Source organism: Thalassophryne amazonica, chromosome 12 (genome assembly GCF_902500255.1).
Source record: "Thalassophryne amazonica chromosome 12, fThaAma1.1, whole genome shotgun sequence".
NCBI classification, from domain to species: Eukaryota; Metazoa; Chordata; class Actinopteri; order Batrachoidiformes; family Batrachoididae; genus Thalassophryne; species Thalassophryne amazonica.
In genome coordinates this window covers 62,872,530-63,160,887 of record NC_047114.1, presented here as the reverse complement: position 1 = coordinate 63,160,887, position 288,358 = coordinate 62,872,530, and the positions used below count along the sequence as shown (strand labels likewise).

Below are 288,358 nucleotides of genomic sequence, written 5' to 3'. Positions count from 1 at the left end.
ACGCAGCCCGAAGCATCGCTTCCGACGTAGTGAGCCGCGTTGTTGAGAGGGCCGGACGGAGTCAGGAGCCCGAGCAGCAGCGGGGGTCCGGGATCATGGTGCTCTCAAGAAGGCCCCGGAAACGCCCCCCGGGGGAAACGGGTCAAAACAGTTAAAAAGCGAAAGACCCCCGGAAAAAGCAGAACAGTTCGAAGGAAGCATAAGAAGAGGAGGTTGTCCGGGGATATTTTCTCTTAAACAATGTCTCTTTTGCGAAATAATTCCCCCGAATGCACCATGAGCGAATTGGATTTATTCGCCGTCCCCGGGACCCAGCTGTCCATCGAGCAAAGCCAATACGTTGAAGTCAGCCCGTTATCAGCCCTGACGGACATGGGCCCTATCGAGTTTTTTATCCCCGGAGACGGTGAGAGGTATTTAGACCTCAATAATACGCTGCTTTATCTGCGAATGAAAATTACAAACGCCGACGGGACTGACCTGGCTAATGACGCCCGCGTGGGCGTCATAAATTATCCTCTCAATACGATTTTCTCACAAGTCGACGTGACTCTGGGTGACCGGCTGATTTCCCAGTCCAGCGCGACGCACCCGTACAGGGCAATGATTGAGACGCTGCTGAACTTTTCCCCCGCTTCATTGAAATCGCAGTTCACGGGCGGTTTGTTTTACAAGGACACCCCGGGTCAGCACAATTCGACCGCTGTGGATGACGCGGGCCCGAATAAAGGCCTCGTGAGCAGAGCGCGCTTTAGCGCCGAATCGCGTGAATTTCAAGTTCAGGGTCCGCTGCACGCGGACATATTTTTCTGCGAGAGGCTTCTTCTGAATAACATTGATCTAAGAGTTAAATTAATTCGAGCCAGCGATGCTTTCTGCCTGATGGGGCTGGCGGCCTCCACTTTCAAGCTGAAAATTCTGGGCGCATCCCTATTCGTTAAGAAAGTCACCGTATCCCCTGCAGTGAGATTGGGCCACTCCGCGGCTCTCATGAAAGGGAACGCCGTGTACCCGTTATCACGAATCAACGTTAAGACTTACGTGATCCCCAGCCATTCCAGGATATGCAACCAGGAGAACCTGTTTTTAGGAACCATGCCCAAATATGTGGTTCTGGGTATGGTGAATCACAATGCATTCAGTGGGAGAAGAGATCTGTCCCCGTTTGAATTTGCACACTATGACCTGGAGTACCTCGCACTCAGTCAAAACGGGAGACAGCTGCCGGCTAAAGCTTTCCAGCCTGAATTTAACAACGAACTCTCTGTCAGGGAGTTTTACAATCTCTACACCGCGACCCGGACGACACCTCAAAGACCAGCCTCTCTGTATAGACCGGGAGGATTTTGCGCGCGGCTACGCGCTGTACGTCTTCAATTTAAACCCGGAGGAGGACAGCGGCGCTCTGAGCCCCGTCTCCACAGGCACCCTGCGACTTGAAATGAGATTCAGAGTCGCGACTCCGCATACCACCACGCTGATAGTGTACGCGTGTTATGATTCTCTCCTGGAGATTAATTCCAAGCGACAGGTCCTTGTGGATTTTTACTGATGAACACCCTGGAATTGGACGCAGTTATGAGGGGCTTAATAGGAGACCTGTTTGCCGGTGTTTTTGCGTCTGACGAGTTATTCCGGATCAAGCCGGGCCCTCCCGTATATTTCATTGTAAACACCCACCCTAGACATTTACCGGGAGAACACTGGTTAGCGCTCACCGTTGAAAAAAATGGTCGAGCCACATTTTTTGACTCGTTCGGCCTCAGCCCTGACTTTGATTACTACCCTAAAAGCATCCTGCAATATCTGGAGAATCTCCCAGATGTTAAAAACATTCTGTATCACAACAAGCAGCTTCAGCACGAGTTATCCGACGTATGCGGACAACACTGCGTGTATTATCTGTATAACAGAGCCAGTGGGAAGTCGTACCGGGACGTGGTGTCTTTATACTCCGAAAATACTATCGCGAACGATGATTTGGTTTCTGATTTTGTGAAAAGATATCGTTATTGCCTTAAGAAAAGCTGCAATACCTCCTGTAACCAGCTAGCAGGGCCTCTGCATGAGTTTAAATATTGTCACGGCTTGTGTTAACCGGCGTTCCTATTTTTTTATGTTTTTCCGTGTGAAAATGTAACCCCCGTCTTAGAACGCTCTCCCGATCATACCTTTAAAGTTTTATTGCGTTTGGAAAATTTAAACCCCCGTTTTTTAAATGTAGAAAGAAGCCTTGACCTTTGACCTTTGATTTTTGTATGTGTTTTTTTTCGCCTGAAAACGGGGTGGATGTGTGAGAGCGGCCTTCCGATCATACCTTTAAAGTTTTAACGCGTTTGCATAATGTAAACCCCCGTTTTTAAACGTAGAAAGAAGCTTTGACCTTTGACCTTTGATTTTTTGTATGTGTTTTTTTTCGCCTGAAAACGGGGTGGATGTGTGAGAGCGGCCTTCCGATCATACCTTTAAAGTTTTAACGCGTTTGCATAATGTAAACCTCCGTTTTTAAACGTAGAAAGAAGCTTTGACCTTTGACCTTTGATTTTTTGTATGTGTTTTTTTTTTGCCTGAAAACGGGGTGGATGTGTGAGAGCGGCCTTCCGATCATACCTTTAAAGTTTTAACGCGTTTGCATAATGTAAGCCTCCGTTTTTAAACGTAGAAAGAAGCTTTGACCTTTGACCTTTGATTTTTTGTATGTGTTTTTTTTCGCCTGAAAACGGGGTGGATGTGTGAGAGCGGCCTTCCGAACATACCTTTAAAGTTTTAACGCGTTTGCATAATGTAAACCCCCGTTTTTAAACGTAGAAAGAAGCTTTGACCTTTGACCTTTGATTTTTTTTATGTGTTTTTTTTTCGCCTGAAAACGGGGTGGATGTGTGAGAGCGGCCTTCCGAACATACCTTTAAAGTTTTAACGCGTTTGCATAATGTAAACCCCCGTTTTTAAACGTAGAAAGAAGCTTTGACCTTTGACCTTTGATTTTTTTTATGTGTTTTTTTTCGCCTGAAAACGGGGTGGATGTGTGAGAGCGGCCTTCCGAACATACCTTTAAAGTTTTATCGCGTTTGCACGCTTTAAAACATTGTTATTAAGTACAGAAAGAAGTGTTAATCTTTGATCCTAAATTTTTTTTATGTTTTTTTTCGCCTGAAAACGGGGTGGATGTGTGAGAGCGGCCTTCCGATCATACCTTTAAAGTTTTATCGCGTTTGCATGATGTAAACCCCCGTTTTTAAACGTAGAAAGAAGCTTTGACCTTTGACCTTTGATTTTTTTTTATGTGTTTTTTGTGAAAAATGTTCCGAATGTGTAGAAAATGCACCCCCGATCATACCTTTAATGTTTTTGCATCGTTGTTATTAAGTAGAGAAGTGTTGAAAGTTGTTTTTTAAACCGTATACCGAATAAAAGTGATGAAGGCCGGAGATGAGTTTCAGTCTGTGTTTTATTAGTAACAATATACAAAAACGTGACTGACTGCGATGTATTTTAAAGAATCTTGATCATAATATCCAGTCAGTTTTTAATTCGATACCCTCCTTTTATGGTGAGAAACCTTCCCAGCGTTGGAAGTCTTTTTTTTTCTTAAGTTTCTTCCTGGCCGGCGAATCGGTTAAAAGAAGGGATTCATCCGGCGAGCTGCTCCGGCCTTTTTTAAGCTTCTGAAGCTGCTCGCGGGCTTGCGGGTTTGATACGCACGCCACCGGGATGTTCCGCTCCTGTAAAATATTGAGGAACTTCACCCAGCCTGTAGGAGGGCTCGATTTCTTGAACGAGGATCCGAGATGTTTCATAAGATCTATGGCGTGAGACCCCCTCACGACTTTCCCCTTGTAAATAAATTCCCCCGACGGACTCCAGCGCGTATCACCCTTCGATAATTTCCTCATAATATATTCAGCGTTTCTACGCTCTCTGGAGGGGATATTCTTCAGGACCTCTGTGACAGTCTCATCCTCCTCCTCCTCCTCCTCCACCCCCTCCTCCTCAGGTTGCTTAGCGACGCGAGTCTCTTGCGGGGGTGAAACGCGTGATTCGAGTTCCCCCTGCTTGATCAGGGTTAAATAGCGCTGCAGCAGAGCCTCATACTTTTTAATTTTTTCATAAGGAGAGTGAGTACGTTCTTCCAGTATACCTCGCATTCGCGAGTCTAAATCATTTTCCGCCGTTTGTCTGATGTTATTTCCGCTCGGCGGAACGGAATGACTGAGTTGAAGCATCTGCTGTGGAGTGAGTAAAAACATCTTTTGCGCCGCTTTGAACGCCATTATCCTCTGGGTACTATTAGACTCGTTATAACGGGCAGGGCCGCGGCGAGCAGAGGCAGGAGAAAGCCGCCCGTCTGAATCAGCTCTCCCCGCTTCTTTTTATAACTGGTTTTTCTGTCGGCCAGAAGACGTAAAACTCTTTTTCGTTTTTTCAAGGCCCGGAATTGAGAGTCGCTCAAGGCGATATTCCCCTTTAATATATTCAAAGCGATCTCGGATAAAGTTTTCAGAAGCTCCGCCCTGCAGGTCTTCAGGCTGTGGTGACGCTCCCTCGCCCCGGCTCTGATTAGCGCTTTAAGAGCAGGGGCGTTCCTTTTTAAAAGAGAGCTCATATCCGTTTATCTTTCTGTAAATAAACTGTGGGCCACTCGTGCGGGAGTAATCCCGATCTCAGTCTGAACTGATCTGGACACTCCTGCGTGCAATCCAGTAATAAATACCCGTAAGGTACGCTCGTAGCATCATCAAGTGCCTCCAAAAAAAATTGTTTTCTGCCGGGAAACATTTGCTGAGCCAGAATGTTCATCTGTAACTTGTCTCTGGGATTTTTAAACAGCACCATATAATTACAATTCAAACTGATGGTTCGACTGTATTTCCCTTTATGAAACACGTTCTGTGTGATCATGATGACGCTCATATTCCGGTGATGTCTGTACTGGGTGAAAATTCTTACAACTTCAGGATGATCCGTTGCTTGAAAGATGAGATCGTCCAAAATAACCAGATGGCTCTGACCTTCAGGGAAAAGGCTGTCGTCCAGAAATGAGTCAGGGAGTCCTCTTACAAATTTAATATTTTTATTCTTCAGTTCAGAATACAGAGGTTGTTCAGACGTATACAGCCATACAATGTTGTCAGGCACATGTCTCATAGCGTGGCTACAATTTTCCAGCAATGTTTTCACAAACACAGTCTTTCCCGAACCACTCGGTCCAACGATGAGACAGGAGAATGGGAGCTGAAGTCTGGGGTCAATCTCCACCGTATTTCCAGAGTGAGACATGTTTCAAAATCCGAACGGTTCGGTTTCCCCGTCCTTTAAAAGACGCCGCTTGTCATACACCACCCTGAAGGATTTTTGAAATGACACGTTTGTCAAACTGAAACTGCTTTTATGACGTTTAATTCCCTGCTGCGGCGTTATGATAGATGCAGCGAGGGCGGGATCTTTTATATAACCCTCGACCAGATCTTTGACGCTGTCAAAGTTTATTTTCTGACAGCTTTCGTGGGTTTGAGTGATCCCCTTCACACGCATGACCGTTTTTACCTCGTGCGGTTTATATGTGTAACTTTTAGGTCCCGCCGCTGCAAACTCTGTGATGACGTCGCCGTTCAACTCGTCGGTGAGCTGCCCCAGATAATTACCGGTAGGCAGCGGGGTTTCACCCCGCCTACAAACGTAAATCAGGCTATCGGTATCATAATACAGAATCCTGTCAGGATTTGCCACAGCCTCCATAAAACCGTACAAGGTCAAACGCGCGTACGCCGTTGTAAACGCCGCGATGAAAATATTGACGGTTTTACCCGGTCGGCTGACGTGCCGCGGGCCGTACCTCCATTGAACCATAGCCGCCTGACTGCTGAGGAATGTTAGATATGTGACCTCGTACTCTTCAGAAAACAGATACCTGAACAGATCGTCAGCATTTTTAACGAGCGCGGTCTGCGTCAGATTTGCCCTCTGGGCGAATTTCCCCCAGAAGGAGTTGAGGCAGATCTTAGCCATCTGACGTTTTTGCCGGATTGTGACTGATTTTTTCTGGGTCTAAACGAATCTTCTGATTCAGCCAGTAGTCCGTGATGTATTTTTCTCTGCTCTCGGAGTCTTTATCAAATTCGGGAGGGAAACCAGAGGCTTCCTGCTTGTGTTTTAAGAAGGTGTTTATGTACCCCTCAAAGATTTTATCACTTTTTTCCTCAAAATGCCAGACTTCAAAAATCTTAGCTACAGCATAGCCTGTATCCAGAGCTTTGTGGAATTCCGGGGTCGTCCAAGTCCCAGACAGAGCTCTCTGCTGCTGACTGTGTGTGCACGCTGCAGCTTGATTATTTTCATCAGCGCAGGTGCGACACAGAGTAAACACCAGTTTACCGTGAGGAGTTCTGTGTGGGAGGACGGGGAATTTTAGCCCTGGGGCGGGTACACGATGGCTTTGATGAGCCCGAAATAAGTCCTGGGGTCTCTGAAATTTCTCTCTATAATTTCCGGATGCCCCGTGGGATATGTGAAATTTACGTTAACGTAAGGATACAGCGAGGTCACGTCGACGTAATAGACCGTCTCATCTTGCTCAGCCGTGTACCTCAGACGGGCCGCGCAAGTCCGACCGCCGTATAAAGCGTCGCGAGGTTCGAGGGGCGGCGGTAACCCCCTGCGGGCGAGGAAACACCGAACGCTCTCATCCCTCAGCCTCATTTCAAGCCATTGATGCTCCCAAATTACGTTGAGGGTGACGCCCGGCATAGCCCGCAGAAAGGCTATTTTTTTCTGACACGCTGCGTGGAGCTCTCCAAATGAGGTGTTTGTGAGAGGGTTTATTTCATGCTGTGTAAAACACCTTGCACACCCGTGGTAAAAACATCCGAGAAACTCCCACACTTTTATCCGGCCGTCAATCTGAGCATACCCATCAACATAATAACCTCCTATTTTTTCTCGCCCCTGTTTAGAGCATGATCGATGATAATGTTTTGCGTCTCAGCAACCCATTCTAACCATTGCACGGCCACGTCCGAATATTTTTTATGCCTCGTTCTATAATTGTCGGCGGAGGGGATCGCCAGCGTTTTTGGAGCAAGAAAGTTAGTTTGGAAGACTTTCATACACGCCGAGGCGATTGTAACGCAGGTAAAAGGATCCACGAGTGTTTCAGCGATGAATTCAGACATAAATTTGGAGCAGGCTGCAGCCAAGATTTTTGTGTCGTTATCACAATACATAACGGCCTCGGCTTTAAAATCGAAAATTGCGTTTTTTTTCCGCACGTACCACGCGTTAAATTCCTCTCTTTCTCCCTCTGACATATTTGCGACCCCGTAAGCCGCTGAGTCAGGGTACGGACCGACATAGTTCAGATTTTTTTCTGAACTGAACAGGTGCGGAAAGTAACCTTTGCGGATGATTTCGTCTTTCAGCCGGATCCCCAGGGCTTTAGGCATCTGAGATAAGCGCATTGTAAGGAAAGATAACGAATCTATATATTTCTGTTTAAAGGCGGCGTCTGTCATGAGTAATAGTTTACTCCCGGTCATAATCACAGCGGGGGTTACGCCCTGCTGGACTAAATACTTTAGAAGCAAATAGCCGTCAAAACCTTTTGAGTTGTGAGCGATGAACACGTATTCTTTGAATTTTCTCGTTCTAAAATGTTTAAAGAAGCGGGCTACGCAGTCTGTCCCCCATGCGCTCCAAAAATCACCCGTCTTTGTTACAGCGCTGACGTAAAACGGTACGTGTTCCCCGTTATTATCGACATACGTTTCAAAATCATAAAAAACGTATTTCTCTGAATGCGTCTCTTCAGCTTTGAGCGGGGTCATATAGCAGAGGTGACCCTCGCTCGGCTCCTGGAGAGCCTCGCCGCATATATGACACCTCTTCTGCTTACACACGTGCGGAGCGCTGTTTTTAGAAAACGCTATGTAATACTCACGTTTACATCGAGAGCATTTTTTTCTGTTATCACACACATTAACGAACTTACCGGCGGAAGGACGATACTTCGGCTGTTTATGCAGGCTGTAACAGGTGGGAGAGCGACACTCCTTGTTACATTCGCTGCAGAATACAGGGTTATTTTTCTCATAACACTGCGTGGATTCACAAATTTTACAATATGACGGACAATTATGGGAGGCGTGGTTATTGTACCCCTCAAAGCAAAACTTACATACATATTTCACTCCCAAAAATCTCTTTAAATCGATGATTCCGTAAAAATGATTATTAAACAGAAAAACGAAAAGAGTTTTCTGCTGCGCCGGTATTCCTGTCTGGAATTTTGTCAGCTTTCTCTCCCCTTCGGCTCTGAAAAACACCACAATTTTACAACCCAGAGCGTTTTCAAATTTTCCCACCTGCTCTAAAGATACCGGCGTAGCTTCCGTTAATCCGACGCTATTTTGTAACGCCAGTCCGCGCTGCTCCGCCTCGTGCGTACTCAGATGAGGATTCAATAACTGAACGAGGTTTATCGCGAAACATAAACTGTTGTCAGGATTATACACGATATTAAGGCATTTGGATTTTTTCCTCAGAACCTCGTGATGGAGGAGGTCATCTATTCTGCGCTTCCCCGCGCCGTTCTGGTTGCGGATGACTTGAACCACTAATTCCAGAGACTCGTCGGCTAAAACGTTGGAATTTGATTGTATCAATCGTTCTAACAGATTTTGGAAGCCCGTCACATCGCCAGCGTCGTTATATGAGCTGATCAAAGCGGCCTCGTTGTAGACTGAGTCCCCACGAATCTCCATTTGGATAAAGTCCCCGGCCCTGGCGTGTGTTAAAGCCTTTTCGACCGAGTTATGAAGAGCCCCAACGACGTTACGGTAAATTCCGCGTAGTCGGGAATTTCGTCGGCGCGCTGGAAATTGAGAGGCAGCCTGATTTCGATATTGTTAAAAGCAGGTCTCCTGATGACGTTAGCAGCCCCACCACCCGTCATGGGAGAGTGTCGGCTGGGTCCCGGTCGTGCATCATCTCCGTCTTCCATCAAAACAGAGATCGCCGCGTTTATCGGGGTTAAACGAGCTCTGTTTAAAATCTCTTCTCTGCGCGCATTGCGCGGGGAGGGACTTCTTAAAGGTGAAAAAGCGCGAGCGTCGTTAGGCGTTTGATTTAATTCATCCACCGCGGATTGGACGTGAGGATTAACTTCACACGCGAGGAGGTTTACGGCGTTATTTAACGGAGTCAGACGTACCTGGTTCAACGCCGCGGGACCGGACTCGTCTGGAGGTGAGGTGTGCGGGGGGTCAGAGGGCTCTTCAGTATCAGACTGGACCGTCGAATTTATAGCGTTAATCGCAGAAATGATGTAGGGGTTAATTTCTTCCGATTCTCGTTCAGCCGCTAAATTGTTAAGAGCCTCATTTAACGGTGTTAAACGAACACGGCTTAAAAGTCTCTCTCCGGACTCGATGTTATTTTGAGGCGGCGAATTTAACGCCTCGGGTAATGGACCATCTGCTCCAGGAGCGCTCCCTGCTGAGTCGATTATTAAAGCGTTTAAATCCAATACACGTCCGAAGTTATTTTCCCGATGTGAATTCTCTCCTTCCATCTTTTAAAATCTGTAGCAGGAAGAATCTACCTCAAGAAATTCAGTTAATATACCTCTTCAAAATGAATTCTCCCGTTCCATCGGAATAAGAGAAAAAATAAAAAAATAAAAACAGACTACACATTTTCAAGAAAGTTGCGTGATGAGGTTAATCCCAGCTCAGAATATCTTCGAGCCTTGCGTCTCTGTGGAAAATAGACGGTCTCCCTCCACCGCGTGCTGAAAAAAGAGGAAAATCGTTAGTTATTAAATATTTAAAATAAATAAATACATAAACTCCGACTCCTTACCGTGTACATCCGCGGATCGTTTTACGGGTCTCTCCCACTGACCCGCTTCTCCATGGGCTGTGACAGAAAAAATCGGGTTATTCCAGAGTTTTAATCGTGATTTAATCTCGATCGCTGTACTTACATCTGCGTGGTGAAGTCGGGGCTTCCAGCCTTCGAACTTCTTCAGGGGGCTCTGACTTGATTTCTAGAATTAACATAAATAAATGAATACAAAGCATCACCCTCGCAAGCGGATATTCTGTACTATTTCAAATATATTACCGAGGACGGGTCCGAACGCGCTCTGGACCGTCTGCGTGGTTTTGTCTAAAAAAAAAAAAAAAAAAAACAGTTTCAGACGGCGTGCATCATTTAAAAACACTCATTTCTATCAAAACAGATTACTTAAATCACTTACCCTGAAAGCTGATGCGGTTTTCGCACTCTGCTCGAAGACAAGAAAACTTAATTAAACAACATGGTTTTCCAGGATTTTTTCCGCAAATTTATTCTATTTTATACCCATAGCTGGGGGTCCAGGCATCTTCACTCTTCACCGGTCGTAGTGGAAATGCTCGCTGACTCGTTCCCAGGGACGTAAGTGATAAGGAGCATTGTTTATTGTTCGGGCTCGGGGCAGCATCTCCGCTCAGCGGGTGTCCCGCGCCCCATGATCGATCGGCTAATATCTTAAAAGAAAACATCATCTGGCGTGAGTGATAAGGAGCATTGTTTATTGTTCTTCGGGTTCATCACCTCGGGGCAGCATCTCCGCTCAGCGGGTGTCCCGCCACACACACACACACACACACACACGCACACACACACGCACTCACACAGACACAGCGTCTGCAACAGGTTTTACAGCCGTGGGGTCATGTTTCCGCGAGCGGCTCTATGCGTGGGTATTTGACCGTCTTGCTGCAAAGACTTACAGCCGAGCGAGACGGGTATTTGTTCCCCTTCTTTAATTTACGAATTAAAAAACAGAAAAGGAAACGTAATAATTTAAGAATTAAAGATATTAAAGGGTCATTAAATAATAGACAGTGATTTATGTTTAATTATTTCAGAATTAGTTAATTCTTTAATACATTAAAAAGATCTAGGTATTTTTAATCGTTCTTTAATTCATGAAATAAAATGACATTAAAATATTAGACCCTGGGTGGGAGGGGAGGTATGGCTTGGAGGCGGTGCTTGGCCGGGGTTAGGGGAGGAGCTTGGGGGTGGGGCTAGGGGAGGAGCCAGGGGCGGAACTAGGGGAGGAGCTGGGGGCGGGGCTTAGGGGCGGGGCATACTGACGTCATCGACTCTGATTGGATGTGACGTCATAAGGGGCGGGGGCTCGGAGGCGGGATCAGGGGCGGGGCTTAGGGGCGGGGCATAATGACGTCATCGATTCTGATTGGCTATGACGTCATAGAGGGGGCGGGGCTTAGTGACGTGGCCGATTTTGATTGGCAGCTGTCACTTTTTTGACGAAAGGTGGGTCAGTTTTCTCTCTGTCCTGTCGTGAACATACTGAGATTATCCATAACGCACTGCTGGGCACAGCATGTGCTCACAAAACCTTAAAAATTAGCACATTACTTTAAAACTAAAACATATATCTGATGTTTTCACTTTATAAAACTTCAGGCATGACAGTAATTTTAAATAACTTGTCCAAAATTAGTTTGGTTAAAATTTGAACCATAAGTTAAAAATGTATGCCTCTGGATGACTTGGGTGATATTGCCAGCGTATCAGTATGGTGTTAAAGAAATTATTTTTTCTTTTTTGGTCACCAATTCTCCTTTGTCTGCAGAGGGTAGAGTGGTTTCTCCTGAAACTAGCTTGCATCTGTTTGCAGAGAATAGAACAATACATCTCTTAAGAAACTTTCAACAGGTAGGTCTCAACTGATTTTAAATTTTAAAAGTGCTTGCTGCTGTTCAGCTTCGTTTGCTACGTTATCGGTCTAAAATTTATCGGACGACAATTCATTGGAAGATAATTAGTCCGATAATGGTTTTTAAAGTTTTCTAAAAAGATAATCCAATAATGAAAACATTATCTTCGATAATTATCTGTTATCGGATTATCGGAAGTGTGCCCACCACTGTGTGTATATATATATATATATATATATATATATATATATATATATATATATATATATATATATATATATATATATATATATATATGTGAGTTTTTCCACGCCTGTCGGTGACGTCATTTGCCTGTGAGCACGCCTTGTGGAAGGAGTGGTCCCGCCCCCTCGTCGGATTTTCATTGTCTGGAAATGGCGGAATGAAAAGGACTTTTTTTCCATCAGAATTTTTTCAGAAGCTGTTAGAGACTGGCACCTGGAAACCATTCGAAAAATTTATCTGGCTTTCAGTGAAAATTTTACGGGCTTCACAGAGAATAAGGACTTTAACTACAGCTTTAAGGACCCCTTTAAGGACGGTCGGTGCGCCGCGCTGCGAGCTGTGACGTCGCGGCACAAACCACTGGATCATTTCTAAGCTGATGGCTCTGTGGATACGAGACCGTCGTGTGCTCTTTCTCTGCTTATCACAAGAGCTGGACATCAGCCATTTTCCGGCAGATTTCACTTTTAACAAGAGATTTTGTCATGGAAAGCCGCGCGGAGACTTTGCGCGTCACGACCGATTCGCTGATGAAGCAAGACAAAGGAACACCTCCGTTTCGGAGTGTTAGAGGACAAGTTGGGACATGTCCAGCTCTCCACAAGTTCTTTTATACTCACTCGACTGGTAAGCACTGAAAACCGAGATAGACAGACCTCATTGGACAGACCTCGTGTGTGTATATATATATATATATATATATATATATATATATATATATATATATATATATATATATATATATATATATATATATTTGTACATATGCAACTCAGCCACACAGGTTGTGCAGCCAGTACACTCTGAGTGGCAGTCCCAAGCCCTGATAAATGAGTAGGTTGCATCAGGAAGGGCATCAGGCGTAAATAGTCACAAAAAACATGTAGGCCACAAACTGAAATTCCATACTAAATCATTCGAGGTCTGGGTTAACAACGACAGCCACTGGTGCTGTTGCGCAACAGGGTGCTGGAGGAAATTGGGCTACTGCTGGGCAATGAAGAAGAGTAAGAGAACATGTCCAAAGACAGTGGGAAAGGAGGAAAGTTATACAGTTGTGCTCAAAAGTTTACATACTCTGCTGGAATTTTTGGTGTTTTGGCCATTTTCGAATTTTCGAGAATATGAATGATAACAAAAACTTTTTTTTTCTTTCATGGTTAGTGGTTGGGTGAAGCCATTTATTGTGAAACAACTGTGTTTACTCTTTTTAAATCATAATGACAACAGAAACTACCCAAATGACCCTGATCAAAAGTTTACACACCTCTATTATTAATACTGTGTATTGCCCCCTTCATCATCAATGACAGCTTGGAGTCTTTTGTGGTAGTTGTGGATGAGACTCTCTGATGATGGAGCTGCCACTGAATATGTCTTGGACTTTATTTACATCAATTACGAAGAAATACAAACAGCAACATTCAAAGTCTGGAATCTCACATCCACCCTTCTACATTTTAAAAGGAAAAGTATATTAAGACTGTGCTGGAGGTGAAGTGAGTGTCTGACATGGTGACGAGTGTGTAGCTGGAAATTGAAGGGGCAATGAGAAATATCATCAGTGCATATGCCCCACAGGTGGGTGGTAAGATGAAGAAGAAAGAAGATTCGATGAGGTGGTGGTGTACCCAAAATTGAAAGATCTGTGATTGGAGCGGACTTCAAAGGCATGCTGGTGAAGGGAACAGCGGTGATGAGGAAGAAATGAGTAGATATGGTCCTAAGGAGAGGAATGTGGAAGGGCAGATGGTAGTAGATTTTGCAAAAGGGTGTAAATGAGTGTGGTAAATACTTTAAGAAAAAGGAGGAGCACAGGGTGACAAGTGGAGGAAGGCACACAGGTGGACTGCATTCTTTGTAGGAGATGCAACTTAAAAGACATGAGAGAATATGAGGTGGTGGCTGGGGAGTGTTTAGCTTGAGAACATTGGATGGTGGCTTGTATGATGAGTTTAGAGGTAAAGAAGAGGAAGTGAGTGAAAGCTGAACAAAGTGTTAGATGTTGGAAGCTGAAGGAGGACGCTTGTGTGACGTGCAGAGAGGAGGTAAGACTGGCCCTGAATGAAGTTGAAGCAATTTTGAATGACTGAAAACATACCACACACGTGGCAAGGGAGACACCTAGGGTGATACTGGGTATGATACCTGGACAACAAAAGGAAGACAAGGAGACATGGAGGTGGAATGAAGATGTTCAGGAAAGTATAAGGAGAAAGAGGTTGGCAAAAAAGAATGGGCATAGTCGGGGAGATAAAGCAAATATGCAGGAGTACAAGGAGATAGGGTAAGGTGAAAACAGAAGTGGCTAAGGAAAAGGCATATAGCGAGCTGTATATGAAGGTTAACACTAAGGAAGGAGAGAAGGACTTGTTCCGACTGGCCAGACAAAGGGACCAAGCTGGAAAAGATGAGCTGTACGTTGGGTGATAAAGGATGCAGATGGTAATGTGCTGATACTGTAAGTGAGGAGAGTGTGTTGAGAAGGTGGAGGGGATATTTTGAGGAGTTTAAGAATATGAAGAAAATGTTGTGGATGATGTGGACAGAATAAATCAGGAACTGCAAGGGATTAGTAAGGCCGAAGTGAGGACAGCTATGAAGAGTGGAAAGGCAGCTGGTTCAGATGACATACCAGTGGAGGCAAGGAAATGTTGAGGAGTTTCTCACCAGACTGTTTAATAACATGTTGGAGTGAGAAGATGCCTGATGAGTGATGAAGCATGCTGGTTACAATTTTTAAGAACAAGGGTGATGTGCAGAGCTGGAGTAGCTACAGAGGCATAAAGCTGATCACCCACAGCATGAAGTTATGGGACACAGTAGTAGAAGCTATGCTTAGAAAAGATGTCACTAGCTGCGAGCAGCAATATGGTTTCATGTTGAGAGAGCACAACAATTGCAATGTTTACTATGAGAGTATTGATGAAGTGTAGAGAAGGCCAGAAGGAGTTGCACTCTGTGTTTGTGGATTTAGAGAAAGCTTATGACAGGGTGCCAAGAGAAAAGTTGTTGTACTATATGAGGAAGTCTGGAGTGGCAGAAGTATGTCAGGGTGGTATAGGACATGTATAAGGACAGTGTAACAGTATTGAGATGTGCAGTAGAAATGTCAGACATATTCAAGGTGGAGGTGGAATTACATCAAGGATTGGCTTGGAGTCCTTTCTTGTTCACAATGGAGATGGACAGGTTGATGGACGAGATCAGACAGTCTCCATGGACTATGACATTTGAGGAGAGCAGGTTGAGATGAGCCTGGAGATATGGAGATACATTCTGGAGAGAAGGTGAATGAAAATGAGTAGGAACAAGACTGAGTATATGTGTGTGAATGAGAGGGAGCCTGGTGAAAATTGTGTGATTACAAGAAGTAGAGGTGCTTAAACCTCTGGGGCCGACGCTGTCGTATACGATGGCAGAGACCAAGCTTTACTAAATTATAATAACTTTGTAATTATATGAGAAAGAAACATACTTTTTTTTGCTGAAAAGTTAACTCTGCGGACCTTCGAGCGAGCCAGTGGCCATCTTTGTACAGTAGTGTTCAGAATAATAGTAGTGCTATGTGACTAAAGAGACTAATCCAGGATTTGAGTATATTTCTTATTGTTACATGGGAAACAAGGTACCAGTAGAGGCTATGAAATTTGGCTATTAGTATAAAAAGTAGAAAAGGGGGTGTTCACAATAATAGTAGCATCTGCTGTTGACGTTACAAACTCAAAACTATTATGTTCAAACTGCTTTTTTAGCAATCCTGTGAATCACTAAACTAGTATTTAGTTGTATAACCACAGTTTTTCATGATTTCTTCACATCTGTGAGGCATTAATTTTGTTGGTTTGGAGCCAGGATTTTGCTTGTTTACTAGTGTGCTTGGGGTCATTGTCTTGTTGAAACACCCATTTCAAGGGCATGTCCTCTTCAGCATAAGGCAACATGACCTCTTCAAGTATTCTGACATATCCAAACTGATCCATGATACGTGGTATGCGATATATAGGCACAAAACCATAGTAGGAGAAACATGCCCATATCATGATGCTTGCACCACCATGCTTCACTGTCTTCACTGTGAACTGTGGCTTGAATTCAGAGTTTGGGGGTCATCTCACAAACTGTCTGTGGCTCTTGGACCCAAAAAGAACAATTTTACTCTCATCAATCCACAAAATATTCCTCCATTTCTCTTTAGGCCAGTTGATGTATTCTTTGGCAAATTGTAACCTCTTCTGCACATGTCTTTTATTTAACAGAGGGACTTTGCGGGAGATTCTTGCAAATAAATTAGCTTCACACAGGCATCTTCTAACCGTCACAGCACTTACAGGTAACTCCAGACTGTCTTTGATCATCCTGGAGCTGATCAATGCGTGAGCCTTTGCCATTCTGGTTATTCTTCGATCCATTTTGATGGTTGTTTTTCCGTTTTCTTCCATGCGTCTCTGTTTTTTTTTGTCCATTTTAAAGCATTGGAGATCATTGTAGATGAACAGCCTATAATTTTTTGCACCTGCGTATAGGTTTCCCCCTCTCCAATCAACTTTTTAATCAAACTACACTGTTTTGAACGTCCCATTTTCCTCAGGCTTTCAAAGAGAAAAGCATGTTCAACAGGTGCTGGCTTCATCCTTACATAGGGGACACCTGATTCACACCTGTTTGTTCCACAAAATTGATGAACTCACTGACTGTATGCCACACTACTATTATTGTGAACACCCCCTTTTCTACTTTTTTTTTTTTTTTACTAATAGTCCAATTTCATAGCCTTAAGAGTGTGCATATCATGAATGCTTGTTCTTGTTGGATTTGTGAGAATCTACTGAATCTACTGGTACCTTGTTTCCCATGTAACAATAAGAAATATACTCAAAACCTGGATTAATCTTTTTAGTCACATAGCACTACTATTATTCTGAACACTACTGTACTCCTCATAGAAGCTGTGTGATGACGTGCGCAATGTGAGTGTCCAATCGGAATTGGTTCACCGTCACATGGTTTTCCAAAATCCAGTCGTAGGGCAGATTTACCTCACGTGATAAATCAAAGATCGTTTTTAGCAATGATGTGTTACTAGTTGGCCCATTTGATAGCCATCTGGCTGCTTGCTCCAATGCGCCCTGCGCCATTACGCACAGTAATCAGTGAAAGTGAGCAGATGGAGCAGACGGAGAGCCTCTGATGACAATCTCACATGCTCAAACACGGAGTGTGTGAGTTTTAGAGATGCTCCATTCCTCATTACCTGTGAATGCTACTGAATAAGCCTGTGGCAAGCTCTCTCGCTCTGGCGTAAAGCACTGTTTACCATATCAATAGAGCGAGGGAGGGGCCGCTCCTCACAGTGTAAATGGGCCAAAGTGTCAAAGCCGCTTTCAGAGCAGACAGAACACTCCAAAACACAGTAAAAGTAGGAGTTTGTGATGTGACCTTTGTGTAATAGCAGACAGAAATTGCTCTGAGATGAAGACAAACAAAACGCATAGACCATTTCGTATATATTGTTTGAACCTTTTTGTTGTACAGTATTTCACACAAGAGCCCAAATTACCTTTATAAAGTGTCAAAACAGTTGTTTATTATTGTTTACTGTGTTTTTTGAATAAATGTGTGTGGAAAATTATTTTTCTGCTTTACTTTTTCCTTTCTTATTTCTGATTGTAAACCTTTATTACACTTATAAAACACAACTATATATATATATATATATATATATATATATATATATATATATATATATATATATATATATATATATATATATATATATAGTGAGGAAAATAAGTATTTGAACACCCTGCGATTTTGCAAGTTCTCCCACTTAGAAATCATGGAGGGTCTGAAATTTTCATCTTAGGTGCATGTCCACTGTGAGAGACATAATCTAAAAACAACAACAACAACAACAAAAAACAAAACAAAACAAAAAAACTGGAAATCACAATGTATGATTTTTAAATAATTTTTTTTTGTATGTTACTGCTGCAAATAAGTATTTGAATACCTGTGAAAATCAGTGTTAATATTTGGTACGGTAGCCTTTGTTTGCAATTACAGAGGTCAAATGTTTCCTGTAGTTTTTCAACCAGGTTTGCACACACTGCAGCAAGGATTTTGGTCCACTCCTCCATACAGATCTTCTCCAAATCTTTCAGGTTTGGTGTTTCAGTTCCCTCCAAAGATTTTCTATTGAGTTCAGGTCTGGAGACTGGCCAGGCCACTCCAGGACCTTGAAATGCTTCTTACAGAGGCCCTCCTTAGTTGCCCTGGCTGTGTGTTTGGGGTCATTGTCATGCTGGAAGACCCAGTCATGACCCATCTTCAGTGCTCTTACTGAGGGAAGGAGTTTGTTTGCCAAAATCTTGCAATACATGACCCCATCCATCCTCCCTTCAATACGGTGCAGTTGTCTTGTCCCCTTTGCAGAAGAGCACCCCCAGAGTATGATGTTTCCACCCCCATGCTTCCCGGTTGGGATGGTTTTCTTGGGGTTGTTCTCATCCTCTAAACACGGTAAGTGGAGTTGATTCCAAAAAGCTCTATTCTGGTCTCATCTGACCACATGACCTTCTCCCCTGCATCCTCTGGATCATCCAGATGGTCACTGGTGAACTTCAAATGGGCCTGGACATGTGCTGGCTTGAGCAGGGGGACCTTGCTGCCCTGTAAGATTTTAAATCATGACAGCATTATGTGTTACTAATGTAATCTTTGTGACTATCTAGGTCTATAGTTTTGTCCCTGGTGTCCTTAGACAGCTCTTTGGTCTTGGCTATGGTGGACAGGTTGGAGTGTGATTGATTGAGTGTGTGAACAGGTGTTTTTTATACAGGTAACAGTTCAAACAGGTGCAATTAATACAGATAAAGCGTGCAGAATAAGAGGACTTCTTAAAGAAAAATTAACAGGTCTGTGTGAGCCAGAATTCTTGCTGGGTGGTAGGGAATGAAATACTTATTTGCACCAGTAACATACTCGTACAAATAAATTATTAAAAAATCATACATTGTGATTTCCGGATTTTTTTTTTTTAGATTATGTCCCTCACAGTGGACATGCACCTAAGATGAAAATTTCAGATCCCTCCATGATTTATAAGTGGGAGAATTTTCAAAATCGGCAGGGTGTTCAAATACTTATTTTCCAAACTGTGTGTGTGTGTGTGTGTATATATATATATATATATATATATATACATACGAGGTCTATTAGAAAAGTATCCGACCTTATTATTTTTTTTCAAAAACCATATGGATTTGAATCACGTGTGATTGCGTCAGACAAGCTTGACCCCTCGTGCGCATGCGTGAGTTTTTCCACACCTATCGGTTGCGTCATTCGCCTGTGAGCAGGCTTTGAGTGAGGAGTGGTCCAGCCCCATGGCGCACAGCAACGCCGTGATGAAGCCTCACGGGACATGTTCTGGCATGTCCAGGCACATCCACAATTTCTCGGATAATCACTCGATGGAAAACCACCGACAGCTGTCCTGAATGCCATCTCAAAGCCGTCCTGTGAGACCAAAACAGAGGTGGTTTTGTCTCTCTCCAGTAGCGAATCCATCGTGATGCGCGAAGCCTCCGCTCGGCTTTCCATGACAAAATCTCTTGTTAAAAGTGAAATCTGCTGGAAAATCGTTGATGTCCAGCTCTTGTGATAACCAGAGAAATGGCACACGATGGTCATGGATCCAGACAGCCATCCATTTAGAAATGAAATGGTCGTTCAGCCTGTCGATGGCGGCTTCGGGGTGCGGCACGCCCCACAGCCACTGGGGGCCATCCTTAAAGCGACAGTAACACTCCTTATTCTCTACCAAGCCCATAACATTTTCACCGAAAGCCAGATAAATTTTTCTAATGGTTTCCAGCTGCCAGTCTCTAACAGTTTCTGAAAAAAGTCTGATGGAAAAAAAGCCCAAATCATTCCGTCATTTCCTGGCAATGAAACACGACGAGGGGGCTGGACCACTCCTCACTCAAAGCCTGCTCACAGGCGAATGACGTAACCGACAGGCGTGGAAAAAACTCACGCATGCGCACGAGGGTTCAAGCTTGTCTGATGCAATCACACATGATTCAAATCCATATGGTTTTTGAAAAAAATATGTCGGATACTTTTCTAATAGACCTTGTATATATATATATATTATATATATATAGGACACAGAGAGAGAGAGAGAGAGAGCACGCACTGGTTAACCTGAATGTTTATAATTTTCTCCCAGTTCTCATTGTGTCTCTGGGCCATTTTATTGACGGAGTCATTTGCCTTCAGATTGTACCGCCGTGGTGCTATGTTTATTAATTACCTTCTATTCATCTGAGGCATTTCAGCCTTTCAGCACATTCCAGAGCAGTAGTTCCAGGCCAGCACTTCCCAGCATCTGTCACAGCCCTAATGCTCCTGCAGAAGGGTACATGCCTGTGGAAGAGCAGTAATGCAGAGAAGATGAGCATGAATTATTACCACTGCTCAGTGATGACCACATTGTTGATGTCTAGGTCAATTATAAACGCCACATGATAGCCAGGAATGCCATAAATTTAAGCTTTGCTTACACAATGAGTGGTTTATAAATACTTTTACATAAAGGAGTAACCTCCAATTGATGTTTGTGCTGCATATCCAGGACATGTCTACAATCTTCTAAAAGTCATTGGATGTCATGCAAGGACATTTTTTTTTTTTACATTTTAAAGCTACCTTCATCTACAATAGGATTAATCTTACTCAGAAAGGTAGAGAAGCTAGAATCTTCAACTGGACTGGGTTGCTTGATGCGAGGACATTTTGCTTCTAATCACAGAAGCTTCCTCAGCTAAATTTCTTGCTCTGGTAGTCTGGCTTCTGGCTTGACTCTTGTAGAGAAGAACAAACAGAAGCAGCAAAAGCTGGAGTTAGGTCTTAGAATTAGTAGGCTTCATTTTAAAATATTAGACCTCCAAAATGATTTTGATTGTCTTCACAAAAGGTTAGAAACTTTAGTGTGGGAAGACGCCCATAATAAGATCACCACGTTCATAGTTAAAATTCAAATGTCTGAACATTTAAAAAGTAAGGAGCGGCAAATCAGGAAGTTTCACAACCTTTAAGTGCAGAAAAGGCTTACTTTCACGGGCAGTGGGGATAGTTATATTAGTGAGAACAGAGAAAATTGGGTAAAGAATCTCTCCGACAGGGTTCTTCCAGAGACTGAAAAGGATGTGCTCGCAAAAGGACAAAATTTCTCAGTGACCCCTAAACATATACCAACAGTAGATTACATCACTGCAGTAGAGTCAACCATTAAACATAACGGTCTGTCAGTCAGAAGCTGGGGACCTCCGGCTAAGAGTCACAGCAGTGCTGAACAGTGATAAGCCTCCTCCATCCAACACCACAGGAGAAGAACGGAAAAGCATTGTCAGCAATGCAGAAGGATCAAAGCATCCTTTACCTGCCAGCGTATAAAGGCAGATGCACGGTGGTCCTGAACACATCGGACTACGAGGCCAAGGTCAACAACTTGCTCAGTGACTCCAATACATACAGCATCTGAAGAGAGGACCCCACAATGCGGCTATAAGAAGAATCATTAACTACCTCTATACCGTGAGAAAGAGGGACTCATTGACAGGCAGGGCATCTACAGACTGCACCCTGGGGATACACTCCATGCATCTATGGGCTGCCAAAATCCACCAACAGACATGCCACTCAGGCCTATTGGATGTAGCACAGACTCCATCACTTACAATTTGGCCAAGCAGCTCAGTGGATTTTGGCTCCTCTTGTGGGTAACTCAGACCACCACATGGAGAGCACACAAGATTTCGTGAACAAGATCAAGGACCTTCAGCTGGAGGCAGATAAAACTATGGTGTCAATTCGATGTGACATCTTTGTTCACCTGCATCCCCACTGCTGAGGCCGTCACAGCTGTGAGGCAGAGGCTGCTGGAGGATGCGTCTGTATTTGAAAGGACCAAACTTACACCAGACCACATCTGCCAACTCTGGAGATCTGTCTTAACACCACGTATTTCCAGTTTAGGGGGAATTACTACAGGCAGATCCATGGTTGTGCGATGGGGTCTCTGGTATCCTCCATTGTGTCCAATCGTACATGGAGCTATTGGAGAAGAGAGCCTTGGCGTCGTTCACGGGCATCTCTCCCAGTCACTGGTTCAGATATGTCGATGACACATGGTTAAAATCAAGCAACAGGAATTGGAGGCCTTTACAGAACACATCAACTCGGTGGATTCCAATATCAAGTTCACATGTGAGGATGCCTTGTTTTGCCTTGTTGGACTGTGATGTTACAATTGGAGAGAAACAGGCAGCTCCTGACAGGGGTTTACAGAAAACCCACTCACACTGACCAATATCTGCTCTTTGGCTCAAACCACCCCCTTGAACACAAGCTTGGGTGATCACGGCTCTTCAACACAGAGCCCTACAGGTGCCCACAACTACAGAGGGAAGGGCTAAAGAACAACAACATGTCCAGAAAGCCCTCACAGTATGTGGGTACTCATGATGGTCTTTGGATAAAGTGCAGAAGTCCCAAAGAACAAAGAGATCATACAGACAGGAGATGAAGCCAAGAGAAGAGGAGTGTCTCTCCCTTATTTAGCAGGAGTATGGGAAAACTACAGAGGATCTTGAGACCGCACAAAATCCAGTTTATTTTAAACCTGTTAACACCTTGAGACAGAAATTAGTTCACCCTAAGGACAGATCCCTAGTTACAAACAGAGCAATGTAGTGTATTCTATCAGATGTCAGGAAAACCGTAACAAACACTACATAGGTGAGACGAAGCAGCCGTTGCACAAAGGCTATACCAGCACCGCAGAGAGGGCGCCAGTGGACCTCAGTCTGCAGTTCATCTCCACCTTAAAGACACTAACCACACGTTTGAGGACAAGGAAGTTAAAAACTTAGCCACAGAAAAGAAATGGTTTGGAGAGGGAAGTGAAGGAAGCTTTGTATATGAAACAGTTGAAACCCAAACTGGGGAGGGGGTCTGAGGCATGCCTTTGTCCCCTGTTTACAATGGGGGTGCTCAGGTTAAAGCACTTTCACTCTTTTGTTCATGGTAATGAGTCATTCACTTTGTTAGGAGAGTCGTCAGGTGAGGCATCAGGAGAGGCGTCAGGAGAGGCGACAGTCCCATCGTAAGAAGGGACAGCTGACTTGTCATTAGGAGGGTGCTAACTAGAGTACAATGGGTGCTAATTAGAGCAATTGTTAGTCACTGCCAATAGCAGTCTGCCTCTCAGTAGGAGGGGTCTTGTTAGGTTTAAAACTCCAGCTTTTGCTGGCTTCTGTCTGTTCTTCTCGACAAGAGTCAAGACAGAAGTCAGATTACCAGAGCAAGAAATTTAGCAGAGGAAGGTTCTGCGATTAGAAGCGAAACGTCCTCGTGTCAAGCAACCCAGTCCAGTCGACGATTCATGCTTCTCTACGATTGGAAACCACCTGGACAACTGAGAGCCTTCACAGAAATACTCAAAAATGATTGATCAGAGTTCGCCCCAAAGATGTACAAGGTCTGTCCAAAAAGTATCGGACCTTTTTTATTTTTTGCAAAAACCATATGGATTTGAATCACGTGTGATTGCATCAGCCAAGCTTGAACCTTTGTGCGCATGCGTGAGTTTTTTCACGCCTGTCGGTAGCGTCATTCGCATGTGAGCAGGCTTTGAGTGAGCACTGGTCCACCCCTCTCGTCGGATTTTTATTGTGAATAAATGTCTGAACGATTTGGAGCTTTGCTGCATCAAATTTTTCCAGAGAAGTGTGAGACACCTCCAGGTGGACACCATTCGGAAAATTCAGATGGCTTTCAAGGACCATTTTATGGGTATTACACAGATTAAGGAGTGCTCCAGCCGGTTTAAAGACCGCCCACAGCGTCTGAGAGCGCAGCGCACTCCTACAGGCTGACACCCCGCTGAAACAACCAGATCATTTCCAACGTGAAGGCTTTGTTAATCCGGGACGTCGTCTGACTTCCACAAAAAAAGGCATAAGGCGTGGACATCAGCACTTTTTCGGCACATTCCACTGTTACAGGAGTTTTTTTCATGGAAAAAGAAGCGGACGGATACGCCACCATGCCGGTCATTGTGCGGGACAAAACCACTTCCTGTGTTGGTCTCACAGGACGGCTTTGAGATGGATTTCAGACGGCTGTCGGTGGCTTTTTAGTCGTGTGACTATCCGAGAAATTGTGCATGAGCTGGACATGCCCCAACATGTCCTGTGAGGCTTCATCATGGCATTGCTTTGCGCCATGCGGCTCTGCCGCGACGCGCAGAATTCTTCCGCATGTCTGTCTCAATGTGCCGAAAAAGTGCTGATGTCCACTAGCAATTCCTGTGCTAGTCAGAGGAAGTCCCGGATAAAACACCAGCATCCAGTTAGAAATGAACGGCACATTCAACTGTTACAGGAGTTTTTGTCATGGAAAGAGGAGCGGAGGAATTCCGCGCGTCGCGGCGGAGCCGCATCGCACAAAGCAATGCCGTGATGAAGCCTCACAGGATTTGGGGCATGTCCAGCTCATGCAACAATTTCTTGGATCGGTCACACGACTAAAAAGCCACCGACAGCCATCTGAAATCCATCTCAAAGCTGTCCTGTGAGACCAACACGGAGGTGGTTTTGTCCCGCGCAATGAGCGGCACGGTCGCGCATCCGTCCGCGTCTCTCACAGTTTCTGGAAAAATTTGATGCAGCAAAGCTCCAAATCATTCAGACATTTATTCGCAATAAAAATCCGACGAGAGGGGTGGACCACTGCTCACACAAAGCCTGCTCCCAGGCGAATGACGCAACCGACAGGCGTGAAAAAACTCACGTATGCGCACGGAGGTTCAAGCTTGGCTGATGCAATCACACGTGATTCAAATCCATATGGTTTTTTGCAAAAATAAAAAGGTCCGATACTTTTTGGACAGACCTCGTATAGTCTCTGGTTATGTCACCGGTTACCATCCAGTCTCCAACCATATAGCAAGACAGGAGCACCAGTACCTAAAGACTTGAACTGTCATTCTTATTCTTAGGTATTGACATTGCCAGACACCTTTGCCCAGGGACCTTTTGACTGTGTAAGCTGTTCCTGAGCATCAGTCAACCTCAAAGGTCAAGGAGCCAGTGACACGGTATCACTGAGAGACCTGGTGGTCATTGCAGCAATATGTGATTTCTTGACATGTTTGACATTTCCACTGCACACAGATACACTCCTGATGGTCTCCTGGCCTTGATCCAGGACAATTACTATCCCAGACACTGATTCATGCACTCAACTTCTCAAGTGCTGTAGATCAGGTTATCTATTGATTCCACTTAGATTATAGCATCTCCCACAAAGTCGAGTTCATAAACCTGCTGTTATTTGCAAAGGCACCACTTTTCTCCACAGACCTACCCAACACCCACTCCATGCAAGCACTGAACAGAGTAGGAGCTAAATTGCATCCCAGAGGAACCCCAGAATTCACTTGGAACAAGAGAAAACTGTGCCCCCACATACCTTTATGCAAGTTACCAAAGATGTGGACTTATTACCTCATGATTCTTTGTTCAGTAACTGTCTGAGACAGTGAAGTTGAGCGTCTTGTGTGGCAGCACCCTGACATCTATGTGTGAGTATTAGTTGTCATTGTAAATGACTGAGTGTATCCAACACATAGAAATAGCACTATATAAATGCAAGCAGTAAATGCAGAGCATCTGGGGTAAAATTTGCACCAAATCTCAGTATGGATATATACTGGGTCTGCCATGGCAATTGTGAACAAAAGGGGGCAGCCCTTAAAACTCATGCTCAAAGCTACACTCGACATGATTGTGCCACCTTTATTAACCCCCCCCCCAACACAGTCACCTTGGCTCAATGATTACTTGCGTGACCCCGAGCATCAGGCTGGAGGTCTAGAATGAAAATGGCATAGTTCAAAATTAGAAGTATTCCACCTTGCATGGCGTGATGCTATCTTAGACTATAAGCCTGTAGTACAGGCTACAAAGTGGGCCTATTACTCTGATATGATCAACAAAAACAAGCATAACTCAAAGTTATTCTTCGACACGACGGCAACACTTATTCATGGACAACCACCTGTAAGTCGCTCTCCTTTTTCAGCACAGGATTTCTTGGATTACTTTGAGAAGAAAATAGAAGACATTAGGTTAAACATATCCCAGCATGCCTTAAAGCAGTCACTACACCCTGCTTTGAGGTGGGTGCCATCACTGAGATTTTAACTAGATTTACAGAATTTGACAGTATCTCACTAGGCGTGCTGACAAAACTCATAATGTCTACAAAAAGCACAGCCTGCTTTTTTGATCCCATCCCAACAAAACTGTTTAAGGACCTGTAGCCCAGTCTTGGGCCACTTGTGCTGGAAATGATTAATCTCTCATTAACTTCTGGGCAGCAGCCTCTGCTATGTCGGAGGAGTTCAGAGCAACCATGGAGAAGGACTTCCGGTCTGCACCAAGGTGCTTCTGGCGGACCATGAGGCACCTCAGGAGGGGAAAACGGGGAACCATCCAAGCTGTCTACAGTAAGGATGGGACTCTTTTGAGCTCAACTGAGGATGTAATCCGGTGCTGGAAGGAACACTTTGAGGAACAGAGGGCAGAGTTGGAAGCTTTGAGGGCAGAGCTGGAAGCTAATGGAGGATTTTCATCAATCATTTCCCTGGTGGAAGTCACTGAGGTAATCAAACAACTCCGCAGTGGCAAGGACCCAGGGGTTGATGAGATCTGTCCAGAAATTCTGAAGGCTCTGAGTGTGGAGGGATTGTCTTGGATGAGACGTCTCTTCAACAATGCGTTGAGGTCTGGGACAGTGCCTAAGGAGTGGCAACTGGGGTTGGTGGTCCCCATATTTAAAAAGGGGTACCAGAGAATGTGTGCCAACTATAGGATCATCACACTACTCATCCTTCCTGGTAAAGTGCTGGAAAGGATTGGTCGGCCGATAGTCGAACCTCTAATTGAAGAGGAACAATGCGGGTTCCATCCTGGTATTGGAATAACCAACCAGCTCTTCACTCTCATAAGGATCCTGGTGGGTGCATGGGAGTATGCCCACCCAGTCTACATGTGTTTTGTGGACTTGGAGAAGGCATATGATTGTGTACCCTGGGAGATACTGTGGGAGGTGCTGCGGCAGTATGAGTGAGGAGGTCCCTTCTCAGGGCCATCCAATCTCTGTACTCGCAAAGTGAGAGCTGTGTTCAGGTGCTCGGCAGTAAGTCAGACCTGTTTCTCGTGGAGGTTGGCCTCCGCTGGGGCTGTGCCTTGTCACCAATCCTGTTTGTGGTGTTCATGGACAGGATATCGAGGCGTAGTCGGGGGGGGGGGGGTTTGCCGGTTTGGTGGGCTCAGGGTCTCCTCACTGCTTTTTGCAGATGATGTGGTCTTTGGTTTCGTCACTTACTCATCAATCAATCAATCAATTTTTTTATATAGCGCCAAATCACAACAAACAGTTGCCCCAAGGCGCTTTATATTGTAAGGTAAGGCCATACAATAATTATGTAAAACCCCAACGGTCAAAACGACCCCCTGTGAGCAAGCACTTGGCTACAGTGGGAAGGAAAAACTCCCGTTTAACAGGAAAAACCTCCAGCAGAACCAGGCTCAGGGAGGGGCAGTCTTCTGCTGGGACTGGTTGGGGCTGAGGGAGAGAACCAGGAAAAAGACATGCTGTGGAGGGGAGCAGAGATCATGACCTCATAACACTCACTGGATCAGTTTTCAGCTGAGTGTGAAGTGGCTGGGATGAGGATCAGCACCTCTAATTCTGAGGCCATGGTTCTCAGCAGGAAACCAATGGATTACCTACTACAGCTAGTGAATCGAGATCGGCTGTAGAATCGGAGCAGCAGGGTGGTTTTGCACTCACTCTATCGTACTGTTGTGATGAAAAGGGAGCTGAGCCAAAAGCCAAAGCTCTCTGTCTACTGGTCAGTCTTCATTCCTACTCTCACCTATGGACATAGGGGTTGGGTCATGACTGAAAGAACTAGATTGTGGGTACAAGCAGTCGAAATGGGCTTCCTCAGGAGGGTGGCTGGTGTCTCCCTTAGAGATAGGGTGAGACGTTTGGTCATCCGTGTGGAGCTCGGAGTAGAGTCGCTGCTCCTTCGCATTGAAAGGAGCCAGCTGAGGTGGTTCGGTCATCTGGTAAGGATGCCTCCTGGGCGCCTCTCTAGGGAGGTGTTCCAGGCACGTCCCTGTGAGAGGAACCCCATGGAAGACCCAGGACTAGGTGTTGAGATTATCTCTCCACACTGGCCTGGGAACACCTCGGGATCCACCAGTCAGAGGTGGTCAATGTGGCACAGGAAAGGGATGTCTGGGTCCCCTGCTGGAGCTGTTGGTCCCACGACCCGAACCCGGAAAAGTGACTGAAGAGGAGTGAGTGATGACTGAGTAACTTCTGGAACTGTTCCTAAATGTTTCAAATCTGCAGTGATTAAACCATTACTTAAAACCTAATCTTGACCCTAATGTATTGACAAACTAACGGCCAATATCAAATCTATCATTTTTCTCTAAAATTCTGGAAAAAGTGGTGTCACGGCAGCTCGTAGACTATCTTACTGAGAATAATCTGCAGTCTGCTTTTAGAAAATATCATTCTACAGAGACGGCTCTCACTAAAGTGGTGAATGATCTTCTGCTTACAATGGATTCGGACACCACTATGGTTCTGTTGCTGTTAGATCTCAGTGCTGCATTTGATACAGTGGATCATCATATTCTACTTGATAGGCTGGAAAATCATTTTGGGATTAGTGGGAGTGCCCTTGCATGGCTGACGTCATACTTGACCAGTCGTTCTCACTGTGTTTTGTACAGTAACACTACCTCTAACCTTAGTGACATGAAATTTGGGGTTCCACAGGGGTCTGTCTTAGGCCCCCTGCTTTTCTCCCTTTTATATAGCACCCCTTGGGCACATATTGCAGCGTTTTGGGATTACCTTTCACTGCTATGCAGGTGATACTCAGTTATACATGCCAATAACTGCTGGTAATCTCGTTCCCATAAAATCCTTAGAAGATTGCCTTGCAGCAGTGAAAAGTTGGATGTCTATAAAATTCCTACTTTTAAACTCTGATAAGACTGAAATGATGGTTCTTGGTCCAGTGAGACATTGGCATCAATTTGACCAGTTAACGCTCAGCCTCGGCTCGTGTGTCATACATCACACTGACAAAGTGAGGAACCTTGGGGTAATTTTTGATCCTTCATTGTCCTTTGCCCTCCACATTAGAAATATTACTAGGACTGCTTTCTTCCACCTGCGAAATATAGCAAAGGTTCGTCCCATCCTGTCTATGGCTGATGCTGAGACCCTGATCCATGCATTTATCTCTTCTAGATTGGACTACTGCAATGTTCTATTTTCTGGTTTACCGCAGTTAGGGTCTCCAATTGGTTCAAAATGCTGCAGCCAGACTTTTGACACGAAGCAGAAAGTTCGACCACATTACACCCATTTTGGCATCCCTTCACTGGCTTCCTGTCCCAGTGAGATCAGATTTTAAGGTTCTGCTACTAACCTATAAAATTATTCATGGACTACAACCTCCCTACCTAGCCGACCTAATTAAACCTTACGTACCGGCCCGGGCTTTACGTTCTCAGGGTGCAGGACTACTTTGTGTCCCTAAGGTGAATAAGAAGTCTGCAGGTCACAGAGCTTTCTCTTATCGTGCCCCTGTTCTGTGGAATGATCTCCCTGCGTCAATAAAACAGTCAGATTCTGTGGAGATTTTCAAGTCCAGACTTAAGATGCACTTATTTTCCCTTTCATATGGCTAGCATACTGGTAGAGTTTTGTTTTATGCTTTTTACTCTTTTAATTCATTTATTAGTAATTGGAGCGGGCCGCGGCCTCAACTTTACCTAAATTCTAGGTCTTTTAGTAAAGTTTAGGGCTAGTGGCTGGCGATCACCTTAGTATTTCTCTGTTTTTCTTGTTGTTTAATGCTGGCAAATTATACAGTATTTTTTGTCTTTCTGATGCCTGATTCTGTTTTTTCTCTCTGTTTAAGGTGCAGCTCCATCCAGAGATGGGAGTTGTATTCGTGTTGGTGATCCTCCTGTCCTGTCCGCCAGTAGCATTTCTTGTATATTCATCTGTGAATTGTTCTGTAATTTATGTTTGTAGCATGACCCAAGCAGAGGGTCACCCCTTTGAGTGTGGTCTGCTTGAGGTTTCTTCCTCAGAGGGAGTTTTTCCTTACCACTGTTGCTCTGGGGGTTGGTAAGGTTAGACCTTACCTGTGTGAAGCACTTTGAGGCAACTCTGTTGTGATTTGGCGCTATATAAATGAAAATAAATTGAAATTGAAATTGAAATTGAATTGAATTGAATAAGCTTTAGTCATTGTATAAAAAACACAATGAAATGTCGTTCGGCAACACCCCTGTGCAGCAGCTCCCTCACAGATAAATTACAATATACAATAGACTATCACATATAAAAATATAGTCTGTTAAAAACTCAGTATAAATAAGATAATGAATATTAAATACATATTTTAAAGAGTAAAACAGTGGAGGGAATATCCGGTGAAATAATAAAAACAGTGCAATGTGAACCCCATTGCGATACAAGTAGTCAATATTCTTCTAAAAGTCTTTTCACAGCCATTGGGAAAAAGCTGTCCTTCAGTCTGTTTGTGCGGGCTCGGATAACCCGGAGCCTGCCAGACGGGAGGATGGAGAAGAGGGAGTGTACCGGATGGTAGGGATCATTCGTGATCTTTGTGGCCCGTCCCAGAAGGCGTTTTGAGTAAATCTCAGCCAGGGATGGGAGCGGGCAACCGATGATCCGCTGAGCTGTTTTAATCACTCGCTGAAGATGTTTCTTCTCAGATGCGGTGCAGCTGGGGTACCACACCGTACATCCATATGTGAGTACGCTCTCGATGGTGCAGCTGTAGAAATTCTTCAACAGAGGCAGCTTGTTCTTTTTCAAAGTTCTTAGGAAAAATAGGCGTTGCTGGGCCTTTTTAACCACATGATCGGTATTGGTTGTCCAGCCAACTTCCTCAGAGATGTATAGTCCTAGGAACTTGAATTCTTGGACACATTCCACCCGTTCCCCTTTGATCATCAGAGCATGGTGAGGTGTAGCCCGCGCCTTCCAAAAGTCAATTATTATTTCTTTTGTTTTCTTGGTATTCAGGTCGAGATGGTTTTCACTGCACCATGTCACCAATGAATCCACTTCCTCTCTGTAGGGTGTTTCATTGTTGTCACTAATCAGTCCCACGACTGTCGTGTCATCAGCAAATTTGATGACAGAGTTGGTGGCGCTGTGAATAGCAACGCAGTCATGGGTGTATAGTGTGTACAAGATGGGGCTTAGTACACACCCTTATGGCACGCCAGTATTGATGACAGTGGAAGCAGATGTGGAGTTGGCTATTCTCACATACTGCCGTCTGTTTGTCAGAAAGTCCTTAATCCATAGGCATAGCGGGGTTCCAAGCTTCACTGCCTGCAGTTTGTTGACAAGCCTAGTAGGGCTGATGGAATTTAACGCTGAGCTGAAATCAACAAACAGCATTCGGACATAACTGTTTGGATTTTCCAAGTGGCTGAGAGCAGAATGAAGCGCAATGGAAACTGCGTCATCTGTGCACCTATTGAACTTGTATGCAAAATTGTCAAGTAAGGTATTTCATAAATGTTATATTAACAAAAAAATGATCTAAACTTGGGACACAGTTTGACAACTAATTAAAAACATTTTAATTGACAATCAACAAGCTCTCTGTGAAATGAAGTTGAACAGAGCAATCTAAAAGGTCAACAACCTCTCAAGGTCACCAAATGCCAAGGACATCCTGAAAAGTAGGTTATTAGAATTTGAAATATTCAAATCTAGAAGACTGGACAATTTTCTTAACATCTTGTACATTTTAATGATGTCAGGTTGATAATACATGCTCAAAGTGAGATTTCTGGTCGGGTCAACAGGTACAAATTCAATGACCTCTCAAGGTCATCAGAGGACAGATACAGTTTGGCAAATGGCAGATTTGGAATCAGCACACCAAAATTGACAAAGTAACACTATTTGCCAACTTTTACTTAAAATGCCTGTAATTCTATAAGTAAAACCCTTTCCTCAGACACAAAGAACAAACACCCTGCTCACGTCCACGTCTGTTTCCACCAATAAGACGGTTACTTACACACACACACCACACACAGAACACACACACATAAAGCACAGAAACACACACTCACATAAAGGCCAGCAACCAGTCACAGAAACACACACACTCACATAAAGGCCAGCAACCAGTCACAGAAACACACACACCCACATACACATAAAGCCCAGAGACGAACCACAGAAACACCCATAGTCACATAAAGCACAGAAACACACACACACTCGCATAAAGCCCAGCGACCAATCACAGAAACACCCACACACACATAATGCACAGAGACGAACCACAGAAACACCCACACTCACATAAAACCCAGCAACCAATCACAGAACACCACCCACACACACATAATGCACAGAGATGAACCACAGAACACCCACACTCACATAAAGCACACACCCACACACACACACACACACACACCCACACACACACACACACACACACACACACACACACACACACACACACACACACACGTGCAGTAAAAACTAACATACTGATACATGAATTTACATTTCTCTCTCTGACACATTTCACACACACCCACACACACACACACACACACACACACCACACACCACACACACACACCCACACACACACCACACACCCACACACACACACACACACCACACGTGCAGTAAAAAAGACTAACATACTGATATAGACATGTACAATAAATACACACACACACCCACACACACACACACACACACACACACACCACACCACACACACACACACACCACACACACACACACACACACACACACACACACAATCACACAGCAGCAGAAGTACAATCAGTGGACACACAGGTTATGTGCAATAGTGCAGATGCAGTGTGTAAGGTGCGAAGAGTAAAGTGCAAGTGACATGGTGAAATGAAGTGTTCATGGAATGTTCTTCAGTGTCTTTGAAATCTTCATGTAGTTTTCTTCAGTGTGTTGATGAGTCTGATGGCTTGTGGAAAGAAGCTGTTTCCCAGTCTGCTTGTGCAGCACCGCATGCTGGGTAGCGCTTCCCTGATGGTAGTAGGGAGAACAGTTTGTGTGCTGGGTGAGTGGGGTCTTTGATGACATTCATTGCTCTATTGGAACAGTGTGAAGTGTACAGGTCCTGAATGGCTGGTAGGGGTGATCGATGATCTTTTCTGCAGTCCTCACCACCCTCTGTAGTGCATTCTTGTCTGCAGCTAAACAGCTGCCATGCCAGACAGAGAGGCTGCTGGCCAGGATGCTCTCAATGGCACCCCTGTAGAAGGTGGTGAGTGCAGATGTGGGGAGATCAGCTCTTCTCATCCTCCGCAGGAAGTGGAGTCATGTCTGTGCTTTTGTGACCAGGGAGGTGGTGTTTGGTCCATGTGAGGTCATCTGTGATGTGCACTCCAAGGAACTTTGTGCTTTTCACAGACTCCACAGCACTGCCATGATGATGAGTGGGATGTGTGTTGGTTGTTCTTTCCTGAAGTCCACAGTTATTTCTTTTTTTTGATGTTGAGTAGCAGGTTGTTCCTCTCACACCAGTTGATGAGTTGGTGTATCTCCTCTCGTATGCTGAGTCGTCGTGTCTCTAATGAGGCCCACCTGTTGTGTCATCGGCAAATTTGATGATATGATTTGTTGCAAATCTGGCACAGCAATCATAGGTTATCAGTGTGAACAGCAGAGGAGATAGCACACATCCTTGCGGCACCCCGGTGTTTATGATGGTGGTCCCTGAGGAGTTGTTGCCGACTCTGACTGTCTGCGGTCTGTTTGTGAGAAAGTCCGCAGACAGTTGCACAGTGAAGTGTTGATGCCTATTGCACTCAGCTTGTCTACCAGCTGTTGGGGGATGACAGTGTTGAACGCGGAACTGAAGTCGATGAACAGCATCCATGCGTGACTGTTTTTGTTTTCCAGATGAGCCAGGCAGAGGTGGAGTGCTGTTGCTATGGCATCATCAGTGGAGTGCTTGGGGCGGTAGGCAAATTGATATGGGTCCAGAGTAGTGGGGAGTGGATGTTATGTAAGCCTTTACCAGTCTTTCAAAGCACTTCATCATGATGGGAGTGAGTGCTATGGGTCTGTAATCATTTAGTGATGATGCTGGTGACTTCTTTGGTAGCGGTACAATGGTGGTAGCTTTGAAGCTTGCTGGTATGGTGGCTTGGTTCAGAGAGATGTTGTAAATGTCTGTGAGGACGTCGGTGAGTGAGTCTGCACAGTCTCTGAGCACACCCCGGGTATGTTGTCTGACCTGCAGCTTTTCTGGGGTTCACCTTGAGTAGGGTCATCCTCACGTCCGCTGGTCCAGTTGAAGTGTTATGTTGTCTGGCTGACGGGGGCTTTTGTAGGTGTTGTGTGTTATTTTCTTCAAACCGGCTGAAGAAGGTGTTAAGTGAGTTGAGGAAGTCTGTGTTGTCCTCACGGTGGGGGGGGCTGGCTTGTAGTCTGTGACTGACTGGATGCCTTGCCACAGGCGTCTTGGGTCTTTTGTGTGTGTAAGTGGGAGTTGATTTTCTGTCCATAGGCACGCTTGGCTGCTCTCACACCCCGGTGCAGGTCGGCCCTGGCTGACTCGAGGGCCTCCTTGTCCCCAGACTTGAAAGTAGTGTTGCGTGCTCTGAGGAGCTCACGTACCTCCCTGGTGAAGCAGGGTTTTTCGTTTGCTCTTACTGTAATGTCCTTGGTGACGGTACACTTCCATGCATTTTGTTATGTATCCAATTACTGAGTCTGTGTATTCGGTGAGGTTGACGTGCTGGTTGGTGGTGGCCGCCTCCCTGAAAACAGACCAGTCTGTGCTTTCAAAACAGTCCAGTAGAGCTGCTGTGGCTCCCTCTGACCAGGCCCTGATCTGCTTACAACTGGTTTGCTCCTCGTCAACAGAGGTCTGTAGGCTGGAATTAGCATAACAGAGAGATGGTCTGATGATCCCAGGTGGGGGTGTGGAACTGCTCTGAAAGCCTGTCTGATGTTTGTGTAGACCTGGTCAAGTGTGTTCTTCCCCCTTGTTGCAAAGTTCACATGCTTGTGATAGGGTGGCAGTACTGTTTTTAAGTTGCCCTGATTAAAATCAGCGATTATGCAGACCAAGTCCGGGTGTGTTTTGTAGTGTACTCAGTACAGAATGGAGAGTGCTTCCTTTGTGTTTGCGCTGGGTGGAATGTAAACAGCTGTGATGTTGACGGTGTTGAATTCCCTCAGCAGGTAGAACAGGCGGCAGTTGAGGGTTAAAAACTCAATGTTTTTTGAGCAGTGGCTTGTGATAACTGCAGCGTTTGTGCACCAGTTGTTATTGATGTAAATGCAACACCACCTCCCTGAGATTTACCCGTGCTGGCGTGGTTTCTGTCCGCTTGGAATGTTGTTAGCCCTTCCAGTTGAATGGCGCTGTCCGGAACGGTGTTGTGAAGCCATGTCTCAGTGAGAATGATCATGTTGCAATCTCTCACATTTCTTTGTGTTGTTAAATCCAGCTTGAGGTAGTCCATTTTATTTTCCAGTGAGCGAATGTTGGATAAGAGGATAGATGGTAGTGCAGTTCTGTGAGATTTCTTTTCAGTCTGTTGGTGATACCAGCTCGACAGCCTCGGTTCTAGCACACCTCCGCCGGCGCATGCTAAGTCTCCCCTGGCGCTTCAGCTACATCCAGTTTTGGCTGGTGTGGGAGGAGATGCCCGCTGTCTTGGAGGCCCCATTGTCTCACTGGGGTATAAGTCCTATAGTCCGAGAAGAGTTTCTTGATCCATGACTAGGTTAACTCCCGAAAGATCCTTTGTGGTGTTGTTGTTCCTCAGTCCAAGTAATGTAATCCTGTTGTATGTGATTCTTGCAGGAGACTGCGACGGTATGGACGACATATTTAACATAAAATGCACATCGCTATCGGGAGCTAGCATGGCCGCAGCCACAGAGGGCGCCGCCATATTTGTGTATGTGCAGTAATGCATGTTTAATTTGTGCTCTCCAAATGAATTTTTTGCAACCCTGCTGTCTGATTTTGAAACGAAAATCACAAGCATTTTATTTTCTTCTGAGGGACATATTACCCTGTGTGCTTTTACTGTGAAGCACTTTGGACACACCTGGCTGCTGTAAAGGGCTATAGAAATAATAAAGGATGTTGATGCCCCTCAACGCCTCTCCCCCTCTGTTTGTGTGTGAGCAGCCGTCCAGCCGGCCCCTGCTTGTCAGCTGATTGTAGATAATTATAGCTATTTGACTGAAGCTTTCACAGCTAGTCCTTTCTGAAGGTACTCACAGTGAGGGAACATGCCAGGCCGAGGCCCTTAACTGCCTCTGTGCATAACTGCAGGCAGAATAGTGGAGTGAATACAGCAGAATATAAATCCTAGCTCTCTGACTGGCACTGGTGCAGCCAAAACTGGTGCCATTAGCATTCATCCTTTGAGAACAAGCTGGCCTACATGGATCCAGTGAAGCCCTCAATATTAAATAGCAGAAGCTTCAAGTCATTGTGCAAGGCCAGCATTTATGATTCTTTTTGATAAGAGGGAATAATGAGCACTGAGAGAAGAACGGCAATGATGCAACATCATTATATTTCTAAACATTTTACAAGTTTGCAAATGCAAATCTTGACATGCAGAAACAACACAATGTTGCATTTAATGTCTTTTGAAATGTACAAAAATGTAAGCTATCTTTCAGTTAGATTGGGAGGGTAATACATCCTTTCAACAACTTAATATAGGCCAACTGTTCATTTAAAAGTAGAATTAATTTAAAGTAAATTAATTAATTTAAAGTATTTTTCCAAAATACCACATAGACACTGAGGTAAGGCCTAGTATCGATGTCTGTTACTTCAAATGAAACACCATCTCTTAGTCCCTCTGCTACAGAATATAGAATGTCTCAAAGACTAAAGGCATGTTCACATCGTTGCAATCTTGCAGTCAGCACAAATCTTTACCTTCCCGGGGTGTTGGTGACTGATCGATCCCCCTAAAAATCGGTCCTTCCTGCCTTCACTGCGCATGCCTCATTTCTGTGCATCAGCCGCAATTCACTGATTATCACCTCGTTTCTGCATAAAACTGCACTCCAGTCATCTTCTGTCTCAGCGACAGATATCTGAAGCTTTTGTACAACAATCGTTTCCAAATAAATTCAGCATTATTTCATAATAAAAGACGGAGGAAGTGATCAGAGCACGACAGCCAGACGAGCTGCTGCTACTGCTGCATCCACTGTGCCTCCGTCATTTCAAAGCGTCAGCAGCGACTCATTGATTATCGCCTCGTTTCTGCTTAAAACTGACTTTAGGCTGATTTAAGAGGTTTTATTTTCTGGATCCAGAGTGAAAATCTGACAGATGCATTTTGCTCAATGATAACATAAAAATCATATGCGTCTTGTTATTCAATAATCTTCATTCTTTTATTTGTGTGCAACGTACACTGTCACACTTCTTTTAATATATTTTTATACTTCATGGACCATAGTGAACACTTCTTATTTGTATAAATATGATCCTAAAAAACAACACTATAACAAAAATTGACTGTAAACAGGATCAAATTTATTGCCAAAATCTTTCAATTACACCTGAATCTATTTTTTCAATTGATAAAATCAATATATATATATATATATATATATATATATATATATATATATATATATATATACTCTTAATAATAATATATTGAAATACAGACAGTTCACAGAAGACATTTTCCATTGATACCAATCAAAATTAGAAACAGTCCAGTAGGTAACAATATTCATCATGTCCATGACTAAATATACTAAAACAAATACAAGTACATCACAATTGTACACATATCGCAATTACAAATACAAGTACATCACAATTGTACACATATCACAATTGTGATATGTGTACAATTATGATGCATTTGTTTAGTATATTTAGATTTTGTTGTGATTTGGCACTTTATAAGCTGATTAAATTGAAATTGAATTGAAATTGAACATTGTTTTGAGTCTTAAAGTAAATAAATATGAAATTGGTCACTGGATCTTTAAACTTTGGACATAATAAACTCTACATGGTGGATCCTTGATCTCTGGACATAAATACGAATAAACAAAATCTGTAGTTTTTGTCAAAAGCATTTCCTTTCAGACATTATTGGCATGAATGTCTTTCCATATACGAGGTCTGTCCAAAAGAAAACTACTATATGGATTTGAATCACGTGTGATTGCATCAGCCAAGCTTGAACCTTCATGCGCATGCGTGAGTTTTTTCACGCCTGTCGGTTGCGTCATTCGCCTGTGGGCAGGCTTTGAGTGAGCACTGGTCCACCCCCTCGTCGGATTTTTATTGTCAGGGAAATGGCTGAGAGACTGCTGCTTTGCTCCATGAAATTTTTTTCAGAAACTGTTAGAGACAGCCAGTTGGAAACCATTCTAAAGATTCAGATGGATTTCGGTGAAGATTCTGTCAGCGTCACACGGATTAAGGAGTGTTAAAACCTTTTTAAAGACGGCCCACAGCGGCGGAGGGTGCGCGGCGCACTGAGTGGCCATCGACAGGCTGGAACGACCGGATCAATTTCTAACTGAACGCTGTGTTGATCCGGGACATTGTGTGACTACCACAGAAATGGCAAGAGAGCTGGACATAGACTTTATCGGCACATTCAACTGTTACAGGGAGATTTTTGTAATGAAGACGTGAGGAGGATTTCGTGCGTCGGCACAGAGCCGCTCATGGCGCGCAACAAAAAAACACCTCCGTGTTGGAAGTCTCACAGGACATGTTGGGTCATATCCAGCTGGTTACACAATTTCTCGGATACTCACTCAACTGAAAAGCCATCGGAAAGCTGTCTGAATCTTCCGAATGGTTTCCAACACGGAGTTGTTTTTTTTTTGTTGCGCGCCATGAACGGCTTCGTGCCGACGCACGAAATCCTCCCACACGTCTTTCATTACAAAATCTCCTGTAACTTGGAATGTGCCACAAAAGTGCTGATGTCCAGCTCTCTTGCCATTTCTGTGGTAGTGACACGACGTCCCGGATCAACACAGCGTTCAGTTTAGAAATGATCTGGTCGTTCCAGCCTGTCGATGGCCGCTCGGTGCGCTGCATGCCCTCCGCCGCTGTGGGCTGTCTTTAAAAAGGTGTTTAACACTCCTTAATCCGTGTGACGCCGAGAGAATCTTCACCGAAATCCATCTGAATCTTTCGAATGGTTTCCAACTGGCTGTCTCTAACAGTTTCTGAAAAAAATTTCATGGAGCAAAGCGGCAGTCTCTCAGCCATTTCCCTGACAATAAAAATCTGACGAGGGGTGGACCAGTGCTCACTCAAAGCCTGCACACAGGTGAATGACCGCACCGACAGGCATGAAAAAACTCACGCCTGCGCACGAAGGTTCAAGCTTGGCTGATGCAATCACACGTGATTCAAATCCATATAGTGTTTTGAAAAAAATAAAAGGTCCGTTACTTTTTGGACAGACCTCGTATCGAGCTGAGCACTTACAGCTGCTGTGCTTCACTTCAGGGAACAGCACATTTCATTTTGGGATGGAAAAAAAAACATTTAGTCGATTGTAGCTTATTGTCTGTATTACAACGTTTGTAAGAGGTGTCATTTTATTAAAGCAGCAATTCATTTTGAAGTTATTAATTCTGACCGGACTCTGTCTCAGCAGGGAGCCGTGCAGTGTTTGATGCTGTGCCAACAGAATGTGAGGACTATTCTTGTTTCTTGACTGCAACAAGACAAGAGTCCCAGTTAGTGACTTTAATCCACACAAAAGTGACTCACGGTATTTTAATGGCTTTGAGAGGGGTAAGAAGCGGACTTGCCGTTTCTGAGAGCAGCGAATCAAAGAACCCACGAGCTAGTGGATCGAAGCATTACGTCAATGTGCACGGCTTCAAAGTGGAGTTGCGCTGCAAAAATAGTTGATTACAGACCAAACCCTGAATATTCGACTTTATTTGTACGTCCGTATGACTCTGAAACTCAGAAAAATCCGTATAATTTACAGACTATAGGTTGACATAAAACCACCGAAAAGCTGTGTTCACCACGGGGACATGTTCGACACTATCGGGATTATTCAAGATTTTTTTTTTACCGATGACGAACGATGCGTAAAAAAAATTTGACCCGATGCAACTGCATCGGTTCAAACCAGTCTGGGATCCGGGCCTGTTATTTTGTCATCTGATGGTTATAATCACATTATTCCCTTTGATCCGCTTTGGGTGTAGAGACTCAGTCTCAGACGAGCTGCTGTTATCCCAAATGGTGCATGTGAGGCAGGGTGGACCTTTTTTTGGGGGGGGGGGGGGGGGTTCGGTCTGCGACACCAGACCAAAGAACCAAAAGTTGGTTGACCAAAACTAGTCGTCTCGGCAGTGTGAAACACTGAGATAGTTTAGACTAATTTATAGTACAGTTCAGTCCCAAAGTATTCAGCCCCTTGGTATTTCACGCATTTTAATTTATTTATGCCATTTCAAGTACAAATACAGGTACAAGTACAGGTCTTCTTTTTAACAAATCCTCCTCTATACCACTTCATCATGAAGCTGTACAACTGGGGATATAAAATCCAAAACATGCACTGTGCACAATTTCTCCAATCACAGCCACAGAAGCCTGTAACATCTGGGTTGTCTGGGTGTCTTGGTGTCTTTCCTCACTCTTTTCCTTCTTGCACAGGTAACTCAGTTTTTGAGAACTGTGTACTCCATACAGATTACCATGGAGTGCCTACTGTTTGTATTTCTTCACAATTGATGTAATAAGTCCAAGAATATTCAGTCATGTATTCATCCATGCATTCATCTTACTTGTCTGAAGAAAAATGGCAATTAAACTGATTATTTACAGGTATTATACCAAAGCGTTTCATTTCTTATGTGACACCATCATCTTGGCTTTTACATTTCTAATTAATTTATATTAAGCTGTAGAGATTTACTTTCAGTTGGAGTTTAAGGAAGACAGTTTTAGAATTTGTTTGTATTTCTTTTGATTTGAAATGGCACAAACAAATTCAAATGTGTGAAATACCAAGTGTTTCCAATGGGCGTGGACTTATAACAGCAGTCATAGGACCTTACACACACATCCATATATATCGTACAGTGGGGAAAATAGTATTTGACCCCCTGTCAGTTTTGCAGGTTTTCCCACCTACAAGAATGGAAAGGTCTGTATTTTTATCGTAGGTACACTTCAACTGTGAGAGACAGAATCTAAAAAAAAAAAAAAAGAAAAAAATCCAGTAATTCATATTGTATGATTTTTAAATAATTAATTTGCATTTTAGTGCATAAAATAAGTATTTGAACACCAGAAAAACAGAGCTTAAACAACTGGTACAGAAACATTTGTCTGCCATTACAGAGGTCAGAAATTTCCTGTAGTTCTTGACCAAGTTTGCACACACTGCAGTGGGGATTTTGGTCCACTCCTCCATACAGATCTTCTCCAAATCTTTCACTCCAGGACCTTGAAATGCTTCTTACGGAGCGCCTCCTTAGTTGCCCTGGCTGTGTGTTTGGGGTCATTGTCATGCTGGAAGACCCAGCCATGACCCATCTTCAATGCTCTTACTGAGCAAAGGAGGTTGTTTGCCAAAATCTCGCAATACATGACCCCATCCATCCTCCCTTGAATATGGTGCAGTCGTCCTGTCCCCTTTGCAGAAGAGCACCCTCAGAGTATGATGTTTCCACCCCCATGCTTCACGGTTGGGATGGTTTTCTTGGTGTTGTTCTCATCCTCTAAACATGGTAAGTGGATTCCAAAAAGCTCTATTTTAGTCTCATCTAACCACATGACCTTCTCCTATGCCTCCTCTGGATCATCCAGATGGTCACTGGTGAACTTCAAACAGGCTCTGGACATGTGCTGGCTTGAGCAGGGGTGACCTTGCTGCCCTGCAGGATTTTAAACCATGACAGCATCATGTGTTACTAATGTAATCTTTGTGACTGTGGTCCCAGCTCTCTTCAGGTAATGACCAGTTCCTCCTCTGTAGTTCTGAACTTCTCAGAATCATCCTTACCCCACAAAGTGAGATCTTGCATGGAATCCCAGACCGAGGGAGACTGACAGTCATCTTGTGTTTCTTCCACTTTTTAATAAATAATCATGGTATCAAACATCATCAAACATGGTAAGTCAAACATCAAACATGGTAAGTGGAGTTGATTCATAAATAATCATAACAGTTGTTGTCTTCTACCAAGTTGCTTGCCTGTTGTACTGTAGTCCATCCCAGCCTTGTGCAGGTCTACAGTTTTGTCCCTGGTGTCCTTAGACAGCTCTTTGGTCTTGGCTGTGGTAGACAGGTTGGAGTGTGTTTGATTGAAGTGTGTGAAAGGTGGCTTTTATACAGGTAACAGTTCAAACAGGTGCAATTAATACAGGTAAAGAGGGCAGAATAAGAAGGCTCTTTAAAGAAAAATGAATAGGTCTGTGTGAGCCAGAATTCTTGCTGGTTGGTGGGGGGTCAAATACTTATTTTATGCAATAAAATGCAAATTAATTATTTAAAAAATCATACAATGTGATTTCCGGATTTGATGATTTTTTTTAGATTCTGTCTCTCACAGTTGAAGTGTAAAAAATTACAGACCTCTCCATTCTTTGTAGGTGGGAAAACCTGCAAAACTGACAGGGGGTCAAATACTTATTTATATATATATATAATATTATATATATATATATATATATATATATATATATATATATATATATATATATATATATATATCTGTGTGTGGGTATATATATATATATATATATAATATATAGATATAGTATATATTATATATATATGTGTGTGTGTGGTGTATATATATAGCAATTCCCTTCGGCTGCTCCCTTGTTTGCCTCAGGGTCACAAGGTGGATCTGCATGTTGAATTGGCACAAGTTTTAACGTCGAATGCCCCTTCCTGACGCAACTCCACATTACATGGAGATATATATAGTATATATATATATATATATATAATAGATAGCAAGTCCCTTCGCTGCTCCCTTGTTTGCACTCAGGGTCACCAACAGCAATTCCAAGGTGGATCTGCCAGTTGATTGGCACAAGTTTACGTCGAATGCCCTTCCTGACGCAACTCCACATTACATGGGAAATATAGTATATATATATATATATTAATAGGCGTATAATTGGTTTGCAGTTTCAGTTCTAGCTCTTTGTAGCCTTAGCGACAGCTCTGTTTTCAACACTCTTCCATAATCTTGGTTTTGGAGGAATGTAACTGTACTCGTATTCTAGCTACATGTCTCAGCTCAGCACTTTATCCAGAACAGTGGGAATGAGTCAGTCTCTGCAGACAGCTCTCCACGTCTTTCTCTGTTTTGTGCTGTCAATGCCAGCCTGAAATCCCCTCCACTTCCTCTCATTTTTCCTTTCTGCTTTCCACTTTCAGTGTCCATCCTCTCTCCTGCTTCCAGTTGATACAGTCAGCTTTCTTGTATGCGGCAGCAGCATAGACTTGAGGACTCATCAGCTCGAACCCTCCTTCATTTGGCCTCCTTGTTTCCTGGGAAGCCGTGACAGCTGTGCACTTGACCACAGGCAAAACGGAATAATAGCAAAAGAGATCAAAGCAGAAAAGGCAACGCATATACATGGATTTTCTCTCTGTATGTTTCTATATTTCCCTCATATACACCCTTTTGCTTTTTCATTCAGCATACTCAAGGTACACTCACTGTCATAGCGAGGTCAAAGGTTATGTATTCTTCCCACGACAAAATGCCACACGATATAGTACCACAAATGTACTAGTTTCTACCTGACACAGTTGTCATTTTCACACCTAGCGCCCGCATGTTCTCAACAAGATAGCACTTCCACTACTCTATGTCCCCATGGGTGTGTCGGTCTAATGATGACGTGTAGTTTGGTGCAAAGCTGATCAAGAATATCTGTGTGTGGCCCTCAGTACTACAAGACACACCCGCAAGACAACGAGACACGTCCTGCTACACTACTTTGATACTAATGACAGCAGAAGACATGCCTACGTAGATATACCAATGAAAGTGGAGGAGAATGTGCAAAGCAAATACAGGAAGGAGTTTGCAAATGCATTTGATTAGAAATTTAAAAAGGATTAGGGTACATAATTTGATACATTAAACAAGGAATTAGCATAGGCAGCACTTGTGCTACAAATTATGCACCCATATGTTCCAGCCCCATCTTGCAGTCTGCAAACAGGCATTTCTGAAGCTGGCACATTTCTATCGTCTGTCGCAGGCTTGTGCTTTAGACCACCAAAGACCATGTCTAAAGTCAAGCACAGTGTGTGCTGTTTAAACAGTGCAATATTCAGATGCAAAGTGGGTTCTCTGCAAGTACACTCTGCACATGGAGTGCAAGAACAAATAAATTACCACCATACACAGTTTTAATAACTAGTGCCATATGTGTAGGCTATTTCTGTACTTCCCCACAGTGGGAGCTGTGTCGAAGAATAGGGGGTTTCAGTTACCGAGGGCGCTGAAGATTAAATATGATTTGAAATTAAAACGTATTTGCTGATAATGTCATCAAGAGGCATAACAACCTGTGCTTTGACAGAAAACACATTACAAACAATAATACACTCATCCTTATAACAGAAAAAGAAAGCTCACTCCAATTGCGTCACAGTGCACAAATGTTGTGCATGACAGTTTAAGATGGATGAGCAGCTCTTAATTTATTTTAAAAAGTATTTCAATGGACTGATGTCAGTACATCCATTCAGTCTATGTGAAGTGCATCTCAAAATCTAGCTGAAACAGCTGAATTTTTGTTATGCAGATGAATAAAATGGACCCTAAAATCCAGATAACCACACACTGACAAAGTGAAATAAGGGATTGTATTTACAAAGATGAGAAAAGTTAAAATCTAAAAACCAGGGATCTGTCCAAAAAGTCCCACAGGGATGGGTGGAACAAGTGTCAAGGCTGGGCACTGCCGGCACAGGAGGTGCGTGACCGAACTAGCAGGGAGTGAGTGAATGAGCCGGTCTTTTAAACTGCACTGAAGTAGATGATTGATTGCAGGTGAGAGAGGCAAGCAGATCAGCCACGCTCAGCCTAAGAACAGGAAAAGGTAAAATCTTTACAAAAAAAAAAAAAGTCAAATTACAGGATGCAAACAGAAAAAAGGTAAAATGAACACAAGACAAACAGAAAAAGTTGAAATCCTCACAACTCTAAGTGCATAATGCAATGTGATCAGTGAACACAGACCAACATAGGTGTTTTGTCCAAGGACACAGACAGGTAATGTGCTGGAAATTGAATGCAAGTCTACATATTCATAGCCCAACTCTGATCCCACTGATCACCCTGTTCTAAAGCTCTTTATCAGATTAATTATTTATTACAGATTTATACAGATTAAATACTTATACCCAAGTATTTTTATGCATTTTATGCAAGGTGGCCAGTATTATCACAATAAAAACAAATACAAAACAGATTCCGATGTGTTGGTGGACCACTTGAACAGCCACAGGAAAATAAAGGTTGAGGGATTGATCAGAGCAACGAAACAATTTTAGAAGTGACCTGTACTCGGGTTGTGCTTCAGGCCTTTATTGTCCTTGTATGTAGAGATTCAGTCACAAAAAACACACATATTGATAAATTGGCAAGTTTTATTTATCATACTGCTGCAGGCCCTCCAAGCCAAACCCTTCTGCTCTGCAGGCATTAGATTGTAAAGTATATTTGCCTGTATACGTGTATGTATACTTGACTACAGATTTCTTACTGTGTTTGTTGAGTTTATGTGCACACTATTTGCACCTTTTTGTGTGCTGTTTTTTTAACTCTACAAAACACGACTCAGCAGTTTCTGAGAATATGTAAGTACGTAAGCAGCTACATTTTGTTTTCATTTTCAGGATGTGTTAAAGCTTTCATAGTTTTCTCCTCCTCAGTTATTTGTCTGAATTGATGGCTTTAAAGCTATATTGTGTAAGCTTTAATGCCATCTATTGGTGAGATTGAAGATTCCTTTATGCTGGCACAGATCATGAGTTTGTTTCCCTTCATGTTTTTGCTTCTGTGGTGACTTTCAGGCTCCCTTGTCTCCATTTGTGATAAGCAATACAGATGATTCTCTATTTCACTAAAATGTGTGTTTTCAAACTTGTTAGCCTGTGCGAGCAACCATCAGATGGTGTATCAAGTAGCAACAAGAGATTCTCCTTTTTTGTCCCTTTCGGGCTACTGTATCAACAAGGCACTATAACATGGCGACCTCCATGAGGCGGCACACAACAATCCAGATATGAAAGCTGTATTCTAAACTTACAAAAACACATCAGGTCATTGTTGCAGATTATCTGATAATAAACAGGTAGTTATGTTATATTCCATTTGTGTGTAACGCTCCCAAATCTTACACACTGTAGCTTTAATTAAATTCCTGATCACCCTGAAATTAGGGTGCTTCTTCACGTTAGTTTAATTTTTTATTACTGTTATTATATTTGGGTGTTTTTTTGATTTGCAGGAATCGAGGAAATCAGAATTTCAGCCCACTTCAACTCAAAATAACAGTGAAAAATAGCAATCAGTGTGAAGTCAATATCCAGGCAGCTCGCAGCAGCTGTGCTTCTAAACTATAAGGAAAGTGTCTTTAATTGTGAAATTTTCTGTTTACTTAATGTGAGAATGCAGCTGGTGAAGAATATTTTTCTAATTTATTTTTTTATTTATTTTTTTTTTTGTAATGGTAAATGGACTGCATTTATATAGCACTTTTCCATCTGCCCAAAGACGCATTGTATTTTTATTTTTTATATATTTTTTGTATTTAACTCAGCCACATGGGGTGTGCAGCCAGTACATTCTGAGTGCCGGTCCCAAGCCCAGATAAATGAGGAGGGTTGCGTCAGGAAGGGCATCCGGCGTAAAACAAGCCAACCCAACTATGCAGACTCAGAATCGAATTCCCATACCGGATCGGTCGCAGCCCGGGTTAACAACGTCCGCCACCGGTGCTATTGCCCAACAGGGTGCCGGTGGAAATTGGACTACTGCTGGGCGAAGACAACGAAGAAGAGGAGGAAAACGTTGCCACGAACAGCAGGAGAAGAAGAAAACTAGAAGGGTGGAAATGAGAGTGGGGACTTTGAATGTTGGTAGTATGACTGGTAAAGGGAGAGAGCTGGCTGATATGATGGAGAGGAGAAAGGTAGATATATTGTGTGTGCAAGAGACCAAGTGGAAGGGAAGTAAGAGCAGGAGCATCGGCGGTGGATACAAGTTGTTGTACCATGGTGAGGACAGGAAGAGAAATGGTGTTGGGGTCATTTTAAAGGAAGAGTATGTTAAAAGTGTGTTGGAGGTTAAGCGAGTGTCTGACAGGGTGATGAGTGTGAAGTTGGAAATTGAAGGGGTGATGATGAATATCATCAGTGCATATGCCCCACAGGTAGGTTGTGAGATGAAGTGGAAAGAAGATTTCTGGAGTGTGTTAGATGAGGTGGTGGAGAGTGTGCCCAAGCATGAAAGAGTGGTAATAGGAGCAGACTTCAATGGGCATGTTGGTGAAGGGAACAGAGGTGATGAGGAAGTAATGGGTAGATATGGTATCAAGGATAGGAATGGGGAAGGACAGATGGTAGTTGATTTTGCAAAAAGGATGGAAATGGCTGTGGTGAATACCTACTTTAAGAAAAGGGAGGAGCACAGGGTAACATATAAGAGTGGAGGAAGGTGCACACAGGTGGACTACATTCTTTATAGGAGATGTAAGCTAAAAGAAATCACAGACTGTAAGGTGGTAGCAGGAGAGAGTGTCACTAGACAGCATAGGATGGTTGTTTGTAGGATGACTTTAGAGGTAAAGAAGAAGAAGAGAGTGAGAGCTCAACAAAGGATCAGATGGTGGAAGCTGAAGGAGGAAGACTGTTGTGTGAAATTTAGCGAGCAGGTGAGAGAAGCACTGGTTGGAGGGGAAGCAATTTTGGACAACTGGAAAAGTACTGCAGATGTGGTGAGGGAGACAGCTAGGGCAGTACTGGCTATGACATCTGGACAGTGGAAGGAAGACAAGGAGACTTGGTGGTGGAATGAAGAGGTCCAGGAAAGCATAAGGAGAAAGAGGTTGGCGAAAAAGTTTTGGGATAGTCGGAGAGATGAAGAAAGTAGACAGGAGTACAAGGAGATACGGCGTAAGGTGAGAAGAGAAGTGGCAAAAGCAAAGGAAAAGGCATATTGCGAGCTGTACAAGAAGTTGAATAGTAAAGAAGGAGAAAAGGACTCGTACCGATTGGCCAGACAAAGGGACAGAGCTGGAAAAGATGTGCAGCAGGTTAGGGTGGTAAAAGATGCACATAGTAATGTGCTGACAAGTGAGGAGTGTGTGCTGAGAAGGTGGAGGGAATATTTTGAAGAGTTGATGAATAAAGGAAATGAGAGAGAGAAAAGGCTGGATTATGTGGTGAGAGTAATCAGGAAGTAAAAGAGATTAGCAAGGACGAAGTGAGGGCTGCTATGAAGAGGACGAAGAGTGGAAAGGCAGTTGGTCCAGATGACATTCCAATGGAGGCATGGAAATGTCTAGGAGAGATGGCAGTAGAGTTTCTAACCAGATTGTTTAATAAAATCTTGGAAAGTGAGAGGATGCCTGAGGAGTGGAGACGAAGTGTGCTGGTTCCTATTTTCAAGAACAAGGGTGATGTGCAGAGCTGCAGTAACTACAGAGGCATAAAGCTGATCAGCCACAGCATGAAGTTATGGGAAAGAGTAGTAGAAGCTAGGCTTAGAAAACAGGTGAAGATCTGTGAGCAGCAATATGGTTTCATGCCGAGAAAGAGCACTACAGATGCAATGTTTGCTCTGAGAATACTGTTGGAAAAGTACAGAGAAGGACAGAAAGAGTTACATTGTGTGTTTGTGGATTTAGAAAAAGCTTATGATAGGGTGCCAAGAGAAGAGTTGTGGCATTGTATGAGGAAGTCTGGAGTGGCAGAGAAGTACGTTAGGGTAGTGCAGGACATGTACAAGAATAGTGTGACAGCGGTGAGATGCGCAGTCGGAATGACAGACTCATTCAAGGTGGAGGTGGGATTACACCAAGGATCAGCTCTGAGTTGTTATGTGTCGGACGCAACTCGGAGAACCGACCAGCGTTTGAAGGACCCAGTATGAAATAAGCAGAGCACGGTTCAAAGGCTAACTGAATTTAATACATAACAGTGATAATATAACAAAAAGGTGCGGCCTGGCGTGGTGCTCCCAGCAGCGCTAACGGTCCGGAGCCAGAAGCTGTTTCGGACCCAAGGACCCCGCCGACACCCCCCAGGTGGCCGCAACAACCGAGTCTGTGAAAGAAGGAACCATTATGTGAGTCCACACTCTACACACAGAACACTTAAAGGTGTACAAACAGCAAACACTTCCTGGCTTGATTACTGATCAGCTTCCCAACCTGCAGGCATGGAACATCCCGTTCACAAAACTCCACTGCAGTGGAAGCTGATACATGACTAACAAACAGCTCAATACAATAAGGTGTGAGGGACACCACATTTACTGACTGTGTAACTGTTAGTCACAAAATCTAACATACCTCAGGAAGTGTGCTGACGAGCGTGAGACCTCACCCCCTCCTCTTTCACAGACTGTGCATCAAACCTGGACGTTCTCAGCATCCGCTGTTGATGAGATGGCTCCCGAGACGACGATCTCACCCGTCTGGTCACAAGGTCGAGTCTCTGGCAAATACACACTGTGCACTCCAGTCTTAAATGCCAACATGTTCCAATCCATCCAGATGCACCACAGCTGTGAGTCCTGACGAGTCGCAGGTGATCAGGGTGAGGTCCTGACAGCCTCAGCAACACAGCCACTCAGTCCCAAACGCAAGCCACCTGGGAGGAAACCAAAAGACAAACAAACCGGCAGCCAGGCCCCCCCAGCCATATAACATGAGTCCTTTCTTGTTTGCAGTGGTGATGGACAGGTTGACAGATGAGAACCGACAGGAGTCCCCATGGACTATGATGTTTGCAGATGACACTGTGATCTGTAGTGAGAGTAGAGAGCAAGTTGAGTCTAGTCTGGAGAAGTGGAGATATGCTTTGGAGAGAAGGGGAATGAAAGTCAGTAGAAGCAAGACTGAGTACATGTGTGTGAATGAGAGGGAGCCCAGTGGAATAGTGCAGTTACAAGGAGTAGAAGTGGTGAAAGTAGATGAGTTTAAATATTTGGGGTCAACTGTTCAAAGTAATGGAGAGTGTGGTAGAGAGGTGAAGAAGAGAGTGCAGGCAGGGTGGAGTGGGTGGAGAAAGGTGGCAGGAGTGATTTGTGACCGAAGAATATCAGCAAGAGTGAAGGATAAGTTTACAAAACAGTAGTGAGACCAGCTATGTTGTATGGTTTAGAGACAGTGGCACTAACAAAAAGACAGGAGGCAGAGCTGGAGGTGGCAGAGCTGAAGATGTTGAGATTCTCTTTGGGAGTGACAAGAATGGACAAGATTAGGAATGAACATATCAGAGGGACAGCTCAGGTGGGACGGTTTGGAGACAAAGTCAGAGAGGCGAGATTGAGATGGTTTGGACATGTGCAGAGGAGGGACCCAGGGTATATAGGGAGATTGATCTGCTGTGGCGACCCCTAACGGGAACAGCCGAAAGACAAGAAGATATATTTTTTGTATTTCTTTAATATACAGTGAGGAAAGTAAGTATTTGAACACCCTACGATTTTGCAAGTTCTTCCACTTAGAAATCATGGAGGAGTCTGAAATTATCATCTTAGGTGCATGTCCACTGTGAGAGACATAATCTAAAAAAAAAAATAAAAAAATAAAAAAATCCAGAAATCACAATGTATGATTTTTTTTTAATAATTCATTTGTATGATACTGCTGCAAATAAATATTTGATCCCCTACCAACCAGCAAGAATTCTGTCTCTCACAGACCTGTTAATTTTTCTTTAAGAAGCCCTCTTATTCTGCACTCTTTACCTGTATTAATTGCACCTGTTTGAATTTGTTACCTGTATAAAAGACACCTGTTCACACACTCAATCAATCACACTCCAACCTGTCCATCATAGCCAAGACCAAAGAGCTGTCTAAGGACACCAGGGACAAAACTGTAGACCTGCACAAGGCTGGGATGGACTACAGGACAACAGGCAAGCAGCTTGGTAGAAGACAACAACTGTTATGATTATTTATGAATCAACTCCACTTACCATGTTTAGAGGATGAGAACAACCCCAAGAAAACCATCCCAACCGTGAAGCATGGAGGTGGAAACATCATACTCTGGGGGTGCTCTTCTGCAAAGGGGACAGGACGACTGCACCATATTGAAGGGAGGATGGCTGGGGTCATCTATTGCGAGATTTTGGCAAACAACCTCCTTCCCTCAGTAAGAGCATTGAAGATGGGTCATGGCTGGGTCTTCCAGCATGACAATGTCCCCCAACACACAGCCAGGGCAACTAAGGAGGGGCTCCGTAAGAAGCATTTCAAGGTCCTGGAGCAGCCTGGCCAGTCTCCAGACCTGAACTCAATAGAAAATCTTTGGAAGGAGCTGAAACTACAAACCTGAAAGATCTGGAGAAGATCTGTATGGAGGAGTGGACCAAAATCCCTGCTGCAGTGTGTGAAAACTTGGTCAAGAACTACAGGAAACGTTTGACCTCTGTAATTGCAAACAAAGGCTACTGTACCAAATATTAACATTGATTTTCACAGGTGTTCAAATACTTATTTGCAGCAGTAACATACAAATAAATTATTAAAAAAATCATAGATTGTGATTTCCGGATTTTTTTTTTTTTTTTTTAGATTATGTCTCTCACAGTGGACATGCACCTAAGATGAAAATTTCAGACCCCTCCATGATTTCTAAGTAGGAGAACTTGCAAAATCGCAGGGTGTTCAAATACTTATTTTCCACACTGTATGCTTCGTAATAAGACTACATCCATTTCAAATAACCATATTAGAGCTTATATAAACCCACATCAAGGGCCAAACTAGAAAAACATGACCATTTATTTTATCAGTGTATATTGCAGTAATTAACAGAAACCTGGGACTCGTCTATCAATGTATTGCTTTCTGTTTGCATAAATTCCAGTGACAAGTGGCCATGTTCATTTGTTAATGCATCACAGCCTAACTGCCATGAATGCAAGCGCAGCTTGGATTTTGCACAGCTTGTGTCAAAACTGTTAACTTTTCTGCAGATGGATTGCATTTTATAACATCTAGCACCTTGCTGTCATCACTATGGCAAGACCTTCACCGAGGCAATAATGCCATCTGTATACTCGCCGTAACAGAGAGATCTGTGTCAGCTGTGGCTTTCCACGTTGACATGGGTCTCAGGTGTTAGGTGGTCATGCCGGCTAAAAACAGCCCAGGCTATATCAAACACACATCATCTAACCCACCCACCTTGGCCTCATTCCCCATTGGGAAAATCATCACTCACCCCTCTCCATCAGCCCCTGTGATTGGCTTATTATTCGATGCCCTCCTGCACAGAAAACAAATGGGCCATGCATGACTGCACACACACTTATGAGCTTCCCCATACACTCACACACATTCATATCAAAGCACCAAAAAAGAAAACAGCTTCTCATCTTTGTCATCACAAATACGTTGATGGGACAGAGACAAGACAAATGCACACATACAGTGCATCCGGAAAGTACTGACAGTGCTTCACTTTTTCCACGCTGTGTTATGTTATAGCCTTATTCCAAAATAGAGTAAATCCAGTTTTCCCATCAAATTTCTATTCACAACACCCCATAATGACAATATGAAAAAGTTTTTTTTAATTTTTGCAAATATTTAAAAAATAAAAAAAACAAGAAATCACGTGTACATAAGTATTCACAGCCTTTGCTCAGTACAATGCAATACAATTACAGCCTTAAGACTTCTTGAATATGATGTCACAAGCTTGGCGCACCTATCTTTGGGCACTTTTGCACATTCATCTTTGCAGTACCTCTCAAGCTCCATTAGGTTGGATGGGGAACGTTGGTGCACAGCCATTTTCAGGTCACTCCTGTTATATGGCTGGGGGGGCCTGGCTGCCGGTTTGTTTCTGTTTTTTGGTTTTCCTCCCAGGTGGCGTGCGTTTGGGACTGAGTGGCTGTGTTGCTGAGGCTGTCAGGACCTCACCCTGATCACCTGCGACTCGTCAGGACTCACAGCTGTGGTGCATCTGGATGGATTGGAACATGTTGGCATTTAAGACTGGAGTGCACAGAGTGTATTTGCCAGAGACTCGACCTTGTGACCAGACGGGTGAGATCGTCGTCTCGGGAGCCATCTCATCAGCAGCGGATGCTGAGAACGTCCAGGTTTGATGCACAGTCTGTGAAAGAGGAGGGGGTGAGGTTTCACGCTCGTCAGCACACTTCCTGAGACTCGGTTGTTGCGGCCACCTGGGGGGTGTCGGCGGGGTCCTTGGGTCCGAAACAGCTTCTGGCTCCGGACCGTTAGCGCTGCTGGGAGCGCACCACGCCAGGCCGCACCTTTTTGTTATTATATTATCACTGTTATGTATTAAATTCAGTTAGCCTTTGTACCGTGCTCTGCTTATTTCATACTGGGTCCTTCAAACGCTGGTCGGTTCTCCGAGCTGCGTCCGACACATAACAACTCCAGAGATGTTCAATCGGATTCAGGTCTGGACTCTGGCTGGGTCACTCAAGGACATTCACAGAGTTGTCCTAAAGCTACTCCTTTGATATCTTGGCTGTGTGCTTAGGGTCATTATCCTGCTGACAGATGAACCTTCGACCCAGTCTAAGGTCAAGAGCGCTCTGGAGCAGGTTTTCATCCAGGATGTCTCTGTCTATTGCTGCATTCATCTTTCTCTCAATCCTGACTAGTCTCCCAGTTCCTGCCGCTGAAAAACATCCCCACAGCATGACGCTGCCATCACCATGCTTCACTGTAGGGATGGTGCGTGATTTCCTCCAAACATGACACATGGCATTCACACCAAAGCTTGTGGGATCACATTCAAGAAGATTTAATGCTGTAATTGCCGCCAAAGGTGCATCAATAAAGTACTGAGCAAAGGATGTGAATACCTATGAAAATGGGAGTTCTTGTTTTTGTTTGTTTTTTTTTATTTTTAATACGTTTGCTAAAATAAAAAAAAACCTTGCATATTGTCATTATGGGGTGTTGTCAGTAGAATTGTGGGGGATAAAATGAATTTACTCCATTTTGGAATAAGGTTGTAACAACAAATTGTGGAAAAATCGAAGTGCTGTGAATACTTTTGCACTGCATATGTAGATAGGTGTGTGTGCTTCCAAATCATGTCCAATCAACTGAATTTACCCCAGGTGGACTTCAATTAGGCTGTAGATACATCTCAAGGATGATCAGTGGAAACAGGATGCAGCTGAGTTCAATTTTGAGCTTCATGGCAAAGGCTGTGAATACATAGGTGCATGTGATTTTAATTTTTTTTATTTTTAATAAATTTGCAAATCTATCTAAAAAAAACTTTTTCACATTATCATTATGGGGTATTGTATGTGGAATTTTGAGTAAGAAATGAAATTAATTCATTTTGGAAAAAGGTTGTAACATAACAAAATGTGGAAAAATAAAGTGCTGTGAATACTTTTCAGGTACATCGTATGCACATACAAACACACAAATGTTCACAGGCACACAGTGTGAACACGAGAGGTGGGTACACCCTGGACAGGACTCCAGTCTATCACAGGGTCACATACGTACAGACAAATAAATTAATATGTATGGCCAATTTAAAGTTTCCAGTTCACCCAACCTGCATGTCTTTGGAAGTGGGAGGAAGCCAGAGTACCCGGAAGGAACCCATGTGAATACAAGGAGAACATGCAAACTCTACATAGAAAAGTGGGAAGCAATTACAGGACCTTCTTGCTGTGAGGCAAATAGTGCTAACCACTAAGACACCATACCACTCCTAAACCTATTGCAGTATAACTAATTTCAAAGTAGAATTGCAATAGAAAGACTGAATTCAGGCCAAACCCTAGAAACAGGCTATACCCAAACTGGAGTGTTGTATTACATTGCATCATTTAGTTCATAGTGTAGTCAGATGAACAATATGACAGCAGTTACTATCTGACATTGTTTATGGAAGATACGCTTGCTGCAGGCTTACTTTGCTTGACTTGGTCAGAGCCCTTGACAGTTTGGATTTGTCCTCTATTTTGAAACTGTTTTGAAAAAAATAGTGCAAAGGGCAAGTGACAAATGGCAACGATATGATGATGATGACGATGTGATGTGATTCAGTGTTGCACCAGGATGATTGTGTACCATGCACTGTTTTGCAACATGAATGGAACACTGCCATAGAAACTTGCATCTTGGTTCAAGGATATTCAAAATTTCAGCAATGCAAACAGTGTCCTATCTCCTGTATTACATCATAAAGTGCATTGTGTGGTGCCACATACAGTTGTATGTAAAAGTGATGATTTCCATGATTTTCCTTTATAAATCATTGGTTGTTTGGATGTGTCATACTGGCATCCTGTCCTGGGTGTACCCCGCCTGGCGCTCTATGACTGCTGGGATTGACTCCAGCCCCCCGCGACCCTTAACTGGACTAATGTGGTTGAAGATGAGTGGGTGTGTGTGTGGTTGTTTGGATCAGCAATTTCAGCTAAATATACCATATAGCAAACACAGTGATATTTGAGAAGGGAAATGAAGTTTATAGGATTTAGAGAAAGTGTGCAATATTTCTTTAAACAAAATTAGGCAGGTGCATAAATTTGGGCACCCCAACAGAAAAAATACATCAATATTTAGGAGATCCTCCTTTTGCAGAAATAACAGCCTCTAAATGCTTCCTATAGCTTCCAATGAGAGTCTGGATTCTGGTTGAAGGTATTTTGGACCATTCTTCTTTACTAAACATCTCAGTTTTGTTGGTTTCCGATTATGGACAGCCCGCTTAAAATCACACCACAGATTTTCAATAATATTCAGGTCTGGGGACTGAGATGGCCATTCCAGAATGTTGTACTTGTTCCTCTGCATGAATGTGTTATGTGTCGGACGCAGCTCGGAGAACCGACCAGCGTTTGAAGGACCCAGTATGAAATAAGCAGAGCACGGTACAAAGGCTAACTGAATTTAATACATAACAGTGATAATATAATAACAAAAAGGTGCGGCCCGGTGTGGTGCGCTCCCAGCAGCGCTAACGGTCCGGAGCCAGAAGCTGTTTCGGACCCAAGGACCCCGCCGACACCCCCCAGGTGGCCGCAACAACCGAGTCTGTGAAAGAAGGAACCATTATGTGAGTCCACACTCTACACACAGAACACTTAAAGGTGTACAAACAGCAAACACTTCCTGGCTTGATTACTGATCAGCTTCCCAACCTGCAGGCATGGAACATCCAGTTCACAAAACTCCACTGCAGTGGAAGCTGATACATGACTAACAAACAGCTCAATACAATAAGGTGTGAGGGACACCACATTTACTGACTGTATAACTGTTAGTCACAAAATCTAACGTACCTCAGGAAGTGTGCTGACGAGCGTGAGACCTCACCCCCTCCTCTTTCACAGACTGTGCATCAAACCTGGACGTTCTCAGCATCCGCTGTTGATGAGATGGCTCCCGAGACGACGATCTCACCCGTCTGGTCACAAGGTCGAGTCTCTGGCAAATACACACTGTGCACTCCAGTCTTAAATGCCAACATGTTCCAATCCATCCAGATGCACCACAGCTGTGAGTCCTGACGAGTCGCAGGTGATCAGGGTGAGGTCCTGACAGCCTCAGCAACACAGCCACTCAGTCCCAAATGCACGCCACCTGGGAGGAAAACCAAAAGACAGAAACAAACCGGCAGCCAGGCCCCCCCAGCCATATAACAGTACCCCACCCTCACGGGAAGCCTCCCGGCGACCACACACACCTGGCCCAGGAGAAACACCCCCCTCCAGGGACCATGGCTGGAAAACCGTGTCCGCGTTCATCCTCCAACAGACTGGTTGAACTGGCTGCATCTTTGCCCTTGTTTCTGACAGTCTCTTAGCACAGGTGTGGCCAGGAGTTCCTACACCTGTGCGGTCAGCCTTTATCCAAACATGTGTAATTAGTCATAAAACAAAACACAAACAACCAAAACACCCCCCCTCCCCAGGGGACCGTCCCATCAAACCCCAGGGAAGGGGAGAAAAGAAAAACAACCCAAACTTGAGCTCACAAACAAAAATGCCAAAATACCCCCCCCCCCAGAGGACCGTTCCATCAAACCCCAGGGAAGGGGAGAAAAGAAAAACCCAAACTTGAGCTCACAAACAAAAATGCTACAACACCCCCCCCTCCTCCCCCCCAAACGACATGTAGGGACCAACACCCCCCAGAGGGCCTCCCGCCAGCTCCAGGAGTAATAACCACGACCGAGGTCCCTCTGGGATCCAACGTCACCCACGGGGACTACCAGCGCCTCCCAGAGGATCACTCGTCAACCCCAGGAGACGCCTCCCCTCATGACCAATGGACCCAGCCCCGGCCGTCCATGGCTAGATGGGCCTACAGCCTTTTCCCCCCCAGAGGACACCACAGTCAAACCCTGAGGGCGGAAACTGGGGGGGGAAAACAAAAAGATACCCCAAACCCCCCCCTCCCCTCCCGGGTGCAGAGGCTACCTGGGAAACGCCCAGCACAACCCAACTGCACCCCTCCAGCAATGCCGACACCACGGCACACCCGGCTGGAGTCAGAGGAGAAGAGAGGGCATAACAAAAAACAAAAAGAGAAAAAACAACCCAAGTACCACCCCATCACCCCCCAGGGGACCGTTCCATCTAACCCTGGGGAAGTGAAACAAAAAAAAAAAAAGGAAAAAACAAACAGACCAACACACAGTTGTTTGGGTCCCCGTTTGTGTTGTTGTGTTTTTTTTTTTTTTTTTTTGCAAAGGCTACAGGGTCACACCCCCAGACAAATAGTGGACAACAAAAAATAAAGCCCACACAAAAACCAACTCAAAAAACACCCACACAAAATGAACTAACACAAAACAAATCAGTGAGTTATACCGTCAAGCTCAACCAAGGGAACACACCTGTTCCTACTCAAGAGCTTGACGGTAACGTGATTCAGTCACCACAAGGGGGAACCAAAGTGCTAAAAATGAAAAAACCCCTTTGGCGACAGAAAAACAAACGAGCTGCTTTTATGTGCGCAGCTGAGTGCAACACACAACCAAAATGTGCTCAACTAAATAACGCCGGAGCTGATACAACAGACGCAGTAGTTACCTTTGTCCGGGGAAACGGGGCTACGACTGTAACACAGGAAGCCCAGCGACCCGTGCTAACAGAGCTCCGCCGTGCGCGTGAACCCATTACAAACGCACTCTTGCAGCTCCCGTTTAAACCTCTTATCCGGTCGGAGCGTGACGCGAAGCCGTCGCCAGTCACACTCCACCACGACCCACGGATAAGGCACAACACAGGAACACGGCTGCAAGAGAGCACAAATCAGTATCCAGTAATGGGTCTCAAACACGCACCTTCCGGGCGGAGAGCCCCGCAACTGATCCGGATAACCACTGAACGTCTGCTGCCGCCTTCCTGGCGCGTTACCGTCTCTACTACCGCTGAGTCCGTGATGTTTGGCCAGAGACTACTGTTATGTGTCGGACGCAGCTCGGAGAACCGACCAGCGTTTGAAGGACCCAGTATGAAATAAGCAGAGCACGGTACAAAGGCTAACTGAATTTAATACATAACAGTGATAATATAATAACAAAAAGGTGCGGCCCGGCGTGGTGCGCTCCCAGCAGCGCTAACGGTCCGGAGCCAGAAGCTGTTTCGGACCCAAGGACCCCGCCGACACCCCCCAGGTGGCCGCAACAACCGAGTCTGTGAAAGAAGGAACCATTATGTGAGTCCACACTCTACACACAGAACACTTAAAGGTGTACAAACAGCAAACACTTCCTGGCTTGATTACTGATCAGCTTCCCAACCTGCAGGCATGGAACATCCAGTTCACAAAACTCCACTGCAGTGGAAGCTGATACATGACTAACAAACAGCTCAATACAATAAGGTGTGAGGGACACCACATTTACTGACTGTATAACTGTTAGTCACAAAATCTAACGTACCTCAGGAAGTGTGCTGACGAGCGTGAGACCTCACCCCCTCCTCTTTCACAGACTGTGCATCAAACCTGGACGTTCTCAGCATCCGCTGTTGATGAGATGGCTCCCGAGACGACGATCTCACCCGTCTGGTCACAAGGTTGAGTCTCTGGCAAATACACACTGTGCACTCCAGTCTTAAATGCCAACATGTTCCAATCCATCCAGATGCACCACAGCTGTGAGTCCTGACGAGTCGCAGGTGATCAGGGTGAGGTCCTGACAGCCTCAGCAACACAGCCACTCAGTCCCAAATGCACGCCACCTGGGAGGAAAACCAAAAGACAGAAACAAACCGGCAGCCAGGCCCCCCCAGCCATATAACAGAATGCCTTAGTAGATTTTGAGCAGTGTTTAGGGTCATTGTCTTGTTGAGAGATCCAGCCCTGGCGCAACTTCAACTTTGTCACTGATTCATGAACATTGTTCTCAAGAATCTGCTGATATTGACTGGAATCCATGTGACCCTCAACTTTAACAAGATTCCCAGTACCTGCACTGGCCACACAGCCACACAGCATGATGGAACCACCTCCAAATTTTACTGTAGGTAGCAAGTGTTTTTATTGGAATGCTGTGTTCTTTTTCTGCCATGCATACTGCCCCTTGTTATGTCCAAATAACTCAATTTTAGTTTCATCAGTCCACAGCACCTTATTCCAAAATGAAGCTATGTTGTCCAAATGTGCTTTAGTATAGCTCAAGTGACTCTGTTTGTGACATGTACGCAGAAAAGGCTTCCTCTGCATTACAGCATCATACAGCATCTCCTTGTGCAAAGTGTGATGTATAGTTGAACGATGCACAGAGACACTATCTGCAGCAAGATCATGTTGTAGGTCTTTTGAGCAGGTCTGTGGGTTGACTATGACTGTTCTCACCATCCTTCGCTTCAGCTTATCTGAGATTTTCTTGGCCTGCCACTTCAAGCCTTAACTAGCACTGTGCCTGTGGTCTTCCATTTCCTCACTATGTTCCCCACAGTGGAAATTGACAGGCGAAATCTCTGATAGCTTTTTGTATCCTTCCCCTAAACCATGATGTTGAACAATCTTTGTTTTCAGATCATTTGAGAGTTGCTTAGAGGTTCCCATGTTGCCACTCATTAGAAGAGATGCATAAAGGGGAAACATTTGCAAATGGCCACCTTAAATACCCTTTCTCATGATTGGATTTACCTGTGTAAGGAGGTCAAGGGTCAATGAGCTTACCAAACCAATTTTCCAGTAATTAGTGCTAAATGTATTTAAATCAATAAAATGACAAGGGTGCCCAAATTTATGCACCTGCCCAATTTTGTTTAAATAATTATTGCACACTTTCTGTAAATACTAGAAACTTCATTTCACTTCTCAAATATCAGTGTGTTTTTCTGCTATATGATATATTTAACATTTCTGATCCAGACAACCAATGATTTCTAAAGGAAAATCATGAAAATTTTCAGGGGTGCCCAAATGTTTGCATACTGTACATAAATATTCACAGCCTTTGCCATGAAGCTCAGCATTGAGCTCAGGTGCATCCTGTTTCCACTGATCATCATTGAGATGCTTCTACAACTTAATTGGAGTCCACCTGGGGTAAATTCAATTGATTGGACATGATTTGGAAAGGCACACACCTGTCTACATATAAGGTCCCACAGTTGACAGTGCAGGTCAAAGCACAAACCAAACACGAAGTAAGGAATTGTCTGTAGACCTCTGAGACAGGATTGTCTCGAGGCACAAATCTGGGGAAGGGTGCAGAAACATTTCTGCTGCTTTGAAGGTCCCAATGAGCACAGAGGCCTCCATCATCTGTGAATGGAAGAAGTTTGGATCCACCAGGACCCCACCATTACACAGTGGCTCCAGTTTCAAAGCTCATAAGTAATGAGACAAACAAATATAAGGATCGCTTATTCATAGTTTTTTTTTTTTTGTAGAAGTTAGGGAAGGGATACATGAACATTTCCAAGTCACTGAATATGCCATGGACATCATTTACGTTAAGAAATACAAACAGTATGGTACTCTAAATCTGTCTACAGTAGGTGGTTCTCAGAAACTGACCCTTCAAGAAAGGGACTCATGACTCAAAACTTAACACCCATATCAAGGAGTGATAAGCTTCTGTGGATGTGACTGGAGACATTGCATTGTGCAAATTTTGTCTGCTTCTTGTGGTAACTGCTTCATGGTTGAATGGAATAGTTAAAAATTTTCAAACAACAAAACAGGTAAAATCTCAGATTAAGTCTCTTGTGTGCCTTCTGGTAAGCTTTAGCTAAATTTTTTATTTTTATTTATTTATTTTTTTTTTAAGGAAATCCTGCTTTTGGGCACTTATGGCTGATACACTGCAGTATGTAAGATGGCACGCAACCATTCAGAGAGAGGGTCAGTCTAATCCAGGGGTAGGGAACCTGTTCCAGAAAGAGCCATGAGGGTGCAGGTTTTCTTTGCAGCCGCTGACTCCACCAGGTGATTTTACTGATTAATATCACTTTGAGCAGATGGAATCAGTTAATCAGTGAAATCACCTGGTGGAGTCAGTGGCTGCAAAGAAAACCTGCACCCTCATGGCTCTTTCTGGAACAGGTTGCCTACCCCTGGTCTAATCCTTTCAATGTTTTGTAAATGAAAACGGTCGGTGTTGTCCACCTCTCTAATATACAGGTAAAACAAATGCAATTTCAACACAGTATAGATTAGCCACACACACCCCAAAAAACCCCAAAACAAAACAAAGCAAAACAAAACAAAACAAAAAACAGTAAATGCAGCAAAATATGCCAGTTAAGAGGAATAGAAGAATTCTATTCAATTTATTTCATTTATATAACACCAAATCACAACAAAGTTGCCTCAAGGTGTGTCACACAAATAAGGTCTAACTTTATCAACCAACCACACAGGTGACAGTAAGGAAAAACTCCCTCTGATGATTTGAGGAAGAAACCTCCAGCAGACCAGACTCAAAGGGGTGACCCACTGCTTCGGCTATGCTACCAACACACTTGACAATACAAATATACTGGAAATTTTGGGTTTGGGTCCATATATCCCTTCTATTTCATGACCATTACAGAAGAAGACACCCACTTCTGGATGGAGCCTGAAAAATATAAGTGCATTTTCTGCTACTAATTCTTGTTCTTATCTTTCAGAAATAACCAGTAAATCATCCGGTCTGTATGATTAAAATGCATATGTTTTTGACCTGATTCCGTTATGTTGGGCAGAGAAAAAAAAGCAGAATCAGGTGGCAGAAAGACAATGAATAAAGTATAATTTGTCAGCATTAAGCAACAAGAAAAACAGAAGAAATTCTAAGGTGATCGCTGGCCACTAGCCCTAAGCGTCACTAACAGACCCAGACTTTAGGTAAAATTGAGGACGTGACCCGCTCTCTTTACTAATAAAATGAATTTAAAAGGGTAGGAAGCATAGTACCATACTATGCCAGTATGCTAGCCATATAAAAGGGAAAGTAAGTGTGTCTTAAGTCAACAGTCACAAGACATGATGCAAACTTAAACATACAGCTGCTGGTCATATAATTAGAATATCATGAAAAAAGTTGATTTATTTCAGTAATTCCATTCAAAAAGTGAAACGTTTATATTTTATTCATTCATTACACACAGACTGATATATTTCAAGTGTTTATTTCTTTTAATTTTGATGATTATAACCAACAACTAATGAAAATCCCAAATTCAGTATCTCAGCACCTGTATGTAGTTTTAATTTTTACTTGTAACTACATGCACCCAATTTTACCTTTCAGAATTTTTTACAGCACATGTGGATAATTTGTGTGTATGTGTGTGTGTGTACTTGTGTGCTTTTATTGGGTTTTTAATCAGCATTTTCACGCTCTTGGTTCCAATTAGATGCAGCAGGCAGTGGCTCTCCAGCTGACTCTCTGTGAATAGTGCGTTCTGAAAACAGACAATGCTGCATCTGTCTGTATCTAAAAAAATTCAACAGTTCTGTCTTTGCTTAACTGCACATATGTACACTCTGCATTGAACTGTGACGAAACATAAGCTCCAAAACAACAGGATGATAAGACTGGAGGTATGATGTGTGTTTTGTTGGATGAAAGGAAAATAAGAATCTAATATGACGAGCAAACGGTATGATCCAAAGCTCAGCTCTCTGGTTCTCCACATGTCACACACCGTTTTAAAGCACAGCCTCAGTAAGTGTGTTTTTCTGTTTGCATGCCTGTGATGATAATATGTGATCCTCATACTTCATTACGTATGTCAGAAGAAAGTTCTCTTGTTGCTTGGCATTAATTGACTCATCCATCTTTCATCCTCTTCATCTGCAGCCAGCCTGCACGAGGACTCGTCACCACTTTCCATTTCCATCTGTTGAAGACATTATGAGGTAATCGGGATGCAATAAAGTTGTGTATGTGCAAAAGTGATCATGCCTTCTGCAGAATGTGTTGCTTTATGAATAGAAAAATGAGGCTTACAGCATGTACAAACACAAAAATTATCTGTGCATACCAGCTGCATATTATAATGAAGTGGGTTTGAAATATGACAGTGGCATAGAGACAAGAGAAGCTAACTGCTTAACAATCACTCCTTTGTCATCCTGTTGGCCATTTTTATACACAGACCCTCCACTTTCAGAAGTAACTAGACAAACTCAGTCTAAGGATTATTGGTAATATGTGAGGGGTCAAGGTTAAATGTTATTTCTGTGATCCTGGTTAAGGTTAAATGTTATTTCTGTGATCCTGGTTAAGATTCTCACGTAACTTTGGTCAGAAGAGACCCCCCCCCCCCTACATAATTAGGATTCTTTAACTTGGATATTGTTTATCTTGTTTATTCTTTTGTTGTTTATCCTGTGTTATACTTGCAGTGTTATATTTTAGACTTTGAGTGGATCGTGTGTCGTGGTTGCACCGCAAGGTGGCACATTTACCCAGGTAATGTGAGGAAAACGGTAACAGAAGAAGACGGGGGAGCAGAGAGGCTGAGAGGGGGGGATTTTGAAGCACTGTATCAGAAAAACCATTGCAGCCAGAGAAATGCACGGCAGTAAAAGTTGGAGGAGTTAATGGAACAGCTGTGAGTGTTAAAAATAAACACAAGTAAACATTTGCAGTGTCTGCCTGAGTTCGTGGCTGCAACATATGTTGGTGAGCCAGCCAGGAGGAGAGTTAAAAAAAAGAGTGCCGCCAGGCATAACCCAACGCCGTGGAGGTAAAGAACTTCTCCTATAACGAACCTACAACAAACTGAAAAAAGCTGAAATAGATAATTTAGAGACTCTTCTTGAGCGCACCATCACCACGCTTTGTCAGCTAAGCTGGGACCCGATTTTGGAGGTGTGTAAATACCTTAAATGCATTAAGGATGATGAAACTACTGCCAACAAAAGTAGAACAGCACTCATAAAGACTGTCGAAAGCCACTTGGATGATGTTGAATGGAAAGCAGAGCCTGATGAAACATTGCGCATTGTTAAAGGACTGTTAATGTTCAAGGAAGACAAAATGGCGGATGGCAGCATAAGGGGAGAGCAGGAAGTGAGCAACGTGGCAGAGATGAAAGGAAAATATTTGGAGCTTCAGCAGTCCCGGAAAGCCCTGGATGAGGAAATAAGGTGCATTAAGAAAAAGTTGAACATTCTGGACATGCCCACAGTCAGTCCTGCCTTAGAACTACCACCCCCTAAGCTTCCAGAAGTGACTATCCGCCGAGAGTTTTGGCTCTGGGGTCAGATCGGGGTGGGAGGGCAGCGTGATAAGCTGTCCTTCACACATCTCATGCACCAAATAGAGAGTGGATTCCACAAGGGCCATGGTGAGTCTGAGGTCATCGAAGCAGTAATAAAAGCCATAAGTCCAGGCTTGAAGCTGTGTGATATGCTGGAAATAAAGAGTGATCTGACTCTGGCACAGCTAAAAACAATATTAAGGGGACATTACAAAGAAGATGATACATCAGATGTGTACCAAAAGCTAATCAGCATTGCTCAAGAACCAAAAGAGTCAGCACAAGACTTTCTGTTCAGAGCTATTGAACTAAAAGACAGACTCCTTTTTGCATCCAAAGACAGAGAGTCGGAGGAATACTACAGTCCTAACCTTGTGAAAAAGAAGTTTCTTAATATCAGTTGGAACAGGACTAATCAGTGATAATATTAAATACCAGATAAAGCCACTGCTAGACAACCCAGATGTGACTGATGAAACCTTGATTAAAAAAAAAATAACGTACGCAGCTAACCTGGAGGCAGAAAGACTCAATAAGTTAAAGAGGAGCAGCACAAAAGCTCCAAGGGTGAGTGAGCTGCAGATGGTCAACAACACTTGGGACGCTCCATCAGACCCCAAGTTGGGCAAAAGTCCAAAACCTGAGAAGAACAGCAAAGAACTTCTCACAGGGACAGAAAAGGCAGCCCACCTTCCCCCTCAGCCTGAAGTGCACTCCTTGGTGAAAGAGCTTCAATCAGAGGTGGCTGAAATGAAACGCTTGATGCTCGCTTCCTTGAGCACTGGAAAGCCACAGTACACCAAGCGAATGACAGAGACCAAGGACAACTGCAAAAGAGGCTGCAGAACCTGTCAGGACAAAGGAGAAGGAGAAAGCTGTGGCCACTGCTTTAAGTGTGGTCAGCTGGGCCATGTTTCCAGGGGGTGCAGAGCTCCACGGCTGTTGCAGGGAAACTCCGGAGGGCCATTGCCGTGGGACCAGCAGTGACCCAGTCTACACCAGCAGAGTCCCGCCACTGCCATTACTGTCTAAAGAAGGAGTGCACAGGAGGAAAGCTTCAAACATGTGTAGGTTGTTCAGTTACAACATACTGCTCCAAGACTTGTCAGAAGCGCCAGTGGAAGGAACACAAACCCCTTTGCAAGGCAGTCATAGTAGTTGAGCAACACTTTGTAGAGGGGGGAATGCAAAGGCACAAACTGCCCCAGACATCCCAAGTTGATTATCTCTTGCCAAAACAAGGTAGAAGACTTGTCAAGCTGATAGGCCAAAGGAAAATGGTGAAATGTACATTTAATGGGGTGCCAGTTACAGCACTCTGGGACACAGGTGCTCAAGCAACAGTAATAAATGACAAGTGGTGAGCAGAGCACTTACCTGACAACTCCATAAGACCCATAGAACTATTAGGGCCAGAGCCATTACATGGACTTGCAGCCAATCAGACCAAGATACCCTTTGTGAGATGGGTACCTGTAGAGTTTAAACTCAATGGATCAGAGGCCTCCAGTGTTAATCTGCTAGTCCCAGTGCTAGTTTCCAGTGATCCTAATGAGGCAAAAGATCCTATCATAGGCTTTAATGTCATAAAAGAAGTGATCAATGAACAGCTTAAACAACAGGAAGGTGTTGCATCTGGTGATAGTGCTACAGAAATGATTAGTGGGGCTTTTGATATTGACCCTGGTGCTGCCAAGACTTTTCTTCAGCTGATACACACCCACCAATCAACAAGTGAGGAAGTAACAGTAAGAACAGGCAAGAAAACAACTGTCATACACCCAGGTTAAGTTACCATAGTCAAATGTCGTACACACACACAGACAGAGGTAGACACGGTCATGCTGTTTTGCCCCAACACGAACACAGACTTACCAGAGAGTCTACACATCCAAGAAGTACTGTTTACAATGAAAAGAGGTAACTCAGCCATGGTCCCTGTCTCCTTGATCAACACCTCAAGACACAGTATCACACTGAGCCCACGTGTTAGCCTGGGACACATAGAAAGTGTTAAAGCTGTGTACCCAGCCCCTGTGCAACCGGTGACCCATGCAAAGACAACCACAAGTCTAGAAACAGACCCACAAAGAGACTCTGACTGTTCCAGCACAATGGAGCCCACCACAAATGGCAGTGAGGTGTGGGACCCCCCTCCTGTAGTGTTAGATCACTTAACCAATGACCAGCAAACATTGGTAAGAGGGATGCTGAGGAAGAGTGTAAAGCTTTTGCTCAAAATTCAGATGACGTCGGCTGCATACCGTCACTCTGTATGCACATCACCTTGAAAGACCAAACTCCAGTCCAAAAGACTTACATCAGTGTCCCTAAAGCCTCGGTCCCACAGAATAATGAAGGCTGAAGAAGGAGCCACGCATGGGTGTGGGGTGATTATTTGAAGAATGACCCACATTTTGATCTATCACGTATCCACTATGAAGGTGCCACTATGTGCCTCTCTGTACCCCGCATGTGCCGCGTAGCAGCCTCTAGTGAGCCACGACCGACCTGTCATTACAGCCTCAAATGGCTCGCATCAGCCACACTAATCCACATAGTGCCATGATAGCGCCATGATAACGCCATGTTGGCGCACGTTTAGGCATGAGTTTGGTCCAAACCTCCAGCCCTCCCACACCTGATCCCTTCAAAGTGTGGGTTTTCAATTCACAGATTCACAGCAGCATTTAAAGATGTCCATTCTTTTTTTTTTAAACGCAGTCCAAAAATAGACACTCCAGCACAGTTCCGCAGTTGTGCGCCAGGCTGCTGTCCACCTGTAATGCACCAGACCAGCTAGACCCGAACCACAGGTTCCTGGAGAGCCGCCTCTGTGCTCCTCGCTGGCTCCGCAGCTCTCTGGCTTTTCTTCTGCGCTTTAAACACACAAATCTTTATGTTTGTCCATTTATTTCTGCAAAATCGCTCCGTGGCTTGCTGGCTTTATTTTTTCCTTGGCTTTAAACACAATCATTTTTACAACATGAATCCACTTTTAACTTTGTGTTCGTCCGTTTATTTCTGCAAAAGCGCTCTTTTGCACACGGTGCCGTTCTGCATACAGAATGAGGTGCTGTTTTATTATATACACCTGTGGATCATTTAAAAAAAAAATATATATATATATATATTTCTTTATTTCTTCCGCAGCTTACAAGTTATCATGATACAACTTTTAACTTCAAAAATTCTAACTTCAAAATCGGTCTTTTGCGCGCTCTCCACCTGTGTTGCAGCACAGCTCCTGCTCTTAGCTGCTCCACTGGAGTTATTATCTTCCATGGCTTTAAACACACATCCACTTTCACGCAGTCACCCAAATTTTAACTTTCTGTTCATCCAATATTGACTGAAATATCACTCTTTTGTGAGCTGGTGTTCTGCCTAAATGCTCGTTTGAAGCGTGATGATGAGTCACTGCCTCATGTGATCCATTAACAAGATATTAAATCAACATACTTTTACATACAACAGACATCAACATACAGACATAATTTTACAGCAAGGAACTGTTTTATCAAGCTATAAAAAACATTAAAAATAATTACCTTAAGCTGTTCAAAATACATCCCACATGGAGCAGGAAAGAGAGGAAAAAAAAAAGCGTCCGGATGAAACAGTCCTCTGATTCTAGAAGTGATTAGAGGTGTTTTCAGCATCCAAGGTTTGGCAGAAAATGATTAATCCACTATAAAATAATTATTTTATATAGAGTTCAGCGCACAGAGCAGGTGGAATTGTGTGCACAAGAGGAGAGCTGTTCCAAAAATAACCTCTCAGGTCCTGCGAAGGTGCCAGGAGAACGGATAATGGACTTTTTGCAGACTCGTAAGCACCACGCAAATGCCTCTAAGCCGTCGCAGTAACTCGAACACAAACTGCGCCACGCTGTTGTTGCTAAATTTTGAACATCTTGAAATTAGCGCCACGCTCAGAGAGGAGCCTCGTTAACTGAAGATAACGCCTCTAAGAGCCACTCTGAGCCACTATACTGCCACGATAGCTCACGAAACAAAAAAACAGGGTGCGTGGCTCCTTCATCATCCTTCATTATTCGGTGGGACTGCGGCTTTAGCCACTGCAGCAGGAGGTAAAAGAGTATCTGCAAGACCTAATCAACAAAGGCTGGATTACAAAACCAAAGTCATCTTACCCATTGTGTGCGTGAGAAAAAAAAAATCAGGGGAACTGAGACTGTGCGTGGATTATCGTGAACTGAACCAGTGATCTGTACCCAACAGACACCCTATTCCCAGAATTCAAAACATGTTAGACAGTCTTACTGGCAGTGAATGGTTTTCTGTGTTAGACCAAGGCAAAGCATACCACCAAGGCTTCGTAGATGAAGAAAGTCAGCCTCTCACTGCCTTTATCACTCCATGGGGCCTTTATCAATGGGTAAGGATCCCCTTTGGCTTAAGCTCAGCACCCGCTGAATTTCAGAGAAGTATGGAGGAGTGTTTGTGGGGCCTGCGTGATGACATTTGTCTGCCATACCTTGACGACAACCTAGTTCATAGTAAGTCCTTTGAAGACCATGTACAGCATGTCAGAACAGCATTGAGATGATACCAGCAACATGGGGTCAAACTTACACCAAAAAAATGTGAACTGTTCAAGTCGCAAGTAAAATTCCTGGGCAGGATAGTATCCAAAGTAGGCCATGGTATGGATCCCACAGAAATGGCTCCTGTACAAGCTCTAAAAAAAAAGACATTCCGGCACAGTAGGAGAAGTTAGGCAGATTTTAGGCTTCCTGTCGTACTACAGATCATACATTCAGAACTTTTCCACCATAGCAAAACCCTTGTATGAACTGTTAGTAGCTACGCACACTGTTAAAGATCTTGCCCACAAGAACTCTACAGCATCAAAGGGAGGGAAAACTAAAAAGAAAAAACAAGGACAGTTGCCCTCAGCCACACCTGTCATATGGACTGACAACCATCACCAGATTCTGTGTTCTCTTGTGGATAAGCTGTCCAACCCTCCAATCCTCAGCTACCCTGACCTGATTGCCCCCTTCATACTGCACACTGATGCCTCGCAAGCAGGACTCGGAGCAGTGCTGTACCAGCGGCAGAACGGCAAGCTACAGGTGATAGCTTATGGGTCAAGGACTCTTACTCCTCCAGAGAAAAATTACCATCTCCACTCTGGTAAGCTGGAGTTTCTAGCACTTAAGTGGGCCATATGTGAGCGCTTTAGACATTATCTGTTTCATGCTCCTTTCTTTACAGTGTATACAGACAATAACCCGCTCACATATGTGTTAACAACAGCAAAGCTAAATGCAGTGGGACAGAGATGGGTCGCTGAATTGGCTGATTTTAACTTCACGATTAAATATAGGCCAGGAAAATCAATGTTTTTTCCAGACTACCAGTTGAATTTGAGAGTTACATGAACCAATGCACCCAGTCATTCTGTCAAGAAGCTGTTAGGGCCAAAGAGCAGGGCATCCATGTGCAACAAGAAGACCAGAGTCCCCTACTGAGTCCAGTGTTGTTTAGCACACTTCAGGAGCAGGAAGAGGCAGAGCATTTGCTTGACACAGTTCAGCCAATAGGGAGGGATGAGATCAAAACAGCTCAACAACAAGACCCAGTGATAGGCAAAATATATGGCTTAATAATGAGAAATGTAAGACCAGGTGCAAGGGAAATGAAAGGTGAGAGCTGTGAGGTAAAAGCCCTGGCTAGAGAGTGGAGCAAGCTAGAGGTTAGGCCAGATGGGACAATGTACAGAAACACTCACATAAGAAGTCAGCTTATGCTTCCAGAGGTGTATCGCCCCCTTGTTTATGAGGAACTGCATAAGAAAATGGGCCACATGGGCACAGAAAGAACATTAAACTTGATAAGAAATCCTTTCTTTTGGCCAAAAATGCAAAGAGACATAGAGCACTTCCTGACCAATGTGTGTGAGTGCCTCAAGAGAAAAACCTAACAGACAGACCCGTGCACCCATGATGAGCATTAAAACCACTCACCCATTCCAGCTCGTCTCTGTTGACTTCCTGCACTTGGAGGAATGCAGAGGGGGTTATGAGTACATTCTTGTGGTTATGGACCATTACACCCATTTGCCCAAGCGTATGCGACCAAACAAATCAGCAAAAACAGTGGCGGACAAACTGTTCAATGATTTCTTCAATCAATCAATCAATCAATTTTTTATATAGCGCCAAATCACAACAAACAGTTGCCCCAAGGCGCTTTATATTGTAAGGCAAGGCCATACAATAATTATGTAAAACCCCAACGGTCAAAACGACCCCCTGTGAGCAAGCACTTGGCTACAGTGGGAAGGAAAAACTCCCTTTTAACAGGAAGAAACCTCCAGCAGAACCAGGCTCAGGGAGGGGCAGTCTTCTGCTGGGACTGGTTGGGGCTGAGGGAGAGAACCAGGAAAAAGACATGCTGTGGAGGGGAGCAGAGATCGATCACTAATGATTAAATGCAGAGTGGTGCATATAGAGCAAAAAGAGAAAGAAACAGTGCATCATGGGAACCCCCCAGCAGTCTACGTCTATAGCAGCATAACTAAGGGATGGTTCAGGGTCACCTGATCCAGCCCTAACTATAAGCTTTAGCAAAAAGGAAAGTTTTAAGCCTAATCTTAAAAGTAGAGAGGGTGTCTGTCTCCCTGATCTGAATTGGGAACTGGTTCCACAGGAGAGGAGCCTGAAAGCTGAAGGCTCTGCCTCCCATTCTACTCTTACAAACCCTAGGAACTACAAGTAAGCCTGCAGTCTGAGAGCAAAGCGCTCTATTGGGGTGATATGGTACTACGAGGTCCCTAAGATAAGATGGGACCTGATTATTCAAAACCTTATAAGTAAGAAGAAGAATTTTAAATTCTATTCTAGAATTAACAGGAAGCCAATGAAGAGAGGCCAATATGGGTGAGATATGCTCTCTCCTTCTAGTCCCCGTCAGTACTCTAGCTGCAGCATTTTGAATTAACTGAAGGCTTTTTAAGGAACTTTTAGGACAACCTGATAATAATGAATTACAATAGTCCAGCCTAGAGGAAATAAATGCATGAATTAGTTTTTCAGCATCACTCTGAGACAAGACCTTTCTGATTTTAGAGATATTGCGTAAATGCAAAAAAGCAGTCCTACATATTTGTTTAATATGCGCTTTGAATGACATATCCTATGATCAAGGGAGGGAGTTTGAGAATAGACTGCTGTATTATCTAAAAGCCCTGTCGGCTGTTCGTGGATCTCACACAACCCCATTCCATCCCCAGGGAAATGGGCAGACAGAGAGATTCAACAAGACACTTCTCTCCATGTTACGAACTCTCACAGAGGAGCAGAAAAGTGACTGGAAAAATAACCTCCCCAATGTCCTTCATGCCTATAACTGTACTGCTAATGAAGCTACAGGCTACTCGCCTTTTTTCCTTCTTTTTGGCAGGCAACCTAGACTGTCAGTTGACCTTCTGTTTGGTGTGAAGAATCGGAACTATTCAGGTCCTTATAAGGATTATGTGGAAAAGTGGGGACAAAGGATGACTGAAGCTTACAATGTTGCATCCAAAAATGCTTCGAAGTCAGCTCACAGAGGGAAAAGACAGTATGACAGAAGAGTGTGGGGTCCCGTGTTGAAAGTGGACAGCCGTGTTCTTGTAAAAAATGTTGAAAAAGGGGGACCAGGAAAAATCCGCTCCTACTGGGAAGACAACATTTCTGTAATCAAAAGTCAAAGAGGGGAGAACAGTCCAGTGTTTGAGCTGGAGCCTGAAAACAGCAAGGGCAGAACAAGAATACTGCACCGAAACATGCTGGTCCCTTGTGAGTTCCTTCCAGTAGCGGCTCATGAAAGTCATGCCCCAACTGCAGCTGACACAAAGAAAAGGGACAAAACCAAAAGAAACCCTGAAACAAAATGCACTCAACGAGATGTGGGGGATGACTCGGATGATGACTTCCATGTTGTAACCCTCTCTTGGTCTTTGGCTGGATCCCCGGGGTCATCTGCACCCTGCCGCTCAGGAGTTACATCCCCAGGGTGAGGGTGCTGTCCCAGATCTGCAGGAGCCTTTCCACCCTGCTGCGGAGTGGGAGGACCAGGTCCTATCTCCAGTGTCAGAAGAGAGCGCCGACGATGGAGCGACAGGAGATTCTGGCAGCTCGGGTGATGAAGTTGGAGGGGCAGAGCGGAGTCCTCGGTATCCATGGAGACAGAAGAAGCAACCCAGAATACTGACGTATGATACTCTTGGCCAGCCAAGATTTTCAGAGAGAACCATAAGGAACAAGGAGATGGCTGTTAGAGGTTACTGGCGGCCTTGGTAAAATAATAATAATAAAAAAAGCCTAGTCTAGTATTTAAGACTATTACACCTAAGTGTGGTTTGGTTGGTTTTTGCACAAAGAGAACACCAAGGACTGCTGGCCGAATAAGTGTGTTTGATGTGGATGGTACAAATTCATGGTTATTGTAATGAGTGTACTACACTAATTTTTGGGTATATAGACTGATATTATCAGGAGTATACTTAACTGCAGTACTCAGTAGTCTGAGTTTCTCATAAGCAAAGTTTAGACTGATATGCCCTATTTTTATTTACAATTATCCATGACTTCGTCGATTAAGTTAAGGGTGTAATTGAAATGTCGGGACGACATTTTTGAAGTGGGGGAGAGTGTGAGGGGTCAAGGTTAAATGTTATTTCTGTGATCCTGGTTAAGGTTAAATGTTATTTCTGTGATCCTGGTTAAGATTCTCACGTAACTTTGGTCAGAAGAGACCCACTACATAATTAGGATTCTTTAACTTGGACATTGTTTATCTTGTTTATTCTTTTGTTGTTTATCCTGTGTTATACCTGCAGTGTTATATTTTGGACTTTGAGTGGATCGTGTGTTGTGGTTGCACCACAAGGTGGCGCATTTACCCAGGTAATGTGAGGAAAATGGTAACAGAAGAAGATGGGGGAGCGGAGAGGCTAAGAGAGGGGGGGTTTTGAAGCACCGTATCCGAAAAACCACTGCAGCCAGGGAAATGCACGGCAGTAAAAGTTGGAGGAGTTAATGGAACAGCTGTGAGTTTCAAAATAAAAAATAAACACAAGTAAAATAAACACAAGTAAACGTTTGCAGTGTCTGCCTGAGTTCATGGCTGCAACAAATACAACGTGTACTGGATGCAGTGATCCACAGCACCAGTGCACGCTCCCAGTCCTGACCCAATTACTGCTGCAGAGCAGGTGGCTCTGTGGGACACAAGTTGGCCTACAAATATAGAGACTAGGATTTGAATCCAGGTCTGTACTTCAGGCTGTGTCCTTGGACAAGACACTGTATCTCCATTACCCCAGTCCAACCAGCTATAAATCAGTACTGGTATGTGGTGCGCTGGCGTCCTATCCATGGGGCGCAATAGACACTCATGTGAGTATCCAATGACCAGCCTGATGAGAGTTAGTGCCTGTATTGCACTTCCTTCTACTTTTTCATTGGTGGGTCAAATGAACACTGATCACACTTAATGGCCTGTGAGTCTGAAGAATAGAAACAGGTGGGGTAGGTGGTATTTAGGATATCCAAGGCCCAATTTCATACCCCATGAGGGTGAAACATGTAAATAAGCTTTTAAGCTTGAGCTAGTGAAGCAGGATTCTCTGGACCTACCTCATTTATCCCTCTCATCCTCTTCTAAGCTGGAGATCCAGACAGGTGTTTGTGACTCAAGCCTGGGCTGTCAAGAGTAAGGGAGTCCGCTTTAGGACTGTGACCCTAATGCCCTGATCCCCTGTCTGTCACGGCTCTGTTTTAGATTTGAAATGCGTTCATCTCTAAGGAGCTATGGACGTCATTGAGCTCGCTTGTGTGCAATTGCATAAACACAAAAACACCTCCACTCTCCCAAGCGCCGAGCTCTTTCTCCTATTAAACAAACAAACAAACAAAAAAAGGACTACTAAAGATGATGCCATCTGAAAGGATAGATCCCATTTGTAATTACACTGTCACACCTGGTGATATTCTGAGTGCTCTGTGTGTTTGGATGTGAAGTAAGTGGCTGATGGATTACAGTTGCCATGGTTTCTCCAGTTTTGATCATCCTTATATAATGTTTTTGGTGGCTGGTTGTTGTGAAGAACAAGCACACACATAGTTTGTGTCAGTAAATGTTGCCAGCCACCCCCACATCCTTTGTCCTTTCTAGAAGAGAGCAGCCAGAGGACAAACAACAGCTCCTCTCACATCATCTTGCACTCCCTTGCATTCATCACACCCTCTCCCTTTATCACTCTCTCATTTCTTCGCTCACTCCTTCCATTCTCTTTGCTGTACCGTCACATCCTCACTCCTCCTCCTCTGCCCCACTTCTCCTTCAATCCACTTTATCACTCTCCAGTCATAGCTGCAATGATTTTCCAGAGGCCTCTCCTCTCACATCGCCATATCTCTTAATTCACTTCCCCACACCTTGCAGTTGTTTCCATTTTCACACATAAATACCTCTTTTGCACACACACATATGCACAATCACTCTCTCTCTCTCTCTCTCTCTCTCTCTCTCTCTCTCTCTCTCTCTCTCTCTCTCGCTCTCCATCTGTCTCCAGCTATCTGTCAGGCACACACTTCATTATCGTTTTCTTCCTAAGCTGATTCATCTTCATCTCTTTTTTCCACTTTTCTATGAATCTCAGCTGTAAAGCACTGTGTATCTTCATCCCTCTTACCTGCATCCCACTCGCTTCTTTAAAGTTTTTGACACTTCTTTTCATCTCTTCTCATTTCTCTTTTCAGGTGAAGGTCTTTGTTGTGACTTTCTGCACTTCACCTATGAGATCGGGTTGCTACCGTTATTGAGAAAGGCAAGTTGTAGTTTCCTCTCTGCAGCGTTTGAAGGGCAAAACACCCACATTTCCTTTTAGTCTTTGAGGGTGTCTGTTGGAAACAAAACCATTCAAACAACAGATTTCATTTCGACTTGTGCATATGAAGCAAATATGAACATCTGAGCGATTCACTAGTGGAGTTTCATTTCCACAATATATAGAATGTAAAACATTTCATACAGTAAATTGTGATGTTTTGATGAGTAAGTTAAAGCATATAAATAGCTGAAAAGTTAGACTGGATAGGGAGCAGTTCTTTTGCATTAGGGGCTATGAATCATGATTTCCATGTGGTGTGCCACAAGGGTCTGTCCTTGGTCCACTGTTTTTGATTTATATAAGTGATTTGGCTCATAGCTAAAATGCTGATATATCTACGTTACGCTCTTCATAGTGCTGCAGATATCTTAGTGGCACTTCAGAGTGAAATGTCTCTGTACATTCTGAATCCGTCTCCTGTTTAGTCATTTTTTAATCATCTCCCAGTGTTGATAATCTGAACACTACACCTAGAATCTGTTATATGTTTTATTCTTCCACAGTATTGTGTTTGTATTCAGGAGTAACTCATCCAGAAACAGACAGTTTTCATGATGGCTCCCCATATTTCATTGGCACACATATGACTGGGGCCACCTAATGTTTATTATCCATTAGTTTACTGTTCATCCAGCCATAGTGGCTGGTGGGCATCATCATGGTCGTGGTAACAACACAGAAATACACCAGTCAAAATGCCCTTTTTTCCCACAGCACAAGATGTTTATGCTGTCACAGGCAAATGATTGATATGATTACCGTACGTCATTGTGTTTTTACATTTGCTATAAATTCTACAAGTTGACAGAAAAAAGATTTCTTAATGGGAAAGACTGTGTACATACTGAAGATCTGCATCTGTTGTTTAAATGACAGAGCATCTGTTGAGTGTTGTTTTCTGAGAAACACAGGGCAGCTTTTGTAAAAATGCACATGAACATTTTGCAGAAGGATGTAGAGAACAGGTTTCTTGTTTGTTCAGTATCGGTTTTACAGCAAGTAGGCAATAATACCCTAGGGCGTGAAGAAAGTAAGGGATTTGGCAATCTGACATTTAACCCCAATGACCTTGACCTACTCCCAAATGATTGACTTCTGACTGACCTTTCCAGGGACCTTGCCATTCTAGGACTAGGTACCATATTTAGTCCAAATCAGGTTGAAATTCAAATTCTCTCTCTCTCTCTCTCTGTGTGTGTGTGTGTGTGTGTGTGTGTGTGTGTGTGTGTGTGTGTGTGTGTGTGTGTGTGTGTGTGTGTGTGTGTGTGTGTGTGTGTGTGTGTGTGTGTGTGTGTGTGTGAGAAGTTTGGTGCAATTTGGGGGGGGGGGGGACTTAAATTTTGACCTCTGACCACGAAGCCAGTGAGGTCAATGATTGTCCTTTGGTAAATTTAATTTCAAGTGGGTACTTTCAGAACCAAAATGCCAAATTCAAAATTTTGACCTTTGTCAAGGCAAACCCTTTAATGGCAATTCTGGGGTTGACTTCCATCCACATATCAACTTTGGTTGAAAACAGCCCAAGGTCCTAGAACAGGTTGGAGAACAAACAGAAAAATGTTCCTCAAATGATGGTATGATACACACAACTCCCAGATTATACTCACATGAAAATTCAGTAAGGTATATCTTATATATTATATTCCAATTCTAAGGTGGAACTATGCCAGTATACAAAGGTATATCTAAATATCTAAAAGGGAAGAGTAAAATAGGAGAGTAGAAAAGAGTAGAGTAGAGCCACTTAGGTGCTTGGTCTTGAGAACCAGGGATGGTAGGTTAAAAAGCTTTTTTATCCCATGGGAACTCTCCCTACCCACCCAAGCAGCTCAAGAAAAAGGTATATATAATATACTCAACAAAAATATAAACGCAACACTTTTGGTTTTGCTCCCATTTTGTATGAGATGAACTCAAAGATCTAAAACTTTTTCCACATACACAATATCACCATTTCCGTCAAATATTGTTCACAAACCAGTCTAAATCTGTGATAGTGAGCACTTCTCCTTTGCTGAGATAATCCATCCCACCTCACAGGTGTGCCATACCAAGATGCTGATTAGACACCATGATTAGTGCACAGGTGTGCCTTGGACTGCCCACAATAAAAGGCCACTCTGAAAGGTGCAGTTTTGTTTTATTGGGGGGGGATACCAGTCAGTATCTGGTGTGACCACCATTTGCCTCATGCAGTGCAACACATCTCCTTCGCATCATCCGTGAAGAGAACACCTCTCCAACATGCCAAACGCCAGCGAATGTGAGCATTTGCCCACTCAAGTCGGTTACGATGACAAACTGGAGTCAGGTCGAGACCCTGATGAGGACGACGAGCATGCAGATGAGCTTCCCTGAGATGGTTTCTGACAGTTTGTGCAGAAATTCTTTGGTTATGCAAACCGATTGTTTCAGCAGCTGTCCGAGTGGCTGGTCTCAGACGATCTTGGAGGTGAACATGCTGGATGTGGAGGTCCTGGGCTGGTGTGGTTACACGTGGTCTGCGGTTGTGAGGCTGGTTGGATGTACTGCCAAATTCTCTGAAACGACTTTGGAGACGGCTTATGGTAGAGACATGAACATTCAATACACGAGCAACAGCTCTGGTTGACATTCCTGCTGTCAGCATGCCAACTGCACGCTCCCTCAAATCTTGTGACATCTGTGGCATTGTGCTGTGTGATAAAACTGCACCTTTCAGAGTGGCCTTTTATTGTGGGCAGTCTAAGGCACACCTGTGCACTAATCATGGTGTCTAATCAGCATCTTGATATGGCACACCTGTGAGGTGGGATGGATTATCTCAGCAAAGGAGAAGTGCTCACTATCACAGATTTAGACTGGTTTGTGAACAATATTTGAGAGAAATGGTGATATTGTGTATGTGGAAAAAGATTTAGATCTTTGAGTTCATCTCATACAAAATGGGAGCAAAACCAAAAGTGTTGCATTTATATTTTTGTTGAGTGTATAATAAGTAATAAGACATCACAGGAGAAGATTATCAAACACAAAGGAACCAACTATTTTGTAAGCTACGATGAACATTGCTAAGGACGGCTAGATAAGCTAACGTTAGCTGTTAGGTATAACTAATTGTACCCCACTCCTCCAATATTTACTTAAATATAATAATATTAAAAAGGGGGGAACAAGAAAAGGTAAAGCATGTAGAAATGTATATGGAGACATGAGTACATATATTTGCAGAAAAGAGAAAAACGGTGGCTGTTTTAATCACCAGTCCTGCAGCTGCCAGTGTTACACAAATCTTGCTGTTTCTTCTTCTTCTGCTTATATTTCTAACACAGTATTCAGTAGCTTCACCTTCATGTGGGAACACATGTAATTACAGCTAATCATCCCAGTAACCACTTAAAGCGTATATATATATATATATATATATATATATATATATATATATATATATATATATATATATATATATATATATATATATATATATATTGGTGGTACATCGTCACTTCCTGCTGGCAACAGCTATTGCAGAATTCTCTTGGTGCATCCTGCTTTGAAACAACACAGGCTGATTGTTAAAAAAAGCAACAGGATTTCAGTTTCGACTAACAGGGCATATGCAAGCAGCACATTTTGATAATCAAACAAATGTTTACAAAAACAACTTCAGGATGAGAGACAGTTACTTTGGTGGCCTGGACAACCACGTAAAGTACAGATAACTAGCTAAATTATAGATTGCCAAGTCATACCTGTACAAACATCCACTTGAATGAATGAATGAACAACGGTTAAACAATGTCTGTGTGCTGAATAAATTCATTCATTCATTCACTCATTCATCCCATAAAGCATGGCATTAAATTAACTGAATTTAGCACATTTCTTCCTGGCATCATCTGGATATTATGCCCAAAATGTTCTAATAAGCTTATTGGCCAATAGGGATGCACCAGTCCTAAGTGTCTGCTTTGGATCAATTCTTGAAAAGGACTTGTGACTGTGTTGAGTTTTAAAAGGTAATTGGGGTGACATAGTCAGAAAGTAATTGCTTATTTCTGTGATTTAATATATTTTTGTGTTATCTCTCTCACTGACAACCACACCTGCTCCTAATCCATCATCAATCCAGCATTTACTTACCATCCAGCAGGTGGCAGACATGTCTATGGGATATTGCATAAACACAATAAAGGTAATCTGATGCATCAAAGTTTGCCAGATTTGAATGAATGTTTCCTGATTACAAGTCCTTTTACTTTGGTGAATTACAAGATGAGAGCATGTATTGTTTTTGAGTTATCGTGTTAACAACCTGGAGAGGACAGACTCATATCTACTCAGCCATTGTATTTTCAAGAGCACATGCCAAAGCTTTTGCTAAACCCTGGGGACAAATATAAAAAATACACATTAGGGATATGTGGAGCATTTCTCCACACAGTTTTAGAATCCTCCTCCTTCGATCCTTCCATCTTCCCTTATGCAGCCTTTTGAGTACTAGCAGACGTTGCACAGTTACAGATTCATGTGTGTACTTTATGTTGTTACAGTTTCTCAGATCTGAATCAGATCCGCGATATTGAAACAGTCAACCTTCAGAAAATGGAGACATCTGCTCTGCTCTCAAGACACCTGCCTGACGATCAGTCCCTTAAAATTTTCATTTTAACGCCCGTTTCACCTCATCTGCCTCCACCAAGTCATGTTTCACCATGCCTCTCCCATCCCTCTCTCTCATCCAAATTTCCACCCAAATCACGTCCCAGTGTTCCCGTTCCCCTCCCACGCTCTTCTGTTTTCGTGTTTTATCTTCTTCTCTGCTCGTTCACAGCACACATCACTTTTTTACATCCTCTCGTCCGTCTCCCCGCGTGCTCGCATCCACTCTCTTCTAGTTCGCTTCTGATCCCTCCATTTCACTGTTGCTTTTCTACCCCACGTCGCCATCCCCTCGTCCCCGCCTCCTCCCCCTCCTGCTCGCCACCCTGCTCACGTCCACGTCTGTTTCCACCGATAAGATTGTCACTTACACACACACACACACACACACACACACACACACACACACACACACACACACACACACACACACACCTTCATGAGTGCATGGAAAAACAGATAATGATGCTCCATTACCAGCGTAGTTAGCATCACTGCAAACTGCGTGTGCTTGCCGCTAATATGGCAGCAAATGAATAGTCATCAGTGAGCTTTCTGTCTGAGCCACGAGAACAAAGATGGAGGCAGTGAGAAAGCAAACAGGAAAAAAAGAGGTTATTTCTTACTTTCTTGTTATGGGATGGGGTGGGGGGTTGTTGCACTGCAAATAGAGTAATTACCTGTTGTGTGGCACGCCGCTGCCAGTTCAGGAACACAAAGCTTCAATCTGAGAACACAGACTAAACCCCAGCCTCCGGTGCTGAAAAATGAAGCCATAGTGGAAGTGTCAAATCTTGCGGGTCCTTGGATGGCCACTTAAGGCTAGCTTCAAAAGTGTGTCACTTCTTTAGGACAATTAACCACACAAGCCATATTATTACAGTTGTTTGTAAAAAAAAAAAAAAAAAAAATGCTCAGAAAGGACAGGCACGTTCAGTCCACAATAGCTAACAGCCTCTGCTAGTGGAGTTTTGGACTTGGCTCATAACACTCATGGCCTGTCACTCAAAAAGCTTTCTGGCTTCACAAACTGATAATTTGTAAAAGAAAAATTCACTGCCCATATTCTTGTCATGAATAGGGAAACTAGCTATGGAGACCAAACCTGTTTTTGTACCATGCTGTAACTGTTTATTTCTGCTGTAAAGTTGGACATTTTAACATACACTCCTAAGGGACATAGGTATCTTCTGGAGTCAGCCTTAAGTGGCCACCCAAAGGACTGAAAGATTTTCCACTTCTTGATTTGCTTCATTTTAGATGGCTGGAGGTTAGGGCATGTGCAAAAATACGCACTAATGAAACACTCAAACCAAAGTTAGTCCATTTGCTTCAGATCCTTTGGGAACTCTGAGATGGTTGGCACGTTCCGGCTTCATTCGTCCTAATCAAGTCACCCCAGTCATGCCCACATGCTTCCTCTTTACCCATTTACAATTTGGCCAGGAGTTAGGCGGAGTTAGGCACATTTGAGCTTTAAAATTGCTCTTCACAGAGGGTTTGTCCAATATAGATACACAGTAAAATCACTGTCAGTGTAAAACTAACACTGACAGTGTTAAATTAACACTGTCAGTGTACATATGGTCCTACTCTGGCCAGAGTGGGACCATATGTTCACTGTCAGTGTTGATTTAACCCTCTGGGGCCAACACCATCATATACGACGGCTAAGACGAAGTTTTAGTAAATTATAAATAACTTTTTAATGATATGAGATAGAAACATACTTTTTTTTGCTGAAAAGTTAACTCCACGGACTTTTGAGCTAGCCATCGGCCATCTTTGTATTCCTTATAGAAGCTGTGTGATGACATGCGCAATGTGAGCATCCAATCGGAATTGGTTCACCGTCACATGATTTTCTAAAATCCAATCATAGGGCAGATTTACCTCACATGAAAAGCCAAAGATTGTTTTTGGGAGTGATATGTTACTAGTTGACCCGTTTGAATAGCACCCTGGGTGCTCCAATGAGTACATCCAGTGTGCCCTGCGCCATTACGCACAGCGATCAGTGAAAGCAGGAGCAGACGGAGAGCCTCTGATGACAATTTCACATGCTCAAACAAAGAGTGTGTAACTATCAGGATTGCTCCACTAGTTTGCATGTGAATGTTACTGGATAACTGTGTTGCTTTCTCTGCGTAAAGCACTGTTTACCATATCAATGGAGCGAGGGGGAGGGCTGCTCCTCAGACTGTAAGAAGCCAAAGTGGGCCAAAGTGTGAATGATAGCTGCTTTAGGAGCAGCACAGAACATTGAAGAAATTTGAGAAATTTGTGTTGTAACCTTTGTGTAATAGCAGACAGAAATTGCTTTGAGATGAAGATGACCAAAAAAAAAAAAAACAAAACACATAGACCATTTTTATATATTGTTCAAAATGTGCATTTGTATTTATTGTTTAAACCTTTTTGTTGTACAGTCTTTCATGCAAGACCTCAAATTACCTTTATAAAGTGTCAAAACAGTTGTTTATTATAGTTTGCTGTGTGTTTTGAATAAATGTGTGGAAAATTATTTACCGCTTTACTTTTTTCTTTCTTATTTTTGATTTTAAGCCTTTATTACACTTATAAAACACAACAAAAGCATATATATTGTGAAGGCACAGATTGTCCTGAAAAAAGAGATATAAAACTTGATTGTGGGATGCAGGGAGAGCTGTTAACAGTAATAATAAAACATTTATGCCAGGCGAGTGGACTGTCCAAAAAATGCCCTCGGACCCCAGAGGGTTAACACTGGTGACTTTACTGTGTATAGTCTATAAGACTAACGGATAAACCTTTTCTGGTCCAAAATAAACACCTTGTCTTCAATTGAGCATCCAACATTACACAACCAACATACAATCATCTAGTGTATTGATTTTTAAGAAAGTCACAAACATATTATAGACCAGCATTCTTTCCCTTCTTCTACATATCCATGTTGCTCTTAAGGTTACCGGCAACATTAACAAACAAGTGAACTCCAATCAGTGCTGTGACTGCCTGAAACCATCTGTCAAATCACTTGAGGAAAACATAAAACAGCAAATTAAGGCCCGCAGAGTGTAAGAAAAGCAGAAAAGAGGCACTGTGCTGACACCAGTTACTGTGGCATGTTTCTGCTGCTGTATTTGAATAAAACGGATTAGGAAACACAGACAAGATCAGAACTGATTGCAGCATAGAAAAATCAGTGCAACAAATCAGCAGCTCCTTTTTCATCACACTCAGTTCTTGTGGTGATATATGCTCTTTGTGCACTGCTCTAAAAGTTCAGCATTCTGTACCACACATAGTGGATCAGTAAAACTTTCTGGGCTACTTGCTTTGCATTTTCAAGGATCAGTGCATGAGTTACAGCTGCAATGTGCAGGTTTTAGTGTCATTTAGAGGTGAGGTTGCAGATTGCATTATGTTGTCACCAGCTAGGATTTTGTTTCCCTTCACCTTTCACAGGGATTCATGTTCCTTTGCCTTCTTATGATAACGATCCTCCATGTCACAGAAATGAGTGTTCCACTAACAACCAGGAGACCATGTAGGAGAGCAACCACTGATTCCTCTTACCATATTTGCATATCTGAGTGCCCAGAGAATTCTGCGTGAAATTCTGCCTCAAGAAAGGGTGAACTGATGCACAAGCACAGCCAATATTATTTGTTGAAACACCCTTTTGTGATTTCATCACAAATAAAAAAAATAAATCACAAATGACTCACCCGTTTGTGTCTGTTTTTGCCCTGTACAAATCCTTTTCTCATTCATTAAATGCGGGGGCAGAGCCAGGATTTTGTAATTGGGGTGGGATGGGGAGGTTGGGTGGATTTGCAAACTACTAAGGTGTGACTGGGCGATGCTCTCCAATAAAGTTTTGAATTTTTAGGTACCATTTCCTGCATTTTGGCATATATTTTACCACAAAATACACCACAGAGAAAAGAAACTTCACAACCTGTTTATTATTATTATTATTATTATTATTATTAATTTGAACTTGTATTGTACAATCTTGAATGTGATGCTGTGACATCATGATGACAAGTAACACAGAACATTTGAAATGTTTGTGGGTAAGAAAGTGAACACCTTTGCGACAGTTTGCTGAATCATGGTCAGGTATAAATGTATCTAGCCGAGTCATGTGTTGCTGAATAGAGGGTTCAGAAACAACATTCAACAGGAATTGTTTTTTTCTGTTGGTCCATGAAAAGATGGGGGTATGTGCCCTCTCCCCGGATCTGCCCCTGATTAAATGTGTTTCTTGTCAGCTGATGTCTGGCAAGTCCACTGGAAAGTTGTGTCCATGCTCAAAACTTTGAGTGGACCTCAGGCAGAGAACTTTCCTGATGGTTGTTTTGTTCGGTACTTATTTGTAGCTGGCCTGTGGACGACCACTCGACCTTAAGCTTTTTTTGCACGTCTTTCACAATAAGAGCACATTTCAACATAAACTTTGACTCCACCGCAACTACTACCAGCACACAGTGTCAGGTTTTGGTCCTTTTCAGGTTCAAGACATTATTTCCCCCCCTTTCTTTGAACTACTGCCTGCTCCCATCCTGGTTTAGTAATCATTTTATTTTTGTCATTTACTGAGTCTCATTTTAGTTTGGTTCTTTTTCTCCCTTTTCTGTGTATTTTACTTTGGTCACTGGTTTTGTTTTATGCTTATTATTTATCTTCAGTGTATTGTTATCTGGGTATGTTTCTTTGGTGGTATTTTCTGTTTATCTTTTATTTTGTGTTCTGGTATTATTGCATTATCTGTTTACTGTTGATTCAGGTTTTGTTTTCTGTTTATTATTTTGTCTCTGTTTTGTTTATAGTTGGTTTTGCCAATTAATTATCTTTTGTTGTTTACATTTGCCATGGTCAGTTCAATCTTAGTTTTGCCTTAGTATGTAGTTTCTGATGGTTCACTTTTCAGTTCTTATGTTTATGCTTAGTTTGATCCATTCGATCCATTCATTTTAGTATTTTGTTCTGCCTTCAGTTTTTGATTTATCTTTGTTCTCATTTCTCTTCATCCCATTAGGTTGTGTTGTCACTCCATGCTCTTGCGCCTGCCCTTGTGTCTTTGTCTCTCACGTTGGTTCTGTCTGCTTAGTGTTTCCATCCACTCACACTCTTGCAATTGCTCACATGTCTTTGTGTCTTTCATCACTCCACTTTGTGTTTTCCCTTACCTCACTATCTTACACCTTGCTCTGCTTTCGTCTTCCTGCCATGCCCCTTTTCCAGAATCTTCTCCATCACGTGTTTCTCATTACCACTTTCTGTAAATAAGCTGTTTCCTGTCACCACTCCCTTGCTAGTTTGTTGACTCGTTCACTTACCAGCGCTCGTCACAATCCTGATTTGTTTTGCCTTGTTTTTTGATCCTGCTTTGTGTTTTTGACCATGTCTTCTTGCCTCAACTCTGTTTATATGGTTTGCTCCTTGTTTTTGACTGCATCTTTACCTAGCCCTGCCTGTTACCGCCACTACACTGACTGCTTACCTGTGTACCATACCTTGGCCCAGAATTAAAGATCATTTCTTCTTTTACTCCTACGCCTGGTTTGAGATCTGCATATTGAGTGCACTCACTTCTTGTGCCATGCATCCTCACAACCTGACACACACTGATGACGTCATCACAGGTAAAATGCATGATGAGAAAAACACAGTGAAAAGTCACTATTTTTTGCTTTTTATGATGTGTTGGGTCACAAAATCATTTAGTATTGGTGGTGTGTTTAATCAACTTAAAAATATATTTAATTTTGGGTGGCCATTTAACCAACTTTCTTCAAAATAGAGGTTGGGCTGATTCTCGGCCCTGGGCACTCCAGCGTGCAGATACAGTATTTTTCACAGTTTTCCAGCTTCTCTGCAAAAATGCTAAGGATGGATGTTTATGAATGCTTATTCCAGTTCTGCTAATAAACACAGACCCTCTTGAAAGATTATGACAATATCAAATGTGGCAAAGAAGTCAAATAAGTCATAATTATGCTTTTATAGCAAAAGAAACAAATGCAGAGGCAGTGGTGAACATGGAGGTGGTTTGTGCATTTTATACATACATATATATATAATTGTCCTCCAAATATTCTGACATTGCTGATGGTCTTGTTTGTGTCCTTTTGCTTCAGGTCATGTCTCTATTGAACTCTGTCCGTATCTGTAATCTTTCAGAAAATGGATACAAATACTGAAAAACATTTACAGAGTGCGAACAGGAGGCTCCGCCCACATCTACGAGGGCTGTCAATAAAGTATAGGTCCTTTTTATTTTTTTCAAAAACTATATGGAGACGTGCGGACGGGTCGGGACGCAGCCGGCGCGGTGCGGCGGCACAGGAAAAACACCTCCGTGTTGATAACCATTTGTAAAATCCAGGCGGCTTTTGATGGCTTTCAGTGGAGTGAGTATATGAGAAATTGTTTAACAGCTGGACATGTTCCAACTTGTCCTTAAGGCTTCCAACAGAGGTGTTTTTCCTGTGGCGGAGCATCGCGGCGGCTGCGAGCCGACGCTGCAATCTGCCCGCACGTCTTTCATTAAAAAAATCTCCTTTAACAGTGGAATATCCGGATAAAATGCTGAAACCGACTTCTTCTGAAACTTCTCTGTTCTCTCATGACGTCCTGGATCAATAGAGCCTGAAATGTGGAGGTTTTCAGCTTGAAACAGGCTGACGACGGCGCATGGGAGTGCTGCACCACGTCTCGCTCCGTGGGAAGTCCTTAAAGCGACAGAATCACCTCAAAATCTCTCATCAGCCGTTAAAATTTTCACCGAAAACCTGCTTAATTTTTCGAACCGTGTCCACTTCGATGTGTCTCACAGGTTTAGAAAAAATTTTGATCAAACAAAGCGCCAGTCTCTCAGCAACTTCTCAGACAAAGGAATTCCGACGAGGGGCTGGACGACTCCTCCCACGAGGAGTGCTCACAGGCGAATGACGTCACCGACAGGCGTGGAAAAACTCACGCATGCGCACGAGGGTTCAAGCATGTCTGACGTAAAAACATATGAATGAAATCCATATAGTTTTTGAAAAAAATAAAAGGACCTATACTTTGACAGCCCTCGTATATCCGTATAAGCCACTTCAGCATTACAGTACGCATGCGCGGTGGTTGGCGGCTGTCGGGGCAAACAAGGCCATGTGCACAGCTGTCAGTTACGTGAGCGCATCTTTTCTCAGAATTACAAGATCAGCGGTCAAATCTTTTTTTATCCAGTGAATGCAATACGCTTCTGTAACTGACAGCTGTGCACATGGCTTTGTTTGTCCCGATAACCACTGACCACCGCGCATGCGTACTTTTAATGCTGAAGTGGCTTATTTCACATTGAGAATAAATGTCTTTTGGTTGATGTGAAGTAACTTGCGATGAATGTGGTATTTAAGTGAGTGAATGCGAATACATGTGGAGACTTAGCCCCAGACTGCCTGCTGTTTAAAGATGCAGAAAAGCAAAAGAGTAATGAACAGTTGTTTGATTTGCTGAAAGACATTAAGTGCAAGAGAGCATAGAGGTTAAAAGCCCAGTTTAATACATGCACATTTAAATGAGAGACCAGTGCAGTGACCAACTGAAGGATAAATGAAAAAATGCAAAAATATACTCTTGATATTCCATCAGTCTGTCTTTCTATATGCCCATTTGTGCACGTTTCCATGAATGTTGTCCCACATTTCAACAACCGTACAGTCTGTGGACCTCATCTTGAAGACCTGAGGTGCATGGCCTAAAATACAGAATGCAAATCCATTTAGGGCGTGTCCAGGTCCTTCTTCATATTTTGTGAGTGAACAAGCTGAAAGCGAAGGTGAGCGCAGTGTGCAAACGCTTTGGGATTATCAGGGGGGTTTTGTAGGCTTATCATGAAATCAATAAAACTGGAGTGCAAGCTGCACAGTGCAGTGGTATTAAATGGATGCAAGCAAAGACCTTGAGAGGTTTTCGGGTGAGGAAAGAGGTCTGTGTGGACAGGGCAAATGACAGTCAGCTGCCAAAAAAAGACATAAAACTAGAAGTTGATGTGACATTTGCACTAAGACGCATGTGAATATTGCCAGCTTCAGCATCTTTTGTAGCCACTATGTGTAAGGAATCTTCACTAATCATGGGCATCATGCACATGAGGTGCAGCTGTTTGAGCTGGATTTTGAGATGTACTTCACACACAGATTGAATGGCTGTACGACACTTGTCACCTGCAGTATGTGTTTAGGTACGAGCTCTTCATCTGTCTTTAAGCTGTTGTGTACTATGATGTAAACATCACATCTGTAATGCTCTTTCCTCTTGACTGCTCTTCTCAACTCAGCATCCACTACTCTGTCCTATAACTCCATGCAGTGGTCATGTAATGTAGAAGAGAAATGGATTTTCTGACATTATTTGCAAATTTTGAATGAGTTAGGAAAGCCTTGGGAAATTAAGTGTGAGTATGAATCCTTTTTGCAACTGAAATAAAATCCTTGAGTTTAAGAAAAGGAAGATATAAAACAAATTATTGCTTTTGCTTCAGCCTACACTCTTTTGGCCGCACAAATTGTTTGAGTTTTTTTTTTTCATGAGATTTTTTTGTTAAGTATGTGTGTGTGTGTGCCGAATAAACCCATTCATTCATTATTTTATTACACACCTCCTGGCATCCGTCTGTCTGGGGGAGATGATGGTGTAGCATCCAGTTTGTTTATTTTTTTGCAGTTTTTCAATTCATTTTTTTTATTTATATAGCACCAAATCACAACAAAGCTGCCACAAGTAAGGTCTAACCTTACCAACTTGTAGAGCAAACACAGAGGTGACAGTGGTAAGGAAAAACTTCCTCTGATTTGAGGAAGAAACCTCAAGCAGACCAGACTCAAAGGGGTGACCCTCTGCTTGGGGCATGCTACCAACACAGTTGACAATACAAATATACAGGAAATTTTGGTCTTTTGTTTCTATCTGGATCTGTGCAAATGACTTATCAGTCCAATGCGCGAGTGACAATCTCAGCTGCATTTGTTGCATGTGTACTGTGATGCCTGCTGAGACCGTCGTTCCATCCTCCTAGCTCATTGCTCAGCAAGTCCTTGGTTCCTCTCCTGCTCAGCCCTCTGTGCACCTTTTCTGACAGTAAGGCGCCAGGCTGCATGGTCCTCTGTACACTGCTCCCACATGTTGACATTGATGCTGCACATTTTCATGTCCTTCTAGCAGACATCCTTAAAGTGCAGGTGTGGTTGACCAGCCAAACGTGTGCTCAGCTCACCGTACAGTAGATAGGTCTTTAGGAATGCAGCCCAGATCCATTCTTCTGATGTGGCCAAACCAACAAAGGCGCCTTTTTACCAAGAATGGTGAACATGCTGCTCATGTTGGTGCATTCCAAGACCTCTGCTGGCACCTTGTCCTGCCATCTGATGTGCAGAATTTATCTAAGGCACCTCAGATGGTACCTGTTGACCTTTTTCTCATGTCTGGCGTAGGCAGTTCATGTCTCGCTACCGCAGGGGAGTGTGCTGAGCATGCAGGTCTGGTAGACTTGCAGTTTTGTCTTCTCAGTGAGGCTGGAGGTGTTCCAGACTCTGTGGCTTAGTCTTGCCATAACTGCTGCTGCCTTCGCAATCCTGCTGTTCACCTCTGCATCAATGGAGAGTGAGTTAGAGATGGTTGACCAAGGTATGTGAAGTGCTCCATGACTTCCAGGCTGTACTCATCAATGTCAATGTTAGGGGGAGCAACTGTGCCCTGCACCATGATGTTTGTTGACATGACATTCTTCAGACTGATTGTCAGTCCGAACTCCTTGCAGGTGTGAGAGAGGAGACTAACAAGCTGCTGCAGCCCATCTTCGGAATGTGATATCAAGGCTGCATCGTCGGCAAAGAGCATTTCATGGATGAGTATCTCCACAACCTTTGTCTTGGCGCAAAGTCGGGTGACGTTGAAGAACTAGCCGTCGGCCCTGGTGTGATGTGTGCACTCCCTAGCTGCAATCCAAGGCAAACTGGAGGAGCATGGAGAAGATCCCGAAGAGGGTTGGCGCAAGGACACAGCCCTGTTTCACCCCACTGCTAACTGGGAAGGCCTCTGATGTTGCGCCATTGAAGCAAGCTGTACTGTGTATGTTCTCATGGAATAAGGAGACCACTGTGATGAGTTTTGGGGGACAGCCGATCTTCTGCAGAAGCCTGAAGAGTCCACCTCGACTGACCAAGTCGAAAGCCTTGGTCAGGTCAATGAAGGCTATGTAGAGTGGCATTTGCTGCTCATGACACTTCTCCTGCAGCTGGCATATTGAAAAGATCATGTCCACAATAAACCTCCCAACTCGAACCCCACGCTGGGACTCTGGATAAACACACTATGGCAACACGGACGAAGGCCTTCCAAACAATGCTGAGAAGGGAGATGCCTCAATAATTATTGCAGTCGCTTCTGTCTCCTTTGTTCTTAAACAAAGTGACTATGCTTGCATTTTGCATGTCCTGGGGAATGTGTCTCTGTTCCCAGCAGAGGCAGAAAACATTGTGCAGGTGTTTTAGCAGCACAGGTTTCCCACTCTTTAAGACTTCTGATGGGATGCTTCACTCCCTGGGGCCTTCCCACTAGCAAGGCAGTCAATGGCTTTTGCAAGCTCTTCCATGGTTGGTGGCATGTCTAGCTGTGCCTGTGACAATATTCTTGGGTGCGTACAGCTCAAGATAGTACTCAACCCAGCACTGCAGCTGCTTCCCCTGGTCTGTGATGACTTTGTCTGTCTTTGACTTGAGTGGGGCAGACTTGGAGGTGGATGGGCCTGTTGCCTTCTTGATGCCCTCATACATGCCTCTTGCATCCCCAGTATCGGCAGCTCTCTGTATACTGCTACAGAGGTTTGCTTTTATTACACACATATTTTGCTTTATATAACTCCTGAATAGATCCTTGTCATTTGATTGGTGGTTTGTATGTCACGTGATATGGATTATTTGTATCATTTGCCATTATGTTCCATTGATTGTGCAATTTTGTTTCTATACTTTTTGTGTTATTGCACGCTGCTACCACCGCGCATGCTCACACTAGTGGCAATGGCACTTAGCTTAAAAACAAACATGGTGGGGTTTGTTTTTGCACGGCATCAGATACGGACTACATCCTCAGGATTGTTTTTGAATTATCTGTTTTTGCAAGTTGACTGAGAACAATTTTGGATTGGATTGGCATTTAAAGTTTGTGTTGGACTGTTTGGAACCTCTTGATGTCAAAGGACTAGCGACGCACACCAAAATGTAAGTCCCTTTTCTCTTGTTTATAAATTAATAAAATATCAAATGACAAGGATCTATTTTAGACATTATATAAAGCAAATAATGTTTCTTTTTTTTCATTCCTCAATGGAATGAATATTTCATTTGGTGAAAGATGAAATGTTCTATTGAACTCGGCTTTGTCTCTTTGAATGGAACATTCCATCGTTCACTTCAGGAAATATTCTTATATTGCACTCATAAACATTCATTATTTGTGTACTATTTCACTCTTTTATGAATCAATAGGATTTGTGTTGTTTCCTTTGCAAAAAGAAGTACACTGACACATCAATTCCCTTCAGCGTGTGCATAAGTTGTAGCAGTTAGTTCCTGTGATATTCCATCCGATACATTCATGTCTGACCCTTGTCCTACATAAACTCATAACTCAAATGTCATTCTATTCTGTCCTAAATGTCAGTGCAAATATTTCCAAAAGTCGAGCTTTGAGACAGGAAGCTGTCACTTGGCTGCTGTGTGTTATCAAATCCTTGCAGAGACAATCTTCACACTACTCCCACTGTGAAGACATCTTGTGTGTGCTGTTACTGTACACCCACAGTGATGTGTTTGTCACCGCGCGTCATGACACAAAGGCAAGAACGATCAGTGCTGAGACACTGATATTAATTGTTGACCTTGACGTATAAATGGTCAGGATAGCAAGGCAGTATATGGAAAAAAGTATCAGCACAAATGTATAAAGTCAGGCGTGATTTAAATTTTTTAAAATGTGTTACCACATCAGCTGTTACCTTCACCACAGAGTATCTGTTTGTCTGTGACCAAGTTACTTGAAAACTAAAAATCCCACCTTCAAAGAAACTGTATAAATGACTCTTTGCTTTAACTTATGAAGATTAGTGACCACGCCATCTTAAAATTGAAAAGATTTCATTTTTCTTTATAAATTTATAGCTGACATACTATCATGGATGACATGTTACAGTTAGGGTACATACATTTCATCATTTACCTTTAATATTAATTAATACAGCAAGGAGCTTTACTTACCAGTTAATGAAAGCAGTAATACCAAATCACATCTTCATGTGTCATAGTCATGATGGATAGATCTATGGATTCAAGCTGTGCGTCATTTATTTTGTTAAAAAGTGCTTCACGGCACTAACACTAACAACAAAGGTGCACAAGGAGCTTCAAATGGTGAATGTTCTGGTTGTGCACTAACAGCATTTGACAGTGCACTTTAGGAAAAAAAAAATAAGTTCACACAACATTTCTGAGGTAACAACATCAACATTATTTATAAATTTCTCTTTGTTACCTGTAACAGCACAGTGATGCTTCTTAGTCCACCTGTCTCGTAGCCATAGATCGCAAGAATAATGGGAAACTCCTTTGTGATGTCACCCATAAACTTTCTGAAAAGAGGGCTGGAAGGTCAAGTGCTGTTGTTCTGGATGTCATTATCTCAGCGGCGCCTGATTGCACCTGACCCCTGTTTAACACATAAATTGGTAACGGGGTGGAGCTGGTGCATGGAAAAGACTGGCACAATGTGGGCAGGACAAATGAAACTAAACAGTCCCACCTATCTTGAAGCTACCACATTGTGATTGGGTGATTGATGAAAGGGCATTTTTATGACCTGGACAGTGTCTCCAATAAGGGGTAGTTTTGGTGAGGGTAATACAAGTATGACTGGCATACCTTCTCAATATCCCTGACAGTAACACTGTAACTGACACTATAGCTATCAATACCTGCTAAATTATTTGTCCACTATTTCTTGATTTGACATGCATTTAATCATTTGAGTGGAAAGGCTATTCACTATAGTGAACAGCCCTTACTCTGCTGTTCCCTCACACGACATCCACTAATACATCATCTCAAAATAAATGTGCAACATCAAAGACGAGTCAGATAAAATATGACACACTAACTAACTCATGTTCTAAGTTGTCACAAGATCACAGGGAGCCTTTGACTTATCTGCTGGAGAGTACAGAAAACAAAAAAAGTTTCCGTCACTTTTTTTAAATAGTTGTGCGAAAAAGTACTTTTTCTGTAAAATCCCGCCATGTCTTCAACAGAGGCATGTATGTCAAACTATGAAATATACAGGACTCATTTAAAACACAGTTTCATTACACTGTCAGATTAAAGCAAAGCTGATCTACCTCAGTCAGGGCTGTCAGGAATTATTGAAAAATTTATTAAAACATGAAATTAACTCTTGTTGACAGTGATTTTTTTTTCATGATTTTTAATTCTAAAGCACTGAGTCAAAGCTGACAGTAATAAGTTCACTGTTTCTGTAGCACTTTTTACACACATGCGTGAGTGTGAGCACACACACACACACCTATGTCAGCATGCTGCCATTCTAGATGCTCAATCGCACACTAGAAGCAACTTAGGACCTTCTAGACCTTGCTGAAGGGAGCTTTAGTGAGTTTCCTGTGGAAATAAGCTGAAAATCCTCTGGTTGCAAGCCCATGTCTCTGATTCCATGTTTACTAAATAATACAACAAAAGTGTTCCAGAACCCAAAGAATTGGGATAGTCAGAGAGATGAAGAAAGTAGCCGGAGTACAAGGAGATGCGATGTAAATTGAAAAGAGAAGTGGCAAAAGCTAAGGAAAAGGCAAATTTTGAGCTATACAAGAAGTTGGATAGTAAGGAAGGAAAAAGGACTTGTATCGCTTGGCCAGACAAAGGGACAGAGCTGGAAAGGATGTGCAACAGGTTAGGGTGGTAAAAGATGCACATGGTAATGTGCTGATGAGCGAGGAGAGTGTTTTGAGAAGGTGGAGGGAATATTTTGAGGAACTGACAAATAAAGAAAATGAGAGAGAGAAAAGGTTGGATGGAGTGGAGAGAGTAAATCAGGAAGTACAAGGGCTAAATAAGATGAAGTGAGGGCAGTTAGGAAAAGGATGAAGAGTGGAAATGCAGTTGACCCAGACAACATTCCTGTGGAGGCATGGCTATTTCTTGGAAAGATGGCAGTGGAGTTTCTAACTAGATTGTTTAATAAAATCTTGGAAAGTGAGAGGATGCCTGAGGAGTGAAGATAAAATCTAGGAAAGTGAGAGGATGCCTGAGGAGTGAAGATAAAGTGTGCTGTTTTTAAGAACAAGGGTGATGTGTAGAGCTACAGTAACTACAGAGGCATTACGTTGATCAGCCACAGCATGAAGTTATGGGAAAGAGTATTAGAAGCTAGGTTTAGAAAACAGGTGAAGATCTGTGAGCAGCAATATGGTTTCATGGTGAGAGAGCACTACAAATGCAATGTTTGCTCTGAGAATACTGATGGAGATGTGTAGAGAAGGCCAGAAGAAGTTACATTGTGTGTTTGTGTATTTAGGGAAAGCTTATGACAAGGTGCCAAGAGAAGAGTTGTGGTATTGCATGAATAAGTCTGGAGTGTGACAGCAGTGAGATGTTCAGTAGGAATGACAGACTCATTCAAGGTGGAGGTGGGATTACACCAAGGATCAGATCTGAGTCCTTTCTTATTTGCAATGGTGATGGACAGGTTGACTGAGATCAGACAGGAGTCTCCATGGACTATGATGTTTGCAGATGACATTGTAATATGAGTAGAGAGCAGGTTGAATCTAGAGTGGAAATGTGGAGATACGCTCTGAAGAGATGGGGAATGAACGTTAGTAGGAGCAAGACTGAGTACATGTGTGTGAATGAGAGGGAGCCCGGTGGAATAGTGTGGTTACAAGGAGTAGAAGTGGTGAAAGTCGATGAGTTTAATTACTTGGGCTCAACTGTCCAAAGTAATGAAGTGTGGTAGAGAAGTGAAGAAGAGAGTGCAGGCAGGGTGGAATGGATGAAGAAAGGTGGCAGGAGTGATTTGTGACCGATTAATATCTACAAGAGTGAAGGGAAAGGTTTTCAAGACAGTAGTGAGACCAGCTATGTTGTATGGCTTAGAGATGGTGGCACTAACCAAAAGACAGGAGGCAGAGCTGAAAATGTTGTGATTTTTTTGGGAGTGATGTGAATGGACAGGATTAGGATTCTGAATGAACATATCAAAGGGACAGCTCAGGTGGGACATTTTGGACAAAGTCAGGAAGGTGAGATTGAAATGGTTTGGACATGTGCAGAGGAGGGACCCAGGATATATAGGGAGAAGGATGCTGAGGATGGAGCCACCAAGCAGGAGGAGAAGAGGGAGGCCAAAGAAGTTGTTTGTGGATATGCTGAGGGAGGACATGCAGGTGGTTTGTGTGACAGAGGAACATGCAGAGGACAGGGTGAGATGGAAGTGACTGATCTGCTGTGGCGATCACTAACAGGAGCAGCCGAACAAAGAAGAAGGTGGCAGGTATATAGTTGTAGACCAAGTTTTAGTTTATAAAAGCACACTTATTCAGTGGACTTTAGTGATTTTCCACTCTGATTGGTATTTGAAGGATCCTCTGACTACAAACACATTTCCCTAACGCCTAGACCATGAAATCCATTCTGGCAGTTGGTGATTTATGTTACCTGAAGACACATCAATTTATTTATATAGCACCAAATCACAACATAATTCTCCCAAACATGCTTCACAAGGATGAGGTCTAACCTCAAATGGACCTGATTCAGAGCGTGACCAAGTGCTTATAGCATTCTAGCAATAACAAGAATCAGGTGAACCAAATACAACAAAGAATGATCAATTATGCAAACAAAAATGAGCGACCCTGAGACAGACCCCAGCTGGCTGCTTGACCCACAATTCATCTTCTTCTTTGTCTTTCGGCTGTTCCCGTGAGGGGTCGCCACAGCAGATCAATCGTTTCCATCTCACCCTGTCCTCTGTATCTTCCTCTGTCACACCAACCACCTGCATGTCCTCTCTCAGCACATCCATGAACCTCCTCTTTGGTCTCCCTCTTCTCCTCCTGCCTGGTGGCTCCATCCTCAGCATCCTTCTCCCTATATACCCTGGGTCCCTCCTCTACACATGTCCAAACCATCTCAATCTCACCTCTCTGACTTTGTCTCCAAACCGTCCCACCTGAGCTGTCCCTCTGATATGTTCATTCCTAATCTTGTCCATTCTTGTCACTCCCAAAGAGAATCTCAACATCTTCAGCTCTGCCACCTCCAGCTCTGCCTCCTGTCTTTTTGTTAGTGCCACTGTCTCTAAACCATACAACATAGCTGGTCTCACTACTGTTTTGTAAACTTTCCCCTTCACCCTTGCTGATATTCTTCGGTCACAAATCACTCCTGCCTCCTTTCTCCACCCACTCCACCCTGCCTGCACGCTCTTCTTCACCTCTCTACCACACTCTCCATTACTTTGAACAGTTGACCCCAAATATTTAAACTCATCTACTTTCACCACTTCTACTCCTTGTAACTGCACTATTCCACTGGGCTCCCTCTCATTCACACACATGTACTCAGTCTTGCTTCTACTGACTTTCATTCCCCTTCTCTCCAAAGCATATCTCCACTTCTCCAGACTAGACTCAACTTGCTCTCTACTCTCACTACAGATCACAATGTCATCTGCAAACATCATAGTCCATGGGGACTCCTGTCTGATCTCATCCGTCAACCTGTCCATCACCACTGCAAACAAGAAAGGACTCAGAGCTGATCCTTAGTGTAATCCCACCTGCACCTTGAATGAGTCTGTCATTCTTACTGCGCATCTCACCGCTGTCACACTATTCTTGTACTTGTCCTGCGCTACCCTAACATACTTCTCTGCCACTCCAGACTTCCTCATACAATACCACAACTCTTCTCTTGGCACCCTATCATAAGCTTTTTCTAAGTCCACAAACACACAATGTAACTCTTTCTGTCCTTCTCTGTACTTTTCCAACAGTATTATCAGAGCAAACATTGCATCTGTAGTGCTCTTTCTTGGCATGAAACCATATTGTTGCTCACAGATCTTCACCTGTTTTCTAAGCCTAGCTTCTACTACTCTTTCCCATAACTTCATGCTGTGGCTGATCAGCTTTATGCTTCTGTAGTTACTGCAGCTCTGCACATCACCCTTGTTCTTGAAAATAGGAACCAGCACACTTCGTCTCCACTCCTCAGGCATGCTCTCACTTTCCAAGATTTTATTAAACAATCTGGTTAGAAACTCTACTGCCATCTCTCCTAGACATTTCCATGCCTCCACTGGAATGTCATCTGGACTGACTGCCTTTCCACTCTTCATCCTCTTCATAGCAGCCCTCACTTCTTCCTTGCTAATCTCTTGTACTTCCTGATTTACTCTCACCACATCATCCAGCCTTTTCTCTCGCTCATTTTCTTTATTCATCAACTCTGCAAAATATTCCCTCCACCTTCTCAGCACACACTCCTCACTTGTCAGCACATTACCATGTGCATCTTTTACCACCCTAACCTGCTGCACATCCTTTCCAGCTCTGTCCCTTTGTCTGGCCAATCGGTACAAGTCCTTTTCTCCTTCCTTACTATTCAACTTCTTGTACAGCTCGCAATATGCCTTTTCCTTTGCTTTTGCCACTTCTCTTTTCGCCTTACACCGCATCTACTTGTACTCCTGTCTACTTTCTTCATCTCTCCGACTATCCCAAAACTTTTTCGCCAACCTCTTTCGCCTTATGCTTTCCTGGACCTCTTCATTCCACCACCAAGTCTCCTTGTCTTCCTTCCACTGTCCAGATGTCATACCCAGTACTGTCCTAGCTGTCTCCCTCACCACATCTGCAGTACTTTTCCAGTTGTCCAAAATTGCTTCCCCTCCAACCAGTGCTTCTCTCACCTGCTCGCTAAATTTCACACAACAATCTTCCTCCTTCAGCTTCCACCATCTGATCCTTTGTTGAGCTCTCACTCTCTTCTTCTTCTTTACCTCTAAAGTCATCCTACAAACAACCATCCTGTGCTGTCTAGTGACACTCTCTCCTGCTACCACCTTACAGTCTGTGATTTCTTTTAGCTTGCATCTCCTATAAAGAATGTAGTCCACCTGTGTGCACCTTCCTCCACTCTTATATGTTACCCTGTGCTCCTCCCTTTTCTTAAAGTAGGTATTCACCACAGCCATTTCCATCCTTTTTCCAAAATCAACTACCATCTGTCCTTCCCCATTCCTATCCTTGATACCATATCTACCCATTACTTCCTCATCACCTCTGTTCCCATCACCAACATGCCCATTGAAGTCTGCTCCTATCACCACTCTTTCATGCTTGGGCACACTCTCCACCACCTCATCTAACACACTCCAGAAATCTTCTTTCTCCTTCATCTCACAACCAACCTGTGGGGCATATGCACTGATGATATTCATCATCACCCGTTCAATTTCCAACTTCACACTCATCACCCTGTCAGACACTTGCTTAACCTCCAACACACTTTTAACATACTCTTCCTTTAAAATGACCCCAACACCATTTCTCTTCCTGTCCTCACCATGGTACAACAACTTGTACCCACCGCCGATGCTCCTGCTCTTACTTCCCTTCCACTTGGTCTCTTGCACACACAATATGTCTACCTTTCTCCTCTCCATCATATCAGCCAGCTCTCTCCCTTTACCAGTCATACTACCAACATTCAAAGTCCCCACTCTCATTTCCACCCTTCTAGTTTTCTTCTTCTCCCGCTGTTCGTAGCAACGTTTTCCTCTTCTTCTTCATCATCTTCACCCAGCAGTAGCCCAATTTCCACCGGCACCCTGTTGGGCAATAGCACCGGTGGCGGACGTTGTTAACCCGGGCCGCGACCGATCCGGTATGGGAATTCGATTCTGAGTCTGTATAGTTCGGTTGCTTGTTTTACGCCAGATGCCCTTCCTGACGCAACCCTCCTCATTTATCCGGGCTTGGGACCGGCACTCAGAATGTACTGGCTGCACACCCCATGTGGCTGAGTTCATCATGAATGGAAATGTGTCCTTACTTGGTCAAAACATTGTGTGGTCAGGCAGGGGACCACCAAGACGTTTAGCGATCATCCAAGATTAACAGCATTTTGAAAAAGAGAGACAGAGCAGAAATCAATCAGCCGAAACAAACAACTCAGACACTAATTTTCAGCACAATCTAACAGAGTAACAAACAGGACACTAATGTGATAGCTGGCAGCTGTCCCTTTGTTTCACTTACAATCCCAGAATTTTATCATATGATGAGTCCTGCTCATTATTAGAAACATAATTTAAGATGGAGGGAACAGTAGTTCAGTACAGCATTAATATGTTCATCAAGCAAAAGGGAGAACAAATGGGTCTTTGGTCTCGATTTGAATGACTCCACAGAATCAGACTGTTTTATGTCAGCAGGTTGATTGTTCCACAGAACAGGTGCATGATTAGAAAACAAAGCTCTGTGGCCTGCTGACTTCTTTTTAACACCTGTTTTTATTGCTACAAGTATAGTTGTCAGCTTACCAAAGTATACTTACAGTAGTGTTCAGAATAATAGTAGTGCTATGTGACTAAAAAGATTAATCCAGGTTTTGGTATATTTCTTATTGTTACATGGGAAACAAGGTACCAGTAGATTCAGTAGATTCTCACAAATCCAACAAGACCAAGCAGTCATGATATGCACACTCTTAAGGCTATGAAATTGGGCTATTAGTAAAAAAAAAAAGTAGAAAAGGGGGAGTTCACAATAATAGTAGTGTGGCATTCAGTCAGTGAGTTCATCAATTTTGTGGAACAAACAGGTGTGAATCAGGTGTCCCCTATTTAAGGATGAAGCCAGCACCTGTTGAACATGCTTTTCTCTTTGAAAGGCTGAGGAAAATGGGACATTCAAGACATTGTTCAGAAGAACAGCGTAGTTTGATTAAAAAGTTGATTGGAGAGGGGAAAACTTATATGCAGGTGCAAAAGATTATAGGCTGTTCATCTACAATGATCTCCAATGCTTTAAAATAGACACACACAAAAAAAAAAAAACAGACGCGTGGAAGAAAATGGAAAACAACCATCAAATTGGATAGAAGAATAACCAGAATGGCAAAGGTTCACCCATTGATCAGCTCCAGGATGATCAAAGACAGTCTGGAGTTACCTGTAAGTGCTGTGACGGTTAGAAGATGCCTGTGTGAAGCTAATTTATTTGCAAGAATCCCCCGCAAAGTCCCTCTGTTAAATAAAAGACATGTGCAGAAGAGGTTACAATTTGCCAAAGAACACATCAACTGGCCTAAAGAGAAATGGAGGAATATTTTGTGGACTGATGAGAGTAAAACTGTTCTTTTTGGGTCCAAGGGCCGCAGACAGTTTGTGAGACGACCCCCAAACTCTGAATTCAAGCCACAGTTCACAGTGAAGACAGTGAAGCATGGTGGTGCAAGCATCATGATATGGGCATGTTTCTCTTACTATGGTGTTGGGCCTATATATCGCATACCAGGTATCAGGGATCAGTTTGGATATGTCATAATACTTGAAGAGGTCATGTTGCCTTATGCTGAAGAGGACATGCCCTTGAAATGGGTGTTTCAACAAAACAATGACCCCAAGCACACTAGTAAACAAGCAAAATCTTGGTTCCAAACCAACAAAATGAATGCCTCGCAGATCTGAAGAAATCCTGAAAAACTGGTTATACAACTAAATACTAGTTTAGTGATTCACAGGATTGCTAAAAAAGCAGTTTGAACATAATAGTTTTGAGTTTGTAGCGTCAACAGCAGATGCTACTATTATTGTGAACACCCCCTTTTCTACTTTTTTTTTTACTAATAGCCCAATTTCATAGCCTTAAGAGTGTGTATATCATGAATGTTTGGTCTTGTTGGATTTGTGAGAATCTACTGAATCTACTGGTACCTTGTTTCCCATGTAACAATAAGAAATATACTCAAAACCTGGATTATTTTTTTTAGTCACATAGCACTACTGTTATTCTGAACACTACTGTACATATGTACTTACACTTTCTTGTATACCATCAGTATAACCCGAATATTCTTCGGATTTTCACTGTTTTATTCCATATTCATCAGATAGACTTTTCTGTATATTTGTCAGTTTACAGCACATTTACTAAGATTTTTGTGTGTACTTGCCAGTATAGGCCAAGTATACTTTAAGTATAATCTGTTATGTATATATCTGAAAAATGCATAAGTAATCTAAAAGTACACTCGCTAAATTTTTACTTTAAAAGAGGTATACTGATAATAAACATTTTTGTAATGGTAGTTTATAAAAATAACGTAATGCTAAAAAACCCTCCACCATGTGAGCATAAAAATAGGAAACAGAATGTGACCTTTTGACCTCTTAAAATATGTCAAGGTTAGCCATCTTTGACCTTGTCCAAGATCTGTGTCCCAGGAATGTTCCCTATAAATTTGAAGACCCTGGCAGTAACAGGAATGGAGTTATGCTGAGCACAGGCAGATGGACAAGACAGACAGATGGACGGACACAAGGCCTTTGCAATACCCGATAGCCATATTTTGACCTCGGGTAAAAAGTACATGCATTCAGCTTGCATTTTTCTTCTGCAGTAATTGTGAAAAGTGGTGATTTATCTCACTTGACACCAGGCTCTGTGTTGCCCATATATGGATTTGGTTCAAGGAACCCTGACGTCCAAGTGGTATAAGATCTCTAGTACACTGTGTAAAATGCAGCGTAACACTTCCATGTATGCCTAAACTACACATGGGTGACTTAGGCATTTTTAGTTTGCTGATTGCCGCAATGGTTTATGCTGCAGCATAGGAAATGTATATATATTTAAGTATGGTATGTACTTGTACATAGTGGATCAGTGTGTTGCCTGTCCCTGACTTGCACCATATATTGTGACCTGCCTTAACACTGACCTCAGGGTCTCAAGCCACACTTCTTCTTTTTTCCACCTTTGCTGTGGTGATTCATAAATTGACCTCAGGGGCAGTCAGCCAAACTAGAAGAGCGTGCATGCATGCATTTGAGCCTCTGTGCAGAAAAGATTTGATTTACCTTGACAAGACAACACAACTGAAAAATGTCTATTTTCTTTCTTTCCTACAAGCTGGAAGCAGAATAGGAATGTGGTTAAACAGAGCAAAACCTGCTGACGAATGAAGACTTTGTTACTGTGCATTTAAAACTACATAACGAACAGTCTGCTGCTGCTTCTGTGGGCGTTTGCAATCATCTTTATACATCCATTCCTCCCTCTCTCCTGTTTTCTACGCTCCTAATCCTTGGTCTCCTTCTGATGTTTCTCCTCTTGCCTGGCTTGTAGGGAGAGAATCCCAAAGCAGTAAGCCCAGCAGCACAGTGAATTGTGAAGCCAAACAGCCGGAGCAGCAGCAGATAGACAGAAACTGGGAAAAGGGAGGGGGGCTGTGAGAGATAAAGAGTGGGAGAGGAGAGAGAGAATGAAAAGCACGCTAAGTGAGAGAGGCGTTCATACTGAGCCTAGCTGAGGCAACAGCTACATCGCCTGTCACATAAGCCACCGTCTACTCCGGGTGGGATGGAGGACACCCTGACCTACTGAGGAGCACTCTGAATCTCACATCAGCCTCCTCCTGTGAATGTTTGGATCTTTTTTTTTTTTCTTTGTGGGAGGAGGAGGATAGAAACCAAAAAGCTCTGACAGGAGGAGCCTGGCAGAGTGAGGAAAACAGAGGGATGAGAGGCAGAGAGGGTGACTGAAGTAACTGGAGGAGCACAGGGAGGGCTGGCACCTGCTGGCAAGTTGTGGGGCCAAGCGAGCTGGAGGAGAGGAAAAATAGAATCGCACACACAGCTGGACAGATGAGGAGGCGTGAGGGACCGTGCTTCAGTCCTGGGTATGCGCACTCAAAGACATGAGCCAGCGTTTGTGTGTTTGCGTTGAAATGCAACAGTGTGATTACACATCTTCAGCATTGAGGATTGTCCTGTGCATCCATGTGTTCAGGGAAGGAAAGATTGTGTACTTCATATGTGCATTCATCTGCCTTATTGTGATTTCTTAGCTGCTAAAATGCATCCTGTACAACATTATCATGCACCGCTGGAAGATTTCAGAATAGATTTCATAAGATGTCAGATTTTTGCACATATTCACTTGACTTGTGCCATGTTTCATACTGATCACTTCTTTCATGGCTGTAACATTGTTACTTAATGCATCACTTATTTGCTCATGAATAGGTTAGATCCATAAGTATTTGAACAGTTTTTGTCATTTTGCCTCTGTGCACCACTGCAGTCAAGTTGGAATAAATAATCAAGATGTGCTTGTAGTGTCGACTTTTAGCTTTAATTTAATGGGATTAATATTAAAAAAATTGCATTAACTATTTATAAATTCCAGCTATTTGTGTACATAGTCCCTCCATTTTCAGAGCTCATTAAGACAAGTCAGTGAATATGTTTTGGAGTTCATTTACATCAGCCGTTAACAGTACAGTATGGGACTGTATGCTAAATCTTTCCGGAGTATAGTGCAGCGGATAACAGAATTTTTACAGTGGAATCCTGCAAATGGTGATAGAAGCCCTAATTCGGCACAAATACACCTTAGACATTAATCTTTTGAAAAATTGATTGGCCATTTGAATTTTCAGTAGGGAGCCAGGTCAGGGTCAATTACACAGAATTACACAGGGGTCAAAATTAAAAGATGCTTCAGTCATATTGAAAACTACACCACATATTTGTCTAATCACAAAGATTCCAAAAGGTCTAGTTTGGACTATCTGTAACTGAATTGTTATGGGGTAAAAACAGCAAGAATGGTGACAAAGGTCAAATTCAGTTTGCAGAGGGCTCAAAAGTTAAAGTTGGTCTAATTTTGGTAAAAAGTGATGCAAATTATTGGTTGAGTTAATAGGGTTTTAAAAGGAATAGTTTGCACCATGCTCATGCTTAGTTATCATGTTACGGGTTAACATATGTCGCATGTCATAGACTCCAATGGACGTCGACATTGTTTGAGCTTTACTTTACAGACCAAACATTCAACACAGTCAAAACTATTCCATTTATTAATCCTATTAGCTCAACCAATAATTTGCACCATGTTTTACCAAAATTGGAGCAACTTTAACTTTCAACCTCTGTACAAACTGAAATTGACCTTTGTCACCATTTTTTTTTTTTTTTTGCTTTGGTTTTTACTTTAGAAAATTCAGTCACAGATAGTTTAAACTATACCTTTTTGGAATCTTTATGCTCAGACAAATAATGTGGTGTAGTTTTCGAAATGATTGGAGCATCTTTGAATTTTGACACCTGCGTAATTCTTCAACTGACCCCTACCTGGCTGCCCATTGAAAATTCAAATGGTCAATTGTTTTTTTTTTTCAAAAGAGTAATGTCTAAGAAGTATTTGTCCCGAATTTGTTGCTTCGATCACCATTTGCTGGATTGTTTCAATTATCGGCTGGACTATTATAGGTATTTCTTAAAAACTGGGTGATCATGCAAGAAGTACACAAGTGAGGGAAGTCACTGCACAGGGAATTTTGCAGAGTAAAATATACTTTGCCAGGATAACATTTGGTCCCAGTCCATATAGAGCTTAAATAGACTCTATTATAGAGTGAAAACAGCTCTACCATCTTGTCAAATCATGTTTTTCAACTCTAATAAGAATCATTCACAGCATCATAGAGTTGATTTTACATTGTGATAGAATTGATTTAGCACTATGACAGAGTATATTTAACTCTATTTGGACTGGGACCACATGTTATCCTGGCACAGTATATTTTACTCTGCAAAATGTACTGTGTGAGAACCCCTGACATCTCTGAAGACGTTCTAGGCTTCTGTGATTTTGATTGGAAAAACTGTCCATGCTGAAACTGCTGCCTGCTGTACGACTGTTCACAGCTTCATGGTGGAGTGAAAAACAAACAGACAAAAAACAGATCAAATCTAGGTTCAAGCCTCCCTTGTGCCTTCCAGCACACTGTAGCTGAAGAGTCACACATTGCTCAGAAAATCCTTCTCTCTTTCACTCCACCATGAAGCGGTATAGCTGGTGATGCAGTAGACAAAAGTTGCACAATTCATAATTTCTCCAGTAACAGCCACAGTAGTCTGGTTGTCTTGGTGGCTTCCCTCACTAGGCTGGAGGTGGGTAACCCCGGCTTCAGTGATTTAAAGTCCAACCATATATTTGTTCCATTCACCCACGAAACCAGCTGATCCTAATTCAGGCAGATTGCTGAGCTAATTAGTGAAATCACCTGTTTTAGGTGTATAGGTAGATTCTTACCTGACTGATGTTGGGGTTACCCACTCAGCACTAGGTTCTGTCTTAGACTGCCAGTCAGTTTTTGAGAACTGCCTACTCTAGACAGACTGACCATATAGTACTGCACTGATGTATTTCTGTTTGATGTAAATGAAGTCCAAGTCATACTCAATGGCTGCAAAATGTTTGTGTCCATCTCCTGACTTGTCTAAAGAAAACTGGATGTAAAAATGATGATCCTATGATTGGTTATTACTTATGGGCTCTGAAAATGTAGAGACTGTATATAAAAAGGGCTTTAAATGGTCAATGGACTGCATTTATATAGCACTTTTCCATCTGCATCAGATGCTCAAAGCGCTTTACAATTACGCCTCACATCCACCAGTTCACACAGACACACTCCGATGTCAAGGTCCTGCCATGCAATGTGCTCACTACACACCGGGAGCAACTCGGGGATTAAGGATCTTGCCCAAGGGCCCTTAGTGATTTTCCAGCCAGGCTGGGGTTTGAACTGAGGATTGGGCCACTGTAGAAGCCCAACGCTTAACCACTAGATCACCACCTCCCCTTTAACTCCTAAACGAGTCGTCTTTTTTTTTAAACCCTTTGAATTAACATTGAATATCTACATTACAAGCACATCTTGAGTGTTTAATTTCAACTCAAATGTGGATGTGTTCACAGGAAAAATGATAAAAAATTGTATCACTGCACACATACAGTACCTAAGCACCTGACTGTATACACTAATGTGCACAACAGCAAAAATGCCTGGTGATTTAACTTTCATGGTTCAGAGAGGCTGCCGAATCCAAACACAGATAAGGCTTGGTTGTGTGCGCCGGTGTGAGACGTGTACAGCTCTGCTTACCCATGCTGCACTGCAGGACGCTTTGTGTGGCGGTATGATATGTGTGATGCAGTGCTGTCTTATTCAGGCAGAACGCTTACAGCCGGTGACAGACTTTGTAGGAGTACTGCCGGTCAGTGTCTGTTTCTTGTATTTACACCCTGTCCTGTTTAAAGATCTTCCTCTGTTTCCTTTGACAGTCATAGGCTGTGACCTCCCTCCCTCCTTCTCGTCCGATCTCCTCTTTCATTCTCTAAGTAATTACCTTCACCTGGCTCTGTGCCTCCGGACAGCCAAGTCAACCAGCTGTGCTTTTGCCTTTCAGCAATCAAAGTGAAGGACAGTTGGTGTTTCTATAACCTGAACAAACACAGCAGTCGCTTCATGTTTCGGCTGCTCTGATCCAGTGTAGAATGTAAATATGCCTGTGAGGCGTTCAGGGTACAGAAGAATAATGCTTTTAATCATCCACTCAGCTCATTAATTCCTCCTCTCCATTTACTTGTTTAGGTTTCTTACTTTATCGCTATTCTCAGCCTCGACTTCCTGACAAAAGTAAAGCCAAAACACAAAATAAAGCCTTTTCCAGACAGAGCTGGCATGTTGATCAGAGCAGACTGTTAAACTGTGTGGAGATACACCTGCTGGAAAGCTCAGCCCTCCACCCATCCTTCCTCTCCTGCTGATTGCTGATGACGGTTCCCCCTCCACAACAAAACAAAGGTTTGAAGGGTTGATTCCTGGCTATGACTGGAAACATTTAAGGTACAACCAAAAAACCCATAAATCAGAAAAAATAATATTTCACATGTACTAATCCATGGGTTGTGTACTGTTTAAAAAAACAAACAAACAAGAGGTCTACAACATTGAGAATGAATTACAGTGCATCCAGAAAATATTAACAGTGCTTCACTTTTGGCACATTTTATTATCTTACAGCCTTATAAGAAAATGGATGTAATTCATATTTTTCTCTCAAGATTCTATGCACAATACCCCATAATGACAATGTGAAAAAAGTATTTTGAGATTGTTGCAAATTTATTAAAAATAAAAAACAAAAAAAATCACTAGATCATCACTAGGGGAGGTGATGGTCTAGTTAGCGTTGGGTTAAGGTTAAGCGTTGGGATTGAGACCAGAGGATCCTTGGTTCAAATCCCAGCCTGACTGGAAAATCACTAAGGGCCCTTGGTCAAGGTCCTTAATCCCCTAGTTGCTCCCAGTGTGTAGTGAGTATGTCAGCACCCCCAAATCGGGGTGAATGTAGGGCATTAGTGTGTAAAACGCTTTGAGCGTCTGATGCAGATGGAAAAGTGCTATATAAATGCAGTCCATTTACCATTTCAATTTACATAAGTATTCACAGCCTTTGCCATGAAGCTCAAAATTGAGCACAGGTGCATCCTGTTTCCACTGATCATCCTTGAGCTGATGGTCAGGGGAGCAGCTGGTGTTGCCAGAATAATTCTGTAAAAATATATAAATACCTTGACAGAAAAAATGGGAACTTTTATAAAAAGAAACATTAGTAACTTTCAAAAATAAATAAAGAAATTAAATAATTAATGGACAATGGATAAAGAAAGTCTTGAACTGTGGATATTCTGTTCAGCCAGCAAGCACCCTGACTACTTGCTCAACTAGTCTGTCACATTGTGTACATTAGTCTGAAAATGTAATGAACTATAGAATCTGTTTTACCCTGTTCATGTACCCTCCTCAGTTCTAAACAGACATGATTTTTTTCAGGTCTCTTCATATTGCCATTTGTACCAATACAGTAAAAAAGGCAATATGATATGCAATTCATTCTATTTTCAGAGTAGTTCCTGTTGTGTGACAGCACAGTTTTTCAAACAGTGTGCTTGTCTCCCAGGTGTATGCCAGGTTCAAGGTTGCTCAAGGCACATTCTCCTCACACAGTTGAAGCTCTGTTAGAAAAAACAACTCTTCATGTATATCCTATTCTGAGCCTACTTGGCAAAAAATAAAATTCATATTCATGTCATCCACTATTACTGTGTAGTACATGGTGACCTAAACTCAGCCATACACAACAAAATGATGCAGCATGAATCTGCATTACAGCTTGATCGCTGTGAATCACATATTGCAGTGTATATATAGTGCATGTTCATGAGATGAGATCACATCACAAAAATTTAAACATGTTAAAAAAAAAATTTCAGCAATACAACCATTGCCATTTCCTGAATTACATTATGTTATTTTTTTTTACCATGTAATATACGTCATATTACATGGTATATAAGATATACCTTTATTAGAGGCATGTGAGTGTCCCCAGGGACACAAAGGCATTCACATACACATGCTGCACATTTGTACATGATACAGATGTAATGACTTGAAGCGGCGTTGCTTTGTCTATGCCTGACCTTGTCAGATCCGAGAATCAAAGCAGGATATGTTCTGGTTAGTACAGGATGGAGTGCCTCTTAGGAAGACTAGTGACTGTGTATGTTTCTCCAAGTAAAACTGGAGTTACATCAGGAAGGGCATCCTGTGCCAATCCTGTGTGGCAAGTTTTGACAGCTAAAAAGACGATCAGCAACAGATGTAATGACACAATCAACAACTGCCCAAGTCTCTAAGACTTGCAGAAAGAATTTGTTGGAGTTGGAGATGGATGTTTCAACAACAGAACCGCTTTGGAAGGATTTCAAAGGGGTACACATGAAGGTTTACACACCCATCAAGCTCTAGACAGGAGAAAATGTATGTTTTTTTGTTTGTTTTGTTCACTCTCCTTCGCCGCACAGAACAGACTACCACAGGTACAAACACCGTAATATGTATACTGTTATTCTGAGGTTACGAGGTCTGTCAATAAAGTATAGGTCCTTTTTATTTTTTTCAAAAACTATATGGATTTCATTCATATGTTTTTATGTCAGACATGCTTGAACCCTCGTGCGCATGCGTGAGTTTTTCCACGCCTGTCGGTGACGTCATTCGCCTGTGAGCACTCCTTGTGGGAGGAATCGTCCAGCCCCTCGTCGGAATTCCTTTGTCTGAGAAGTTGCTGAGAGACTGGCGCTTTGTTTGATCAAAATTTTTTCTAAACCTGTGAGACACATCGAAGTGGACACGGTTCGAAAAATTAAGCTGGTTTTCGGTGAAAATTTTAATGGCTGATGAGAGATTTTGAGGTGATGCTGTCACTTTAAGGACTTCCCACGGAGCGAGACGTGGTGCAGCACTCCCAGGTGCTGTCGTCAGCCTGTTTCAAGATGAAAACCTCCACATTTCAGGCTCTATTGATCCAGGACGTCGTGAGAGAACAGAGAAGTTTCAGAAGAAGTGCGCATGGGTCCGCGCGTCGGGACGCAGCCGGCGCGGTGCGACGGCACAGGAAAAACACCTCCGTGTTGATAACCATTTGTAAAATCCAGGCGGCTTTTGATGGCTTTCAGTGGAGTGAGTATATGAGAAATTGTTTAACAGCTGGACATGTTCCAACTTGTCCTTAAGGCTTCCAACGGAGGTGTTTTTCCTGTGGCGGAGCGTCGCGGCGGCTGCGAGCCGACGCTGCAATCCGTCTGCACGTCTTTCATTAAAAAAATCTCCTTTAACAGTGGAATATCCGGATAAAATGCTGAAACCGACTTCTTCTGAAACTTCTCTGTTCTCTCACGACGTCCTGGATCAATAGAACCTGAAATGTGGAGGTTTTCAGCTTGAAACAGGCTGACAACGGCGCCTGGGAGCGCTGCGCGACATCTCGCACCGTGGGAAGTCCTTAAAGCGACAGTATCACCTCAAAATCTCTCATCAGCTGTTAAAATTTTCACCGAAAACCAGCTTAATTTTTCGAACCGTGTCCACTTCGATGTGTCTCACAGGTTTAGAAAAAATTTTGATCAAACAAAGCGCCAGTCTCTCAGCAACTTCTCAGACAAAGGAATTCCGACAAGGGGCTGGACGACTCCTGCCACAAGGAGTGCTCACAGGCGAATGACGTCACCGACAGGCGTGGAAAAAGTCACGCATGCGCATGAGGGTTCAAGCATGTCTGACGTAAAAACATATGAATGAAATCCATATAGTTTTTGAAAAAAATAAAAAGGACCTATACTTTATTGACAGCCCTCGTATTTTGCATTATATAATGGCTGAGTGGATCCTTGTCATTTGATTGGTGCTTTGTATGTCATGTAACATGGATTATTTGTCCCATTTGTGTTGTGTTGCATTTAGCATGCAGATTGGTTCCATTTACCGTGCAAATTTGGTTCCATACATTTAGTACGATTGCACACTGTGACCATGTTTAGCGAAACATGGCTGTTTGTTTTGCTGACAGATGATGCTTTGTTGGAGCTAACTGAAGAGAGAGTTAGCTAATTCTTCTAACCCAAAAAAACAAATGCACTACACCGTAAGCCGTCTGGAAGCATGAAGAGCTATTAGGATGAAGATGATGAAGTTAGGATGAAAAGCTGGACTAATTTCTGACATGATTTTTCACTGGACTGAGGAAAGCAGATTACATCATCAGAATTCTTTTTTGCAAGTTGACTGAGAACAATTTTGTACTCCTATTTAAAGCTCGTGTTGGACTGTTAAGCACCAGTGACGCACCAAAATTGAAGTCCCTTTTCTGTTGTTTATAATTAATAAACTATCAAATGACAAGGATCTGTTTTCACTGTTATATAAAACAAATAATGAATGTTTTTCCATTCTTTCAATGGAACAAATATTTTGTTCGGTGAAATTACCGAATGAAATATTTGTACCATTGAACTCATAAACATTCATTATTTGTATAATATGCTGCTGCATGTCACTGATATGTTTATGAGGCAGCAGTATTGCATTGTATCATTGTGGAGTGTACGGCCACCTACAGACTACCATGAACCTGGTCTAAAATTTGGTGCTTTGTATGCCTTAATTTAAAGAGAGTAACACTCAGATGCACTTTACATAAGCGGGTTCACAACTCTTGCAGTCATGTGTAGCTCTGTACTGGTGTGATGGCATGCCATAACGAAAGTAACAAATCAATGAAAAAACACAAACTCCCCACTCCACCTCACTATGCAAGGTATTTTAATGAAGCATTTTGTATGACATCATAAAGTTGTTTGAGGAAACTTGTTACAAACAAACAGAGTGGTAATGATTGATGAATTGAAGGTTTTCTTCTGCCCTGCTCTTTTTTAACCAGTGAGCAGACACAGTAACAGTGCAGTAGTTTTCACCTACCCATGGGGGCACAGGGTGAAGTCAAAGAGAGAAAAGAGCTCACCACTGAGAAGGAGATTGATTCTTACTAGAAAAAAAAACTTTCAGCTCCTCTTTTGCACTTGAAGAACTCACAGGAATGAGAAAACCTGGGAGTTCATGAAAAAAAGAAGGGTTAAGACTTCAGGGAGAAAGATAAAGAGTTGGGATCCTGGTGGAAGAGCGGGTGGGGGTGTGGGTGGGGGTGGGGGGGGTCTGCTGTATAATGAGGGGATTTAATTGAAGGGCCGCAGGCGTATCTACAGTAGTGTGCTAAAGTAGCTTTTGACATGGGGGTGCATGTATAAGCAACAGCAACATGTTTGACCTTGAAAAATACAGCGAGGAGAATACATCACTTTTCTGCAGAGGAAACACAACATAGACTCAAAATAAAAGACAAGCCTTTACTGCTTCAGAATGACTGCACTTCTGGTTGCAACCATCCTGGATTAACACTAAGATCCAGGCTTTCAGTGACTTCATGACCTTGGCCATCAGAAGTGTATCTATGTGGTAAAAATGTCAAATTTGTAGAGACACTTATCTTTGCAGTGACATTACATTTGAGGTCTAAGTGTCATGATTTGGACTTTTTGCTTCATGCTTGTTATGTTTTGTTCTGCTTAGTTTAGATTTTCTGTGTGACTTCTCTTGCTGGGTTTTTCCTGCTTGGGCTTTGTCTTTCCCTATCTCTCTTGTCTGTCTCTCTTGGTGCTTGGTGGTGGGCGGTGCACCCTGTCTGGGCCACACCCTGTTCTGGAGTTTTCCACACACCTGTTTCTAATCTGTAGCTCATCACAAGGGTGTATATAAGCTTCACTGGTTGCACTAGTCCCTCGCCAGATCGTTGTGCTTTATGCCGTTGCTTCCAGCTCTGTTCTTGTGTTTTTCTAGTCCTGAATGTTGTGTTTTTTGACCACCTGCCTGTTTTTTCGACCACACCTTATCACCTGATGTTACTGATTTGTTTGCTGATATTGGACTGCTTTTTTGTGTACCTGACCCTGCTTTACCAACCAGTAAACAATCTTAAAGTTGACAGCTGTGAGTTTGAGTCCTGCATTTGTGTCCAGACGTCTCTGTCCACGCAACCTGATTTCTAGATGGTTGGGAACAGCTTATAGAGTCATGAGGTTGTGGAACACGAGAACAAAGGTCCAAGTCTTTCAGGTTCTGGTGATTCCTGTCGTATTGTATTGTGAGACTTGGATGCTAACCACTCAAAGCAGCAACTGGGTGTCTTTGGTAATGGGGCTATTTGGAAGATTCTTGGGTATTGCTGGTATGACTTTGTGTCAAATGAACGGTTACTTATAGTGTCAGCTTCGATATTCTGGCGATATTTCTTCATGCATGATCCAGCACAAAGGTGCCTCAGTGTTGATGACCCCCAGTGAATGGAGAAGGCCAAGGAGATGCCCACGTGGCATGGCTGCTTTCAAAAATTGGAGACGGCCAGGTTACCCACCTTTGTGGTTCCCATCCAGGACCCGGGATAGCTCTATGGTGTAATAAATGCTTCCGGACCCGACCGGACGTGTTATTACATTAGAGGTCACAAACCTGAATTTAACAATCCTATCAGTCAACCCACTGGCAGCATGAATTTGATATAACCAACAAGGGCGTGCATGTGAGGTGATTAAGCATTTACAGTCTGGATAAAAAGGACATGATCCCAGTCAGCAATTAGAGCACCGTGCTTGTAGAGTGCAAACCTCCGCTAACACTCATACTTAGTTCATGTACTTGAATTGAAATTTTGTTGTTAAATTCAAATGTCCACAATCCAGATCAGACTTTGTCAGGCAATATAGTGTGTGCCAGTCTGCACCTCACTTTCAAATATGAGAGTGATTGGCGCATGTTTGATTAAGATATAATGTAAAATATACATTAAATGGGGTTTTCAATGTTAAATTTAAATGGCCACAAAATCTGAATCTAACTTTGTCAGTTGATAAAAGATAGCATCCTACATAAAGCTGTCAAATATAAAAGAAATTTGATCTTTTTTTGACAGTTATGAATGATTTAAAATTTGTTCAATGTTAAACATATTGATTTTTCCTGACTTTGACCTTGAAAATTGAATCAGTTCTTGCCTATCAGGATATGAATCACTCATTCATCTCCAACTGCTTACTCCAAATAAGGGTCGGGGGTGCTGGAGCCTATCCCAGCAGTCAGAGCATGAGGTGGGGTTCACCCTGGACAGGACGCCAGTCTGTCAGGATCTGAATCTTCAGTGAAAAGTTCATAACGATATATGAAAAAGTGTGGGCTCCAGACTGTACACAGACAAACAAACAAGGGTGAAACATAACCTCCTTCAACTTTGTTGGCAGAGGTAATGAACAAGTAATCCTCTATTTCCATCCAAATCACTGGGAGAAGAAGCTGCATCTCCTGTGCTTCTGAGTCTCCTTCACTGTTTGATTATGACTTCCTGACCATCGTCTTGCTCATGTCTTCTTCTCATCATTTCTGTTTATTCCAATCTCTTGCTCACAATAAATTATTCTCCTTCGTATTTTCACTGTTTTCCTCTTTCTGCCCTTTCACTTTTTCAATTCACTTACTTTAATTTGCTGCCTTTTCACAGCCGTATCCTCAGGCCTCCCAATTCTGTTGTTCATTGTGCGGCTCATGATTACTACCTGTCGTCTTTCGCTTTCGTTTAGGGTCACCAGATATCTCTTGCCTTAGAACCATAATGAATTAGCATTTTGTGTTGCTTCATTATTCAGTCTGATATAACAATGCCTGGAGTTATGTTCTCTCGCTTTAAAGTAAGCATTAAAATTGAATTCATGAAGATCTTCCCTTTCACATTAAAAACAATAACACTGCCATTGAACTGTGCAAGCTCTTGTGGGTCTGTCCATCCCATTTCTGACACATCAGACAAATTACTCAATTGATTTCTGTGAAAAGCACATCCCAATTTATTTAATAAAAATTTGCTACAGTATACAGTGCTGAGTTGAGAATATGGCTCATTTAGACAGCAGAAAAATATGCTTTTTTTTAGACGGCCTTTTATCACATCAGCTGTTACCTGCAGTTAATGCCAACAGCCGTCATGTTCAGACTGCTTTTTCAACTCAAAGGAAAAAAGAAGTGCTGAGAGACAACCACTGAAATCTGTGCCTCAGCTTGCTGGATTTTTTTTTTTTTTTCATCAGGTGAGAGAAGCACTGGTTGGAGGGGAAGCAATTTTGGACAACTGGAAAAGTACTGCAGATGTGGTGAGGGAGACAGCTAGGACAGTACTGGGTATGACAAATGGACAGTGGAAGGAAGACAAGGAGACTTGGTGGTGGAATGAAGAGGTCCAGGAAAGCATAAGGAGAAAGAGGTTGGCGAAAAAGTTTTGGGATAGTCGGAGAGATGAAGAAAGTAGACAGGAGTACAAGGAGATGCGGCGTAAGGCGAAAAGAGAAGTGGCAAAAGCAAAGGAAAAGGCATATTGCGAGCTGTACAAGAAGTTGAATAGTAAGGAAGGAGAAAAGGACTTGTACCGATTGGCCAGACAAAGGGACAGAGCTGGAAAGGATGTGCAGCAGGTTAGGGTGGTAAAAGATGCACATGGTAATGTGCTGACAAGTGAGGAGTGTGTGCTGAGAAGGTGGAGGGAATATTTTGCAGAGTTGATGAATAAAGAAAATGAGCGAGAGAAAAGCCTGGATGATGTGGTGAGAGTAAATCAGGAAGTGCAAGAGATTAGCAAGGAAGAAGTGAGGGCTGCTATGAAGAGGATGAAGAGTGGAAAGGCAGTCAGTCCAGATGACATTCCAGTGGAGGCATGGAAATGTCTAGGAGAGATGGCAGTAGAGTTTCTAACCAGATTGTTTAATAAAATCTTGGAAAGTGAGAGCATGCCTGAGGAGTGGAGACGAAGTGTGCTGGTTCCTATTTTCAAGAACAAGGGTGATGTGCAGAGCTGCAGTAACTACAGAAGCATAAAGCTGATCAGCCACAGCATGAAGTTATGGGAAAGAGTAGTAGAAGCTAGGCTTAGAAAACAGGTGAAGATCTGTGAGCAGCAATATGGTTTCATGCCAAGAAAGAGCACTACAGATGCAATGTTTGCTCTGATAATACTGTTGGAAAAGTACAGAGAAGGACAGAAAGAGTTACATTGTGTGTTTGTGGACTTAGAAAAAGCTTATGATAGGGTGCCAAGAGAAGAGTTGTGGTATTGTATGAGGAGGTCTGGAGTGGCAGAGACGTATGTTAGGGTAGCGCAGGACAAGTACAAGAATAGTGTGACAGCGGTGAGATGCGCAGTCAGAATGACAGACTCATTCAAGGTGCAGGTGGGATTACACCAAGGATCAGCTCTGAGTCCTTTCTTGTTTGCAGTGGTGATGGACAGGTTGACGGATGAGATCAGACAGGAGTCCCCATGGACTATGATGTTTGCAGATGACATTGTGATCTGTAGTGAGAGTAGAGAGCAAGTTGAGTCTAGTCTGGAGAAGTGGAGATATGCTTTGGAGAGAAGGGGAATGAAAGTCAGTAGAAGCAAGACTGAGTACATGTGTGTGAATGAGAGGGAGCCCAGTGGAATAGTGCAGTTACAAGGAGTAGAAGTGGTGAAAGTAGATGAGTTTAAATATTTGGGGTCAACTGTTCAAAGTAATGGAGAGTGTGGTAGAGAGGTGAAGAAGAGAGTGCAGGCAGGGTGGAGTGGGTGGAGAAAGGTGGCAGGAGTGATTTGTGACCGAAGAATATCAGCAAGGGTGAAGGGGAAAGTTTACAAAACAGTAGTGAGACCAGCTATGTTGTATGGTTTAGAGACAGTGGCACTAACAAAAAGACAGGAGGCAGAGCTGGAGGTGGCAAAGCTGAAGATGTTGAGATTCTCTTTGGGAATGACAAGAATGGACAAGATTAGGAATGAACATATCAGAGGGACAGCTCAGGTGGGACGGTTTGGAGACAAAGTCAGAGAGGCGAGATTGAGATGGTTTGGACATGTGCAGAGGACGGACCCAGTGTATATAGGGAGAAGGATGCTGAGGATGGAGCCACCAGGCAGGAGGAGAAGAGGGAGACCAAAGAGGAGGTTCATGGATGTGCTGAGAGAGGACATGCAGGTGGTTGGTGTGACAGAGGAAGATACAGAGGACAGGGTAGGATGGAAACGATTGATCTGCTGTGGCGACCCCTAACGGGAACAGCCGAAAGACAAAGAAGAAGAAAGTAGGCCAAACTATCAAATCTTACAAGTAAGCGTTTTGTCAGACAGCCTCAAATACTGTTGCAAAATGTCACAAATAACTATCATGCAGGTAGATATTATCATTATCTCATGTTATTGTTGATATTATCAGTGCAATATGGGAAACATGCAAATAAAACACATGAAAATGTCTTAAATAGATTCTGTGCAGAGTACATGCACTGGGTCAATGAATTTCCTTTTACGGTTGAATATGGATGGTGCTTTAAACTAAATATCCATAAAACTTTGCAATTCTCCAGCATTCTTTTAGGAAATCACTTCCTATATTTACAATTTATCTGAAATGTCTTGTTTTAAGCTTCTGTGACATATGTCACAGATGTCCATAGCTGAACTTCAGCATGCTCTGTGAAACACACCAACTAAACCTGTCTGCCCTATTCTATAGATTTGATTAGATGGAACTTTATTAATCCCTTTGCAAGATGAGGTTGTAGCAGCACACAGGGTAGGAAGCACACAGAATATAAAAAGTAAAATAAAAAAATACAAATAGAAATACCAGACATACTGATTGGTACTGGTTTACTGGCTACTACTGTTCTTCTCCTTCCCGTCCTCTGTCTTCCTGTTACTCCTCCTCCCCCTGAGTGAGGAGTTGTACAGTCTGAAGGCCTGAGGGACAAAGGAGTTTTTCAGTCTGTTGGTCCTGCACTTGGGAAGGAGCAGTCTGTGGCTGAAGATGCTCCTCTGGTTGCTGATGGCGGTGTGCAGAGGGTGACTGGCATCGTCCATAATGTCCAGCAGTTTGTCCATTGTTCTATTATCTGTCACCATCACCAGAGAGTCCAGCTTCATATGGTTTAAATCAGATTTTTCAAACATTTTGCAAGTGATTCGAGGGGCAGGGAGTCGGTCCACAAATTTTCTGTGTATTGGCAAAATTCTGTTGTACCTGCATTAATGGTAAATGTCCACCAGGTGAAGATATTACTCCATTTCAAGAATCTTGAGTACAGGCTGCTGTGGGAGCTGTTCAGGCGCTCTAACCATGAGTCTAAAACCCTAGGACTCTTGTGTCTGTTGCTAGACTGTCTTTTGGCACTTGGGGAGTGAGTTTTTCCTCACTGCACAGCACCACCTGCTGGCTACTGTCACACTACCCACCACCCAAACCTCACTCCCATCTGGGTCAGGGTACCAATGTAACCTGCATCGCTTCGTCCCTCACTGGGCTCAAACTCACAGTCCACAGGATAGGAGACAGGCACTCTAACCGCTGCAAAGTTTGATGTGTACTACTTGGTCACGATTCCACCAAATTTCATGAATGATGGCTAATAGCTTTTTGAGTAATTTAGCACACAAACAACATCACAAATACCACACACATTTCATCCAGACATGGGCAAAAAAGTAGAAAGTACAGGAAGAAAGTGTGCTTTCAATATTCAGTGTGTGGTCATGAAATAGGCTGCATTATTTACATGTAAGGTGAGACTATTTAACCTACATTAACATTTTATTCACATAGCAGATGTAGACATGGGTGCATATTCAGTCTCTCTCTCACACACACACACACACACACACACACACACACACACACACACACACACACACACACACACACACACACACACACACACACACACACACACACACACAGTGTATAATGTCACTGACCTGCATTAACATCTGCAGAAGGATGGGGCGCACATTCCGGTTCACAGGCGAGCAGAGACACAAACTTCATGACCCACATCAAAATTTAATGAAGTCTGAGAGTAATCAGGCCTATTAAAAGCCAAATGGATAATGAGAGGGTGAAAGATGTATAAAATAAGGCAACAGGGGACGAGAGGCAGAGATAGTGGTTATTAAGCTTTGGGATGATGTTGGTTCAGTTCATGTTTCTTGGTCACTGTTATCCATCATTGGTTGGTACAATACTCATAAACCACAGCACAGCCCATTTGCAACCTACAGTTTTGTTATTAAAGAAACAGGCCATGAAAATGTAATTCATGCCACAATCCATGAGGGTATTCCAGATGAATGACAGGTAATATACACATTTAATGTTACTGACAGTCTGTATTCACAATCAGCCCAAAACTATGATTATGAAATATGAAACACTGGGTGGCATGGTGGATTAGTGGGTAACACTGTTGGCTCACAACAAGAAGGTTATGGGATCACTTCCCACCTGTGGAGTTTGCATGTTCTCCCTGTGTTCATGTGTGTTCCCTATGGATGCTCAGGCTTCCTCCCACTTTCAAAGACATGCATGTTTGGTGTGCTGGTGACTCTAAATTAACCATAGGGGTGTGTGTGAGTGTGTTTGTTTGCCTATATATGTGTACCTGCAAACTGCTGTCTTGTCCACAGTGTGACTCGTGTCCAATGACTGCAGGGGTAGGCTGCTGTTGGACATGATTGGACTAAGCGGGTATGGATGAATGAATACGAATCAAGAAAAAAAATCACTGAATAAGTACATTTGAGGAAGGGTGGTCGCCTGGAGGTGAGCGAGGTGCATTTGTCACTGGAAGATCCTTGCTTTTGATTCTGTCATCAGACAGAAAACTCAGTAAGGTTACCATGAGCCAGGGCCTTAATTTTCAAGTTGTTCCTGGTGTGCAATTGAGCAATTCATTTCTATTTATTTCATTTATATAGCACCATATCACAACAAAATTGCCTCAAGGTGCTTCACACAAGTAAGGTCTAACCTTACCAACCCCTAGAGCAAACACACAGGCAACAGTGGCAAGGAAAAGCTCCCTTTAATGATTTGAGGAAGAAACCTCAAGCAGACCAGACTCAAAGGGGTGACCCTCTGCTTGGGCCATGCTATCAACACAATTGACAATACGATTACACAGGAAATTTTGGGAATTCATGCTGGTGTACAGGACGGGAGGCCTACAGAAGAAGACTCCCACTCCCACCTCTGGATGGAGCCGCACCTCAAACAGAGAGAGAGAAAAAAACAGAATCAGGTGGCAGAAAGAAAACAAATACAGTATAATTATGGTGTCAGATCAGTGCCAAAACCACACTCGTGCAAAAAACGTGTTTGGTTTTACAGGGGTAATATGAATACACAAAAAGCTTCTGAAGGTTCTTACTGCATTGATGCTACTGCCCAAGCTGAGTAATAATAATAGGTGAGGTGATGGTCTAGTGGTTAAGGTGTCAATTAAGTGCAAAACAATGTTGTAGTTGAAATTAATTAAATCAAATGAAACATTATTACTTAAATCCGTAAAATTAACACTTGCAAGTATATTGAAAATAATAGTATTAATTACATTTAAAACCCCTGTGTGTTATTGCTTAGAATGTAGCACAGATAATAACAATAATTAGAGCACTGCGCTCAGAGAGCACAAACACTAGTTTCCAATTCCACAAACGTTTTCCTTGGGAAAAAAAATTCAAGGTCAACGTCCTGTTAGAAGTGACTTTTCATAAGCTAAATTAGATGTGATCAAATGTCAGGACTCAGGAGTATGTATTTAGTTCATGCACTTGAATCAAAGTTTTTTTGTGGTGTTGTCAGTTTTTTTTTTCAGCTTTTTTGGCTTCTGAATGCTTTTTCAGATAATTTTCATAAAACATTCTTTATCTCTGCTATGCACAATCTGTCATTGATTTTTGGGACTTGGTTTCCAACTGATAACTGTAAGCTAGACAAACAGGCATAAAATTGGAACCTCCATCAAATTTTGGTGGTGTCGGTAAATTCATAACAGAAAAATGAGAGTGACTGAGGCACTTTTGACTGACATATAATGCAAAATGTACACCAGATGGGCTTTTCCATGTTAGATTCAAATGTCCACAAAATCTACAATCTGGATCAGAACCGGCTCAAACTCTGTCAGATGATAGTGAGTGTCAGTCTGCACCTCAATTTCAAATATGACAGTGATTGGGATATGTTTGATTCAGATATATTGTACATACATTAAATGGGGTTTTTAATGTTAAATTTAAATGGCTACGAAATCTGTAATCTGGATCAGATCCAGATTAAACTTTGTCAGTTGATAAAAGCTACCATCCTGCATAATGCTTTCAAATATGAAAAAATTGATCTTTGTTGACAAAGTTATGAATTTTTGAATATTCATTCAATGTTAAAGATTTTCTAATTTTCCAAGAGTTTTCCTGACTTTGACCTTTGAGCTATGACCTTGAAAACTGAATCACTACTTGCCTATCAGGATATGAATCTTCAGTAACAATTTTATAATGATAGATAAAAAATTGTGGCCTCCAGGCTGTTCACAAAAAACAGACAAAAAAACAAAAAACAAAACAAAAACAAAAAAAACAAACGGGCAAAAACATAACCTCCTCCAACTTCACTGGTGGTGATAATAATAATTAGTAATGATGATAATAATAATAATAATAAGGACAGAACAACGAGGAGAAGAATAACACCAGAAAACAGAACAATGAGGAGCTCAAACAAAAACACCAAAATGTGACCATGACAATTTCATCTAACCCAAACAACCACACATCAATTATTTTATTTAATTATAATTACTGAAACATAAGTGATCATCTCTGGTGTAGAATGCAAAACAATAATGACACTGAAATAGTTGTTTGGTATTTGAAACACAAAGGGATTGTTATGCGCACAAAGTCGTGCATGTTACTATCTAATGCCATCTGTGGAGCAGACCTTTCGGCCAGGGGGGAGCATTTGTTCATTAACTCTAACTACACGACTCCGAGGCGACAACACTGTAGTGTGCCAGAGGAGTGTGCACATTACACACATGACCACTCAGTGTATCTCCTCAGGCTTCACTTCAATGCTCACTGTTGCTCTTTCATGTGTAATTCTCAACAGATGAGTGACTTTCTCATCCATAAGGACTCTGTTGACGAATGCTGTATTACTATTGATTTCTACACTGATCCCTCAGTTTCTTCGGGTGCAGCACAAACTACATTTTCCTGCACTGTCAGACACAGGGCTCTACCGAGAGTAGTGATGTGTGGCTCTGCCTCGGCCCTCCAAATTGGTTGATGATTCAAGTTTTTTTTTTTTTTTTTTTTTTGAACAATGCTTGCAGAAATTAAAAAGTGATGCTCTTTTATGAGTTGAGGATGATTCATAAAGGAAGTATTGTTGGGAAAGTGTAAGTACACGGACCCACAACAGGGGGCGCAAATGAACGGACAATGGAATAGGTCAAATAACAACACTTGACTGTTGCGAACGTGCACAACAAACACAACAGATCACACAATAGGTCAAAGGTCAAATTACAAGGTGTCGTGTGGGCAGGCTCGAGGATAGGAGACGCCTGTCCAAAGCAGAACCGGAACCACACGATTTCCTCCGCCACCAGACCCCGGGAATACTGGAGCCGCCAAGTCCCGAACTCCCAGGTGGCCACTGCCTCCGCGTGTCGGACCTGGTACTGCTGGCGAGGAACAAAAACACAGTTAAACGTGGGTGCGTCTGCACCCAGCAATCTGCACGGCAGGGAAGCTACCTCCACCTCTCGTTGGAGAAAAAGTCTGTTATCACTCACAAAAATCACAAAAAGGGCTTTCTATCAAGCAGTCAGGCTGAGGATATTACCTTTCAGGTAGAACGATATCTCGGCAATGAGGTGGAGATGCCGTCTTGCTGATATACCACTGTAGATCTGATGATTGATGACAGCTGTCGTCGGTGATAAGTGACAGCTGTCACCCCGGCTGCTCCTGTGAGGCGGCAGCGCCCTCTGGTGCCTGGAGCCCGCACTCCAGGCAGGGCGCTCTCTGGTGGTGGTGGGCCAGCAGTACCTCCTCTTCAGCGGCCCACACAACAGGACCCCCCCCTCAACGGGCGCCTCCTGGCGCCCGACCGGGCTTGTCCGGGTGGCGGCGGTAGAAGTCGGCCAGGAGGGCCGGGTCCAGGATGAAGCTCTTCTTCACCCAGGAGCGTTCTTCGGGGCCATACCCCTCCCAGTCCACCAAATACTGGAAGCCCCGGCCCATCCGTCGGACATCCAAAAGCCGGCGCACTGTCCAAGCCGGCTCGCCATCGATGATCCGGGCAGGAGGTGGTGTCAGACCCGGAGTGCAGAGGGGTGAGGTGTGATGCGGTTTAATCCTGGACACGTGGAACACGGGATGGATCCGCAGTGAGGCCGGCAGCTGAAGCCTCACTGCGGCGGGACTGATGACCTTGAGAATCTTAAATGGACCTATGTACCGTTCCTGTACTTTTGGGGAGGCCACTTGCAGTGGAATGTCCTTGGTTGACAACCACACTTCCTGCCCAGGACGATACGTAGGAGCCGGGGTCTGCCGCCGGTCTGTATGGGCCTTTGTCCTCATCCGGGCCCTCAGCAAAGCAGAACGGGCGGCACGCCACACCCGACGGCACTTCCGCAGGTGGGCCTGGACCGAGGGCACACCGACCTCTCCCTCAACCACCGGGAACAACGGGGGCTGATACCCGAGACACACCTCAAAAGGGGAGAGGCCGGTGGCGGATGACACTTGGCTGTTGTGGGCGTACTCGATCCAGGCCAGATGGGTACTCCAGGCCGCCGGGTGCGCGGCTGTCACGCAACGCAGGGTCTGCTCCATCTCTTGATTGGCCCGTTCTGCTTGCCCGTTGGTTTGGGGATGATACCCGGATGAGAGACTGACCGTGGCCCCCAGTTCCCGGCAGAAGCTCCTCCAGACGTGCGAGGAGAACTGGGGACCGCGATCGGAGACAATGTTTGTTGGGATCCCATGCAGCCGGACGACGTGGTGGACCAGGAGGTCCGCTGTCTCCTGGGCCGTTGGGAGCTTCGGGAGGGCCACGAAGTGGGCCGCCTTGGAGAATCGGTCCACTATCGTGAGGATGGTGGTGTTGCCCTGGGACGGCGGGAGGCCCGTGACAAAATCCAGGCCGATGTGGGACCAGGGGCGATGAGGCACAGGCAGCGGCTGTAGCAATCCCGAAGCCTTGCGATGGTCTGCCTTGCCCCTGGCGCAGGTGGTACAGGCCTGGATATAATCCCGGACGTCGGCCTCTAGGGACGCCCACCAGAAGCGCTGCCGGACAACTGCCACGGTTCTTCGCACCCCTGGATGACAGGAGAGCTTAGAACCGTGACAGAAGTCCAGGACTGCAGCCCTGGCTTCTGGTGGGATGTAAAGTCTATTCTTCGGCCCAGTTCCGGGGTCCAGGCTTCGTACCAGGGCCTCCCGGACGGTTCTCTCTACGTCCCAGGTGAGGGTGGCCACGATAGTGGACTCCGGGATGATGGGTTCCGGTGGATCCGACAACTCCGTTTTGACTTCATCTTCATGTACCCGGGACAAGGCATCCGATCTCTGGTTTTTGGTCCCGGGACGGTAGGTGATCCGGAAGTCAAAACGGCCGAAGAACAGTGACCAGCGGGCTTGCCTGGGATTCAGCCGCTTGGCGGTCCTGATATACACCAGGTTCCGATGGTCAGTGAAAACCGTGAATGGCACGGACGTTCCCTCCAACAGATGTCTCCACTCCTCAAGAGCCTCTTTCACCGCAAGGAGTTCTCGATTGCCGACGTCATAGTTCCGTTCGGCCGGGGTCAACCTGCGGGAAAAATAGGCACACGGGTGAAGGACCTTATCGGTCTTCCCGCTCTGGGACAGCACAGCTCCTATCCCTGAGTCCGAGGCGTCCACTTCAACCACTAACTGGCGACTAGGATCGGGCTGCACCAGAACGGGTGCAGACGAGAAGCGCCGTTTCAACTCCTTGAACGCGGCATCGCAACGATCCGACCAGGTGAAGGGGACTTTTGGTGAGGTCAGGGCTGTCAGGGGGCTAACTACCTGACTGTAGCCCTTAATGAACCTCCTGTAGAAATTGGCAAAGCCGAGGAACTGTTGCAGCTTCCTACGGCTTGTGGGTTGGGGCCAGTCTCTCACCGCCGCAACCTTGGCCGGATCAGGAGCGACGGAGTTGGAGGAGATGATGAACCCCAGGAAGGACAAAGATGTGCGGTGGAACTCACACTTCTCGCCCTTCACAAACAGCCGGTTCTCCAACAACCGCTGCAGGACCTGACGTACATGTCGGACATGGGTCTCAGGATCCGGAGAAAAGACGAGTATATCGTCTAGATATACGAAGACGAATCAGTGCAGGAAATCCCGCAAGACATCATTAACCAAAGCTTGGAACGTCGCGGGGGCATTTGTAAGCCCGAACGGCATGACCAGGTACTCAAAGTGACCTAAGGGGGTGTTAAATGCCGTCTTCCACTCGTCTCCCTTCCGGATCCGAACCAGGTGATACGCATTTCTAAGATCTAGCTTGGTGAATATTCGGGCTCCATGCAGGGGCGTGAACACCGAATCCAACAGGGGCAACGGGTATCGATTACGAACCGTGATTTCGTTCAGTCCCCTGTAATCAATGCATGGACGAAGTCCGCCATCTTTTTTACCCACAAAAAAGAAACCTGCACCCATCGGGGAGGTGGAATTCCGGATCAACCCGGCGGCTAAAGAGTCCCAGATGTAGGTCTCCATTGATTCGCGCTCAGGCCGTGAGAGGTTGTACAGCCTGCTGGACGGGAACTCACCGCCTGGAACCAAATCAATGGCACAATCGTACGGACGGTGGGGGGGAAGGGTGAGCGCCAGATCCTTGCTGAACACATCAACAAGGTCGTGGTACTCCACCGGCACTGTCCCTAGATTGGGCGGGACTCTGACCTCCTCCTTAGCCTGGGAACCGGGAGGAACCGAGTAACCTAAACATACCCGATGGCAGGTCTCGCTCCACTGAACCACTACCCCGGACGGCCAATCGATCCGGGGATTGTGTTTTAACATCCAGGGAAACCCTAAAATCACACGGGAGGTAGCAGGAGTCACAAAAAACTTGATCTCCTCCCGGTGATTTCCTGACACCACCAGAGTTACAGGTGGTGTCTTATGCGTGATTGGAGGGAGTAGGGAGCCATCTAGTGCTCGCACCTGCACAGGCGAGGTAAGCGCCACCAGAGGGAGCCCTATCTCCCTGGCCCATCTGCTGTCCAACAGATTCCCTTCAGAGCCCGTGTCCACCAGTGCTGGGGCCTTCAGGGTTGAGTCCTCATAAAGGATCGTAACTGGGAGTCGTGTGGCAATGTGGGTGTGTCCCACGTGAATGTCTCGGCCCACCCTTAGCCCAGTTTCTAGGGGCGGGCGTTGGTGTTTAACCGCTCGGGGCAGTCTCTTACCTGATGCTCTACCGAGCCACAAACAAAACATGCCCCGCGGGCCAGCCTCCTCTGTGTGGCTGGTGCCCTAAATGTGGCCCTGCTCGTGTCCATAGCTTCGTCAGCAGGGGGAGCTGTAACCACATGGAGCGCAGGGGCCGTGGAGCGTGGGGAGGGCGGAGCGCGGTCGGAACCGGAAGGGAGAGGGACGGCACGTGCCCGGCCACGCCCTTCGTCTCGTTCCCGACGGCGTTCTTCTAACCGATTGTCTAATCGTATGACGAGGTCAATAAGCCTATCTAAATCCCGCGGTTCGTCCTTAGCCACCAGCTGCTCCTTAAGAACCAATGACAGTCCGTTTACAAAGGCGGCGCGGAGGGCAGTGCTATTCCAGCCGGACCTCGCAGCCGCGATGCGGAAGTCGACTGCATAGGCAGCTGCGCTCCGGCGCCCCTGTCTCACTGACAGCAGCACGGCTGAAGCGGTCTCTCCTCTATTAGGGTGATCGAACACTGTTCTGAACTCCCTCACAAACCCATCATATGTCTGAAGGAGCCGTGAATTCTGCTCCCAGAGCGCTGTAGCCCAAGCGCGTGCCTCACCGCGAAGCAGGTTTATTACTTAAGCTATTTTGCTGGTATCAGTCGCGTACATGACAGGACGTTGTGCGAAGACGAGCGAACACTGCATAAGGAAGTCCGCGCACGTCTCCACACAACCTCCGTACGGCTCTGGGGGGCTTATGTATGCTTCCGGGGAAGGTGGGAGGGGTCGTTGAACGACCTGTGGAACGTCACTGTTACGCACAGGGTCGACAGGAGGGAGAGCCGCAGCAGCGCCCTGAGGGCGCGCCTCCACCTGCGCGGCGAGAGCCTCCACCCTGCGGTTAAGGAGGACGTTCTGCTCGGTCATTAGATCCAACCGAGCCGTGAAAGGGGTGAGGATCCGCTGCAACTCACCAATCACTCCTCCTGCGGACGCCTGTGCGCCCTGTTCTTCCATTGGCTGTTCAACAGCCGGTTGACGCCCCTCGGGATCCATGACGTTGGCCGAGATATCCTGTTGGGAAAGTGTAAGTACACAGACCCACAACAGGGGGCGCAAATGAACGGACAATGGAATAGGTCAAATAACAACACTTTACTGTTGCGAACGTGCACAACAAACACAACAGATCACACAATAGGTCAAAGGTCAAATTACAAGGTGTCGTGTGGGCAGGCTCGAGGATAGGAGACGCCTGTCCAAAGCAGAACCGGAACCACACGATTTCCTCCGCCACCAGACCCCGGGAATACTGGAGCCGCCAAGTCCCGAACTCCCAGGTGGCCACTGCCTCTGCGTGTCGGACCTGGTACTGCTGGCGAGGAACAAAAACACAGTTAAACGTGGGTGCGTCTCCACCCAGCAATCTGCACGGCAGGGAAGCTACCTCCACCTCTCGTTGGAGAAAAAGTCTGTTATCACTCACAAAAATCACAAAAAGGGCTTTCTATCAAGCAGTCAGGCTGAGGATATTACCTTTCAGGTAGAACGATATCTCGGCAATGAGGTGGAGATGCCGTCTTGCTGATATACCACTGTAGATCTGATGATTGATGACAGCTGTCGTCGGTGATAAGTGACAGCTGTCACCCCGGCTGCTCCTGTGAGGCGGCAGCGCCCTCTGGTGCCTGGAGCCCGCACTCCAGGCAGGGCGCCCTCTGGTGGTGGTGGGCCAGCAGTACCTCCTCTTCAGCGGCCCACACAACAAGTATTTTGGTATTCTTGTTGAAATTGATAAATTAAGCTGGAAAACTCATATTAATTATGCTAAATCTAAAATGCCAAAAGCCATCGCAATTCTGTATAAAACACACTTCCTCTCCCAACATTTGTTTGTTACATTTTATCATTCACTACTTGTCCCATATTGCATTGAGGCTCTGCAGAGCCAGGTGACTGGAGGCTGCTGGACTTGCTCATCCGCTTCCAGAAACGCTGTTTCTATCTAATCATATAAAAGGAAAATCTGTGTCAACCCCCTTAACAAACTGTCTGACATGTTGTGCAAGTTCCGAGTCCCTACTCTCTACATACGGAGCAGTACAAGACGCCCACCTGACTATTTATTGTGCAAATTTTTTGGTCTGTTCAAAAATCAAGCGACACATGGGTGCCTTCTTGTGACTCAAGCAAGGGAATGGCAGTGGAATCAAAGACAGGAGTAAAAGGAAGACAGGGGTCGGCAATGAGAGGAACAGTAGTAGCCAATAAAGCAGTATGTCTGGTATTTACAGTATATTGTGTATTTATATTTGCAAATGTTTTCTTTTTTACTTTCACTTTTGATACTCTGTGTGCTTCTTACCCTGTGTGCTGCTTTACAATGCTGCTGGAACTTCAGTTTCCCCCGAGGGAGTCTTCCCAAGGGATAGATAAAGTTGTATCTAATCTAGTCTACTCAGTGACTTGAAAATGTTCATGTATCCATCCCTTGATTTGTCTAAAGAAAATTATCTTGAAAAGTGATGATTTGTATGAACAATAATCCTCATAATTGGTTTATCCAATTATGTATGAACTCCAAAAATGGAGGGACTGTCTGTAGAGATGGCCTTATTTCCTTCATAGTTAATGCAACATTTTTGGTTGAAGTTGTTGAATTGGTGCAGGCAGCTCAGCTGAACAGAGTTGGGCTACCAATAAATATAGACATACACTCAACAAAAATATAAACGCAACACTTTTGGTTTTTTAATTAGTAATTAATTAATGTTAATAATACTAGTAATAATTAATCAATAATAGCAATAATTAATATTGTTTGATTAATCATTAATTGATTGATTAGTAATTAATTAATTAGTAATTCAAATAATAAATAAATAAATATTATATATATATATATATATACACTCAAGAAAAATATAAACACAACACTTTTGGTTTTGCTCCCATTTTGTATGAGATGAACTCAAAGATCTAAAACTTTTTCCACATACACAATATCACCATTTCCCTCAAATATTGTTCACAAACCAGTCTAAATCTGTGATAGTGAGCACTTCTCCTTTGCTGAGATAATCCATCCCACCTCACAGGTGTGCCATACCAAGATGCTGATTAGACACCATGATTAGTGCACAGGTGTGCCTTAGACTGCCCACAATAAAAGGCCACTCTGAAAGGTGCAGTTTATCACACAGCACAATGCCACAGATGTCGCAAGATTTGAGGGAGCGTGCAATTGGCATGCTGACAGCAGGAATGTCAACCAGAGCTGTTGCTCGTGTATTGAATGTTCATTTCTCTACCATAAGCCGTCTCCAAAGGCGTTTCAGAGAATTTGGCAGTACATCCAACCAGCCTCACAACCGCAGACCACGTGTAACCACACCAGCCCAGGACCTCCACATCCAGCATGTTCACCTCCAAGATCGTCTGACACCAGCCACTCGGACAGCTGCTGAAACAATCGGTTTGCATAACCAAAGAATTTCTGCACAAACTGTCAGAAACCGTCTCAGGGAAGCTCATCTGCATGCTCGTCGTCCTCATCGGGGTCTCGACCTGACTCCAGTTCATCGTCCTAACCGACTTGAGTGGGCAAATGCTCACATTCGCTGGCGTTTGGCACGTTGGAGAGGTGTTCTCTTCACGGATGAATCCCGGTTCACACTGTCCAGGGCAGATGGCAGACAGCGTGTGTGGCGTCGTGTGGGTGAGCGGTTTTCTGATGTCAATGTTGTGGATCGAGTGGCCCATGGTGGCGGTGGGGTTATGGTATGGGCAGGCGTCTGTTATGGATGAAGAACACAGGTGCATTTTATTGATGGCATTTTGAATCCACAGAGATACCATGACAAGATCCTGAGGCCCATTGTTGTGCCATACATCCAAGAACATCACCTCATGTTGCAGCAGGATAATGCATGGGCCCATGTTGCAAGGATCTGTACACAATTCTTGTAAGCTGAAAATGTCTCAGTTCTTGCATGGCCGGCATACTCACCGGACATGTCACCCATTGAGCATGTTTGGGATGCTCTGGACCGGCGTATACGACAGCGTGTAAAAGTTCCTGCCAATATCCAGCAACTTCGCACAGCCATTGAAGAGGAGTGGACCAACATTCCACAGGCCACAATTGACAACCTGATCAACTCTATGCGAAGGAGATGTGTTGCACTGCATGAGGCAAATGGTGGTCACACCAGATACTGACTGGTATCCCCCCCCCCCCCCAATAAAGCAAAACTGCACCTTTCAGAGTGGCCTTTTATTGTGGGCAGTCTAAGGCACACCTGTGCACTAATCATGGTGTCTAATCAGCATCTTGATATGGCACACCTGTGAGGTGGGATGGATTATCTCAGCAAAGGAGAAGTGCTCACTATCACAGATTTAGATTGGTTTGTGAACAATATTTGAGGGAAATGGTGATATTGTGTATGTGGAAAAAGTTTTAGATCTTTGAGTTCATCTCATACAAAATGGGAGCAAAACCAAAAGTGTTGCATTTATATTTTTGTTGAGTATATATAGGCTTGATTCTAAGGATATGCACGAGCACTAATGGACCTCAGGGCCTATAATAGATTTGCTTTGAATTAAAGCTGAAAGCCTGCTGTTCAATCACAACTTGAATGTGTCATTGCAGCTCCACCATGGTCGTGTACAGAGCCACAGTTACAAAAATGATGTCACTCTTAAAATGCTCATGTAATCTAATCATGAGTAAGACAGGTTTACATCTCCCCATCACCAGCGTGTCAGCGACCAACCTTATGGGGATCAGTGGAGGCTGAGCATCCTGCTTTACAGCCTCTGTATAGGTTACATCTTCTCACTATTGATTCTCTGTGCCTCGGCTGCTCTCTTATTGGCCTCACATCCACCTGATGTTTATCCCCACATCACCATTGCTGCTGTTACAACTCCTCAGCTTGGCTCCTACCTCACACGATTCATACTCATGTTCTCTCAAATACCATCCACATCTTATAAATAGCCATCATACAACCACTTCAAACACCGTAGTTAGGGAAGGCTGTCATGCAGTGTGCTCATTTTACAGCACTTACCACCATCCTCCAAACACGTGGCTGCTCTCCGGGCCTGCCATCTCTTCCTACCTGTCTTCTTCCTATTAACTACCTGTCACTAGTTAATGTTTGTCTTACTGTTCTCAGACAAAGAGGCAGTCACATCATTCTAAGACCAGGCACCTCCTTCATCCATCTCCAGTCCAGAATTCAAAAACCGAGTCTAAACCATCAAAATCTTCCAAAAACCAATGTTTTTTTGTTTTTTTAAAACTGCTTTTGTAATTTACAGTGATCCTCAACTGTTATTTCTGCTGCCATGCTGGCACTACCTGCAAAACAATTGTGCAGGATTCTTCAACCTTGAGTGGAGGTGGTAACAGAATTAATCAATCAATCAATCAATCAACTTTTTTCTTATATAGCGCCAAATCACAACAAACAGTTGCCCCAAGGCGCTCCATATTGCAAGGCAAGGCCATACAATAACCATGAAAAACCCCAACGGTCAAAACGACCCCCTATGAGCAAGCACTTGGCCACAGTGGGAAGGAAAAACTCCCTTTTAACAGGAAGAAACCTCCAGCAGAACCAGGCTCAGGGAGGGGCAGTCTTTTGCTGAGACTGGTTGGGGCTGAGGGAAAGAACCAGGAAAAAGACATGCCGAGAAGGGGGACAGAGATCGATCACTAATGATTAAATGCAGAGTGATGCATACAGAGCAAAAAAAGAAAGAAACAGTGCATCATGGGAACCCCCCACAGTCTACGTCTAAAGCAACATAACCAAGGGATGGTCCAGGGTCACCCGATCCAGCCCTAACTATAAGCCTTAGCGAAAAGGAAAGTTTTAAGCCTAATCTTAAAAGTAGAGAGGGTATCTGTCTCCCTGATCTGAATTGGGAGCTGGTTCCACAGGAGAGGAGCCTGAAAGCTGAAGGCTCTGCCTCCCATTCTACTCTTACAAACCCTAGGAACCACAAGTAAGCCCGCAGTCTGAGAGCGAAGCGCTCTAATGGGGTAATATGGTACTACGAGGTCCCTAAGATAAGATGGGACCTGATTATTCAAAACCTTATAAGTAAGAAGAAGAATTTTAAATTCTATTCTAGAATTAACAGGAAGCCAATGAAGAGAGGCCAACACGGGTGAGATATGCTCTCTCCTGCTAGTCCCCGTCAGTACTCTAGCTGCAGCATTCTGAACCAACTGAAGGCTTTTTAGGGAACTTTTAGGACAACCTGATAATAATGAATTACAATAGTCCAGCCTAGAGGAAATAAATGCATGAATTAGGTTTTCAGCATCACTCTGAGACAAGACCTTTCTGATTTTAGAGATATTGCGTAAATGCAAAAAGGCAGTCCTACATATTTGTTTAATATGCGCTTTGAATGACATATCCTGATCAAAAATAACTCCAAGATTTCTCACAGTATTACTAGAGATCAGGGAAATGCCATCCAGAGTAACGATCTGGTTAGACACCATGCTTCTAAGATTTGTGGGGCCAAGTACAATAACTTCAGTTTTATCTGAGTTTAAAAGCAGGAAATTAGAGGTCATCCATGTCTTTATGTCTGTAAGACAATCCTGCAGTTTAGCTAATTGGTGTGTATCCTCTGGCTTCATGGATAGATAAAGCTGGGTATCATCTGCGTAACAATGAAAATTTAAGCAATACCGTCTAATAATACTGCCCAAGGGAAGCATGTATAAAGTGAATAAAATTGGTCCTAGCACAGAACCTTGTGGAACTCCATAATTAACTTTAGTCTGTGAAGAAGATTCCCCATTTACATGAACAAACTGTAATCTATTAGACAAATATGATTCAAACCACCGCAGCGCAGTGCCTTTAATACCTATGACATGCTCTAATCTCTGTAATAAAATTTTATGGTCAACAGTATCAAAAGCAGCACTGAGGTCCAACAGAACAAGCACAGAGATAAGTCCACTGTCCGAAGCCATAAGAAGATCATTTGTAAACTTCACTAATGCTGTTTCTGTACTATGATGAATTCTAAAACCTGACTGAAACTTTTCAAATAGACCATTCCTCTGCAGGTGATCAGTTAGCTGTTTTACAACTACCCTCTCAAGAATCTTTGAGAGAAAAGGAAGGTTGGAGATTGGCCTATAATTAGCTAAGATAGCTGGGTCAAGTGATGGCTTTTTAAGTAATGGTTTAATTACTGCCACCTTAAAGGCCTGTGGTACATAACCAACTAACAAAGATTGAAGATTGAAGCATTAAATAATGGTAGGACTTCCTTGAGCAGCCTGGCAGGAATGGAGTCTAATAAGCATGTTGATGGTTTGGATGAAGTAACTAATGAAAATAACTCAGGCAGAACAATCGGAGAGAAAGAGTCTAACCAAATACCGGCATCACTGAAAGCAGCCAAAGATAACGATACATCTTTGGGATGGTTATGAGTAATTTTTTCTCTAATAGTCAAAATTTTGTTAGCAAAGAAAGTCATGAAGTCATCACTAGTTAAAGTTAATGGAATACTCAGCTCAATAGAGCTCTGACTCTTTGTCAGCCTGGCTACAGTGCTGAAAAGAAACCTGGGGTTGTTCTTATTTTCTTCAATTAGTGATGAGTAGAAAGATGTCCTAGCTTCACGGAGGGCTTTCTTATAGAGCAACAAACTCTTTTTCCAGGCTAAGTGAAGATCTTCTAAATTAGTGAGACGCCATTTCCTCTCCAACTTACGGGTTATCTGCTTTAAGCTACGAGTTTGAGAGTTATACCACGGAGTCAGACACTTCTGATTTAAAGCTCTCTTTTTCAGAGGAGCTACAGCATCCAAAGTTGTCTTCAATGAGGATGTAAAACTACTGACGAGATACTCTAGCTCCCTTACAGAGTTTAGGTAGCTACTCTGCTCTGTGTTGGTATATGACATTAGAGAACATAAAGAAGGAATCATATCCTTAAACCTAGTTACAGCGCTTTCTGAAAGACTTCTAGTGTAATGAAACTTATTCCCCACTGCAGGGTAGTCCATCAGGGTAAATGTAAATGTTATTAAAAAATGATCAGACAGAAGGGAGTTTTCAGGGAATACTGTTAAGTCTTCTATTTCCATACCATAAGTCAGAACAAGATCTAAAATATGATTAAAGTGGTGGGTGGACTCATTTACTTTTTGAGCAAAGCCGATAGAGTCTAATAATAGATTAAATGCAGTGTTGAGGCTGTCATTCTCAGCATCTGTGTGGATGTTAAAATCGCCCACTATAATTATCTTATCTGAGCTAAGCACTAAGTCAGACAAAAGGTCTGAAAATTCACAGAGAAACTCACAGTAACGACCAGGTGGACGATAGATAATAACAAATAAAACTGGTTTTTGGGACTTCCAATTTGGATGGACAAGACTAAGAGACAAGCTTTCAAATGAATTAAAGCTCTGTCTAGGTTTTTGATTAATTAATAAGCTGGAATGGAAGATTGCTGCTAATCCTCCGCCCCGGCCCGTGCTACGAGCATTCTGACAGTTAGTGTGACTCGGGGGTGTTGACTCATTTAAACTAACATATTCATCCTGCTGTAACCAAGTTTCTGTTAGGCAGAATAAATCAATACGTTGATCAATTATTATATCATTTACCAACAGGGACTTAGAAGAAAGAGACCTAATGTTTAATAGACCACATTTAACTGTTTTAGTCTGTGGTGCAATTGAAGGTGCTATATTATTTTTTCTTTTTGAATTTTTATGCTTAAATAGATTTTTGCTAGTTATTGGTGGTCTGGGAGCAGGCACCGTCTCTACGGGGATGGGGTAATAAGGGGATGGCAGGGGGAGAGAAGCTGCAGAGAGGTGTATAAGACCACAGCTCTGCCTCCTGGTCCCAACGCTAGACAGTCACAGTTTGGAGGATCCAAAAAAATTGGCCAGATTTCTAGAAATGAGAGCTGCTCCCTCTAAAGTGGGATGGATGCCGTCTCTCCTAACAAGACCAGGTTTTCCCCAGAAGCTTTGCCAATTATCAATGAAGCCCACCTCATTTTTTGGACACCACTCAGACAGCCAGCAATTCAAGGAGAACATGCGGCTAAACATGTCACTCCCGGTCTGATTGGGGAGGGGCCCAGAGAAAACAACAGAGTCCGACATTGTTTTTGCAAAGTTACACACCGATTTAATGTTAATTTTAGTGACCTCCGATTGGCGTAACCGAGTGTCATTACTGCCGACGTGAATTACAATCTTACCAAATTTACGCTTAGCCTTAGCCAGCAATTTCAAATGTCCTTCGATGTTGCCTGCTCTGGCCCCCGGAAGACAATTGACAATGGTTGCTGGTGTCGCTAACTTCACATTTCTCAAAACAGAGTCGCCAATAACCAGAGTTTGATCCTCGGCGGGTGTGTCGTCGAGTGGGGAAAAACGGTTAGAGATGTGAACGGGTTGACGGTGTACACGGGGCTTCTGTTTAGGGCTACGCTTCCTCCTCACAGTCACCCAGTCAGCCTGCTTTCCCGACTGCACGGGATCTGCCAGGGGGGAACTAACGGCGGCTAAGCTACCTTGGTCCGCACCGACTACAGGGGCCTGGCTAGCTGTAGAATTTTCCACGGTGCGGAGCCGAGCCTCCACTTCGCCCAGCCTGGCCTCCAAAGCTGCGAATAAGCTGCACTTATTACAAGTACCGTTACTGCTAAAGGAGGCCGAGGAATAACTAAACATTTCACACCCAGAGCAGAAAAGTGCGGGAGAGACAGGAGAAGCCGCCATGCTAAATCGGCAAAGAGCTAGTAGCTACGCTAAGCTAGCGGATTCCCAAAAACACACAAAGTAAATAATGTGCAAATAATCCAAAGGTGATTCAGCAGAAGGAGTGCCCCAATCAAGGCACCAAACAGGCCATGAAGCAGCACAGGCAACGCACGACAACGGTGCTAAAATAAAATAAAAAAATAAATAAAAACGAAAGCGTTAGCAAGCTAGTTAGCCTGCCAACGCTAATAAAAGTTAGCTGATAAAAGTGCTCCGTCGCGATGTTTCGACCGTTAGAGGTCTTCCTTAGGCGTTGGAGCACAGTAAAAAGTTAAAAAAAATTAAAAAGTAAAAAAGTAAAAAAGTCTTGAAAAAGACTGTTAGTCCAAAGCAGCAGGTAGCAGTCTCTGTGTAAACAGTCCCAACAGAATTAATGAAAGTGGTGATACAAATAATGATCAACAACTAGTGAGGAGCAGTCACCCAGCTAACCAATGTCTCATACTTCAACATAACATCTCACTCTGGCTGAAACAGTAGCTAGACAAAGATCCCTGTTCAGTAGTGTAGAGAGGACCACTTCAGGTCACTTCAATTAGCTTTATTTATACAGGGTCAAATCACAAAATAAGTCACCAGAAGGCACTTTACAAAAGGTCGGTTTAAACCTGATCCACCTCCTGAGCAAGAACATTGCCAGTGGTAAGGAAAAACTCCCTAAGGCTTTTTTTGGGGGGGGGGATTATAGGAAGAGACCTTGATCAGGCTGGACTCAGTGGAGTGACCATCTGCAACAAAAAAAAAACTGAAATAACACTAAAGCGTAATAGAATTTTCCAAGCATGCAGAGACAAAAATGTTGCAGTTAAGCAACCATGTTCATGTAGAGTCAAGTTATCACTTACCCAGATGCCTGGTCAGTCATTATAAAGGACATTTCCCAGTTTTCACCCCATCCTAACTTTAGTCCACACAATGGTCCACTAATCCATAAGCATGTTCTGGATCTCAAATAGCTCTCACATAGACCCCATACAGTAATATCACCAGTGTTAAAATTAACAATGACAGTGAACATATGTTCCCACTCTGGCCAGAGTAGGACCATATGTACCCTGGCAGTGTTAATTTAACGCTGTCAGTGTTAGTTTTACACTGTTGATTTTACTGTGCAGAAAACCCAATCCTGGATAGATGGATTGATGGATCCCTCACATGTGCCACTGAGATATATAAGGAATCCATCAGTGTGGATTTCTCATGTGATTGTTTTTGTCTGTACTGGCATGCACAGTATGCATCCCTTATCAAACTTATACAAATAAGCTGTTGGAGGGCAACTGACACTTTAGTTTTCAGCTCGTTCGGTGTCTTGGAACATTGTCCCTCTTGCTCCTCCTCCCCCTTGGAAAAATGATAAAAATCTATAGCCTTTTTCCTGCTTTCTGAGGCAATCTGGAAAGCTAATTGCTGACTCCCAAGTCATCATTTTTGAAACAGTTTTATTTTAAACACTGGAAATTTTCTAATTCAGCATTCACCAAGCCTTTGTTTATGCAAGACCTTTCCCATATTTTATCACACCTTTGGTCAGCAGCTCAAGGGGGGAGTTGCAATCCCTTCAAACCCCCCAATCCACCATTGTAGATGATGGATTTACCATACAGTATCATAGTGTTGGTATTTGTTAATGATTGGTAAATGATTAGAAATGTTCATGTATACTCTCCTGCAGAGATGGACAGTACAGCACGGGCCATTGCACTGGGGCCCGGGACATACAGGGGCAATAGGAAATAGTTAAGCTCAATATATTTCAAAATGGTGTGTTTTTTTTAATGAATAATGGGTTAAATTTACAATAAAGAATACGAGGGCTGTCAATAAAGTATAGGTCCTTTTTATTTTTTCAGAAACTATATGGATTTCATTCATATGTTTTTACGTCAGACATGCTTGAACCCTCGTGCGCATGCGTGAGTTTTTCCACGCCTGTCGGTGACGTCATTCGCCTGTGAGCACTCCTTGTGGGAGGAGTCGTCCAGCCCCTCGTCGGAATTCCTTTGTCTGAGAAGTTGCTGAGAGACTGGCGCTTTGATTGATCATAATTTTTTCTAAACCTGTGGGCTCTATTGATCCAGGACGTAATGAGAGAACAGAGAAGTTTCAGAAGAAGTCGGTTTCAGCATTTTATCCAGATATTCCACTGTTAAAGGAGATTTTTTTAATGAAAGACGTGCAGACGGGTCCGCGCGTCGGGACGCAGCCGGCGCGGTGCGGCGGCACAGGAAAAACACCTCCGTGTTGATAACCATTTGTAAAATCCAGGCGGCTTTTTATGGCTTTCAGTGGAGTGAGTATATGAGAAATTGTTTAACAGCTGGACATGTTCCAACTTGTCCTTAAGGCTTCCAACAGAGGTGTTTTTCCAGTGGCGGAGCATCTCAGCAGCTGCGAGCTGACGCTGCAATCCGTCCGCACGTCTTTCATTAAAAAAAAATCTCCTTTAACAGTGGACTATTCGGATAAAATGTTGCTGAGGTTGCTATGCCTGGCTTGTTGTCTCAAGAAAACTGGCCGTAAAAGTGGTGACATGTATTAAAAAAAAACAACTTGGATTTATTTTGTCCAATGACATATGGCCTCATGGCATCATTTCTAGAAATTGAATGGTTACTGTGATAGTTTTGTTAAACCCCCTTGAATTAAAGCTCAAAGTCTACACTGCAAATTCATTGACTTTTATTTCACCTGTATTGTATAGGCAAAAATTATACAAACTGTCTAAATTCTTATAAATCTAACTGTTCAAGGGGGTAGTCATTCAGGTCAAGTCTGAGAGCATGCACCTGTGCCACACGTTGACACCGCGGACCCACATGGATGAAAAAGGAAACATGAAATATGTGTGTCCAAATAACACAATATGAAAATTGTGTTATTTGGACACATTCTGATCATCTACAACCAATGTACATATTTAAATCATGTAAATTCAACAGTTTTTTTTTAGTACACCCTTGGTCCTGGGTGCCTGGATGGCAACCATCTAGGCAGACAAATGGTTCATCCTTGTTTTGGGTTGGGAATTTGCATTCCTGACTGACGCCTCTACTGGTGGTTGGCTCTCACTGCGGTATTGTATCACTTCCTGTTCCGGAGCACAGCGGTGTTTTGCTGTATCTGTTAGCTGTTTAATCTGCGCAGTTAGATTGATCTAGTTAACTAGATAACGATTTGTTTCACAGTGTAATCTTCACGTGCCTTAACTAAAGCACTCCCTCTGCTGAATCACCTCTAAATTATTTACACATTATTCACTTTATGTGTTTTTTGGAATCCGCTAGCTTAGCACAGCTACTAGCTCTTAGCCGGTTTAGCATGGCGGCTTCTCCTGTCTCTCCCGCACTTTTCTGCTCTGGGTGTGAAATGTTTAGTTATTCCTCGGCCTCCTTTAGCAGTAATGGTACTTGTAATAAGTGTAGCTTATTCGTAGCTTTGGAGGCCAGGCTGGGCGAATTGGAGACTCGGCTCCGCACCTTGGAAAACCCTACAGCTAGCCAGGCCACTGCAGTCGGTGCGGACCAAGGTAGCTTAGCCGCCGTTAGTTCCCCTCCAGCAGATCCTGAGCAGCTGGGAAAGCAGGCCGACTGGGTGACTGTGAGGAGGAAGCGTAGTCCTAAACAGAAGCCCCGTGTACACCGCCAACCCGTTCACATCTCTAACCGTTTTTCCCCACTCTGCGACACACCCACCGAGGAACAAACTCTGGTTATTGGCGACTCTGTTTTGAGAAATGTGAAGTTAGCGACACCAGCAACCATAGTCAATTGTCTTCCGGGGGCCAGAGCAGGCGACATTGAAGGAAATTTGAAACTGCTGGCTAAGGCTAAGCGTAAATTTGGTAACTTTGTAATTCACTTCGGCAGTAATGACACCCGGTTACGCCAATTGGAGGTCACTAAAATTAATATTGAATCGGTGTGTAACTTTGCAAAAACAATGTCGGACTCTGTAGTTTTCTCTGGGCCCCTCCCCAATCGCACCGGGAGTGACATGTTTAGCCGCATGTTCTCCCTGAATTGCTGGCTGTCTGAGTGGTGTCCAAAAAATGAGGTGGGCTTCATAGATAATTTGCAAAGCTTCTGGGGAAAACCTGGTCCTGTTAGGAGAGACGGCATCCATCCCACTTTGGATGGAGCAGCTCTCATTTCTAGAAATCTGGCCAATTTTCTTAAATCCTCCAAACCGTGACTATCCAGGGTTGGGACCAGGAAGCAGAGTTGTAGTCTTACACACCTCTCTGCAGCTTCTCTCCCCCTGCCATCCCCTCATTACCCCATCCCTGTAGAGACGGTGCCTGCTCCCAGATCACCAATAACCAGCAAAAATCTATTTAAATAATAATAAAAAAAAATAATATAGCACCTTCAACTGTACCACAGACTAAAACAGTTAAATGTGGTCTATTAAACATTAGATCTCTCTCTTCTAAGTCCCTGTTAGTAAATGATATAATAATTGATCAACATATTGATTTATTCTGCCTTACAGAAACCTGGTTACAGCAGGATGAATATGTTAGTTTAAAAGAGCCAACACCCCCGAGTCACACTAACTGCCAGAACGCTCGTAGCACGGGCCGAGGTGGAGGATTAGCAGCAATCTTCCACTCCAGCTTATTAATTAATCAAAAACCCAGACAGAGCTTTAATTCATTTGAAAGCTTGACTCTTAGTCTTGTCCATCCAAATTGGAAGTCCCAAATACCAGTTTTATTTGTTATTATCTATCGTCCACCTGGTCGTTACTGTGAGTTTCTCTGTGAATTTTCGGACCTTTTGTCTGACTTAGTGCTTAGCTCAGATAAGATAATTATAGTGGGCGAGTTTAACATCCACACAGATGCTGAGAATGACAGCCTCAACACTGCATTTAATCTATTATTAGACTCTATTGGCTTTGCTCAAAAAGTAAATGAGTCCACCCACCACTTTAATCATACCTTAGATCTTGTTCTGACTTATGGTATGGAAATTGAAGACTTAACAGTATTCCCTGAAAACCCCCTTCTGTCTGATCATTTCTTAATAACATTTACATTTACTCTGATGGACTACCCAGCAGTGGGGAATAAGTTTCATTACAGTAGAAGTCTTTTAGAAAGCACTGTAACTAGGTTTAAGGATATGATTCCTTCTTTATGTTCTCCAATGCCATATACCAACACAGGGCAGAGTAGCTACCTAAACTCTGTGAGTGAGATAGATTATCTCGTCAATAGTTTTACATCCTCATTGAGGACAACTTTGGATGCTGTAGCTCCTCTGAAAAAGAGAGCCTTAAATCAGAAGTGCCTGACTCCGTGGTATAACTCACAAACTTGCAACTTAAAGCAGATAACCCGTACGTTGGAGATTTAGAAGATCTTCACTTAGCCTGGAAAAAGAGTCTGTTGCTCTATAAAAAAGCGCTCCATAAAGCTAGGACATCTTACTACTCATCACTAATTGAAGAAAATAAGAACAACCCCAGGTTTCTTTTCAGCACTGTAGCTAGGCTGACAAAGAGTCAGAGCTCTATTGAGCCCAGTATTCCTTTAACTTTAACTAGTAATGACTTCATGACTTTCTTTGCTAATAAAATTTTAACTATTAGAGAAAAAATTACTCATAACCATCCCAAAGACATATCGTTCTCTTTGCCTGCTTTCAGTGATGCCGGTATTTGGTTAGACTCTTTCTCTCCAATTGTTCTGTCTGAGTTATTTTCATTAGTTACTTCCAAAAAACCATCAACATGTCTATTAGACCACATTCCTACCAGGATGCTCAAGGAAGCCCTACCATTAATTAATGCTTCGATCTTAAATATGATCAATCTATCTTTATTAGTTGGCTACGTACCACAGGCTTTTAAGGTGGCAGTAATTAAACCATTACTTAAAAAGCCATCACTTGACCCAGCTATCTTAGCTAATTATAGGCCAATCTCCAACCTTCCTTTTTTCTCAAAAATTCTTGAAAGTGTAGTTGTAAAACAGCTAACTGATCATCTGCAGAGGAATGGTCTATTTGAAGAGTTTCAGTCAGGGTTTAGAATTCATCATAGTACAGAAACAGCATTAGTGAAGGTTACAAATGATCTTCTTATGGCCTCAGACAGTGGACTCATCTCTGTGCTTGTTCTGTTAGACCTCAGTGCTGCTTTTGATACTGTTGACCATAAAATTTTATTACAGAGATTAGAGCATGCCATAGGTATTAAAGGCACTGCGCTGCAGTGGTTTGAATCATATTTATCTAATAGATTACAATTTGTTCATGTAAATGGGGAATCTTCTTCACAGACTAAGGTTAATTATGGAGTTCCACAAGGTTCTGTGCTAGGACCAGTTTTATTCACTTTATACATGCTTCCCTTAGGCAGTATTATTAGACAGCATTGCTTAAATTTTCATTGTTACGCAGATGATACCCAGCTTTATCTATCCATGAAGCCAGAGGACACACACCAATTAGCTAAACTGCAGGATTGTCTTACTGGACATAAAGACATGGATGACCTCTAATTTCCTGCTTTTAATCTCAGATAAACTTGAAGTTATTGTACTTGGCCCCACAAATCTTAGAAACATGGTGTCTAACCAGATCGTTACTCTGGATGGCATTACCCTGACCTCTAGTAATACTGTGAGAAATCTTGGAGTCATTTTTGATCAGGATATGTCATTCAATGCGCATATTAAACAAATATGTAGGACTGCTTTTTTGCATTTGCGCAATATCTCTAAAATTAGAAAGGTCTTGTCTCAGACTGATGCTGAAAAACTAATTCATGCATTTATTTCCTCTAGGCTGGACTATTGTAATTCATTATTACAGGTTGTCCTAAAAGTTCCCTGAAAAACCTTCAGTTAATTCAAAATGCTGCAGCTAGAGTACTGACAGGGACTAGAAGGAGAGAGCATATCTCACCCATATTGGCCTCTCTTCATTGGCTTCCTGTTGATTCTAGAATAGAATTTAAAATTCTTCTTCTTACTTATAAGGTTTTGAATAATCAGGTCCCATCTTATCTTAGGGACCTCATAGTACCATATCACCCCAATAGAGCGCTTTGCTCTCAGACTGCAGGCTTACTTGTAGTTCCTAGGGTTTGTAAGAGTAGAATGGGAGGCAGAGCCTTCAGCTTTCAGGCTCCTCTCCTCTGGAACCAGCTCCCTATTCGGATCAGGGAGACAGACACCCTCTCTACTTTTAAGATTAGGCTTAAAACTTTCCTTTTTGCTAAAGCTTATAGTTAGGGCTGGATCAGGTGACCCTGAACCATCCCTTAGTTATGCTGCTATAGACTTAGACTGCTGGGGGGTTCCCATGATGCACTGAGTGTTTCTTTCTCTTTTGCTCTGTATGCACCACTCTGCATTTAATCATTAGTGATTGATCTCTGCTCCCCTCCACAGCATGTCTTTTTCCTGGTTCTCTCCCTCAGCCCCAACCAGTCCCAACAGAAGACTGCCCCTCCCTGAGCCTGGTTCTGCTGGAGGTTTCTTCCTGTTAAAAGGGAGTTTTTCCTTCCCACTGTCGCCAAGTGCTTGCTCACAGGGAGTCGTTTTGACCGTTGGGGTTTTTCCGTAATTATTGTATGGCTTTGCCTTACAATATAAAGCGCCTTGGGGCAACTGTTTGTTGTGATTTGGCGCCATATAAATAAAATTGATTTGATTTGATTTGATCCACAGCCTCTTGAAAGTAGCTATCTGCTGCAGCCAGGTGATAACACCGGTGAACCTTTGGCCTTCTAAATAGATGTTACATTTGAATATCTAAATTTGTAGCTAGTCTGCTCTGTGTAAGCCTGATCCCGTCAGATCTAAGAAGCTAAGCAGTACGGGATCTAGTTAGTACTTGGATGGGGAACCTTTTTGGAACACCAGCGGCTGTGTGCGTTTCTCCAGGTGACACTGGAGTTGTCAGGAAGGGCATCCGTCGCAAAACGTCTGGCAATTACCAGTGCAGATCTGACTGCATCCGCTGTGGCGGCCCTGAATAAAAACGGGAGCAGCCGCATGGACCTACAACATCTGAATGTGTTTGGTGGGCATAATGTCAGAGCAGAATCAAGGCTGTACAAAATTTAAATGTGTTTGGGAATGCAGCTTGTAGAAGATTTACTTTGCTGGTTTATATTTTGTTATCATGGCATTTTGTTTTAATCACCTGAGGCATTTTAACTCCACTAATTTATGAGTGAATGTAGACTGACAGATTTTCTGTAATTCACTACTGGCTCTGTGTTCAGCATGCAGATCCACACATCTCAAATGGATACACACATAAATTTCGCTCTGAGGGAGCACAGATTCGGACATTATTTCCACCTCAATGTACACAAACAGGCTTGCAGCAGCCTGGGGACTGTTCACCGTTGGTGTGCATTCAAACACATACACATTCACGCAGGAACACGTGCTGCACTATCCCCGCAGGACTACAGGCTCCTGTAAGTCACGTTAGGATGGCAGCACATATGTGCTATTTTGTGGTATGTAAAGAGGATAATGGGTACACCGTTTCTCAGCTTGTTAGAGCTAAAGGTTAGTCGCCTCTTTAAAATGTCACTAACCTGTTTGATTTTCCCCTCATTTACATAAGGAAAAGGTGTCAAATAATGTGCTTAGCCATTTGGAATTTACCAAGTTTGCTTGCCCTTTAGCAAGGCAGAGAAGGTATTTAATTATTTCAAATTTAATTATTTAACTAGAAGCACTCAGAGAGTGCAAACCTTCGCCAAGGCCATGGGGTCACTGACGCCATAACATCTACACACCGTGGAATCATTGAACCTAAAAAAGTCTAACAATGATGTTTGCTCAGTAGTAAATAAAGTTTCATCTGCTGTGACTGGATAGCATGTATCCTTAGCGCTTGGCATCACAGTTTATTGCAACTTGCACCTTTCCCAGAAGCTACTGTCATCTGAGCACTGATATTGATATTACATGTGCTTATAGACAAAAACAAATAAGAGACAAAATTCAATTTATTTTTCAACTAAACTGCAAATACATGAATTTTTTAACATTCATGAAACACTTCTCTAAACAAGGCCATAGGGTCGCAAATTGTATATAATAATCATTACATTATTAATATATAAACAAAAATAAATTTAAGAAATATTACAATTTGAAAACAAATGCACCCGAACGTGATGACAGCTGCAACTGCTTAATGCTAACTTTTAACATTGAAAATGCCATAGACATGCTAATGCGTTAGCATCGGGATCTGGATTGTGATCCGGATCACCACTAAAATTTAGTCACTTGTTCCTCTTGTCATTTCCAACCACTCCACAAAATTTCATCAAAATCCATTCAAAACGTTTTGAGTTATCCTGCTGACAGACAGACAAACAAATAAACAAACGCGACCGAAAACATAACCTCCTTGGCGGAGGTAATTATGGAAGGTAATGGGAGTGTTTGTGCAAATCGGTGTGAGTTCACATCTGTAGTCATGAAAATTGATAGTTTTCTTCATGACTGACGATCTGGTGCCATTTGTGATCTGACTCGCTTTGTTTTGGTGGCTTGTCAAGGTGACCTTCGTCTGTTTCAAAAGGACAGAAGCCTGTGGTGACTTGTTTGCTTTCTTTTTACCCAAGGCCATCAAATATGGCCATCAGGTATTGTGAAGGCTTTGCATCCGTCCATCCATTTGTCTGTCCGTCTGTCTGTACTCAGCATAATCCAGTCCAATTACTGCCAGAGTCTTCAAATTCACAGGAAACATTCTTGGGACACACACCTTGGACAAGTTCAAAAATGGCTAACCTTGACCTATTTTAAGAGCTTAAAAGCCACATTCTGTTTCAAGCTGTTCTTGTTTTTGAGTGGCGGGCGTGACAGCCAATCAGAGTAGAGCTGCACTGTGACATCTCCAAAATTGCTTTGTTTTTTTGTGTGTTTATATATGTAGCAGTATGAATGTGCAGGTGGTGGCCAAGTGGTTAGTGCGCTTGGTTTCAGTGCAGAAGGTTCCGGCTTCAAATCCCACCCCCGCCACATTTCTCCATGTAATGTGGAGTTGCGTCAGGAAGGGCGTCCGGCGTAAAACCTGTGCCAATTCAACATGCAGATCCACCTTGGATTTGCTGTGGCGACCCCGAGTGCAAACAAAGGAGCAGCCGAAGGGACTTACTATATGTAGCAGTATGAATGAGCTTAAATATCTTGAGCTGGTTGTTGGATTTCAGCCAATCAGTGTAGGAGAGTGTTCTCATAGAAGGGGGCAGAGAGTGCACTCAGAAAAGACTGGATGTCCCTGCTCTGATAACATTGTGCAGCTTGTTTCACCATTGGGGGATGATAAACAGAACAGAACAGTCTGGACAGTTGAAGGGCATCATTTCGAGAGCATTTGAGTAGATGGGTGGAAACCCAGCAGTCACTTTTTAGATAAGCATTAGTGATTTGGAGGTGATGCAGGCGGCAATAGGTAAGGAGTGGGATAGCAATTGCATCCGCAATGGTAGGTGGCATCAGTAACCCTTTTACTACTCTTTATCCAATTCATTACTTTTTAACAATCTTGAATTCAAATTTGGAACACCGCAAGCCATTTCTCAACTGATGTAGCATTACTTCAGCATACCAAGAGAGCTGCCTGCCACTAGGTAAATCTGATTCCTGATCATGCTACCTGTCTGTGTCCTTGGACAAGGCTCTTCATCTGTATCATTGCAGTCCAACCAAGCTGTAAATTGGTACCAGTAACCTGGGATGGCCTGGCATCCCATTCATCCGGAATTGTAGATTCTCATAAGACTTAATTCTTCCACATCAAAAACCTACTTTTCAACAATAATATCATCCAAATTGGTCCACATGGTGAAATTCTGCTCAATTCAATATTCCAGAATGATGGCCATTTTTAATCTTTTCAATTTTTCTTGAAAATTCAAGTGGTCTGTGGAGGTTTTTTGTATTTTTAAACAAATTTAGTGCTTGTACCACAATTTTAAAGATCATTTCATTTATCTGCCACATTAAATTTGATTCTCTCTGTTTGTGTCATAAACTTTGGCATTTCATCCCTTCCTCTCACTTTCGGATTTGCTCACACACGGTCACCGTGCACTTTCTGCTGATCCGCGGTTAATATGCTGTATAAGCTGTGGCTTCATGTATGGATTTTTATTGAGAAACTCAGATTTATCGCTGCACTCAGAATCCCTCTGCATCAATTTCCATTTTTTTTAAGTCTTGATCTCTTCCCGCCTTCCTCTTTCATCCTTGTTTCATGCTGTGTGGCACACACTACCTGACCTGAGTCCTATTCTACCTCCCCCCCCCCCCCCCCCCCCCCAATCTATTTTCCTTTTAAACACCGACTCATGGATTTATTATGTGAATCAAAATAGAGCAATGACTCTTTGTCCCTTTCCTTGCATGTCATTGGTCTAGAATGAATAATTCAGCCATCCTGGTTGAAATTAGGATCAGGGGGGGGAAAAAAATAATTATTTTGGAATTGCACTACAGTAGTGGGGCTATTTTGGAACAGCAAGCTGTCAACGTTTCTCCTGCAGTGTTCACTCTTTCTTCCCCTCTTCTTGCTCCCTCTCAGTTCACTCACTGTGAAGATCGAGCAGATTCTTTTGTTTCTGTCCTTGAGAAGAACTGCATGCAAAGCAGTTGGATGTTTGCATATCTCCGTACTTGTCTTTTCTCAGACTTATTAAGAGGTTTATGCATCTTCCATGACCAGATCCTCATCAGTAAACAGAATTAAAGGGATCATGGAACATACCTTTTCAACAAGCGTATACCCATCACCAAGTATCTTGTAAGTAATTATTAAACGTTCTAGCATCTAATACCACACAGACACTGAGGTGACACATCCTGAAAATATTATCACCTCTTTAAGAAATGAGTAGTTGTTGGGTATTTTCTCCTCCAAACATTTTTAAAACCTTTAACAAGACAAACAGAGTCAAGAAACACCAGTGAGACAGAAAGTCAAATATTACGCGCGGAGTGCGGCCAGGCTGTACACCAAGGCTACACTAAAGTCTGGCCTGCTTTTCCGCTCTTTTTATTAAGAGACGCCCTCATCACATAAACAAGAAACTTGTCCTAAGGGTGGGGGTAATGACGCAAGACAAGTTTCTTCCCATAACATAAACGCATACGTCAATAAGTGCAGCTGTAAGGAAGAACACTTCAGGTCAGCACATCTCGTTCGTCTGTTGCAGGTATCAGCTGTTCTGCATCTGCCTGAAGTGTCCTGTCTTCCACACTCCTTCACACTAAACACCACATCACAAACGTCAAAACAAAATTGAATTCTCAGGATTGCATTAAGACAGGTGCAAAACAGCACATCTCCGTTCTCATGAGAAAGAAGACAAAGCTAAACAAGGTTGAATAACACGTACATTCTCAGGGTGAAGTGCAAAACAGCACAACACCGTTCTCATGAGAAAGAAGGCAAATGTACAAACGTTTAACAGTGATAACATGTATACAAAATCTCTAACATTCCCCTCCTGTTTATCGCCTGTTAAAACATACAGTAGGCATCACTCAGCTTAGCACTTCTTTTTGAGATTTTCACTAAGAGGTTCATCATGGTATGTTTTCTCTAGGCTTACACCCCAGAGGTGATGTCATCATTGTCACCATCATCGGTGTCTGGGGCATCATACTGCCATTGGTCTGGGTACAGGTCAGGAGAGCCATCGTCCTCCTTGTCGTCATCTGTCCCCAGAAGTGGATATGATGCTGGACCCCCTCCTGGTCCTGGACTTATTGCTGTGGTTATCATTCTATTTACAAGGCCTCGGAGACATGGAATACAACAACATCCACACAATGTTAGAATTGCAGCAAATACTGCTATAGACACTAATAGTGAAGAAATCAAAGACCTCCATTTTCCCATCCCTTCCAGCCACCAATCCCAGCCTTCGGTGTTTACTCCACTGTGCTCTTTCATCTTCCTGTTCAACGTCCTCAGCCCGTCAATGGCTTGAGTGAGACTGCCGTCTGCAGCTGTGTTGTTGGGAATGAATGTGCAGCATTGTTCTCCGAACATGGCACAAACACCTCCTTTCTCTGCCAACAACATATCCAGAGCAATGCGATTCTGGAAGGCCATAAGGGACGTGGCTTCTAACTGTGAATGGACAGCCTTAAATCCTTCCTTAGTCCAATTTCCTAATTTCTGTACATTGTAGTGGATGTAGTTTATTCTGTCCACGTTTTTATTAATTGAGCACCACCAACAGATGGAAGATTCGAATCCAGCTGCTATTTGATTAACCAGTTTATACTCGTCAGGCACTCCCCTGGGGACTCCTATTGCGTCAATATATGTTGGATTTCCCACTCCTTTCCAATCTCTTTTCACTCTATGTCTGGCTACGCCTTTCTGCCAATCTTCAGGAATAAGAGAGGCTGCATATGTCGTAACGTCTTCAGGGGTCATGGGTATGGCTTCAACTGGTAACAATAATGATATTAATGCACAATAACCTGACACATTTCGTGGCAGTCTGTCAAAGATTCTGTTATCCCCACACCACCACCATACGTCACTCCTCCCGACAGGTTTGAATGTGGGAGTACTATGGACCACATTCTTACACCAGGCGGTGTGGTTTAAGCTACCCAAAGTCTTACTTGTCCCTGTCAAGTGTACACATGTATGGTTAGCATGCCCAACTTTGCTTGAGAATAAAGGTTTAATCTTAGTCAATTTGGTCACTGGATAGATCTTGTCCCACTTAGAACATTTGTTGTTTGCCGCAATGTATGTCTGTGTCATAGCAGTCAGTAGACAGTCTTTGGGTAATGCTGCCGGTATTACCTGTAATATAGGTCTGGGTCCCATACATACAACACAGTCCTTCTTTGCTGCTAGTCCTGCTTGTTCTGCCATTAAAAGCCAATTGTTATTTTGTCCACTAATTCCAGTAGTTACTAGGAACCAGTCATCTGCCTTCATGTCTTTTGTGCCTTGTACAGACACCCCCTTTGCTTGTATGGACACCCCCTTTGCTTGTATGGACACCCCCTTTGACGTACTTAATTCGGTCAATATTGGTTGCTGTACTCTATCTGTTTCACAGAGGAAGAAATGGAAATACGGATCTTTTCCTTGTTTGTATACCCAAAGGAGGAACAACCAACAGTCTCCCTCTATATCAGGTGGGAATATGGTTCCTTTTTCTGTGGTATTCACCACTATAGACAGCTTATCATCTGTTTGATACATTTTGAGACTTTGACTCTGGTACTTAGCCCACTCGGTTTGTGCCCATCTTGGTGTCCATCTACTCCATTCATCGGCTACCAACGTTTCCCATCTCCTATCTTGTTGATCGTTGGTCATATACCATGAGAAACTATTTCCGTAATTAGTCCCTCTGTCACCATCCGGCATTCCATGGGTAAGAGCACTATATGGTACAGAGATGATCACAGAAGTATTTCTAGGAATGCAGGCCTGTACACCAAATCGGTATGCATTATTCCCATCACAGCTATGTACTGTGGCATTAATTATCGGACTGGGGTCTTTGTTACTTCTTTTTGGTCTCTGCAATCTGCGGATGTGATCCTTATTATCATGTCCCGTGCTCATGGCTTTTAATAATACTCCCAATTCAAAAAAGAAAAGTAGCATAATAAGGACTGTCCGTGGGGTCCAGAAACCCCCGTTCTTTTATTTTTTTCTTTCGCCATTTCTGCACACTACAGCACACCTATGTTCAGAACAGTGGCTTCTTAATGTCTTCTGCTAGCTTTCGTGTCTAACCTGGATCTCAACACCAAGCTCACACACTATTACTAGTCTTGTCCTACTGTTCTTACTGTTTGTCTGTGTCTGCAGAAATGACTTTCTTACAGTGAGTTAAATGAATCCATGTACTTCTTTCCCCAATTTTCAAAGCTGTGGGTGTTGTGAGTAGTACTTGATAGGGCCCTTCCCATTTAGGTGAATGCCAGTGTTTTCTCTTGATGCTTCTTATCAACACCCAGTCTCCAGGTACCACTTTAGGGTCCTCCTGTGGAGAAATGGGATCATCAGTGTTTGGAACTCTCCCTCGTTGTCCTTCTAACATTTTTCTCATGTAATCCGCCAAATTGGCTTCCTCAGGTACATCCCAAATTTGTCCATAATATGGCAATCGATATTTTCTGCCAAACAATGTTTCATACGGTGTCAACCCCATGGTACTAGTTATGTTTATATACATTTTTACCAAATCTACACGTGTCCATGGTCTGCCTGTTTCCTCCATTGTCTTTCTAAGTCTGTTTTTTACTGTTCCATTCATCCTTTCCACTAATCCGGCACTTTGTGGATGATAAGAACAATGATTTTTGAGATTAACCTGTAGTGCTTCTCCCACGTATTGCACTATTGCATTAACAAAATGCGCTCCATTATCTGAATAGACTGTTTCTGGTATTCCAAATCGTGGGATGATGTCTTTGCATAATGCTTTAGCCACTGTAAGTGAATCTGCATGTTTTGTAGGGAACAATTCTACCCATTTTGAGAAGGCATCAATTATGACTAAACAAAATTCCTTCCCTTCATGTTTACTCAGCTGTATATAATCCATATGAATCACTTGAAAGGGATATTGTGGTGTTGGAAATTTACCTCTTTGGGGTCTCAAATTGCCTTGTGAGTTGTGTTTTGCACATATCATGCATGCTCTACAATGCTGTTTTGCATATGCTTCGAACCCATAAAGACAAAAAATAGATTGCAATTGCGATATCATACCCCCTGATGAGACATGCGTCACGCCATGGCTCATAATAGCTGCCCATTTAAACATATTTTTTGGCAATATGGGTTTCTTTTGTGGTCATACGCACAAGCCATTCGCATACGTAGCTCCTTTAGCTATCCACATTTGTTTCTCTCTGTCAGTTGCCTGCTGTTGCATGTCAGCAAGCAGTGTATGACCTAAATGCAACTCTGGGGTAGTTTCCTGTACAACAAAAATAGAAGGAGCTGCTGCTGCCTCTTTTGCTGCTCTGTCAGCAAAATCATTTCCTTTTGAAACACTGTCAGAGCCATTGGTGTGAGCCGCACATTTGCATATAGCAATTTGTTGAGGCAACTTCACAGCTTGCAGTAGGGCAGTTAGGAGAGTGGCATGAGTCACTGGCTTTCCAGACGACGTCACCATTCCACGCTCCTCCCACAGTTTTGCAAACACATGCACTGTGCTAAAAGCGTACTGGCTGTCTGTATAAATTGTTACAGCCGTACCTTCAAACAGATAGCAAGCTGCAGTTAAAGCAACTAATTCAGCTGCTTGTGCTGAAAATGACGATGGCAATGAAGCAGAATCTAATACTTCTGAATTTGTGACGACAACATATCCAGATTGCGTTTGTCCATAAGCATTTTTGGTGGAAGAACCATCCACATACACGATTGTACTGTTTGGGATGGGTGTGTCCCGGAGGTCTGGGCGTGCTTTTGTACAAACTGTTGCTACATCAAGACAATTGTGCGGCTCACCATCCTCAGGTAAAGGTATCAATGTGGAGGGATTCAATGTTGTACATCGCTCTATCGTAAGGTGTGGCTGTGATAATAGCAAGGACATGCACGAAAGATGTCTTGCTGGGGACAAAAGGCTCATGTTTGTCTGCAACAAAAGTGCAGAGACTGCATGTGGAACTTTCAATGTCAACTGATGGAATAGAACAACATTACTGCTACTTTGAACAGCCATAGAGGCCGCAACAACAGCCTGTACGCATGGTGGTAAAGCACTTGCTACTGCATCCAATTTAGATGAGTAGTAGGCAACTGGCCTCAGTTTTGAGCCATACCCTTGAACCAAAACACTAGTCATGAACTTATTCTTACAATCAACTGTTTGAATGAATGGTTTACTATAATCTGGTAGTGCCAAAACTGTGGATGACACTAATGTTTGCTTTACTTTTACAAAGGCTTCCTCAGCATCTTTGTTCCATTCCAACACGGTTGACGTTGAAATATCATCTTTGTACATCAAATCAGACAGTGGACTAGTCAACTCTGCATAGCAGGGAATCCATGCCCTGCAGTAATTTGTCAATCCAAGAAATGACATCATCTGCTTTTTGGTTTGTGGTTTTGGAGCGTGCAAAATTGCTTCCTTCCTGTCAGACAGGATCGTGCGCCCTGTGGCTGATAACTCATGTCCTAAATATTTTACTTTATCCCTACACAACTGAACTTTGTTTTTACTCACTTTGTGGCCATTATCAAATAAGAAACATAATAATGCTACTGTGTCAGTTATGCAGTTTTCTCGTGTGTCAGAGGCAATCAAAATGTCATCAACATACACTAATAGTTGGCTATCTGCCGGTGGAACAAAATTGGCTAAACATGCTGACATGACTTGAGAATAAATAGTTGGGCTCTCTGCGTAACCCTGCGGTAATCTGGTGAATGTATATCGTTGTCCTTTAAAGGTAAAAGCAAACCAGAATTGACTATCTGGATGCACTGGCACAGAGAAAAATGCATTACTTATGTCAATTACTGAGAAACTATTAGAATTTGGTCTCAGCGAATTTAACAAGGTATGTGGATCTGGGACACATGGTGCTCTTTTAATCACAGCAGCATTTACTGCCTGCAGATCTTGAATCATTCTCCACCCCACTGAGGGCGGAGCCTTTTTCACAGGAAATATGGGTGTATTACATGGTGAATCTGGACATGGCACTATTACTCCTGCTGTTAATAAATCCTCTATTACTGGCCTGATTCCGCCAATTGCATCAGGTTTCAATGGATACTGTCTTACACATGGTCTGTATTCTGTTTATGGCCTTATAACTACAGGTTGTGCATTTTTAATCAGTCCTACGTCTGAAGGACCTGTTGTCCACAATCCTGACGGTACTGAAGAGAGAAGAGCATCCTCTTCAGGACTCAACTGAAACACTCAGGATTGTGAAGTGGACGCATCAATGTGTGTTCCAGCTGTCAGCACCAATGAGACATTAACTAGCACTTTATACAACTTGGTTGATGGACTGAACTCCGTTCGTGGGCCAACTCTACTCCAATCAGAGGTTGACAAAGCTGTTATGACTGTCAGTCCCAATTCTTGCCATTCTGTCAAATATGGCTTACAAAGTGACATATGTAATGGCATACCTGTGAATTTCAATTTTGATACATCTTCAGTGGCGCCTGTTACTGTTATGACGGCTATTGAGTTGCCATCATGAATCAAATCGGTCATTGTCAGTTTCACAGGTGAAACATTTTTCAATTTAGTTTCATAGTCACCATCCGGACCTGGAGGATCTTTATGCCACATTGTGACATGCAGGTCAGGTGGTGACATCTGTTGTTCAGGATTTTTTAGTAGGGCTGTCGCTTGCAAGACGACATCTTTACCCCATCCTGCAGCATCTTCTTCTGAGATGTCAAATGTATAGTAATAGTGGAATGTGGGGTCAGCGCTTTCTTCTCTTACCATGTTAACGCCTCCTGTGCGTTCAACAACTAATTTCCCTTGTTCCACAATTATGGACAAGCCCAATGCAGTCAATCCGTCTCGTCCTAGGAGGTTAACTGGACATTGTGGCATGCTTAACACTGACATAGTACACGTCAGGCCAAATGGATCTGTCAACGTTATGGGTTTGGTGATAGGGACGTCTGATGTTTGTCCATTTGCAGAGCGAACCCTAAAGAGTTCGTTGCTTAATTGATGGACAGGTATGTTGTCATTACATGTGGTTCTACATGCTCCTGTATCACAAAGGAATGTCACTGGTCGTCCATTTACCAACAAAGTCACTTCTGGTTTTGGTACCGGATTTCCCAGCAAGGCACACAGATCCATACATACAGATTCAGACTGCCTATCTGATATGGAATCATGGATTATGGATTCTAGTCATTGTGGATACTGTGGCTGCGGAGGATTATTCCGTTGTGGAATTCTCCCTGCTGCTCCCTCAGTAGGTGGATTTGGACAATTTCTATACATATGTCCCTCTCTTCCACAGTTCCAACAAATCAGGGGACCACGTGGTGGCCCTCCCTGCTGTTGTGGTTGCCATGGTCCTTGACGTTGTGGCTGTCCACCTTGTCTATTTTGCCATGGCTTTTTGGGGCGTTTGCACTGCTTCTGCTGTCTTAAGGTGCCCTGCTGGTAATATATTTCATCATCTCCATGTGCTACATACACTCCTTTGTCGCTGTTTCTTGTCTTTTTCTGTTTTAAGACTTCTTCTGCATGACAGCAGTGTGTATGTGTGTCTTCCAATGTGCCTGTAGGCAATCCAATCCAATGTTTCTGTATCCAAGCTTTTATATCCTTATTGGAATGTTGGATCAGAGCGTTTTTCAATTGTTGTTCATACACAGGTGTTTCTGGCAATATGCCACTATGGACCCTAAACACATTCTCAAATCTGCACCTAAACTCTGTCCATGGCTCTCCTTCTTTCTGAGTTGTCCTGGTAATTTCAGTATAATTTATCTTTGGTCCTAACACTCCTTTTGCACGTGTAATCATAGCTTCCACTCTTGTTTTCAAGACTAGATCATCATGTGTCAGTGGTACGCCTTGTTGATCTGCAGGATTCCAGTCTCCGCGTACCTGACTCCATTTAGGGCCACATGCTTTCATCCACACCTGTTGGACTTCAGGTCCATTAAGGTGGTAAGATGTTATAATGTTTTCTATATCCTGCATAAATCCCTCAATATCGACATGTGGCGATGGTATCATGTCGACTGCTGCTTTGATATCATCAGCATTCCATGTCCGATAAACGAGCATGGTTGGTAGCTGTCCTGCTGTTCCTGCACGAGGATTTGGTACTTCTATCATAGCATAGGCACCTCCCTGATCACTATGTTCCACCATGGGAGGGGCTGTAGGCACTTTCGCTTGACTGCGTGTTTGTGGTTTTTCTGGTTTTTCTCTTTTTACCTTAGGTTTTACCGCCAAATCATACTGTGGTGGCGGTACATCGTCATCCTCTGGTAGAGGAGATAAAGGTCTCTTTGTCACCGACGATCCAGCCGGCGGTGATTGTTGAGGCTGTTCTGGCTCTCTGTGCTGAATTATCACATCTTCTTCTGCCTTACCTACAGCTTTCTTTTTCCTTGCTTTCTCTAATCGTCGCTTCTCTGCTCCTTTCTGTCTGTTCTCTGCTTCTTCCTCCCAAAATGCCACTAAATCTGCCCCTACTTTCTGCATCTTTTTCTCATCACCTTTATGTTCCCGTTCTAACTCCTTCTTCAGCTTTTGTATGCTGATCAGGTTCAGTCGTCCGTCAAAGTCATGTTTATTTATCCAGGTCTCCAATTTCTTTGTTGCTTTTGGATTTTTTGCCTCCATAACTTTCCAGTCGTCAGTTGATAAATTTTCCTTATTTTTAGACGTCTTACCCCCCATTTTTATTATCCCTTGTTATAATTTGGACTTCAGACGGGGGCACACCTAGGGTGTTCTAAATCTGAAGTTTTCACACTTTCTTTGGACGTGACAATTAATTTGCCGTCGTGTGGTTGATTCCTTTCACCTCCCCGTAGGAAGCGGAATCACTTGCCTGCTGCTTCCACACGCACGGTTGTCACTAACGTTGTCCAAAGTATTACACTTTCACACAGTTATTTACACTTGCGCAAAACACTATTTACACATAGAAACACTCCTAATAATCGTACGCGTATTCTTATGCCAGGGGAGCTCACCCTCCCGTGAAATTTAACTAATGTCCTGCCTTAGGGGACTCCGCCGTCCCTGCCAAATTTAACTGCCTTTTTACAGTGCACATATTTCTACCCGGGATTTCCTGTACGTATTAAAACAGAGGAGTCCGTATCCTCCTTCCGGAATTTAACTACTTGCGTCCCTCGCAACCGTAGAGGAGTCCGTCCTCCTTACAGAGTTTAACTGTGTTTCATTAACAGACGATTCTGTATCATCGCTTACGGAGTTTAACTGTTTTATGTGATCACTTTTATCCCCTACCGGTACGCGTATATAAACAGAGGAGTCCGCACCCTCCTTACAGAGTTTAACTGCTTTGCATTAACAGGCGATTCTGTATCATCGCTTGCGGAATTTAACTGTTTTATGTGATCTGATCACCACTCACTCAGTACTGTTTACAAAGAAATTTTACTCACTGACTCGACTTCCTGTCTGTCTTCTTCGGGAAAATCTCGTCAACCAGACGATGCCAACGGTGATCGACAATTGCAGACACGATCAATCGATCGATCAGACCTTGGCCAAGGATTTACGTCTGGACTTGACGACCTCCGCCGGACACCTCCGGTATTGTTGAGATCCCGGACGAGCCCCCAGTCAATGTTGGGTATTTTCTCCTCCAAACATTTTTAAAACCTTTAACAAGACAAACAGAGTCAAGAAACACCAGTGAGACAGAAAGTCAAATATTACGCGTGGAGTGCGGCCAGGCTGTACACCAAGGCTACACTAAAGTCTGGCCTGCTTTTCCGCTCTTTTTATTAAGAGACGCCCTCATCACATAAACAAGAAACTTGTCCTAAGGGTGGGGGTAATGACGCAAGACAAGTTTCTTCCCATAACATAAACGCATACGTCAATAAGTGCAGCTGTAAGGAAGAACACTTCAGGTCAGCACATCTCGTTCGTCTGTTGCAGGTATCAGCTGTTCTGCATCTGCCTGAAGTGTCCTGTCTTCCACACTCCTTCACACTAAACACCACATCACAAACGTCAAAACAAAATTGAATTCTCAGGATTGCATTAAGACAGGTGCAAAACAGCACATCTCCGTTCTCATGAGAAAGAAGACAAAGCTAAACAAGGTTGAATAACACGTACGTTCTCAGGGTGAAGTGCAAAACAGCACAACACCGTTCTCATGAGAAAGAAGGCAAATGTACAAACGTTTAACAGTGATAACATGTATACAAAATCTCTAACAGTAGTGGCTGCACCTCTTGCTTCACATGATAAAGTGCTGCTGTTTGAGGGCGTATCTGAAGGGCCTTTCACACCTAGCGCGCAAAGGCGGTGAGCATCACTCTAAAACCCAGTATTTTCAATGAATAACTGAGATAGCGCGATGCTCCGCCAAGAGCGCACACCGCTGATTGACGTGAAACTCACTGTGGTCAATGTTTAACGCAATCCAACTTTCACGGCTGCATGCTGTGACGTAGCGCCGTGCGTCCAACAGAAACGAGGCATCAGGCCAAAACATGGAAGATGACAGAGTGCAGAAATGTAACATTGTGTCACAGATCCAACCTGAGCATTATGTGACACCAAACAGGAAAAAAAAAGGCAGGCCATAAAATGTTTTTTTTTCCCCCAAAAAAACAAATTGGGTCCTGATGAATATTTACTGACAGACGTGTAGCCAGAGAGTACAAAAATTAGGAAGGTGGTGAGTTTTTTAGCTGTGCGTTTAATATTGAGGTGCATTGGCTGGGCTGAGGTGGGGAGGCCGGGTGAGCTGTAACCAAATGTTCTGGCCAGACGCTGGCCCACGATGCTGAATGGGGCCTGCTGGAGCTTAGGAGGAGCAACATGTTGTCCAGTTGTCACTATGAGCATGGCAAAATTAATAAGAGCAATAAGACCAGTAAGAGTTCCCCTGCAAAATCTTTGGCAGACATCATGACATATCAGTTAAGTAGAAACTGCCCAACCCAAATGCAGAATATTTTTTTAATCATTTTATATGCAACCACATCTGGGGAATGAAATAGGCAGTTAACTTCAAAAAATGTTTTAATTATTTATAGTAGTGTTCAAAATAATAGTAGTGCTATGTGACTAAAAACAATCCAGGTTTTGAGTATATTTCTTATTGTTACATGGGAAACAAGGTACCAGTAGATTCAGTAGATTCTCACAAATCCAACAAGACCAAGCATTCATGATATGCACACTCTTAAGGCTATGAAATTGGGCTATTAGTAAAAAAAAAAGTAGAAAAGGGGGTGTTCACAATAATAGTAGTAGCTGCTGTTGACGCTACAAACTCAAAACTGTTATGTTCAAACTGCGTTTTTAGCAATCCTGTGAATCACTAAACTAGTATTTAGTTGTATAACCACAGTTTTTCATGATTTCTTCACATCTGCGAGGTATTAATTTTGTTGGTTTGGAACCAGGATTTTGCTTGTTTACTAGTGTGCTTGGGGTCATTGTCTTGTTGAAACACCCATTTCAAGGGCATGACCTCTTCAAGTATTCTGACATATCCAAACTGATCCATGATACCTCGTATACGATATATAGGCCCAACACCATAGTAGGAGAAACATGCCCATATCATGATGCTTGCACCACCATGCTTCACTGTCTTCACTGTGAACTGTGGCTTGAATTCAGAGTTTGGGTGTCGTCTCACAAACTGTCTGCGGCTCTTGGACCCAAAAAGAACAATTTTACTCTCATCAATCCACAAAATATTCCTCCATTTTTCTCTTTAGGCCACCTGATGTGTTCTTTGGCAAATTGTAACCTCTTCTGCACATCTTTTATTTAACAGAGGGACTTTGCGGGGGATTCAAAAATTCTTGAAAGGGTAGTTGTAAAACAGCTAACTGATCATCTGCAGAGGAATGGTCTATTTGAAGAGTTTCAGTCAGGTTTTAGAATTCATCATAGTACAGAAACAGCATTAGTGAAGGTTACAAATGATCTTCTTATGGCCTCGGACAGTGGACTCATCTCTGTGCTTGTTCTGTTAGACCTCAGTGCTGCTTTTGATACTGTTGACCATAAAATTTTATTACAGAGATTAGAGCATGCCATAGGTATTAAAGGCACTGCGCTGCGGTGGTTTGAATCATATTTGTCTAATAGATTACAATTTGTTCATGTAAATGGGGAATCTTCTTCACAGACTAAAGTTAATTATGGAGTTCCACAAGGTTCTGTGCTAGGACCAATTTTATTCACTTTATATATGCTTCCCTTAGGCAGTATTATTAGACGGTATTGCTTAAATTTTCATTGTTACGCAGATGATACCCAGCTTTATCTATCCATGAAGCCAGACGACACACACCAATTAGCTAAACTGCAGGATTGTCTTACAGACATAAAGACATGGATGACCTCTAATTTCCTGCTTTTAAACTCAGATAAAACTGAAGTTATTGTACTTGGCCCCACAAATCTTAGAAACATGGTGTCTAACCAGATCCTTACTGTGGATGGCATTACCCTGACCTCTAGTAATACTGTGAGAAATCTTGGAGTCATTTTTGATCAGGATATGTCATTCAAAGCGCATATTAAACAAATATGTAGGACTGCTTTTTTGCATTTACGCAATATCTCTAAAATCAGAAAGGTCTTGTCTCAGAGTGATGCTGAAAAACTAATTCATGCATTTATTTCCTCTAGGCTGGACTATTGTAATTCATTATTATCAGGTTGTCCTAAAAGTTCCCTAAAAAGCCTTCAGTTAATTCAAAATGCTGCAGCTAGAGTGCTGACGGGGACTAGAAGGAGAGAGCATATCTCACCCATATTGGCCTCTCTTCATTGGCTTCCTGTTAATTCTAGAATAGAATTTAAAATTCTTCTTCTTACTTATAAGGTTTTGAATAATCAGGTCCCATCTTATCTTAGGGACCTCGTAGTACCATATCACCCCAATAGAGCGCTTCGCTCTCAGACTGCAGGCTTACTTGTAGTTCCTAGGGTTTGTAAGAGTAGAATGGGAGGCAGAGCCTTCAGCTTTCAGGCTCCTCTCCTGTGGAACCAGCTCCCAATTCAGATCAGGGAGACAGACACCCTCTCTACTTTTAAGATTAGGCTTAAAACTTTCCTTTTTGCTAAAGCTTATAGTTAGGGCTGGATCAGGTGACCCTGAACCATCCCTTAGTTATGCTGCTATAGACGTAGACTGCTGGGGGGTTCCCATGATGCACTGTTTCTTTCTCTTTTTGCTCTGTATGCACCACTCTGCATTTAATCATTAGTGATCGATCTCTGCTCCCCTCCACAGCATGTCTTTTTCCTGGTTCTCTCCCTCAGCCCCAACCAGTCCCAGCAGAAGACTGCCCCTCCCTGAGCCTGGTTCTGCTGGAGGTTTCTTCCTGTTAAAAGGGAGTTTTTCCTTCCCACTGTAGCCAAGTGCTTGCTCACAGGGGGTCGTTTTGACCGTTGGGGTTTTACATCATTATTGTATGGCCTTGCCTTACAATATAAAGCGCCTTGGGGCAACTGTTTGTTGTGATTTGGTGCTATATAAAAAAAAAATTGAATTGAATTGAATTGATTATTGCAAATAAATTAGCTTCACACAGGCGTCTTCTACTGTAACTGTCACAGCACTTACAGGTAACTCCAGACTGTCTTTGATCATCCTGGAGCTGATCAATGGGTGAGCCTTTGCCATTCTGGTTATTCTTCTATCCATTTTGATAGTTGTTTTCTGTTTTCTTCCATGCATCTTTTGTTTGTCCATTTTAAAGTATTGGAGATCATTGTAGATGAACAGCCTATAATTTTTTGTACCTGCATATAAGTTTTCCCCTCTCCAATCAACTTTTTAATCAAACTACGCTGTTCTTATGAACAATGTCTTGAACGTCCCATTTTCCTCAGGCTTTCAAAGAGAAAAGCATGTTCAACAGGTGCTGGCTTCATCCTTAAATAGGGGACATCTGATTCACACCAGTTTGTTCCACAAAATTGACAAACTCACTGACTGTATGCCACACTACTATTATTGTGAACACCCCCTTTTCTACTTTTTTTTACTAATAGCCCAATTTCATAGCCTTAAGAGTGTGCATATCATGAATGCTTGGTCTTGTTGGATTTGTGAGAATCTACTGAATCTACTGGTACCTTGTTTCCCATGTAACAATAAGAAATATACTCAAAACCTGGATTAATCTTTTTAGTCACATAGCACTACTATTATTCTGAACACTACTGTAATTACAAAATATACCGTATGGTTCCCTTGAAGAAAAGCAACTCAGAAATGTTATGTAGATTGCTTTGTTCATATGATGTATGATGTAAATGGAAGCATATTATTTAAATTTTTCCCATGGTAGTGTTACAAAAACTCAACAAAGTCACAAATAATGTTAAATTGCAATACTTGCAGAATCACTTTGTTAGGTATTGTGATACATATCAAATTAACACCCAAGTATCATGATACATATATCAGAAGACAAATGTATCATCACAGCCCTAATATATTGATAGCCCAAGTCCTACTTCACTGAACTACCTGCTGTATTTCAGTATTTCTGTCATTTCAGACAGCCGCAGACACAGAAAGGTAGGATTTGAGGCTGTTTAACCCTTTATGACTTTGTGGGTGTTTTGTGCAATTTCTGCAGAAACAATATACAGTGAATCCGGAAAGTATTCAGAGCTTCACTTTTTCCATATTTTGTTATGTTACGGTCTTATTCCAAAATAGAGTAAAAAAATTTTCCCCTCAAAATTCTACTCACCACACCCCATAATAACATGAAAAAAGGTTGTTTTTTTGTTTGCTAATTTATTAAAAATAAAAAACTAAGAAATACATGAATATAATAAATACACAAGTATTCACACCTTTTGCCTAATACTTTGTTGATGCAGCTTTGGTAGGAATTACAGCCTCAAGTCTTGAATATGATGCCACACGCTTGGTGCACCTATATTTGGGCAGTTTTGCCCATTCCTCTTTGCGACAGGCCCGGCGCCAGAAAAAAAATATTAAGGGGGCGATGAAAAAAAGTGCGCACCGGAGGGGACGTGCCTCTGAGCGTGTGTAATGAATTGGGTGCACTCCTGGAAAGCTTGTGTATTTAGGCTACACTGTTGTAAGAGACTGACTGAGTAAGAGTAAAGAGTGATGACAGTATTTTTTTGATTATTATTTGAACGTATAGACCCTCGGTCAAGTGATCTCCTGCATACCACAAAACCAAACCAACAACTGATCTGAGAAACAACACGAGATAGTAGATTAACCCCACATACAGCCCTCCATCACAAGCGCAAACACAGCGCAATTGGGCATGACAGTCACACAACGGGTCAAAGATAAACCTTTCATGTAGATATATTTACAATACATAACTTTAATATCTGTCATTGCGGGCGACTGGCCGTGAACGGAGGGACTAAGAAAATGCATACCGCACGACAACAGCATGTTATTTGCATTATTATCACTTTTTACTGAGATACACAACACGTAACGCGTACATAAAAAGTTGGCTCACTTAACTTTTGTCGTGTCGACTCTCGGCTAGCTGGCGCACGCTGCTCTCCAATTTAGCCAGTGCGTCCTCATCAAGCTGGCTGCTTTAGCTGCTGTTCATTGTCGTACTATCCATGAGAAAATCATCCGGAATATCCATATTGGGACCAAAACACACTTCTCGCATTTTCATATTTTCCTCTGCTGGACAGTTTTTTGTTTTTTTCCCCCCTCTGTGGACAGTTTTTGGGCTGCGCGCGCGCTATGACATCATTTGTTTATGCACAGCGGGCAGGTATAGCCAGGTACCGTCGACGTAAATCTACGATACCGGCCCAGCAACGCCCCGGTAAAGTGATAATAATATTGAATAACTAATATTTTGCTGTATTTTCCAGTATTTCTTTTTCTTTCTTTTTTATTTTTATTTTTTTTGATAACTCTCACATCCGAGGGGGCTTTACGACACCTCTCAAGCTCCATCAGGTTGGATGGGGAGCGTCGGTGCACAGCCATTTTCAGATCTCTCCAAAGATGTTCAATCAGATTCAGGTCTGGGCTTTGGCTGGGCCTCTCAAGGACATTCACAGAGTTGTCCTGAAGCCACTCCTTGGATATCTTGGCTGTGTGCTTAGGGTCATTGTCCTGCTGAAAGTTGAACCGTCACCCCAGTCTGAGGTCAAGAGCACTCTGGAGCAGGTTTTCATCCAAGATGTCTCTGTACATTGCTGCATTCATCTTTCCCTCAATCCTGACTAGTCTCCCAGTTCCTGCCGCTGAAAAACATCCCCACATCAGGAGAAATATTCAGATTCATCATGAACACACTGTCAGACCCTTTAAGGTTTAGCAAGGTTTCAAACCGTGCTGTTCCCAGATGCATATCTGCAAAAGTGTGAGCTGGCCTTTAATGTGAAACTTAATGTTATTTAACTTTAAAGAAGGGAACTCCCACGGAGTCCTTATCTCTTCATGCAGCTCAGCAATCTGATGACCTTTAGACAGAAGACACTTGGCGAAGAATCACACCTGTGTCTGTTTTTCTCTGACAGTCACACACACTTGTCCACTCATAAGATGAATCATGTGCTCAGATACACATACATAGAGGCAGACGCACATTCAAACAACTATTCTCCACCTCCTGGGTCATCACTGTAGCATTTCAGCCATGACCTCAAAAACAGCGAGAAAGCTGCATATTAGACAAAGTGAAAAAGAGGGATGAGAGTCCTTGAATTTTACCTGGGTACTCCATGGGGAGACTTTTTTTTTTCTTCAATGCCGGCATCCCACAGCTTCCTTCAGGGCCCTGACTATGCTGATATTCTCTCAGGGAAGCTCATCTGTCATTCCTCAGGGGATATGTACATTTTGGGTGGAACAGCATGTCATGAATCAGTAGAAAGAGTTTCTGGTACACAGTTTTAATACTGGATTATGGCATTCCTGCAGCCTATGTCAGTTCTTTCACAGCAGATAATGCATAAATTTCACTATCACCGATAATGTAATGTGATCACTTCCAACTACATGCTAGTGTGCACACATACATACCCTTAGTTATATGTAATGAGGTGCAGACAGGAAGATGCTCTGGGGAATCACCAGTCTGCTGTCACTCAGCAAACAACAGTGAACTCTTTCCCACTTGGCAACCTGTGCATCGCCCCAAAGCTCTTTCTGCTCTTGTTCTTCTTTTTAATCTTCTCTTATCTTCTTCCTCATCCTTTGTTTTTCAACATTTTGTCTTTTTTCACACCTTCATCATCCTTTATTTGTTCAGTCGTGTCTGACCTTTCCAGAAACCCCTTTCCCACTGAGCCCTTCCCTCCTCCTCATCCTCTTCCACTTCCTGCTCAACCTCCTCAATTTTTTTTTCTTTTCATTTCCTTGCTTTGCAGCATGCTTATACAGAAGTTTTGTAAGGTTAATTTAAATTTGTATTCAATTAAACTTACTATCTGTCTGCTAAAAATGAATCTGGAACATTATCCAATTGTAACAAAATTTTTGTAGTATCACATAATTGTTACTGGAGACAATATAAAAGACAAGATAAAAATTACTTATACTGATGTGCATTCTGTAAAATACCAAACATCAATGTTGGAAGAATTTTGAAAAGAAAACGAAGACATCTAAAATTGCACTGTGGTATTTCATATTTTTATTTGAAAGAAAACATTTAAGTTTCATTAGAGTTACATCTCTCCTTTTGCATATCACATAAAGTACAAGACTTCCTCTCCCAACATTCATTAACCATTTTATATCGTACATTACTTGTTCCATATATGACATATTGTGTTGAGGTTTGGGGAAATACATATAGAACTAATACTAAACCAGTATTTGTGTTGAAAAAGAAAGCTATAAGAATTATTAGTAATAAAGCATATCATGAGCCAACAAATCCGTTATTTGCTTGTTTACAAATTTTAAAATTCTGGGACTTGGCTGATTACATCACAATGCAAATGATGTAGAAAGTCAAAAACAAGCTTTTGCCTCAACATGTCCAGGATCTGAGGGACTCTAGCTACAGTTTGAGATGATCATTACTATTTAAGAAATTAAAGATCCAAACTACTGTAAAAAGTCGTGTTTCCGTTAGGGGTGTTAATATTTGGAATAACTGTCCTGATAGTATTACAATACTTGGTACATTGGTTGGTTTTAAAAGGCTTTAAAAAATATATTTACCCTTTATAGTTTGAAGGATTAGGTTTACCATTTTGTCAATGTGCTTGGATTGTATACTATTGCTTGTTTGATTATGTTTTGAAATTTTAGTGATTGATTAAGTTGCCTTGTTCATTCACTTTTTTTATATTGTTGTTATATGTATATATATTTAGATATGTATACATTATTTTTTATGGTATAAGGGGAGGGTATTTATAAGCTTTGCATCTACCTTCACCCTTTTAGCCACACGGGTTCTCTGTACATTGTTCTTTTTATGTTTTGTTATCGTCTTTATTGTTTTTTTATCTGTGTGCCGAATAAATTCATTAATTGTCTTGTTTCCATGTATATGTTGGGAAAGTGTAGGAACACGGACCCACAACAGGGGGCGCAAATGAACGGACAATGGAGAAAGTCAAATCACAAAGTTTTACTGTTGTGAATCCACACAACAAACACAACAGATTACAAATACAGCAGTAACCGAATTCCAAAGGTGTCGTGTGGGCAGGCTCGACGATAGGAGACGTCTGTCCGAGTCGAACCGGAACCACCCGATTTCCTCTGCCACCGAACCCCGGGGATACTGGAGCTGCCAAGTCCCGAACCCCAGGTGGCCACTGCCTCCGCTCGTCGGATCCGGTAATGCTGGCAAGGAACAGAAACAGTCAGGTGTGGGTGCGGCTGCACCCAGCAACACACAGGGTGGAAACACCACCTCCACCTCTTGTCAGGAAAATACAGGTGAGTGCAGGAATGTGAGTACTTATCCAAAATACAGTCTCCTGCTGTCTTTTCTCTTTCTGTGTAAAGGCAAAAAGTATTTAATGGTCAAAAGATGATCTGTTTGGCTGGTTACGTTACCTCCTTGGTAGAGCGATATCTCGGCAATGAGGTGGAGATGACGTCCTGCTGATATACCTCCCTGTTGATTGATATCAGCTGTCTCGTCTCAGGTGATGGGTGACAGCTGTCACCCTGGCTGCTCCTGTGAGGCGGCAGCGCCCTCTGGTGCCTGGAGCCCGCACTCCAGACAGGGCGCCCTCTGGTGGTGGTGGGCCAGCAGTACCTCCTCTTCAGCGGCCCACACAACAGTATATGTTGGTGGACAACATGGCATTAGTAAAAGATTTAATCATGACTTTAATGTATGATTTCCTGACAGATTTTTAGGAAGATTTTTATAATCACTGGATCTAATAATGGTTTTAAGCTTTTTCCATTATTTAAAAACAATACCTGTATTGTGCTACCACTACTTCCACTTCCACTTACTAAAGATAAAATGAATATCTGATCTTATTACGAAACAGCCGAAGCGGCTTCAGATAAAGGAGCACCCCAGGCAGACAATCCATCTCTACCAACATGTTTTCCCTCCTTTTCATTTGACAACACAACATTCAGTTCAGTTTGTACAGTGCCAAATTACAATGTAAATTGCCTCAAGGCACGACATAAGAGTAAGGGTCACACCTTACCTAACCTATGAGCAAACACACTGGGAATGGTAGTAACCCCCTCCCACACACACACTCAGGTGTTTTTGACTATAAGAAGAATCGTCAAGCAGACCAGCTGTATTGGGGTGACTATCTGCTTTGGCCAAATTAACATTAACAACACAGCAAAATAAGAGAAAAGAATAACAAGGAATTGTCAAATCCCACAGAGATAGAAGTGTTGCATTTGAGCAACCACACACATGTTGAGTCCAGTTATCACAATTACAGATGGCTCAAAAGACAATCAAGAGGTAAAGAGCAGAACCCCAGTAAAATAGCCTACAATTGGCAAGTCAGTGCTTTCACCTCCTCACACTCTCATCGCTCATCTTCAACCACTTATCCAGAACTTGGTCGCGGGGGCAACAGCTCCAGCAGGGGACCCAAAATTTCCCTTTCTGCGGTCACAATAACCACCTCTGACTGGGGATACTGATTCGTTCCCAGGCCAGTGTGGAGATATTATCTCTCAACCTAGTCCTGGGTCTTCCCCAGGGTCTCCTCCCAGCTGGACAGGCCTGGAACACCTCCCTAGGGAGACACCCATGGGACATCTTTACCAGATACCTGACCCACCTCAGCTGGCATCTTTCAACGTGAAGGAGAAGTGGCTCCACTTCAAGCTCCTCGTGGATGACTGAGCTTCTCACCTTATTTAAGGGAGATACCAGCCACCCTCCTGAGGAAGCCCATTTCAGCCACTTGTACCTGTGATCTAGTACTTTCGGTCATGACCTAACCCTCATGAAAATAGGTGAGAATCGGAACGAAGATTGACCAGTGGATCAAGATCTTCGCCTTTTGGCTCAGCTCCCTTTTTGTCACATCAGTACAGTAGACTGAATGCAATGCTGTCCCTGCTGCACCGATTCTCTGGCCAATGTCACGCTCCAATATCCCCTCACTTGTGAACAAGACCCTGAGGTACCTGAACTCCTTCACTTGGTGCAAGATTTCATTCCCTACCCGGAATAGGCAAACCATCGTTTTCCTGCTGAGAACCATGGTCTCCGATTCAGAGGTGCTGATCCTCATCCCAGCCGCTTTACATTTGGCTGCGAACCGACCCAGTCAGTTTTGGAGGTCACAAACTGATAAAGCCAAGAGGACCACATCATCTGAAAAAAGCAGTGATGAGACCCTGAGCCCACCAAACTGAAGACCCAACAGGACTGGTGACAAGGAGCAGGGACTTGGGACTTGCTGATTCATTCTTGAGAGTGACTTGATGGTGACTTACTCCCACCTCTGCAAACTTGAAAATAATCCCCATATTTACAAAACATATCTGTACCCAGATTACATTGTAATTTTCTCTGTAAATGTAATGAATTATAGTATCTTCCTCTGTGGTCTCTGCAAAGAGAAGGAACCTGAAAAGTGATTGTCACCTAGAATCATCCTTTTATTTATAATGAAGCACACTCACACACGCACACACAGCTACATAACACTAACGTACTCACATGTTGTGTTGGTGTGCACACACAAGCTTGAATTGTATTGTCATTGCTCACACACCACCTCCTTTGTTTCTTCACTACAAAAGATTCTGTCATGTCCGCCACATCCACCGCATTCTTCTCCCCCCACAACTCCATCTTTGCCACATTCTATCTCTCTCACCCTCAAACTGCTTGTTCTCTTTTTCTCAATTTCACCTTTATTTTGTCTTTCACACCCTTTCATCCCCATATCTGAAATGGCAGATTTGACTCCTATTGGTTCCCCTCAGTAGAATCAGAGGAACAGGCAGCCAATAAGCTTCTGGGTAAACAGGGTCACCGTTATCCATGGAGCAGTGCAATTACATCTCATTACTGCATCGAAAACCCTTCTATGTAAGCATACGCAGTGCTTTCTCCATGCTGATGTACATTTATAATGGTCAAGGACATCCTGCATGGTCATAATATTTATTCATATCTGACAAAGAAATGTCATTGTGTTGAAATGGCAACATAACTGAAACTAAAGTTTTTCCATCTTACACATTTTCTTTAGAAAATAATATATTTTTAAAAACCCAAACCATTACTTCAAGTCTCAAGGAGAGACGGTTGTGAAATTCATATTTTGAATGTAACATACAGGTTTACGCATTCAAGTCAAAAGGACATGTTTATCAGGAATTCTCACCACGTGGATCCATCACCGTGCTGCTCTTCAAAGGCAAAGCAAAGCCGACACATTCCTCCCCTCCCCCTCGATCTCCCTCCAGGGCTTTCCATCCCTTTGTTTACTTACCGCAGTTATGTATTTGTATCACCAGTCAGGTTGTGTTTTGCAGTGCATATTGTTTTCTTACGTCTCGTATAGAAAGATGTGACACCGTCATGATGTCACATGCCTCCGTGCCCATTTTCACACCTTGATTTGTAAAGTGAGGACATGGATGCAGGAATTCACAACATGGTTTGTTTTTGTTTTTATTTATGAGGGTTTTCACACCATTTTTTTCCCTCAGCATAGTGTCACACTGCATGCATATGACTTTCCATGCTTTGTCTGTTATAATCAGGCAGCAAACCTCCTGTGTTCAAAAATAACTAGTGTGTTGCCTGTGGGGATCCACGGGCTCTAGATTGGGTAATCTTTATACAATAGGTAGATGACATCTTTCAAGGGTGGTAATAAGTTATGCAAAGTTTCTATCATGATATGGAATGGCGTGTGAGTCCAGAATGTAATTATCAATGCCCATTGTTCACATACGCGTACACAGAGACCACTTCACTTTAGATATATAGATGATTTATCACCCCCTGCTGGAATGGTGTTTGAGTCCAGAATGTAATGATCAATGTCAATTGTTCACTGTTGTTAGCTAATGTCCCTAATTTCTCCAAACATATTAGTCCTATCAACTTTCCATTTTTGTTGCGTTGAGCCTTGACCAAAAATACTCGTACATAAGCATACCAAATGGCAAATGTCAGCTCTCCCCAGTTTGTCTGTGATTGAAGTGATGGAGATGCATGCATGCACGTGCACATGCATGTACACAGAGGCCACTTGGCTTTAAATATGTAGATGCTAATGCAAAAGTGGAAAATTTTGTTCAATGGCCATTTGAGACTGGCTCAAAAAATGAGTCATGCCCCGTAAAACCCATGTTAATTTCATCAGCTTTACAGCAGAATTAAACATGTTTACAGCCTGATACCAAAAACTGTTTTGGTCTCTGCAGATAGATTCCCCCTTCTTGACAATTGCAATGGGTAAAGTATATATATGTATGTCTGTGGTCTATACAGTCTATGGTCATAATCCAGTTAATTCCACACCTTATACTTCTTTAAGCAGCCTTATCTTGTACAAAAACCTCAGCAGGATTTCCCAAGAAACATTCGGCAGAGTGTACAAGGAACAACAACACAAATAATGTGATTTTGTTGTTGTTGTTGTTATATTTTTGTTGTTTGCATGTTTGAAAACTCTTTGTTGTACTTTGTTTTTTTTTTTTATGTTTGTTACTTTTAGAATGCCCTAAGCAGTTGGTCACCACGCTGAGTCTGGTCTGCTTGATGTTTCTTCCTCAAAAAAAGCCTGAGGGAGTGTTTCCTTGCCACTGTTGCCTGTGTGTGTTTACTCGGGGGGGTTGGTAATGCTTTGTGAAGCGCTTTAAGCCGTGGTCACAACCCGCCATACTTGCACGTGCATGCAGTGTACTTGCAAAAACGTGGGCTAAATTTGGAGATCCGTATGTCGTAAGTACTGCCTCAGTACGAATTTAGGACACGCAGACATGCCGTAGAGGTTTTAGTGCATGCAGAACTTTTGCTGCGGGCAGGCTGCGGATTCACCAGTAGTACAGATGACTCACGTTGTGAGTACTGCATCAGTACAGATTCAAAGCAGCACCAAATCCGTACGGAGGCAGTAGGCTACTCACCACATACTATGGAATAAAACTGTAGGTATCAGATCTTGAAGATTAAGTTGAAATTTAAAAAGCTGGTAATCAAGTGTGTAGTGAATATATTCCTCTATCAGTGAGTCACACCTTGTGTGACTTTTCACTAACAGGCTGGACATGCTCATGCATCGCCGACGCCGAAAAACACCTGCCACTCCGGTCCCGCTCATAACACACACATCAAAAGAAAAGCGACCCCCCACACACACACACACACTGCTTTATTGTCAACTCTCTTTATCGTTACACTCCTAGAGACGTGCGTTGAACGTACTCCCTCCCTCCTCTTGCTACTGCCTCCATACGTTTTCACAAAAACTTAGCGTTCAGAGGATGGAATATTTTGCTGCCTGCTTGCCATTGCTTCTGATCCCTTGGACTTTGAATGACCTCTGTTTGTGGATTTGTGAACAGCTGTGGTCATGTGACTGACCATCGCGCCTTATTTGCATCATTAGATTCTCCAAGCGGTAGAATAGCTTTGACCTTCCTCCATCATTAGTGACAGAGTGAGGCAGAGTGTCCCCCTCTATCACCCTCCCTCACTCGCTCTTTTTCTCCTCTTTCATCCATCACTCGCAGTCTTTTCCTGTCGTCCATGTCCATCACCCCGTCCCCTGTTACCTCAGCTCTCCACTACTCACTCAGAGGTCACATTATGCAGCCATACACTTATCTATTTCAATCTTTTGCCTTCAATCTCTTTTCATCACATTTCTTCCTGCACCCGCCATTTTCACCGTGCTATCAAGGAGCCGACTGTTTTGCTTTTAAAGTATCCATTTGGCTTTTGCTTCCATAACGAGCTGGAGAATTGAATTAATTTCTTTTCTTCTTATACCAAAGGGATATTAGAACACACACACACACACACACACACACACACACACACACACACACACACACACGGCTATGCCAGGTGATAAAGGACTATTGCCTTTCAGGTGAAAAATCTCAAGGGAAATGTTTTCCTTTGCAGAAATCACCTGGCTATCATCACAATCTTTTGCAGCTCCGTTGGCGCTGAGAAGGCGATGTGATTTCCTTCCCAAAGTCCAGCTCATGGGATCTCCTCACCATTCTCTTTTATCTGGAAACTCATTAGTCTTTCAAAAGAAAAAGATGCCACAAATGAAGTTCCTTCATATCTGTTCTGGAGCTCAGTAATCAGACATGTGGTGATAGACTGTCCTGTTCACATGAAGGGGAAGTTTGGTTTCTTGTAGAAGGTTTGGACCTCAATTATCAGCACAAAGAGCAGCAACTGGCTGCACTAATGTGCACAAATAAGAGGAAAGATACATATGTGGTATATTATTTGAAAAAGAAACCTCTTCAAATAAGGCAGATGACAGTGATCAAGCTGGTATCAGTGCATGTCTGAGATAATGAGGCATTTCAATCCACACAAGTAAGAAGGCCAGAAAGCCCCTGAGGCCAAATTCTGAGCTATCAAGTTCCTGTCTGTCACTCAAAATGACTTTTTTCTCCCCCTTAGAGATAGGCCAAGTTTGATTAAAGCAATTTAAACGTTGATTTGATTTGGTTTTTCTCCAGGGGCACACAGTGAACGAGGGTAGGTTCTTTGTGTGCATGCGGATGAGGCCAGCGTTGGAGAGCAACGCCACCGCTTTTGAGGGTTGTTTGCTTGGAGGCATAACAGACCATTTGTGTCACGCTGGAGTGACTCAAATGTGGCTATATTGATAATTGGTCAAATGAAGAGAAGGACAAAGACGTGTATATGAAGAATATCTACTGTATGCAAGCTCTTTTTTTGTCTTCAGCTGCCTCCAGTTTCTACGGGTTGCCACAGTGGATCCTGTAGAGAGCCGCATCAGGATTTGGCACGTTTCATGCCGGATGCCCTTCCTGTTATTCCAAATTCCTGACACAACCTCAGTTCTACATGAAGAAACATGTCAGTGTTGTCTCCCAGACAAGTACTAATCAGGCTGGTTGTGTAATGGTGTGACAACCACATGATGCTATCACGCCAGTATGGAACAAAGTGCCTGATGAATGTTCCCAAAACTTGCTGAATCTATGCCATGGAGAATGAAATCACTGAAGACAGAAAGTGGGTCCGACCTGGAACTCGTAAGATGAACTTATAATGATGTGGATGGTGAGTGTGAATGGCTGTGGGCTGCCAGGCTGTAGTTTTGTGTAGACCCTTGAAATCACATTGTAATGACAGAATTTGGTTGAATAGTTTGTTGCTTCCATTTTTTTTCTTTTACTTGTGGTTGCCACAGGGAAACCTGTATGGATCTGCATGTTGATTCAGCACGAGTTTTATGCTGGATATTGTTCCTGATGTATCTCCAGATGTACATGGAGATGAGACATGATGGGTGACTTTGGACCAGGGACCTTCTTTTTGGGAGAAAAGAGCAGAAGTGAATTTCAAAATTTCAAAACTGAATGTGTTGTAGTCACTCATGGACTCACTGATGCACTGACTGACTGACTGATTCCATTCATCCTATCCGGTTGTTAAGTGTGACATAACGCATCATGTGATTTTCAACTTCCGGCTCCAAACAAAAAAGGCGCGCTGTCATTAACATTGAGAACTGCACTGAGACGATCTGATCAGGCTGCACTTACACCGTTGTACACGGACAACAGCATTAACATCGCAACATAAAACTCTTTGTATATTGTGCCTAAAACTCTCCTGGATATATTAACTGGGTTTTTAGACGTTGTTACTGCGTTTGTTTTATGTAAAAATGTCAGACGCTCAGGTTGTTTCTCCGTTATTTTCAATGGGAGTTGTTGTGAGCTGCGATCGCTTCCTATTCATGTCGTTCGGGGAGAAAGTGAACTTTGCACTTTAACGTACTGTTTATTTTAATAAATATTTTTTTATTAACAAACAGACATGTATATTTTACCTGTGCATAATAAAATATGCAAAGTAAAAGAAAAAAAAGTTTTATTAAGTGTTCTGACCATAGAACCAGACGAATGCAGTTAACGGAGGTGGAGGCGGAGAAGGAGAAGGGAGGGACGGAGGTTTGCGCACAATGTAAACACAAACTAAACTTAAACTGCAAATCCTTAAAAGGATCAAACAGATGTAACTTTAATTGTAAACTTGGAGGTCTTTGGACCCGGAAACAGATTTATCACGTGATGCGTTACGTCAGCACTTAACAACCGGATGAATACCCTGCTCATCACAGAGAAAAAAACAGGTTACTCAAACATTGTACTGTATATGAAGTACTTCTGTTCCCATCATGCAATGGGATAGTGTCTGTTTGCAGATGTTTTTTTTTTTTTGCATTATATTATAGTATATTTTGCATTGTAATGTTCTCTACGTTGCTTTGTGAATGGCATGTATGAGAGGAGGGTTTGCACTCAAATAGTGTGAAACATAAGGACCTTGTGATGTTTGCATACCCACTTTGACTTTGTACCGAAGCTAACATGCAAGCTAACAGACTGCAGCTATGCTTTCAAGCATATAACTATTTTCGTTAATCAGAAAGTTGCATTGGTTCACTGAGTTTCTCTTCTTCCTGTGAATCACCCTGGTATCTTTGTTAAGATAAATGTGGGGCAGTGTGTGGTGACCCTGGTGTTCAGCCTATATCAGAGTCAGCTCAGGGTCCAGGTGAAGTTAAAACCAAGTTGAAGATTATTGTCACATTTAAGTGAGAAGGTTGTAAGGTCTAAACTAGAGATGCACCGATTCACATTTTCTCACTTCCAATCCGATCCCTGAATTTGGATATCTGCCAAAACCAATACTATTCCCATATCAGAGCTCTGTTTGCTTTAATTCAATTCAAATAACTTTATTGCTCAAACAAAGGTCAGTAAGGTCACGAGTAATTAAAAAATAAATAGACAATAATAAGAACAGTCGTAGCATGATATCTTGTACAATGCCCGATAAAGGAAATGTCATTTAAAGTGACTGCTGTCTGCATTCAGCAGCTTGATAGCCGAAGGAATAAAAGATTTGGAGTATCTGTTCGTTCTTCCTAATGGTACATAATAACGGCGGCCTGAAGGCATCACCGTGAACTGACCGGACGGCACATGATCAGGTTGGCTGAGAATACACTTAACTTTTTCACCTGATTCTCCCAAAATGAACACAAGTCTCTTTGCTTGACCCCAGTTATTTTAGAGCAAACACTGACAATGCCATTCAGGCTGTTTCTGTCCTTGATAGACAATCCGCTGAACCAACAAATGCAAGAGAATGTTAACAAATGTTCAATAAATGAGCAATAAAAGTTGCTTAAAATCCTCACACTAATATTGAAAGAGCTCAGCTTCCTTATCAGATGGATTCTCTGCTGTCTACGTTTGACAACAGACTCAGTGTTGATGTCAAACTTAATCTGAGTCAAACACTGTTCCAAGGTATTTATAAGACTCAACCCTCTGGACCTCTACACCATGTATGACACTAGCTTTGTGTCCTGTGTTGGTATGCCTGAAATTAATGAACATTTCGTGAGTTTTGGACACATTCAGGTCAAGGAAATTATCATCACATCAATTAACAAACTCAGATAGTGCAGGACCACAATCAGACTCTGAGCCCAGTGTCATCAGAAAACCTAGCAAGAAATCTGTTCTTCTGCAAAGTCCTGCAGCTATCAGTGTACATGATAAACAACAGAGCACACATTCCTGAGGTGAACCTGTGTTTGACACAACTGTAGAGGACATATTTCCATTTACAAACATCTGCTGGACTTTCTTAGTGAGGAAGTTAGGAGAAGCTGATCAGGGAGATTAAAATAAGATGACAGCCTCTCAATCAAAATGTGAGGCTGCATCTTATTAAAAACTTATGAAAAATCAGCAAATTATTATTATCATTATTGTTGATTTTATGTGAGGATATTTTGTATATTTTGTATTTGTATTTGTATATTTTGTTATACACCTTCATGGTGAAGTGGTATAAAGAAGGATTCTGTTAAAAAGAAGACCTGAAAGTTCAGCTACAATTTTCCAAAAGGTACATGTAAGATGCAAGTCTAGATTTGATATTTGTTGAAAGAATTAAGTACATTTATTTATTGTTGGGACAGTGACTGAGGTTTCATTTCTTGAACACCAGATGGCACACCCGCTCTGACTACATGAACAAGAAACTACAGCCCGACCAATATGGATTTTTTGAGGCTGATGCCGATAACGATAATTGGATGAAAAAAATGCCGATAATCGATAAATCGGCTGATTTGCCGATTGCCGATAAATCAGCCGATATTTTTTTTTTTTTTTTATGAATAAAATGTTCTTTTTTGGACCCTTAACAAAAAAGGTATGAGCTAAAAGCTGAAATACAATTTACAATTTATTTACAATTTAGTAAAGCTTGGTTCCAGCCGTCGTCGGCCCCAGAGGATTAATGGCGAACGGCTGTAATTCCCAGAACCCTTCCGGACAACCAGTGAATCTGAATGTTTCAACCTCTTAGCAGTAAACGAAAGTTTTTCATGCTAGAAATAAGGTCTACACAACGTGGGCTTAATAAAAAGCATGACCGATGCAACGAAGTACATTTGACACATTGCTACATAAACTGAGTTAATCAAACTGAGTTGAACTGAAATGGGAGAAATGTGGGGTGAATGTAATTGCAAAGTTATTACAAACATCCTTATAAACTTACTTGTATGCTTTTGTCAGCCGATCAGTGCAGTGTGACGGCGAACTACGGTGGCCGGTGATGAACACATTTAAGTAGGGGTGTAAGCGGTCAGGCTCTACAAGAAACCACCAAAAAAAAAAAAAAAAAAAAAGTACTTTAATTTACCCATATTTCAAGTCACACTGGATAAATCAGCCCAGTCTCACGTTTTTTTTTTTTTTTTTTCATGCCCCCGTCACAAAATGAATCAAATTTTCGTGACGGGCGTTTTTTTTAAACTCACTATTACTAATCCTACCTGAACCTTAAGCATAACCTAACCCTACAAATTCCCCCAACCTTAACCATAACCACCCCGACCTCCTGTTGGGTTTGCACCCTGTTTTTAAAGAAATGAGAGGCACAAACACTGAAAAGAAACCAGCCAGAGAGAGACAAATATATATATTTTTTGCTCTGCGCAGAGGAGGAGAACAATGAAGCAGCTTGTAAGTGCTCAGCTACAAAGCTCTCCTAAAATCTCCTCCTCTGGCCCAGCCTTTTATTTAGTTCATCAACATGAGAAAAAACAAACATGGACAGTCGGGAGAGGTTACACATGAGTCATGTCTGCAAGAGGGAGATATTGGGAACCTTCCATTCCTGCGACATGAACCTTGCGGCTCCCACAGCAGGATAAGGAAAAATAGCTTGCTCACTCATGAAGAATGCAGTCAACAAGTCTTTCTTTCTAAAATCTCCTCTTCTCACAAAGAAAAAAATAATAAGCATAAACAAAAGAAAATAAATGATAATAAGAGCATGAACTATATAAAATCCTTGACACCTCCCCACTTCACTTTTAATTTTGTGCAGCCATCACAGAATGAATTATAATGTATTTGTGCTGCCGTGACCTAAATGAGGCACTTTTCATGAAAATATTACAAACAAATAGATTAATGTATATTTCATGCTGTTGAATCACAGGATGCTGTGAGACTGGGTTGGGATAAATCATTGTACCCTGAATGATTTTGTGTTTCCTTGCATTATTATTTAATGTGGCACATTCTCAAATGTTTGATTCAGGTCATGACAATGCTTCAGCCTCTCTGTACAACGGCTTTGCAAACATTGCACATTGCTGTCTTGCTTTGCAGTGTTCAATACTTGCCTGTTAGCTGGCTGCTAAATGCGGAAGACACCTTGAACATAGGCACCTCACATTACAGCACTCCTCTTGTCAGTGAGAGACACACCTCAGGTCAGAAACCCCCCTCCTCAAACTCTGCAGCAAACAGAGCAGCAAAGCAGCACTTGTGGTCGGATTGGAAAACTCAGCAGGTTGTATCGGAAATTTCCGATCCATGAATTACGTTGGTATTGGAAGCCGACACCGATATTGGATTGAATCGGCTCCATCCCTAGTCTAAACCAGAGTTCACCAATCCTGCTACTGGAGATCACCTGCATTGCATGTTTTTCATGTGTACCTGCTGCAACTGCAACTGATTAGTCACAATTGATGTTTCGTAGATCTTGATTGGCTGAACACACCTTCAATTTAAATTTCAATTTATTACATTTTATATAGCGCCAAATCACAACAAAGCTGCCTCAAGGCGCTTCACATAAGTAAGGTCTAACCTTACCAACCCCTAGAGCAAGCACACAGGCCACAGTGGTAAGGAAAAACTCCTTCTGATGATATTATTGACTAAGAAACCTCAAGCAGACCAGACTCAAATGCAGAGCCCTGGCTGGTACGTAGGGTTTGATTCGGTCAGCTAAGTAGGGAGGTGCTAGTCCATGAATAATTTTATAGGTTAATAGCAAAATTTTAAAGTCTGACCTCACAGAGACAGAAAGCCAGAGACTTGTGGAAGACAGATTATTAGCAGTGTGTAGCATGGGAAGAGTGTGAAAATATGCCTGGTAGATGATCTCCAGGAGTAAGGTTAGTGACTCCTAAAGCATGATGGGAATTTACACCTGTCAGCTCTACCTTTTTCTTTGTGCGGAATCTGTCCAGGTGCTGAATCCCACCGACATTTTGAAGTAGTTGTTCTCAATTCTGAGACCTCTATCATGCCTCCATCTGACTGGTGACTCCTGATTGTTGGAAGACTCATAATTGAGCTAATCAGCTGTTCATAGCTCAGGGAGAGATGAAAATATGCAGAAGCAGACCTGGGAACCAGTGGTCATGGACATGCAGACTATGAATTTCCTGCTGAAGCAAGGTTGCACAAATTAAAGTGAGGGAACCAATTCTAGATAATTGATGGCTGTTTGCTCATTTTGCTTTTCTTTACTCGTCTTCTCTAATTTACACTCTTGCTAATAGAGTGAAAGGCCTGTGCACTTGCTGGTTAATTAAACCCTGGAATAAACAGTCTCACACTAAATACTTTCCTGTGATACCAACAAAAAGCCAAGTAAACAGGTTTATGCTTGTGCATATGTGCACAGGGACACTTTATGCTCTTTTGTACAGCTCCAGTTGTGCATGCAATGGATTTAATGACTGGTAAGTCTGCTATCAGCTGAACCGCTGGATTGTAGCCAGGCTGCTGATATGCAGCGGGAACGCTTCATCGATCTTGAGAACATTGTAAAAATTTCCCCCAGAAATTAGTTATTTTATCACATCAGTGTGTCTGCTCAAAACTGAACTGAAAAGAAAATGTAGCTTTTTTTTTTTTTTTTTTTGCACATACCTTCAGCACCAACAAATTGGCTCTACAGCAGGTTCAACATGCTCACTAATGAGAAAAAGTCCCATCCTGGATACCGTGTGGTGACACTGCCATGATTGCAAGATGTAGTTGAAGAAGGTTAAAATGTGTGGGCGAGAAAAACCGCAGTCGTTGAAGAAACTTTCTTGCTTTGTGTGTGTGCGTTATACCGCTGATGAAGCCAGTCCATAAGTATTTAGACAAAACAATGTTTGTAATTTTGTCTCTGTACTCCACCACGATGGATTTGAAATAAGCCAATCAGGATGTGCTTGCACTGCAGACTTTCATGTTTAGTCCAAGCACATATATCGCATTAACCATTTAGATATTACAGCCATTCTTATATACTGTCTCTCCATTTTCTCATGTCATGCCTGATTGGACAGACTAACATAGTTTTCTTTCTACAAATCAAGTGATGGATACATGTACATTTTCTAGTCACTGAACATGTTTTGGACCTCATTTACAACAATTATTAAGAAATGCAAACAGCATGGTACAGTGTGGTACACCTGTCTGGAGAAGGCAGTTCTCAAAACCAGAGTGACCGTCAGTGAGAAAAGCCACCAAGACAAAGTAGTCACAGGCTTGTGTGGCTGTACAGTAACTGGAACTTTTATCTGTTGTGTAGCGAGGGTCTTCATGGTGGAGTGGAACAGTGTAGCTTTGTCTTTTAGCTCGTGTTCACCACAGCAGCTCCAGTACAGATGTGCATTTATTGTTAAAATGATCAAGGTGATTCTACTATAAAACTTAACTTCAACTGCTGACTTAAATACATAAGAAAACCCAGCTTCAAAATATGTTTTTCTTTCCATGCAAAAGGTTATTAACTTAACCTTTTCCATGAACAAAACTTGTTAGTATAACATTAATAAAGTTAATAATCATTGTATTATTATATTTACAAAATGGGGAGTGTGTGCCAGTTACAGGGACATCACACTACTCAGCCTCCCTGGTAAAGTCTACTCCAGGGTCCGATAGTCGAACCTCTGATGGAAAAGGAACAATGCAGGTTCTGTCCTGGAACAATCGACCAGATCTTCACTCTCACAAGGATCCCAGAGGGTGCCTGGGAGCATGCCCATCCAGTCTACATGTGTTTGCAGACTTGGAGAAGCCGTATGATCGGGTACCCCGGGAGATACTGTGGGAGGTGTTGAAGAAGTATGGAGTGAGGGGGTCCCTTCTCATGGCCATCCAATCTCTGTACTCATAAAGTGAGAGCTGTGTTCGGGTGCTCGGCAGTAAGTTGGACTTGTTTCCGGTGGGGGTTGGCCTCTGCCAGGGCCGAGGCTTGTCACCAATCCTGTTTGTGATATTCATGGTGGGATGAGGGTCTCCTCACTGTTGATGATGTGGTCCTGTTGGCTTCATCGGCCTCTGACCTCCAACACTCACTGGGTCAGTTCGCTGCTGAGTGTGAAGCGGCTGGGATGAGGATCAGCACCATTAAATCTGAGGCCATGGTTCTCAGCAGGAAACTGATGGATTGCCTACTCCAGGTAGGGAATGAGGTCTTGCCCCAAGTGAAGGAGTTCAAGTATCTTGGGGTCTTTTTCACAAGTGAGGGGACAGTGGAGCATGAAAATGGCTGGTGAACCGGCGCAGCAGGGGCGGTATTGCATTCGCTCTATCATACTGTTGTGACGAAAAGGGGTCTCGCAGTCTACTGGTCAATCTTTGTTCGTACTCTCACCTATGGTCATGAGGGTCAAGGACGAAAGAATTAAATCGCGAGTACAAGTGGCTGAAATGGATTTCCTCTACTGGAGCTGTTGACCCCATGTCCTGATCCCGGATAAGCGCTTGAAGAAGACTGTATCTAATATATAAGGCTGACCGTGTGTGTGTAATTAAGTAATCAACACCAAACTTGCTATGGTGCCTGGGGACACCAAGGGGGAGGTCACTGGGGCCCTTAAGTTGAAAGCGTACGTGCACGAATGCACACACACAGTCAGCCTTATATATTAGATCACGACCTGCTCACTGGAGCCCTAATTTTCACAGTTCACATGGTACTCGGGTCAGGTAGCAACCATCACACTTTACTTACTAGGTAGTAGTGGCTGGCCAACGTGTGCCACATGCAAATTAAAGCGTGTGTGCGTACATGCGCTTTAATTTCAATCATGACCTGTTCACTGGAGCCCTTATTTTCACACTTAATGTGCTACTCAGGTCAGGTTGCAAGCATCACACTTTACTTACTAGGTAGTAGTGGCTGGCTAGGATACACTTTAATTACAATCCGGACGGGCCAGTTAAAGCACGTGTTTTTTCAATTAAAATGTACCTGCTGTGTACGGCATGCCAGAGCATTGCAGTGATATGACATGATATCACCTTTTATCATCCTTCACTTGAGTCTCATGAATGTCAGATATCGATCTATGAAAATTAATGATGACAACATACACACAATGCAGTGTAACTTACTACACCTTAACTAAAGTCACATGAAATATACAATGACATGTCTAAAATTCATCTCTATTACCCGTGCATAGAACAGATAACTTAGTTAATAATAATAAATTCCATTCAAATAAAACTCATTTTGAAGTTTAGCGTACTCACTTTTTAAAGGCAGCATTAAAATTTAAGTAAAACCACCTTGATCATTTTTACGCTGAATTGGAATTTGGCTCAAGTTTTATACCAGATGTATTTCCTGATGCAATTCCAGCTCTACACAGAGAAATACTCACAGCCCCTGGTGTTCCCAAGTGGTCTCTTGGCCAAGTGCTTATCAGGTCCTCCTCTGCTTCATTGCTGAACTCTGACAGGATCAGGTGCACACATATAGCAGCATGGCTGAGTATCAGAACAGAGAAGGATTTTTGTTAAAGAGAAAAAAAAACAAAAGGATGATGTGGAATTTTAGTTAGGGTTTGCCGGAATGCACACCAGAGACTTAAGCTTGCATTTTCCTCTGTTTTGTTGTAGAAAATTCCTTCTCTTCTCCACTCTATCATAATTTAAATAATGTAATGTCAAATTTTGACACAAAACAAATCATTTTAATGAATATCAATGCATTATTTTTGAGTATTGAGCATATTTGTAAAAGCCAAAAGTTATATCTTCATGACATTATTTGGAGTTTGAGTGTAAAGTGTGATGTCACATGGTAGAAATAGTAAATGTGGGTTGATAATCTTAGTCAACAGAAAGCTGAAAACCACGACACCTCAAGCCCTGTTCTCACTTTGATGTTATGCGTCCTGGAAGGTCATGGATTGAAACATTGTCCATACCTTGGACAACTTTCGAGGATCCTGGAGGATACTGTTGATGAACCGGGATAGTCTGTCACTGTGCCGTGGCCTTGCAGGATTTTCAAGATATTTGAACATTTTTTTCTGTGGTAAATGGACTCCATTTATATAGCGCTTTTCCATCTGTGTCAGAAGCTAAAAGCGGTTTACAATGATGCCTTGCATTCACACAGACACACACACCGATGTCAGGGTGCTGCCATGCAAGGCGCTTACTACAAACAAGGAGTAACTAGGGGATTAAGGACCTTGCTCATTGGCCCTTAGCAATGGGTTTTGAACCAAGGATCCTCTGGCCGGAAGCCCAACGCTTAACCACGAGAGTCTAGACCATCACCTCCCCCTATCACTAATGCAGAATTTCTGTGGAGGCCCTAACATTGTCATACAAACTAAGGTTGTACTAACATTATGCTACATCTGTACTACATTTGTATTTAGACCCATATCTCACTGGACTGCTGCTGTTGGAGAGTAGTTGCAGACATAAATTTGGGACAATACATGCAAATTAGCAATAATTGGGCCAAAAACCAAGCGTAATCCACATACATATTGTGTGAGTGTTGCGTGGCACTTGTCTTGCGTGTGCCGCACGGCATTCTCACGAGAACATAGTGACATCCCTGCACCTGCTAATGTCTCATGGCACGCATGTGACACTCAGGTGAGTGCCACAACATTGTTGGGGCTACGAAGGCCATGTGAGCAGTGCTCGAGAGTACCACCGCCATTGGAGTGGCACTCGTGCGGCATTCATCCGACCCATGTCAGATGGCTGCACGTCTTTTTTTTTTTGTTACATTTTACAGTCACATAGTGTACAAATTATGTCACCATTTGTTTGCAGTTTCTTCATTTATTTGATATTTTGTTTATTTTGTTCCTGGAATGGCAGATTGTCATTTTTGTCTCCAATCACCCACAATATAGTTTCATGGGTCACCAACCCCTCACAAAGTTCTTTCACATTTCTTGCATGTTCTGCATCATGGAGACTACATTCAGACAGGTTTACTACATCCGCCACAACTCTGAGCATTTAGCATAAACAATTGTTCCTTTGCCACTTTGGACAAGTTCAAAATGATGCCCTGCGACTTACAGGAGGGGGTAGTGACAGTGTCACTACCCCCTTGTGAGATGTTCACGGGGTGTCACTGTGACACCCCGTGAACATCTCATAAAAATTTTCAAATTCTCTTGTGAATGCCGTTCACACTCTGTCACAGCCTAGTGAGATACAGGCTTTAGGTCACATGGTAAATGTCTGGCACATAGCATCATCAAGCCACACGCTCGATCACATACATGGGAAACTGTGTAACCATGACAGATTGCTGTGTGACAATCAAACTCTGACCTTCTAAGGTAATATCTGTGAAAGTGACAACAGGACTTTAAAATTCAGAAACTAGTGCAGTTTCCATAGGAAGTTTGTATTACTATAGAAAATTGGGAGCTTAAGTAGATTTATCGTGGATGGTCATATGAGGCTGTGTTTGAAGGTGGGATGTACAAACAGGTGTACTGTTAGTTTAGTTTTAACAGACAAAGTGTACGTTTGTTAAGACATGGTTGGCATTGAGATACAAAGAAATGCAAGAGTTATTTTAAGAAGAAGATTGACATTGCCCAGACTACATTCTTCCAGTATTTCACAGCCTTGTCTAGCAGTCGAGTCTAGCAGGCGTGGTGAGCATACTTATAGGTCATGACAGTTGGGTGCTTCACTTATTGTTTTCATTTAAACAACTGTACCTGCTAATTCCAGGACTTTGTGAAGCTCTCCACCAGTCTTCTGATCATTCTTTTCACTCATCTATGACAATTTTTGTGAGAAGCACCTGGTAGTGACCAGTTTATGGTGAAATGATGTTCTTTCCACTTCCAAATTATGGCCCCAACAGTGCCCACTGGAACATTCAGAAGTTTAGAAATCCTTCTGTAACCAGTGCCATCAGTATGTTTTGTAACAATAAAGCTGCAAAGATCTTGAGAGAGTGCTTTGCTTTTACCCATCATGAGGTGTTTCTTGTGTGACACCTTGCTAATGAGGCACCATTTTATAGGTCATCAGATGGGACTGAACCAGCTGATATTAATTTGCACTGGCATCTTGCTTTCTATTTACTGATAGATTTCAGCTGGTGTCTTGGTTTTTTATGTCTTTTTCACCTCCCTCTCTTCAGGTGTTCAATGCTTTTTTTCCCTGTGTCATTTCACATAACTTAACTTATTGACATCTATGATTTGATTTCTTTGTATGTGTCAATTCCTTGAGTCACTACCAACATCTGGTGAAAATTTCATGTCAATACCACCTTTAGAAATATATTTGCTGAGAAAAACGGTGACGTGTTCAATACTTTACCCATTGTATGTGATCATGCATTATGTATTTTTTGTCCTTTTGTGGGTCTCTGCTCAGGTTTAACCTGGAGAAAAACAGATGAAAAGACTGCCAGTTGGCACAATCATCTATGATTTTTATGGACATGTTTACGGAAACAGGCCACAGTCTCAACCTGATAAATTTCCCTCCCTGGCACATAAACTGCACTATCACCATAGTGGATTTTCTGCACTAATTTCCTCGCTAAGATAATAGACTCCGCAGCCACATTTGTCATAAGCCTTGCAGGGTCTCTAATCACCTGCTCCGTGGCTTGCTGTAAAATCCTAATGTTACCCTCCCTGTAGAGCTCTATCTATGTTCGCAAATATGATGGTGGCACATCCCCAATAGGGTGAAGGCTGTCCGGCATCAGCAAGCCATGGCGACTGTTGACCTATTATCCTGATGCTTGATCATTGATACATGACCTGAGATCTTGATCTTAACTTTTCTTTTTGCTGAACTTTGATTCTGATCACTGACTACTGAGCCTATTTGCTACACCTCAATCTAAATCAGATCATCTTTGATCCTCATTATTGGGCTTTGACCCTGAGCTTTGACCATTAATACTGATTATAAGATTGAGGCAATCTGGATCAATGTCTGGGTTCATCCCTTGATTCAGAGCTGCACAATGAATGAATTAATTAATTAATTAAAAAATGTTTACCTCATGCCCCAGCACTCAACCAACTTTCATAAAAAGCAGTTCTTTTTTTTTTTTTTTTTTTGTATAATCCTGTTTACAAAACGATCTTAATCTGAAAGGTCAGTTACTTTCGTTAATATATTGCTGTCTTTAATAAAATAGACATTTTTCAGTAATATTTTTTGTTTTTTTTGGGGGGGGGGTTTTGTAAATCAAAATTAACATTTAGAAATTTCAAAAATTGGTCTCTGACTGACAAACTAATGAACCAGAACACTGAAAATCCCATTCACACAAAATCACTGGGGTATTTAAGACTTTTGCACATTGTATGTCCATCATACACATTTGTAAAAGTGACAGATTGACCCTTATGGTGTCTTTATGTAAATAATGTTTTTTTTTTTGTTTTTTTTTAGATTTGCACCGTGTTTATCTGTAAGCTTTAATAATGTAAATATATTTGCGTGTGCAGTGAGTAGATCATTTAGTTGAGCAGTTTTCTTTTAATCCTGGCATTCCTCTGTAAATTTATCATGACTGACAAACACAAGGACTCACTTATTAGACAGATTATGCACTATACGAGGGCTGTCAATAAAGTTACGGTCCTTTTTATTTTTTTCAAAAACTATATGGATTTCATTCATATGTTTTTACGTCAGACATGCTTGAACCCTCGTGCGCGTGCGTGAGTTTTTCCACGCCTGTCGGTGACGTCATTCGCCTGTGAGCACTCCTTGTGGGAGGAGTCGTCCAGCCCCTCGTCGGAATTCCTTTGTCTGAGAAGTTGCTGAGAGACTGGCGCGTTGTTTGATCAAAATTTTTTCTAAACCTGTGAGACACATCGAAGTGGACACGGTTCGAAAAATTAAGCTGGTTTTCAGTGAAAATTTTAACGGCTGATGAGAGATTTTGAGGTGATTCTGTCGCTTTAAGGACTTTTCACGGTGCGAGACGTCGCGCTGCGCTCTCAGGCGGCGTCGTCAGCCTGTTCAAGCTGAAAACATCCACATTTCAGGCTCTATTGATCCAGGACGTCGTGAGAGAACAGAGAAGTTTCAGAAGAAGTCGGTTTCAGCATTTTATCCGGATATTCCACTGTTAAAGGAGATTTTTTTAATGAAAGACGTGCGGACGGGTCCGCGCGTCGGGACGCAGCCGCCGCGACGCTCCGCCACAGGAAAAACACCTCTGTTGAAAGCCTTAAGGACAAGTTGGAACATGTCCTGCCTGTTAAACAATTTCTCATATACTCACTCCACTGAAAGCCATCAAAAGCCGCCTGGATTTTACAAATGGTTATCAACACGGAGGTGTTTTTCCTGTGCCGCCGCACCGCGTCGGCTGCGTCCCGACGCGCGGACCCGTCCGCACGTCTTTCATTAAAAAAATCTCCTTTAACAGTGGAATATCCGGATAAAATGCTGAAACCGACTTCTTCTGAAACTTCTCTGTTCTCTCACGACGTCCTGGATCAATAGAGCCTGAAATGTGGAGGTTTTCAGCTTGAACAGGCTGATGACGCCGCCTGAGAGCGCTGCACGACGTCTCACACCGTGAAAAGTCCTTAAAGCGACAGAATCACCTCAAAATCTCTCATCAGCTGTTAAAAGTTTCACTGAAAACCAGCTTAATTTTTCGAACCGTGTCCACTTCGATGTGTCTCACAGGTTTAGAAAAAATTCTGATCAAACAACGCGCCAGTCTCTCAGCAACTTCTCAGACAAAGGAATTCCGACGAGGGGCTGGACGACTCCTCCCACAAGGAGTGCTCACAGGCGAATGACGTCACCGACAGGCGTGGAAAAACTCACGCATGCGCACGAGGGTTCAAGCATGTCTGACGTAAAAACATATGAATGAAATCCATATAGTTTTTGAAAAAAATAAAAAGGACCGTAACTTTATTGACAGCCCTCGTAAGATAAAGAAGAAACACAGAGTGAGAAAATGGAAAGAAAGAACCCTGTCTCCATGTGTTTATTTCATCTGAAATCATTTTATAGGTACTGAATATGTTATCATTTATGTGGATGCAACACAGCAGAATAAATTTGTTTTGGACCTGATCGTGTCATACAACCAAATCTGTGGAGTGGTGATGACAAATTTCCTTCTGATGGACACAGTAAGAGCTAACAGGTGGATGCTGGGTTGGATGTAGTAGATGCAGAGATATGTGCATAGGTGTAGTGTGGGATTAATGAGCAGGAAGCTGAAAGAAGGTTTAACAGCTCACCATGACAAAACTGTTTTTGATGTGGGTTTTTGCAAAATTTCACTTTCACATTTCGTATCTTCAACCCCATAAATTTGCCAGACCCTTCCTCTGTTGCCAGCTCATGACTGGATCTGTCCCTACACATATGCCATTAAAATCCATAAATGCAAAACAGAGTGAAGTGGAGCAGATGGATATTTGCTCATGGACTGAGTGACATTCTCTTTCTTTGTGCATCCTTTTCAGAAAATAAATGAATGCAGCAATGCAAACATTCCTGAGAATGATCTTGTTATCTCACACACAGTGTCTCATCTGCTCTCCTCAGCACAGCTCATTATTAGAGAGAAACTATCAAAAAGAGCATAATCAACATCTTAATGAGATCAAGAGTCAATGACACATTTGAATAAATGAGAACGTTAACTCAAGAAACTTGTAAAAGTACATTTCATCACCAACACCTAATTAAACTTCTGTTTTGACAAAGTTTGAGTTCTCCATTTGTGTTTCACAATCATTCCTGTGCAAATGTCAGCTATTTCTAATTTTACAGCACATTTGTGAGGGAGGATCTCTTTTATCAGATCTGCAGTAACTTTGGGATTAAAGACTTTGCCCAAGGGTATTTGGTGAATCTCCAGTCTGATGGGGAGTTGAACCAAGGATCCTCTGGTCTCAAATAAGTCTTCTTCTTTGCCTTTCGGCTGCTCCTGTTAGGGGTCGCCACAGCAGATCAATCGTTTCCATCTCGCCCTGTCCTCTGTATCTTCCTCTGTCACACCAACCACCTGCATGTCCTCCCTCAGTACATCCATAAACCTCCTCTTTGGTCTCCCTCTTCTCCTCCTGCCTGGTGGCTCCATCCTCAGCATCCTTCTTCCTATATACCCTGGGTCCCTCCTCTGCACATGTCCAAACCATCTCAATCTCGCCTCTCTGACTTTGTCTCCAAACCGTCCCACCTGAGCTGTCCCTCTGATATGTTCATTCCTAATCTTGTCCATTCTCGTCACTCCCAAAGAGAATCTCAACATCTTCAGCTCTGCCACCTCCAGCTCTGCCTCTTGTCTTTTTGTTAGTGCCACCGTCTCTAAGCCGTACAACACTTCACTCTTGCTGATATTCTTCGGTCACAAATCACTCCTGCCACCTTTCTCCACCCACTCCACCCTGTCTGCACTCTCTTCTTCACCTCTCTACCACACTCTCCATTACTTTGAACATTTGACCCCAAATTTAAACTCATCTACTTTCACCACTTGTACTCCTTGAAACTGCACTATTCCACTGGGCTCCCTCCCATTCACATACATGTACTCAGTCTTGCTTCTGCTGACTTTCATTCCCCTTCTCTCCAGAGCATATCTCCACCTCTCCAGACTAGACTCAACTTGCTCTCTACTCTCACTACAGATCACCATGTCATCTGCAAACATCATAGTCCATGGGGACTCCTGTCTGATCTCATTGTCAGCGTGTCCATCACCATTGTGAACAAGAAAGGACTCAGAGCTGATCCTTGGTGTAATCACACCTCCACCTTGGATGATTCTGTCATTCCCACTGCGCATCTCACCGCTATCACACTATTCTTGTACATGTCCTGCACTACCCTAACATACTTCTCTGCCACTCCAGACTTCCTCATACAATACCACAGCTCTTCTCTTGGCACCCTATCGTAAGCTTTTTCTAAGTACACAAACACACAGTGTAACTTTCTGGCCTTCTCTGTACTTCTCCAACAGTATTCTCAGAGCAAACACTGCATCTGTAGTGCTCTTTCTCGGCATGAAACCATATTGCTGCTCACAGATCTTCACCTGTTTTCTGTGCCTAGTTTCTAGTACTCTTTCCCATAACTTCATGCTGTGGCTGATCAACTTCATGCCTCTGTAGTTACTGCAGCTCTGCACATCACCCTTGTTCTTGAAAATAGGAACCAGCACACTTCGTCTCCACTCCTCAGGCATCCTTTCACTTTCCAAGATTTTATTAAACAATCTGGTTAGAAACTCCACTGCCATCTCTCCTAGACATTTCCATGCCTCCACTGGAATGTCATCTGGACCAACTGCCTTACTTCCTGACTTACTCTCACCACATCATCCAGCCTTTTTTCTTGCTCATTTTCTTCATTCATCAGCTCTTCAAAATATTCCCTCCACCTTCTCAGCACACACTCCTTACTTGTTACCATGTGCATCTTTTACCACCCTAACCTGCTGCACATCCTTTCCAGCTCTGTCCCTTTGTCTGGTCAATCGGTACAAGTCCTTTTCTCCTTCCTTACTATTCAGTTTCTTGTACAGCTCGCAATATGCCTTTTCCTTCGCTTTTGCCACTTCTCTTTTTGCCTTACGCTGCATCTCCTTGTACTCCTGTCTGTTTTCTTCATCTCTCTGACTATCCCAAAACTTTTTCGCCAACCTCTTTCTCCTTATGCTTTCCTGGACCTCTTCATTCCACCACCAAGTTTCCTTGTCTTCCTTCACTGTCCAGATGTCACACCCAGTACTGTCCTAGCTGTCTCCCTCACCACATCTGCAGTACTTTTCCAGTTGTCCAAAATTGCTTCCCCTCCAACCAGTGCTTCTGTCAGCTGCTCACTAAATTTCACACAACAGTCTTCCTCCTTCAGCTTCCACCATCTGATCCTTTGTTGAGCTCTCACGCTCTTCTTCATCTTTACCTCTAAATTCATCCTACAAACAACCATCCTATGCTGTCTAATGACACTCTCTCCTGCCACCACCTTACAGTCTCTGATTTATTTTAGCTTGCATCTCCTATAAAGAATGTAGTCCACCTGTGTGCACCTTCCTCCACTCTTATGTTACCCTGTGCTCCTCCCTTTTCTTAAAGTAGGTATTCACCACTGCCATTTCCATCCATTTTGCAAAATCAATTACCATCTGTCTTTCCCCATTCCTATCCTTGATACCATATCTACCCATTACTTCCTCATCACCTCTGTTCCCTTCACCAACATGCCCAATGAAGTCCGCTTCTATGACACTCTTTCATGATTGGGCACACTCTCCACCACCTCATCTAACACACTCCACTTCATCTCACAACCTACCTGTGGGGCATATGCACTGATGATATTCATCATCACCCTTTCAATTTCCAACTTCACACTCATCACCCTGTCAGTCACTCGCTTAACCTCCAACACACTTTTAACATGCTCTTCCTTTAAAAAGACCCCAACACTGTTTCTCTTCCTGTCCTCACCATGGTACAACAACTTGAACCCACCGCCGATGCTCCTGCTCTTACTTCCCTTCCACTTGGTCTCTTGCACAAACAATATGTCTCCCTTTCTCCTCTCCATCATATCAGCCAGCTGTCTCCCTTTACCAGTCATACTACCAACATTCAAAGTCCCCACTCTCATTCCCACCCTTCTAGTTTTCTTCTTCTCTCACTGTTTGTGGAAACGTTCTCCTCTTCTTCTTTGTCGTCTTCGCCCAGCAGTAGCCCAATTTCCACCAGCACCCTGTTGGGCAACAGCACCGGTGGCGGACGTTGTTAACCCGGGTCTCGACCGATCCGGTATGGAAATTTGATTCTTATTCTGCATAGTTGGGTTGGCTTGTTTTATGCCGGATGCCGTTCCTGACGCAACCCTCCTCATTTATCCGGGCTTGGGACTGGCACTCAGAATGTACTGGCTGCACACCCCGTGTGGCTGAGTTTCTGGTCGTAAATAAGTAATTTATAGTTTATACTTAAAGAATTAAAAAATATACTAAACCATGTGTTATGCCCATGACACTAGGTTGTCACATGTAGCTATCTAGATTGCTAAGTGACAGAAATAGGGATGGGATATGATAATAACACAATCACAAAATACTCCATGGGCGAGACACCCTCACTTCAAATCAAATCAAATCAAGTCAACTTTATTTATAAAGCACTTTAAAAAAAAAAAAAAAAACAGCTGCAGTTGAAACAAAGTGCTGTACACAAGGGGACATATAAAAGTTAACAAACCACAAAGTACAAATAAAAAGCCCCCCCCCAAAAAAAGAACTAAAACAAGTAAAATCAGTCAAAACAACCAAAACAGATCAAGATCTCATTCCGGGTTAAAAGCCTGTGCATAAAAGTGGGTTTTAAGATTAGTTTTTAAAACAAAAAGTGAAGAGGCCTGCCTGATGTGGAGCGGTAACTTGTTCCACATCTTTGAAGCCACAACAGAAAAAGCTCGGCCCCCTCTGAGCATACACTTGCACCTCCAGGAGGAGCTGATCAGCTGACCGGAGGTGGCGAGCAGGGGTGTAACAATGAAGCAGCTCAGAGAGGTAGGGCGGGGCAAGGCCATTTAAAGATTTAAAAACAAATAAAAGAATCTTAAAATGAATTCTAAAATGCACAGGCAGCCAGTGGAGGGAGGCCAGGATAAGTGTAATGTGCTCCCTCTTACGTGCACCAGTTAGCAGACGGGCAGCAGCATTCTGAACTAGCTGGAGACGTGCAAGGGAGGACTGGCTAATTCCATAATAAAGTGCATTACAGTAATCCAGCCGGGAGGTAATAAAAGCATGGATTGCTGTTTCAAAGTGCTGATGTGCAAGAAAAGGCTTAACCTTAGCAAGCTGCCTTAAGTGAAAGAAACTTGATCTGACTACTGCACTGATTTGGTAGTCCAGTTTAAAATCGTTGTTCATCTTAAAACCCAAGTTTGTGACAGTAGATTTCGAAAAGGCTGACAAAGGCCCAAGATCGACAGGTGAGGAAGAACAGGAGCTGCTAGGGCCAAAAACAATCACCTCCATTTTCTTTGCATTAAAATTAAGAAAATTAAATGCCATCCAGGCTTTAACATCCTCAAGACAGGACAAAAGGGGATGAAGAGAAGAGGCATCATTTTTCTTTAGGGAGACATATAGCTGGCTGTCATCAGCATAGCAGTGGAAGCTGATGCCATGCTTTCTGAGAATGGACCCCAGGGGAAGCAAATACAGGGAGAAGAGTAGGGGTCCAAGAATTGAACCCTGTGGGACCCCATATAAAAGTGGAGTGGAGGAGGACTCACAAACCCCGAGGCCAACGCACATAGTCCTACCAGTTAGGTAAACATACCACTGTCCCAGCTTTTTTGAAACGTGTTGCAGGCATCCATTTCAAAATGAGCCAATGTTTGGATAAAAACAATAAAGTTTATCAGTTTGAACATTAAATATCTTGTCTTTGTGGTGTATTCAATTGAATATAGGTTGAAGAGGATTTACAAATCATTGTATTCTGTTTTATTTACATTTCACACAACATCCCAACTTCATTGGAAGCTCCTGTTTACTATATATTTTACACTAGTGAAGCAGTTGAGAGGATCTAAGCTCAACTCCACACCCACAAAAAAACAAGCCATTATTTCTTAACAGGATAGAACAGTGCCACCGTGAGGCAGAGGTATTGGAAAATAAAGCAGTTTTGCCTTATGTTTTTGATTTAAAATCAAATTAATCCAGATAGAATAACTCAATTAATGTCAGTTCTGTCATTTGTACAAAGTAAAAATATAACACATATCTTTTAATTTTAAATAATGCACTAATTTAGAAGGGATTATGCGTAAAATGAGCCTCCGCTAACACTGATTGGTTGACTCATTCATTCTATGTAAAAACCACCAACACGTTAATGTGAAGTGACGTGTGTTGGTATTTACATATAAATGTGCTTTGTAAAATATGCCATTTTATTCATATGTAAAAAAAAAAAAAGCTATTTGCAAAGCAAAAGTCAATCAATCAATCAATCAACATTTATTTATAAAGCGCTTCACAGCACCGACTGGTTTCCAAAGTGCTTAACATTAAAAACACAAATTCACAAAAATAAAACACATATAGAATAAAATTTTAAAACAGCACATAAGTAGGACCTGAACCAGTCCAGGACACTGCAGCACATAAAAAAGTCAAGTTGTGATTAGACAACCGTCTGATATAACCAGGGTCAACATGCATAGAACTCTACCATCTACTGGCACCCAGACTCTCAGACCCTAACCCATGGTTTTCAAATTTATCTGAAAAGCTAATCCAATAATGAAAACGTTAACTTCGATAATTAGCGGTTAGTGGATTAGCAGAACTGTGCTCAACACTGGCTCCCATCACGAAAATGTGGCACTTTTCGTGACGGTATCATGAACTAATAGATGAATTTACTTTCCGTGATGCCATCATGAAGCTTGAAACTGAGTTGGTTTGTCAACCAGACACCCTGCTGTGCCAGGTGCCTCTCTGTGATGACTCAGTGATAGTGAAAGTTTAAAGTGAAGATATGACACACACTCATGTACATTCTGACAGATCAAACCACCAAATCTTGGGCTCATCTTCCTTCCAATCCACTTACTGTGGCAGAATTTTAAAAATTCTGCCTGAAAACTGCTGCTGTCTGAGCACAGGAATGTTCATAACACTGCACGCATGCAGTGTTTGAGTATTATTCAGTAAAAGAAAATTTAAAATCACTTGTGGAGATGTGACGTTAGTTGAACAAAAAATCATCTGAGGACTGAAAGTTGTTCGAGGCCCCTTAGCAAACAAGCACATAGAGGTTTTTTGTCCAAGTGGGGTTTGATCTGAGCTTGTTTTGTTTTGTGTGTGTGTGTGTGTGTGTGTGTGTGTGTGTGTGTGTGTGTGTGTGTGTGTGTGTGTGTGTGTGTGTGTGTGTGTGTGTGTGTGTGTGTGTGTGTGTGTGTGTGTGTGTGTGTGTGTGTGTGTGTGTGTAGGCATTCTTCTATGACTGTCAGGCATTGTGGTTTTTGGTGCATTCTGCAACCTCTGCTAATGTTTAGCTTCAGTGTGATTTGTCTGACTTTGATGCTGATAGAGAACCGGGGCTGGGGGCAGACAGTGCTAATGAACTCAGAGTGAGGGTGGTGTTTATTCTGCTGTGTGTCTTTTGAGAGAAATGGAAAAAACAATCTGAGATTGAAAAAGATTTCTGATATGTTTTGGTGATCCCTTTGGGAGAAATGAAGCACAATAGTAAAATGCTGTGGGAACCCTATTTCATGAAACATTAAAGCCTTATTCTCACTATAAAATCCAACCCCTCGTCCGCATTCTGACACCTGGACACTGGACCAAGTAGGGGATTGGCTATTAGGGTGAAATACGGTGGAGACCTTTTGTGCCCCTTGGCCACTACAGTAGGTATCAAGACTCGATTCCGCAGTGAAGCTGGCAGCTTTAGCTTCACTGCAGCTGGACTGAGGACTTTTAGGATGGTGAAGGGTCCTATGTATCTGTCCTTCAGTTTTTGGGATTCCACTTGTAGGGGGATGTCCTTTGTAGATAGCCAAACCGCCTGCCTGGGCTGATACGTAGGGGCCAGGGCACGCCGGCGGACTGCATGGGCCTTAGCCCTCGTCCGGGCTTTGAGCAGGGCAGAGCGGGCGGTACGCCACACCCGACAGCACATCCTCAGATGGGCCTGGACCAAGGGCACCCCGACCTCTCCCTCCATGAGTGGAAACAGTGGGGGCTGGTACCCCAAACATACCTCAAATGGGGAGAGGCCGGTGGCAGATGACACTTGGCTATTATGACCGTACTCGATCCAGGCCAGATGGTCACTCCAGGCTGAGCTCCAGCTCTTTGCTGAAAACGTCAGCAAGATCGTGGTACTCACTTGGCACCACCATCAGATTGGGAGGGACTTTAACCTCCTCACTAGCTGTCACACCAGGCGGAACCGAGGATCCGAGACATTCCCGGTGGCAGGTTTCGCTCCACCAAGCCACAACCCCAGATGGCCAATCAATCTGGGGATTGTGTTTTATCATCCAAGGATAACCCAAAATCACACGGGAGGTAGAAGGTGTTACATAAAACACAATCTCCTCCCTGTGATTTCCAGACACCACCAATGTCACTGGCTGTGTCTGGTGTGTGATTAATGGAAGAAGGATGCCATCTAGTGCCCGTACCTTCAAAGCACCAGTGCTGGGGCGTGAAGGGTTAGATCCCCACTCAGGATCGTGACTGGGATGCGTGCAGATTTTCGGGGTCTCCCCGCGTGGGTATTGTGACCCACCCTTAGCCCAGTCTCTAAGGACGAGTGCTGCTGTATTGACCGTTTGGGGCAGTTTTTCTGCGTGTGCTCGGTTGAGCTGCAGTGAAAACACTCCCCACGGAACAGCCTCCTTTGTCTCTGATCTGATCGCCTTTTGGCCCTGCTCGTCTCCATAGCAACGTCAGCAGGGGGAGCTGTCATCACGTGGAGTGCCCTGGCTGTGGAGCGTGGGGAAGACGGCTCCCTTTCGGACCCGGGAGGAAGAGGGACAGCTTGTGCCTGACCACGCCCTTCGTCTCACTCCCATCAGTGTTCTGTTAATCGGTTGTCTAACCGTATAACTAGGTCGATAAGCCCGTCTAAATCCCGCGGCTTGTCCTTCGCCACCAGGTGCTCCTTAAGGACCAGAGACATTCCGTTTACAAAGGCAGCGCGGGGCGCAACAGCATTCCAGCCGGCTCGCGCTGCCGCGATGCGAAAGCCAACTGCATACTTCGCTGCGCTCCGACACTCCTGTCTTATCGACAGCAGCACGCTTGAAGCGGTCTCGCCTCTATGAGGGTGGTCGAACACCTGTCTGAACTCCCTCACAAACCCAGCATATGTCGTTAGGAGCCGTGAATTCTGCTCCCAGAGCGCCGTAGCCCAGGTGCGTGCCTCTCCTCGAAGCAAATTTATAACGTAAGCCACCCGGCTAGCGTCTGACGCGTACATGATGGGACGCTGTGAAAAGACGAGCGAGCACTGCATCAAGAAGTCCGCGCACGTCTCAACACAGCCTCCATATGGCTCCGGAGGGCTTATGTATGCTTCAGGGGAAGGTGGGAGGATTCGTTGAACAACCAGTGGAACGTCTGTTTCTGGCATTCGGTCACCAGGAGGAGGTGCTGCAGCAGCGCCCTGAGCATGCGCTTCCACCTGGGCGGTGAGAGCCTCCATCCTCCGATTGAGAATCACATTCTGCTCGGTGACTAAGACCAACCGAGCAGTGAAAGCGGATAAGATTTGCTGCAGCTCACCTAACACGCCTCCTGCCGACGCCTGTGCACCTCGCTCTTCCATTGGCTGTTCAAGCGATGGTTGATGCCCCTTGGGATCCATGACGCTGGCCGAGAAATCCTGTTGTGAAAGTGTAGGAACACGGACCCACAACAGGGGGCGTTAAATGAACGGGCAATGGATATGCCAAACAGTAACAATTTAATGTTGTGAAGTGCATAACGAAATACAGACAAATACAGTTTTTGGTACTACAGACAATTATATGTTGAGTGACGTGTGGGCAGGCTTGAGGATAGGAGACGTCCGTCCAGAACCGAGCCGGATCCCACACGGCCCTCATCGCCAACGGATCTGAAGAACACCGGAGCCGCCAAGTCCTGGATCCCCAGGTGGCCACCGTCTCCAGCTGTCAGACCTGGTACTGCTGGCAGAGAACAGAAACAGAGTTGATGAGTGTGAGTTCGCACACTCAGTAATCCCACAGTCTGTGTTCTTTTGGGAGGGAGCACCTCCACCTCCAATCACACACTCGTGCAGCTCCTGTCTAACCACTTATCTGGTTGGACTGTGAAGCGAAGCCGTCGCTGGTCACACCTAACGCCAATCCCTCAGATAAGGTAAACCACAGGAAAGCGGCTGCAAAAAGAGTTCAGACTATTTGTCAGCGTTGAATACAGCAGAGAAATTATCTCTTATGGTAGCTGATTTCTCAGCGAGGAGGTGGAGTTGCAGTCCGGCCTTTATGGTGATGGTGATGAGTTGTATGAGTGACAACTAGTGCTGATGATGAGTGACAGCTGTCACTCCCAGTGGCTCCGACGCCCTCTCGTTCTTGAAGCCCGCACTCCAAGCAGGGCGCCATCTGGTGGTGGTGGGCCAGCAGTACCTCCTCTTCAGTGGCCCACACAACACTAATACATTATAGAGGTTGAAAAAATCAAGTGCCATTTTGTTGTGGGGGGGGGATGCATGGTAGGCTATCTCAGTTCACGGTCGAGAAGTCCTTATTGGCGGATCTGGTGGAGGAGGTGTTGGCTTGTAACCCAATGGCTGTCCTCAGGCCCCAGTTGTTTGGGATTTCCCAGCCATTGGACCAGGCTATCTGTCAAGGGCCATGTGTTGTCGAATGCAACAAAATTCCCACGTAAAAACAAACCCATGCACATGCGGGTCTAGACTGACCCTGCATCTAGATATCCCATCCAGGAAGTGATCAAGAGATAATCTTCCTCGCCACCGAGGGATTGCCATGGCGACAAGATACTGTATGTATATTGCAAGGTCATGATTCAAAATGTGGTCTATACCTTGGAGAACCATAAATGGTGTAGGAGGGTGTCTGTGTTGAACCTTCCTTTATTGTGCTATGGTCTTCTTTTGACCATGGCAGGCTTTTCATTGCACTCAAAAATGTATTTTTGCCCGTTGTGAAGTTTGACATACTTTGGTAATCCCTTGGTTTTCCATGGAGTTTGCAATGTTGAACATGCAATAATAAATGTGGTGAAATTGTGCTACAAGTGTCCTAGGTTTGCACAGTTGACATGGTACATTATTTCATTAAATACAGTAGTATGCTAGATTGCCCTCATGGGCAACCGTGATCTTCACAGGCTGGTTTGTCACAGGTATAAACTATAACATTCCCGGGTGCATAGCCATGAAAGCAAGAACAGGTCTTTAGAAAGCAGAGTATAATGTTTTGGCAAAGGAAGTTTATACTGCAGGTTCATACAGTCAGGAGCCAATAACAGACTGAGAAAGTCCTCAGATCATCAGCCTGTCCCTCTGAAGGAGAGGGAACATGTTCTGTGTATGTATTATTACAAAAAATGAATGATATATGTTTATACAATTCTGTTGTTAAATCATTCTCACCAAGCTGAACTATAAACATACACAAAGCCTTGTGAAAACCCTATTATTTATCGTCTTCCGATAATTTGTTGTCACCAAGTTGTTGCTGAGATATTTGTCAGAGTGTTTCAGTCACCAATAGAGCTAAATATGAGTGCAAATATTTGAAGATGCCTGTTTTTAAAGTCTAATATATATTTTAACTAGCCATTGCTGATGGGAACCATGGTCTTGAGATTGGGTAATGTTTATAAAATAGGTAGCTGACATTTTTCAAGGGTGGTAATAAATTATGCAAAGTTTCTATAATGATTTTAATTTAAAGTGAAGGAAAATAAAAATATAATGCAATACTAAAATACCCTTGGCCGTAGGAGCATTGTCTTCTTTATAATTTGCAGTCGTTTCATTGGTATCTCAGTGCAAACTACAGTGAGCTGTAGTGTCTACTAGACACTAACATCTAGCAATATCTACAATATCTAATAATATCTACAATATCTATCAGACTAGCCAGTCTGATAGACACTAATGGGGCTTTCACACCGGAAGCGTTGATGTTTTGCTGGATTCTCTGGATATTTAACCAGATGAAGGTCTGTTCTGTAGCTTTGACTTCGAGTGGAATTTTTTGAAGACACATTTTGAAGAACAGAGATGTTTTCTTCCAACTGGACTTCATGGTGTTCAGCTCATCACTGGAAGTTTTTGAAGTGCTTCTGAATTTAGGTTGCCCGCACAGCAAATGTACCTGATTGTGGGCATGTATATATATATATATATATATATATATATATATATATATATATATATATATATATATATATATATATATATAATATAAGTAATTTAAAGTTGAGCTTTTTGTGGTCTCAGAAGTAACAAAAACAGTTGTAGTTTTATTTGGTAAAAATAAGAATAGACTGATTTACAAATTAAAGTGTTCACTCAGCTCAACTGTGCTACAAGGCTAAGCTAACGTTAGCCAAGCAAAACTTCAGCAGGGCAGTAAACGTCACGTTTTATTTTTACATTATTCTCACCTCGAGTAAGTTGCAAAACTAAGCTCTGTTGGTCAAACTGGGTGTTTGTATATATGCAAAAGTGGGGAATTTCGGATTGAGTTGGTCTTAGGGTTGCCAACTCTCTGAAAAATAAATAAGGGACACCTCACCGCCAGGGCCGACCGACCATTGCCTTCACCTTTCCCAGCGTCTGTGTGAAACAATTTTTAACCATTTGACTGTTGACTTGACCCTGAATTTAAGTAGATGCATACATGCATTTGTTCTGATATGAACACGTGGAAAACAAATTATTATTTAGCAATTTATTTTTAGTGCAAAATAAATTTTCACTCACAATTTCAATATGAGCATTCTGTCCTGCTTCAAAGCATAAAATAAAAAAAAATTCTTTAAAAATAAATCTTTCTCTGTAGTGCTATTGCTTAACTTAAAATTGTATAAATTAACAAAAAAACAATTGAAAATTTGCATCATCCAAAACAATGTAACAGTGCAAAACAATTTAACAGTGCGCATTTACACATTTAGTGTAATAAAAAGTGCAAAAAACAAAGTCTGAAAAGTAAACAATACTTACAATACTTATAGCTGTTGTCGCGCACCTTTTCCACCCAGCCATTTTCCTTTTCTCATTCGCCCTTGTATTTTTGCGTTCTTTTTTGTTTGTTTTTTTAGGAGGAGGAGTAACGACGTTACAGACATTGCTGTCCGTAGGCATATCTGCAGTGCCAGTGTCGGTGTCTGCATCGATATCAGCCATGCTGCGCTTTGTTATTGTCATCCAGCGACCGTCGTCGGCTCATGACGTCGGTATCTTCTTGCGAGCAGATGTCCCTCGACCAATGAGATAAGAGTGATTCTGTATTGTCAACTTGTGTCTATCAGCTCATTGGTGAAAAGCAGGAGAGAGGCTGGGATCAAATTTACCGTAAGTTTCCATATAAAGCGCCAGTCAATTCACAGAAATACGGGACAAACTGTGTCCCGTTTCAGGTCAATACGGAACGCACACTTTTATTTCCAAATAAGGGACGATTCCATTTTTCAGAGGATGGTTGGCAACCCTAGTTGGTCTGCTCCATCATCCAGGCTGCCTGTGTCACTCTGCCCCGGAATGAGGCCTGAACTCCGGCTGCTGTATGCGGCTCTACACACTGTCATGGTTCAATGGATCAATCAAATTAATCCAGATAGAATAATTACATTGATGTCAACTCTTAAAATGTTGTTGTTGTTCATTCAGCTGCCCCCGGTTTTGTTCAGGGTCACCATAGCGGATACAGCCCAATCCGCATTGGTAATTTGCACAAGTTTTACGCCGGATACCCTTCCTGACGCAACTCTAGTTTCACCTGGAGAAACACACACAGCCGCTGGTGCTCTAAAGAGGACTCCCATCCAAGTACTAACCATATCCTGCTCTGCTTAGCTTCTGAGATCTGATGGGATCAGGCTGACACAGAGCAGACTGGCTGCTCAACTCTTAAGATGTACAAAGTGAAAATATAACACAATATAACATCTGTTAATTTTAAAATATTGCACTAATTTTGAAGATTTGAACATTAAGACACATAGATTCCCAAAGGGATTATGGGTAAAGTCAGCCTCCACTCACACTGATTGGTTGACTAATTCATTCTGTGTAAAAACCAAAGCAAGTGAATGCAACGTGTGTGTGTGTGTGTGTGTGTGTGTGTGCGTGTGTGTGTGTGTGTTGGTGTTTACAAATAAATGGGTTTGTAAAATATGCACTAATTCTGAAGATTTGAACACACACAGATTCCCAAAGGGATTATGGATAAACTGTGATTCGACAACCATGTGATATAACTGGGCGCCAGTAGATGACAGTGTTCTGCATTTTGACCCCGGTTATATCACACAGTTCTCAACCTCAATCAGAACTTAACAGACAGTGAGCGGAAGAGCAAAAATCCCTGCTGCAGTGTGTGCAAACTTGACCAATAACTACAGAAAACATCTGACCTCTGCAATTGCAAACAAAGCTTTCTGTACCAAATATTAAGGACTGTTTTTCTATTGTATCAAATACTTATTTCATGCAATAAAATGCAAATTAATTATTTAAAAATTATACAATGTGATTTTCTGGACTTATTTTGGTTCTGCCTCTCATAGTAGAAGTGTACCTATGATAAAGATTACAGACCTCTACATTCTCTGTAGGTGGGAAAACTTGCGAAATCGACAGTGGATCAAATATTTATTTGCCTCACTGTATATAAAATAAATAAATAAATATTTTATTTCTACATTTATTGTTATTTACATTAATTGTTAAGAGCCTCTGCAAAAGGACAACCCTTGCATGATATCCTGGGATTTGACTACTTCTGGAGACAGCCTGCCAGTGCACAACACAAACACAGCATCACTTACACAGAAAGATGGTGTACTGTTTTGTTTTTGGCTGCAGTCACAAAAAGTGGAGCTTTTTTTCAGTTCCCTGTGGAGAAGAGAAGATGAGGCAAATGAGAGAGGTTGTGTCGGTAAGTTTTAGCAATTTTTAAAGTGAATAATAATAATGGGGCTGCCCCGGAAATACTGTTTTTGTGTCATATGCTCTTTCATTTAATCCTTTTATCGTCCACCCTCAAACAAGCCTACGGAGCCCAATTTTCTTATGTTCAATCAAGCCCCTCTGTTTTGTCATGTGATAATTTCACAAGGACCACAATGGAATTAAGCACTTGTGCTGTATTGTGTTATCAGTGTGTCATTGATACATTTACCTTTGTATGTTTATATTGATGTTGCAGAATAAACTCAATCAATCATAAACAATATTTTATTTACAGTTTAATGGTGTCTGCAGGAGGGCATGTGTGTGCGCATGAATGAGCTTTTGAAAAGGGTGGAAGTTGATGAGTGTGCACACTGATGTCTGTGAGATGTCTTGTAAATCACTCCAGAGGTGTTATCAGGTTACAAAAACACCTTTTTTTTGTTTTAGAAGTGTTTATTTGTTTCTAGTTTTTACATAATATAAGAGAAAGAGGTTATATTTACATAAAAACAAAGTGGAGTTAGCAATCTTGCTAGACCAGCCAGTGACATCACCAAGCCAATGTCCTCGAGAGGTCTTGTAAATCACTCCTGAGGTGTTATCAGGTTTTTAATCTTACACACCCACAAACAGAGACAGTGGAGGAAGACATCAAACACAATGCAGTTTTCACTCACAGTAACAGTAACATGTCACGTAACTAAACTGACTAAACCAATCGAACAACAAAAACACAATAAGTCAATAACACTAACAACACTGTAAACTAACATGTACCACAATAACAACATTTAAAACCCCAAAACCCTGACATCCCATGGTGCATTGCAGCACAATGTTTATTGTTCACTGTTGTTAGCTAATATCACTAATTTCTCCAAAAATATAAGTGCTATCAACTTTCTGTTTTTGCAGTGTTCATCCTTGATCCAAACTACATAAGCATACCAAACGGCAAATGTCAGCTCTCCCCAGTTTCTCCGTGATCGAAGCACGCATGCATGCACACAAGCACGTATATACACACACAAGCCACTTGGATATTATAATATAGATTTGTGTCTCAGAGAAATGTTAGAACAGCAGTCTAATATAAAATTGGTGTTTTCAGGTTTAATCAATCAATCAATCAATCAATTTTTTTTTATATAGCGTCAAATCACAACAAAAGCCACTAAAGGTCACATGAGACACTGTGCCAGCTTCAATCAGCTCACACACTCTGACTCAGAGTTCCTACAGGAAGCCACTTTAGGATTGCACAGCACCGAGAATCACCACGGGTATTGTCTCACTCTTAGCAAACTTCAAACAATTAGTCATGGCAGCGTTCAGGCGGGATCCTACCATACTGGCGGTGACAGCTTTAAAAAGTGTCTTTTTGCTTTGCACACATTGCACTGGTCATAGGGATGTATTTTCTTTTTTCTTTTTTTTTTAATTCCAAAAGAAAAGCAAAGATTGAATATCAGTACCAGGACACTGATATTCTCTTTGTTTAATCTTCTGCATCTTCTGTTTACTTTTAACTTCATATCACATTTTTGTGTTGTTTGTCTGTGAGCCTCATCACTGTGTAGCTCCAACCCATCTCTCCAATCCTTTTCATAAAAGCTTCTTCAATTTTTCCATGGAAATTAGATTTTGGTGTTTCTCTTAAATGTTATTTGGAGACTTGACAGTTGTGACTGTGTATTTTTTTTAGTTTAGTTTAGATTATATCTGAAATACAGTCTGTTCCATAGGTAATCAACAGTGACACAATTTTTGTCATTTTTGCTTTGATTGAAAAAAGTTTAACAGAAATATTGCATTTACTATTTAGGATTTTGTCCATTTGCATACATAGTCTCTCGGTTTCAGAGACGTACTAAATATAAGGATTATTTTTTGAATACAGAGAATCACTTTGACAATATGTTTGCTTTCAACAAGTCGGGATGATCAGATAAATATTTTCACTCACTGAATATGTCTTGGACTTCATAGATCAGTCATTAAGAAATGCACAATGTGTACTGTGTATTTCTTTGTGTATTTCAATTGTGTTCCACTTCACAGTTTTATGATCTTTACTGGCTGATTATTTGGACATTTGGCTAATGTGACCACTGGATTTTGAGTAAAGTGCCTAGCAAAAGGATTCGGCCCCTTGGTATTTCACACATTTTAATTTATTTATGTCATTTCAAATACAACAAGTAAATCAGGCTTCTGAATATATATATATATATATATATAAAAAAAAACTAAAATTATCTTCCTTAAACCAAACTCAAAGCAAATCTCTACAACTTGATATAGATCAGGGGTATTCAACTCATTCCAGAAAGGGCTGAGAGGGTGCAGGTTTTCTTTGCAACCACCCACTTCACCAGGTGATTTCACTGATAGACATCACTTTGAGCAGATGGAATCAGTTAAACAGTGAAATCACCTGGTGAAGTGGGTGGTTGCATAAAAAACCTGAACCCTCTCAGCCCTTTCTGGAATGAGCTGAAGACCCCTGATATAAACTAATTAAAATGCTAAGACATAGGTGTCAAACTGATTCCAGAAAGCGCCAAGAGGGTGCTGGTTTTCTTTGTAACTACCAACTCCAGCAGGTGAGTTCACTGATGAACATCACTTTGAGCAGATGGGAAGAGTTCATCAGTTTGACACCTATGTGCTAAGATGATTGGTTGCATACGTGTTGGAAGCTTTATTGGGGTTTTATTTAGTAATGGGGTTTTATTCATTAATTTGTTATTGGTAGTATGGCCAGAGCAGATGGTCACCCATATGAGACTGATCTGCTTGAGGTTTCTAGCTGGAATCCAAAACATGCTGAGGGAGTTTTTCCAACCACTGTTACCAATGTGCTTGCTGAGGGGGCGGGTAAGGTTGTACCTTACCTTTGTGAAGTGCCTGGAGGCGACATGTTGGGAATTGGCACTATATGAATGAACTGAATCTAATTATGGTACGATGTGGTAAATCTGTCAAGAGTAGGTAGTTCTCAAAAACTGAGTGACCGTGAGACTGGTGAGGAAAGATGGTGAGGGCCACGAAGACAGTTATGAGAACTCTGAAGGAGTTTCCCACCACTCACAGATACAGAAGCCTGTAACTCTTTCAGAGTTATCATAACTTTCCTAGTCACTTAGTTAGAAAAGTGGCTGTAAAGGTAATGATTTGTATTAACAATATTCCTTACATGTTGTTTGTCCAATTACTTGTGGGTTCTGCCAATTGGAACTGTGTATAAAATTGCATATAATTCCTAAATAGATAATGTGCATTTTTATTAAACAATGTACACTACAAACACAGATTGATTATATTATTTCATTTAATCTCCATTATGACAGTGTACAGAGGTAAAATTACAAATGTTGAGTGACCGTCAAAATGCTTATGGGCCTGACATTTTTGTTTAACTTGTTTTAGAAGTGATGCAAATGATCTTCTATTTCCATTCTGGGAAGCTGATTTTTTTTTTCTAACCTTACTGCAGTAGATCCCACTTGATGTGGACTTTAAATTACAGCGACTGAAGCCTTTAATACTGAGCTTGTAGCTGCTTAGTGAGGGAAAGTACAAACTGCCAGGCGAGCTCTTAAAGGTAAAAACATGTTGGGTTTGCAGGGTAACAATCAAACTAAAAGCTTTCTCTAATAACCTGCTGTCTCCTCGACTGCTCCCACATCACTGATGTAAGGATTCGTGTGCTGTTTTCATGTGTGTGAATGACAGCCACACACAAACACAGAGCCAGACCTAGGAAGAAAGGATGCCAGTTTCACGCTCTGCTGGCCAAATATAAAAGGCAACCAGTCAATGTGGATGACCTATATTTTCCATCGGATGCACGAACACACACATCACCGCACATGTGCACAACAAACAGTGGCCGCAACTGTTTTTGTTCTTGACTGTTAAAATTCTAACTGCGGCAAAACAATCAGCTGTTTAATAGCTTTCAGATTGCTTCAGATTTGCCGTACCTTCCTCGCTCTCAGCAGACGGCTGGCCTCCAGCACATCCTGTCTGCCTCGCTGTCTGCACGGTTGCAAGCTTTGCCCCTGCCGCTGCTTTAACATCTGCTCAATGCTAATTCATGGTGCATGGTGTGGATGTGGGGGACTCGTAGTGCGGCAGCGTGTCTGTCAGGCCTCCATTTTCAGGTGCAGGAACAAGCTGTTAGACTAACCGTGCGCTCGCTAACGAACAGAAGAGAACATGGCTAATGATAAACCACCTGCAGCAAGGACTGCAGAAAAAACGGAGTCTGTATGTGGCAGATGAAGGGTGGGGGGTGGGGGGCTGCTCTGGGGATCCTTCGCTGTCCTTGAGTGAAGCACTGAGGACCTTGCGTGCCAGCTCACTGATTCATGCCGCGGTTCGGCTGCTGACCCGTAAGATGACTCTCTGGGGGTTTGAGGACAGGTTGAATCCATCACCTAAGAACCAGGCAGATGTGCCGTGACACATATACACACAAACACTACATACAGTGTGTTCACATGGGCTATAAAAAGCTTTAAAGAAACTAAAGCAGGTGTCATTGATTTGATTCAACCAGGCTGACAATCAACGTACATTCACAATGAAACCGTTTGTTCTGTCTGAATGGAACTCTGGTTGGATTGTCCTCTTGATCAGTTGAAGGTCATATTCAAAAACTGGAAAACTGTTGTGCACGACGTTCCACCTCACTGTGTGTGCTTCTGTCAACTTTATGCCATTTGTCTTGAACCACTGCTCTCGTGGTCTTAATTTTTATGTTAGTTAATTTCACAGACAAAAAAAAAAACTCTACAGATTCTGAAACACTTTTGTTGAACTTTCATCAAGTCAAGTCTTGGAACATGTGCTTGTGTCATGTGTTGCTGGATCTACAACACCACAGAACCACCTTGGCTCCTGGATGGCAACTATACTCAGGCAGACATCTGGTCTATCCCGACTCCTCATCTTAGTTTATCTAAATAACTATTCATTTTATACAAATTCATTGTAGCAGTACTCAAGGATCCTCCAAAGACACCTGGTACGAAAGACATCCAGTCACCACCTTGGGTCTGTAGTTATCAATAAAAATTTCACATTCATACAGGAAAACAGGAAGCACCAAGACCCTAAAGACGTCTCCTGCAAAGATATTGGCATTGCCAGACACCTCTTTCCACAGACCTTATGACTCCATAAGCTGTTTCTTATTTCAACTTCTTATTTTGTGACAGCCCCCAGAAGCAAAAAGGCAAGAAAAAAGGATATTTAAAAATGTTGGGGGGGCTGAAAGTTTTTAGTCATGCTAATGCTCCCCTGAAGCATTTACTCAAAAAAAAAAAAAAAAAACATCTTAAGGACCTAAATTACATGATAAGATGCTGAAGAGGTTTGCTCGTTCATGTCCGCGGCTTATACGTATTATAATGGTTGCATGGATCCTTGTCATTCATTTGATTGGTGCTTTGTATGTCATGTGACATAGATTTTTCATCCCATTTGTGTTGTGTTGCATTTAGTGTGCAAATATGGTTCCATTTACCGCACAAATTTGGTTCCATACATTTTGTACCATTGCATGCTGCAAACCCCACCCATGCACACACTAGTGGGGAGCAGCATTTAGCTAAACATAGCGGAGTTTATTTTGCTGGTGGACAACAATTTGATGGGCCTAATTGATGGTGCTAATTCTTCTAACACACACAAAACAAACCATCCACTGCGCCATAACCTTTCTGGAGGCATGAAGAGCTGTTAGGATAAAAACCTGTACAAATTTCAGATTTTTCGCTGGACTGAGGAAATACACAAAGTTTTTTTTTGTTTTTTTTTAATCAGTTGACCAAGTTGACTGAGAACAATTTTAGACTCCTATTTAAAGTTTGTGTTGGACTGTTGACGTCAAAGCAACAGTGACGCACACCACAATGTAAGTCCCTTTTCTGTTTTAGCCATTATATAAAACAAATAATGAATGTTTTTACATTCTTTCAATGGAACATTCCATCTTTCACCTCATGAAATATTCCTACCATTGAACTCATAAACATTCATTGTTTGTATAACATTAAGTCATATATCATCCTTCTTTTGGCCACATGTCCTTTCACTTTGGGTGACCTTGAAAGGTCAAATTCTTTTAAAATGGCTATTTAGAGGAATTGGTTAAGAATAAATTTCATAATAACGAATGGCTGCTGTGAAACTCATATGGTCACATTTCTATTGGGCACCACACCATTTGACCTGGGGAAAGGTCACATAATTTTGAGTGAATATGGATTAAATACAGTAAAAGGGATATGTTTTAACCGAGGATAAATTGGTTTAATTTTGGGCAGACTTCATCAAAAGTCAAGATCAAACAGAACTGAGGTTCCAAAGTAACCGTTTGAGCAACATCCATCCATCCAACCATCCATTTGTCTTCTAACAATCACTTTGCTTTGCAACAATACTGAGGCAGCAGAAATAGAAATGCTGGTATTGCATAATTGAACACTATAAATACAATATGCCTCTTCAATACATTGTAGTAGGGCCATGAAAACAGTGGGCACATCTGACCTGCAGGTCACCGCTTAAAGACCGCTTACCTGACGTTCTTATGGAGGACATGGTGCAGGAGCACAGCTTAGTCTGTATGATGAGCTGCTGGTGTCTGATTTCATCTCATACTTTGCTGTGCATTTGGTCAGACCTGTATGGTGGTGTTTGTTTTCCACGCTGCCTGCTCCTCTGGCTGAATTCCACAGAGACGCTGAGGTTTTCTGCTCTGTTATTGTGGTTATGGTGAGTTGGAGTTGGTTGCCAGTGGGAGGCTGAGTTGCTGCTGAGAACTAGGTCAGTTTGCACAGCCGTACGTTGTCTCTCAGCTAGAGAGAAATTGCGGCACATTTCGACCAGATCCTTCAGATACACAATCGGTAAACACAATGTTTTCCAGGCCCGTCTAAATTTGTCAGACATACCCAGCCCGAGGCTTCTCAGATGTGATGTGCTCTCTGGGGGCTTTTTGCTTCAGTTTGTGTGATCATGTGTGAGAAAATGCACGTCAGTGATGCACACATATGTGAGAGGGCACACGGCAAAGAACTTATGTCATTTAAATTTAGCTTAAATCCTGTTTCATCCTCTTTGATCCTACTGATGTCAGCATTGTGAAGCACTCAGATTGTAGTCTTTTGGGGGTGGGGCAGGCACTGTTTTCTAAATCCTTACCTGCTAGAAAGACATGGAGGCAAAAGCCGAGATTTTTTGGGTTCTTTTTACTCTGTAACTTGCCCTCTGAACATTTCCCATTAAGCACAATCCAACCCATATATTATTAATGTGTTTGTCTCAGCCTCCTTCCACTGCGAGTATCAGAGAGCATCTTAGGATGATACTCCCCACTGATGAACATGATACATTATTTTCTCATTTCTACTTCATTTGGAAAACAAACAGCCAATTAGTTAGTTTAAACATCTGTGGGGATTTTTACTTTATTTTTTATTTTTTACCTCCACGAAGGAGATCATATTTTCAGCGGTGTTTGTATGTCTGTTTCTGTGTTAGCAGGATAACTCAAAATGTAATGAACAGATTTCAATGAAGGTTGGTGAACAGATAGTTAATGTTCTGTGGAATAAATTATTGAATTTAGGAGGTTAACTGAAATATGGTTTGGAACCAAGATCCAAAAGAATGTTTCAGACACAGCAACCTTTAACTCAAAATGTTGTGAGAGAAATTTTGTGATCAGATGGATAATGTTCTAGAAAATGAGGGAGTTTAGTATGGATTTTGCCTGGTACATATTTTTGGATCCAGGGTCCAGAAAAGGTACAGGATCATGTGGCTTTGGCAGAGGTTTGTTTCGGTTTCTTCTGTTTTGCTTGTGTGTGCTGGTGGTGGTGGTTGTGGATGTGTGTGTGTGTGTGTGTGTGTGTGTGTGTGTGTGTGTGTGTGTGTGTGTGTGTGTGTGTGTGTGTGTGTGTGTGTGTGTGTGTGTGTGTGTGTGTGTGTGTGTGTGTGTGTGTGTGTGTGTGTGTGTGTGTAATTTGATTATACATAAAACTGCACATACATCAGTGGTCATAGTGTCTTAATTGGCATCAAATTATTTGCAACATTCACGTTTCTGTTGGTTCTAATGGGAACTTTTGTCTGAGTGAGCTTTTACCATGGCACCATGTATAAACTACTGAGTTCACTCAGTGCCCACTGAGACTAGTGAGAAAATCTTGAGATCAAATTGCTCAAAACCTCAACTTTGTTTAAAAATGACCATAGATGCATGGTCTGTCCTTTCACTCCAGTTATTTCTACATTTGTTTTAACCACATAGACTAAATTTATGGATATCCCAGGAACAACAGAGGCTATAAAGAAGGTTTTGGCCTCAAATTGCTCATGGACCCCCAAGTTTCTACTTAAACCTGTTGAAAGTGTTTCCTTAAAATGCCTGGTAAAGCTTTTTATAACATGTGACCTTGATGAAATCACCCATCAAACTATCCCAGCAGTGAATGAGGAAAGAGAGCAGATTTTGCCTTTAAATTAATTTGGAACACCAAGTTTCTATTTGCAGCAAGTGGACATTTTTTTTGCCCAAAAATGACTGAAAAGGCATTTCTAACTTTTGATTCTGGTTGAGTGGGCTGTTACTGTATATCAGTTACTACTGAATATAGAGAGTAAATCTTAAGTTTAATTTTCTTTGACACACCAAATTTGTATTAGATTAGATAGAACTTTATTAATCCTTTGAGAGGACTCCCTCAGGGAAATTGAGCATTGTATAGCAGCACACAGGGTAAGAAGCACACAGAGTATCAAAAACAAAAACAAAAAAATCAATACTGCTCGCTACTGGTTTACTGGTTACTACTGTTCCTCTCCTTCCTGTCCTCTGTCTTCCTGTTACACCTCCTCCCCCTGAGTGAGGAGTTGTACAGCCTGATGGCCTGAGGGACAAAGGAGTTTTTCAGTCTGTTGGTCCTGCACTTGGAAAGGAGCAGTCTGTGGCTGAAGAGGCTCCTCTGGTTGCTAATGACGGTGTTCAGAGGGTGACTGGCATCGTCCGTAATGTCCAGCAGTTTGTCCAGTGTTCTCTTCTCTGCCACCATCACCACAGAGTCCAATGCAACTTTTTTTAAACCCCATTTACATCACTGTAAAGCAGATTTTGGCCTTAAAAGGACCCCAAGTTTGTGTTTGATCTAACTGAACATTTTTCTTTAAATTTTGCAGAAAAGCCTTTAATACATTTGACTCTGATTAAATGGCCCATCACTGAGACTGAGTAACAAGGTTAGAAAACAGATGTTGGCTTTAAACAAGACCCCAAGTTTCTATTTGCAGCAACTGAACATTTTTCCTGAAAATGGCTTGAAAAGACATTTTCTGCCCACATTTAAATGAGCCCAAACAGGCACAAACAGGTCAGCACATCCATATATTATTTATTTTCAAATATATAGGAAGAAAAAATGCAAAGAATCATAAATGCAGACACAGCTTTGATTTAGTGAGTCCTGCACTTTTGGCAAAATGTGCCTGGTTCTCTGCATGGAAGCAAAAAGATTTCATTAGCAGCACTTTTTTGATGTATGAAAGTTTTTCTACCACTTGCTGATAAATGGATGAACACTGAAGTGGACCGTGTCCCAGATCTGATGCCAGCTGCTCTTTGACAGTCTCCAAGTTGAAAACAGCATGTGGGTGAAACTGACAGGTTGCTTGAAAGAATGTTAAAACATGAGTGATTCATCTTCACACAGGGACGACCGAAATGCTTTTAAATAATAACCAGCAAAAGAGCACATCCTACGCATGCACACATGAAGACATACAACTGATCAAACACAATAACATCTGAATGCAGCATCTTCTTATCCTTGCATTCTTTTGTTGTTATGCATGTATGATTGTTGAGGCATTCAGCCTGTGTTTATGCGTCGTGGTGATAATAAATTCATCGTGTTTGTCAAAATAGAACAGACCGTCTCAGTGCAGCACAGAAGCCAGCTGAGATGCAGCATGCATAAATTCAGATGAATAAAGAATTTCCCTTGTATGGCTCCCGGTGTCCCAGTTCTCCTGGAGATGAATTAGTGAAAAGACAAATTATTGTAAATATCTTAAACAGATTAATGTTCCTGTAATGGGAGCTTATCATTTATGTTTTTATGTCTTGTCAAGGATGTCTCAAGTCTCCCCAGCTTTCAGTACAATATTACTTAAGGTGTAGGAAGCATGGATAATTTACAGCAGTACGGATATAGATTTTATGAGCTTGGGTGATGATAGATGATAGGTTCCATCTCTCCTTCTCATTTCCTCTCTCTCTGTCCTTCCAAGAGTGCTGTCTTGTCTTGTCTCTGTTCACATCCTTTTTTCCAACCATGTCTCCCTTGTCTCTTTTTGCAGGTGTGTGGTGCACTGACCCTGTCTGTGACGGGTGAGGTGTCAGAAGACCAGGGCCATGACTGGCTCTCCTGGCCCTGGTGGGCGTGCCTTAGTGCATTGGCCAAAAGTGCACCGGTGGCTCCTGGCGGTTTTTCTGGTTGCCACGATAACCCTGATGCATCCAGAACGTAGCCAGGGCTGTCCACCACGGTGCGAATGTTCGGCACAGCTCAGATCGGTGTCATGTCAACGGCGCCGCCTCACCATCATCCCAGAGGGTATTCCCACGGAGACCCAGCTGCTAGATCTGAGTCGGAACCGGCTCCGTTGGGTACAAGCAGGAGACTTGGCACCATACCCGCGGCTGGAGGAGGTAGACCTAAGTGAAAACCTCATCGCTACATTAGAGCCCAATGCCTTTGCCACCCTCCATAGTCTTAAAGTGCTGAAATTAAGAGGAAACCAGCTGAAGTTGGTGCCCATGGGGGCCTTTGCCAAGCTGGGAAACCTGACGAGCCTTGACCTGAGTGAAAACAAGATAGTGATTTTATTGGACTACACCTTCCAAGATCTGAGAAGCCTAAAACATCTGGAGGTTGGAGACAATGACCTTGTCTACATATCTCACAAGGTAGGCTCTGCAGCCTGGTATTAATGAAAAGATTTATGAACAAAATATCTGTATTATCCAAAAGATGTGTTTGCATCATGCCAACACAAGGAGAACATGCAAATTCCACACAGGAAGGGTCCAGGCAGGAAGCGATCCCATGATCTCCTTGCTGTGAGGCAACAGTGCTAAACACTAAGCCTCATCATCATCATAAAGTATATTTTACATGTACCTCCTCTATTATCATGGAACAGGTGGGACAGGACTTGGAGTGCAAATGTGTAGACCTGGGTTCAGTTCCCACTCATGGTACTGATTTTGTTGGACAAGAAACATTATCTGCTTTGTCCCAGTCCACCAGCTGTAAATGGGGACCTACTTTGGCTGTGAAAGTAACCAGTGATGGACAAACATCTCATCCAGGGTCAAATCTTATCTGCTTTATTCTACAGTATCTAAGGACAAGCACCATCACCGATAGGCCACAGGGCTCATACAGGAAGTACACCTTTTCTTTTCTCAATTATTGTGTATGTGGTAAGTTGTTTCAGTCTTCTTCGTGGCAATGCAATGACAATCGTGAAGGCACATCACACTCAAATTTCACACTGAAGCAGGTGGTAGTCTTACTCACTTCTGCCACCAGGTGGGATCACCTGTGCTCAGAGTGCCGTGGCTGTAAAAATGTGTTAAATGTTCACCTTTGTTCACTCAGCCAGTAAGTGCACAGTAGTCCAGTCACAGGCTCCTCACGATTGAGGAGAGGTTATGCTGATAATATACCTGTTGGTATTTACAGAATTCTGAAGCAAACAAAATGTTAAAAGTCCAAATAACAAGCTCTCTGGTTTTCCATGCAAATTAAGCAGATACAGTACAATTGAACTCTTGATATGCCCACAATGTTTAGCAATTGATGTAAAGCAGAATATACTGTAGTGTAACCAACAACTGTGAGGTGGTAAAAATCTGTAGGAATCATTGTAGTGTATAAAATTGAAGTTTGCATGAATACAACTTTACTTGAAAAAGATTTAAATCAGCTTTTTACATTTGTCAAATATGCCCTGTAGTTTTTACCTCTCAGCTTATAAGTACTCCTCAGTCATTCTCTTGTACCTTGTTCTGTCTGTCTAACATCCATCCTTCTGTCTGACCATCAGTTTTATCCAGTTACAGTTCAAATCACTCCTGGTTCAGCTACTGAAGCTCAAGAGCTTGATGCAGTTTTTGACTGAGCCATTAGCCAAGTGATACATGGGCATTCTCTTGACCTTTTCCAGTGTCTGGGTAATATCAGTATTGAAGCAGCTGCATGCAGGATTATGCTCAGGGAAGTGTGGCATCTGGCTGTAGTGTCCCAGTTGATGCTAAACCCTGACAGTATAAGTGGCACACCTCATGTAAGTGTCCGTAAGAAGCTGCTGATTTCAATCAATCCAGTGTGCCCAAGGAATTGCCAGAGGGCTTTAGTACCAAAGACATCCAAATGTGACATTCGTAGACTGGAGAGAATCCAAGTCTCACAATAGAAAGCACCAGGAAAAACTTGGACCTTCATTCTCCAGCAAAGATACTGCCATCACACACACCTTTGTCGAGCAACCTTAGGCAGAGGTTTTGGATATATCGATGTTACCACTGAGATAAGTGAACCTTTCATTATGTTCAGCAATTTCACCACAAAGAGATTCACTTCTGATAGATGAGTCCAGGAAGTCATGTAAAGCCTGGTCCTTAGTGTTTATCCAAGAAAATCCAAGAAAATCCAAAATGTACACACTCCACCTCCTCATTCAGTGTCTCAAATGCCAAAATCAGGACATGCATTGACTTGAAAAATACATCACTGGCCACAAACTCAAGGTCAGCAAACGATTCCTCATTGAAAAAGCCACCCAAGTTATTGTGCTCCATGACTCTATACAACACTCATTCCATGTACACATTGAACAGAATAGGAACCAATACACATCCCTGATGAACACCAGAATTCACTGTGAAGATGTCAGAGACATGGTTGATATGTTATTATGATTAAACATTATTAACGACCATAGCATTTTGCAATACTTGACATATATATGAAGTGCAGTTGCTGTTTTGGCGCAATGCAGATGCTGTTTATATCATGTCGACATGAGTACAAATGGTACTGTTATTCAAAGGATGCAGTTTCAGAGTTTAATAATAACAATGGTGTCAGGTGGAACCTAGCAATGACACTTCCATTAGGCTTTTGTTGGTTGTATGATAGTCTCCACTACGTTCTGTTTAACATACATTGATCTAAATACTCAAAACTAACTTCTAAAAGCTAACAGTCTAAAATATCTTCTTGTGTTCATGTATTCATCACAACCACAAACATCTTCAGTGTATAGCAAAAAACAAATTAATTGGCATTGTTGTTACAATACTTCTGGAAGGGACTATAGTGCAGTTGGTACAACAGGATGCCCATTAACTGAAGTGTTGGTGGTTTATTTATGTTTCCACCAAAACCTAATCCACTGATCAACAGCTCTTCTGTATAGTTCTTTGTGAAAACTGAGACAATATGATTCTTTTAGATGTAAAGCTCTCTGTTTGTTGTGTTTGCCAGGCATTCTCAGGGATGCTGGGGTTGGAGGAGCTCACAGTAGAGCGGTGCAACCTCACATCTATTTCTGGACAGACTCTTTCCTATCTTCGCAATCTGGTCATCCTCCGGCTCCGTCACCTCAGCATCACTGCTCTGGAGGACCAAAATTTCCGCAAGCTCTCCAACCTTCGAGGTCTACAGATTGATCACTGGCCATATTTAGAATACATCTCCCCTCTAAGTTTCCAGGGCCTGGACCTCCAGTGGCTTTCTATCACCAACACCAACATAACATCTGTCCCCTCTGCTTCCTTCAAGAACCTGGTGCACCTTACACACCTCAATCTGTCCTACAATCCCATCACCACTCTTGAATCATGGGCCTTCAAAGACCTATTGAGGCTGAAAGAGCTCATCATGGTAAGCACTGGTTTGTCCACAGTGGAACCCCATGCCTTTGGAGGACTCAGACAGATCCAGGTTCTCAACTTCTCCACCAACGACCTGCAGACTTTGGAAGAGGGCTCCTTCCACTCTGTCAACAGTTTGGAGACCCTCAGAGTGGATGGGAACCCCCTAATATGTGACTGCCGTCTGTTGTGGATCCTGCAAAGACGCAAGACCCTCAATTTTGACGGCAGAGTTCCTGTGTGTGCAGGACCAGTGGAGGTGCGAGGTGTCAGATTCAACACCTTCACTGATTCCGCACTGTTCGATCACTTTACGTGCCAGAAACCTAAGATACGCAACCGTAAGATGCAGCAGGTAATGAGGATGAGGAAATTTAGGTACAATAAATATGATAAAACAAATGGAGTTGACATGTTGGAATAAGTGAAGTTATAACGCAATAAAATATCCCATAATATGGCTAAACTTGGATGTGTACTACATTTTCATGATGTTCCAGAATTTAACTTTTTTGTTTATTAGTCCATCTACTTCTTTCTTCGGTCTACCACAGGTTGTTGCTCGTGAGGGTCAGCCAGTAAGTTTCCTGTGTCAGGCTGAAGGGGAACCTACACCTGTTATCATGTGGATTTCACCGCAACGCAGACGGATCACCGCTAAAAATTCAGGGCGCATTATTGTTCTCCCTAGCGGCACCCTGGAGATCCGTTATGCCCAGCTTACTGACAGTGGAACCTACATCTGCATTGCCAGCAATGCTGGAGGAAATGACACCTACTTCGCCACACTTACAGTCCGTGGCCATCCACTGGACGCCGCTTCAGCCTTCTTTCTCAATCGTTCACTGTACAGCGGCGAGTTCTTCAATGACACAAATCTGAACAGCACACGTGTTTTCCTCAAGTTCACTTTGGACCTGACCACTATCTTGGTCTCCACTGCAATGGGTTGCATCACCTTCTTGGGTGTGGTCCTGTTCTGTTTCCTGTTGTTGTTTGTGTGGAGCAGAGGGCGCGGCCAACGCAGAAACAATTTCACAGTGGAATACTCTTTCCGGAAATCAGAACCCACCACTGGAGCCTCCTCAGGAGGAACCAGGAAGTTCAATATGAAGATGATATGAAACCACGCAGCCAGGGGTCCCTCGGGGGAGGCATGAGCACGTCCCAAAGGCGTGTTTGATGCGCACAAACACACACAGCCACTGACTCGCAAAGATGTTTGAAACAATAATACGACCTGCTATTGGTAGCTGTATTCAATTAGATGACCCCATCAAAACTGGAGCTATAACGCAATTTAGCTTGATTTCATTGGAAAGCAAAACTACCCTGATATCTCTGCTTCTCGTGGCTTCATTCAGTTTCTGGAAGAAAAAGGTTTAAATGTCAATGTTACAGTATTAACAGTTTATAAAGAGCTATTTATTATTCTCGCTTAATAAGAACAAATGAAGTTAAACTTTTTTAAAGTAAACTATAAATTAGATGAATTACTGAGATGTAAAATATAGTTTGTCTTTCATTTTTCATTTGCAATAGATTGAAAAAGATGCCTTTTAATTCACATTTTCTGTACAGTCAGGGATTTAAAAAGAAATACTATATGGAGGTGACAGATGGCTACCATCCATGTATAAAATTTGCAGTTATGCTTGTCTGAAAGTGTTACAAAAGCATGAAAAATTCCATTTGAGCATTAAGCTGATCTGTTTTTCATAGTACACTTAATGGCTAGATTTATCTCTTCTGATAGCTGCTGAGGGTGCTACAGAGTCAAAAGTTTTTGAAACCTCAGCTGCGTTGCTTAAACAAACAGAATCCTGAAATGACCTTGGATTAAATTTTGACATCAAATGAGAAGATGTGAATTTGTGCCATGCCAGAAAATCACAACCACAATTTGGTCTTTACTTCCCACAAATTATTTGCGACATTAGCTGTGTGGGTTTGGGACGAGCACACTGACCGGGAGCTACTATGTTTGTTTCACGTTCTGGAGGGCATGGTATAGTAAAAGTCAAGCCTACCGGACGGGGAACGCCATGGTAACCATGGTAACCAATACAAGAGAGAGCAGAGGGATCAGGCTGATGGCCAGTGGAGGGTCACTGATCTCTGTTGTGTTGGTGATAGTCCGACCTTCCCAGAGCTGCCGGGGGGAGCAGCTTTGGGAGATGGGATGTAACTCAGAGGAGAATACAGGACACACACACACACAGGTTTACAAACATATTCAAACACATTTCAGTAAAATGCAATGTGCATTCTTGGAAAACAACACATGAATAGCTTTCTCAGGAAAAACAGAATCATGGAGCGTGACTATACACGTAAACTAGCTCTGTTAAAATAGAACATTCCAGCAATATTGTAGAGCCATAAAGCCAAATTCATTCTCCAAGAGAGAAGTGATGAATCAAAGCCATAGGATTTGTAGGTTGTTTATATATATATATATATATATATATATATATATATATATATACACAGACGGGCAACTTAATAAAGGCAAAACAATCGTAAGGTGTCTTAGTAACGTGTTGCATCACCATGTGCTGCCAGAACAGCTTCAGTGTGTCTCAACATAGGTTCTTCAATCCATTGGAACCCTACCGGAGGGATGGAACACCTCCCCAAAGACAACTCCTTGGTGATGCTGGCGGACAGCACGGTCTCGTACATCAGTTCAAAATCTCTCTTTAGTGTTAAAATGGGTTGGGATCTGGTGAGTGAGAAGGCTGTAGCTTTTGATCATTTTCATACTCATCAAACCATTCGGTGACCCCTCGTGCCCTTTACAGTGGAGACAATCTTTGTGCTTTTCCACACATTTATCCACCTTTTACCTTTAGTTCGTCGCCCGTCTGTATTTACAGAGCAGTATAGGTGCATGATTCAGTTGCATAATGATTACTGGCACTGCCAACTTACAAGCTGTGGTAATGATCAGAAGACCATCTGCTTTCGCTTTCACAAACCTGCACAAGAGAAAACACAGCCTGTAAGTTATTAGATGAATATTGACAACAGTTACACAATTATGAGGTGTCACCACAACTATGCGAGTGACATCAGGCCTGTGTTTGTCTCTGAGGCGGTCAGTGTGCGAATGTCTCTGCCCCCCTAACCCAGTGCACCCCTCCCCCCTGAGCACCCCCACACACACACCACCACCACCCATCCACCCACCCCATGCCCCCCTCCTCATGCCCACCCCGTTGCCCTGCACTGGGTCCTCCTTAGGGAGGGGTTCCTGGCTGGAGACTGAAGATTCCAATGTATATGGTGTCGTGTTAACTCTACCCACACCATGTGCGTTGTATAGTGGAGAGTAGTACTGTGATTTTTTAAAATATATATGTATATGTATATCAGCAACAAAACGTTCCTTGAAAAGTGTTCTCTTGCTTCTCAGTTATCTACCATTTTAATTTCTTCACTTGTAGTTCTCTGTGACCTTTGGCTGTTAACCTTTTTTAACCTCCTCCTCGTCTGTGTGGGAGCTGCTCCGTTCTCAGCACCAAAGGTTCGTGCGCACAGTCGATACAAGGCTTCAAAACAAAATGTGCAACTACAGTCTTACATTTAAAGACATGTTTGTGGTTTGGAAATACTTCACTAAAGGTTAAACAGAGTGTAAAACTCTCCAAATGCCAGAAATAATCTTGTAAATTTCTCTTCTGTCCCCCGTGAAGGCTGATGAAACCAGGGCTTCTGTGTCAGGATGAATAACGTAACAGCTGTTAAAGATTCATGAATTTAAATGAGAACAGAAGAACAAATTGGCCTGGATTTTACATCGCCTTGGTACCGTCAGCTCGTCAGCCATTTTTCGATTGTGGTGTTGAGAACAGAGTTACCTTCACGGATGCTGCTCACCCTGAGTCAAACCCTTTTATTTTCCATCCAGATGTATTTCTCAGCGGAAACTAGGTTTAGAAGACAAGTGAAAATGTCCGTAGTGATTGTCGGTGGTGTTATTGTGTAAACATCCATCACTAATGTAAGTGTAGATGAGGGCGATTTTCATTTTATCTTCTCCCTTGTGTTGGGGCAGATAGGTGCAAAGATCAGACTGACATGCAACAAATTTGGTGGGCCCATGAATTAGAAGTCACACATTTAGAAAGGTATGTCAGAAAACCAAAAATTGAATATGAGTTCCATTTTTCAAATGGCACTTTTTTGTATCATTATTTTGGATGTTTTAACTATTGGTTGACTCAGTATTCCAATTGATTCTAACAAAGTTGGCTTAATAACATCACCAATGTCACCCACTACTGCACCACAGCCATTTTGGAGAGAAATGAAAGCAAATATTTTTCCAGCTATTCAATACTGCAGACAAGGTTTTCTATCAAGGAAACTGCATTCACATGTTGGCAGCAGTGAGTGGCAGATGGTAAGCTGAATGATCCAGTCGTTTCAGTTAGAGGACGAGAGAAAAATTGCCCACTACTTCAGATGGTACGTGCTGCCAAAAGTTAAAAATCTTCAACTTTTCCAGTTGTCACAGCTGCAGGGAAATACTGGATCTTGATTTTCCCTTAATGGTCGTCAGAAATGGACAGTGAGATTTTTTTCAATGCAAAGACCCCCGGAAATCAGAGTGAGTAGACAAATAGAGGAATTGTTTGTTTTTTACTTTTTTTTTTTTTTTTTACATTTTTAACATATTTTTAACGTATACTGGGTGAGGGTAAGATAACAAAATTTGATGAGAAAAATGCAACTCTATATTTCCCCATATTCTTTGTGCATACAAATATATATTTCTGATGGAGTGAAAACAATACTCCTTCCACCCCCTTCAATCAGATCACCTCCAAAAAGTAATAGTTTCCTTCTTGGCCCATACCTCACTTTTCAACAAAGTTTCAAGAAAATCAGTTGAGTAGTTTTTGGCGGAAGTCATTGAGATCCTGTTCAGACTAGGGTTTGCAATCCAGCTTGAGCCACAGTTTTGGCTCTTTGCTCTTTTGTGTGGAAAATAAATTGGAAACAAATATCCCAGACTTATCTCTGACTTAAGCCTAATTCCTTGACATCATAACAAAATTCTGACTTACCTCATTTTCCACAGCTTCACTGGCCATTTTGGCCATTTTGAGTAATACATTCATAGAGTATATCTATAAATATAAATCACAAGATTGTTTAATGCCAAAACACTGAGCCTACTATCCTACACAGCAGCCTGCCTATTATAGATTGAGGCATTATGAATCCATGTAGAAAATGGGACAAGAATAAAGCAGAATGATCAGTTGCAAGAAAAAACAGAAATGGATTTGTGGATTTTCAGAGCGATTTTCGATGTATAGGTGCAGGCTGCAGATTTTTGAGGTCAGATCGTGTGGATGCGTATTTTTAATGTTTCCTAGCTCGTATTTTGCGCAGATGTGGATTTTGTATGGGAACAGTGAGGTGGAACTTCTCAGCACACAGCAAACTTTCCAGACTGGATTCTACACACACAACCAAACTCAAGCTCAAGCTGAATCCAAGAGCGTGTGTGTATGCAGTGTAAGATATACCTTCACAAGAAGTTGATTCTTTATAAAACAAAATAAAATAATCAGAGTCAGAGCTTCCTGTTTTCCCTGTACATTTATCAGAAAAAATGTAAGTGAGTGGGTGGGTGTCTTTTCCAGCCACCTTGTGGAAACAATCACTCAAAAACAATGATCTTGCCTCAGTACATCACTAACTGTTTTGAAATCAATGTTTCAACGTCAACCCACTGATTTGCCCCTCTGGTAATGAAACACAATAAACACAAGGGAATTAACAAGAATCACAGTGTTTTGATTATAATGCTGCCTTTGTTGTGCAGCACGCAGTAACTGAAAACCTAAGTAAAAGTTGCATTATTTATGTGTTTCTTGTTTGTTCTAATTTGAACCTCTGCATTGGTTACTGACTTTAATTTTTATGTTAAAAGAGCAGATAATGATGACCACCTAATTAGACAGATTGTGGCTAATTTTGATGAATGAGATCAATCAAAACACCAACGTTGATTTGCTTGTGTAAAATACCATAGACCTATTTTGATCCATACCAAAATATGGATTTCATATTTAAAGGCTGGAGTCAGTGCAGGATCTGCATGTGCACTAGCATGTATGATGCTTTTTAATGTAACTTTGTGCAAAGCTTAAATCCTGTTGCATCTGTTGATTAAGTAAATAATTGTCTATATGATTAAAACTGCAAAGTTACAACATCTGCCATCATCATCGGTCACTGCTGGTGACACTGATTGTGTTATATTGAGAGCTATGACTGCTTTTGTGGCATTAGCATGTGAATGCAGCATAAGGTGATAGACAATCTCGGTCTGTATTTGAGAGGGAAAGTACGACTGACCCCAGACAAGAATAGCCTGATATTAATTGATAGTTAATTACAACTTGTTAGCTAGCTGATGCTACTTTGCAGTTCAGCTGCAAAGAAAAAAAAAAAGCAGTGATTCTTCTTCATTTACTCTGACTTCTATTTAATTTGCAAGACAGTATGAACCTAAGCTATTTCATGTGGTGTGGTTATTAATTTCATTTGTTAGTATACATCCATTCCTGCAGTGCAGCCCTGCAACACTTTCCAAAAAAAGTTGTGATATGGGAAATAAAATAAAAAAAAATACATATATATATATATATATATATATATATATATATATATATAGTGTAAAGTTTAAGGCCTGGTTCACACAGCAGGATAATTAGGCCGATATCGGACCCGATCCTACCCTTCCGACAATCTTAAGGACGCCCCCCCCCCCCCCCCCCCCCGACAATCATGATGACACTAAAGATAATCTTATCAGATATTCCTGTCATGTGTGGTGTGTTAAGAGCACTTGATCTGTTGGAAGGATGTCAGAGCGCTCCGATCGCAAATCGGGGATATCACATGTTGGATTTTTTTGGCCCGATATCGCAGCTTGTGTTGTGTCCTCTGACCAAAACGAGCATGCAGCCTGCTGAATGTGATGTGCAGCCAATCTGAAAGCGAGGTGACGGACGTGCGGAGCGGAAAATCAAACAGCTGGTCTGACTTACCAGGAAGTCAATGGTCGCGCCATCTCCACTCCTTTAAAGAACGCTTTTTATTTTTCTTTTTATATTGTTTTTTTTCTTCTGTTTAAAATAGTCCACAAAGTATCTCCGTTGTTTACTCTGAAGTCACGTTTAATCTCCAGAGATTTGCCGAGATTTCCTGTCTGAGCTGGGAAAGTTCTTGTGTGAAATCTGTTCATGTGTGGTATTGTTGTACGACCAAACCTGTTAGAGCTATAGTTTTTTATCTTCACGTGTGTGGTCTCTCAGGTTTTGGAAACCTAAAGATAATTTTAAAATCCTGCCGTGTGAACCAGGCTTAAGATGAACACTCCTAAGGGCCCCTTCACATGTAGTATGAATTGCGCATGAAGCAGGAATCGTATGCAAAACGTGTAAAATCGTAGCTGCCTCAAACTCCTCATACACCTGTTGGTACAACTATTTGCGCACACCAGCACCTGAAAGACAGAGTGTGTGCTGTGAGAGCCCATCGAATCCTCTCGCAGCAGATGTCGGCCAAATTCGCTTCCCTCAACACATCTGGCGTGCCGGTAGGGGTTGGGGCACACTTGCATAAAATGCTTATATATATGTACAGATCTGATCACATGGGGGCCAGACAGCCAGGTCTGATTGCACACAGCATGGGGGGGGGCCTGTCAGCTGATCGCAACACACTTACAGCTGGATGAAAGCTCAGTGCACACATTACAAACACAGAAACCACCGCCAGGACAGTTAGATAAATAATTATGACAATACCTACATATGCAATTATATAACAAATAAGGAAAATGAATGATCACATAACACAGAGTGACATGTTGGTCTAGGTGCTGAATGGACAGAGAGGGTGTCTGCTCACAGCCGCAGCTGTAATGATTTCTGCTCCCAGACGTCCCAGCTTGAGAACATGTTCCGTGTTTGGATGGACATGAACTTACAACATTCCTCCGTGAGGCGCGTGTCTCTGCCTGTTGTCCTCACGTGGAAATATATAAAACATCCTTCGCCTTTGCGCCGGGCTGCCGTGGTAGCACGGTGGTAAAGTTTCCGTCTGGTAAACAGAGCGTCCAGGTTCGGAACAGTTCGGAAGCTCACAGTTAAATAACCATGGTTATTTAACCGTGGGGTTCCCTGAGTTGTACTTATCGTACTATGTGTGAAGGGGCACTAATCTTTGTTCCATCATCAATAGCTGATATAGCCATGTGGGCAAGGGATTACTTTGGGAAACCTTTGCCAAGCATTGCAATGTGAAGTTCCATTTAGAAATGTTACTTAACACTTTACTGTGCAAAAAGGAAGCCTTATGTTAACCTTGTTCAGAAGCACTGTAAACTTCTCTGGGCTCAGAAGCATCTACGTTTGACAATCACACAGTGGAAATGTGTATTGTGGTCAAACAAGTCAGTATTCCAGGTCATTTTGGGAAGAAATGGACAACGTGTGTTCTGGACCAAACACAGATCCAGACTATTATCAGCAACAAGTCCAAAAACTAGCATCTGTCATGTTATGGAGTTGTGTCAGTGCCCTTGGCAAAAGTATTTTGCACTTCTGTGATGGCAAAACCACATTCTGCACACATGAAAAAGACATGGCAGCAGAAGAATAGAGCATGGATACTGGACTGGCTGGCCTGCATTCCTGACTTGCCCCCAATAGGGAACGTGTGGGAAATTTTGAAACAAAAAAATGTAACAACTCCAACCTCACACTGTTGCACACCTTAAAGATGTGTTTGCAGAAAGAATGTAACAAATAACACCTGAAATGTTTAATTGCTTGGTATCTTGCAAATGTGAGAAGGAATGGCAACATTAAAACAGTGGGAAATGCTTTAGTATTTATTAGTGCTACAGGCCCGAAATATTTTGCATCATGCTGTCTGTAGTGAAACAAAAGTCAGAGTAAATGTAAGAATCACTGCAATGATTTTGTTTGTCTGTTTTTAAATTTGTATTTTCCATACTGTCCCAACCTTTTCTAATATGGGGTTGTAGACCTACCATTTGAAATACTAACACCCTCTTCTGTGTTGGCCGAAGCATGTAGATCCCCATGTCTGGACATCAGCTCACCATTTCAAATAAAATGTGCAAAAACATGCTCTTCAGGCACAAAACCCTCTATAAAACAGCAAGCATGCATTTTGACACCAAACCAAGTAAATCTTAAACACGTTGTTTGGAAATGCTGAGCAATGATATCTGAAACAACTGCCACCTTGGACCATACTATTTATTATTATTATTATTATTATTATTATTATTATTATTATTATTATTATTATTATTATTATTATGTGCTGAATGTTTTTTTTTATGAAAAGCCCTCAAAGTTAGACACACATGCCAATGGTTTTCTTGATATCAGGAATTATCCTCCCCCTACACCAAGGCGCTGATCCCCTGTTAAACAAGGTTTTTCTTTTTTCTTTTTCTTAAATGTATTTCTATACCTTGCTGTTCCTGTTCACAGTATTAGGCTGGAATATGGTTGTGTGGTAGTAGACACGTGTTCTGTGTGCTCGGTGAGTATGTGTTGTGTTAGGATTTGTGGCTCCATCATCCATGGAGCAGTGGAGAAAAAAAATGAATGGGGTGACCCAGATTCCCTAAAAACATTGAATTCCATCCTACATCTGCCTCATTCCTGACCACTATTTCTGGAATGTTTTCATTCTTGCAGAGTTTCACTCTGGGATTTTTGTCTGGAAATGAAAACCTACAGACTGTATGTATTTTGTCACAATTTCACTCAAAGATGTAGAACGATTGTTACAATTCCCTGGAAATTGCCATTTTCATTCTGGTAAAGGTTGGAAAGAAACTGTTGTATTTATTCAAAATCTAGGAAATGCTAAGAGGCAATAATAATAATTTTGCTTCAAGCTTATGAAAGGATTCACACTTTCTCCTCAACTCATTCCATCTTACAATATCTTCTCACCATCCATTATCAAAGGTTTTAATTTCTATCACTTGATGGCATTAAGGGTTTTCCAAATGATACTTCCTATCAAAGATGTGCCAGCGCATGCAGCCTCGCAGTTAAAACACATCCTCTTGGTTCTCTGAAGATGAACTTGATTCATTTTATCTGGTGTAATTCTCGAGAAAGTAGGCTGAACGATTCCCTGTTCCCTGCTCTGGTTCATCATTGCCTGAGGTTGGTGTTGTCTAGACGCCCCATTTACAGCGGCTGCTGCCTCACTGTTAGAATACCTTCCACTGGGAAACCCTTCAAAGAAGAACACCTAAAATATTCAAAATGCAAGAATAACTGTGGTATCATGCCTAATTTATAGTTTCTTTTGTAAAAAAAATGGTTCTGTTCTGATTTTCATTTAAAGGAGGAGGCACTGCAGTCTGTTAATTCCCTCCATTCAATGAATTTCCTGTTATTAAGGCCATGAATGAAAGATAAGGTAACATTATAAGCTCACCTTAGAAATGATTTTCTTGAGAGACTTGGTCTTGTGTCATTCTGTAAATGGATCCATATTGTCCTGCAGAATGTACAGAGCTGCTGTTCAGATTGGATTAGAGCTGATTTGAATTATCAGGCTGGAGGGGAACGGTAATGGAATGATGAATGAGTGACTTTGCCTGAATCTGTGATTACTTGGATTATTAGTTTCACCAGCATATCCAATGTATCACAAAACTGTACAGCAAATATATATTGGCATATAGCTCATTGTGGTTTTCCAAAAAAATATCAATAGTTTCACTAATCTGCTTTTGTTTCCTGACACTCAGGTATAGATGAACATGCAAAGGAGCCTTGACAAAGGATTCTTTGTAGGAATTTTCTTTTTTTTTTTAAACCTTGATCAGCCACTTATAAGTGCCACTTTCTTCAAGGCAATACTGAGCCCCAGTGGTTATTGTGAGTTACAGCAACAGCCAGCATACTCCAGGTGCTCCATTGCCCTGATGCAGGAGCAGATCTCTGAGGCTTTTACACTGAGACGCAAACTGATGTTTGTGGTTCTCCAATTATTATTTACACTGTGACCTCCTCTTGGCTCTGCATGTCTGGGATGTTTGCTCTCATGCACTTGTGAGGGCAGTGGAGTATCAGAGCAAACCTCCATCTAGACAGTTCTGATCTGCTTTTCCTGGATCTGGCCTGTCGATTGGATGTGCTTCAAATTTCTGATCCTCCATTCTCACTATCAACATCACATACTGTATGACTTCCCATTCATGCCTATAGAGAAACAGTTTTGATTCTTGTAGTCTTAGCAGGTATAGCCAGGACAGGTCCAGGACAATAACTGGAAAAATACAATTTTTGCCTCTTTGCATCACCACAATGACATTGAAATGAAACACTCAAGACATGCTTGTGGTGCAGACTTTCAGCTTTAATTCAAGGGGTTTAGCAAATATATTGTATTAACAATTTATAAATAATTGCTATTTGTTTATGTCATCCATCCTTTTTCAGAGGCCGCACGTAACTGTACAAATAAAATAAAAGGATTGTTTAATACAAGTCATCACTTTTAGTTTTCTTGAGACAAGTGAGATCTACCAAAAAGACTCCGGAAGCAAGTTAAAGTTGATAATATTCATACATCGACATAATGTACAGAATGTCCCCAAATCATGGTAGAGAGTAGAGTTGAAATGATCACAAAAAAAGGCATGGACAGAGCCTACACCCAGGCAGTGGACAGGAAGGAGCTGGTGGCAGTGGGGTGGAGAAGGGAACATCTTGTCTGCGACCTGTAAACAAAGAAAAGTGAGTGAGAACTTTGATGTTTTAAGGAATGTGCATGGTTCCTGTTGACTGAGTGCTGATGACTAACAGGGGACACCTGCTTCTGTTTAGAGACTATAGCTGCTGTTAATTAACTGTTTCTGAGTGAAAAATTAAAGAGTCAAGTCTTCTGGCAGAACTTGTGTGCTGCATTTCAGTCAATACACAAACATTTCCAAGTCACTCGATATGTCTTGGAGTTCATTTATACTAAACATTAAGAAAAACAAATGATATGGTACTCTACTGTAAATCTGTCTGGAGTAGGCAGTTCCCATATAAAGACACTAGTTAGGGAAGCCACTGAAACGTATCAACACACAGCTTCACAGTTTTTGTATTTTGATTTTTGTATTTTGATTTTGTATTTTGACTTTTGCACTGTTAATACATTGGGGGTGCACGTTGTTAATTTGCTTCTACCCCGTGTAAAAAGACATTTTTTGCCAAGTTGATGTATACCTAAAGAACTACAAACATGTCGACTGAACTACAAATTTCAGTCACACACAGGTGTATCGATTTGACCTAATTACACTGACTAAACTTTAGGTATAAGATGAAGTGCTTTGTATGTGCTGTGCAATGCCCTGATGAAGGCTGTGTGACCGAAAGCTTGGATAAATACAAACATTTTTGCATAGAGATAAGTGCGCAGAGCATTTTTTGCATTGATGCAGTTTTCCAAAAAGCACAGGATAGACCTGAGCCTAGATTTGACTTGTTAACTTGTTAACTTTGACTTGTTCCACTCGACCAAGTTGCAACTGCTGATGTTTTTGTGGGTGTCTTGCTGGATTCCCTCACGGGTCTCCTTCTTGCATGGTGTCTCAGTTTTTTAGAACTACCTGCTCCAGACAGGTGTACCATACAGGATCATACTCTTTATATTTCTAAGTGATTGATGTCATTTAAATCCAAGACATAACCAGTGATTTAGAAATGTTCATGCATTCATCCCTGACTTGACAAAAGAAAACTCACTGGAAAAGTTATGATTTGTATGAACAATAACGCTTATTTAGTGTGTGCAATTACTTATGGGCTCTTAAAATGGAGGGACTGAGTACAAAAATAAAAAGGCTGTAATTCCAAAATGGTTAATGCGGTATCTTTGTTAATCCCCTTGAATTACAGCTAAAAGTCTACACCACAAGCACATCTGGATTGTCCAATTTCAACTCCATTGTGGTGGTATACAGAGGCAAAATTTCAAAAATTGTGTCACTGTCCAGATTTGTATGGACCTCATTGTATAATGTATTTATGCCTTTTGGACATTTGCTGATGCCAACCAAACACCGATAGGTGCCAATTTTGCAGGGTGGTTGAAACAAATTATCTTCTTATTATCCCTATATCACTCAAGCAAGCCAGAGGCAGATGGAACTGAATATTTAATGGAGCTTGCATCTTACAAAAGAACCATTTGTTTATTTGGGATGACTGTATTTTTCCACAGATCCATCCAAGAACAGATGATCCATTTAGACATGTAGATTGATGTTCCAAGCAGGATGGTGGGACTAATCAATGCTGTATGGGGATAGGAATATTAAAGGCATACTTTCATTGATCTCTCTTGAACCTTGTCACTCCCAGAATCCCTCTGGAGTGGGAGGAGGTGCACAGAGCACTTACTGTAGACCTAGTTTGGCACTCATTCCTAGGTTTCCACTTAACTTTTTAAGATATTTCCTTTAAGAACGAGATGATGCCACATTTTGACCATTTCCAGGTCTGAGCTGATGTAATGCTGTCTCATCTCTCCCACCCTTTACGGAAATCCGTCGGCATTTTTGCATTTGTTGGAATGCTCATTTGAGAAATAACGGCAAATTCTCTCTATCCTAACCTCTCTATCCTCCTGGCACCAACATCTTTAAAGATCTCTCTTTTTTTTCTACTTTTATGCAAAGTTGTGCCACTTTAACCCTTAACTACAAAGCCTAGGAATAAGTGCTGAATGCTCCATTTAAATGCAAAGCTGACACAATGAAAAGTATGTCTGATGGAATGGTTAATCCTTAAATCATAACACTAGCTCATACAGTAAAAGAGACAGTTATCATTAAAAAATTTGGACTCCAGTTACAAAACAACCATGATGTTTCTAAATTGGAAGATTTGTCATTGTAACATGTGGATCCTTGGATGTAAAGAAGATAAATGTATATATTTGAGTCTTCAGCCATATTATCATCCTCCTCAAATCTGTAGACCTTCTTGTTCTGGCTGACAGACAAAAATGACTGTTGAACTGTAAATATTAAAGTTAGTCTATGGTCAGAGGTTTGCATACACTTATCATGGATGTGGATGTTATGGCAATACTGAGCTCTCAATGGTTTCTTTGAACTGTTCTTTCAAGTCAAGTCAAATCTAGGCGCTTTCGCTTGTGCCGAGCGTCATCGTGTTCACAAAACCACAGAACCACTCTGGATCCTGGAAGGCAACCACCCAAGCAGACAACTGTTCTATTCCCACTTGTTCAAAGTAACATCCATTTGCCGTAGCAAAGTGAGGCATGGGCGTACCCTTGGCCTTCTCCAGCCACTGGGTTGCTCAACGCTATTTACTTAATCTATTTAATTAAATTTAAAATTAAAAAATGATAATTCATTTTAGGTTTTCTGAACTCAACACAGGGTCATAATTATACATACAGCACATCACATATTTTCTTGAACATCTCTTAGCCAGTGTCAACTTGGCAAGATTGTTGTGGCAGCCATCAACACACAGCTGGTAGAATTTTGGTTGAATATTTGACCATTCTTATTGACAGAATAGGTAGAGATCAGTTCAATTATTTAATTTCCTTACATGAACCTGACTTTTAACCATAGTTCCAATATTTTCAATAGGGTTAGGAAGGCCATTCAAAATGCTGAATGTTAGCCTGCTTTATACATTCGACAACCAACTTTTATGTGTATCTGATGGAATATCCAACTCTGTCCAACGTTCAACTATCTAACTGAAGGACTGAGGTTTTGCCTTAAAATTCTGAGCTAGGTCTCCTTCTTCATTATTTCATCCACTTTATATGCAATTCCACTGCCAGTAAAACAGCCCCAGAGCATGATGCTGCCACCATCACAATGGTTAACAGTTAGTACAGTGTTCTTGGGGTTGAATGTCTCACCTTTACTCCCACAAGCGTACCCCTGGTGGCCAAAAAAACTCAATCTTTGTCTCATATGACCAAAAAAAAAAAAAAACCTTCCTCTTTGTAGTCAGTTGCAAACTTTATTCAACTTTGTGTCAGTTTTGGAGCAGAGACATCTTTCTTAGACATCAACATCTCAGTCCATGGCAGTGTAAAAATAGCTTGAATGTAGACAGTGACATTAGTATTCCACCAGCTTCCAGTTCATGATAGGCCTGTGAATTGGTGGTTCTTGGGTTGTTTCTGACAATTGAAATCAATAACTCCCAATAAATTGTATTTACATTCAATTATGTGAACTGATTATCTTGGAACCAGCCATACACTCTAAGAAATGAAACACAGGGGCTTTAAATGTAATTAATACAATACATTTTCAATATACTTGCAATTGTTAATTTTAGGGATTTAAGTAAGTGTTTCATTTGATTTAATTAATTTCAACTACAGTATTGTTTTGCACTTAACTGACAATGTTATGTGGAAAAAGTTACCTTAACTTTATCAATTAAATTCAATGTTTTATTTCTTAGAGTGTAGAAATGGCTCCAAGAGACATTCCTCGGGTAAATCTACACTCCTCAGATCTGCACTAAGCTCCTTGGATAGTCCCATTGCCAATCCAATGAGTGATGAAAAGAAACTGTTTTTATGTTACAATACATTTTGGAACAATAATCAAAGTTAGCACTTGTATATCTTTGAGCCAGTAAGTATAATTTTGGCTCTGTGTTCATTTCAGAAAACCTTAAATAAATGACAATTTATGCACCAAATTTTTGGGGATGGGGTTTCTGTTGAAGACAAATGTGCAATCATTTTCCCCCAAAAAATAAACCATTCAATGAAATGATTGAAATTTGAATATTACCATGATATTCATAGTCATAATGAGTGTATAGTGCTCATGACTGTACAGTAACATAGGGTTTAATTACTGCTTCCTTTCTACAGGGATCATCTGTGATTTGCTCATTTTCACGCTGCTTGGTCTCAAATAGAAGGATAAGACAATAATGTATATGTAAAAAAAAAAAAACATAATTTTTTATTTCAATGTATGTTTTATATATTTTCTGTCATAAAAGCATGATGTGACTATCAGCTGTGTCCTGCATTTCTTCTTCTATTTTGCAAAATTAATTATTATTAATTATTATTTACACTTGCTAATACTGCCTGTGGGCATGAAGACATTAAGTGTGACAGCCAATTACCTTTACCATCACTCAAATGAGTGACCTCTGTTGACCTTGCCTTTGCATTTCTGAAATTCAAGTGGTCAATCAGTTTTTCAAGGAGTTAACATCTATGGATTATTGTGCAAATTTGATGCTTGTATCACCATTTACAGGATTCCTCTCTAAATATTCTCTTATTTGCTGCACTATATGAGATGTAAGATGCTGCTCCTTAGTGTTTCTCAATTGCCCTCAAAAGTATTGGAGCACTTGGTATTTCACACATTTGTTTATGCAAATTCAAATGCAATTTTTTTTTTTCTAAAATGATCTTCCTTAAACTCAACTTGAAAGCAAATCTCTACAACTTGATGTAAATTAATTAAAAATATAAAATCCAGCTTCCTGATGACATGGTATAGAGGAGGATTTTCTTAAAAAGAAGACCTGAAAGTTCAGCTACAATTTGACAGAAAGCACATTTCAGATGATAGCCTAGATTTGATGTTTTGGTGAAAGAAACTTTTGTATTTCTTCATAATTGATGTAAATAAAGTCCAATGACTTGGAAAGGTTCATGTTTCCATCCCCTGACTTATCTGAAGAAAATTGGCAATAAAACTGATTATTATTTACAGGTTTTATCAAGTTTTAGAGATTTTCTTTCAGTTTGAGTTTGAGGAAGATAATTTTAGAAATTTTTATTGTTTATTTTTTTGTATTTCTTGTATTTAAAATGGCATAAACAAATTCAAATGTGTGAAATTCCAAAGTGTTCCAATACTTTTGGGGGGCACAGTATCCTAACCTTATGATGAGTGCAAAATGAGTGTGGTATTATTACTGTTTTGTTTAAGAATGTTTAATTTTCACTGTTGTTGCACTTTGTGTCAAATCATAGTCATATTGTATATCATATTGCTATGAAAATTCAGTAAGGTATATCTTCTATTATACAGTCGAGATCTAAGGTGGAACTCTACTAGTGTTTACTAAGGTACACCGAAATATCTTTTTAAAAAAAGAAAAAAAAAAGAGAGGTAGTAGAGCCACTTCGGTGCCTGGTCTTGAGAACCAGGGATGGTTGGTTGAAAAGCTTTTTTTTTTATCCCATGGGAACTCTCCCTACCCACCTAAGTGGCTCAAGAATATGGACAGCATGTATATAAGTGACATTTACATGACAATTTATATGACAATATTGAGAAAGAATAATTTGGCCATATTGTACAGCCCTAATGTCAACTAGCTGAAAATTTATTGAATATTAGTTTACATCTACATTAAAAAATGATTCAAGTGGCAGGGTTTAAGAGTGCTGTAATTAGGGGGTCAGCTGAAAAGCAAAAAGAAAAAGAAAAATACTTAAAAAGGTGGGGGAGTATGGGGGCAGATCTCCTCCGGAAGATGAAAGGCAAAATAAGGAAAATGCTTAGTAGAAGAAGAAAAATGTTTGCCTCAGATATGAACCGAACACGTCGTTTGAACCGTGGAAATGACCCCAAACTTATATTGATGAGTAAATGACCGTATTTTGTGCCAGAAATGAGGTGAGGTGATGAAATGAGGTCCAGGTTGTTAAAAGAAGCATTTCTTCTTTAATTTGGGGTGTTCTTTTGGGAGGGAGTACCTCCACCTCCAATCACACACTCATGCAGCTCCTGTTTAACCACTTATCTGGTTGGGATGTGAGGCGAAACCGTCGCTAATCACACCAAACGCCAATCCAGCAGATAAGGAAACACCACAGGAAAACGGTTGCAAAAGAGTTCAGACTATTATTCAGTTTTAAGTCAGCAGAGAAATTACCTCCAAGGTAGCTGATTTCTCGGCGGGGAGGTGGAGTTTCAGTCCGGCCTTTAAGGTGGTGGTGATGTGGATGAGTGACAGCTGGTGCTGATGACGAGTGACAGCTGTCACTCCCGGTTGCTATGACGCCCTCTCATGCTTGAAGCCCGTACTTCAAGCAGGGCGCCATCTGGTGGTGGTGGGCCAGCAGTACCTCCTCTTCAGCGGCCCACACAACAATAATTACGGAAAAACCCCAATGGTCAAAACGACCCCCTGTGAGCAAGCACTTGGCAACAGTGGGAAGGAAAAACTCCCTCTTAACAGGAAGAAACCTCCAGCAGAACCAGACTCAGGGAGGGGCAGTCTTCTGCTGGGACTGGTTGGGGCTGAGGGAGAGAACCAGGAAAAAGACATGCTGTGGAGGGGAGCAGAGATCAATCACTAATGATTAAATGCAGAGTGGTGCATACAGTGCAAAAAGAGAAAGAAACACTCAGTGCATCATGGGAACCCCCCAGCAGTCTAAGTCTATAGCAGCATAACTAAGGGATGGTTCAGGGTTACCTGATTCAGCCCTAACTATGAGCTTTAGCAAAAAGGAAAGTTTTAAGCCTAATCTTAAAAGTAGAATGGGTGTCTGTCTCCCTGATCTGAATTGCGAGCTGGTTCCACAGGAGAGGAGCTTGAAAGCTGAAGGCTCTGCCTCCCATTCTACTCTTACAAACCCTAGGAACTACAAGTAAGCCTGCAGTCTGAGAGCGAAGCGCTCTATTGGGGTGATATGGTACTATGAGGTCCCTAAGATAAGATGGGACCTGATTATTCAAAACCTTATAAGTAAGAAGAAGAATTTTAAATTCTATTCTAGAATTAAACAGGAAGCCAATGAAGAGAGGCCAATATGGGTGAGATATGCTCTCTCCTTCTAGTCCCTGTCAGTACTCTAGCTGCAGCATTTTGAATTAACTGAAGGCTTTTCAGGGAACTTTTAGGACAACCTGATAATAATGAATTACAATAGTCCAGCCTAGAGGAAATAAATGCATGAATTAGTTTTTCAGCATCACTCTGAGACAAGACCTTTCTAATTTAGAGATATTGCGCAAATGCAAAAAAGCAGTCCTACATATTTGTTTAATATGCGCATTGAATGACATATCCTGATCAAAAATGACTCCAAGATTTCTCACAGTATTACTAGAGGTCAGGGTAATGCCATCCAGAGTAAGGATCTGGTTAGACACCATGTTTCTAAGATTTGTGGGGTCAAGTACAATAACCAGTTTTATCTGAGTTTAAAAGCAGGAAATTAGAGGTCATCCATGTCTTTATGTCTGTAAGACAATCCTGCAGTTTAGCTAATTGGTGTGTGTCCTCTGGCTTCATGGATAGATAAAGCTGGGTATTATCTGCGTAACAATGAAAATTTAAGCAATGCCGTCTAATAATACTGCCTAAGGGAAACATGTATAAAGTGAATAAAATTGGTCCTAGCACAGAACCTTGTGGAACTCCATAATTAACCTTAGTCTGTGAAGAAGATTCCCCATTTACATGAACAAATTGTAATCTATTAGATAAATATGATTCAAACCACTGCAGCGCAGTGCCTTTAATACCTATGGCATGCTCTAATCTCTGTAATAAAATTTTATGGTCAACAGTATCAAAAGCAGCACTGAGGTCTAACAGAACAAGCACAGAAATGAGTCCACTGTCTAAGGCCATAAGAAGATCATTTGTAACCTTCACTAATGCTGTTTCTGTACTATGATGAATTCTAAAACCTGACAAACTCTTCAAATAGACCATTCCTCTGCAGATGATCAGTTAGCTGTTTTACAACTACCCTTTCAAGAACTTTTGAGAGAAAAGGAAGGTTGGAGATTGGCCTATAATTAGCTAAGATAGCTGGGTCAAGTGATGGCTTTTTAAGTAATGGTTTAATTACTGCCACCTTAAAAGCCTGTGGTACATAGCCAACTAATAAAGATAGATTGATCATATTTAAGATCGAAGCATTAATTAATGGTAGGGCTTCCTTGAGCAGCCTGGTAGGAATGGGGTCTAATAGACATGTTGATGGTTTGGAGGAAGTAACTAATGAAAATAACTCAGACAGAACAATCGGAGAGAAAGAGTCTAACCAAATACTGCATCACTGAAAGCAGCCAAAGATAACGATACGTCTTTGGATGGTTATGAGTAATTTTTTCTCTAATAGTTAAAATTTTATTAGCAAAGAAAGTCATGAAGTCATTACTAGTTAAAGTTAAAGGAATACTCAGCTCAATAGAGCTCTGACTCTTGTCAGCCTGGCTACACTGCTGAAAAGAAACCTGGGGTTGTTCTTATTTTCTTCAATTAGTGATGAGTAGTAAGATGTCCTAGCTTTACGGAGGGCTTTTTTATAGAGCAACAGACTCTTTTTCCAGGCTAAGTGAAGATCTTCTAAATTAGTGAGACGCCATTTCCTCTCCAACTTATGGGTTATCCGCTTTAAGCTGCGAGTTTGTGAGTTATACCACGGAGTCAGGCACTTCTGATTTAAGGCTCTCTTTTTCAGAGGAGCTACAGCATCCAAAGTTGTCTTCAATGAGGATGTAAAACTACTGACGAGATACTCTATCCCACTTACAGAGTTTAGGTAGCTACTCTGCCTTGTGTTGGTATATGGCATTAGAGAACATAAAGAAGGAATCATATCTTTAAACCTAGTTACAGCGCTTTCTGAAAGACTTCTAGTGTAATGAAAATTATTCCCCACTGCTGGGTAGGCCATCAGAGTAAATGTAAATGTAATTAAGAAATGATCAGACAGAAGGGAGTTTTCAGGGAATACTGTTAAGTCTTCAATTTCCATACCATAAGTCAGAACAAGATCTAAGATATGATTAAAGTGGTGGGTGGACTCATTTACATTTTGAGCAAAGCCAATTGAGTCTAATAATAGATTAAATGCAGTGTTGAGGCTGTCATTCTCAGCATCTGTGTGGATGTTAAAATTGCCCACTATAATTATCTTATCTGAGCCAAGCACTAAGTCAGACAAAAGGTCTGAAAATTCACAGAGAAACTCACAGTAACGACCAGGTGGACGATAGATAATAACAAATAAAACTGTTTTTTGGGACTTCCAATTTGGATGGACAAGACTAAGAGTCAAGCTTTCAAATGAATTAAAGCTCTGTCTGGGTTTTTGATTAATTAATAAGCTGGAATGGAAGATTGCTGCTAATCCTCCACCTCGGCCCGTGCTACGAGCATTCTGACAGTTAGTGTGACTCGGGGGTGTTGACTCATTTAAACTAACATATTCATCCTGCTGTAACCAGGTTTCTCTAAGGCAGAATAAATCAATATGTTGATCAATTATTATATCATTTACTAACAGGGACTTAGAAGAGAGAGAGATCTAATGTTTAATAGACCACATTTAACTGTTTTAGTCTGTGGTGCAGTTGAAGGTGCTATATTATTTTTTCTTTTTGAATTTTTATGCTTAAATAGATTTTTACTGGTTATTGGTGGTCTGGGAGCAGGCACCGTCTCTACGGGGATGGGGTAATGAGGGGATGGCAGGGGGAGAGACGCTGCAGAGAGGTGTGTAAGACTACAACTCTGCTTCCTGGTCCCAACCCTGGGTAGTCACGGTTTGGAGGATTTAAGAAAATTGGCCAGATTTTTAGAAATGAGAGCTGCTCCATCCAAAGTGGGATGGATGCCGTCTCTCCTAACAAGACCAGGTTTTCCCCAGAAGCTTTGCCAATTATCTATGAAGCCCACCTCATTTTTTGGACACCACTCAGACAGCCAGAAATTCAAGGAGAACATGCGGCTAAACATGTCACTCCCGGTCCGATTGGGGAGGGGCCCAGAGAAAAATACAGAGTCCGACATTGTTTTTGCAAAGTTACACACTGATTCAATGTTAATTTTAGTGACCTCCGATTGGCGTAACCGGGTGTCATTACTGCCGACGTGAATTACAATCTTACCAAATTTACGCTTAGCCTTAGCCAGCAGTTTCAAATTTCCTTCAATGTCGCCTGCTCTGGCCCCCGGAAGACAATTGACTATGGTTGCTGGTGTCGCTAACTTCACATTTCTCAAAACAGAGTCACCAATAACCAGAGTTTGATCCTCGGTGGGTGTGTCACCGAGTGGGGAAAAATGGTTAGAAATGTGAACGGGTTGGCGGTGTACACGGGGCTTCTGTTTAAGGCTACGCTTCCTCCTCACAGTCACCCAGTCGGCCTGCTTTCCTGGCTGCTCAGGATCTGCCGGAGGGGAACTAACGGCGGCTAAGCTACCTTGGTCCGCACCGACTACAGGGGCCTGGCTAGCTGTAGGATTTTTCAAGGTGCGGAGCCGAGTCTCCAATTTGCCCAGCCTGGCCTCCAAAGCTATGAATAAGCTACACTTATTACAAGTACCATTACTGCTAAAGGAGGCCGAGGAATAACTAAACATTTCACACCCAGAGCAGAAAAGTGCGGAGAGACAGGAGAAGCCGCCATGCTAAACCGGCTAAGAGCTAGTAGCTGCGCTAAGCTAGCGGATTCCTAAAAACACACGAAGTGAATAATGTGTAAATAATTTAGAGGTGATTCAGCAGAGGGAGTGCTTTAGTTAAGGCACGTGAAGATTACACTGTGAAACAAATTGTTATCTAGTTAACTAGATCAATCTAACTGCGCAGATTAAACAGCTAACATATACAGCAAAACACCGCTGTGCTCCGGAACAGGAAGTGATACAATACCGCAGTGAGAGCCAACCACCAGAAAATGTCAGTGGAAAAACACTTACTGATCCTTAATGAAACAAAAACAAATTGTAATCTGTATTGGATGGTGAACAGATTGAAGCACTGAGTGACTCAGTCTGTGCTGAAGTGACAATTGCCTAATACTAATAACTCAAGTCATTGGGCAAATATTGTCTATCTCCATGGCTTTGATGCAGAATGAATAAAAGATTTTTATTCATGTATTAGCTCATATCAAAAAACCTTTACCACTAAAACTGCATTTAAATTGTCAAAGATGACCTTGGGCATAGTTTTTTAATCATGAATTTTACATGTATGTGTGTACAGTGTTACATTTTCAGGGTTGATGTGGCCCATGCTGGTGAGGCCCAATCTGATAGGTTTTCATATGACTAAAATTATAACATAGTGAATTTTAATTTCCTTTCTCTCAAATTATTATTTATTTTAGAAACTCAAACGTGTGTTCTCCCAGTGTTTGTGTGAGTTCCCTCCAGTTACTCCGGCTTCCTCCCACATTCAAAGACGTAGTTGAATTGGTGACTCTAAACTGTCTGTAGGTGTGCGTCCGTCTATATGTGGCCCTGTGATACACCAGAGTCCAGTTCAGGGTGTACTCTGCCTCACGCCCTATGACATATGAATGAATGAATGAATCAATTAATGAATTAATGAAGTCCAAGTGTGTCAAAGCAGTGTCTTCTGCATGAAAGGGATATTAGTGTTGTGAAAGTGTAGGTACACGGACCCACAACAGGGGGCGTAATGAACGGACAATGGAGAAAGGTGAATAACAAGTTTTACTGTTGTGAAACGAGCACAACTAATACAACAATCAATAATTTGGGGTTCAGGTCGAAATCCGCTGGTGTCGTGTGGGCAGGCTCGAAGGTAGGAGACGTCCGTCCCAGTCGAACCGGAACCACCCAGATCTCCTCTGCCACCGAACCCTGGGAGTACTGGAACCGCCAAGTCCCGAATTCCCAGGTGGCCACTGCCTCCGCTCGTCGGATCCGGTACTGCTGGCGGGAGAGAGCAACAAACACACAGGTGTGGATGCGACAGCACCCAGTAAACGGAGAGGGGAGAAGCCGCCTCCACCTCTTGTCACTATACAGCAGGAAGGTGAGTACTTATCCAAGTAATTAGCTTTCAGTAGTCAGCTGTCCTGAAAAGGTTTAACAAGTTTTATCTGGTTATGCAGAATATGCGTGCAGAGAACGTTACCTCAATCTTAAGGCGATATCTCGGCACTGAGGTGGAGACGCCGTCCTGATGATATACCTCCGTGCTGAGTGGAGTCAGCTGTGTCCAGTAATGGGTGACAGCTGTCACCCTGACTGCTCTCGTAAGGCGGCAGCGCCCTCTGGTGCCTGGAGCCCGCACTCCAGGCAGGGCGCCCTCTGGTGGTGGTGGGCCAGCAGTACCTCCTCTTCAGTGGCCCACACAACAGTTTGTTGAACAGGTGTAGAATGTGACCCATTTAAACTTGCTGGGCATCAAGCCACGATGCAACATGCACATACAAAGTGCAGTTTAATTTATTGCCACCAGATGGCAAAAGAACACTAAAAAAAAAAAAAGAACTCTCAAAGAAAAACGAAGGCCAATCAGCCAATCATTTGTTTCTTTATTCACTTCTGTCAAAACACAAAATTTGCCCACACTGGTTTTCACTTGGTGTTTTATTTGTACCCAATCCTCCCTCCAAGGGGTGAAAGTGGACGAACATGACTGACGACAGATGAATGGCTGTCTAAGTGATGTGTGAACATATGTGTGTGTGTGTGCATGCACCCGGTGCATATGTGTGCAGGAATTTGATCAGCATCTTTGATTAGACGTCAACTTAACAAGTCAGATGTTCCCTCCATAGCCGGGGGGAGGGTCGAGGGTGCCTCAGCCCCCACCTTAAAGGTCATTCTCCAGAGGTCAAAGGTGACCACACATTGCTCAGAGAGCCATTGTTCTCTCAGTCATTGTCTCTGCCTTCCGCCGTCTATTTCTTTTCTTCCCTCTCCCCATCTTTCTTTTTATCTCTGCTGTATTTGAAATTGATTGTCTTTTTACCATCACAAAGACCCTTGGTTCTGATTGATTGGTAAGGAAAGAGGGAGAGAACATCAACACTGGGGCTTCCAGAGCTCCAAGGCTGTGTGAAGGAAAGCAAATGATCCCATTTTGATGCACAGAGAGAAAGTATATTTGGGCTGCCTGGCTGTCTGTGTGTTTAGGCTCCAGCCTGCTCCGAAACCAGACAAAGATCCAGGACGAGTGAATTTAACACGAGATTAAATACAGATCAGCCAACACAAACACACCTTTGCACTTATGTGATGAAACAAAGGCTTCAGACTGTCAGTATTCAGGTGTGTAAAAAAAAAAAAAAAAAAAAAAGAACAACACAAAGGAATGATGACACAAAACATGGATTTTATACAAACACACAAAACGGCACATAAAACACAGAGTGACGTTAAAAGTAAAAATCAAAGCCCAGTAATTGTCTTCCATGCTCCTCCCTCTCTCCTCCACCTGTAGAGGTACAGATCATCCTGCGGTTTATATACACTTATCTATTATCCATGCATAAAAAGAATCGGTCAGCCCACCTCTAATGGCAGAGGTGCTTTGGCCGGTTTCCTTTTCATAAATAAAAAAAAAAAAAACATTAACATACACAGGAAAGAATTTGCAGACACAAAATGGCAAATAAATAATATAAAACATAAATCAGTGCATCCTTCATTTGTCATTCTGAAACTGATTATCTGCTTCCTCAGTTATCAGTTTTGTTCTGTTTGTCAGTCTCCTCCCTTTACACAGCTAGGCCCATATGTATTTGGACAGCAATGTCATTTTGTTTGCAATGTGCTTGCAGTATAGATTTCCAGCTTTAATTCTTGAGCTTGAACAAAAATAATCACATTATCCATGTCTAAATTACAGCCATTTATATACATAGTACCTCAATTTTCAGAGCCCACAAGTAACTCAACAAACTAAATGTGAGGATTATTTTTTAATGCAGATCATCACATTGACAGCCACTTTTCATGAGACAAGTCAGGGTATGGATACATGAACATTCTGAAGTCACTGAATATGTCTTGGACTTCATTTACATCCATCATTAAGAAAGGCAAACAGTACGGTGCGGTATGGAAAATCTGAGTGACTATGCAAGAAGACGACCAGTGAGGGAAGCCACCAAGACACCCATAACTATGCAGAAGGAGCTATAGGTTGCTGTGGCTGGAGAGACTGTAGTTAATGCAGCTTTTATTTATTTCATGACCAGTTAGACACATTGAAGGATTTTATTTAAAAGATGTGAAATTTTAGCTCCAGTTTGCCAAAAAGCCTTTATTTCTTCTGTTGTACGAAAATGGGTCATAACTCTGAAATTGTTGATGAGATGGTTTTGTTAAACCCCTTGAATTAAAGCTGAATATCTACAATAGAAGGCTGTTCGGAATGTTTTATTTCAACTAATTTGTGGTGATGTAGAGACAAACTAGCAAAAAAACAAATATGGTACTGTCCATGCACTTATGGACCACATGTCCTTTTCTACCAGTATGCCAACTCTAAATGCTGTCTCCTTCTTCATTCTTTCCTGCACTAAGCTTTGTGTAGGTCACCTAATGTGACAATGTAACACTTTCCTTTAATCAGCAAAGGAACATTGTCCAAACCTACAAATAATGCATTAAACCCCGGTCACACAGCACTAACAAAAGACATCCAAGCCCCATTTTTAAACTGTTGAAAAACTTGAACGAATACCAACGACATCCCCAATTCTTCTGTATTTCGTTTTGCTTTTTTCTTGATGATTTCCTATCGTTTGCTTAGTTTTCGTAACGTTAGTGTTTTGTGTGACTTTCATCCACAACTTCGATAAACCTTCCAAGTCCAGTGTATTGAAGGAAGTTGACGATATCTGAACAAATCAGTACCTAAAGCTCCGAACTATACGAAACATCCTTGTATCACTAATGAATCGTCCATGTTTGGGATGAAAAACAACGTTTCATACAGAAATAATAGCGAGCGTTAAGAACATTTTATCTATACTTTATGTATGTACGCACGTGTCACCCATTTGTGGCTGGCCTGCGTGTGCACACGCTGTTGTTGTGAAGACAAACAAAATCCCGCACCTGCAAGTACTGTGGACATGAGAACAAGGCTGGCTGCACTCAGTTTTATACCCGCTTTTGGTAATGTCATCGTGAATGATTGGTTTTGATTTTGTTTAAAGCGTCAAGGTCGACGTTCCCTTTATTTTTCTTTTGTTAGTTTCTGTTTTTTGTTCCTTTTTTCGGTCTTGGGTCGCAGGCTTGTTAGCGATGGATAAGGTGCAGGGTATTTCTCATCCACTTTTTCGCAACGATTTGTGACTTTTTGACTTTTTATCCTTCGTCCAGCTCTCACCGTGTGCCATGTGACCAGGCCCTTAACGAAGTCCAAAATAAATAATGAATAAATAATAAAATCATATAACTATGTGTACTTCACAATTTCCTTAAAAAAAAAGCAGAATCATTTTGTTGTGATTTATTGTCACTCTCATTGCTAAACATTGTCATTGTTGTTTCACTATGTCATGTTTACATAAAGATTTGAGGTATATCAAGATGAATTGTCTGCACATGCCTGCTGAGTTGTGATGCTACCCTGGTCAGAGGGACCAGCAAAGAAGGCTGATGTGGACCAGCCGGCATGGTGGTGGTGACCATATGTGGTGGGGTAATAATGACTGATTCAATGAGGCAGCACGTTCCCAGGGCACATTACACTGTCACATACACACATACACACATACACCTACACTCGGATTACAAATTACACAAAAAATATCTCTGGGGGAGTGTGTGTGCATGAGCGTTATCATGAAGGGGATCAAAGTGTGAAATGCAAACTTTTTAAGTGATATGAAACAAAGTGCTCACTAGATTCCAGTGAAAGCAGCTTTTTAATGGCATGAGGACCCTCAAGTGTTGCTCACACTTCACTTTAAACAGTGTGTGTATACGTGTGTGTGTGTGTGCGCGCATGCATGCATGTGCAGAGCAGCCTGACCCCTGGTCGAAGTCAAAAGGCACTCAACTCTTTCCGCATGACAAACACCCCACGGCAGATCTACATTTCATTTCAAAAACTGTGTGAAGATGTGTCTACACTGACACGTTCATCTCCTTTTCCTAAAGACTTCCATCTACATTAAATGTCCAAATGGCAAAACATTTTCACCTTCCTCATCCAGTGGTCACTGGAGGTTTGGACCACAGCCATCGTCTGGTGAGATGATCAGTATCCCCATCATGTTCGTGATGTTCTTTTAGGTGAACATCACCAGCGCAGACAAACTGACAATGTGTAGGGTTTATTTTTAAAAACTAACCTATGATGGAAAACAGAACATTAAAGACCACATTTAGAAAAACCAGGGTACTTCATGGTTTGTGACACTTGCTATACAGTGTAACTTTAAAGCAGTGATCACAGTGAGAATTAGAGGCAACAGACGATTTGGAAGTCCAGTGCAGACGCTGCCACGGGTACCAGTGCATAACCCTGGATACTTTAGCATGAAGCGAATGAGAGTCCATGACTCACCCTGGATGGGATACCACCCAGGGTATCCTTTTGCATCCTTGGTGGATTGGAATGATGCATAAGAGGTGTCTTGTTCACAGGCAGGTGCACAACTCAGTTCTGCATATTTGTGGCCAAATTACTTATCCCACTGAGCTACAATGACAACAAAAAGTTGCCTATTTAATTTTACTGCTGTGTGGTCCCAAACTTCTTGCACACCCATACCGAACATATATATTGAAAATGATTAATTTGTTTTCATTTATTCTTAGACAATAGGACAAATACGAAATTTGAATTTCACTAAGGCTCATAAATAAGCAAGTGAACAGAAGCCAAATTCCTGCAAAGCAGCTCTCACATCAGCAACCAACAAACCGGAATACACACTGATGAAAACGGCTGCACTATTATTGTCATGACTAAGGTGTTGTCCATTTATATTTGTTAGAGTCCCTTTGCTTTCGGTGTATGCATGCACACTTTGCCCCTCAGGATCTATATTACACAGTGCATTGTGAAAAGTCTATAAAAATATGGATTTTTGTTTCATGATTTAATAAAACATTACTTATCACTTTTTTTCTTAAACAGTTATTTAAATTGAGGTTGCAAAGAAACAAAAGTTTCATGTATTTCTATAGATGAAAGTGGAAATCCCCCTGTGGTAGTGTATGAATGGCGGAGGACAACTTCCACATCCATACAACTGTGAGACGGAGACCATGATGTAAATCCATTGTCTCACAACTCTAAGCGCATTTGAGCCATTTTCTGCATTACTTTTTTTTTGCATTTGGACAAACCTAAAGTTAATGTAGATAGAAATCCTCAAAAAGGTACAAAATTCTGCAATGTAATGCAAATGTACTGTCAGCGTGTTTGCCATGCAGCACAGCTGCCCTGCAAAAGCATGTGTGTGTGTGTGTGCGCACACGTGCAAAAGCACGTTTCTGTCTGTTAACGTGTGCATATGCATGTCGCTGTGTGTAGGTGCATTCCGGGTCCAATGTCAACACAGTAGGCTGAAGTATCTTTGGTATTGAAGGCAGGGTCACAGTCTACTGTATTCTGTGAGGTAGCCACATACACGATTAATTCCACCGGGAACTCACATCTCTGCTTTTTGAAAGTGTTACCGATCAGCCAACATCTGCACCCCTCTGGACATGCGTGTTAAATGATGCCCTGCAACACGGACTCGGTGATTGTGCACTAATGTAATGATCACAAACCAATGGAGGTATGTGAGAATTTTCTTTGCAGCCTGATGATGGATCTCTGACTCTCCTGCCTCCCGTTCTGCACCCTTCTTCCTCCTTTCTGCAGCTCCTCTATAATATGATTATCGCCCGCTAGAAGATGCTACACAACAAGTGGCTTTGCCGCCCCCACCCCTCCAACCACCCCCCAAAATTTACAGCTCAAAAATAAACAAAATTAATTAATTTAAACAAGAAATGAGATTGTTTTCATGACAACCAAATACACCACCAGCAGAGGAATGCAGTTACAGTCCAGTTCAAAAGGGCTTCACAGTTCCTTCACATCCCACAGTCCAGCTAAAACAGTCCATCTATTCACAAATGACCAACAGTTCTCGTGGTATCTCTTCCTTGTCTGTGCATAGAATCAGTCGTGTTGATTCTTCTTCTTCTTCTTCTTCTTTTTGTTTAGCCTTTTAATTTTTTTTACATTTTGTCAACAAGGTGCTTCTTTACATATGGTTTCAGCACAACATAGCACAATAGTCATGAGAGAGAAACCGTGTGTCTATGGTACTATATTTTTACCCGCATCAGTGTGTTATCAAGAAAGGAGAAATAAAGGACACAAAAGAGGTTAAAGAGAGAATTGATAAATACCGAGTAAATAAGATAGATAGGGACAACACAGACAGATAGTGAGGCGAAATTAAAGATTATTTACATTTACATTGTCTTTTAGTACGTATTGATCACATCAACATGTTTTCTGAGGTATGGAATAGGCAACGTGCCCGTAGTGTTCGCAGTGTGAATATCGTTACCAACACGGGCCGGACACGGCGGGACGTACGGCAAAGGAGCGAGTCGCGTCTGTTCTCTGATTATCATAAAGAGGCAAACATCATTGGCACTCAGGATCCTATATTGTGACATTTGACCTCTGTGTTTGGCCACTAGAACAGAGCGGATCCCGCTCCATCGCTCTGGGATGACGCTCGCTAACGTGGGGAGCATCATCCCTTGATTGTTCTCCTTATGTAACCTGAAAATAACCTCTTGTTTAGCTACAGACATGCAGCCGTACAAAGAAGTCTTAGAAATGAACATTCAGATACATATCAAAGGGTCTGCGGATGAACTTTTTATGTCTTTCCATTCAGTCCATTTGGTGTTCACGGTTTTGTTTGCATGTATTTGAACGCTAAGTTAAAATCTACGCTGCACGCTGTGATATGATGCGTAACTGCACAAACATGTCAGGACATGTTCATATGCGGCTTAAATGGCCAGCAGGTGTCACTGTTGCTCTTAGTGGAGAGACTGAATGCTGTAGAGGATTTACACCTCTGGTGCATGTGGACAATACACACATGCACACGCATGCAGTGATAAAGATGATTTCTGGTTTATTTAGTTTTGTCCTGTCGTAAAACTATTGGTTCCTTGTTCTGGGTGATTCTTTGGTGTAAACTTCCTGACAGCAGGCAAATCCCTAAAGCAAATACAATTCCACTTCTAAGGCTGAAGTTCAGTCTGTTTCTTACGTTACTCTAAATGGATTTTCTTTGGTTTTCTATTGGATTTGCTCCAAGTCGTGTTTGGTTGATTATGGTCGACGCCCATAAAGCTTCTTGTTCTTTGGTATACAGGAGCTACTTTTTGAAGTGAGACCTTAAACATTCTGATGAAAAGAAAAAGGCATGTTTATATCTGATTCACCTGCACATCCAGCACTCTGAGCAGATAGTAAAAAAGATTGGTGGTGTACGATTTGGAATGAGCGCACCGGATACCCTCAGGCCTTAGAGAAAGTGGCTGCGGAGGAGGTACCAGGTTGAATCGGTGAGGCGTTGGCATTGTTGTTGCTGTTTCCGTGAGGCATGTGCATGTGGCCGTGGCCTTGTACCCCGTGGCTGTGCTCGTCAGTGGTGTCCCAACGGTCCGGACAACGACGGCGTGAGTTCATGAAGAAGTTGGAGACGGTGGAGAGCTCCAGGCCCAGCTGCTGGGAGATGGTGAGCTGCATCTCTTTTGAGGGCCGGCGGTTTTCTCTGAAGATGGCTACCAGGGTGCGGCGCTGCAGGTCGGTGAAAACCAGTCGCTGTTTCTTTGGCACCTGGTTGCGCTCTTGACCTCGGTCCTCCTCCTTGCGTTTACATGCTGGAGAGGAGGATATAGGACAGAAGGAAGCAAGGAGGCAGGGAGAGGATAGAAAAAGACAGTAAAAATTTCCTCCCACCAAAATAAAATGCAGGTCTGTGAATTTGCAGGAATCAAAATTCAGAACTGAGAAAGGAAATGATGGAATGACGAAAAACCCTAACAATAATACACATTCATGGACACGAAAGGTGACAAATATGGAAATCAAGACCACAAAAGAAAATGGTTGATGCACAAATGAGCAAAACAGAGGTAATAAAAAATGAATAAAGAATGAAATGTACGTGTGTTTGCATGCATATTTTATGATGAGTTTGAAATAGGTGCAGTGAAAGTATTACAAGGAAAGAAAGGCACACTTTCTCCATTAAATCAACCAAGTACAATGCGACTCAAAGATTTGTACTGTATACTGCAAGAGAACTGAAAAGTGAAAAAGGAGAAAGAAAACCAATAAGTCCGTGAGTTGACATGCGGAAGCATCAGAGTGAAAAAGGCCAAATGAAATCATCTTTTTAAAAAGTCAAGTTCATGACAAGACAGAGGAAGTCAAAGCTGAGATATCTGATCGCAGCAAAGAAAATGGCAGCCCAAATGAAATCTCTTTTAAAAGTCTACTTTTGAAAGATCAATCAATCAATCAACTTTTTTCTTGTATAGCGCCAAATCACAACAAACAGTTGCCCCAAGGCGCTCCACATTGCAAGGCAAGGCCATACAATAATTATGAAACACAGTCTATGTCTAAAGCAACATAACCAAGGGATGGTCCAGGGTCACCCGATCCAGCCCTAACTATAAGCCTTAGCGAAAAGGAAAGTTTTAAGCCTAATCTTAAAAGTAGAGAGGGTATCTGTCTCCCTGATCTGAATTGGGAGCTGGTTCCACAGGAGAGGAGCCTGAAAGCTGAAGGCTCTGCCTCCCATTCTACTCTTACAAACCCTAGGAACTACAAGTAAGCCCGCAGTCTGAGAGCGAAGCGCTCTAATGGGGTAATATGGTATTACAAGGTCCCTAAGATAAGATGGGACCTGATTATTCAAAACCTTATAAGTAAGAAGAAGAATTTTAAATTCTATTCTAGCATTAACAGGAAGCCAATGAAGGGAGGCCAACACGGGTGAGATATGCTCTCTCCTGCTAGTCCCCGTCAGTACTCTAGCTGCAGCATTCTGAACCAACTGAAGGCTTTTTAGGGAACTTTTAGGACAACCTGATAATAATGAATTACAATAGTCCAGCCTAGAGGAAATAAATGCATGAATTAGTTTTTCAGCATCACTCTGAGACAAGACCTTTCTGATTTTAGAGATATTGCGTAAATGCAAAAAGGCAGTCCTACATATTTGTTTAATATGCGCTTTGAATGACATATCCTGATCAAAAATAACTCCAAGATTTCTCACAGTATTACTAGAGATCAGGGAAATGCCATCCAGAGTAACGATCTGGTTAGACACCATGCTTCTAAGATTTGTGGGGCCAAGTACAATAACTTCAGTTTTATCTGAGTTTAAAAGCAGGAAATTAGAGGTCATCCATGTCTTTATGTCTGTAAGACAATCCTGCAGTTTAGCTAATTGGTGCGTATCCTCTGGCTTCATGGATAGATAAAGCTGGGTGTCATCTGCGTAACAATGAAAATTTAAGCAATACCGTCTAATAATACTGCCCAAGGGAAGCATGTATAAAGTGAATAAAATTGGTCCTAGCACAGAACCTTGTGGAACTCCATAATTAACTTTAGTCTGTGAAGAAGATTCCCCATTTACATGAACAAACTGTAATCTATTAGACAAATATGATTCAAACCACCGCAGCGCAATGCCTTTAATACCTATGACATGCTCTAATCTCTGTAATAAAATTTTATGGTCAACAGTATCAAAAGCAGCACTGAGGTCCAACAGAACAAGCACAGAGATAAGTCCACTGTCCGAAGCCATAAGAAGATCATTTGTAACCTTCACTAATGCTGTTTCTGTACTATGATGAATTCTAAAACCTGACTGAAACTCTTCAAATAGACCATTCCTCTGCAGGTGATCAGTTAGCTGTTTTACAACTACCCTCTCAAGAATCTTTGAGAGAAAAGGAAGGTTGGAGATTGGCCTATAATTAGCTAAGATAGCTGGGTCAAGTGATGGCTTTTTAAGTAATGGTTTAATTACTGCCACCTTAAAGGCCTGTGGTACATAACCAACTAACAAAGATAGATTGATCATATTTAAGATTGAAGCATTAAATAATGGTAGGACTTCCTTGAGCAGCCTGGCAGGAATGGGGTCTAATAAGCATGTTGATGGTTTGGATGAAGTAACTAATGAAAATAACTCAGACAGAACAATCGGAGAGAAAGAGTCTAACCAAATACCGGCATCACTGAAAGCAGCCAAAGATAACGATACATCTTTGGGATGGTTATGAGTAATTTTTTCTCTAATAGTCAAAATTTTGTTAGCAAAGAAAGTCATGAAGTCATTACTAGTTAAAGTTAATGGAATACTCAGCTCAATAGAGCTCTGACTCTTTGTCAGCCTGGCTACAGTGCTGAAAAGAAACCTGGGGTTGTTCTTATTTTCTTCAATTAGTGATGAGTAGAAAGATGTCCTAGCTTCACGAAGGGCTTTCTTATAGAGCAACAAACTCTTTTTCCAGGCTAAGTGAAGATCTTCTAAATTAGTGAGACGCCATTTCCTCTCCAACTTACGGGTTATCAGCTTTAAGCTACGAGTTTGTGAGTTATACCACGGAGTCAGACACTTCTGATTTAAAGCTCTATTTTTCAGAGGAGCTACAGCATCCAAAGTTGTCTTCAATGAGGATGTAAAACTATTGACGAGATACTCTAACTCCCTTACAGAGTTTAGGTAGCTACTCTGCTCTGTGTTGGTATATGACATTAGAGAACATAAAGAAGGAATCATATCCTTAAACCTAGTTACAGCGCTTTCTGAAAGACTTCTAGTGTAATGTAATGTAGATGTGATGGACACTCTTACACCTCTATTTAAATATAACACAATGCTAAAATACCCTCAGCTGTATGAGCATTGTGTTATTTATAAATTGCAGTTGTTTAGTTAATTATTATGATCCTACATACAATTTGTACATGTTCAAATCCATCATTTATTCATGTTGGGCAAATCAAGGAATATTTGTAGATCACCCTCTGTGCATTTCCACGTATTAATATTAATAAGACAAATTTAGCATAGAAAGTTAGCTACCATGCAAGCTAACGCAAAATGTCTTGTAAATGACACCAGAGGTGTTATCAGGTTACAAGAACAGCGTTTTAAGTTTAAGAAGTGTTCATCTCTCGCTTGCTTTTACACAATATACCAGAAAGGAAGCAGTTTGAAAGTCGCTAAACTAGGAAGTGATGTTACCACGCTAACCTTCATAAAATGTCTTGTAAATAAGTACAGAGGTGTTAATAGGTTCCAAAGTAATGTTTTCAGTTTTGGAAGTGCTTACTTCTCGCTAGCTTTTACATAATATATGAGAAACATGTATATAAACACACGAAACAAAGCAGTTTTGAAGAAACCAACAACTGATGTCACAGTGAAGCTCTACTCTAATTGGCTGTCATCCGCAACTCATAATTTAAGTAGTTTTATTACAATATGAAATGTACATTTGACTTGGCATCATAATCACAATTTGGCATCTTTTCCCTCTCAAATTGTCATTGTTATTGTGTGTTGGTAGTTCCTGTGTGCATGTGTTTGTGTGTTATTGTGTGTTATCTTACTGGACTGACTCACTGCTGAAGGGTTCACTCAAATAGATTTATTATTTCCAATTCAATGAAACCGAGTTTTCACCTGGAGTGAAAATAAATACATAAATAAAATAAAAATATAATATAGACCATGATGTGTAAAATGATGTTTGATAAAGTAAATTGAACTATGCACAGTGCATCCAGAAAGTATTCACAGTGCTTCATTTTTTCCACATGCTGTTATGTTACAGCCTTATTCCAAAAAGGATTAATTTAATTTTTTCCTCAAAGTTCTACACACAGTACCCCATAATAACAATGTGAAAAAAGTTATTTTGGAACATTTGTAATATATATTTTTAATAATCTATCTATCTATCTATCCACATAAAACAAAGAAATCACATGTATTCACAGCCTTTGCCATAAAGCTCAAAACTGAGCTCAGGTGCATCTTGTTTCCACTGATCATCCTTGAGATGTTTCTACAGGTTAATTGGAGTCCACCTGGGGTAAATTCAGTTGACTGGACATGATTTGGAAAGGCACACACCTGTCTACATTAAAGGTCCTAATGAGCACAGTGGCCTCCATCATCCGTAAATGGAAGAAGATTGGATCCACCAGGACTCTTCCTAGAGCTAGCCGCCCATCTGAACTGAGTGATTGGGGGAGAAAGGCCTTACTCAGGGATGTGACCAAGAACCCGATGGTCACACTGTCAGAGCTCCAGCATTCCTCTGTGGAGAGAGGAGAACTTTCCAGAAGGACAACCATTTCTGCAGCAATCCACCAATCAGGTCTGTATGGTAGAGTGGCCAGACGGAAGCCACTCCTTTGTAAATGGCACACGGCAGCCCGCCTGAAGTTTGCCAAAAGGCACCCGAAGGACTCTCAGACCATGAGAAACAAAATTCTCTGGTCTGATGAAACAAAGATTGAACTCGTTGGTGTGAATGCCAGGTGTCATGTTCGGAGGAAACCAGGCAAACCAGGCACAGTGAAGCATGGTGGTGGCAGTATGTCAGGATTGAGGGAAAGATGAATGCAGCAATGTACAGAGACATCCTGGATGAAAACCTGCTCCAGAGCTGCTCTTGACCTCAGACTGGAGTGACGGCTCATCTTTCAGCAGGACAATGACCCTAAGCACACAGCCAAGATATCAAAGGAGTGGCTTCAGGACAACTCTGTGAATGTCCTTGAGTGGCCCAGCCAAAGCCCAAACCTTAATCTGATTGAACATCTGTGGAGAGATCTGAAAATGGCTGTGCACCAACATTCCTCATTCAACCTGATGGAGCTTGAGAGGTGCTGCAAAGAGGAATGGACAAAACTGCCCAAAGATAGGTGCACCAAGCTTGTGGCATCATATTCAAGAGAGAACTTAAAGCTGTAATTGCTGCCAAAGGTGCATCAACAAAGTATTGAGCAATACTTAGTTTTTTATTTTTAATACATTTGCAAAAAAAAAAAAAAAAATCATGTTGTCATTATGGGGTGTTGTGAGTAGAATTTTGAGGGAAAATGAATTTACTGTATTTTGGAATAAGGTTGTACCATAACAAAATGTGGAAAAAGTGAAGTGCTGTGAATACTTTCTGGATGCACTGTAAAATTAATGATGATGGTTTGTGCAAGCAGTGGTTTGCATAAGTGGAGGTTTGGGCTGGGTTATTAAAACTATAACCTTAATAACTGTAGCACTTTCAGTGTCGCTAATGATACCTGCTAATTAGTTGAAATAATCCTAAAAATTTCACTCAGTGGAAATACTGGAAAACAGACTTCTGAGATGTTATACGTCTTAGATGATACAATTAACTATGCAGCAAGCCACATTGTCTCAGATGTTTGTAAGAACAAACATGGGGAAGTCTACAACTGGTGGCCACCCTGTAGCAGTGATCACATGGACTCACAGCCTGGCTGTCACTCAAAGCAACCAAGCCCCTAATTATTCACATCTTAATGGCTTAAAATGGATTAAACCGGTGATTAGGTCAACATTCTATACAGTTGTCATAAAAGGAGAAACTAGGACAAAAACATTTTTTGTATCAGAATGTTAAAATATTTATTTCTGCAATAAAATTGGATAATTTTAACATAGGGAATCAGTGTGGTTTGACTTGCTTGTAACCAGCCTCAAGCCACCATTCAAGGAGCTGCAAGTTTTTCAGCACTAGATGTTGCTACTTGCATACAAATTAAATGCTAAAATTTTACTCTGAGGAAATGCTGGAGAATATAAGTTCAGAAATGTTGTTTATTGTTAGTGAACATGACAGTTTAAAAGGCCATTCAAGATTTTTGCTCCATGTCTGATACTTTGAAATGGGAGTGTAGCATCATTGAGTTCTCTGAGCACTTTTGACATAGTTCTTGATGTGAATCACAAAATATCATGGGTCATGATACAAAAAACATACACCTGTTGTGCCAAATGTCTGAAAAATGCATTTGCTATTAATATTGATTATACATAATTACAAATTAAATACACAAAGCAAAAACAAATCAATCTGACAGATACAAGTCCTCAGAGATCATTAATTTTAATTTAACAATATATACCGTAGTTTGATCACTGGACACTGTGTGTGTGAACATGCTCCAAGCTTGAAGCAGTTTTGGGGTTCAGTGCCTTGCTCAAGAACACACTGGCACACAACCACAAGAGGCAATCAAACACATTTTATGATTGGCTACGTTTGTTCTGCAAATACTGCAAGTTACTGCAAGTAACACTAAAGCCAGCTGCGGACGTGCTTGACATGGGTTATCATTTTGATTTTTTTTCTTCTTCTTCTTTTTTTTTTTTTTTTTTTTTTACAAAAAATGTGTGTCTTACGTGTATGTGTATCTTTATATGCATATCACGAAGTGAAAAATGTATTATTCTCAGAGGGGAAAAAAAGAGTCCACATTAAATCAAATAAAAACTAAAAGGGGCATTCACCTGCACCTTATACGTTTGACAAAGATTCTTGCAAATTCTTTATTTGTGATTCACCATACAGTATATGGCTCAGTGTTGCCTTTACATTTGAATCAGTTGTTTAAAATTTAAACTTTTGTCACTGATAATCACATAAACCTTCCACCATGTTGAAATGTTAAAGGTCAAAATACAAGCTTTGGGGTACTTGACCTCACACTGTGGAACAAGTGATTTATGCACAATTTCTGACCAAGCACTATTTAAATCAAAGCTCAAGCACTATTTTTTTTAAAATGGCTGTTAGTACCTAGTCGTGCTGAGACTGTGACATGTTTGCTTTTATATGCCTTTTTAAATTTTATTGTACAGTTTTACCTTATCAGGACACTCACTAAATAATGGAATAATGGCACTGTGCCATCATCCTATGATTTCAGCACCATCATGGTGATTTTCAAATCTATAACGTTGTTTAAATATATCAAAAATGTGTCGCTTTGCAGCCACACAACATCATTTTCCTCAGCGCCATTGCATTCCAGTGAAATCTTGTGAAGCGGCGTCATCTCACAATGTTTCAACATGTCAGACTTACCTGTCTACCTTCAGAATCTATGGTAAAAACAACAAAAAATGTTTGTTTGTCTTTTTGTAATAAATTATCTCACTGAGATTACCGGCTGTCTCACTCTGCATTTATTCGCAAGCATCTTCCACAATAAGGAATTAAAGCATTTCTACATGTCATCTTCTAAAACAAGGGCGTTTCAGTTCAGTTCCACACACACACACACACACACACAAACCCCCAACCTGACCTCTCGTGCCATCATTCTCTAAATTTCTGTGGAGAGCCCTGCTTATCGTATGTTTGCTTTTAATCCCGTGAATTTTAGTTCCTGATTTTACTCCAAACCACTTTGGTCACCTTTTGGTTACTGGAAAAGGCTGTATAAAGAAATATTGATTGTTGATTGATTGGTTGGTTGATTAATCCATGTTGGCTCCAAATTGTCTGAGATTCACCATTATGGCCTTGAGTTTGACCTTAAAAAGTCAATCAAGGACAAAGATCATGTGATGAAGAAAAAGACAACATAATATGATTTGACATTAGTGTTTAGTAATGGTCGTAAGTGTATATTTAAATTCCTTAAAATAGCCATTCTAAATATCCCCAGTATACAGTAATATAACCAAATTTGACCTTGACCTGTGACCTTGATTTTTAACTCTTTTTTTTTTTTGTCAAAATCAAGTTACTTTTTCCTTTGCTTTTTAACTCTCTTTGAAGGTGTTGTTTTAATAGCCGATTAAGAATAAAAGTTCTTGTGACAGATGCTATGAGGTGTTTATTTTATCACGGTGCAGTGGCAATGCTGTTCCCTCATAACCAGAAGGTTGTGGGTTCATATACATCTTGGGGCCTTCGTCTGTGGTGTCTGTAAGCAATGCCCAAACAATTACGAATTTCTTTTGGCCTCCCCCATCTTGTTTTAGGTCACCAAAATGTATCTTTCATGGATCTGCATGTTGATCTCTTATAGGTTTTACGCAGGAAGGCCTTCCAGTTACACATCCAGATATGTGGAGAGTGGGGATTGGGTTGGGAGTGGGCGGTTTTGAACTGCAAACTTTCTGGTCAGTAAGAAAACAATTGCGCTTTAAAATCAGAAGAATATTAGAGTGCTTCCCAAATTAAAATACGTTTTTGTGTAATTAAATAACAACATTTTAACACCATCTAAAGTATCTGTGTGAGAATTATATAGTGTTACTTTTAATGTTTGGCATCTATTTTTTCAGGTCAAACACCGTGTGTGTGTGTGTGTGTGTGTGTGTGTGTGTGTGTGTGTGTGTGTGTGTGTGTGTGTGTGTGTGTGTGTGTGTGTGTGTGTGTGTGTGTGCGCGCGCGCGCTTTGTATTTAATCGTAATTCATTTATAAAATATCTTGAAATTGACATTATAATTTCACCCTCTCTGACATATTGTCATCTTAGGCCTGACAGATTTAGTAGATTTCTCCATGTGCACGCCTGTGATTCATTCTTTTTTGTATAAAGACCAAACTAAATAAAAGAGGCCATGTGGGGGATAAATTGGCGCCACAGTGAGATGTTGAAATTGGAGGACCGCGGTGTGAAATGCTGACAGAGAAACGTGCTGTCGTGCCTGGATGCACCGTGTGCAGACTGGAGGGAGTCTGTTCTGTTCTGCTGCCCTAAAAAGCTGCAATGATCGATTTTCCGCGGTTTTCTCCTGAACACGTGGTCCAGTAATCAGGGCTCCCTTCCCCACCGATCGATCCGCATTGATCTGCCAGACCGAGGTGTGCGTTCGCTCGCGTCGGGGAAAGAGTGTGGCTCGCGGGAGCGTGCTCTGTGACAGACAGATGGAGAAGAAACAGTTCATCAGTGAAGGAAAGAAAAGAGACGTGCCGTGTGAGAGGTGCATGAAAAAAATTGAGGGTGTTCACCACAAAAGGTGTGGAAAGATGGAAAGCTGAGGGGGATAAAGGAGGAGCGGAGCTGGCTGCAGCGTGGAGCAGGCCTATGCAAATGATTGATGACTTTACAGCAGGTTTAGACAACAGCAGTAAACAGATTTGACTGTGAGGGGACGATCAATGTCTGCGCGTGCACATGCATGCATGCACATGTGTTTGCCATTGTTCATGTTTTGTTACTGCAAGCCGAGCATAATTCTGTGATATTTCCCTTCGGCAGGTTGCACCTTGCTCCAGCCCTCCAAGACTTATTCAACTGTTTTTTTTTCTTGTTGTTTTTCTCAATTGTTTTAATTTGCCCCTCAGATTGATAGCCCCCATATTGATTGATCCGCACTTCAGAACCATTTCATGGAACGTTTATTCAATTGGTCGAGGGCCCAGCCATGCCAGAACCTCCTCGCGGCTCTCTAAGTGCTGTTTCAAACCAAATTCAATACTCCCTAATGTAATGACTGAATGCTAGTGCTAATATACTGATAATTTAATATGTAATGCCTGTTTTCGAACAACTTGCACTACCGGCCATTATACAATGCCAACACCACTCTGTTTCTCCTCAGACAGTGCAACTATTCTAGCTCGGAGGCTGTAGTCTGGCAGGAGGAAGGCAACCGCCATCTTAAACAAGCGGACTGAGGAGTTAGCGCAGAGCCCTCGCGGTCAATACATTTTTCAGATAATCAATAGGACTTTCAAATGAGACTCCTTTGGCCACGTAAACATTGCTCTTCCACAGCAACGAATACGACCAGAAGGGAACAATCGAGACTGCTGCTCATTAAACTGAGCTCTCTTGAGACAAGAACCAAACCGGTGAAGGTTGTCTTTAGATGTGTCGCCACCAAATGGGTTTCCATAAAGAAACAAGTGGAGACACTTTAATAGTCTCAAGTGGCATTTTTTCATCTCATCGCTTTTTTGTGTCCCGGTGTCCACAGCGGTACCAGGCAGCCACCTCTTTACTTAATCTCAACCTCTTTGATCCAAAAATGAATAGAATGTTAAATTATGGATAGGGGTGCACAAATTAGGGGTGCTGAGGGGGATGCAACACCCCCTGCTGGTGAGGAGCTGTAGTTGCAAGGGAAATATGTTTACTGAAGAAATCAATTTCTTTTCTTTTAATAATACCTTAATAGCAGCTCTAAAGCCAACCTTTTTTTAATTCAGTTTTATTTCATTTTAGAACATTCAGTGCATTTTCTGATGAACAAACACAGACAGATGGATTGTAGGGCAAATGAACCGATTCTTTCATTTGATAAGTTGCGTTATTCCTGGTTTTGTCTTGCTGTAATACATATATACAATGGATGTAACAAGGAGAAAACCTGCAGACTGTCAAAAAAGTCCGTTTCTATCAACATTTTTAAAATCTAGCCTGAAAACATTTTTTTCACGGGTGCTTACAATTCTTGGTGGGAACTGTTTTATTGTTCAGTTTTTTAATGTATATTTGCTCTTTGTTTTCATTTTAATTATTAGTAGCAAGTGGCAGTGTATTGGTTTTATTGTGTTTCTTTCTGTGAAGTACTTTGTCACGTGCTATATGAACAAAATTATTATTATTATTATAATTATTAATATGTATATGTCGCAGACATGAACGAGTGAAGGTCTTCAGCATCTCATCATGTCATTTCCAGTTTGTGGCTTCATCTACCATCAGTTTGTGGCTTTTTATGACAATGTTGTCCGGTTTTTGGCTTCTTCTCCACTGGGCAGATTTATTGTGTCATTTCCAGATTTTTTGTGCCATTTCCAGTTTGTGCCTTCGTCTACCATAAGAGCGAGTTTTGCTCAACTGAACGGTGCGAAGCTTGTATTATGATGACGATCTGTGCATAGCAGAATGCTCTATGCTGTTTTTACGTATTGTACATCAACTTGATTTTTGCTGTCTATTGCACAGCCAGACTGATTCTCAAACTTAGAATTACTTTGAAAATTAGCAAAATTATTATGCAAATATGTTTGCAGAGTGAATGTGTCTGGTTTGCCAGGCAAAGGTAAACTGCTCTAAAAGTACAGAAATCACAAATGTTGCGTTGTTGCACAGCATTAAATATGGTGTCATTACATAGCCTAGACTCTCTCAGCACCCGCAGCTCTGACTGACTTCCAGCGACCCTGGTTGTGTATGACCTTTATTGCTTAAAGAGGCCACATTGTGGACAATCAGCTTGCATCAACCTTTCATAGCTAAAGATCATTGGCGTTTGATGTTAAATAGCCTCAAAGCCCCACAATTCCAAGTCTGTTCAAGGAGAAATTCCATTGCACTTAAGCCCCTCTCACACAGAAGGCGTGTGCATGGCATCATAGTGACAACCACTGGTGTGCAATACTCTCTGGCACTTATCACTAACACCAGCAGCTGCCAGCATGTGTGCATCATTTGACCACTGCGTGTGCATGGGGTTCAGTGGTATTTAAAGTAATGTGTCATCTGCTGCTTCCTGATTTTTCTTTTTCCCATTTTATCACGGATTTGGAGTTTCTGAACAATCTTGTGTTTTCGAGCGTGTCACGTAGAAAGTGTCCATTAATGGACTGTAAGGGGTGATCGTGTGATAAGTGAAGTTGAGTGGCAAGTTGGGTGGTGAGTGCTACAAGTACTCCCAAATGCCAAAAAATGTCATCTTCATATCATCTCGTATGTCTCTATGAGGCAAAAATTAGGGCTGAAATGGCTCATTTTATACTTCTGCTATAGATGTCACAGAAGTCCATATTTGGATTCCAACTTTCACACAGTGGACTGACCTGCACTCTGTACTAGAGCCCGACCGATATGGATTTTTTGAGGCCGATAATCAATAAATCGGCAGATTTGCTGATAGCCAATAAATCAACCGATTTTTTTTTTTTAATGAATAAAATGTTCTTTTTTGGACCCTTAACAAAAAAGGTATGCACTAAAAGCTGAAGCTTTGTCCTCATATTGATTAACTTTATAACAGAGAAGAATTTTCAAGTTCAAAAAATGCAATCAAGAATTAAACCTTTGTGAAATTAGCAAATACATATCCTTAAAAAAAGTTGTGAAATACATCTGATCTTGTACCTCTTGTTGCTTCAACTTTGATATAGGTTCAGGATAAGGATATATATCCTTATAAACTTATAAAGTTTATGTCCTTATAAAGCTTTTGTCAGCCGATCAGTGCAGTGTGACTGCGAACTACGGGGGCCGATGATGAACACATTTAAGCAGGGGTGTAAGCAGCTCTCAGTTGAATGGAGTCAGAGCTCCATCTACTGGACAAACAATGCAAGGAGATTTTACATTGCCGACACAAACATTATTTCAGTAACTGTTCTGTTTATGAGAAATTATCAGCATTCTATCGTCAAAATTCGGCCGATAGTGAGTACTTTAAAAAGGGCTTATATCGGCCGATATATCGGTCAGGCTCTACTCTGTACTACATGCTCATATCATCTGTGGAAAGCTTATTCTGACAAAACACTCATATAGTAAAACATACAACAAAGTATGCACAAATATTCGTACATGGAACATATTTTTCAGCCAAATTCATATATATCCCACAAATTCTGCAACCAGGAGGATTTGATGATGTCACCAACAACAAGATGGTAGATCAATCAATCAATCAACTTTTTTCTTGTATAGCGCCAAATCACAACAAACAGTTGCCCCAAGGCGCTCCACATTGCAAGGCAAGGCCATACAATAATTATGAAACACAGTCTACGTCTAAAGCAACATAACCAAGGGATGGTCCAGGGTCACCCGATCCAGCCCTAACTATAAGCCTTAGCGAAAAGGAAAGTTTTAAGCCTAATCTTAAAAGTAGAGAGGGTATCTGTCTCCCTGATCTGAATTGGGAGCTGGTTCCACAGGAGAGGAGCCTGAAAGCTGAAGGCTCTGCCTCCCATTCTACTCTTACAAACCCTAGGAACTACAAGTAAGCCCGCAGTCTGAGAGCGAAGCGCTCTAATGGGGTAATATGGTACTACGAGGTCCCTAAGATAAGATGGGACCTGATTATTCAAAACCTTATAAGTAAGAAGAAGAATTTTAAATTCTATTCTAGCATTAACAGGAAGCCAATGAAGGGAGGCCAACACGGGTGAGATATGCTCTCTCCTGCTAGTCCCCCGTCAGTACTCTAGCTGCAGCATTCTGAACCAACTGAAGGCTTTTTAGGGAACTTTTAGGACAACCTGATAATAATGAATTACAATAGTCCAGCCTAGAGGAAATAAATGCATGAATTAGTTTTTCAGCATCACTCTGAGACAAGACCTTTCTGATTTTAGAGATATTGCGTAAATGCAAAAAGGCAGTCCTACATATTTGTTTAATATGCGCTTTGAATGACATATCCTGATCAAAAATAACTCCAAGATTTCTCACAGTATTACTAGAGATCAGGGAAATGCCATCCAGAGTAACGATCTGGTTAGACACCATGCTTCTAAGATTTGTGGGGCCAAGTACAATAACTTCAGTTTTATCTGAGTTTAAAAGCAGGAAATTAGAGGTCATCCATGTCTTTATGTCTGTAAGACAATCCTGCAGTTTAGCTAATTGGTGCGTATCCTCTGGCTTCATGGATAGATAAAGCTGGGTATCATCTGCGTAACAATGAAAATTTAAGCAATACCGTCTAATAATACTGCCCAAGGGAAGCATGTATAAAGTGAATAAAATTGGTCCTAGCACAGAACCTTGTGGAACTCCAAGATCATATGATCAAAATGCCAAAATGTTTGTAGTTTTATAGTATTGCTATTTTTACATTCAACCTAAACCTAACCCTAATGCAAGTTTCTGAAAACTAAATATGAAATGCTCACACTGTTGCACATGCACGTGGAAATTCGTAGGAATATGCACAAAATATCGTTTAACTTTTAATATGGTATCATACGAAACACGTCATGAGAATATATTGCTGTGCGAGAGAGATGAATCATTTGGTGTTTTGCCATTACCCATATTGCAATGTGACGCTCACCATCATGCATAGGCACTAAATCATTAGAAGAGTTCTGGTTTTGTGCCGTTCTCTTTAATCTGAGTTCCCCCCACCCCCCGATGTATTTCAGCAAAAACACACTGAAAAAGTGTGGCAATTTGCCAGTCCCATAAAAATTGACAATCTTATTCCTGAAGTATCATGAAATATTAGCAATGAAAATGTGAATCTATGTATATCAATAGGGGGAAACTGAAACTCTTCCAAAAATTCAGCACGCATAGTCCCTAGTACCAAACCACATTGCATTATTGGTAATGACAAAACATCACACTGTTCAAAATAAAAAGCGGTGTGGGAAGATATAGAGTATTTCCATTTAAAGAGTTTTAACTGGGTTACGGAACTATGGATTTAGGATTGAAAAAAATTTAAACATTAAATTAAATTGAAAATTTTAAAAACATCTGTTGTTCAACTTGCATGTACTTTGTCTGTGAACCGGCTCCCACATTCATATCAGTGTCAGCTTTAAGATAGCAACCATGGTGAGACTACCTTGGCAAATATAGGATGAAATATACAACAGAATGGAAGAGTAAAGCCAGAATTAAAGAATAGATAGATTGTGTGGCTGGTGATGGTGTCCAAATATTTTATCAGTACTCCAAATTAATGCTCAGGAACATTTTAAAAACTCTTTTGAATCATTGTTCCAGAGACCATATCAAAATAAAAACATGTTAAACACTAGCATCTGCTAGATGGTTGGTGAGCATGCATCGATATCAAATTGTAAATTTCATATTTAAAAGCTCCAGTCAGTGCAGACTCTGTGCATGAGACATGTGTCTCTTAGAGACACAAAAATGCATATTTTTGATATGATTATCTCAATGTCTATATCTCTTTTTACCCCTTTAATGTTCAACTCAACCATTTGATAGAGCATATTGATATATACTACACTCAACTGAAAAATATGAGACCATTAAACAGTTAAGAAACCTGGTGAGAGATCCCAATGGGTGGGGCAGACTAACCAGGCCTGCCCACTGTGTTGCCTACCCAAATGTGCTTCCAAATTATACAAACAAGGGTGTGAAGAAGTCCTCATGAAAATTTAACAACAAATAATTCCCACAATATCACTTTTTAGCAGTGATGACATTAGATAGTGACATTTCCACAATGTCATTCTGCAGACTCCCAGCAACATTATATTGAAGGTCACCAAGTTTATACATGTTTATGTAGTTTTGAACCATTTCTCCTCATTGAGAACCAGTGTGGAGCAATGGTCATGACATCGGTGTGACAACATGCGGGAATGTTTGCTGGGAACACTGTGGTGTCTATGAATTTGCATTTCCCCTTACTGAGAGCCATTGTGGAGCAGTGGTCAGACATTTGACTGATGTATGAGAGATTTCCAGGTCAATCCTAGTAGAAAATTTCTCAAGACTCTCAAGGTGACTAAGCATGCTTTTTGACATATTTGAGTAAAGCCTATGGGTTCCTGTTGGAACCAGCTGGTTCCACTTAGGCATCCTACAGTGCTGTATGAAAATCACCTTCCAGTGTCATCAGTATTTTTTTTTAAAAAAAGTGATGTTATAACAAAAGAATTGTTTGCTGGGAACATGTGCTATTATGAGAAGAAAAAAAAAAAACATTCTGGCAACCTCTGTAAGTGCCATGAAATGGTATTACAGCAGTGTTCCATCCTACCATTGTCACATCAATACTGTAATGTTGTTACAATGTAAATTTGCTAGTTGAGGTGGTGTAATAACCAAACAGCAACACTCGAGCTTGTATTTTGGCCCAACGTTTGAGCAGAAATAAACATGTTTGCAGACTAGTACAAAAAAGTGTTTCAGTCTCTATAGGTAGTTTCCACCTCTATGACAACTGTACTTCTTCTTTCTGACTTCTTAGTTTAAGACGTTATAAGCAATAAAGTAGCGACTCATCCACCTGCTTTGGTGGTGTTGTGTCTGCGAGGAGTATTTTATTACAAACACCTGGAATAATATGGCTTTTTGTGTGGGGAAACATCCTAACAGATCATCTAAGATGCCCTGGTTGCAATACTGATGCTGAGTGACACTGGTCTTATTTAATGCTGTATGCTAGAAGTGTTAGCACTTTTAGCAGCTGGCGGTAGGTCCACTTAATGCACATTTAACAAGGAAATACGCGGTTTATAACTTTTGCTCTCCACACTAAAGTAAACCACGATGAGAACCACTGTCCAGACCACAAAAATATGATTTAATAAACACCTGAACCAAGGTTAGCCTGTTAGCCGGTGCTTTGGAGTCGGACAGAGGGGTGTGTTCAGGCTTCTGTCGTCACACACGGAGCCACGCATGCTCCATCCCTTTATGCCTTAATGAGTTCATCGTGAATCAGTGTGAGTGGGGCTCTCAACATGGTGACGCCCAAACAAGGGGTAATTTCGGCTGTTCCGGTGTTTTGTCTAGATGAGCTTACAGACAGTGTCTTTACTTTTTAGAATCAAAACGACCTTGATTACTGTATTTTTATGTAAAGACAAAACTTATGTGGTCTTTCTTCTGTAGTGGTGCTCATCTCGGCCGGTGACCGTGTCCCGTTGAGATAAGCTCTACCACGCAACTATGCATGTGCACCTCATCCATCGAGTTGAGTTCACCCACCGAAGAAAAGTAGAAAATCCAGGTAAGTTTTGTCTTTACATAAAAATACAGTAATTTGTCTTTTAAATTCTAAAAAAGTAAAGACTTGCATGTACACACACTGTCTTTAAAACAGAATATTGTCGTTAGATGACGGGGAGCTCATTGCAACAGGGAAATGCGCATGCACAGTTGTGCAGTAAAGAGTAGTACACAAACTTGACGGGGGGAGGTGTTAATGTCCGGGGTAGAGAGGACTGCACATGCGCAGTTGCGCAGTGGAGATCCCCTCGACGGATAGAACATCTCATCGGGACACCGGTTCTCTATAGAAAACCAATGGGTGATGTCCCGCAAGCTCTGTCTAGTATATATACAGTCTATGGCAATAATTTGCTAATTTAAATGTTGGAAGTTTGCCTTTTGATGGGTTAGATACAGAAGGCTGCATCGACAGTAAGTTTTGTTTGCTTGCTACCCTAGCCTGTAAATCATTGTGATATCATTCATGACAAAAACTCTCAGGGTTTGTTTCTGGTTGCCAATTATAAGAAAATTTGTCCAATTTTCACTTATAGAAGGAGAGTGAGCATAAAATAAAATACCAACCATATGCACCTGTAAAAAGAAGATTTTGCACAATTTAAATTTCCCCCCAATCACACTACAGCTCTTTTTTCCTGCAAATAAGATCAGGATCTTGCCTGCAGACACTCTCCTGCCTCGTGTGTTTAGGGGTGAGAAATGAGCAGAATGAGAAATGAGAGAACGTCCTAGAGATGGGTCTTAAAGCAGATTAAACAAAGATGAGACTTAATAATTGGATGTGAATCCCACTTAAAAAGATATCTATCTGTACTGTGTCAGAGGCAATCCTCAAAAAAAAGAGACCAACTGAAGAAAACCATTAACGTGCAATTCTTTCCTTCAAGCTATCTTAAAACTACAGTGTGTAGGATTTAGTGGCATCTAGTGGTAAGATTGTATGTTGTCATGATTTTGCTTTCACTTCATTGCGGATGGAGATTCGTGCTCCCTTGCCTTCTCTTATGATAAGCAATATGTATAATCCTCCATTTCACAAAAAATAATAATAATAATTTTCAGCGTGGTCTTACAGCCACGATGAAAAATGGAAAAAATGGACTAAGTGCACTCAAAACAATGACTCTTTGAATGAACTCAATTTCATTTTGGCCAGTATTTCCACCCAATAAATATAAACAGCTCCAACTAAAACAACCAGTGCAGCAGATAACTATAAGAATCGTTGAGTTGATGATTAAAAACACCAAATTTGGTATAAATACTTCTGAAAAGTCCTTTTCAGAAGAAAACCCATTAGCCTCATAAAATTTTGAAATAGCTTATTTGCGCAAATAAAACATATTGGCAAGCAAATATAGGTGATTATGGTACCAAATCATTAAATGTGATGCTAATAAACACAAATTTAACATTTTAAGATATAATTTGAGATCTTCATTTTTAAAACTTTTTTTGTGTGTGTGTGTCCAGTGAACCTGCCATATGTGGAGAGAAACTCACAAATTTTCACAAAACATGGTTACATTGGAGACAGGCATTCTTCAGTCCATGTAATTTTATTTCCTTGACACTACATAACAGTAAATGAGGCCAATAAGTGTATCAAAATTGCAGATTATTAGAAATTTAAGTACCTTATATTGCAACCACTAATTACATTACAATGTGGTAAATTTACAACTGTATAGTGCTGTGCAGCTCAGCCCAAAGTGGCAGCACTTGCATTTTCCTCTGCAAAGCCTCTTGCATCCACATTTGGACAACTGTTGGCAGTGAGGACTAGTGCTCATGGAAAGGACATGGGTGACTTTAAAAGTAAAAATACTACTTCTCCTAAACCCTTACACCCTAAACAGTATTACAGCATACAAGATCAAGTGTACAAGTATGTACACGTATTAAAAACATATAAAATCCAGCTAAAAAGCATGAAGATATTGTCTGAAGTTATTTTCAATTCCCAACTAGTCTACAGTACAATATTTAACAGGTACAACATTGAAATAAACCAAAATTTTGCAACTATATGATGCAAAAACATTTCTTGAAAAATGGCCGCCATCTTCAAAATTGAAGTGGCTAATGGTATTTTTTTCTTTCTTTCTTTCTTTCTTTCTTTCTTTCTTTCTTTCTTGCAAAAAGAAGACCAAGAAGTATCATTGTGCCAATTTTGGTGCTTGTATCACAAAATGAAATATTGTTATTATATATGCATTTATGTGCTGCACTAATGGAAAATAATGAAACTGTAATTGTGTTGGGGCTACCTATACTGGATGGCAATCCTGCACAAAAAAATGAACTGAGTTCATCCGCTGGGTCATTTTTTTAAGGGTGCTGTATCGACATGGTGGCTTCCAAGAAGGGGGTCCCCCTCCTATATACACATGAAGAGCTCATATGAATGCAAACAGATCTATTTGATCTATCTCACATTGGGGTGAATGTGAAGCATTATTTGTAAAGCGCTTTGAGCATCTGATGCAAATGGAAAAGCGCTATATAAATGCAGTCCATTTACCATTTATCTATTTGTTGTTGCAGGGAATTATGCACTAATTAACAGTGAGTGGCTTATGAATACTAGATTCTTTTTTAAATCCTACACACTGTAGCTTTAAATGTATCAGCTTGTGTTATGTGTGTGTGTGTGTGTGTGTGTGTGTGTGTGTGTGTGTGTGTGTGTGTGTGTGTGTGTGTGTGTGTGTGTGTGTGTGTGTGTGTGTGTGTGTGTGTGTGTGTGAACTTGTCTTTATATCTTTGTGAGGACGAGTGCTTGTGTGAAGTGAGGATGGTATTGCAGGCTGCAGTGCACGGTCTGTGCGTGTGAGTCCTCACAAAGATAGACGGACAGCAGTGTGCATGTGTGCGTGCAGATGGGCATGTGGGGCAGACGGTGAACTAACCGCACCGTGCTGCTAGTCGACGCCTGGACGGACGGATGAGTTCGGGCTTTGTGTGCGGTGAGACGGGCCCTCTCCCGCCCTGGACGGACTACTGCAGGCGAGAAACAGTTTTTGTCAATCACTCTCTGTCACACCTCTCAGATGTACGGTTATTGATTATATTGATCATATTGTAAATCTATTCATTGCTGGGAAGTAAAACGCGTGAGTGCGCCCTGTCCACCCGCACCAACACACAGCAGAGGTGTAACCACACTAAACCGTCCGCTCACCGCAGAAAAAAAACCCCACTGCTTAAGATTGATTAGGATTGGATGATTTGAACGCTTTCCGTTATTCGTCAGTATAAAGCTCAACCGGCACCTTTACAGCTTATCAAGTGTCGGTTTGCGCTTCATAAACCCAAATTACGCACCAGTTTTATTCGCGCTATTTAAAACCGCCGTTATTTATTTTTTGTTAACATGGCCAAATTAAAGAATTTTACATTTTCGTGCTACAAAACAATTCCAAATTTCACTGTCCACTTTATACCGCGTAGGGTTCTGCTCATTTGGAGATGTTCCCGTTAAAAAAAAAAAAAAAAACCCTGAAATGAAACTTAATGCAATAAAAGACAGGACACAAACAAAATACAATGTAATAAAACATAATACAACATTTTATTGGGCTAAGGTAGAGGTAATGTAGGAATTTATTGATGCGGGTTCTTTATTTTTGTTATTGTTAATGCTTTGTCACGACTGTATTTTTTATGTATTAATTTATTTAACCTGATGTTTTCCGTGGCTATTAAACAGCTCAGTATCATGCATTTTTCGTGCCCCCATCACGAAAATGGGCCTCTTTTCGTGACCCTTTTTTTTTTTTTCTATTTATAATCCTTTCTCTTCTCATAGCCATAATGTAGGTGTCTCCCTTCTCCTAACCATAACCCCGCATTTCGTGCCCCGTCACTTAAAGCGCCTCATTTTTCGTGATGTTATCACGAACTCATAGATCAATTGACTTTTCGTTATGCCATCACGACTGTCTGAGACTGGCTTAGTATTAAAATATGCATGTATGTTATAAATTTAATGGAGAAAAATCTTTAAACATAGTTTTACAGTTTTAAAACATGATCAAGTGTATCTATCTTACATTTTTATTTCACATTCAAAATGTACATAATATAAAACGTCAATTAAAAAACTGTATCTCAAAGTTTTGTTTTTGTTTACTTGAGCACGTAAGTAGGTTTTGATGATGTAGTAGCTTTACTTCTTCACTGGTGAAAAATCAAAATGTATATATTCAAAATGTCAATGAAAAAACAAAACAAATTGTGTATTCCAAAGTTTTGCTTTAGTAAATAACCAGCACTTTTACAATTAAAAACAGCCTTGAAATCACTTCAAGTGAGTAAGTTTAGCTGAATTTAATCAAAAAGTAATTATATAAGCATGAAGTTTTGTCTTTTGTGCACGATGTGAAATTATGTGAGAAGAACTATTCTTGCAGAAACTATACAGGATGCACACACACACACACACACACACACACACACACACACACACATACACATACACAGAAAGAGATGATGTTGAAGAGAATTAGTTTTAATGGTTCAAATCTCACTCTAAATTGCACTTTGAATGTCTTTTTCCCCCCACAGGCTCTCAGAACAGAAGGAACTGTCCGTTCAGCACCATTAGGCCTTTTCTGCACAATACCATGTGAGGATTTTATTAATATTAACCAAAACTGCATTCTTTGTGCTGCTTATAAAATTTGGGTATATGATGTGAAATAAAAAAAACAGCTAATTTCCTTGTTTATTTGATATTTTGCAGAGGCCATATCACCCAGCAGCAGTTAAACTGAAGGGATGTGAGTAGCCTCCCGCATGCATTTCAATCAACTACATAAATCCATGTTGAAGCAAAATGCAAAAATTACATGATTTACGTGGTTGGTTCCAAATTTTATTTTCTTGTAAAATAACTTGTAATATTGCGTGAAGGTTTTAAAAATACTACAATTGTCATTTAAAGTTGATACGTGTTGTGTTCTCTGACATAAAACAGCACATTATCTCTGATTGGAATGCATGCAGTACCCTCGCAAAATCTGTTGCCTGGACTGCAGATAACTAAAAAATCAAATAGACGACAAAAGATGCACCATACAGACAAGTAAAAGAAGTGGGAGGAAGGAAGGCAGAGAAGCAAAGAAAGAGAGAGACACAGAGAAAGAGAGAGGGGGAGCTGAAGAGAGGAAATCAATACCGATTCAGAGCAGTCAGATAAGCCGGAACAATGTATAGTGCAGACACAGTCTATAACCCAGTCACACACACACACACACACACACACACACACACACACACACACACACACACACACACACACACACACACACACACACACACACACACACACACACACACGTGTGTATGTTGGAGCAAACTCATACAAACACATAGAAACACATGCACACACAAGCGCAGTCAGTAAAGTGTGTTTTGCACGGCCCTATAAATGTGCATTATAGACCCATTAAACATAACAACCTTTAAAATAAAATGACATCACAATTCGAAGGATTCGCTGACATGACAGAAAGCACTCTAATGCTTTTTGTCTGCAGTAAGAAGCTCTTCACCCACTTTTGATGTTTCGCATTAAATTCTCATGCACCCAGGTCAGATCTCAGTAGAAAGGTTATTGGTTTTGTTGCACATGGTGTCAGAGTGGTTACTGCTGTCTGTTCTCATGTCTGTTTTGATCTGGGTTGCACTGGAGGTAAGTCAACACTATTTTTGTGGGTCTGTATTATTGATATCTCTGAGGATGTTTTGAGTGTGAGCAGCATTCTTCCAAAGGCTTCCTTGTGCTTTGCTATAGGCGGTGAGGCTGCTGTGTGGTCCTCGGCTGTTAACCACAGATTTGACTTTGCTTACCCAGAAGATGCTGTTTTCAAGCGCTAACATTACCGCACTCTGCTCTCTCTTTCTTCCTCTCCTCCATCTCTCGTATACTTATCAATTATTAAGGTCAGTATTGATCCTTTCACTACCCTGCCTCTATCTGGCTGTTCGCACAAAGCCCAAATCTCCCTGCCTTCACTCAATCAATGGCATCCCCAGCTCTCCCACTTGTTTTTTTTTTTTTTTGTTTTTTTTTTCCATGTCAGTTCTGGTTTTCTTGCTTTTGCACTTAGCCAGGTTGACTGAAGTTTTGTACATTCCAATTTTTGTCTGTTTGGATTTGTCAGGAGAAGAAAGGAAACACAGTAGACGGGTATTAATCATTCATAGGACAGCCAAGTTTGATGAGCATTAAAAGATAAGGCTGGTGAGAGAGAACACTGACAATGGAAAACAGCTCTTCATATTCTTTGAATTTTTGAAACAACTCCCTGTCTAGCTCTCCTTCCGTCTGTGGTTTATGTTTTGTTTTCTTCTTTCTCCGATCTCTTGAAGCCAAACAACCTGCCTGCCTGTTGCCAGGTTAACCAGTGAAAGATTAGTGATATTACTGTCATATACTGCAAAGAGGGAGGGAAAGAGGGAGGAGGGAGAGAGAGATCACCAGGAGAGGGAGAGAAGGGGGTTGGGAAGTGGAAACGGCCTTATTGATCTCCTATGTGTAAAGCCAAGCAAACACTGAAAGGACAGAGCTACACTATTAATGACACTCACAGCTTCAGACACTAATCCTCATCTTCCATATGTATCTATCTATCTATCTACAAAACTTTCCTATTCCAACACAAATCAAATACAATTTACCCTTTAAACCAATTTCATTACACATATAAAGAGAGCTTAATCACTGGTCAAGTTGTGTGCCAGTAATAAAACTTCTTTGCAAGTTCACTACCCAACAAGTGCTGATGACCTAATGAAATAACTTGATGTTAACTTGATGTTAAAACTTGATGAAATACAAGAACTTTTCTTATAATTTTTTATTCATATTTTTATATGTTAGATACCAGTTTTCATTATTTTTAAGATTTAGACGGATTAAATGAGCAAAGTATCTATCTGCAGTGCATTCAGAAAGTATTCGCAGTGCTTCACTTTTCCACACATTATGTTACAGCCTTATTCCAAAATGGAGTAAATTCATTTTTCCCCTCAAAATTCTACTCACAACACCCCATAATGACAACGTGGAAACGTTTTGTTTTGTTTTGTTGCAAATTTATTAAAAATAAAAACTAAGAAACCACGTGTACATAAATATTCACACCCTTTGCTCAATACTTTGTTGATGCACCTTTGGCAGCAATTACAGCCTCAAGCTGTCTTGAATATGATGCCCCAAACATGGAGCTTCTATCTTTGGGCAGTTTTGCCCATTCCTCTTTGTAACACCTCTCAAGCTCCATCAGGTTGGATGGGGAGCATTGGTGCACAACCATGTTCAGATCTTTCCAGAGATGTTCAGTTGGATTCAGGTCTGGGCTCTTGCTGGGCCACTCAAGGACATTCACAGAGTTGTCCTGAAGTCAGTCCTTTGATATCTTGGCTGTGTGCTTAGGGTCATTGTCCTGCTGAAAGATGAACCGTTGCCCGAGTCTGAGGTCAAGAGTGCTCTGGAGCAAGTTTTCATCCAGGATGTCTCTGTACATTCCTGCATTTATTTTTCCCTCAGTCCTGACTCATCTCCCAGTTTCTGCTGCTGAAAAACATCACCACAGCATGATGCTGCCAACACCATGCGTCACTGTAGGGATGATGCCTTTTTTTCCTCCAAACATTATGTCTGGCATTCACGCCAAAGAGTTGAATCTTTGTCTCATCAGACCAGAGAATTAGAGTCCTTCAGTTGCATTTTGGCAAAATCCAGGTGGGCTGCCATGTTCCTTTTACTAAGGAGTGGCTTCCATCTGGCCACTCTACCATACAGGCCTGATTGGTGGATTGCTGCAGAGATGGTTGTCTTCTGGAAGGTTCTCCTCTTTCCACAAAGGAATACTGGAGCTCTGATAGAGTGACCATCGGATTCTTGGTCACCTCCCTGACTAAGGCCCTTCTCACTCAATTGCTCAGTTTAGACGGGTGGCCAACTCCAGGAAGAGTCCTGGTGGTTCTGAACTTCCTCCATTTATGGATGATGGAGGCCACTGTGCTCACTGAGACCTTCAAAGCAGCAGAAATGTTTCTGTGCTCTTCCTGAGATGGGTGCCTCGAGATAATCCTGTCTACAGTCAATTCCTTTGACTTCATGCTTGGTTTGTGCTCTGACATGCACTGTTAACTGGGACCTTATATGTAGACAGGTGTGTGTCTTTCCAAATTATGTCCAATCAACTGAATTTGCCAGGTGGACTCCAATTAAGCTGTAGAAACATCTCAAGGATGATCAGTGGAAACAAGATGCACCTGAGCTCAATTTTGAGCTTCATGGCAAAGGCTGCGAATACTTATGTACATGTGAATTCTTAGTTGTTTTTTGTTGTTGTTTGTTTGTTTTTAATAAATTTGCAACAAAAAAAATCACATTGCCATTATGTGGTATTTTGTGTAGAATTTTGAGGGAAAAACAATGAATTTAATCTATTTTGGAATAAGGCTGTGACATAACAAATTGTGGAAAAAGTGGAGCGCTGCGAATACTTTTTGGATGCACAGTACTTGCACAGCTGCAGCCGGTGAGTTATGGATTCTTCAGGAGTTTCAGCAATTTTGTTTTGTTGAAGTGCCACTTTGAACCAATATCAGATTATCTTTGCATTCGTGTGTTTAATTCTGTCAGATTCTCTGTTTTGTCGTTTACTGCTCTTACACCCAATCCTCTGATCAGTTGTAATCAGTGTTATTATATTTTCCCCAGTGCAGCGTCTGTCCTATAATATAGGATGCATGTACAATACTTTTACATTTCTGAAATAATCAAACTGATAGTCACGTTATGCTGACTTAAAAAGGGAACATGCACATGGGTGATGACTTCAGTCACCTGTCTGCTCTAAATTTAGATCTTTTGCTGCAGACTAAATGAAAAGCCGGAGAGACCGCGCAGTTATTGCGTCTTTCAACTCCGATACGACTATTGATCCACGTGCCAGATTTAAAAGGGAGAGTGGGAACTGGAGTATCGATCAGGCACCCTGGGGTCAGCGCCCGTTCCTCCCGCGCGCAACTAGTTGGCCCGGTGGCTCCTCCAGCTTGGATACAGAGAGAAAAGCAACTGAGGAGGGCGAATATTTCAGGGTTTATTGCGAGTCAATAAAAGAAAAGACCTTTCAGTCCACGGCGGCCCACGCCCAAAGCTCGTGTTTATGTCACATCACTGCTTGAATGATTCTTTCAATCAGCTGTTTCAGTTTGTTTCCCAGAAAAAAGCAGTAATCACGCGAGGCTCTAGCGCCTGTTTTAAACTGATGAACTGTCCGTGGTGCTGAATTTTTTTAAAGGCCTGCGCAAGTTTGCGTTTGTTTTCATTTTGTTTTTCTAACACGGCCTTTTATCCTATAAAATTTATCATCTTACCGGCCAATCGGAGAGCCGACATCCGCTGAAACTCGGGCTCCTGCAGCCATTTCCACATCCTCCTGAAGGTCTCCCGGCCTGACTTCAGCTTACTCCAGGGTTTAGGGTTCCGCAGAAGGTCCGACAGGGTTCCCTGTGACCGGCTCAAGATCCTCTGGGCGAATATGGCCTGCGGGATGGAGTAGCGTTTTAACTCGGCCGTTATCCTCTGAGCCACTTCCTTTGTGTTGATTTCCTCTGCCTGGATGCCTGACCCTGCTACTCCCTGGCCGGCTCCGTGTACGTGCCTCTCTCGGTCCCCGAGCATCACCGCCCCGTTGGCCTGGGAGTGGAGGTGACTGTGCGGGTGGTGGTGCATGCCGTTGAGATTGGAGATCATGCCGTGGCCGTGACCCCCTAAACTCCTCGCCAGATGCTCTTGGTCACTTCGGGATAACATGGACGCGTGGGATTCAAACCCGGACACCGGAGAGAGCATCTTGGCGTCGGTGGAGAGGTGCGCGCTCGGTCCGTATGCTGAAAGCGGCTGCTGGGAGCTGTGCAAGGAGCCCAGTCCGCTGGACAGCGGCGACAGCGAGCCGTGGCCCATACCGGAGACGGACATCTCTTTGGGATAGTGACTGTACAGGTTGCTCATGGAGGCGAGCCCACGCGGGTCGTCCCGCATCAGCGTGAAGCTGCCGCTGACGTTTCCGGCCGAGAGGCGCTGATGTGCGGCCGCGTGGTGGTGAGAGTGCGGGTGGTGAAACTTCTCCGACACCGTGGATATGGGAGGTAGGTGCTGCAGCGGGGTCAGGGTGGTGTACGTGTTGTTCAGGCTCATCCCGGTCTCGCACATGCTGATGGACGGGTGGAGGTGTCCGGACAGCGCGGACGAGTCCGTCCTGTAGTCCCCGCCGGAGCCCTCCAGGAGCGAGGCCATGCCGGAGACCATGGCTGACCGCGCGACGGGCGCGTGCGAGACCAGATTCCGCGGAGTGGAGCTAGGGGACGGCGTCGGCCGCGCGTGCGGGGAGCTCATGAGGTCTCCCGCTTGGGAGTGCGTGGAGACGCTGTGCAGGTTGTCCATGGTGAGCTCCATGTCTGAAAAACGCTCCCACTGTTCCACCCTCCCCGCCCTCCTCACCCCCCTGTCTTTTCCTCGCTACTGTCTCTCACTCACAGTCAGCACGCGCGCTCTTTATGTCCTGCAGCCGTCCCGGAGCGATAAAGCGATCAAAGTGTTTGAAGACCAATCCATGGATTCAAAGTCTGACATCAGTCCGGGTTTTCTCTGGGATCCAGAACCGAACGGGTCCGCGGCGTCTTCGCACATTGGACGTGCACGGTCGCTCTCCAAAGGCTGGATCTCGTCTGTGGTCCAATAGCGCTTCCACTCCGAGCGGCGTGCGTGGGGCGGAGGAGGGAGCGCGCTTCTGATTTTAAACGCGGGTACGAGCACGGTTATTAAAGCTCTGTTTTTTTTTGTTGTTGTTGTTTGTTTTTTTTTTTTTTTCATCAGCCCGTGACTTTTCTCTTGTCTATAAGTAAATGTTCCTCATAACGGTGTCGTGTGTGTGCGGGTGCATGTGATGTTAGCCAGCATGAGTGACACGCGGATGAGACGAGGAGTTTAAATGAAATCAATTCAAGTCTGAGTTTCGGTTATAAACTTTGTTTTCCCACGGACTGTATGGTTTTTGCATTTATGCGCTTAGTGATAAACCTGATCGAAGTATTGATTGACAGAGATTAATGACGTGGTGCAGGCCGGTTGGGGGGAGATCGGAGGTGGTGGGGGGGCGGGGTCACAAAGTTAGGATCCTGCAGAGCTTCAAAGTTCAGATCAAGTCTAACAAAATATTACTGGAACGTTTTTTCAACACGACGCATTTTTTTTAAATAAAAGGACACTCAATTTTTTTTAACGAAAAACCCAGCTGCCATAAAATCATCTAATCATTTTTGGTCATAATTTGTCATAATTACTTTTTTCTGTAAACTGTTCATAAAATACAGGCTTCTTTTATTGCTTTGTTTATAAAGTTTAGTGACGTACACAAACGTTCAATAGCGTCTCAAACTGCAATTTACTTTTACTGGTTGTGTTCATTTATCATCAGTTCCTTCAATCAGTTTTAAAGAAAAGTCTGTTACCAGACCTCTGGTTTGGCTTCAGTTGACATGTGGATTAGGGACTGCCACTTTTATCTTAAAATTTAAATTGAATTTACGCCACAGAGCTTGAAATAAATTAATAAACAAACAAAATAGCTTGGTTAACTGGTGATTTTAGAATAAATGCTTTAAAATAGTTCAGCATGTCACTAATACAACAACAATAATAATAATCATAATAACAATAGTAACTATACAGATTTATTTATACACGCTTATACGGCTATATTTTAAATTATAATATTCATTTGAATAATTATGACACAAAATACAATGTAATTAAATACTTGCATTGTATTTTATTCGTTTCCAGGCAGACAGTAGACTCTTATCTAACCATACTGCTCAGGTCCGGCTCTGATGCCGGTGGTCTGTGTGCCCGCAATATGCTTCATTCACTACTAGCCCATATGTGACCATTTAAGACAGTTACATATATATTTCTTTTATAGATTGTATTGTTGTCAGTCATTTATGTTTAGTTCAGGGAACAACGAACAAATCACACTAAGTGTGGTCACTTTTAAAAATGTATACTCAAAGAGAAGAGTGTCATTTGCAGAGACAATCAGCAAAATAAATAAATTAATTGATAAAATAAAATTAAATGAAATCATTTTACAATAATAACCATGCTTTAAAGGATTTGCATTCTGAATCTTTTTAAGTGGGGCTTAATTTTGATAAGCATTTTACCATACTGTAAATCATTCTTTGCGTTTTTTTTTTTTTTGTTTTTTTGTTTTGTTTTTTTTTGGTAACATTTTTGCAGTCTGTCTAGCGCATAGTTATTGTTATTTATCCACTGATCTTTTTTTTATATATATATATATTAAAGAAAACGTGCCAGAGAGGAGACGGACTCATTTTGTTTCTGTGGGTTATCGGCCTCCTGTTAAAAAAAAAAAAAAAAAAAAAAAACAAGTTCACCTAATTAAAAACATAAGCATAATTTTTGTAGTTAATTTTCTTTAAGCGTTTTTAAGAGGATTTACAAATTGTAATATTAAATAAATGTATTTTGTTTGCAAATATTTTCTTCTTTTTCTTCTTTCTCCATTACAGTTGCGTGGGACAAAACCGATTCCATAAAGAGAAAAACTATGATCAAGCGCCATGGTTAAGCTGTTTATCTTAACATCAGAAATTGATTGTCTACTTCGATTTATTGATCAGAGATATATTCAATTCCACTGAGTGACGTCCACAAATACAAAAGCGTCAGATGGTTCAACATACTACTACTATCATCATCATCATCATCATTATTAATATTATTATTAATATTCTAATTGTTATTATTATTGGTGTATTCATGTGTAATTGTGGATGAACAACAATCGCCGTCGGGGAAATGCTCGGGTTCACTTCGCAAATGAAATTGTGAGGAATAAGACGTAAAAGATCTTTATCATGAGAACTCAGAAACGTAGTGGGGAAAAGCCTGAACAGATGAGAATAAAAAATGTAATATATTTGTCATAATGTGTTGCATGCGTTATTACAGGCTACTGAGGTTTATTTATGTTTATCCGCAGGAACAGATCACCTGATTTATCTGCAACTTCGTCAACCTCAAACGCAGCTGGGACCACAAAAAAGGCATAAAATTTAAAGCATGAGAATGACGGAGAGAAACAAAGTTAACGTTTGTTCAATCCACGTTCCTCTTTTGCAGGACATTAATTAATCCAAAATTTCATGACTTAAATTCTATTCCCGCAGACAGACTCACACTTTAATATCAAGTAATATTTTTTTTAAAGTAAAACCATTTTTAAACAAAGACCGCATGTCCGTTATTTCTTGAGACAAGTTTCATTTATTTCTGCAGAGCTTTAACGACTCTTAAAAAAAAAAAAAAAAAAAAAATCACTGACATTCTGAATGTGACGTCACTGACAAAATGTCACATAAGCGAGGTCAGGCCTTTGAAGTAAAAGTTAGAGGATGAAAAGTTGTTTTATAGCTCTATTATTTCACCTCTACGTAAAAAGCATCCTTCCTCTTAGTACAAAGATTGGACCATTACACAATTTCATAAGGATTTTCTTGTGTGTATAAGCTAAACCGCATGATCTGCTTTTTGCACTGAGCATTTACACGTGCTGTTTACATTAGTTCATGATGTAGACTCTAAAAGTGGAAAATATAATTGAAAGAAGATATTTTAATTATTCTGTAGGCGGGAAAAATCGGGTAAAAAAAAAAACAAGACAGAACAAAACGATTTATGCAATAAATTATACATCATAGATTTTGTGAGTATACACAGTACTGTGTAAAGGTCACAAGAACCTTAGCTTCTCTGTAGGGATTTTGGATTTTTTTTTTTTCTTCATTGTGTTAGTTAATTACCATTTTTTTTCTAAATGTTCTTTAAAAAGAATAGAAGAAAAAAGTTACAGAGACTTTTGTCTGTTTTATGAAAGGAAATGATATAGTATAAAGAACATTCCAGGCCTTTTTAGATTAACACAAACCTGGTTAACTTTGTGCTTTTACAGCCTGCAGATTCCGCTAAGATAACAAACAGCAGGTCACACTCAAAATAATAGCTCCTTGGATGAACTCAATTATATGTACAGCCCCAAACAAAGTACATTAATTTAATTAAGTTGGGCTATACATATTTAGTTGTGAGTTCTGCCTAAAACTGTGCTGAATTCACCCAATGAAGGATTTGTTTTTTTCAGTTCAATAATCAATAATGAACTGATCAGCATTTTTTGTAAAGCCATGTAATTCACCAAAAATATTTCTGTTTTAAAGGGCATACATACAAAGTATTTATTGTGTTTAGCCTTTAATGTTTTATCCTGATTGTAAATAGCGTTACACATATTTACAGCTTTGCTTTATTTTTGCAGCATCATTTTTCTCTCTTTTTAATCATACCTATATGCATAGTACTGCACATGTCCCATCTGTGTCATATTGTGTTTATAACAATCACCACATTTGGTTTCATTTTTTTTATGACAGAAAAATATAATGAATAAAACAACAATTTTGTGAATAACGTGAAAGCTAAAACATATGGAAATGTTTATTGTTTTAATTTCAGTATTTTACAGCTCAGCCTCTGCCAGAAAAACAGAGCACTGTTGTAACAATATGAGGAACACATTTGATCGGAAACACTAACATAGTTTACAGCAATTTTGCATATAGTAATGTCGACTTTTTCATTAATCATGTCTCTTTATCAACTGAAAATGTGCAGGATTCCAACTTGCTCAGCATATCCTTTCAGGCAATGGTTGCTAAGCAACAGAAAGAGAGATGAATTGAGACAGAATAGTCAATCAATTCTCCTCTGAGGCGTGTGTTTGTCTAAGTATCATGCAGCCATATTGTTTCTGCATTCAAGCTCACTGTAATCTTGCAAGCAAAACCTGATCTCACCTTTAGAAGCATGAGTTTGTCGGGCTCTGAATATAGCATCATAAAAAATGACCTTACAAAGTCCAAGTTGTTTCACTCACATCATTTCAATCACTTCATTATATTAAAGTATGCAGCTAAAAACAGATATTACATTTGTAATCAAAAAATAGTCCAAATACAAAGAGGTGATAATCCCAAAAACAACATATTTCAAAAAATATATTTTTTAAAGTTTTATTTATTTGGAAGAGTTATATTGCACGTGTACTGTTGCATCACAGCAAGAAGGTCATGGGATTGCTTCCCACCTGTGGCCTTTCTGTGTGGAGTTTGCATGTTCTTCCACTGTTTGAGTGGGTTCCCTCTGGCTTCTTCCACATACAAAGACATTCAGGTTAGGTGGATTGGAAACTTTAAATTGTCTGTAGGCATGCATGTGGGTGTGAATGTGTTTGTCCTTCTGCATGTGGCCCTCCGACAGACTGGTGTCCTGTCCAGGGTGAACCCTGCCTCATGTCCTTTGACTGCTGGGATAGGCTCCAGCACCCCAGTGACCCTTAATTGGAGTAAGCGGGTATAGAAAATGGATGAATGGATAAGTGTCTTAGTTACAATTCTATCACAGACACAATGCAACCAAAACAAACATACATGCTTAAAGAACAGAAAACAACTTCATATCAATAAACAAAATCAACATCATTGTTGAAATAATTTTAAGAAGATGAAACAGCATATGCTAATTGTATATCACAGCAAAAATGTGAGTTTGCAGTTTTGTTTCCAAAAAATTCAGTGGAATCTTTTGAAACAAATATCTAATGCTGGTAGGCAGTTTATAGCACAATAAAGGAGCACAGTAAGTACAGGCTCTGCATCCTTTCAATGTCTTCATCACCTTCAAAACACACAGCCTGTCTCCCGGGGTCCACAGGGCCCAATATGGTAAGGCTTAACTAGTTCTGTGAGGTAAGTGGGCACACAGCCATTTAGTATATGTCATCAACAAAACAATCCAATGGAGGGACGCCAAAACAGAAGTAATGTGATTAAGCTTTCTTGTTTTAATTAAAAAGCTAACTGCCATGTTCAGTATCATCTCGAGGTAGTTTGTACTTTGAAGGGGTAGCCCAGAAAATCACACATATTACAGTAATGAATTTTGGAGGACACAAAAGTACAAATTAGTGTCTCTGTTGGGAAGGTGTCGTAGCACGGACCCACAACAGGGGGCGCAAATGAACAGACAATGACTAAGCCAAAAGGTAACAATTTAAGGTTGTGATAATACACAACGAAACGTGCAGGAATCTTCACAGTCAATAAACACCAGGTGACGTGTGGGCAGGCTCGAAAATAGAAGCCCCCCAACGAGAGAGAAGCCGCGTCCCACACGGCCTCCACCACCAACGGTCTGAAGAACACCGGAGCCGCCAAGTCCTGAGTCCCCAGGTGGCCTCTGTCTTCGGCTGTCGACCCTGGTACTGCTGGCAGAAAGCAGAGATATGATGTGTGAGTGTGAGTCCGCACACTCAGTAATTCACAGTCCAAACACAGTTGGGAGGGAGCACCTCCACCTCCAAATCACACACACTCGTGCAGCTCCTGGTCAACCACTTATCTGAGATGGGGTGTGAGGCGAAGCCGTCGCTGTCACACCAAACGCCAATCCTCCAGATAAGGCAACACTCCAGGAAAACGGCTGCAATAGAAGTTCAAGTTATTACACAGACAGTGTTAGTCAGCAGAGAAATTACCTTGGTACTGGTAGTCGATTTCTCGGCGAGGAGGTGGAGTTGCAGTCCGGCTTTTATGGTGGTGATGATGATGAACGAGTGACAGCTGGTGCAGGGGATGAATGACAGCTGTCACTTCTTCTAGGTCTGGTGCCCTCTCGTGCTTGGAGCCCGCACTCCAAGCAGGGCGCCCTCTGGTGGTGGTGGGCCAGCAGTACCTCCTCTTCAGCGGCCCACACAACAGGACCCCCCCCTCAACGGGCGCCTCCTGGCGTCCGACCAGGCTTGTCCGGATGTCTTGCGTAGAAATCGGCCAGGAGGGCCGGGTCCAGGATGAAGCTCCTCTTCACCCAGGAGCGTTCCTCAGGTCCATACCCCTCCCAGTCCACCAGATATTGGAAACCCCGGCCCATACGACGGACGTCCAGGAGCCTGCGGACTGTCCAGGCAGGCTCCCCATCAATGAGCCGGGCAGGAGGCGGCGTAGGTCCCGGAGTACAGAGGGGCGAGGTGTGGTGAGGCTTGAGACGGGAAACATGAAAGACAGGGTGAATCCGCAGTGAAGCCGGGAGTTGAAGCTTCACTGCGGCCGGGTTGACGATCTTGAGGATCTTAAAGGGTCCGATGAATCTGTCTTTCAATTTTGGGGAGTCGACACACAAAGGAAGGTCCTTGGTCGAGAGCCACACCTCCTGCCCGGGCTGGTACGTGGGGGCCGGGGAACGCCGGCGGTCCACATGGGCCTTGGCCCTCGTCCGGGCCTTTAACAGGGCAGAGCGGGCGGTCCGCCACATCCGGCGGCACCTCCTGAGGTGGGCCTGGACCGAGGGCACACCGACCTCTCCCTCCACCAGCGGGAACAATGGGGGGCTGGTACCCCAGACAAGCCTCAAAAGGGGAGAGGCCGGTAGCAGACGAAACTTGGCTGTTATGGGCATACTCGATCCAGGCCAGATGGTGACTCCAGGCCGCCGGATGCGCGGAGGTGACACATCGGAGGGCCTGCTCCAACTCCTGGTTGGCCCGCTCTGCCTGGCCATTTGTCTGGGGGTGGTACCCGGACGAGAGACTCACGGTGGCCCCCAGTTCCTTGCAGAAACTCTTCCACACCTGTGAAGAGAACTGGGGACCACAATCTGAAATGATGTCCGATGGTATCCCATGCAGCCGCATGACGTGGTGGACCAGGAGGTCTGCCGTCTCCTGGGCCGTCGGGAGCTTCGGGAGGGCCACGAAGTGGGCCGCCTTGGAGAACCGGTCCACTATCGTGACAATCACGGTGTTGCCCTGGGACGGCGGGAGGCCCGTGATGAAATCCAGGCCGATGTGCGACCAGGGGCGATGAGGCACTGGCAGGGGTTGGAGGAGTCCCGTCGTCCTCCGATGGTCTGCCTTGCCCCTGGCGCAGATGGTACAGGCCTGGACGTAGTCCCGGACGTCGGTTTCCAGGGACGCCCACCAGAAGCGCTGCTGGACTACTGCCACGGTCCTACGCACTCCGGGATGACAAGAGAGCTTGGACCCGTGACAGAAGTCCAATACGGCAGCTCTTGCCTCTGGTGGGACGTACAGTCTGTTCTTGGGGCTAGTCCCCGAGTCCGGGCTTCTTGTCAGGGCCTCCCGGACAGTCTTCTCCACGTTCCAGGTGAGGGGGGCCACGACAGTGGACTCGGGGATGATGGTCTCGGTTGGGTTCGACAGCCCCACTTTGGCTTCTTCTTCGTGCACCCGGGACAATGCATCTGATTTTTGGTTCTTGGTCCCGGGGCGATACGTGATCTGGAAGTCAAAGCGCCCAAAGAACAGAGACCAGCGGGCTTGCCTGGGGTTCAGCCGCTTGGCGGTCCGGATGTACTCCAGGTTCCGATGGTCCGTGAAAACCGTGAAGGGCAACGATGCCCCCTCCAGCAGGTGTCTCCACTCTTCAAGAGCCTCCTTCACCGCAAGAAGTTCCCGATTGCCGACGTCATAGTTCCGTTCAGCTGGGGTCAACCTGCGGGAATAAAAGGCACAAGGATGGAGAACTTTATCAGCCTCCACGCTCTGGGACAGCACGGCTCCTATCCCTGAGTCAGAGGCGTCCACTTCTACTATGTACTGGCGATCAGGATCAGGCTGCACCAGAACTGGTGCAGTCGAGAACCGGCGTTTCAACTCCTGGAACGCGGCTTCGCACCGATCCGACCAGGCGAAGGGGACCTTGGTGGAGGTTAGGGCAGTCAGGGGGCTAACTACCTGACTGTAACCTTTAATGAACCTCCTGTAGAAATTTGCAAAGCCGAGGAACTGCTGTAGTTTCCTGCGGCTTGTTGGTTGGGGCCAATCTCTCACCGCCGCAACCTTAGCCAGATCAGGGGCGACGGAGTTGGAGGAGATGATGAACCCCAGGAAGGACAAAGAAGTGCGGTGGAACTCGCACTTCTCGCCCTTCACAAACAGCCGGTTCTCCAACAACCGCTGTAGGACCTGACGTACATGCTGGACATGGGTCTCAGGGTCCGGGGAAAAGATGAGTATATCGTCCAGATATACGAAGACGAACCGATGCAGGAAGTCCCGCAAGACGTCATTTACCAAAGCTTGGAACGTCTCGGGGGCATTAGTGAGGCCGAACGGCATGACCAGGTACTCAAAATGACCTAACGGGGTGTTGAATGCCGTCTTCCATTCGTCTCCCTTCCGGATCCGAACCAGGTGGTACGCATTTCTAAGATCCAATTTCGTAAAGATTTGGGCTCCATGCAGGGGTGTGAACACTGAATCCAACAGAGGTAACGGGTATCGGTTGCGAACCGTGATCTCGTTCAGCCCTCTGTAATCAATGCATGGACGGAGTCCGCCGTCCTTTTTACCCACAAAAAAGAAACCAGCACCCATCGGGGAGGTGGAGTTCCGGATCAGCCCGGCAGCTAAGGAGTCCCGGATGTAGGTCTCCATTGATTCGCGTTCCAGACGTGAGAGGTTGTACAACCTACTGGACGGGTACTCAGCGCCCGGGACCAAATCGATGGCGCAATCATACGGTCGGTGCGGGGGAAGAGTGAGTGCCAGATCTTTGCTGAAAACGTCAGCAAGATCATGGTACTCCTTTGGCACCGCCGATAGATTGGGGGGAACTTTGACCTCCTCATTAGCCGTAATGCCGGGAGGAACCGAGGATCCTAAACACTCCCGGTGGCAGGTTTCGCTCCACTGCGTGACAACCCCGGACGGCCAATCTATCCGGAGATTGTGCTTCACCATCCATGGAAAGCCCAAAATCACTCGGGAGGTAGATGGTGTTACATGGAACACCATCTCCTCCCTGTGATTCCCAGACACAACCAAAGTCACTGGTTGTGTCTGGTGTGTGATTAATGGAAGCATGGTGCCATCTAGTGCTCGCACCTGCAAGGGTGCCGGCAGAGCCACCAGGGGGAGCCCTACTTCCATTGCCCATCTGCTGTCCAGCAAATTCCCTTCCGACCCCGTGTCTACCAGTGCTGGGGCGTGAAGGGTTAAATCCCCACAAAGGATTGTTACTGGGATTCGTGCCGATTTGTGGGGTTTTCCCGCGTGTGTGTTATGGCCCACCCTTAGCCCAGTTTCTAAGGACGGGCGTTGTAGTTTGACCGTTTTAGGGCAGTCCTTCTGCATGTGCTCGTAAGAGCTGCAGACAAAACACTCCCCGCGGGCCAGCCTCCTTTGTCTGATATTTGATTTTAAACTCTTTCTTTTAAACTCAGATAAAACTGAAGTTATTGTACTTGGCCCCACAAATCTTAGAAACATGGTGTCTAACCAGATCCTTACTCTGGATGGCATTACCCTGACCTCTAGTAATACTGTGAGAAATCTTGGAGTCATTTTTGATCAGGATATGTCATTCAAAGCGCATATTAAACAAATATGTAGGACTGCTTTTTTGCATTTACGCAATATCTCTAAAATCAGAAAGGTCTTGTCTCAGAGTGATGCTGAAAAACTAATTCATGCATTTATTTCCTCTAGGCTGGACTATTGTAATTCATTATTATCAGGTTGTCCTAAAAGTTCCCTAAAAAGCCTTCAGTTAATTCAAAATGCTGCAGCTAGAGTACTGACGGGGACTAGAAGGAGAGAGCATATCTCACCTATATTGGCCTCTCTTCATTGGCTTCCTGTTAATTCTAGAATAGAATTTAAAATTCTTCTTCTTACTTATAAGGTTTTGAATAATCAGGTCCCATCTTATCTTAGGGACCTCGTAGTACCATATCACCCCAATAGAGCGCTTCGCTCTCAGACTGCAGGCTTACTTGTAGTTCCTAGGGTTTGTAAGAGTAGAATGGGAGGCAGAGCCTTCAGCTTTCAGGCTCCTCTCCTGTGGAACCAGCTCCCAATTCAGATCAGGGAGACAGACACCCTCTCTACTTTTAAGATTAGGCTTAAAACTTTCCTTTTTGCTAAAGCTTATACTTAGGGCTGGATCAGGTGACCCTGAACCATCCCTTAGTTATGCTGCTATAGACGTAGACTGCTGGGGGGTTCCCATGATGCACTGTTTCTTTCTCTTTTTGCTCTGTATGCACCACTCTGCATTTAATCATTAGTGATCGATCTCTGCTCCCCTCCACAGCATGTCTTTTTCCTGGTTCTCTCCCTCAGCCCCAACCAGTCCCAGCAGAAGACTGCCCCTCCCTGAGCCTGGTTCTGCTGGAGGTTTCTTCCTGTTAAAAGGGAGTTTTTCCTTCCCACTGTAGCCAAGTGCTTGCTCACAGGGGGTCGTTTTGACCGTTGGGGTTTTACATAATTATTGTATGGCCTTGCCTTACAATATAAAGCGCCTTGGGGCAACTGTTTGTTGTGATTTGGCGCTATATAAAAAAAATTGATTGATTGATTGATTGATTTTAATTTGGCCCTGCTCGTGTCCATAGCCTCCTCAGCAGGGGGAGCTGTAGCCACACGGAGCTCTCTGGCAGTGAAGCGTGGGGACGACGTCACCTTGTCGGAACCGGAAGGGGGAGGGACGGCTCGTGCCCGGTCACGCCCCCCGGCCTGCTCCCGACGATGCTCGTGTAAACGGTTGTCTAAGCGTATAACTAAGTCGACAAGCCCGTCAAAATCCCGCGGTTCCTCCTTGGCCAGTAGGTGCTCCTTAAGGACCGGGGACAGTCCATTTACGAAGGCGGCGCGGAGCGCAACGTTATTCCAGCCGGACCTCGCTGCCGCGATGCAGAAGTCGACTGCATACTCGGCTGCGCTACGGCGCCCCTGTCTCATCGACAGCAGCACGTTTGAAGCGGTCTCGCCTCTGTTGGGATGATCAAACACTTGTTTGAACTCCCGTGCAAACCCAGTATAAGACGTTAGGAGCCGTGAATTCTGCTCCCAAAGCTCCGTAGCCCATGCGCGTGCCTTTCCTCGAAGCAAATTAATAACATAAGCTACCCGGCTAGCGTCTGATGCGTACATGACAGGGGGCTGTGAAAAGACGAGCGAACACTGCATGAGGAAGTCTGCGCACGTCTCCACACAGCCTCCGTATGGTTCCGGAGGGCTTATGTATGCTTCAGGGGACGGTGGGGGGGGTTCGTTGAACGACCAGTGGAACGTCTGATACAGGCCCAGGACCAGCCAGAGGAGCGGCTGCAGCAGCGCCCTGATCGCGCGCTTCCACCCTGGCGGTGAGAGCCTCCACCCTCCGATTAAGGAGGACATTCTGCTCGGTCACTAAATCTAACCGAGCCTTGAAGGCGGTTAAGATCTGCTGCAGCTCACTCAACATGCCTCCCGCAGACGCCTGCGCTCCTGGCTCTTCCATTGGCCGTTCAAGCTTGGGTTGACGCCCCTCGGAATCCATGACGATGGCCGAGAAATCCTGTTGGGAAGGTGTCGTAGCACGGACCCACAACAGGGGGCACAAATGAACGGACAATGAGTAAGCCAAAAGGTAAC

The 288,358-nt window shown here is 42.4% G+C and overlaps 2 protein-coding genes across 3 annotated transcripts; one reads left to right on the top strand and one right to left on the bottom strand.

The window, feature by feature from the left end:
- The first annotated feature begins 103,269 nt into the window (after window positions 1-103,269).
- LOC117521830 (leucine-rich repeat and immunoglobulin-like domain-containing nogo receptor-interacting protein 3) lies at window positions 103,270-218,448 on the top strand. Its single transcript, XM_034183182.1, has 4 exons — window positions 103,270-103,701; window positions 213,580-214,189; window positions 216,777-217,520; window positions 217,720-218,448. Exons 2-4 carry the CDS (start codon window positions 213,635-213,637, stop codon window positions 218,287-218,289), a joined length of 1,869 nt encoding a protein of 622 aa, XP_034039073.1. The 5' UTR covers window positions 103,270-103,701; window positions 213,580-213,634; the 3' UTR covers window positions 218,290-218,448.
- Window positions 218,449-247,183: 28,735 nt separating this feature from the next.
- On the bottom strand, window positions 247,184-276,262 carry onecut3b (one cut homeobox 3b). Of its 2 annotated transcripts, XM_034184053.1 has the most exons (3): window positions 275,157-276,262; window positions 268,670-268,760; window positions 248,835-248,907 (listed from the first exon to the last, which is right to left on the bottom strand). In XM_034184053.1, exons 1-3 carry the CDS (start codon window positions 276,235-276,237, stop codon window positions 248,901-248,903), a joined length of 1,179 nt encoding a protein of 392 aa, XP_034039944.1. In that variant the 5' UTR covers window positions 276,238-276,262; the 3' UTR covers window positions 248,835-248,900. The 2 variants fall into 2 exon arrangements, with proteins under 2 accessions (XP_034039945.1, XP_034039944.1); XM_034184054.1 differs by lacking the exon at window positions 268,670-268,760 and having other exon boundaries at window positions 247,184-248,907.
- Between the last annotated feature and the right edge of the window lie 12,096 nt (window positions 276,263-288,358).

Coding starts and splice junctions, on each gene's coding strand:
- LOC117521830 (XM_034183182.1), top strand. CDS start 213,635: ATGACTGGCTCTCCTGGCCCTGGTGGGCGTGCCTTAGTGCATTGGCCA. Junction 214,190..216,776: donor TTGTCTACATATCTCACAAG/GTAGGCTCTGCA, acceptor TGTGTTTGCCAG/GCATTCTCAGGGATGCTGGG. Junction 217,521..217,719: donor GCAACCGTAAGATGCAGCAG/GTAATGAGGATG, acceptor GGTCTACCACAG/GTTGTTGCTCGTGAGGGTCA.
- onecut3b (XM_034184054.1), bottom strand. CDS start 276,237: ATGGAGCTCACCATGGACAACCTGCACAGCGTCTCCACGCACTCCCAA. Junction 248,908..275,156: donor GTCGGCTCTCCGATTGGCCG/GTAAGATGATAA, acceptor CCTCCTCTCCAG/CATGTAAACGCAAGGAGGAG.